Consider the following 249,857-nt stretch of genomic DNA (forward strand, 5'->3'; position numbering starts at 1 on the left):
CTTCTGTTGCCCTTCCCTGGACATGATCCAGCACCCCCATGTCCTTCTTGAAGTGAGTGGCCCAGAACTGGACAAAGCACAATCCCTTCCTTCCTTGGTCTTGTTTCTCCTCTATGGTTGATTCCAGCCAGGATCCCGCTGGCCTTCTTGACCGCCTGGTGCTCATGTTTAGCTGCTGTTGACGAGCACCCCCAGGGCCTTTTCCACTGTGCTCTTTCCAAGCACACTGCCCCAAGGCTGGAGTGAAGGGACAGGACAGCAGAAGACAGATGTTCTGTGGTGCCTCGCCATGGCCAGGGAAACAGCCAAACCAGGTGGTCCCAATCCAGCTCCCATCTGACCGTGTGGCCTGAGGTGCCAACAATGACACCAACACCATTGCCCCAGCACCAATGCCTTTATTGCTGCTCAGAGGGAGAAGGGGAGCGGTGGCCCAGGGCAGGGAACCCCCAGCTTATGGTAGCACCAGGTGAGGCCCCAGAGGGAGTCTGGACCAAGGCAGCAGTGCAGGACAGTGGCAGGACTGGTGGTCTTCAGCTCAGGCAGGGGGCAAGGAAGAGCAAAATGGTGAATGGAGCATATTTAGTGCTGAGGGGCTCTCATTGCCTTATCTTCATCCCTGGGGCTGGAAGTGAACATCTGCTCCAAGCAGCAGGAAATTCTGGGAGAGAGAAAGCGCTGGGCTACTGCAGGCCCTGGCAGCTGCATTGCCCAGCACCTACCACATCCGTGAAGGGACAATGGATTGGCATACATGGCTCTGCCAACCCCTGTGCCTATTTTTCCCCCTGGCAGGCTCTGGAGACCATTTCACAGCCATGCCTCACTACAGCTATTCAGCATCCCCATGGTGACCCCACACTGGGACTTCCCCAAGGCACACCTCCATAGGGGTTCTCTCTGCTCCCCTGGACATGGTACAGCTCCTTCTACCAGGGTAGGCAGGGGCTGCATCCTAGCAGGCATCACACCATCCATCCAGGCATTGCCAGTCATACAGAGTGGGGATTTGGGGGTGACACTTCTATAAAAAGTGTCATATGAAATTCAGACCCCGGGCTTAAGAACTGGAGAATGATATGGTGACATTCCAGACTCCCACAATGAAGCAAGGAAAAGCAGAGCACTGGTTTGCTGCTGAGAGCACTCTTCCATCCATCACTTCACAGCACAACTGGGGGAACTGGATTTGGAGGCTGTGCTGGTAAGGAGGACTTTGGGGGCAGCAGGATGGGCCGCAGCCAGGACCAGCTGCTGCCCCTCACTCACCTGGTGGAACTTCACGAGGATATTGGAGAGCTGAATCCTGTCCAGAAGCGGCAGAGGGAAACCCTCATCTAAGCGGGCTGGAAAAGACAACACATGTTCTCTGCATTGGGATGGGAATGGGAGTCAAGGGAGCACAGTGCACACAGTGAAGGTGGCCACCTCCTTCCCCCAGCCCTTTTCTCTCCTCCACTGCTCCTGGGGCAGGCAGAGGAAACTCCTCCCAAGCTCCTGGGGCAGGGCTGCGTGTTGTGCCATGACAGCCCCCTCAGCCCCTCCAGCCAACAGCCCCACTCTGGTCTGAACTGCTGGCGAGGCAGGAGAAGCAGGGATTGGGGGAGAGGGTCTGGAAAGCATTAAGAAATGCACAGGGCTCATTTTTTCCATTGCATTTGCTGCTGGGAGCCTGTCAGAGCAGCAAGAGGCTCCCACCGCTTTACTGCCGCCTCCTGCACGCACTTTTCCCTGGATCAGCCTTGGCAATGAGGATTTAATTAGTGAGCTGAGACCACTTGGACAGAGCAACCTGAGTGGAGGGTGCTCCAGTATCCCCATTCCCCACAGTAGGTTCTCACCATTGAGACGTGGGAGCAAGGTACTGGAAGTCAAGATGTTCATTAATGACTGCAACATTCGCACCTGGAGAGTGGGGAGAGGGAGAGAAAAAACTCTAGCTTGTGGGACAGGAGACATGAAGGCAATGGAGGATAATTAGGAAAAGGAGATGAGAAGCTGGGATGGGCACACACTTTGCCAGAGACACCAGCAGTGTTGTCTGGCCACACTGGCAGGGTAGGAAATGTTGGGGTGAGAGCAGCAACAGATCTGGCTCCTCATCCTTTCCCAGCCTTGCAGGCTAAGGCAGGAGATGGCTGCAGGGTCAAGGGTGAATGTGGGGTCCTGGGTGCACCCTCAGGTCCCATATTGGGAGGCAGCAGGGAATGAGACCTTGTCCTGGTCCCCAGCAGGCTGCCAGCTCCATGCTGGAGGCTCTGGTCATAGTCAAGGATAGCTTACCTGGAAAGCACCGACAGCCGAATCCTTCAGAGAGAGCCTGATCCTGTGCAGGGACAGAAGTGGTGCTGTGGAGGATGTCCCAACGGAGGGAGTGATTCCACCCAGCAACGTCCATGCAGATCTCACTCCCTCCAGCCCCAGCCCATTCCATCCACATCAAGCCCACATCCCTGGGATCTTCCCACCCCCTCTCTGTCCTTGGGCACCCAGTACAGAAACACTCCCTGCCACCCCTGGCCCAGTCAGTGGCTGCTCCCCTCTGTACCTGCCCACATCCAGGCTCCCAACGATGTGGCCGGATCTGACGTTGAGGACAGCGGACACGTTCCCTGTCTGGGGAGAGAGCACAGAGCTGTGGCAGTGCTCACCCCACCTCACCCCAAAGCAGACACCTGAGAGAACGGCTGTGACTAGCTCAAACACACCACTGCCCATCCAGGGCTGTGTTTGCACCCAGCATTAAAACAGCATTAGTCAGTGCAGGAATTGTTCTGTTGGGAACACCCCCACTGTGCCTGGACAGCACCCAGCACCTCCCCCGGCAGGATCTGGGCAACAGGACTGGGCACAGCTCAAACCCCCTTCTGCCCCATCACCACTGGCTGTGTCTGAACTCACCAGGCTAAGGAGGAAGAGAGGAGCCAGGCTGGAGTTGGGAAGGATGGCATAAGCCTGAGCATCCACAATGGGTTGGAAGGAGATTCCTCCTGGTCCAATAGTCAGGAACGGAGCAGTGGGAGCAGACAGCCTGAACTTCATTGTCATGTTCGGGTACATCTCCTCCAGCTGTGTGGGAGGAGGGAGAGAAGGGGAATGATGGCACAAACCTCTGGTCCTGATGGAGAACTTCTGGCACAGAGCAAAGCCTGTGTGTGCAAGAGCTCTGGGCAGGCAGGACCAGACTGCTCACCTGGGGAATGAAGGCTGAGAAGACAGAGGTGTCCAATCTGAATCCTGCATCCTTTGGGATCTGCAGGGGGAAGACTGTCACACTGGGGCAACCTGGCACAGAGGAGCCCATGGGGAGCCCTCCCGTCCCCAAATGCTGCCATGTCTGACAGCCCAGCACCATCCCACAGCCCCCCAGCTCTCTCACTGGGGCTTCTCCAAGACTGCTGGCTGCTCCGGAGCACCTCAGCAAATGGAACCTTTTTCCCAGCCCTGTCCCACTCGTGCCACTCACCATGGCCTCTGTGATTTCAAAGACCAGTGCCCCAGCCTTGTGGTAGGCAATGCCAGCTGTGTTGAAGAAGTAGCTGGAGGCTCCAAAGTAAACCATGCGGTCATGATCCGAGGGCAAGGCCAGTGGCAGTGGTGAGAAGGAGACGGTGGAGCGGTGGCCCAGGGAGTAGAATTCACCCTGGGAGGAGGGAGAGACGTGGAGAAGGGCTGCCACTAGCAGTGGGGTTCACCTGCTCACTCAGGCTGGCAAACAGCATTGGCAGCAGGTACCAAAACCTTGGTTCCCACCTGCGTGTGGCAATGGCATTGGCCAAATCAAGTGTCCCCAGGGCCACCTCTCACCTTCAGGTCCGCGTCCAGGGACTGGGCAGTAGTTCTTGGAGGTGCCACCAATGAGTAATCAATCCCAATCTTGTCATCTATCCTGGCTGTGACTGTAAACACGAGGAAGAGAGGTGAGTGAGAAGTAGATGATCAGGAATGCTGGGAGCAGATGGCGCTGCTGGTGTCTGGGCAGTGCCATGCCTGGGCTTCCTGGTGCATCAGCTCACTACCAACTGCCTCTGTGCTTGCTTCTGTTTAGAAGAGAAAAAGCCATTTTTCTCTTGGATGTTTCTCAGCAATGCAAACCAACTCCAGGAGCTGAGGAATGGCCTGGATCCCCCAGCCAAGGCAGCCCAAGTCCCTGCCAGCCCTTGGGCACAGGTCCTGAAGGGATCTCCAAAACCCAACAGGACACAGAGTGATTTGTCTTTGCTGAGAAGGTGCTCCCTGGCTTCCACCTTGGGTGCCAGAATGCCAGGAGATGGAGAGTGGACCCAAAGTAAAACATTCCTCATGGGTGGGAAAAGCTAGGAAGAGCTGCTCCTAAACCCATTTGTAGCCCCCTAGTACCTGGCAGGGTCTGGATGTACGTCTGGAGCTCATTTTGTACAGACTTGGCGACATTGTCACAGACCTGTGGAACAGAAAGGCCACAGAGCTGAGCGGGGGCAGCCGGGTCACAGCCCCCGCTCGCAGCCTCAGCCACGCTCCCTGCTCCATGACAGAGCCTGCTTAAATAAAAGAGCACACAGTGATGATTGTCTCCATTCATCAGGCAGCACATGAAGTGTCCAAGACACAAGCAGGGTTTATACCTACAAGCATCTGCTTGCAGAAATTTCCCCTCGGCACAGCTCAGCTCTGGGGAGACCGTTTGAAGGAATCTCATGTGGCCCAAGCAGGAATGAACTGTGCCGAGCAGCCAGGACTCAGCCAAAGCAGAGCAACTGAGGGGGTTAACCCACCCCACAGGGACAAGATCACTGACTGCACTGAACCTGAGCTTTGCTGTACTCCTACAGCTCTGTGCCAGGACAGAATAATGCATCCTTCTGCCTCTGTCATCCGTGAGTGCAGCCTTGGCATTTGTGGGGATTTTATTGCACACTCACCACTAGCCTGGGAAATTTACTGCATAGCACTGTCTTGCAGATAGCTGATGAAATCTGCACAAGCTCCTTTCAATGTTTTCACTGTAACATCACAGCTACCGTGGGCAGAATCTGTCTGTCATCTGTCTGACTGGGCATGCAGCCCAGAGAGCTGATGGTGAGATGCAGCACTGCGGAGGGGCAGCGACCACACTGTTAGAGATGAGGAGGAGGAGGCAGCAAAGCCTTGGGCATGGCCTTAGTGACAGCAGGTTGCAGCTCTTCTCTGTCCCCTGTGATATTTTTCTGTCTGTGCTGGAAATGACCCATCACACCCTGTGAGGATGTTGCTGCAGGCAGGAAAATGCAGCCCTGGTCCCAGTGACTGGGATTTCCCTATGACCCAAATTTCCCTGTGACCTGAATTTCCCTGTGACTGGGATCTCCCTGTGAATGGAGTCCCAGAACTGGTGGTACTAGAACTGCCCAAGCATTCCAGCAACAGCAGGAGGCAGATACAGGCTGCCTGGCCTGGGGCCCAGCTGTGCCCAGGGTGCAGCTCAATCCCTGCCCTCTCCTGCCCATTGCCCCTTACACCATCACTCCACAAAGACAATGAAGAATGTGTGTCAGGCACAGGGGGCTTGGAGGAGGAGCAGAGGGCAGTGGGGTCTCTTCGCTGTTCTAGAGCTGTCCCCCCTTCAACAGACAGAACAGCAGAAAAGGCCTCTGAGCCCTGGTGTTGCTCCTGCCGCCAGACCATCTGCTGCCAGAGACCCCAGGGGACTTGGGAAAGGTGTTGCGTGGAATTGGGAATAGTGGCTGGGCAGAATGGGATCTGCTGCAGGAGTGGGATTTGCCTGTTATCCAATTGTCTCATTCCCGAGCAAGGTTCACATCCAGAGAGGCTGTAACTCATGCCAGTTATCCTTGTAGTAATTACTGCTAACAGCTTGTTTCCATGTCTTGTTGCAGGTCTCCTGCATGTCAGTGTCTATACCAGGCAGTGGTACCAGAGCTCCCTGACCCCCCTCAGTAAAACGAGACAACAAATGCCTGAAATCCAGGAATGAGAGTTTCCCCCCCAGTTGCTCCTCAAAGCCCTTCAGAATATGGCTGGTTTAAGCACAGCTCGGATCAGGTCACAGTGAGTTTGGCTGAGACATAAGATCTAATTAACTGACCACATGGAAAGAAAAGTCTTTGTTAATTAGGAACCAGTTATGCTGGGCTTTGGCAAAGGCTCCAGGTTTCAAATTCAGCCTGAGTCACACTATGCTACGGAGACTGCAACTCCCACTCCTTTGGTTTTACTGAATTGGCAAGACAGTCGTGTGCTCTGGCTCTCGTTATATCCCTACATCTGATCTTTCCAGCACATCACCTACAAGTGAGGGCTAAAGATCACCAGAAAACCCAGGGCCCTGCTCTCTTCTGCTCACATACCTTGGTCTCCAAATTTTTCCTCAACCTGGACTCAATAACGCTGTGGAACAGGTTGTAAAGCCACCTGCAGACAAACACAGAGAAAAGCCCTGTCCAGCTCAGATCCATACTGCAGAAGTCTGTGCTCAGGAAAGGGAAACCCTAAAGATGCAACACCCTGGGAACATCACTCTCACACCAATTTGACATCTGGCTTTGCCCTAGGGTTCACATTTGCAGATAGGCTCCCTGGTAAACCACAGAAGTCTGGTGTCTGCATTAACCACACCTGTTAAATGTGCAGCCACAGCAGGAGAAATTCAGGCCAGATTTAAGACCAGGCAACCGCCAATTTGCCAACAACCTGCTCCTTGCACCAGGGCCACGTTCCAATGGCAGAGCCACATTCCCATGGCAGGTGGGCTAACACACAGTGTTTCCAAACCTTCCAGTGAAGTTACATACCCAAACTTGCCCGAAAAGAGCACCCGGACTTTGGAGATGCGGGCACTGCAATCCGAGGTGCTGATGGTGGGCTTCCCAGTGGTGTCACTGCCCAGCCTCAGGATGATTTTGATGTAGACATTTTCCACCTTCAGGTTAAAAGATCCGTGGTCCCGGCTGCTAGTAGAGGAGGATGAGAAAGGGATGTTTTTCAATATCAAGGCCTGGTGAAGAGACCTCAAATCAGCTTAAGGATGAATCTGTGTAGATCAATCTCGCCCTTGTATGGTGCACCCAGAGGAGACTGGGAAAGTTTTTAAACTCAGGGGAAACAAATTTCATTGGCACATAAACTAGGAGAGGTAACCTTTAAATAGAGGGGAGTGAGAGTAAGTAGGGGAGATGGAAGAGAGACCTGAGGGTCCATGTATAGCTCCCCCAGTGCGTGCCCTGTTCCTGCCTCCCACCCTCTTTTATCCATCATATCCATCTATCCGTCTGGGGGAGCAACGTGACAGCTGCCCAAAACAAGGGAGAGGGAGAGGAGAAAAAACCTGTCCAGATCCAGAGAGGGAGACACAGAGTGGGAGCCTGAAGAGAGTGAAGAAGCTGGGCACTCACACAAAGAAAAACTTCACCCGCCAGTCTCCATCCAGCTCGGCAAAGGCATTGGAGATGGAGACCTGCAGGCCCATGTTAGAGACTGGGGTAATCCGAGAGTACGGCAAGTCGAAATCACGAAGGCGCAGTCTAAAAATACATGTATAAAAAGAAGAGAAATTGCATGTTACAGTGGTTCATCACTCCCAAGCACAAGGCTAAGGAGGGAAGGAGGGAGACAATAGGAGAGGGAAGGAGGGTGAGCGGGAAGGAGTGGAGTCACTGCACTGGCAGCATCCCCAGCTGCAGTTGTGCTGCTGCAAAGCTATGCCTGGCAGGGACACACAGTGCAAGGAGGCACCTTTGGGAATGTGGCCCTTGCAGCCACCCACAGCAGCTCCAAAGGCTGCACTGCAGGAGCAGAGAGGCACCCGGGGCAGCAGGGAGCTGGCATTTCCACAGTGGCTGGGCTCCTACTCCACATGGGAATGTGTGCTCTGTCCCACAGGCAAGGCCATCTCCACTACCCAGGTTTGGACTGCACACAATCCACCCATACCCCCAGTGCTCTGACCCTGGTTCCCTTTTTCCCCTTGGGCAAGGGGCATACAAAAACAAAGGGGAACATATCTGCCTGCACCAAGGACAGGGCCAGCATCTCAGGGAGCTGTGGAGGGGACAGGATGGTCCTCATTGCTCTGGGGACTCCCCACCCTCCCCACCCCTCCTACCCCTCGCCTTCGTTGGGGGGCAGTGGGTGGCTCCAAGGTACTGGCAGGGCTCACCTGGACAGCTCATAGCGCACCTTCCCCACGTGCAAGACACGAGAGTCACCCGAGATGTCTGGCAGCTTCAGCTGGGTCAGCTCCTTCTCCAGGATCGCGATCCCCTGCTGATGGGCTACAGGGACACAGGGAGAGCGTCACTCCACCACTGCCACAGGAGCTGGAGCACACACCGGGCATGCAGTGGAAGGATCAAAGGAAAGATCCAGGTGATACCCCATCCCAGGCTGGCTTTAAAGCAAACCTCTGTGCACAGAGTCCTGTCAGCACACAGGCAATGCTGCCTGGTGCCCTACTTGCAGCCCCAGGGAAAGGTGGTGGCCGCAGAAAGGTGAGGTATGTCCCAGTCCTCACTGTACAGGCTGCCAACCAGGTGAGGTGTGTGAGAGGTCCGAGGCACTGGGCTGCTCCATGCCCATTGCCAGCAGGCAAAGCTGGATGGAGTTTAGGTGCAGGGAACAGCACGGCATCAGTGGGTGCTGCAGCCCTGCCTATGTCTGAGAAGGGGAGTCACGTTCTTTCCCACACGACTGGCAGAGCTGCCGGGTAAATGAGCTGTTTCTCACACAGTGTATTTCAATCCATAACTGCGCTCTGCTGGAGCCGGGGCTCTGCCTGCCTTGCTAAAACTAGCACAGGGCCCATCCATCTCTGTCACTGCCCCACCCCAAAACTCCCCAGCTCCTCTCTCCTCTGCAGCTCCCTCCTCCAGGGTTCTCAGCTCAGCTGTCTGGACGTGCTGTGAGACCAGGACACTTCTGCTGTGCCAGCCCCCCGCACTGCCTGGCTACAGCTCCCTGAAGACCCCACAGGGCTGGTCCCTTCTGCAGGGGCTCCATAAAGTTATGGGATGGGGGGCAGGCAGGTGCAACAGGGGAAGCTCTGGGCATGCTTTTGGCCCCATCCTGCCCCTGTGCTCCTCACATGGAGCCGTGTCCTCCTCACAGCACCCATGGCCAACGATCTCCCATGCTGACCTGGGACCCTGCACTTCTCACAAGCTGCCTGGCTCCACACCTCTGCCACCAGCACGTCTGTGAGGAGAGAAATGAGAAGCAGAACCCACCGTAGTCCAAGCCTGCCTGGGTGATCCTCACCACGAAGCCGGGGTTGGTGGCTGTGGTGAGTGCCAGGCACAAGGCCAGTGCCCCACAAGCCACTGCCAAGCTCTGCACTCCCATCCTGGCTTCTTGCAATGCTGTACTATGCTGGGCTCTCCCTGCCCACACCACCTTTATATCCCTGCCAAAAAGGGAACAGCAAGTGAGGGTGGTGTGTGGAGCCACAGGGGGCGTCCCCAGGACTTCCTGCTTGGCCACCATCCTGCTCCTCTGTGCTGCTGGCACCATGGTCCAGCACAGAGGCACACCTGGTGCCATTCACTGAAGGCAGGGAAGGGGCAGTGGAAACTGGGAGGCAACAGCCCAGTTTCCTGCTCTCTGTCAGTGCCAGCAATCCCTGCCTGTGGCAGCAGCAGATGCTCAGTGGAGCAGAGCTGGTTTTGGCACTGCCAGATGAGCCTGATGGAGCCACATTCCTGCAGCTGCACCCAGCAAAAGCTGTTAACAGCCCCGGCTGCACAGGAGCAGCATCCCAGCCCTGCTGCTCTCCATCTCCGTTCCTGTCTCATGGCTCTCCTGGCCATTCTTTAGCCATTGAGCTACTTCTGTCACACCACAGACCTGCCAAAGGCACCAGAGCAGTCATAGGGCACCAGAGTAGACCTGGGCACAGCAATGGCTAAAGAAGACAGGTGACACGTTCTCACCTCATGTGAGCAGACCCTGGGGACCCCCACACCCAGCAGGCCTGGAAAAGGGGCACCTGCCTGGGCTGGGCAACTGCACCAGGGCAACTTCCTCGCTGGGGTGCCCTGCACCTCCACACCCTGTCACAGGGCTGCTGCACAGAGCAGCCATGCACAGGACGAGCCATCCATCACCCCAACATCAAGCTCCAAAGGCAACACTTCTGAAGCCTGATATGTCACAGCTCTTGTCATGATGGCAGGAGACAGGGGTAGGAGCTGGGTGCAGCCAGGCAGGTGTGAGGGGGGAACACCTCTGTGCTCCCCGGCAAGGAGAGCTGGGATGGCTGGTCTCTTCTTGCAGGACAAAAGTGAGGGAGGAAGAAATGATTCAGTTGCTTTCATTTCCTGTTGGGGTCCAGGCACAGGAAACCCATAGCTGCTGATGCAGGCAGATCTCATGCTGGATCCAGGGAAGTCCTGGCTGCCAGAAGCAACATCCTTGAGCCAATCAAGGATATTGTGAAATGCAGCTGTTGCTCAAGCACAGCAATCCCTTGGTGCTGCAGCCTCAAGAGACCACAAGGGATGAGGCCAAGGAGTCCGTGCTGGAAGGACTCGACACGTGCAGATCAAGGCTGGAGAGACCAAGGCATTCTGTACCCCTTTGCCTTTCGTCACACAAGTTTTCAGCAGGGTCACTTGCAGCCTTGGCAGACAACCAGCAAATGCCCACCAGCCTTGTATGAGTGGCTATGGCTTTGGAAAGGGGCACTGCAGTCACTGTCAGCTCTGGGACCTGGGAAGCAGGGACATGGCAAGGATGGTGCCTGTAGAGAGGGACAAACCACCCAGGGCAGAGCTGTGTCCCACAGGCACCCACCATCACCATCCATAGGGTGTGACTCTCCATCAGTGCCAGCCCAATCCATCACTGGGAGCCAGGAGCCCAAGAGCAGTGCTCCTTTTGCCCAGAAAGAAGTATCCAAGAGCAGAGGAGAAAGGCAAAAGGCCAAATCCCCACTCACAGCCTCCTGGGCATTGTGACCCTTCCTGTCACCCATCATCAGCTCTTCTCTGGGTCTGGCTCAATTTGGAGCAGGAATTCCCAATCATCCCACAGTGACAACCTCATCTCACTGAAGGGCTGCAGCAAAGCAACGTTCAGGATGTTCAGGAGGAGCATGGAGGAACCAGAAATCTTCCATAAGAAGAAATGAAATTTTATAAGGAATAGCACAGAGAGGAAGCGAAACCAGGAAGTCTTCCCCCTGGCTTTGAGCAAATTTTGAAGTTGAACTGAAAAAAAGCCTTCAAAGGGCTGAACCCTGACCAAACACTGCTGTGTTTGGCAAGGAACAGCCAAAACCACATCTAAAGCTCAACATATGTGCCGGGTCCTGGTAATGCTTCCTGCAAGTGCTGACAGAGGGGATGGAACATGAAATCCTGCCCTTTACCCTTTGGACAGGTAAAGGCTTCTCCTGCTGAGCTTCTCTGCCTGTCCTGGGAGTGTAGGGTCTGCTCCACTGGGGAAAGGCTGGCTCCCCCAGGCTGCTGGAGAAGGAATGGAAATGGTCAGATGGGAACCAGGAGCCCAGGAGGACAGGGACTTGCAGGAGTCTTGTGCTGCTGCTGTCCTTTGCTCAGGACTGCAGGTCATGAACCTTCTCTGCACTGTCCATAGGCCACCCCCTGCTCCCCAGGTCAGGAATCCCTCTGGCTCCACATGCTCCTCAACACGTGTGGGCAGTTCCCCATCCTGCCCCAGCTCTTTCCACATATCTCTCGTGATGCCAGGGCTCAAGCCACCCTGCAGCCACGTGCTGGGGCTATTCAGGGACGACAGGAGCTGGGTTGGAGCTGCGAGCAAGGAAATCTGGACACATCTGTGTTCCCCAGTGCCACTACCAGCCCGGGAATTCCCCAGGCAGCTTGTGCCAGTGCCAGAGGCATGACTGCTGCTGCTCTCCAGCCTTCCACTGGCAGGTGTATGTGGGCTGGGGAAGCACCAGGGGAAACCCAGGGACTCAGCAAGAAAAGTGAGAGCAGCCTTACTGAGTTTGGAGAGAACTTGGAAAGAGAAGTTGTCAGCCCAAAATAAAACTTCCCTTACCCATTTCCAGCCAAGACAAGTCCATTGTCACCCACAGAACTGGGCTGTGGTCAGAACCCATGGCAACTGTGGTTGTCCCTAGACCAACAGGGACTTCAGAGCTCGGAGAAACCCTGTCATCAAGGTGTGGGGAGCTGCGGCTCCTACCCACTGCACCGCATGTGGTGTCAAAGCTTGATGCTCTCCACTGTCACCTGCACATCTCTGACAGCCTCTGACCCAGCAGCAACTAAAAATACAGTTGAGGAACATGTGCGGGCTCCTCCACAGTTGTTTTCTCAGCTGCAGGCTCAGCATGACCCAGCCTTGGCTGTCCCTGGAGCTGGGCGGGCTCTGGGCCAGTGTGGGGTCACTGCTGACGCCAGCCCTGACCACTTCATCTAACACAGGCAGCGGGGACACCCGAAGACCCCAGAGCTCACACAGCCAGAGCCCTGTGGGGCACAGCCAGCAGCAGATGTGGGGGATGGCCCCTGGATGTGGGCAGGAGCCACCAGGGTCCCACTGGGAGCCAGCCCCAGAGACCAACCCTGATGCTGGGCTCACTGCTCTCACCCTCATCCCAGGAGACATCCCAGGGGACTCTTGGGACCAGCACTGCACATAGTGTGTCTGTCTCCCCCTGCCAAGGGCTGCATTCCCCCAGACAGGCGGGCTCCTCTCGCAGCACGCCAGCTTGTGACACAGTCTGGGGGCCTCACGGGAGACAAAAGGGGACACACAGGACCGAGGGGGTTGATTTTGCAGAAAAGTAAAAATAAAAATGCAAGAATGGTGACCTCGGGCAGAGCCTGGGGGGATCTGAATGGTGGCTCTGTGCCGGCAGAGGGGCAGGGCAAGAGGCCACATGCAGCCCGTCCCAGCAGCTGCTTGGGACAAACAGGACATGGAGAACAGGAGCAGCAGAGGAGGGTGAGCTCATGGGGTGAGGGGCCCCAGGGGCAGCCGGGTGGCCCCCAGAAGTTCTGCCTTTTGCTAGACTTGCTCCCCAGCACCCTGATCCCAGCCTTGCTGTCTGAGGCTGGCTGGAGGGCATGGGGAGCTGCTTTGGGGGATGTGGGGATGCAAAGCTGGACCTGCTGGTTACCTTTGCAGGTTGGCTTGGCTGAGCACAGATGGCAAGCGACACGTCAAGGTGCAGGTGGGGAGCTGGTGCTCTGGGTGCAGGGTGGTGGGGTCCCTCTGGGCTCAGCTCCACATCTGTCTCTTCCTGCTCACCAGTATCACAGAGGAATCGATCCATTGTGCTGGTGCCAGGACACAGCTGCCCTCAACTGCCCCCTCAACTGCCCCCTCCTGCCCCTGGTGGCCATTAGGAGATGCAAGAGCCACAGCTCTTGGGTCCATTTCAGAGGTGACCACGCAATTAAAGATCACAGCCTTGAGCTCACCTTCCCCTGCACTCAGGGAACTACGAAAAACCTGAAGCTGGTAAGGGAACTAACACAATTACAGGGACAATTGGCTGCTGGTGGGGATGAGGAGCTGCCCAGCTGTTCCAGTTGGCACTGGGGATGCTGGCTTGGAGCCAAGGGCCAGTCCTGCCGTGAGCTCAGCTGAGCACCCCAGCCTGGTACCCACGGCCAAGCCTCTGCCACCCACACGACCACTGGTGCCTGAGCACTTGCAGTACTCGTGATCCATACAGGCAGCGGGAGGGCTCTCACCAGCTCCCAAGGAAATGGGAAGCAACGCGAAGGCCTCACTGGCGCCGTCCTCCCTCCCACACGCCAGCAGCCCAGCTGCACCTCCTCCCGTCTCGGCTTGTTTTCACAGCGTGTCCTTTGGCCGCTCACTGATCCCCGGACAAATGTTCACTAGCGAGACTGCCCCGGCAGCCTGCAGCCCACGCTGTGGCCGTCCCACCCGCCCTGGTCTTTTCCCAGCCGCAGTCCCGGCCTTGAGCCCATTCCCACGAATACAACAGTGGAAATGACTCCAGCCTGAGCAAGGCACAGAGAGGCTGAGAGTGCTGGATGTTGTGCAGGGCTGGCAGAGCTGGTGACGCTGTGCTCACGATGCCTGGGGCTGGGAGAGCTGTGCTCAGCATGCCTGGGGCTGGGAGAGGTGTCTGTGCCCAGGACTGGCAGGGCTGTGTGAAGGAGCACTGCCTTAGAAGAGACCAAATCCATGGCTTTGGCTCTTATGCTTGTTGTTTTTGTACAGTTTTGGTTGCTGAATCCCAGTGATCCTGCCCCTCAGTAGGTTCTTCCCATCCCTGGAACAGCTCAAAGCCCCCAGAGAGGCACTCATTGTCCTGCTGCTGCACTTTTGGGGCAACTCAGCCATGGGACCTGGGAGACATTCAGTCCATCCAGGATACAGACCACTGCCAGGGGAACACACTGACCCTGGGTGGATTAGAAAAGAGGGGCACCCCCGCACAAAATACATGTATGAGCACATCTGCAGACATGTACACACACATGCACATGCAGCTCTGCGTGTTCCCGGTGTGTTCCGGGACCCTCCGCCTGGAGCTGCTCGGGGGGGACGGCGGGGGCTGGGGGAGGACCCCCGGTACAGCCGCCTCCTGCCACCCGCTAGGGGTTTCTTTCTTACTCCACTCCGATCCCATCCCTTCCAGCCGGGGGCCGCTCCCCCCGCCCGCGGGGACACGGAGACTGTCCCCGAGGACGCCGCGCTTCGGGAGCGTACGGGGGGCTCCCGCCGGCGGGCACAGGAAAGCGGCCCTCCCCCCCCCCCGTCCCTCTTCAGGCCACCCCCTCCCTCCCCCGCCCCGCCCCGCTCCCGCTTTCTTCGCCTTTTCTTTCTTTTCCTTCTTTTTTTTTTTTTTTTTTTTTTTTTTTTTTCCCTCCCTTCTTTTTTTCCCCCAGAAGAGGCGCGGCGGGCGGAGGGCGCCGGGGGGGCCGGGGCTGCCCGCCCCCGCCCGCGGCTCCGCAGGCGCCGGCGCCGGGAAGAGCCGCCGGTGGAACGGGGACCGGCCGGGAGCCTCGGGCCGGGGAGAGCCGGCGAGGAGGAGGAGGAGGGACGGGACGGTCTGTGGCGCGGCCCCCGGCCCCTCTGCCACTTCCTGGGAAACATGGTAATTCCTGGGGCATCCCTCTCCCTTCCGCTGCCCCTCCCCGTGGCTGCCGGTCCCGCGGGCACCAGGTGGGCACGGGGGGGGCAGCGGGAGCGACAGCAGAGGGAGGTCGGGAGCGAAGGTGGAAGGAGGTGCAAAGGCAGAGGTGGGTGTGGAGGAGGGTGTCAGGGCAGAGAGGAGGAGGGTGGGAAGGCAGAGACAGATGTGAAGGTGGAGGTGGGTGTGAAGGTGGAGATCAGTGCAAGGTGGGGGATAAGTTAGGGAGGAGGACGTGGCCGTGGCCGTCTGGGCAGGTGTGTGCGGAGCTGCATCCTGCGATGCTTAAACTTCCCCGCAAAGTTTGTCAGGGGGATGCGGGCGGCGAGTGGGAGCTGCCGTGTGAGCCGTGCCAGCACAGGGGATGCTCGGCAGACCGATTGGATCATTCGTCACCGCAGCCGGCACGTGCCGTTGCCCCGGGCTCTGAGCTGAGCGCGGCCTCCCGCTCTGGGCCAGGCTGAGCGCTTGCATCGTGTCCTGCCAAAGCTGGTGACAGCAACGGCTGCGGAGAGGCAGAGGAATTGGTATTCAGGACTGGTCCCAGGCTCAAACCTCGCTCCTTCCTGAGCAGGGGGGAGAAAGGAGCTGGAGCTGAGTCACCCTGTGGCTTTGGGCATGGGTTTAACAACTTTACCACACCAAAACCCCAAAGCCCAGCCTGTCTTGTTGATGTAAACCAGTTTAAAAATATGGGTATTTGGGGAGAAATATCAATCTCTATTTAACAGCACTTTGGCTTATTAAAATGGAAATAGCTTTGCAAATGTAAATCTCCTTATGCTCCCTAATGCCTTTGTTCCGGGTCCCTCTCAGCGGGTGGAGGGACTGGGATAACTGGCTGCTTTTGGATTCCTATGGGCTCCTGGCCGGCCCGGATGTGGCCTCGCCTTCGAACTCGGAGACGCTGCACCATGGTTACCCCAAAAGCCTCCCCCAGTGATGAAGTGCTTTGTGACACTCCATGAAAACATTTTTAGTCAATCATTCCAGGCCAAAATATTCCCCAGCACAACTCAGGCTGTGTCTGATGCTTCCATCAGTCCCTGGTTCTCTCCTGACACTGGCTCACGCGATCCCTTCAACTGGATGAAGTCCTGGGTGATAGGACAAGAGGAAACAGCCTCAAGTGGTGCCAGGGGAGGGTTAGACTGGATACTAGAGAAAAATTTCTTCACTGAATGTAAATTTCTTCACTGAATGTCTTGTCAAACCCTGGCACAGGCTGTCCAGGCGATGGTGGAGTCACCACCCCTGGGAGCATTTAAAAGACTGTTGGAGGCAAGGCAGACAGTTCTGGCTCATCTCTCATGGCAGCATTCAGAGCTGGATTGATCCTCCTGTGCTGTTGTGTCTCCTTGCCTCGGTGTTGGGATGGGGAAGAAGTCGAGCTTGGCTGTGCTGGGCATGGAGGCGGTGGGCACCCAGCTGGGTTCAGCACTGGGGACCAGATGGCTGCACCAGGGCTCTGCACTGGAGCAACGTGGAATGGGATGCTGGGCTTTGCCCTTCATCAGGGATTTTCCAGAGTTAGGTCTCCAGTCCATTCTAGGAACTGAACACAATAAGACAAAGCTTGAGGAGAAAGGTCCAAGGGTAGAAAGCCTGGACAGGAAACACAGTGGCAGATCAGGGCCCTGAGAAGGAACTGGCTTGCCTCCTCTTTTGCCCTGCTCTGTGGCTTCTCCTGTCAGGTGCAAGGGCAGGAGATTCCTGTGCCGAGACATGGAAAAAAAGACATGAAGAATTAACCAGAGCATGACTGCAAAGTGCTTTAGCTAAAGCGCATTAAAACTAATTAAGCTGAATTAACCGTGGCCCCTTTGTCTCTTTATGGGCTCCTGGACCAGGGATTAGCTGCCTGAAACTAATGCTCACCTTGAGCTAATTCCACCAGATTTCCTGGGTGCTCTTACCAGGAAGCAGGAGCAGGACCCAGCTGTTCGGAGGATGCTCCTCTTCCCCACTTGCCGACGGGGTCCTCTTGACAGCTGTGCCAGACTCATCCCCATGTTGCCTGGAGCACAGCCCGGGCATCACAGGAGCTGTGGGATGGCTTCTCTCCATGTACCAGCCGTGCCACACAGCCAGCAGCTCCTGCAGCACTGAGAGAATGAACTGGGAACTGCTGGTTCACAGGTGGCACAGACCCAGTGTCCTCACCCCGCTCTGGGGCAGTGTGAGGGGATGCAACGCGGCAGAACGCTTCCCAGAAAATACAGGAATAATTTTGAGTTTGGCGAATTCAGCACTGAGTCTGGACCAAAACACCCTATCCATCTTCAGATGTTTGTCCTTCCTCCCATCTGCTGCATTCCTGCAGCGAGCTGCGGAGCCCGGCACAGCCCCACGATCTGTCTGGTCTGACTCTGCTTAACCCCTCGGCTGCTGTGGCTCCTCCGCCTCCACATGGCTGGCGCCCGAGCAAGGCGGCTGCTGCCTCGGGACTTATCCCAGGCTCCTTAACCGCAGTCCGGCGCTGGGAACCGGACCCGCCGTGCCGCTCGTCCCGCCTACACCGTGCTTGCTGTGCTCCACTCCCGGTTCTCCGTGTTTCCAGTCCAGGAGGGTTTGGAGCCCCTGAGCTCAGCAGCATTGCCAGTGTGGGTGTCCCAGGGCCCCGACAGTGGCACGGTGCAGCGTGGGATGGTGGGCACCGGGTCAGGGGCAACCGTGTCCCCTCTGCGGGGCCACTCTCCCACCAGCAACACTTGTCTCCCTCCCACAGGATGCCGGGTCGCTGGATGCGGTGGTGCAAAGTGCTCTCCAGGCCCTCTACCCGCCCTTCGATGCCACTGCTCCCACCGTCCTGGGCCAGGTGTTTCGGCTGCTGGAGACCAGCTACCAGGGTGATGGGCTCTGCTGCCTGCTCCAGTTCCTCATCCCGGCCAAGCGGCTCTTCGAGCGCCTGCGGCAGGCGGCCTGTGTAAGCCCCCGTGCCCCACAACGCCGCCCCCATGAGCCACTCCCAGGCACGGGGGGTTTGCCCTAAGGAGTCTTGCCCGCATGGGCACTCTGGCCTGTGGGCTCCCTCCCTGCACGTCCACTCCTTGTCCCAACCACTCTCTGCAGCGGGGACCATGGCACACCCAGCTCCCTGGGATTTGTCCTGCATATCTGGTCCCTGCAATAAGGGCAGGGGTGATCTTGTCTTGGTCCTAGAGAGGCTTAAGCAGGGGTTTTCCCTCTGTATGCATGTGGGAAGACACTGCATCCTGGGAATAGCCATGGCTCAGGGTGGGCTTGCAGGGCTGTGCTGCAGGGGCTTGGCTCAGGGACCTGCACTGGGTCACCAGGCTCTTTCATCCTCATCATGGGAAGCACAGGGCTGGGCAGCAAGTGTGTGGGGATGGCTGGGAGGCACAGAGCTGGCAGGGCTCTCTCATGCGCTGTGTTCTTCCTCCCTCCCAGGCTCCCTACTTTAACCGCATCTTTCTTCATGAAGGCTGGCCCTTATGTCTGCATGAGAAGGTGGTTGTGCACCTCGCGCCGCTCAACCCCCTCCTGCTGCGCCCCGGGGACTTCTACCTGCAGGCAGAGCCCTGTGAGGAGCACACAGCCCGTGTCACCATCAAGCACCTCTCCCTGGACCTGCGCTCAGTGGAAGAGACACCTGTCCCTGAGGCCACTCATGCACTGCTCTTTACCAACGCTTGGCTGGAGGAGGTGAACAGCAGCTGGGCCGGAGCTCCCCTGCACACCTGCCTGGTGGCCACTGAGAACGGTGTCACCCCACTGCCGTGGAGCCGGATTGCCACGCCTGAGTTCACCGACAAGCCCAGGTGCACCACTATGCCCACTGGTGCCGAACATGAACCTGCTCCTGAGACTGCATCTGAGCTGGCAGCACCTGGCACACCTGTGCCCCATGGCACAGCAAATGTCCCCACACCCTACAGCAACGTTGTGGGCACCATCCCAGGCTGCAAGGCCACCTCTTGGAAGTCAAGCCAGGGACGATACCCAGGACTGATCAAGGTGGAGCAGGCAGGTCTGCGGAAGAAGCCGTCCATGCTGGCTGTGCCCAGCCTCAGCGACATCATCAGCCAGAACCTGGAGGGGGAGTATGTGGACCTGCTGGAGCAATCCCAGGAGGACATGGACGTCCTGACCAAATCCCTGTTGCCCACCTACCCACCAGGGAGAAGAAGGGCTGGGGCCGAGGAGATGCTCCCCTGGGCAAATGGGGGACCGGGAGCAGATGCCTGGCCCTGCGGGGGAGCACTGAGCTCAGAGGAGAGTCCCTGCAGCCCGTGCATGGGGAGGAAACTGAGCCAGGAGCCAGGGCCACATGGCCCAAAGTGCCGCCAACGTGACTCTTACATGGCCGCGCTGCAGAACCCAGTGAGCTTCGGCTCTGGGCTGATGGCAGCCATCCTGGAGGAGCCGGACAGCCCTGGCTCTGAGCTGCCCCCTGCCACCCCCCGTGAGACCCCCGCACAGCACAGGAAGGGGGCTGGCAGCCCCACGTTCCTCACCCGCCAGTCCCGTCGAGCGACTCCTGGTGTGCCAGGGCAAGGGGGGTTGGTGCAGCGGGGCAGGCCCCGGCTCCCCCCAGGTTCCAGCCACAAGTTCTCCTTCCTGAAGGGCACGCGGCTCGGGGCAGCCGCCGAGGATGAAAGAGTCACCAGCCAGCATGAAGGGGCCTGGAAGAAGATGTCGGCCATCTACTCGCCCAGGATGGGCAGAGCCAGGGCAGCAGGGAAAGGTACCATCCTGTGGGGCTGTGGCACCTGACCAGGCACTGCTGGGGCTTTGCTATTCCTCTGCTTTGTTGAGTGTCGCCAGCTTCTCTCTCCTCTATCCCTGGGCACAGGTACGAATGCAGCCACTGCTGCTCCCACGGAGGAACGGTCCCTGGAAAGTGCCAGCTGCAAGAATGGTCCCTCTGTGCCCAGCACTGGCACTGGTGGTCGAGAGCCTCCAGCCTGGCAGGACCTGCACACTGGGCTGCTGCGCTCAGGCATCATCTGCCTGCCAGGTACTGCTGGCACTGTGAGCCCAGGGAATGAGTGGGAGAGGCCTGTGGATGGAAACACAGGCTGCTGGAGAGGGTGTTTTGGAGGAAGGTTTTAGGGCTTTACTGGAGGCCAGAAATACTCCAAGCGGAAAATTTCCTTTCAGCTGGGCAAAAACATTAAAAACATAAATGCAGGCAGCCTGTGCAGAGCAGCTGCCCTGGTCCCAGCCGCCCCAAGCCCTCCCACACCATTCCTCTCCAGTGAAGCTGTTCAGCTTTAGCTGCCAAACACTAAACATTTGGCTCCTTCTTTTTCCCAAGAACCAAAAAGCAGTAACAAACCCCATCTTTTTCTCAGGAAAAATGTCCCCAGCAGCTCTGGAATTCCAGACAGTCATGCCAAGACCCCCCTGGGCTGGCTGTCCCCTTCCAGAAGGGCCCAAGGGGCTGCCACCATGGCGGGCCCTGAGCTGAGGCAGCATTGATGGTTACCCCAGCCCATTGTGGGGGGCTCAGGTGGCTGCCAGAGGGGTCACTCAGCCTTTCCCCACAGGGAGCTCAGACAGGCTGGGCAGGGCCCTCCTCCTGGTGACCACCAGTGGCAGTGCCTGGCGGGCTGCGTGGTGCTCAGCTGCCGAGCTGGCGAGGCTCATCCTCTACCTCTGCTCCCTCCCCAGGTAAGGGACAGCAGGACCTGCCAGTGACCCCCAGCTGCTACCTGTCTCAGGGCTTCCAGGCAGCACCCAGGCTAAACTGAGATGGATGTCCAGCATCCCACACACTCTGGTTTGGGCACATCCCTGAGGACCCTGGACCATGCCCCTGTCAGAGGCAGACGCTCTGAGCCCTTGGCAGGGGCAATCCCACAGGGATGAGGCCATTGCCTGTGCCTGTGGGCTTCTGGCTGCCTGGGGGGTGCAGAATGTGGGAGGGGGCTTTGAGAGGGTCCTGCCCCAGGGAAGGACCCCCACTCCTGCTGCGTTTCCCCTCGCTAGGCAAGAGGTGAAGAATGGTGAGAGGCGAGAAGCGAAGGATGTTGGGCTGACAGTTGTGGTGGATGCAAGGAAGCAGCCGCCCTCTCCCGTCCTGTTCTCAGCCCTCCGCTCTGTCCAGGTACACCAGGCTCCATGTGCCTGTGCCACAGTCATGCCAGGGGTGTCCCCGTGTGGGAGGGAATGCTGCCACCCTTTGGGGTCCCTCAGAGCCTCCCCTGTGCCTGCTCTCCATACGATCCCCAAAGATCCCTTCTGAGCCCTGCCATCACCCGGCAGGCATCACCAAGAGCCCTCCAGCATACTGCTATGTGAATTCACCAGGAGATGGGCTCTGCAGTGACAATCCACTGTTGTGGCAGAGTCACAGGTAGTGTCAGTGCCAGTGCCCAGGTAGTGCCACAGGAGTGCTCTGTGCTGTCCAGGGTCTCTGGGCTCCCCCTTGCCACAGCACCATTTGCCTTTGCCTTTGCATGCCCAAATAAAACCCATGTTGGCCCTGATGCTCCTCTCATGGGGAAGTGTCACTGGTGTGAGAGGAGTTCACTCATAAAGCTCTTCCCACGGCCCTTTGCCAGGGAGCTGGTGGCTGGGACGAGGTCATGGCCTGAGTGACATGCCTCCATCTCCCACATCATTGACAGTGGGAGCCTTTTCCTTTGCAACAAGCTCACGAGCCTCAGCCGACCCAGGAAACCCCAGCACTGCTTTGGGTGACCTGAGGGCTGCATGTGGGGTTTGCCCTGGTGATTCTCCCCTGCCTCCCACAGAGTGTCTCTCCAGGCTGCATCCACAGCATGCTGCTCCTGGCCGAGAAGGAACTGGTCTCCCACCGTGAGAGGTTGTCTGGGGTGCAGGTGAGCCTGTCCCTGTCCCCTGGGCTGGGATGGTTGGGGGTTATTCCCTGACCCAGGCAGCCTTACAAGCCCTGTGCCCTACAGGTGGAGACCCTGACATCGCTGAAGGCTCTGGGCCGCCACGTCGACAGCTCCCAGCTGCCCCCAGAGCTGGATGGTGCCTTCCCCTACTGCCACGGCGAGTGGGTTCAATTTTTCCAGGTGTCTGTTACCACGCCATGAGCCATTGCCTCACCTCCCCGTGTCCCTCTGTCCCCACCACGTCTTATATGCCCCGCACACATCCCTGGAAAAGCAACAGGAAGGGCTGGGAGAGGGGAATGAAAAGGAGGGCTGTGAGTACAGGAGGGTCAAGTTCCTTCCTACCTGCTCCTGCCTGCAGCTGCCCATCCACCTCCACATTCCCTTCCTCATCAGCTTTAACCCAGTGCCTCACAGTTTTTCCTGATCTGTCCTGGCACTGCTCCTCCTTCTCCTCCTCCTCACGAGCAGGCTGTCCCCACTGACCCACCGTGTGTGTCCTCCACAGAAGCTGCAGCCCTTCACAGCCAGCCTCAAGCGGGCATTGGAGCTGCTGCAGCGCTGCATCCAGGCACTGCGGAACACCGATGCGCTGGCAGGGACACAGGTAACGGGTGGCAGCACCACAGGCTGGGGACATTCCCAAAGTGCCCATCTGCAGTGCAGCCACAGCAACGTTTCACTTCAGTTGCCCAAAACTTGGCATAACCGCTCCCAGACTGGCTGCTACTGGCCATGGGGCTGTTCCCTGTCCCCTCTGCTCCTGCCTGGAGTGCAGCCCCAGGTACCTGTCCTGTGCTGGCTGAGACCCCAGGTGAGGCCCCAGGTAGGGCACTTGTGTGACCTTCCCTTTCTCCACAGGACGCAGCTGTGGGCATCAGGAGGCACCAGGAGCTGATGCAGAAGGTGCTGAGTGACCCTCAGCTGGTGCAGGTGCAGCGTGAGGGTGGGTTTGTGCTGGCCAGGCTGCGCAGGGAGGCCGCCCGCCTCTGCGCCTCCGACCACGTCAGGTAGGACGGGGCAGTTCCGCTGGTCACGGGGTGCCAGTGCCAGGGACCCCCAGCTCCTGCTGGGTGACAGAGCCACCGTGCCATGGCCAGCCCAGTCCCATGAGCCCAAACTATTGCCATGCTCGGTCCTGCTCTGGAAGCATGGACCACATGTCTGGGACAGCCCATTGCAGGAGTCCCCTCATCCTCACTGGTGCCAGATCCCTGAGAGGGTCTCCCGCCCCAGGCCAGGCCCGATCTGCCACTGCTCTGCAATGCCGGCAGCAATGCCTCGGGCTGGGCTCGGGAAAAACCACTAGGTGGGGCCAAGTCCCGTCCATACCACACCCGGGCAGCTGTGCTGTGCTCACCCGGCCATGCCGTGATCGTCCGGTGATGTCGCACTTGTCTGGCCATGCCACACTCATCCAGTGATGCTATAATCTGGCCGTGCATGGCTCCTCTGGCCACACTGTAGTCATCCAGGAATGTCACCCCAACCTGGACGTGCCATACTCATCCAGTGATGCCGTAATCTGGCCATGCTGTTACTCATCCAGTCATGCTGTAATCGGGCCATTCCATACTCACCCCGGTGATGTCGCTCTCGGCCAGTAATGCTGCACCCATCTGGTGGTGCTGCACTGGTCCAGCCATGCCACGCTGCTCCATAGTCCATGTATTCAAACAGACCACTGCTCTCTCCTGCTCCCTTCTCTCAGTGAGGCTGGGCTGCACTGATAGATGGGGCTTTCCAATCCTGTGGTCTCTGCCATCCATTTGCTCCATGGGCTGGGGTCCTGGTGCCTGCAGAGCTGGCTTCAAGAGCTGAGCAAGAGACCTGCTCCCCTCCACTTTGTGCACCCTTGAGCTTGCCTGGCAGCACCTGGCACTGATGGTCCCTCTCCTCCCAACCCTCAGGACCAGTATGGAGTTGGCTGAGGGGCTGTATAGTCAGCTGGAGGAAGAACTTCACAACCTCGTGTCCCAATCCAACAGCTGCCTGGAGCACCTGGAGTTCCTCCGCAAGGTCCGAGAGCTCGAGACTGAGTTTGGCAAGGTGAGCTGGGTGTCCCTGGGGTGCCACAAGCTGAAGTTGCCCTCTGTAGCGTTCCATGGCTGAGTGTTTTGGTCACGTTTCCTTTGTTTTTGATGATGAGGGAAGCCTGGAGAATGGCAGGATTGCCTGAGCTTTGATTTTCATTATGGGCGACTGTGTGTGTCTGAGCCTGGGCTGGGATGCCCGGTGGGGGCAGGAAGGGGAGGTGCTGTGGACACACTGTTGCCGTGGCTGGTCCAGCCTGATGCCTGTTCTGCTCTGTCACAGCTGGGGTCCTGGCTGGATGGGGAGGCAGCAGCTCAGCTGCAGGAGATGGGCACTGAGGATTGGAGTCCCAACAGCTGCCAGGGCTCCACCGAGCGCTTCAAGGAGTTCCTCGCCCAGGCCACAGTACGTCTGGAGGGGCTTTTCTATAACAGACATTCTCTGGGTTTTGAAAGAGGCTTCTGGGCAGAGCTGTTGAGTCACATTGCAATGCTGTCAGGCTCAGCATTGTGGGCACTCTGGGCAGTCCTGCTCCAGTGAGGGGATGGCTGCGCTGTTCCTTGATGTGTGCTGGGCTGGGTCTGCTGCACTCCAGCCATGCAGCTCCTTTTTCCTTCAAATCCTGGGCATCCATCACACAACACGTGGTGATGAGGATCTTCTGGTCCCCCAGCTTGTGTAGGCCCTTTAATCACACACACTGCAGGGAGGGAGGGTGAGGCATGGTGACCCCACTTGGGACAGGAGGTGCATTTGGTGCATTTTGAACCAGCCCAGGGCAGAGCAGAGGTTTGGAGAATCCCATTTCTTTGTTTCTGCTCACTTGCCCAGAAGTGTTTCCCATCTATCTGTAATGGGCATGTCAAGTGCTACCTGCAGCACATCACCCTGCGCACATATCCAGGTCAGCACCATTCCCAGGTGTGGAGCTGTTCCTTCCTCTTGTCCATGCAGGCTCGGTACCAGCATGGCCTGACCCTGTGCCAGGAGGCGGCTGAGGTCCGAGACACGACGTTCCCTGAGGCAGATGCCTTCCAAGTGGCAGCAGCCCTTTTCCAGACAAAGCTGATGAGCTTCTCCAAGCAGCTGGAGCGGCGGCAGGCAGAAGGGGAGCTGCTGCAGGAGCTCGTCCGGTTCTCCAACAAGGTGGGTGAAGGGGATCTTCCCCTGCAGGACATGGTGCTGCTGGTGGCCATGAAACCAACCACTGTCTCCTCTTTTGTAGGTGGCAGGGCTGAAGCTGGACTGCCGGCAGTGCTCGACGCGGGCACAGCGTGGGGAAGGCCAAGCACTGCGGTGCCTGCAGAGATCATTCCAGAAGCTCTCGGTGGAGTTCGCCCTGGAGAAGCTGCAGGACATGAAGGCTCAGGTGCGCAGGATGCAGAGCAGCCAAGGGTTGGCAGCCTGGACAGAGGCACAGCACAGGTACCAGGAGACCCGGCAGATCCTGGAGGAGATGCTGGCAGAACTGCAGGAGGCCTGGGGAGCACAAGCTGATGGGCAGGGAGACTCCTCCAGCCCCCCCAGCCCAGGGTCTGCAGCCCCTCACTCGGAAATTCTGGTGTGCAGAGCAGCCCACAGCCCCAAGCCAGCAGAGTTGGGGGGCAGGGGGTTGGCAGAGCAGCCAGAGACCAGCACTGAGGAGCCAAGACAGCCCCAGGAGCCAGGACAGTCCCAGCGCAGCACCGCTCCTAGCTCCACGCTGGGTGTGGAGCAGAGTTCTCTGCAGCCCCACTGCTGGCTGGGGCCTCAGAGTGCCCACACCTCTCACCACCACATCTCTGCTGACACCCCCAATCCCAAAGCCAGGAGCAAAGCCAGCCTAGGAGAACCAGGACACCACTCCCAGGAGCGCAGCCAGGCCCCTCGAAGGCGTCCCTTCACCCTGCCTCCCTGGACACGCTTCCCAGGTGCTGACCCACCACGTCCTACTGCTGTGCCCCATGGGACTGCCTTGGATCCCAGCACAGCTGGTGCACCAGCGAGGCCACAGGCAGAAGCTGCCCAGTACTTCCAGATTTCCAGCCAGAGCAGTTTCTCCTCTGAAGACTCAGATTCACAGAACTCCATGGAAGAATCCCCAGCAGCAAGCCTGGCTTTGCCCAGGGACCTCCAGAGTCCCAGACCACCCTGCCCATCTGAAAAGGCCCACCAAATCATTTACCTGGAGAACCACCACACTGAAAGTTCAGCTAAAGCGAATGCCAAGTAACCAGTTCCTCCAGCTGGGGCTGTTTCTTTCCAGCTGCACGAGTCTCAGTCATGGACTGGATGAGACTTTCCATGCGCAGAGGTGGGATGCTGGAACTTCTTACCCCACCCTCAGTCCCAGAATCTTTGTTTCCCTGTCCTTAGTGCTCTCCCTGCTGTGGATCAGCAGTAATTCCATCACCAGCTCACAGGGTTCATTCACAATCTACCAGATGTGTAGTAATCCTCCCGTAAAGTGCCTTTATCCCTACCAGTATCAGCCTTGTCTCAGGCAGTGGGGAGAGTTCCCACGTTAGAAGCTGTGCCTGGAGCATCCCAGGGGAGTGCAGACCTGTGAGATGTTCCTGTCACTGACTGTGCTCCTTGTTCCACTGGATGGTTTTACCATCCTTGTGCTGGTCCTGCAGCCTTGACTGAGCCCCAGCAGTGGGCCCTGGGTTTGTGTGTGCTCATTAACACGGGACTAACTCCATTAACATTAATAAACCTGAAGAGAAACACCTGGATGGTCCTCATGGAGGAAAGTGAGAAGTGTCCCACTGAGAGCCAGATGCTGGGGTTCTCACCCAGGTTTCAGCTGCTCCCACCACCCCAGCATAGTGCCCACAGGCAGCTGGTGCCACCAAGAATGTCCCCTGTGCCCCCTACATGGGCTGTGCCCACAGCCTGGCTCTCCTACTTACTGCCAGCACCTTGGTGCTGTTCAAAGGACCCTTTTGTAAGGGTTAAGTGCCTCAGTCTCCTGTTCTCCCTCCCAGTACATGAGCAGAGTGGTGTCATCCTGCCCAACCTCCCCACTCTGTTTTGGGAACGCACTGTCCTGAAGCCTTTGGGACCCATTTGGCCTGGGTGCGACCTTGCTGATCCCAGTCCAAAGAAGCCTGATGTCCCCAGAGACCCTGTCCCCGCACTGCCTGTTTGGGTATCCGGGAGTGGGTGATGGCAGGCGGGACCCTGGCTGTTGGGGCCAGGCACTGGCCGGCCGCCCCCCTGGGCAGCTACAGCATGAGCTAATCAAGAGACATCAGAGGAGAAGCAATCTCTGCCTTGGAGGCCGTTCTAGAAAAACACACTCCTCCTCCCAGCCCAGCACGGTCATGGCTCGCACCCTGCGGGATGCTGCGCCTCGGCAAAGGGCACTGGCCCATCCCAGTCTGGCTGAGCATCACTCATACCCCCCTCAGCCTTGTTTTTGCCAGCTCCTGAAGCCAAGCCCCGCTGAGCTCCTTACGGCCCCAGCTGCCCCCTGCGGGCTCCACGCTCCTCCTGTCTGGGTCATTACTGAAGCATTAACGGGGCCAACCCTGGCCCTGCCCTGCCACAGGACCTCTGCCTGTCACCACTCCTAATCCTACCCTATTGTCTTTACTTCTCCCTACAATTTTTTTGGACTCCATCTTCCTCAGCTCAACACTTATTTCCCTACTGATAATTCTGTCCCTGCTCCACTGAAATCTTGGTCACTGTGTCTATCCCATTCCTTTTGGTTTAAAAGTCATTGTCCTAGAGAACCCAGACAGGTCAGCACAGCCTGTCCTGTGTGAGCCTAGAGCTCTGCAATTCTCCATTCTCCAATAATGCCACATCCTGCATGGCACAAAGGTCACCGAGCCAGGACATTTCTGCTTCTTCCTGATACGTCCCTCCTCCCCATCCCCATGCCCTACAGCTGAGTGTGCCCATTCCCCATCCCATGTGGCCAGAGCAAGCCATGACCACTCGGATGGGGCCCCGCTCACTGTGAGAGCCAAAAATATTTTCTCCCTCCAGCATCATTCCAAGCCAAGCCTGACAGTTCCCTTGCTCAATTTTCCGCTCTGTTGAGAGCTGATCTGCTGTATCCCCCCATTACAGCTTTTAGGTTGGAGAAATTGCACTTTCCAGTGAAAAAGAGAGTCATTTTTCAAACCAGATGGAATTATGATTCTTCTGAATAAAGCAAACAATGACTTTCCTGTTGGGTTTTTTTTTCCTTCCATAAGTAAAATAAAAAAGGATATTTTGAAAATCCTGAGTTTAACCGATAACAGAAAGGGGAATTTCCGGCCTGTGGCTGGAGGGTGAATCGTTTCCCTGGAAGAGTCCTGTGCACTGAAGAGCCATCAGCCCCCACAGCTGGGTGGACATAACCAGATCCCTCCTTCCTCCTACCAAAAAGTGTTTTGCAACATTCTGGAAAAATTTTCTTATCTCTGCTGATCCTTCAGTACGTGATTTATGACTTCCAAGTTTGACCAATTAAGCTATAACCTTTCCAGAAAGGCAAGCACAGGAGTTAATCAATGTCTCCTTTCCCTCATGAAATGGCAAAATCATTCATCAGGACTTGGCAGGGATCCAGCAGTGTGGGCTGGTCAGGGTCTGGCAGTGCCAGGGTGCAGAGCACCCTCCAACCTTAGAGGGAAGCTCCCACAAGACCCCAGGAAATACTTTTCTCCAAAGGAAAAACGGTCAAAAAGTTGGATGCAGCAGACAACAAAACCAGCTCAGAGAAGTGGAGGGCCCTTGGAACAGGCACAGATCCCATCCCCAGGGATTGACCTTCTCTTCCCCATGGCAGCTCCTGGTCAGCCATTCCCCCTATGGTTCATGAGCCCTGCTCCAGCAGAGCAGACAGTACGTGGGTTGCCACAGAGCAGGGACCAGAGACAGCCACAGCACCCTTCTTCCTCTTTCTTCTCCTCTTCACCACCAGATTCCCATCAAACTCTGCCCTACAAATTGCGGGGGCTGGAGGATCACTGCGTTCAATTGTGACAAGAGAGAGGGAAGAGGAAAAAAATAAGAGGAAGAGCAAGAGGCACTGGGGCTCCCACGCTCCCAGCCACTGCCACAGCTGTGCCCTGTCCCAGTCAAGGAGGAAGCGTGGGAATGGGTGACAAGGCAGAGATGCATTGACATCAGCACGTGGGAAAATTCAGAACCCCCCAGATGGGCTCCCCAGCAGTTCTGGTGTCAGCAGAGCCACCACAGGCCCATTCCTGTCCTGGCAGCCCCTGGAACTGGGGTTCAGCCACAAACAGCCATGGGAGTTCAGAAACACAAGTTGGGGGTTTGGTCCATTCCACAGTGGGAATGCTGTCTTGCCTGGATTTGTCCTCTTGGGTGACAGCCAGGGCAGTGGATCTGGTTTCAGCAGGTAAACACAGATACAGCTCTGGGTGCAAGAGGGAGCTGAGCTGTGGGACAGAGACACCAGCTCAGTCCTGGCACCGGGATATGGCTGCAAGCAGAGGTGTCCCAGAGAAGCTTCATTATCTCCAAGTGCCTGGTCTGGCAGAGTAAGTGGAGGTCTTGCTCGTCACTGAGCTGGGGAGTTGCTAGTGCTCTGGGGAGCTGTAGGGTAGCCATAAGAAATGGAAAACCAAAGAAACCAGTGATACCAGAGGAAAACAGGAAGGGTGAAGGGTAACGCCAAAGAGTAGAACTCCGAGGGCTGGACGTAACTCAACCTCATCTGAGCTGGCCAGCTGACCCAGCTGCTTTCCAAAATCCCAGCTGTGCTGCATCCCAAGGGATGGATGGATGAAAAACGCCTTTGCAGTGCTTGCTCAGGGGCCCTGCAGACACCCACCCTGGGAAGATGATGACAGGACAGTCGGGTGCAGGTGACCTGCATGGGGGACACACAGGGCTCATGTGTTAGCTCTGAGGGAACCACCCAGCTTCAGGCATGAAATCTGGACATGTGAACTCTTGGAGGAGCACAAACACTCAGTGCACCAACTGGGGAGCACAGACCCTTCTGGTTTCCCCCTGTAGACCCGTTGGAGCCTGCAAGCTATGAAGGTGGTGAGGGATTACTGGGGAGCGGCGCCCTGGGGGAACAGGCGCCCTGGGGAGGGAGGCCTGGGGGGGTTCCAACAAGCTGCTGGGAAATGACAGACTGAGGCTGGAATTCAGTTTGCACCAGGTACAGCCAGATCAGTTTGCATAACATTGTGTTTGGCTCGTGACTATCCTGGCAGTGGATGTGAGCCCATCCTGCAGCACTGCAGCTCACTCTTGAGTGCTGTGGGACCCTGCCACAGTGGGACTGGCCTTGTGGCCATCTTGAGGCCACCAGCAAGGAAAGGTTTGGCACAGCTGGAGAATCCACCTCCCCTGCATGCATTGCTGCTGTCCAGCACAGGATCCACCTCCCAGGGGCTTGCTTGGGAGCCTTGCCAGGGAAGCCCCCAGCTTTCTTTCCCCCACTGTGCTTGGAGACCCAATAAACCCAGAGACTTTCGAGAGGGTTTTTTTCTCTCATTTCTTTTAAATAAACATACAGGCTCTGCCTAAAACCAAAGGCAGTTACATAATGAATTCCTCCTGATCCCCACTAGGAGCGGGAGGGGGTGCCTTGCACCAGGACTCCCAAGAGAAGCTGGTTATCATCTGCTGGCCAATCTCTCCAGACCATGCTGGTTCAGGCTCCGCATTTTTCGGGAAGAGCCTCTGGCTCAGCCTGTGCCATGAGCCGGGAGCCAGAGCCCCGGACCACCGCACATCCCTCGCCCTGCCCTGGGAGCAGCGGACACCTCAACTCCATAGGCTGCATCTGCCCTGTGCCTGTGACACCAGAGCACGCTACACCTGTCTGGGGGGCCAGGTGGAAAAACAATCTGCTTTTCCTTAAAAAGCCACTTCTCCTCCCAAAGGAAAGGCTGCAGGGCTCCTCCTGGCAGGCAGCCGCCCACAGCTGGGAACAAGCCCCCCTTGATGCCGGCTCTAAACCCACCATGCCGGGAGCCCCGTGCTGCACTGAGCCCGCCTTGCTCAGTCGCTGGCCCAGCGCCAGAGCTGCCCGTGGCAACCAAAGCCCCAAACCAAGCGTGATGCCATCACCAACCCCATCCTCCCTCGCCCCAGCCTGCGGGCCCTTATGGACCCTTGTTTGCTGCTGTCGCTGAGCCCCTTGGCTCTGCCGACCACAGGTGGTCTTTCATCCCAGCTTTGGGAGGTACTTTCACAGATCAGAGGTGTGAGAGGGGTAGTTGCTGCATCTTGCCTGTCAGGATGCCCACAGAACCCCCAGAGCTCCCCGCTGGCCCTGCTGTCATCATGGGCATAAGACACTTGGTCCTGAAGTCACATCCCTGCATGGCCCCTCACAGACCCTCACCCCGGGACGGTGCTGAGCTCTCCCCCGAGGAGCACACAGGTGCCCCTGGCCTCGGGGGACAGCAGGAGCAGCGGCTCGGCTGAGAGCTGAGTTTGGGGAATACCCGGGGCGGGGAAGCACCGCGGGAGATGGGCAGAGCTCCTGAAATCGGTTGACGACTTAACAGGGCGACTCAGAGCAGACACTGCCCTTTTTCACGGGTTGTTTATCTGCCTGCACAAGGAACTGAGTCAGGATGTGCGGGCACTGGAGGGGCTGCAGCCGCCCCGGCACACACCCAGCGGAGCAAAACAGCGGCTCTGTCTGTGCGGGACACACGGCAGGGACCGGCGCTGCAGGCACCGGCACGCTTTGAAGCAGCTCCAGGAGCGGGGTGGGGGCGAGGAAAGTCGCAGCCCTGCACTGAACACCTTGAGCAAATGAGGAGTTATTCTGGGCTTCAGCAGTGCAAACACCCTCTTAATGGAACCTTGTCTTACTAAGGAGAGTAAAAATAACAGCAGCAATGTGGCTGGGCTACCATGGGCGGCATTTTCCAGTGCCTGGGCAGACAGATGCCTCCGCGATACAAGGTGGTGAGTGAAATGGGCACTAAAGCTGGAAACAAGGGAGGTTTCCTCCTGGTGAGGTGCTGCGACCAAGCCCAGAGCTCCCTGGATAGCCCCTGAGGGACAGTCCTGACTGGACAGAGGCAGAGGGGTAGCCCTGGGAGTCAGCCCTAGGGGACAGACAGGCACTTGTCTCCTGCCACTTCTGCCCGAGGTGCCAGAGCAGGGACAGGTACTGTGAGTCGTTCTTGCTCTGTGCTTGGCCAGGAAACCAGACAGAAGATAATCCCAACAGCCTGCCCAGCACCAGACACCCCAGCTTGCCCAGTCCCACACATCCCACACACCCCTCAGGGCAACAAACTGCTCCTGCTTCCAAGCCGAGTGAGAAATGGCCGTTCCCAATTCCTCCACTGCCGAGGTGCTCTTCTGGCTGTTTGTCACACATTAACTCAAGCAAACAACACTTCCCGAGTGTGCACCTCCGCTGTAGAGTTCATCCAGAGTTCACCCTGGGTACGGGAGAAAGGGTGGGCTTGTGCAGGCAGAGCCGAACCCAGCAACCAGCACAAGCCCAGACAGAGTGGCACTTAACACCGGTGGCAGAGGTTCCTGTGCCCAGGAAGCAGCCTTGGGAGCAAGGCCAGCTCGGGGCAGGTGACACCAGCTGTGAGCTCCCATGGCCACCAGCCCTCCCCAGGTGTCACAGCAGCCTGGCAGTGGTCAGCAATTCTTGTGGCCCTGACACTCAGAGAGAGGGGCAGCCCATGGGACCCTCACCCCCACTGACCCTTCCCTGCATCCATGGCGACAACTCGACCCAGTGCTGCCCACAAGGACCATGGGGTCTGGGAAAAGGGAGAGGGTGTCATATTCAGTGTCCCTTCTCAAATCTGAGCAAAGAGAGCAAGACCCCAGCACGAGAGTGGCACACTGACAGGGCAGCCCTGACAGGCTATTCCTGTACAGATCTTTCTGCAGTGAGGTGGCACTGCTGGGGTGAGGAGGGCCCTGCTGGCACCAGTTGTGCACTTGGCAAAGGCCCCCCACCATGACCTGCACACACCCAGCCCATACAGATACGTGGTGGAGTAGTGCATGAATTGTTTCCATCAAAACCAGCTGTCCCAAGCATTCTCTCAGCAAGGATTTGCTGCTTCTGCTCCAATGTCCCTCCCTGCCTCCCTTAAAGAAGGTGATGGAGGATGGGACTCCCCCAGCCACGGCTGCATTGTGAGGCAGTGCTTCTGTAAAACCAGCCTTGTGCCCCCAGAGCAAGACACACCAGGAGCCCCCCACACATGGGACTTCTGGTCTCGGCCCTTGACATGCTTAGACCTTACCAGCCCTGTCAGTACCAAAAATCCCTTTGTAGAGCTGGAGGAGGAGTCTGACTCACTGCCAACCCTCCCAGTGCAGTGCCCTGACGTGCCTGAGCAGAGCATTGCCCACAGCTGGGGGCCCCTGACCAGGACCACCCCAAGTGTGGGGAGGGCAGATCCAGCTGCTGCACACACTTGGGCAATGGGGCACACCAGGACAGTGGGGCTTCACCAGGGAACAGCCCCTGTGGGGGCCCTGTGAGGTGACCCTGAGTACACCAGGTGATGGATCCCAACCATCTTACAGGACAGCACCTACCACAAGGTGCCACAACAGCCCTGGAGTGATGCACCAATCACCAAACCTGGGAGGGGTAAGGACTGAGGGGTCTGGGGGAGCAGGAGGGGACGTGTCAGAATGAGGAGCGTTCCCAGAGCCCAGGCTGCAGCATCCTGCATCCATCCAAGGGCCAGACAAGGAGAGTCACTTCAGGGCTCCACCAGGAACACCCGCCCCCATCCTGGGTCCTGCTCCTGGGCAACTTAACTCACAAGAAGGAAAACCAGTATATGAGCAAAGTAATCCAGGAAACTTCTCAAGATTTTGTTCATAACAAGCCATGCTACTGCGAAGGTAGCAGTGCACTCCCAAACCCCAGAGCCCATGGAGGTGTGGGGTCTCAGCCCTCTGTCCCTGATAGGTGGTCTCTAGTGTGTTGGGTGACCCTTAGGACACACACAGAGGGGCGGGACAGGCCAGGCAACTGCAGGTGGTACCATTGGCAAGACCCTGAGGCAGGGACTCCCAGGCAGGCGAGGAATGGCCAGTGCGTGAGGCAGGGACTTCTAGGGAATGTGGGAGTCACTGCTGTGTGCACACTTCCATGTCCCAGAGCAACCAGCGCTGATTCCAACACATCAGCTGTCCAGCAGCAAAGTTTTCATCACGTTTTCCCTCCAGACTCCCTCTCTCAGGGATGCAGCTACGGGAAGGGGGTGCAATTCCCGGCAAGCGCATCCCACCAGGACTGGCCAGGATGGGGACGCAGCCAGAGGAGGGAGAGAACTTTATAAGGAGAAAACAGTCCCGAGTCCTGGCACTTCGCTGAAAGCCGCGCAGCCCCTCTCCGCCCCCTTGCTCTCCCCTCCTCTTGATCGGCAGCGGGGCCATCTCCTACCCGGGGGCTGTGGGGTCCCGGGGGGCTCCGGTGGGGCCAACCCGGGGGGCTCCGGGACTTGCTGCTTTTTCTTTTTTTTTTCTTTTTTTTTTTTTTTTTTTCGCGGGTGGTTGTTTTCAATAGGTGGGACCTAAAGCCGCCCGTTTCCTGGAAACTTTGTTTTCCCTTTCTTCCCTCCGCCGGCCCTACTGCGGCGGGGCGGGGGGGTTGCGCGGTGGGCGGGCGGGATAAATGGGACGGGCGGTGGGGCCGGACAGCGGGTGGTGAGGGGCAGCTCCCCCGGCATCCGGACCGCCTCAAGGACCGGCATCGGCACCGACAGCGGGACCGGGACAGGTACCGGGACGTGCACAGGCGACGGCACCGGCACCATGGCCGAAGGTAGGACCGCGGCGCGAACCCCCCGCAGGTGCCGGGCTCGGTCCCGCTCCGCGGGAAGTCCCGACCGGCCGCACGCCCGCCCCAGCCGGCGCTCGGTGCCCCCGCGCCGCTCGCTCGGGGCTAGAGCCGGTCCCTGACCCTCAGCCGAAGTCAAGGGCGATGGGGAACGGGAAAGACTAGAGCAGAACGGCGGTAACAAGCCTAGCAGGGTCCGTGCAGGGTCCACGCAGGTCTGTGCCCTTCCCTCCCTCCCGACTCTACTCCGGCCCGGGTGTCCCGCAAATGAAGTCTGGTGCTATTTAAAGCTTTCCCGGTAGAGGAGGGTGGACAGCTGGGCCGGGAGCGTGTGCCCACGTCCTGACAGGGTGAGGGGATTTCAGGAGGCTCAGACAGAAAAAGGGCTTCTGGGTTTCGGGAATCCTGCACTCTTGGCTCTTAAGGGTAGAGACACCCCCACCCCCCAAACAGCTGTCCCCAAAGTCTCAGGAAACGGGTCTGTGTGATTCCCACGGGCACACAGCCCTCTGGGTGAGACGGCATCACTGTGCTCCGCTGTGCCACAGTGCCTCAGGCTGTCCTGGCTCCCAGCACTGCTGTAGCAATACCAACACAGGTCCCCCGGGTCAGACACACAGACACATAGCTGAGCCGCTACAGAATCACAGAATTAACTAGGTTGGAAAACACCTCGAGAGCATCAAGTCCAACCTATGACCTAACACCACCTTATCAGTTAGACCCTGGCACTAAGTGCCACATCCAGTCTTTTTTTAAATACCTCCAGGGACGGTGGCTCCACCATCTCCCTGGGCAGCACATTCTAGAGCCCAATCACTCTTTCTGTGAAGAATTTTTTCCTAATGTCGAGCCTAAATTTCCCCTGGCGCAGCTTAATGCTGTGTTCTCTTGTCCTGAACACACTGGGGAGCTCCTGCTCCTGAATGCCCAGGATGCTGCTACCACTTGCAGCACCTGCAGCCCCCTTCGCACCCATCTATTGGCACCCACTGGTTTGGATAGAGGCACCTGTGCTTTGAGAAATCTGCTTTTTGCTAAATCTGGTGAGGATGAAAACCCTGGGTTGACTGGGATAAGGAGGAGCCCTGATCCTGGCTTCTGAACACACTTATTGTCAGCAAGTTTGGCTCCATGTCAACCAGGAGATTCCACTTGTACAGTCTGTGTTCCGTAGCACAGGGCTGTGCTGCTCACAGAGGGGGAGGCTGGGAGGGAAAGGGCTTGTCTGTGCTCTGTCCCCACTTCACAGTTCCCATGACCCTTAGTTATGGACTGTTCAAGCAGCTCTCACGTTGTGGTGGGGACAGTGACAAGCCCACTGCCCTTCACTGGGCCCATATTGAAGAGTCACCTTGCCCAGAGAGCCAAGAGCAATATTTTTATTTGGATCTGGGAATGGTGACCTCATGGGCTGCTGTTTCCATTTAGCACTGGTCCAAGGAGGGCTTGGTGACTACCAGAGCTGGTACTAGGAAGGGCATGGCCAAGGGGAGACATGGTATGGGGCAGCAAGCTGAGTATTGCTCACTGATCTACTCAGTCCCTTGCTGGCACTGATCTTGCCATGTGCATTCCTGCACAGAATGCTTTTGCTTATTCTGGTGATTAATACATCACTGCAGAGCAGTCAGGGATCAGTGGCCCCCAGTGATGATGAATGATGCCTCATCGCTCCAGCACAATGCCCAGGGTGGCAGGGACGTGGGTGCTGGTGTTCCAGCACACAGCCCTGCCTGGGCTGAGAGCAGAGCAGAGCAGAGCAGCCTGCATGTGTCTGGGGCATCAGACACCCTCTGCCACTGAATCTACACTTGCTCTTACCAATTTGTCAGCAGCCGCAGCACAGTGAAGCTGCTGGAGGCCTGGCTGAGGCAGAGGAACACCCTGGACATTCCTGGGCTCACTCAGCAGCGTGTGTTGGGGTGGGGGCACACAGCAGGGCCAGTGAAAGGCCCCCTGAGAGCAGAGCTGAGTGCCGGGCTTTGCTCTGCTGCTGGGTGCTGTGAGACACAGGCTGGCACAGCTCTGGCAGCACATGTGATACCACGGAGGCAGCTCCACGGCACAGCAAAACACAGAGCTGGATCAGGAGGGCAAAACGTCTCTGTGAGCTTGGCTGCCAAAGCTGTGCCCTTCTCACAGCACACGACGGGAGCCCAGCCCTCAGAGCACTCCTGGAAGGGTGGATGCTCAGAGTCTGGCACGGTCACTGTGCCCTCCTAGAGAGATGCTCTGCCTGACACATCTGGGAGCACAGGGCAGTGTGGGTGGGGGAGGCTCAGACCCCTCACCACGGTCCCACCCCAGGGCTCGGGATGGGCTACAGCCCCACCTCCTTCCCAAGGGTCGGGACGGCGTGATGTGGTCCCAGGGTCAGAGCTGTACCTGCCACTGTCTTTGCAGATCTGGTGCTGGAGACGTGGGACCTGCACTGCGACCGCAATGGGCGGGAGCACCGGACGGCGGACATGGGCTGCAAGCAGCTGGTGGTGCGACGGGGGCAGCCCTTCACCATCACCCTGCGCTTCTCGGGCCGCGGCTACGAGGAGGGCGTGGACAAACTCTCCTTCAACGTCGAGACTGGTGAGCGCCCCCACGTTTGTGTCGCGACCCTCTGCCCCCGCCCCAGGGCTCACCTGTGCTCCCACGGGGCTGTGCCACGGCACCTGCCCCATGTCACACAGTCCCCGTTCCTCACTTGGCAGAGGCTGGTGCTGTGAACAGCTTTTATATCACAACAAGGAAAAAGGTAGAAACTCGTTTCCTTAATGAGAGCAGAAGAGAAGTGATAAAGAAATAAAACAAAAAGCCACCAGCATCATCACCTCCTCTCCCTCCTCCTCCTCCCAGGGCTGAGCCAGACTAAGGGCATGTCAAAGCTGTCAGCTCACCAGCAAGTACCTTGGCTGCGACCAGGATCCTGCCCTACCCTCCTGCCCCTCTGAGAAACACCAGCACAGTGCATCTTTTTAGCCGGAGGCATCACAGCATTTCTGCTGATGGCCTTTACACCCAGCCCTGCTGCCCCTCGGACCACCCAGAGTGGGATTTGCTCAGGAAACACAAACACTGGAGAAAGGAAATGTTCCCACAGAGACCCCCCAGCGCAGCCCCCCAGGCCGGGCCGGGGCTGGGCTGTTGCTCTCACAGCCAGGGCTGGGTGCAGCCACCGGGCAGGGGCTCAGCCCCGCCAGCTCAGAGCAAAGGGAGAGGAAACTATTTCTCAGGCAGGAGTTATTTTAGGGCTGAAGCACCATGCTGAGTCAACCCGGCCAGAATTCAAAGTAGAACTGCAACCAAGTTTCCTCGCAGAGTAAAACTCTCCTTTTTCCATCCCAAAAGCTCCGGTGACAAAACAAAACCCAGCACCTCCCAGCTTCACCCTAAACCAGCAGCTCCCTTGGTGCCCTAGGAGCTCCATGGAGGCTGCCCACCCACTCCCATCCCTGTGTTTCTCCAGGCCATGCTACAGCCAGGCAGTCCTGGACTGGTTTTGCAACAGGAGTAGCCACAGGCACAGCCTCCCAAGCCAAGGCAAGGGTTGGCAGAGGCTCCTCCGGGCTGGAGCCCGGCCCCAGCGTTGCAGAAAGAGGGCAAAGGTGCTTTGGTGCTCGCAGAGGCACGTGGCACTGCCACCCCACCGGCAGTGGCCCCAGCACATTGCTCACTGGGGCCGGGCCTGTCAAGGCAGGGACTGGCAGACCTGTCCCTCCATCCTGGGGCGGCAGAGCCACCGAGGTCGTCTGCCGCCTCCCACAAGGAAGATTGAAGGAAGAATGGAGTGAAAATAGAGCTGTGTTTTTGCAGCTGCCGGGTTGACAGAGCCCCGTACAGGTGCCAGAGTCCAGGGGGATGTTGTGGGCTGTGGAGGCAGGAGGAGGAGGAGGAGGAAGAGGAGGAGGAGGAGGCAGGCTCCTGTGTCTGCCCAGCCTATGACAGCGCCGGGCTGGCTCTTGCCCAAAGAACTCCGTGAACTCAGCCCAGCCTGCCCGAGAGGAGAAACTGTGTCACTTTCATGAGTTCACGAGTATTTTTGGTGACTGGCCTGTAGGCGAGGGCTGGCCGGGGACCAGCGGGGCTGTGCTCCGGCACGGAGAGGGGACAGCAGTGGCACCACTGCCTCGGCTGCCGGCCAGGCACTGCACGGCCAGCGAGCTGCAGGGCCGGGCTGGGCGTCACCGCTCCGGGGAGCGGGTCTGGAGCTGGCTCCGTGCAGGTGGCTTGGCCATGGCTGCAGCTTGGAGGGGCCAGCAAGGATCACACTGTCCCAGGCTCGGCGCTCTGGCCACTGAGGTCATCCCTATTGCTGGGATGTTTGCAGCAACGCCTGAGGCTGCACACAGGACTGGGGCACTCAGTGAAGGGGGTCTGGGCTCTGCCAGCCTGCATGCTGTGTGTGCTTGACAGCACTGCTTGGAGGAGAGGCAGGAGCAGGTGCATCTGAGAACAGAGACCTGGCCCTGGGGTGAGCAGCTGGGCAATCACCCCTGTGCTCTGCTGGCCCCCCACAGGGTGAGTCTGCCCCTTCCCAAACAGTGGGAGACATTCCTGAGCTCCCAGCAGCTGGGCTACCCTGTGCCCTCAGTACCTGACAAACTACATGGTGAATGTTCCCAGACTGTGACAGTCAAGATCCAGGCAGCTCCCTGCAGGGCAGGGAGGCTTGGAGCAGCTGCCCTTGGTGCAGCCTCCATGGCACAGGGCTCCCAGGGACTCTGGAGCACTGGGAGAACTGACCTACTCCTTCTTGACAGGGCCCTGCCCCAGTGAGACATCAGGAACCAGCTCCCACTTTGTCATGACTGACTGCCCAGAGGAATCATGTTGGAGTGCTGTGATGCAGCAGCAGGATGGAGAATCCCTCTCTGTCTCGCTCTGCTCCCCACCCAACGCTCGTGTCGGCCGCTACAGCATGACCCTGGAGGCCTGCACTGACTACCAGGGCTCCAGCTACCAAATCGGGGACTTCATCCTTCTCTTCAACCCCTGGCACCCAGGTGAGGCTTTCACCTCTCTAAGCCCAGGGATTCCAAGGCTCAGGAAAACACAAAATGCTGATCTAAACACAGTTTTAAGCAGAAAGCCTCACTTTGCTTCCATGTCCACACAATCCCTGCAGTAGGTCAGGGCCAAGAGCACCATCCCCACCCTACAACATACACAGCCCCTTTGCCAACACCCCAAACACCCAATGGCCTGTCCAGGCTGCCCCCACCATACTGTAGCCATGGGAGCTCACCACAGTGGTGTTGGTGTGAAGCCCTGGGCAGTCCCTGGCACCAGCTCCTGGCCAGGCAGGGGACAGGGGAAAAGCCTTTAAATGTCCCTAATTGCCCCTAGTTGTCCCCACTTGCCCCTGGCTGTCCCTAATTGCCCCCATGAGATCCATTCTCACCCAGGCACCTGGCTATGGACTCAGTGACATGGATATCACAGTCCTGGTGAAATTTGGGCAGCCAGACCCAGAGGGGAGGTTCAATTCAGTGCCGTAAGGTTCAACAGCCCTGGGATTTTCCTCTCTCCATGTCCTTCCCCTGCTCCTGGACCGTCTGGTTTCCTGGATCTCAAATGTCCCACGCTGGATCTACAGAGATAAGGGGCCATAGGAAGCTCTGCTCAACCAGGGCTGTGCTGAGCAGTGGGGGTGGACGTCTGGGGTTTCCTTCTGCAAACATTTCCAGTAAATGTTGATTTCCACAGCAGTAGCTGCTGTGAGTGAAATGGCTTTGGCCGTGCTGAGCTAGCACATCCACTCCCACTGCTCACTGCACCCCCAGGGAGGTCTCCCCTCCTGAGAAGAGATCCATCTCCATTAAATAAAAGGGAGGAAAGGCAGAGACATGAGAAAGAATGAAAAGCAAACCACAAACTCGCTGAAATTTTCCCATCAGTTTAAATCAACCTGGGCTGAAATTCCCCACCAGCTGGTTTAAGGCATGAGCAGTTCCAGCCCCTCGTGCCTCATTTCCCACTGGATCAATCCACAGGGAGGGGTCAGGAAGCTGGTTGTGCAGGGCAGAGCCCTGTCACCATCACTTGCTGTTCCCACAGAGGACACGGTTTTCATGCGTGATGAGAATGAGCGACGTGAGTACGTCCTGTCCCAGCACGGGCTTATCTACCAGGGCACCTGTGATTACATCTTCTCCATCCCCTGGAACTTTGGCCAGGTGAGTGGGCAAGGGCCCCTGGGACCCTTGGGACCCCTGGCCATGCAGCTGTGATGCTGCAGGACACAGGGACTGGTGCCACGTGTGTGCCCCTCACAGACAAGCACCCCAAACGCTGTCAGCACCTTGGAGTCCAGCCATGGCTCAAAAAAACCGGAATCTCATTTCCAAGAGGGAATGTGCTGACTTCAAAGCATGGCATGGCAAGGGGTGTGTTTCCCCACGGCTCCTGGGTGCCCCACGGCCATGTGTCCCTAATCTGGGTGACCCTGCTGTGCCAGGAGGCAGTGCCTGATAAGGCATTCCTGGGCACTGTGCCAGGGGTTCCGATAAGGCAATGCTCACAGCCCGAGCTGCACCCACCCTCGGGGCGCAGGGGTTGCTCAGCCACCCTCCCTGAGCAAAGGGCTGGGGGCCCGCAGCAGTGGGGGTGCCCATGACCTCCACAGGATCCGCACCTCAATTCAAGGAAGGGCTGTGACTCAGCTGTGATGGGAAGTAGACTTTCCCGGAGGTCAGGTCCATGCCCTGACCCCTGCACGGTTGCAGGAAACCAGACCCAGCCCCAGTACGTAGGCAGGAGGTCACCCACAGGCTTCACAGGCTGAGTGGGAACAGTGGGGATGTCACGCAGCGGATGCTGGCAGGGGAGGGGACCCTGAGGAGGTGTGACCCCTGCACCCAGCAGTTCTGCCAGCAGGGGCATCACAGTGGGCCAGAGAGGGAGGAGAGAGGTGGCAGACCTCCTGTGGGGACCTCACACAACCTTTTCTCCCTGCTCTCCACCAGTTCGAGGATGACATCTTGGCCATCTGCCTCAATATGCTGGACATAAACCCCAAACACCTGAGGGATCAGAACCGGGACTGCTCCCGCCGCAATGACCCCGTGTACATTGGCAGGGTGGTGAGCGCCATGGTGAGTCCGGGGTGCAGCTGGCAGGGTGTCCCCAGCACCCCCCATTCCCTGGGGTGCAAACACCCCCCAGCTACAGCTGTGGCAGACAGCATCTGCCATCTCCCCTAGTTGCACCATTTTCCTTCTCTGGGGTGTTTCCTCTCTCTTTTACATCCTTTACTGCTCCTGTATGTATAAGAGCTTTTTTAGAGGAAACAAATAGCAGGGATAGGCACAGATCATTCCAGGAGCAGCTTTGGGATAACCACTCCCAAATTCCCCAGGCAGGAGGATGTGTTTCTAAACTTCATCCCTGTTTAGCACCATGTCCACCTGCATCCCAGTGAGCTCTTGCATGGACACAGCATATTAATGTGGGTGACAGTGCATATGAATGGGACAAAGGCTTTTTCCCTCCCTCCCCAGCCCGTGCCTGCCCCTCCATCCTTCCCCTTTTCTCCTGCCACAGGTGAACTGTAATGATGAAGACCGAGGGGTGCTGTTTGGGCGGTGGGACAACCGCTACGATGATGGGATGAGCCCCATGGCCTGGATTGGGAGTGTGGATATTCTCAAGAGGTGGAAGAAGTTTGGGTGCCAGCCAGTCAAGTACGGCCAGTGCTGGGTCTTTGCTGCTGTGGCGTGCACTGGTGAGAGCAGATGCCTTTGGTCTCCCTCTCTCCACAGGACAGGGTCACCCATCTCCCCCCACCTCGCAGCCTGGCCCCCACCCTCCATCCACTCCAGGTTCTGCAGCCAGAGGGAAGAGCTGCAATCAGCCTGCAATGATTCCTTTGCAATTAGCTCTCTATTATTCTAGTTTGTCAGGAAATAGAGGGAAAAAATTATAGAAAAGGGCTCTGGTTTTTCAATCAGCACTGCCTCCCCAGCCAGGCAGCATGGGAGGGACTGAGACAGGCCGGGGTAAGGGAAGTGGCTTTAAGGCCAAGTTTGCAATAAAGTCACGAATCCACTAAGATCAAAATAATGTCATGGCCACCAGGGCAATCAGCCTGGGGAAAAAGAAGGGAACAATTCCAGACTTGCTTCTGCTGGGAAACACTCACATATGCTTGTGCAGTTTCGCCCCAAGAAAAACACTGCCTGTGAGAGCATTGATGTGTCACAGACAGACGAGACCCTTTTTAGAGGAGAGAAATAGCAGAAAACTAAAGTGGATTTTCAGCGACTCGCAGAGGTTTATAGCCTTCTTTTGAAGCACTGTAACTGCCTCCCTGCTCCCTGGGGAGCTCCCTGCACAGTTAAAGACAGCTGGGAGATGAAATCCGGGGTTCAGCACGGCTGCCCACACTCTACCTCCAAAGCACTTGCAGATGCTTTTTGTGCCTTTTTTTTGCTGCAATATCAAACCTGTCAAGCTGTCAGAGCCAGGTGCCACCCAGCTTGCCTGTGCACTGTGGATGCAGGAACTGGCTTCTCCTGGGGATCCCAGAAGTCCCCAGGCACCCCTTTTGTAGGCAAAGGGAAGGGCAGGAGTTGTTCAAACCTGGAGCTCCATGGGACATGAGCTGTGCAAACCTGGGGCTCTGTGGGGTGGGAGTGGTGCAGACCTGGCCCCCTGTCTCACCCTGCCCTGCTCCCTGCAGTCATGCGGTGCCTGGGAATCCCCAGCCGGGTGGTGACCAACTACAACTCAGCCCATGACACAAATGCCAACCTGACCATCGACCGCTACGTCAACGAGAAGGGGGAGCAGGAGAGGCAGTCCTGGGACAAGATCTGGTGAGCAACACAGCAGGACCTCAGCATGCCCAGCCCTGGGCTACTTCTGCCCCTTCCCCAGAGCCTGGCAGGTGCTGGGGGAGGCTGAGACTTCTACATGCAAGTTTCCCTTGCAGGAACTTCCACTGCTGGGTGGAGTCGTGGATGGCCCGCCCAGACTTGGCAGCTGGCTATGATGGGTGGCAGGTGCTGGACCCGACGCCTCAGGAGAAGAGTGAAGGTACAACGTGCTCCACACGGAAGCTCCATCCACCTCACACCCTGACACGGCTGGGTCGCCCCACCACAGCCACCCCTCGTGGCTGAACCCTGGAGTGGTGACAGTGGCTCTACTCCGTGCAGGAGTTTACTGCTGCGGGCCAGCCCCCGTCAAAGCCATCAAAGAGGGTGACATGCTGCTCAAGTACGACATCCCCTTCATCTTCGCGGAGGTGAACGCTGACGTGGTGTACTGGGTGGTGCAGGGCGACGGGATGCAGAAGCAGAGCATCCGATCCTCAGACGTGGGGAAGTACATCAGCACCAAGAGCGTCGGCAGGGACACCCGTGAGGACATCACCCACAACTACAAATACCCAGAGGGTACGGGGGCTTTCAGGGGCAGAGATGTCCAGGGAGGGATGTTGCTCCTGGGAAACAACAGCAGCAGGAGGGCTCCAGGGCTCAGGGCAGAACAGCCCAGACCAAGCCCTCCCCGTACTCCAGGGAATCACAGGAATTTTGTGCACCGCAGGGTCTGAGGAGGAGCGGGCAGTGTTTGAGAAGGCAGAGCATCAGAAGAAGTCCATCGGGGAGGAGGATGAGGGGCTGCACCTCAGGATCAAGGTGTCAGAGGGTGCAAACAAGGGCAGTGACTTTGATGTCTTTGCCGTTGTCAACAACAACACAGACGAGGAGCATGTCTGCAGGGTGACGCTGTGCGCCCGTGCCACCAGCCACAACGGCACCCTCGGGCCCCAGTGTGGCCTCACGGACCCAGTCGACATCGACATTGAGCCCAGGGCAGGTAAGAGACCCACTGATGGTGAAGGAGATGCTTCACCAGGCCTGGGGTCAGGTCAGCCGGTGTTCAGCTGCTCGGTAGGCAATGCCACATTGGGGCATCCTCCTTAGTTAACTACCACTGTGGATTTTTAATCTTGGTGAGAGGATGAGGAAATTGCTCAGGCAGAGGCTGGAAATGCATTTGGAGCTGGACAAGCCACTGCTGCTACAGCTGTTATGCCGAGGGAGCGAGCTGAACACACCCAGGCTGCCATCCCTAGGCATCCCAGGCACTCTGTGGCACCTGTCTGCATCCCTCCTGCTTTCCCTCAGTCTTTGGTTCTCTGGTGAGATCCTCCCACACCAGGGAGAGCAGAACTGGCCCGGCTCAGCCCTGAGTGCGTGGTCCCAGGCTGGAGGAAGTGGGAAGCTCTGGGTTTCCTGGCCAGCAGCACTGAAGCTCTCGATGTCTCCTTGGGTGGGCGTTCGGCTGCAGAGCTGTCTTGGCACGGACCCCGAACCTCCCTCACCCTTGTCACACGTGAACATCACCATCTGGTCATTAAACATGAGTTTGGGTTTACGTGAGTTTGCAGAGACCCTTCAGGGCTTGGAAAGGCCACACATCTGCTGTCCTGGAACAACCAAATGTTTACACCGAGCCCTGCTCCTCACCAGCCCTCTTGTAAACGCAGCGCTCGGCGCTCTGCCAGGTGTTGAGCTGCTTTACAGGAATGAGGAATGTGCTGGCTCTTGCCACCATGGAGGGGAGAGGATGTGCCTCTGCTCATGCTGGCAGAAGCACCAGCAGGTATTTGGAGCCTTTTGCAGGGCTGGATGGGGGAGTGGGGACAGGTACTCATCCTGCTAGAGGAGCCCGGTGGCCTTTGGGGTACTTAACATTTCTGTGCAAAAGTTAACCCAACACCATTTTTTCTGAAACATTTATTACGAGCTCCTGAAACTTCTACCCTCAGCTCCTGCCTGAAAATATAGACCCAGGACTTCCCCAGACTGCATTCTTTAGGGAACCCCAGCACTTTGTGCCAGTGTGGGAAGCTAGGCTTGTTACTCTCACCACAGTCTCAGCTGATGCTACAGCACTTCAAATCTTGCCTCATGAATGCCAGGCTCCACTTCTCATGGTCACAGCCACTCTGGGCTCCTTGTTCCAGGCAGTTCTGCAGTTGGTTGCCTTCAGCCTCCTTTCCCCTGGACAGCCCCATCCCTGAAGGACTTTCAGATAGGCAACACTGAGGGCTGAGTGAGGGCAGCTGCCAGGGACCAGGCTGCCTCCCAGTGCCCACACTGGCTGCCAAGGGCTGGCACTCCGGTCCCCTGGTGCAGACATGACCCTGGAGTCTTGGCCTAGGACATGGCTCCTTCCCATCCCCACACCCTGAACATCCCTTCTGGCACTTAGAAGCCCAGCCCTGCAGGAGTCCCAGTTCCCCAGTCCCTGCAAGGCACCTGGAGAGGCTCCTGGGGAGCCCAAACCATGCCAGCAGCAGCTGGGTGTCAGTGCAGGACTGTGGGTTCTGGGCTGGAGATGCCACGGGTGCTCACCCCTCTCTGCTTCCCCTTCCAGAGAAGAGGGTGCCCCTGCGCATCCTGTATGAAGAGTACAGGGACAAACTGACCCAGGACAACCTCATCAAGGTGGTGGCTCTCCTGAACGATCACCAGACTGGTGACATCATCGTGGCTGTCAGGGACATTTATGTTGAGAATCCACCGATCAAAATCAGGGTAAGGGTCCAATGTCCCAACCCAGGCAGGTTTGAGGGGAATGAGTTGCTGTGATCATTCGGGGGGGTTATTACCCCTGGGGCTTGGGCAGCAGGTCCTGCTTCACTGAGCGTGGCTGCATCCCCTGGGACCTGCATCCCTAAAGTCCTGCCTCAGCCCCAGGGTGGGGGGAGCACCATGGCCCCCAGGATCGGTGGTGCTTGGGGTCCAACCTCTCCTACTTGCAGATTTTAGGAGAGCCAATGCAGAATCGGAAGCTGGTGGCAGAGATCAGCCTGGTGAACCCCCTTGCAGTGCCTCTGAATGGCTGCGTGTTCGTGGTGGAGGGCACCGGCCTCACCGAGGGGCAGTTGGTCAAGGAGCTGTAAGAGCTTTTCCCCTTTCACCTGGCTGGGATGTTGGGAGTGCTGTGGGGGTGGATTTCTGTGTCTGGAGACCCTACACCTTGCTGGGGAAGGGGTTTGGCCACCCTACAGAGGTCTTTGCTTGCCAAAGTCCCAGCACTGTCCCACAGCACCATGGGCCCTGAGAGGGTGACAAGGGGCTCTGAGGGTGACAGGCCACAATGACTCCTTGCCCTCCCACAGCGAGGAGCCACTGGAGCCACAGGCAGAGGCCAAATTCCGGATGGATCTGATGCCGCGGCTGTCCGGGCTACAGAAGCTGATGGTGGACTTTGAGAGTGACCAGCTGACGGGGGTCAAGGGCTACCGCAACGTCATCATCGCACCCCAGCCCATGTGAGCAGCTACCACACCCCCCCAGCTGCAGAGACCCTGCCTCGCTGGCCCCCCACCTGCTTTAGCACAAAATGGTCCCAGAAGGGCGATGCCAGAGCCCAGCCTGACCCCAGCACGCCTCAGTGATGCCAGGCTCCTCCCCAGGAGCACGGACAGGATAAAGGGGCTGGTCGGGTCTGGGGGCTGCTGTGGCAGCCACTCCCTTCACTGATGTTCTCTCACCCTGTGGGGTGGAAACATCCCTGTCCTGCCTGTCCCTCAGCACTGGGCACAGCGGGACTCCCGTGCCAGACCCCTCCTCTGTGCAGCAGAGCCCATTTCCATAGAGGCAGCAGCAGAATGACCCCTCCAGCCCCTGCCGTCACCATCCTCTGACTGCAGCTCCATAGAGAGAGGTTTTATACTGTGAGCACAAAGCTGTCTATGCACCATATACCTATAAACCAAATCTATAAATACTGCAAATAACCTGCTTGGTTACAGCCAGGCATTGGCTTTGATAACCGTCCTGGCACTGCAGACACTGCAGGGAGGGATGGGATGTTACTTTGATATGAATCAACTATGCAAACACTGAATAAAAACTCTATTTTTCACTTTAAAAGCCAGACCTGGCTCTTCTTGCCCTTCCTCTCCCCACAGCAGGACCCGGCAACTTCTTGCCCAGCATCCATGTGGGTGGGGGAGCAAGTTCTCCCAGCCCAGCACTCAGGTGGGGGTCACTGCCATGGCTGGCACTGCAGCCACACTGGCCTCATATTGGCCACCCCCTCTGCCCCAAATCAGCCCGGTCTGGTGTTCTCAGGGTGCTCTACACTCAGCCCCCAAGACCCCTTTCCTGGTAATTTCTCCCCTGCCAGGAATGATTCCATACTGTGCTCAGAGAACTGGAGAGAGAACACTGCAAGTAATCAAGCCATCAGGTCTTGCACACCCAGGCTCTGGGCAGGGCTGCCCGCCCAGGCTGGGGCAGGTGAAGGAAGGGCAACTGGATCCTGCACAGCGGTGCGGGAGGAGAGTGGGGATTTGTCTCACACCTGGAACCAGGGTCAAGGCTCTGCTGAAGAGAAACATTTTCCATTGCAGAATGGCCCTCCCACATGCTCCCCACAACCAGGGTGGGAGCCTCCCTGCTCCTATAAAAAAACACCACAGAAACCATTAGAGAGCTGGTGGCGTCTGACTGAGGGTCTCACAGTCACCACAGCCCCAGCAGAGGGGTCACACAGGCCCAGGACAGTCTGTGGGACAGGAGAATCTCACTCACACTGGCTGGTTCCAGTCACCCTGACATTGTGGTGTCTCCCATCCCAGCCGTGACTCAGGCTGAATGGGCAGCTGGGAGTGTTTCCCATCAAGGACAGCCCGTTCTCCAGCTTCCCTTTCTGTTTATCTTTAGGATGAGATAAAATCTCCATGTGCAGTGCTCCAGACACAGCTGCTGCTTCCCCAAGCCAGGTTGGGGTTCATGGCCAGAATTCCCCAAACCCTGGCTCTGCTTCCCCCAATGGGAGGCCAAGGACCCATCCCAGCTCCAGCCCCAGCTCCTGCTCCCAGCATGGAACTTGAGTGGGCACAGCAGAGCCCAGGCCTCGTGCAGCAGCAGACTGGCCAATAAAGCCTTTCAAGAAACAGCCCCAGGAGAACCACATTATCCCCTTACCCTTTGGAACTTTAATAACCACACCTCCCTGTCCTGCTTTGCTCAAACACAACCCAAAAAGGCAGCTGGAGGCTGGGACCCCCATGGGATAAAGTGGGGATAGATGTGAGGCCTGGCACGGAGAGGGATGAGTTGCTCAATCAGCTCTCCCAAGGGACAGAGAGTGCCCACCCTGTGGCATTAGGACAGAGAAAGAGCTCCAGGAGGGAGAGGGATGGGGGTTCTTGCCTGCATTCAGGGCAAGGGGTGGGGGCCATGCCAGCCCCCAGCTCTGGCAGCACCAACCCCCCCAGACACCAGTGCCAAGAGCACATGGAGCCCCAAAGAATCCTGAAGGAGTTAACAGCACGAATCAGCGCTGCCTTCCCTGTCAGGAACATTCCTCAGCCCAGCAATGATGCACGGCCCCTCTTAAGAGCATTTGTTACTGGGCTCCGCTGAGCCAGGCCTCCAACTGCTCAGCGCCTGGGTTAAAAATAACCAGCAGCTCTGCTGCTTCGAGCTGGGTCTTGATAAAATAAACATTAGAACAGCTATTCCTGAAGGTCACTCCCATCCATCTGAGCCTCGGCAGAGCAAGGCTGCTCCGATGAGAAGGGAACAGACTCCAAACGTTGCATTAATGGTTTAGAGGCAGGGGTTGGCTCTCAGGGCTGGTTTTTCCTCCATTACCCACAGAGCTGAGGTTGACTTCCCTGTGCCCAGTCCAGATCACTGCCATGGTACCACACTGCCTCCATCTCCCTGTGCCTACCCTGGATCACTGGCACAGTTCTGGGCTGCATCCATCAGACCCTTTGGCACTCTCACCATGCAAGCAATGAGTTATAAATTAAGTATTTCCAGTATCCATTGTGTGGGAAGGTTTGTAATTCAGTGTTAGTCCAAGTGCCAAAGCCAGGTGGGAGCATTCTTGGGGAGGAGAGGTTCTGGATATACATCAGCTCACTGGAGATGCTGACTTGCCAAGAACTGATTGTAAACTCATTTTAGACTTGATGACCTTTAACTTACCTTCATTGATAGATCGAAACTAGAACAAACTCCCATAAATCAGAGCTTTCACGAGAGCAAATGTGTGGGCTTTCCAAATACTACTGCCCCTCCAAAGGTCTCCCTCCTCCTCTGCAAACATGGAACTCATTTTTACTCTCTTTGGTTCAATGAGACAACTGAGGCACCATCAAACAGCGAAAGAGACAAACCCCCAATGGCAGGAGGTCCCACTGCCCCCTCATAGGAAACCATTCTCTCTTCCACAGCCATGGAAGGTGCAGGAGAACTGTGGAGATGCCTCTTCCAGCATGGCCATCCTGTGGAGAACATCAACAGCCTCTCTGTGCCTGCCTGATCCCTGATGCATCCCCTGTGAGGTCCCTGTCCTGCCCTTCATGGTGGGCTGTACTGGCACACAAACCAGTAAGGACTGGTCAGCTGGACATTGGCAGCAGAGGGACACCCTTTACTGTCAGCTGCTTGTCCCTTGCCAGAATGAGACAAGACTTGTCTTTTCCGAGAAAGACAAAACAAGACTCGTCTTTTCCCAGAAAGACAAAGTGAAATTTGGCTCTTCCCAGAAAGAAGTGACAAGACCCTAAATCTGTGAATGATTTATTAGTTGTCACACAGATTTGCTCCATCAGCAGCAGGGCAATGCTTGGCCACCATGCATCAGCCAAGCTGCAACCCATCACATCCTTGTACCCAGGGAAAACACTGGGACATGGATTTGCAACCCCTGTCCAGAATCCAATTGTGGTGCAGGCTGCTCTGCACCCAGGGGACATTTCTATACCCCAAGTGTTTGTTTTCCTTAAACTTTCCTTAAAAGTGTTTGTTTTCCTTAAACATCCCCCCTCCCCTGTGAGGTGGTCCTGGGGTTTCCTGGGTTTGGCCTCAGAACCTGTACACAACCAGAATGACCATGATTCCATCTGCTCCAGCATACATGAACGCCTGTGAGGCTCTCAACCTGTATTAAACTTCTTCCTAAATGTTGTTACATGAAGCCACTACTGCCAATAGAAATAAAGAACGTGTTTTCTTCCTACTGTTGCCTTCCAGCAGGTGAGAAAGAGGCAAAGGATGCCTGTGGCACATCCCTAAATCCAGTGAAATCACTGGCAAATACACGTCCCGGCCTCACTGCAACAGACTGGCGCCGTGTCTGATGTGACATTTCATCCAAGTGTTTTACCAGGTCATGTTTTTTTTCAGAGCATTAGGGACAGGTTATACTTTTTCTAACTAATCCTAGAGATAAATATACGTGAAGTTTGGAACTGACCAGGGACTGTATCAAAACTTGGCCCAAAAAACCAAAGCCCACAGCAACCTACCCTGGGTCAAAACTCTGGCAGCACAAATACACCACCCCCCGGATGCCTCCACCACTCCAAGGCTCTGCCAGCCCTTCCTCATCACCATCTCAACCTGGGATCTCACTGAACCTGTTAGTTAGTCAGGAGTGACTTCCTCACCTTGTACAGGTGCATAAGCCACCATTCTGTGGTTACAGAGTAGGGAATGCACACCAGTGAACTGAGGCACTGAACTGCAAAGGCAGCTGTCTAACAGCCAAGTATTTTTTGAGGTGTTTGTTCTTCAAAAAACAACAAAAACCCGATTTGCAAAGGCACGGAAGGACAGCCAGTACCTTGTCACATTTATGTCTTTGAAAACCCCACCTTCAGTTCCTGCACCACCACACAAAGGTGGTTTTCACTAGAAGGAACCACACCTGCTCCCACAACACTACCCAGCCTCTGCAAGGCTTTGTGAAAGCAGAGCTAAATATAGTCCCTTTAAGGGAAGATTTGTAAATCAGTATAAAACATAATCCGCTTTGCAGATACTCTCCAGGGCATACGAAACAATCACTGTTTGCCCACAGAGGCTGTTGCAGACTGGTTAATTGAAGAATCCCTAAGCCTCCCCAAAACCTCCAGAATTAACTCCCAGGGCAACATGAAGACCCCCAAAGCTGAGAGGCTTCAATCACACTGACCCTGCTGGAACAGCAGCTCCTGGTGCTCATGCAGGGAAGCACCTTCCTCCCATTTCAGGTTTGGCTTTTATGTGTATTTTTCCCAGACATGTCCTACAGAAATCCCCCATTTCCACTGTATGGAAAACTGACACAAGGATCTCCCCAAGCCTGGGCTTTAGAAGGGTAAAAAACCCAAACAAAACCCGCAGGGTGCCGGAGCACTGAGGAAAGAAGGACAGACACCACTGTTCAATGACACCCTCTTTATTCAAAAATAGATATCTATGAGACATTTCAGAATATACTGCTGTCAAATGGCAGCCTATATGTCTAAATTAATTCCTAAGTCAATTAATATACAGATTTAAGCTTTTGTTAAAAAAGACACACTGTGGGGAAATCTGTTTAACTTTCAGAAAATGTCACCCAGTTCACCGGATGCCCTTTGCCCAAAAAGTAAAACAAATAAAATTAAAAACCACAAGACTTCATTTAAATTAAGCAAAATAAAACACACGCAGATATTCGGAAAAAAAAAATCATCAAAACATTTCAATTAAAAAATAAAAAAACAGACAGACAGCTCTCTCACAGATCTGCCCAAAACACAAACGTGAGATGCCAACACATTTGTCTACATCAGTTTTTTCCTATAATGGATACACATTCAATCAATGCTCAAAATAACATGGTTTAACAGCCTCGGGTAACGCTGTGAGCTGAATCAGGATGGAAAAGAGTCATTTGGTTCAGGTTCTTGAAGTTTGGTGTTGGGGGCTTTTTTTGTTTGTTTTTCATTTTTGGCAAAAGCAAAGAGAATGTACAGTGCTTAATCTAAGGTCTGGACCATAAAAGGCTGCACAGTCAAAGTGACTCGGAACGTACAGTTCTGCCACTGGAAAAATTCCTGTAAACTAAAGAGAAAAAAACATCTGTTGGCTGGGCAGTGAGGGTGCAAGGAGCGTTAAAAAAGGACAAAAGAAGTGTCAGTAGGAAAAGGACGTGAGCTTCTGAACAACTGAATGATCAAAAGATGCTGTGTTGTTGTTTGCTGTAACTGATGCTGACCGGGCTACTGAACGGCCTGCAAAATAAATTAATGCGGAGCAGAACTAGCTTTGCATTTCTGCATTTTCTTCTCCTGGCTTTGACACCAGCTCAAGAACACAGGGAGGCACAGAGAGAGCATCTCGGCTCACTTGTGCCTCTGTCTTACAAAACCTGTGTTACCAGATCAAGTGTCTCCAGAAACAGAACCTGTTTTATAGTGAGAGGTGCTAAATTTAAACAGAATTGTATCCAGATTGGAATGGTTCCGTGATCAGAGTTCAGCTTGTCACACCTAACACACAAACTGAAATGTAACTACACCCCTGGCAGCTAAAACTCTAGCCAGCAACATAATGGAATTAAGAGCTTTTTTAATTTACCTTTTTTGTTTTTTACACTTTTCCTGATTATAAAAATCAACTCACAATCTGTGACACAAAATTAAGTACATCCTTCTAATATCTACATGCATGGACAGGGTACATGTGCATACAGGATATATGCATATATATGGGTCTATTTTCTATATAAATAAATATTTATACCACATTTAACTTCTGTGCATCAGACAACTTCACTAAAGCTATGGAGAGAGTTTGTATCATTGTATTTTCAGTGTAACCATCCTGAGAGCAGACCTAATAGTGCCTGTCACAGGGACACCAGCAGCTGCCACACGCCATTCCAGTCTCTCAGGTCATTAAATCAAAGCTTCCAACACCATCTAATTTCATATAATGAAGAGGAAAAATGTGGTATAAATCTAAGGTAGCTAGAACAAAATTTACTTCCACTCCCACTTAGGTAACATCCAGTTCTGCTTTGCTCAGCACAGCGTAACTTATGAGTCTACCTCTAATTCACAAAGAAAAGCTGCTTATTTTTATTGCCTGTTGACTTCAATTTACATCCATGCCAAATGGGAACTACCTTCACATCAGGCCACAGCATTATGAGGAACTGCAGGTTTAGGAAGAATCTTTCCCTGTACCATTGCTGAGCAGATGCCTTCCCCTGACGCCGCCATGGCACAGGATCAGCATGCACACACATCCCTGTGAGGCCCACGAGCCATTCCACTGCTCCCAGAGATGGGGCTCCAAACCCTGCTGAAACAGATGAGACTTATTCAAAAATAATACAATATTTGTACAGAGGGAAGATGCTGCATGGTCAACCTTCCCCTGGAAGCTTCCCAGGTATGTGTGTACATGATTCGTGATCTTTGTGGGGTAACAAGTGCTAAGAGCAAACAGCAACTAAAGAGTACAGGAAAAGATGAGAGAAGTTTGCCTAAAGAGACCACCCCCCCTCCCTTTAGAGCTCACAAAACTCACTCCTCTTCCTCCCCTCACGTGAGCCAGTGTACACAGAGAGGGTGAGTACGAGCAGCCAAGAGGTTCAAAGCAGGGTCTGCAAGTTCCTTCCTACTGCAGATCTTGGAAGACTGGACTTCCAGCCAACACCAGAATCTTCTTTCTTCTGCTGGTAATAATGAAAACTGGGGCACATGTTTTGGTCTAGTCTGTTGAAAACAGGTCCCCAGCAGATGGCAGAGGTGCCAGACCTCCTGTGACATTGGGCAGCAGTGACAGGTCTGGAAGGCTCTGGATGTGGGATTTCAGCTCCTTGCGCACTTGGGTTACCCGAGCAAGCTTCTGTTTATATTCCTGAGGGAAAGAGACAAGAGAACAAAGATTAAGCACAGATTAATTAACTGTGCTGTTAGTTAGGCCAGGACTATCTTCCAGGTGAGGACTCACAGAAGGTGGCCAGGCCCTGGTGCTCTGAGCAACTGCTGGCGTGACTGCAGACCCTGCCATCTGCCCCAAATTCACAGCCTGCCCACAGGCTCTGCCATCCCTAAACTAACAACCCTGCCCTGCCTTACTAGTTTTACATGTAAAACATCCCCAAACCAGCACACACTGGGGCCTGATCGAGCATTTGAGAGAGTTCCTTTATCCCTGTGTTCTTCCCCAAATACTGACTCCCAGCTGCTGCCAGAATGTTCCTCTGACATCGCTCCACTGCCAGAAGCCACAGGCTGAGGCACACCACAGATATTACTATGCTGCCAAAATGCTCGCTGCTTTCAAACTTGATCAGATTTGAACACTCAATTAATCCAATTTCCCCTTTCAAGCCATTAAATCAAACCCAAGTTCTGGTTGTCAAACAGGACCTCCTTTATGAGCTCACAATACAACCCCAGCAGCTGTGCCATGAGACTGGCATAGCAGGGACACCACAGAAAGGTGTCGGACCACTGAATGCAAACCAGGGAAAGGCACATCCACGCTGGATACAGACACTAAAATCTTCAGGATTTTATTACAGAGGGGAAAAAAAAGCAAGCTAAAAATCTCCAAAGAGGAAACTTGCGAGTCTTTTTTCCACAAATGAGGTCTGGATTGAGTAGCAAAAGTGCAGTAAGAAATCCCTGTCCATGTGCAGAAATTCCCCCAGGTCTCAGACACCAGTGACTTGTGTTCATAATGAGGAGAGAGAGGAGTTTGGACCCTAAAAATGGAAGTAAGAAAGAACTGTACTGTCAGTTATGGTGAGAGCACTTAAAAGGCAGCCCAACACACATCCAAGTTATCCAATACACGAAGATTAATTAAAGACTGTTTATGCAATTTTCAAAGTTTTGTGGTTCTATACATTCAACATAACAGTCACAGAAGACAGCAACTGAAGGAATAAAACTCCAGTAGCACATAGTACTTTTTTCCTGAATGTGCCAGTCTTTACTCAACTACATGTGGCCTACATTTCATGGCACCTCCAGAATGCAGGAAACAATCAGTTTAAGGAAAAAAAAAAAACATACACAGAACAGACTGTCACACAGCCAGCTAGAATATCAATTTACTTTTCATTTCTTAATTACTTGGCAAAGAGAACAGAAGTTTGTATCTCTGAAGATCAAATGAAACTAGGCACATGTTTAATCAAAACATCTTTCTGAAGAGTTTACAACTTTAATCCAGACTTTCTAACCTTCTCAGTGATGGAAATTCTCTTCACCTTCTCCAAACATCAAAGCACAGCAGTTCCTGTAGGGTTACAAGCAAGGAGTTTACACTCTCTGTGTTTCATTATTTTGAATTAGAACAGTGAGAGCAGCCATCAATTGCAACTCCCGATACCCCTGCAATGGCTATGTAAGTCTACCCCATAAACTTCCTGCCAGCACCAAGCAGGAATGTCTTTTAACAGCCTATTTCAAACTTAAATCCTTTATGAGGCTCAGTGAGTTAATATAACCAAACACTTCTGTTTACACACACAGGATATACAGCGAAATAATCAAGTCCAAACAAAGCCCTCCCAGCTCCATGAACTGCAGGGTGCTGTTCTCAAGCCTAGAGAACAGTAAAAAAAAAATAATAATAATAAAAAAAAAATCCTCGAGGTCCACACATTAATTTTGTGTGGATTTGTCTTGTTTTAATGAAAGACAGAATCAGGACCATAAAAAGAATACACCCACATCCCTAATCACTAATCCCTCTCTCAGGAATTCTTAAAGAGAGAAACAAGTCGAGAGTCGTGAGATGAAGACAGAGAACAAAAACAAACCCAGATTCTTTAGCATTAATAGGGAGCAGCAGCAGATAAAGAGGGATGCCATGGAGGCACAGCATTCCAACACTTGGGATTCGACTCCAAAAGAACGTGGGAGCCAGCCCTGGGGAAAGGGACAGAGGGCCCAGAGTGCTCAGCTCAGGGCTGGCACATCCCCAGTGCTGGAGGCAGGAGACAGCAACACACCAGCTCCTGCACACACAGCAGAGACAGCAGGAACATCTACTGAGCTCTCGTACTCCAAATGCTGGCAGAGAAAAGGTGGAAGAGGCTAGACATGAAGATCCACAGAAGACCATCTTAAAAATATTTAAAAATCCATAAATCAGGCCATTGTCAGGGAGTGAGGAATATCAAGCCAGGAAATAACAAGCAGCACTTCCTCCTCAGGAATGCCGAACTGTCAAGAGTGAGTATCAGCAGGTGTTTCTTTTTTCTGTAGTAATTCCCAGAAAAGATAGGAACAAAAAAAGAGAAGGGCAAGGCAGCTGGCCAAGTCCTCCAGGTCTGATAAATGGGCAGTGAAGAAGAAAAGTTTCAAATTCCAGGCATAAGCCAAGAAAATACCTCAAATATGGCTTGAATTGCCAAGATCCACACAAAACAATTATGGGTTTATGGATCCAATTGTGGATCCACATAAAACAATTATGTAAAACCAGGTACAACCTCCATGGAAAGACTAATGTCCTGCCATTTTCAGGGCAAAACTGATGGGGTTACCAGGATTCACCACTTCTCACGGACAGTCAGGACTGGAATGTGATGGCTTTCGATCTGAAGACGATTTGTGTGACCATTAGAGTTATATTAGATGCAAACAGCATTCCTTCCCCAAAAGAGCTACTTAGGGGAAGGAGAATCTTGCCAGTGCCTTGCCTAACAGCCCACTGACAAATGAAGAACCACCAAGATGTGTCCAAACCACAATGCTGTTGGCAAACATACAGACTTAGGAGCAATTCTTCTGCATATTAACAGCACCAACCTGCTTGCAGATTCACAATTAACAGCTTCGAGCGTTTAGGAAAATACTGCTCTTAGCATGCCCTTATTTTCAGGGTACTCTATATTGAGGGCTACATGGAACACTGAGTTATCAGAAATATCCTCCCAGTTTGGAGAGAGAATTTTGTATGCATATGATGACCAAAAACAAACATCAAGTCACCTTGAGAACCATATTCCTTTCAATTCTAAGTGATTCCACCTTACTAATAAGTAAACTAATAAGTAAATGCAAGCATTATCTAGTCAACACCAAAGGCCTAAATCCTGTTAAAAAAACAAACTGAAAAAACAAGAGAAAAAGTTCTCATGAGGAAAAGGCAGCAACAGCCCCCAAACCATTAAAAACTGGTTCAGAAAAACATCACTAAATTCAGGAATGGAAACAAAGAGTAATCCAGAAACCAAGATTTCCTAGAATAGATGAATACTTACTGGACAGATTGGATACACATCACAGAGCATTGTAGAAAACTGTCGGCTCCCTGCTTAAACCCTCTCCATTCCTCTGGGCCTGAGATGCTGACTCCTGGCAGAGCTGTCAAGCAGTGGAAAGACCATGAGCCAAAGCTGGGACAGGGAGTGCTGGCTGCTCCCCTCAAGAACACACAGCAGCAGACACACAGAACCCCCTTCCAGCTTGAGGGCTTTGCTTTTTCCACAAGTTCTGGCCATATTCTGCAACACAGCACCCTGGAAGCAGGTTTTATGGGAAACCATGTTTTTCATGCAGCCCATGACACGCCTGGAAACTGCACCTTGCAGATTCTTCCACAAGGTCCTTCCATTCCATGAAATTGAACAACACAAAGTCCAGTTAAAAGAAGCTGCTGCTTTCCAAGGCCTTCGTTTGTACTCTGTGTTGAGCTAATTGTCTCCCTGCTCTGTAGGCTTATATTAAGATTAATAGTATTTGGATGCTATTTGCTTTTTTTAGACAAAATAATGAGATCTCTGCTGTAAGCAGGAGTTTCAGGATGATAGAGGAAAAAACTGGCACTGTGCCACACGGATGCTTTTGCTAATCAACATTTCCTTTCAGTGCGTGGCGTTCTACATCCTCAGTGGCCAAGAGAATTAGATACTCAGTCCTTGAAACAAATGCAAAATCAGAATTAACCACTGCTGAATGAAGCTGACAGAGAGTTTCATTCCAAAGCAGCCGTGCTTGAACACTATAGAACTGACTGTAATCAACATGACAGGAAATTCATCCTGAGCACTGCTGTGTGGCCTGGTTCACCTTGTCGTGTTCCACAGCACAGATTTCAGCTTATTTTGGCTCAGAGTGTGCACAGGACACGTCCTCTCCTGTGCAGGGTCGAGCAGGAACATGCTGTAAGTCATCACAGCAATTGCATCTACTGAAAAAACATCTAGCTAAGCATTAATGAGAATTTGGAAAGTGAATAAGAAGAGCAGCTGGTAAGGCGCAGTTTTGATGTGATGCAGCTTGAGCCAGCTCTAGGAAAGCAGAAGACCACAAGCCAGGGGAAAAATGCATCAGAGGCTCAGCAGAAATTTGGAGAGTATGTACTGAAGTGAAAGGTCTGACAGCCACATGATTGTATGTTCAGGTAAAAACTCTCTCTAGAAACATTAAATACCCCACAGTACTGCAGCAGGTTGATTAGGTATTCCTTAGCTTCTGCTCCTTACCACTTGACCTATGTAAAGTACTTTTAAAACACAGTCACTAGAAAAAGAACAAAGGAAAACTTCTGCCATTCCACAAGCTCATTGCATCAGAACCCTCCTCAAAAGCAAAGTGAAACCAAATGCCAGGGTGAAGCCAGGCTTCCTCATTCTGCAGCAGCACTAAAAACAGCAAATCTGAGGTTTTATCTGAAAGATGCAGTCCAGGAATCAGCACTTGAATGATGTATTTCCTTACAGAGTCTTCAGTTCATTTCCACACCTTAAATTTGTTCAGTCTTGCCCTTTTAAATTTGACAAGGTTTCTTTCTTCTGCAGCATCATTCATCACACTTCAGCAGAGATGGTGTTTCTGCTCATGGCAGAATTAAATGCTCTCAAACCACAACTCGTTTTCTTGCTCTCCTTGTTGTTTAGGACAACAGACAGCCTCCACAGAGCATTTCTCCAGCTGCTTCTCAATCACTGCAATGTTCAAAAGCTCTCAGCAAAAGTCCAGACCGCTGCCACTGTATGATGGACACAAACCATCATTTCATTTGCCAAATACCCTTCCAGAAATAAACACTGAGGGGGGTGCATTTGATGTTCACCACAAAAATCAACATCCAGGGCACAAGCCAACAGCTACATATTCACCTCTCCAAGCATCTTAATGCTTTTCTAGCTAAGCAAGAGAGTGGTCATACACTCGTTCACTTCAATAAAATGCATAATAACATTGTACGTTAATGTTGTATTATTTTTATTTGCTTTCATTGTTTAGTATTATTTTATTTGCAGCACTACAGCAATTATAAATATCTACAAGCACCTACAAAGTGAAGGAACTGTATCTTTGCGTTGCGCAAAGAAAGACAGCTGTTGCCTTGAGCCATACATGGCCCAACAGACCCACACTCCCTGCAGGTGTCAGCTCACATCCCCACAGAGCAGCCTGTGCTCTTGTCCCACACTCAGAGGCACCAGTGGCTCACAGTTGGCAGGACTGGTGCACAGTCTGGCATTTCTTGCCCTGTTAGTAACCAGTTTGGTCCTACAGACCCAGATCCCACACTGTCTGGGTGCTCCAAGCTCAGGATCTCCCAGTCACGGTCGCAGAGACAGGGACCCCACTCTGCTGCTGCTTCCCAAAGCAGCTCCTGCTACTTCACACATACCAAATACTGACAATTTTCTTTCCTGGCAGGAACCCTAAAACTCAATCTGCTATTTCACTGTCTAAAACACTGAAATGAATACACCACACAACCCAAGAATTCCTGTCTGAGGGAAGCAGCAGCCACAAAGCTGTGCCAACAGTGACACACTACAGAGAACCAGGCAGTGGAAGCAGCACAGCAATAAATTGCCTATTAACCCACTGAACTAAATTGTATTTCAAGAAAATGTGTAGTGCTGGGCAGTCCAGAAAACCTCAAGTGAGAATGCACTTCATCCCTCAGAGATGCCTTATCAAAGAGGGTTTGCAAATTTGTGTGGGCACAGCATTAACACCTTATTAAAGGTGCCTTGAAGCCATGAATATTAAAACCCACAAACATCTAAAAACCCCCAGAGCTCTCAGCAGGACTCTAAGTGACAATTTTTCAGCTGCAGCCAAGAGTCAGAGTATTTCCCCTAAACTGGATCTTAAATACAGTATGTTCTTTAAATTTATAGCTGCAGACATGTAAACACACACTTATTTGAGTACATACACTGCTCCATACACACTGCCTATGCTACATGGGATGTTCTTCCCACTACATTTCCATTTCACACAAACTGTTTCCCTGGATTTTTTCTCCTTGCCTGCCATGCATTCGAGAAGAGTGCTCTGACTTCAAAATGCAATTCTCCTTGAAGTTCTGCAGGCTCAGGTGCTGGAGGACAAAATACCTCCCCAGCTGATTGTGCTCAGTAATTGTAATGGGGCAGCAATGGCCAAAAATAACACTAATCAGGAAACTTCCATTGGAAATTCAATACTACTGTGAGATACAAGGACACATTCTTATAGAAACAACTGGCTCTAAAGCGAAAGTTTCCTGTTTGAAAGTGGATTTTATTTCCTGTCATCTGCTATTGTGAATGTCCGGGCCACCTCTGATCTATCCCAGCCATAGAAGATCAAACAGCAGCTGCAGTATCAAGCCCACAGCTGCAGAGCAAGATGAAGCCCCATTTTAAAAGAAATTCAGAGTTCAGCTGTTAAATGACAGTATCCCTCACACCTTTCAGGAAGTTAGCATGAGGAATACTTACCTTTGAAAATAAATGCCTTGTTATAGGCTCTTCAGTATCAGTTTGGGGCCAGCTGATTTTACTGACTGATAGAATTAAAGAAAACCTACCTTCTTAAGTGCTCTTAGACTACAGTCAAAATACCATAATACCACTCCCAGGATAAAGGAATCCTAATTATTACACTTCGATTTTTTCCACTGCTACCCTAAAACCAGAGTTTGTCCATATGTTATGATCTTCAGGCTCTGTTCCAGCTTCCTCCTTTCAAATCACCAGTGCTTCTTCGCCCTTCACTGTTTCAATCTTTACTCATGCCAGCTGTATCCATGCTGATGTGTAATTCCTTTCCAAAGCCATGTTCCTCAGCAGGGTCCCTCAGTTAAACAGCCTTACTGCAACTGATGACAAGAGCTGTGTCACAGGGGTTTGATATGCAGAGTAGTCTGAGCATTAGCCCACAATACACAAAAACACTGAGTTTATACATGTTTTGACAATTTGCCATTTCATGAGGGACAGCATTAATTAGATTAGTAAACGACTGCAGCTCTTTAGACCACAAAGGTGGCTTTTCAGAAAGCCACAGATTAGCTACTTTCATTGCTATCACAGTGAAAGACTTTGCAAGTAAATAAAATACAGAAACCATTGAGAATAAATTCCAAATTAGGTATTTCCATCGCTTAAAACATAGCCCTTTTATTTCTGTCAGAAGCTCCTCTCCCCAAACAACAGCCTTGGCTAGGTGAGGATGGTGAAGTAAACAATCCATCTTCTATCCTAACACACCCTCTCATCTAAGTCAGGAAACTTACAGCACAAGAGGAAAAACTCAAAGTACCAAAGATTCTGGAAAAGATACCTCAAAAGAGCAAAGCCTACAATGAGCAGATATGTAAAATTAGATTGTTTAAAGTTATTTTCCCATTTCAGGCCTTGCCTGAGTAAGTGTTTTGGTTTTTTAATACATTTTTAATTGCTACAAGTTTCAGATCCTTCTAGTAAAATGCTTATTAGCACTACAAAGAAAAATCCAGGCTTATCAATACTGTGAGAACATCAAAGACTCAAACAAAACTGATAAGCAGATCTGGCCTGCCTTATCTGTAACCAGCATCTTCCACTGTTTATTAACCCTCAACAAGGGCAGAACAATGGAACACTGTAATCAGGCAACATCCCTCACTGAGGTTTGAGAGCTGACACGAATATCAATTGTGCCTCATGTTCACTGTTGGAGTGGCATTTCCTGCAACTCTGTTTAGACTGCTACAGCACTGAGGCCACCTTGTCTGGCAGAATGACAAAGATGCCAACCTAATTTAATAAGATCCTAATATTTAAATAGGAACATTCTTTATTTTCTAATGGAGTGAAGAACTCTGTTTACACCTAACAGTGAGCTAGCAGCCTGTCCCATTGCCATCAGCAGGATTACTATCATTAACAAAGCATTTATTTTCGGGGCTACGTTTCTCCCTCTGCCAGAGTTACAATTTTCAAGTAACATTCTTTACCAAAAGGATATTTTCCAAACAAAAATCCTCCACGATTGTCATAACATTTCAGCTAATGCATTAGAAATTTTAATTTCATGTTGTCATTATGGATTTCTCCGTTTCACAGTCTCAAACTGACTCAAAATTATGAATTGTTCTGGGCCTTTTAAAACATTACTGTGCAGCATTTTGCTACCTATTTACTGCAAACAGCAGTATGTCTATCATTTATGGTTTGCCTTTTTTTTTTTTAACATACACATAGGTGTCCTCATTTAAGCAAGTAAAAAACCCAAATTCTGACCCAAGACTTCCACAGAAAATAAATCAGTTGCCAAATAAGATTTGGTTTCATGACATCATCTGTATCCATGTCTAAAAGTGTTTTTTCTGACTCAGTCATAAGACTGATGCTATGCTTGAAGAAATTCAGTCACAAGGCATTGAGAAGCTCCAATATAAACACAGGCACAGAAAACACTTAAAAGGAATTTTATCTGGGAACAATGTTGCCGAGCTGTCAGAGGAGGAGGTTTACCACCAGAGTAAACAGAGGCTGCAACTGCTGCAGCTCAGTCTCCTTCCAGGAGATTGTGTCCTCCACATCCCCTCCCATCCCACCCCGCAGCAGCTGCTCATCACCAGCAGTGGTGCAGAGAAGCCCTTAATGTGCCGCCAAGGGGCAGTTTAGCAGATGGCAGAGTGACATACAACCACAGTCATTAATTAAACTCCTCGCTAGTCCCACACCGTGCTGCAAGAAAGAACTTCCATGGAGAAGGCACGTTTTGGATGAACAGCTGAAAACAGCTGGCTTCACAGCCTGGAATGCTGGGCTGAGTAGGGGGAGCTCAGCTCAGCCCCAGGCTGTTTTAGGGTCCTGCCCTCCCTGTTCAAATGAGCTGCACAGGAAACACAAGTCATTGTCTTTCACTACCAACCCCATTTAAACTGCACCACAGAAGCTGTGGGTAAGTGGCTGTTAGAGGATAGAGAGCAGAAGATCTGGTTTAAACTGCTTCTCCTGAACAAGAGGGGCTCAGGAAGAAGATGAAGGCCACCTAACCATCAGGAAAATAACAAAAAACCGAAGCAGTATAAAAAAAATCCTCAGCTAATTATGGCAAAGGGAGGTTAATTTTTTTAAAAAAGGGCATGTCATGACAAAACAAGGTATGTGTTAGGCAGGTCTATTTTTCTTTAATAAGTATAGAGCTCTAGGCTTCCCAGGTGCATTGAAACATCCAGACTGAACAACAGAACAGATATGCACCCTCTAGAGATGATACTGCTTTCTTACCCATTTTACTCCAAGTGTAAAGTCAACTAGAACCTAGATGGCCTAGAACCAAAAGTAAAAGATAACACCTGGAATCATCTCCCTCAGGACAAACCCATAGATTAGGAGTCCAGGGCGAGTGTTTGGTGAGCCAACTGTTTTGCCAGCCCCAGTAACAGGCACTCACCTCCAGCTTCTTCTCCTTCTCGGTGAGCACATCCTTCTGGTTCTGGGTGTACTCGATGAGCATCCTGGCCAGCTGGCGCCGGTCCTCCAGCTCGGCCGCCAGCCGCCCGTTGTACTCGGCCAGCAGCAGACACGCCTCGTCCACCGTCTTCGAGAGCCGCTCTGCTGCCTCTTTGTCTGCGTGCAAAAGCGTTGGGTGATTTAGAGGACAAAGTTTAAAACTCCTCAATTGTTGACAGAAGGGCTGCGATTCACGAGCCGCAGGCACAATAACATCTTGTTCGTAAATATACTTCTGGCTTGACAGGAAAATAAGGGCTGTTATCACAGGGATATACAGGAAATAGGACACATACCCTTCGTGGGCTGTATTTTAGACACTAACATAACTGACTGCATTTAATCCTTGCAGAGATGTCAGTGAAAGTGGGGATATAAATCTATCGATAGTAAGCCTCTATGAACAGGTTAATTAAAATGCTGGGAAGTACCTTCAGATAAACAAATCAGGTGGTTTCTACATTTAAACACAGTGTGCACTTGTTAATTCCTCTTATATAGGAGTAATTTCAAATGTATTGACACAAATCGAAGAATTGCACACAGTCTAGTTGGACACTGTAAGAATATATTATGAATGGTCAAATAAGTGATAATTCATAATGAGTTCTAAATTAAAACTACCTTCAGGAACAAGAGTCAAATCAGTTCAACCTCTAAATGCTTCTATTAAAATTACTTTTCAAATGCAATTGCAAAAGTTAATTTAAACAAAGACTGACAGATTAATGGGGTAGCAATTTGCCTTTCCCATAGCAATCAAGAAGTATGTGTGTACTCAGCAGCCTGGTGGAACTCAAAAGATATATCAATCAAGGACTATGTATGTATTCAGCACAGTCTGATAAAACTTCAAGATATCTTAACAGTTGAGGTGCTCAAAAGCAAACACATCCACTTGAGAACTCTGGCCCAATTTCCTTCATATTCTTGCAAAATGCTGATGATGCTGTCAAAGTAAAAAAGCTTCAGTCCAAGCCAAAATATGGAAGCAGCTATGCAAGTTAAATCTTCAGTGTTACTTCACAGGACTATCTGTTAATTACCCTGGAACTACAAAGCAAGGACACAAAAGCAGGAATTCACTCCACCATACACTGTGATTATTAAAAAAACCCCACTTTGATTTCTGAGTAATTCTTTGGACCCACGTTCATTCATCTTCTAGTCTCATACCTGTAATTTTCTCCAGTAATGAAACATCTTGAACTTCCTGAGGCAGGGAAGCAATTTTTTGCCGCACTGTCGCATCTCCTGACGCTGCGTTTTCCAGGTCTTGTAGGGCTTTGATCAAATCCTCGGTCTACAAATGAGCCAAGAGTAAAACCAGGTAACCTTAACCACATCCACATCCAGGGATGTGGTCACTGCAGAGGAGCTCCCCCACCTCTGAAAGGCACCATTTGGGGAATATTTTATTCAAGTAATTTTTAAATCCAACACAAGGAGCATTCATTGAGTTTACACTAATCCCAGTGTTTAACTCCTCCTGCATAATTACAGCAGGGCCATCCTTTTCAAGACTCTGCAGTGGGAAACTTCAGTCCAATTTTAAAAAGTGATCATTTAAGAAATAGCTGAGATGGACATGACCACACCAGTCTGAGAGAACCACCAGCCATGTGCACTACCTCAAGCTGGGACTGAATCTTCCACCCAAGCATCCCTGACAGTCTCTTTACCTCCCTGGAGTGTACAGGCACCTTTTCGTTCTGTTCCAAAGCTGCATTCTGACAGAGCAAAAACACCCAACGCCAAATTTCCATCAGTCCAAACAAAACTGTATTAGATTTCCATCATGACAAGGTTTAGAATTCTGTAACTTGTTACTGACTATGAACTCCCATGATGAAAAAAGCTCTTTCTATAAAGCAAACTTTGTAATCTGATTTTGCAAAACCATGGCTGTCCTCATCCAGCTCCTTGCAAGCACACAGCTTTCTGCAACTGAACTGGGCTTCTCAGTGTGCCCTCAGCTCATCTCTCAGCCAGATGTAGTGCACTGAGAAAAGATGTGTCAGTTTGAATTAATTCACTCAAAACGCATCCAAACTTTAAAAGGACGTGGATGAAGACAGCTCCGGGAGGACCATCCCTGACATGTTGTATTTCCTCCTTGTTGAAAAATATTTAAACAGAGAAACTCCCTGAACAAGAAGAACAAAGTGCTGCTTTTTTGTTTGAAAAATCCTGAAGCAGGGGAGGTTTCTGAAACAGAACACTAGGCCCATAAACACAAGCACTGATTTTTAAACTACAGTTCAATAGTTTGAAAGCTAATGAAAACACTAACAAATTTTAAATAAATATTTTCCTAATCTGAAAAACAAAGAGGTCCATTACCTAATGTTTACTACTTCCTTGCAAACTGCAAATGATTTCCAACAGTGAGAATGTTTATAATCAAGTGAAACCATAAGCTGCAAGGCATCTGGAGGTAAAAACAACAACAAAATTTTCACTTATTTCCTTGACAACTGTTATTTATTTTTATTTTTCAATGTTTACAGTTTACCAGATGGATGGTGTAATTTTTTATCCCCTTCAAATAGATTCTGGGTTAACATATGTTCATTCTGTAGCCTCAAATGGCCGCAATGATTTTCTATTTCATTCCAAATATTTCCACACCAGTAACATGGAGCCTCTAAAGTCTTCAGTGCAGGTTTTCCTACCGGCTCCATACAAACATAACAAAGGTTGTGGTTTTTAATAACTTATGGAAAGGTATGGCCTACAAAAGAAAATTGTGTATTAACTGTTCACAGCTTTAGGTTTTAGAGGTTACACATTGATTTTAAAAAGAATTTAAAATATGGCCTGTTTTTCTAGCAGTCCTTTGAGATTCTACCCTGGCAGCACTACTAGACCTTGGGTTAGATTACCTGGAATTGCTCGGAAGTGACACACTGCTGCAGTAGGAAAAAGGAATCGGTTGCATTTCACATGGATTTCTCAACCCCAAACTGCATCTCGCCACTAAACTCATTTCACTTGTTGTCAGCTCCACCTTGTGGCTGTGACACAGGGGAGGTGGCCGTGACACAGGGGAGGTGGCCGTATGGCTTCCAGAGCTCCTCCCAGGCTCAACCCATTCCACATACCAGCAGTGGCCCAGCACTGGGGTCTTGAGGTGAGTAGCTCCCAGGGTAATCATCATCTTCTTCCTCTTGTATTTGCTGAAAAGTTCGCTTTAATGATTTCTTCTCTTCTGCAACTGAAGACACAGAAACAACTCATTTGGATGCTAAATCTGCCCAACTTAACTATCTCTACTTCAAAGAAATACACCAGATGGATGCTCTGATGATTAAGCCCTCTAGGGAATGACCACAGCTGGACTTTAATGTTGGTATCATATTCCAAACACTCAAATGCAAAACAGCAAGAAAAGATTGATTTTTTTCTCCATGTATCTCTGCACATGCCAGCCTGAGGATACACGAGCAGTGTGAACTTCACGTGTGTTTGTGTCTCCTACAATGAAAGTAGGAAAGGCAAATAAATGTGCTATTTGTCAATAAATGAGAGATTTCAACCCTGCTCAGATGCTCTGGCTAACATCGGAGTGTACAGGTGAGGATTTCTACCAGTAGACATGGAGCGCTGATGTGAAGGTACACAAGGACAGAAGAATTTTGAGTCATCTTTCTGCACCAACTATATGCTGTGGTCCCAAAATAAACACAGTAATTGCTGGTTATTCAACCTTCCACTCTTTCATCACAAAACATCAGGACAGTTCTGTGAAACTACAACTCCAAGATGTGACAGCAACAACAGCAGGCAAAGCATGAACTGATCTCCAAGCAGGTAACCTGCAACACTTCAGAAACATGGATGTCATAAAGCAAGATAGCATTGGTTAAATGAACCTCGGCATGGCAAACCTTAGCTTGAAAGGGAAGAGACAGTTTATTTAAATGAGTCAGAAGTCTTAATGAAGCCTTTGATCCAGCCACAGAACCTTCAAAAGAAGGTAGATCATTTTTCAGACTTGTCACCAAAGATAATAAGATATGGGGTAATTTGTAAGGAATTTTTGGACAGTCTTAAGAATTCATTGGAATCAAGTCTTGCCAAGATAATCATGGAGTTCAAGAACAGACTCTGTATACACTTTGATTCACACGAAAATCCAAGATCTCTCCATTTAAAACAAAACTAGAGTGTCCTATTCTAATGAGGAGGCAAACAGAAAGGTCTGCCCTTAAAGGCAGAGTTTTGCCTGCCTTGTCAGGTGGGACATATGAAAAACCTCCCTTCTAATGGAGAGAAATCAGAGGAGCTGCTACACCCTGCTCGTTGGGGAAAGAGCTGAATGACCTTCTCAAGGCAGACACAAACACATCTCTCAGAGAACAGTCTCACTCAATGGAAGACAAAGCAGCACACAAAATCTACCTTAAACCAAAGCAGTTATTGATGTTTGATAGAACAAAGCTACCTAGGCTAGAAAAAGGACAGCTAATTATTGTATGTATGAGTGCTTAACAATCTGATTGACAAGCCAGTGAGGCCTCAGATCACCAAGGAAAACAGCTGCTGCCCACTGAGATCTGTGAGAAACACGAGCTAGGTTGAACAGGAGATGAGTAGATGATAAAGTGGCCAAAGAGAGCATTTAAAATTACCCAGCCCAACACAACAGGTCATCAGTATTTATCACTTGTATGTACTTATCATAAAATAATTAACCAACAGAGGATAAACATGAGCCAACCAAGAGAAGAATGCATGACCACAGCAATCACACAAGTGAAATTAAATTGAGAGCTGGGATTCAAATTGCTGAAGAGTTATTCCTGCTGTGTTGCCAACTGGTCTACCACAAGACACAGCATTACACTTGCTCACCACTCTGACACAGAGGATTCAGAATTCATTGAATATTCCATCTGAACAAGGCCAAGTGAGTCTTACTGGAACAGCTCTGAAGTCGGTGGTGCTGAGCACCTGCAAACCTAAGCACCAGCCACTGGAGAATTCTAGAAACACTGTCTCAATTTCATCAAAATAGAAAAAAAACCCTACACTTATTTGCAAACCCAAGAGCACACGGAGCAAAAGGATCCCTGAAAGAGAACAGAAGCACAGCACAGATTATAATACACCCTGCTTGGGTAACTTACAAAATCTCCAGCCAGGAGTAATTTAACCATCACAGTCAAGACTAGCAGAAAATCATGTCAAATGCAGCCAGAGAAGGGGAAAACAAGCACTGAGAAAATCCAGAACTGATCAGAATGTAATACATACGCAAAACAATCAAGATATCCTTGTAGAATACAGACGGCTTCTTTCATGAAAATCAAGAGCCCAACTTGATGTGGACATAAAGACAGGGAAACCCCAATGAAGTCAGCTCTCCTGCTTTGCTGTTCTCTCCACAGAAACTGAACTACTCCCTAAAAGCCTCTAAAGGGCAAAGCACTCTCCATCTCTCCAAAACGACAGACAACTGCTCTCCTAACAGCTTTGCAGTGACACTCCAGGATGTTGTTACCTTGCTGTTGCAGAGTCCACAGACAGCAGCAAAAGTATTTCTGCACCAACTTGTGTGCTACAAACCATCTCGGCTGCCTTGAGGATGGTTACAATGTCAAAGGCCATGCTGACAACTACAAGGTTTTCCTGTCAGCTGGACACCTGAGGGATCTTCCCAGCTCAGGCGCTCACTTTTTTGATCTCAGCTCTTGATGCCTGTTCAGAGGTAAACAGGCTTCTAATGAGCCAGCACTCCCTCCAACCATTCCAAACCCTTCTCTCTTTAAGGATAGATTATTTGTGGGTCCTTAAGTTCTCATTACAATATATATTTGTTGGCAGCCTCTCCTAGGGTGAGCACAATTGGGAGTTGAGCTGCTCCAAAACCATACCTAGCCCTGTGTCTAGGTGCTTTTATTCCAGCTACCCTCAGAAGCCTCCCTGCCTGCTCTCCTCTCTATTCTTCTCCAAATTTTAATACAGGTCTGACTTTCTGTGCCAGAATTTGCAACATAAACACAATGAAAGCAGTCAGGGAGCAGCTCAGTTCTGTTTTAAGAGTGACACACTCCTACATCACAGCACATTCAAGGACCTTCTTCAACTGCTTGTTACAAAGACAACAAAAAGAAAACACATCAGCTATATCGGTTGTATTGCCTGAAGGGTTTCACATCAAACCTGTAAGACCTAGTTTTTCCAGTCTTTGAGAGAAATGGGTGGTTTTTCTCTTCCCTATTGCTTGTGAAAAGAAACATTCTAATAAAAATGAGATTAATGAGAAAGCAAATGCAAGCTTAATGAATACATTTAGAGATAAAACAATGTATCAATATTCAAAAGCTCATTTCCATGCATATGCATATCTCCTTAAGGAATCCGAAAGACTAAAATCTGGCAGTCAGCGGCACCACTGAGTAGTCAAACCAGGGAATACAATGCTTAGAGAGGGCTGGTTGTCTTACCCCTCTGTCTCTCTGAAGGGAAATCAGCTCTGCTCCACAGCAGGAGCTCAGCACGTGCAGACAACTGAATTGCTGTGCATTACCCAAGGCCTTGCTACGCACCAAACAAGAACCAAACTGTACCACTGAAACACTCACTGATGAGCTTTAAAGACTATTTCCTCACTGATACAGGACTCCATTGCACTTTGGCAAGTCTCACAACTCTATGTGGTGCTCTCAAGACAAGCAGAGCCATCCTTCTCAGAGAGAAGCACCCACCAGGCCAGGAATTTAAGACACTGCAGTGTGAAAAATAACAGAGAACTACATGCACAGACCTGTTGCCATAGGTCTGGCTGAAGAAAAGAACAATTGTTATCACAGCACCAGGTGTTATCAACAGCACCAGGTGCCCTTAAGAAGCTCCAGCATTTTAACAGCACAGCTTGCACCCATCTACAGACACTAACATTGCCTATTTCTCAGCTGTGCCTACCTTGGGAGTCCACAAACCCAGAAAGCCAGAAAGGCTTTGGAGGAGCACTGGACTATGGCTTTCCACCTTTACAACAACTGTTCTATCTGTAAGCAAGATGGAGATTAAGGTGTCCTGGCTTATGTTCACCTGTTTGAAAATGGAATACAGTAACCACAAAAAAGCCTTCTGCAACTCACCAGAAACTCAAACACCAACTTATCTCAAAAATCCATAAAACCCCCAGGTGAAACTAGGTCTTACCATCAAGAAGCTAATTTACACACATGTCAGTCAAAGCAAGGAAAAAACCCACAGGATAACTCTGCTAAATTTTTCAAATTTCTTTTTGACCATGAATTGACAAGGCAGTAACATGCACACTCATGCAAAGGCCTCAACTTTCCTTCAAATAAAAGATACTACATTAATATCTCTAATTACCCAGGCAAAAAACTAAGTTTCTTGCCAAGTGAAGCTGTGCACACAGCAGTTCTTGAAGGGTTTATATTCCTCCACTCTGCTTCCCACAGACAAAGATCTGTTACTCTTAGGAAATTGATTTTGTACAAATGTTTTTAAGTTGAGAAGACAACAGCAGCAGAAGTGGTTGATACCATCAACCAAAGGGAAAGGACAGTGAGCCACAGCTGGTTGCCAAATGACCAGGAAATAACACATGATATCAATTATCAATGCCTTTAGATTCAAAGTTAAACACTTGTGAAACTCTTACCCGGGTACACTAAATTAAAGTTTCAAATTCTCAGTTAATCAGGTCAGTGTTATCAGGAGTGTAAATTCTGGCCTTTGATAATACACAGGTGCCTCATTGACTGCACCCAGACAAGAGGAACCTTAACATGAGCCAGTTCATGCAGAGCCTGTTCACCTTCACCCCTCAGAGCACAGACTCCCTCCGTCTCCATACAGATGGGACAACCCCTTTGGTCAGGGCAGTTGGCTCACAAGATTTGGGGAAAAAATTCCAAAAGGTATACCTCAATCAGGAGCAGGTGGAAGGGCACTGGTGTGAGCTGTCAAAGCATCCATCCAGCAGCTCTGCCCAAATGAGTGAAAAAGCACAAAGCTACAGCCAGAGATGTCTTCACATACAGATCTTATTTACGCTCATATCTTCGTATTAACTCTACATTAAATACCAACTCAACACGACTTTGTTCTCACCACCTCAGAATGGTGTAAGAGCCTTTTACTAATGACTAAACTAACCCTCTCACACCATCAGAACTGTGGGGAATAGGAAAAAAAAAAAAGACCACATCAGCAATGTCATTCCAGCTCATTTGAAGACACTGACACTTTACAGAATCACAGAATGGCCTAACGGAAGGGACCTTAAACACCATCTTATTCCAACTCCCCTGCCACGGGCAGGAACACCTGCCACAAGAGCAGCTTGCTCAGGTCCCCATCCAGCCTGGACTAGAACACTTCCAGGAATGCAGCAACCACTTCCTTCAGCTGTAAGGTGGACAAATATTCCCTTGACCAGAACACTCTTGATTTTTAATGACCCTCACACCTTCCACAGTTTAGGCATCCCACTGCTCCCTTCTTTCCACTGGAGCACTACCAGTGAAACACCTCCACGTGCTATAGAAGAGGCAAGATCTGCCAAAGCGATAAATCAAAGCAGTGTAAACACAAGCTTATGCTCAGTTTCTCACAGGTCTCATGCAGTAGTAAAGTTATACCTGTGATGTTCTAATGATATTAAATTATGCAAAGAGTTTTCTCCAAATGACATCAGTTGGTGTAAGAAAAAAAGATTTCAGACTAGCTTCTGGGGCATATGTTCCAGGCTTCAGTTATTCCAAACTCCTTGCTGCATCATAATAACTATGTAACTATGGAAAACAAAACAATTAATATGATAATGAAAGCACTAACAGTATTGAATAAGACACTCTAATAACCCAGCTGAGCAGTCTCAAAGATGCAGAGTGGGACACTTGACTTGAGGTGGACACAACAGTTCCTGCATGACTAACTTGCTTTCACCCCAAAAGGCAGCCCTGGAGCACTGTATCTGCACAAGCAGCACCAGACATCACAACCAGTTAAGCTCACTGCCAGCCCTAAGGCACAAGACAGCACACCTGCAAACCAGAACTGTGGATTTAATGAAAATCAGACTTCTCAATACAGTCCTGAAGAATCTCCACGTCTAGCTCTGACAACAACTCAACTAAACATGCCCAGAGCTCAACTCCTCACAGTATTTCCAGTGAAACATGCACCAATTTAAAAACAAACCACACACAAGCAATAAGCATTTACCTTTTGTTTGGGGGCTGTTGGAGTCTTCCATAGACAGTTTGAGCTGCTGGATGAACTCGCTGCCATACACACTCCTCTCCTGCCAGATGTTCAGCAATCGTTCCAAGGGCTTCTTGCAGCCCTCGTCTGCTTCTCTGTTCAAAGATTAGGAAATCATTACAGCTCAGCTGATCAACACTCCTTATGTTTTCAGAGAGCATCCTCCAAACTGGCAGCTGCACCCATTGCAATATGTGAACATTTGGACAGAATCTCGCTCATATTGTCTGAGACAAACTGTGCAAAATATACTTGTGGCAAATTTTCCCCTTTATTTGACCTAAAGATTGCCTGGAAGCGTCTCATCGTTCCCACCTCAAAGTAAGGGCAGAAAAGTTGTGAAAGAAGAAACTTGCTATCATCCAGAATTTGCAATAAGAGTTTATAAAACACCCTGAAGCTGACAAGTTTACAATTCTGAGTATTAAGTTTAAACAGTTGTTTCAGTCAATAACATGCCAATTAAAAGCAGGTTGATTGGATCATTAGGCACTTAAATGCACTCAGAGCATGCTCTGACAGTCAGACAGCCCTCCAGAACAGACAAATACCCAGAGCATTAATGTTGTTTAGCTGAGATAACAGGACTTATTATGTCGTTTAGACACAACCTTTTAACTAAACAACAGCGCATTTCTGATAAGGTGGTGGCTGCATCACTTCTTCCCTTTTAACTATGAAATTCTTCCACCCTTCAACAAGGACATTACTGATCACGTAACACACAAAGAAACTGCAAACCAGGAGGCTGGTGAGAACCCAGTGACCCAAAACATCAGCTCCTTTAAGGACTTTTGACAATGGGGCAGAGCCATTCATTATGTGGCTTTAATAAACACACCCAAGTGTTCAATTCCACTGCCCATAAACAGAGCTGCCAGATCTTTAGGTAACAATTGAAATAAAGTCCATAGGAGCAGCACATGGAGAACAAACACGTGAAGCTGTGAAGGACTGGTTCACACACAGAGCTGCCCATTCACACTAAACAGCTCCCAACCACAAAGCAGTCAGAACCCAATCTCTACTACAGAGAGGGTACAAACTTAGACTTAAAAAAACCAACAAAATCCAACTGAATTAAGCTTTGAATAACAAGAATGCAAATCCATAGAGAGGAAGGCTGAAATACAGCAACATACCTGGCAACATGAGAAAATGCATCCACGAGAACAGATTCAAATTCCCTGGTAAATTCAGGACCTTTCCTCTTACTGTTCTGGATGACATCGTTTGCTAAATATAGGAAAGTAAGTTTCCTACTCGATTTTGCTGAGAAAGGGAAAAAAATAAAAGAAAAAAAGGAAAAAACAAAAGGAGAGTTTGTATTTATTTCTCATTTCTTTTACCTGGAATCATTAACAGGGCTTTCAAAGTTGTTTACAGCTTTGCAGTCTAAAAACAAAGTTCAAAACATTTCCATGTTACCAAAGGGAATCAAGGACTTTCAAGTCAAGTAGTTCCCAATGTCCTCACTTCTGCTCTTTTTTAATTAATTCAAAAACAAACAGGAGTTTAATGCCTTGTGTGCACAGTGACACCTCAACTCTGAAAAGTCAATTAATTTACACACAATTAAAACAAGCTGTTCTAACCCACCAGCAAATTAATAAAACACTTTATTTTCTATTAATTAACTTCAGGAAAAATACTTGAATAAAACAGCATAACTCAGAACTGAGTGAAACTGTAGGAGAAAGCTATTGTGGAGATTCAAATTTTTTTCAAACAATCCTCCAAACATCAAATTTCTTCAATATACATTAAAATTTCCTACTTGGACACCACCAGTTTCTATTTCAATATGGCCAGAACTGGGGAGTTCTGCCATTCCCCCAAGCAAAACAGCCACGAACACAGAGAAGGCAGGAAACAAAGGTGCTCATTTCCACAACAGGGCAAAGGCAGATCTTCCAAAAACTCACGAATTAACTACTAAGGGCAAAACCTAGCAATCACACAGAAGATACCCCAGCTCCTCCAAGGGGCCCACAGTGCTGGTGCCCGCACGGGAATGGTGACACTGGCAGCTTTCAGAGCTGCACCTGGGGACAGGGCACCACACAGAACCCCAGAGAACGGGCTGCGTTGGAAGAGACCTTAAAGATCACCTCGCTCCTACCCCCTGCCATCAGCAGGAACACCTTCCACTAGGCACTGGCAGTCTCCCTTGACTTCAGTATGAAGCCATCTGGGAAATTACCTTTCGTTAATCTGCAAGAAAAACACGCACAAAATGTTTCGGGATGATAGCACCGAAGAGCTTTATAGACTTCTACTTTTATGGAGAGTCTTTATAGACTTCTACTTTCTCTTTGCTTATCTCCTCTCACTAACTCTATAACGGTTGTGTTGTATGAACCCAAACCCCAAATTTAAAAGTGGAACCAAACAGCCAGAGCACTTCCGAGTTGCCTTGAGCACAGCCAGGGGAAGGTAATTCGTACAGCTCTTCTTTTACACCCAAATCGCCCGCCCGGAGCTGAGCATCCTCTCCCTCTCAAGCCACACTGGGCTGTGCCTCCATCCTCCACCTTCCCAAAACGCCGCTTGTATCGCCGCAATACACCCCTCACACGTGGCATTCCCCCCAAAGTTTAGTAAACAACAACAGCAGCAGGTAAACAGCGCCCAGGCTCACACAAACTCCCGGGGCACCAACTTTCTCCCGGTGCCGCCCCGCGGAGCTTCGCCAGGAGGAACCGGCCGCGCTCACCGGCAGCTCGGCGGGCGGCCCCGGTCCCTCGGGGCAGGGGCTGCGGGAGCGGCCCCCGCCGGACAAACCCCCCGCGCACCTTTGCGGAGCTCCCGGTGCCACACGGCGACGATGGGCCCGGCGTGCTTGCGGTGGTGGATGAGCCACAGCGAGAGCGTCTGCACGCTCTGCTGGGAGTTGCTCAGCTCCGACAGCTTCTTCTCCAGCGCCGACTCCGAGAAGGAGGACATGGGGCCGGCGCTGCTCCGCCCGCGGGGGGGGCGCGGCGCGGCCTCACCGACAACAACCCGCCGGGGCCGCCACCACAAGATGGCCGCCCGCGCCCTGACCCCGCCGCGGGGCGAGGGGCGGCATCGTACGGAGCGCCGGAGGGAGCCGGGCCGCGCGGCGGGCGGGCTCGGCGCATGCGCAACCATCGCCGGCGCCTGCGCACTGAGAGCACTCGCGATTTTTCTCACGGGGCCTGCCCAGGCCCGCGGGAGCTTTGTGGCGCTGACAGCCGCGTTTTGTCAGTGCCACGCCGCCGGCGCATGCGTACTGTGGGAACCCGAGACTTTTCTCACGGTGCCGGCCCCGTTTCCCGGGAGCTTTGTGGCGCTGATAGCACGGCGTCACTTCCGGCACCCTCAGGGCTGCCCGGCCCGGCCCCAGCGCGGCCCCGGCCCCCGGCGGGACCCCCCGGCATGGCCGTGTTCGACACCCCGCAGGCGGCGTTCGGGGCGCTGCGCCCCGTCTGCGTGCAGCTGACACGGGTGCAGACGGTGGAGAACGTGCGGCAGCTGCAGGCGCACCTGGCCGGGGTGAGCGGCGCGGCCCTGCAGGAGCTGCAGGAGTACGTGCTGTTCCCGCTGCGCTTCGCCCTGCGGGTGCCGGGGCCCAAGCAGGAGCGGCTGGTGCAGAGCCTGGTGCAGTGCATCTCCTCCGTGCTTGCGGCGACGTGCGTGAAGAAGCAGGAGCTGCTGCAGGAGCTCTTCTCTGAGCTCTGCACCTGCCTCGCCCCCCCTCCCAGCTCGGGCAAAGCCGCCCCGCTGTCCGAGGAGCTGAAGCTGGCCGTGATCCAGGCACTCCACACTCTGATGCATTCGGCTTATGGGGATGTTATCTTGTCTCTGTACCAACCTTCCACCCTTCCGCTCTTAGGATTTGCTGTGTCTTTGCTTCTGACACTTGCAGAGCAAGAAAAAGCAAAGCAAATCAAGATCTCTGCTTTGGAGTGCTTGCAGGTCCTGGTTCTGCAGTGTGACTGCCAGGAGCACCGGCACCTGAATGAGGATGAGGCACAGCAATGTGGGGATTTGTTTGCTTCTTTTCTGCCCGGGATTTCTATTACACTGTCTCGAGTTATTGCTGGAGACATCAAACAAGGTCACAAAACCACCGTTTCTGCCATCAGACTCTTTTATCTGATTGTTGGCTTGGTCATGGCTGACAAACAGCTAGCCAGAATCCCAAAGAGTAAGGAAAAGCTGCCAGTGGAACACAGCAGAATATCTGAGCTAATGATCCACAGAGGACATGACTGGACTAAAAGTACTGCTGAAAAACTCTCTCTTCTCTTGCACAAAGTGGTTGAATCTTCTTCAGTTCACCCGCACTGGAAGGTGAGACTGGAGCTGGTGGAGCTGGTCCACCACTTACTGAGGAACTGCAGTCAGTCACTGGTGGACTCGTTCAGTCACCTCTTAAAGGCCTTGGTTGGGCTGGTTAATGATGAAAACAGCGAAGTTCAGAGCAGGTGTAACATAGTTCTGCAAGGGATTGCAGAGCAGAGGATTGTGGCACAGAACAGGGCTCTTGCTGATGTCCTCTCTGAGAACCTCCATTCCCTTGCCACAGCTCTTCCCCGCCTGATGAACTCTCAGGATGACATGGGCAAGGTTTCCACGCTAAGCTTGTTGCTTGGCTACCTGAAGCTGCTGGGCCCCAAGATTAACATTGTCCTCAACTCCGTGTCCCACCTGCAGCGCCTGTCCAAGGCTCTGGTGCAGGTTCTGGAGCTGGACGTGACAGATGTGAAGATAGTGGAGGCCAGGCGCTCTGGGCCTCCAGGCCCCTTGCAGCAGGGTGTGCAGAAGGGCAGATGCCAGAAGAAATACTTCCGCTTCTTCACGGAGGAGAAGGTTTTCCAGCTCCTTCAGCAAGTGTGTCGTGTCCTTGGCTACTACGGGAACCTCTACTTGCTTGTGGATCACTTCATGGGGCTGTACAATGAGTCTGCCCTGTACAGAAAGCAGGCAGCCATGATCCTCAACGAGCTGGTCACGGGAGCTGCCGGAGTGGGAGTGGATTTCCTGCAGGAGAGGGAAGTTCCACTGAATGTGGACGATCTCAAAGGGTCCGTAACATCCATTCTGGATGAGTACATGGACCAGGCAAACTGGTATTTGGTCACTAGCATTGACACAGAGGAAAGCAGCCCTGAGCAGTCAGTGCAGCACTTGGGACTCCGTGCAGGAGGAGCGTCCAGCAGCATTCTGCTTCTGTCCCCGGAGCCTCCAGCCACAACCCGCACCATGAACAGCAACATCTGGCAGATCTGCATCCAGCTGGAGGGTGTTGGCTGCTTTGCTGCAGTCCTTGGGAAGGAGTTCCGGCTGCTGCTGCTGTCAGCTCTCTACCCTGTGCTGGAAAAGGCTGGTGACAGGACTCTGCTCATCAGTGAGACAGCCCTGGGGACACTGGCAGACATATGTGAGGCCTGTGGTTACGACTCGGTGCGGTGTTTGATCAATGAGAATTCTGACTATCTGGTGAACGGGATTTCCCTGAATTTGCGCCATCTGGCATACCAGCCACGTGCGTCCCAGGTCCTGGACACGATGCTGAGGCATTCGGATGCCAGCTTGCTGCCACTGGTAGAAGATGTAATCCAAGATGTCCTGTCTGCGCTAGATCAGTCATACAATAGCCAGGCTTCCACCTTCCTCAGGGTCCTCCACTCAGTCATGACTGCTCTAGGTACCAAAATGATGCTTACTTTGTGTAATTCAGCCTTGCTGTCACTAAGGGTACTTGTCTTGGACCTTTCCACTTGCCATGGGAGGTTCCAGGTAGCCAGGGTGTTGTAGTGTGATGGCCACTGTGCTTTGCTTGCTGGGGCAGTGCTCAAGGAATGATCACCAGTAGCTTTCCCTCTCTAGTTTGCCTGGCCTGCAGCCTTTCACAGGAGCATGGCCTTTAGTGGCTGAGAAAGGAAGGCTTTCACTGCTCCCATGGACATTCTGTAGGAGCACATGGCGTGTATTCCTTTTTAACGTTCACATACTGTCAAGGAGGTGACTGGGATGTGACAGCAGGTGCCTCGGTCAAGTGCAATCCCATGAGGTGTGAGAATCATCTCATCTCTCATGGAATCCATGACACCTTGCTGATGTGCAGGAGGGGATCGTGGTTGCTCATTGACATGTCAGTTCCTTTTTTGCAGTGCAGTGGTTTGGAATACCCAGTTCGGAGGACCACCGGGGGCAGACTGACAAGGGGCAGAGCAGGGCTCGGTCCCAGGGCCAGCAGGAGGTGACAATGACAAGTCAAGAATTGGAACGATTCTTCCTTGACTATATCAGCCAGAAGCAGATCGCAGAGGGCGATCTTCCTGACCTGGAGGAGGAGGAGGCAGGTCAGTGCTGTGCATGGCTGGAGAGGAGCATGGTCAGCTTGCCGAGAGACTGTGACCTCCAAGATGTCCTTTTGTCACATGGGGGCCTTGGGACCAGGCTGACAGTCTCAGGTCTTCTTTGGGCTGACCTTGGTTCATGTAAAGTGCTCCTGGGTGTTCTCGCTTTGTTCTGTTTGAGTGGGGGAGCCAAATGTTTGCAGATCGAGGCTTCTCTAGCTCTGAGACACAAACACACTGTGTTTTTTCATAGCTCATAACAGTTCATTTGGGTTCAGGACCTGAAGTTTCCCCTTTCCAGTATCCTATGCATTTTTTTCGAGTTCCCTTGGGAATCTCTGTACTGTTTTCTCCTGGCTAATGATGCCACAGCTCCCTTCTTACTTGGCCTTGGAAGGCACTGCAGACATTAATATAGGGAACTTTTTAGTCTTCTCTGGGCTGTGCTGCAATCCTGACCTTTAAATACTTCATCTTTAAATACCCAGGCTTTTCATTTTTAATAAAAATCAATGGGAAACAAGTCCATGGTGAGAAGAGACTGCAAATGTCAGACCAGCTGCATTGTCCAGTAAAGAAAGTGAACATTCCCTAGCCCCACACTCTTAACTGAACCTGACACTAACTCACAGAACTCATAGGCTTAACTATATCTAAGCGCATTAAAAAATGCCAAAGGCCTTACTCAGGAATTTGCAGAGTGGTTGTGGGTGGGTACTGTGATCTCCCAGAGCTCTCAAGTTATTTTCATGGCTTCAGTAATGGTTTTGTGTTCCAGATGAGGTTCCCCTTGCTGAGCCAGAGCCTAACTCTGACACGGAAGGAGAAGCTCCAATGCCAATCCATGCTCAGCTGGCCAGGGATGTGATGGAGAGGTGCATCCACTTGCTGTCTGACGGGAGCCTCCGAGTGCGGCTGAAGGTCGGTAATCGCCGGCTCTGAGGGGACAGATGGTGCCCATGAAGGGGCTGGTAACTCGTCAGCGTGTGTGCCATGCAGGTTGGGCTCCCTGCCATCCCCAGGTTTGTGCTGCCATATGCTCGAGCAGTTCAGATCCTCCAAACCTGGCAAGAGAAAGGGAGGTAGGTTTTTGGGAGCGCTCTGGATTAGGAATGGCAGCCAGGTGGAACAAAATCTTAAGAGTGGCTTTGTATTGGGCACTTTCCCTTGATGCTCGTGACAGTTAAGTCTTGTGCTTTGTCCTTTGATGGAGAAAACAGAAGCATCTTTCTTCCATCTGTGCCTCCCATCCCCCTTCCTCAGGCTGCAGTGCACAGGCTGATGAATGTTTTTGAAGTAGCTGGGGTGATGATAAGCAAGGCTAAAAGCCTGGCTTTTTTTCTAATTATGAAAACCCTTTGAAGGTGGCCTTCTTTTAAAGTGCAAAGTGAGACAGAAAAATGAGGCATAACCCAGATTCTCATCCCAGCAGTCCCAGCTCTGCCAGGTGATCTTGCTGCCACAGCCGCAGTGGGGTCCAAGTGTGCAGCTCAGCCTGTGGGATCAGGGCAGGAATCCTGCCCTGCTCCCAGCCCAGCTCTGTACCCAGCACAGGTTGTGTCACTGCAGTGCTTGTCCCTTTCCAAACAGGCCTGGTCTCTAGGCACTGTTCACTTGTCCCCATTCCTGCTGCGGTAAAACTGCACCCTTTGCTGTTCAACCCCTCCTCCCGGCTTCCTGACGTGATGCTGGGATCCACCTGAATGCCTGGCACTGCAGCACTCAGAGTCTGTTCCCTCCCCTCCTGCCCAGGTCCTGGACGTGCTGGAACTCTGTGTAACCGTGCTCCATCCTCACGGAAACCATCTGCTTCCCATGGCTCACCGTGTCTGGCCAGCTCTCGTCACCCGGCTGACTAGTGATGACCCTCTGGCAGTGCTCAGAGCCTTCAAGGTATGGAGGTGACTGCCGGCAGCATTTCCAGCTGGGGCTTGGGCAGGAAGTGCAGCTCAGGAGAGAGCACCAAGCTCCTACAGCCATGTTTAAATGTGGTTTGGAGCATGGGGTCACCATGCTCTGCTGTCGGTGGGTTTGTACCACTCTCACTGCAGCTTGTCCACTGGTAAAGCCTTGATGCTGTTCCAGGGGGAAGCAGCAATGTTGGTGGTTATTTCAGGGATGAGAAAAACAGCTCTACAGCCTGAGCAGCTGTTAGGGGCATCGTACAGTGTAGCTTGGCTTTGCTGGAGACACAGGCCCAGCATCCTCTTTGGAAGTCTCAGATTGAAGATAGGGGAACATTTCATGATTGAGGCATTGGCAAGGGAGGGGAGGGGTTGAACAAAGACTTGGCCCTATAATTACACTATTAAAGAGCTCCTGACCTTTTCAGCTGGCTCCTTTCTCCTCCTGACTCAAAGGCCTGCCAGTAAAGCATGTTTCCAGAGGTTGCCAGCCCCAGCATTGCAGAGGAATTTGTCTGCTGGGCAGAGTGAGATTCATTTTAGAATCCTTCAGCATGAATAGAGAGTTTTGATTCCCCAAATTCCAGAAGCCACACACTAGAATCTCAGAATAGCCATACCTATCATGTGCCTGCCCTGAAAGGAGGTAGAGATTGCTGCACAAAATCTAATTAACTCTTGAAAAGTTCAAGTCATCATTACAATTTGCACCCAGCTTGGGTTTTGCTGTATCAATTCCCCCCAGAGTGTCTTCCTGCCTAAATTCCAGGACAAGAAGTGTCATATCAGTGTAAAGCAAACACAACATAACCAGCATCTCAGTCCTGCACACTGAGACCGTGAGCTCAGTGAAGTTCCAAAAGAGAGTTCAGTGTTCTGGCCACATGGATCCCCCTTTGGTTTTACATGCATTTAGGGCCATTCTCTACCCAAGCTGAGTTTGATCCTGGGCACACACCAGTAGTGTTGGGTGCCCTTTTCTGTGGCCACTTGGCCTTTCTGCTTGCTGATGTGCTTGGAAAGATGGGTAGTCTGCACCACAAAAGAGATTTAAGGATATAATGATATTTAATGGCATTTTCTATCAGTCTCCTCCACCAGTTCTGAGTAAGGCTGCACAGCTGCTCTTACCTTTACTGTGCTAATGAGGGAAGGGCAGCCCAGGAGGTCAACCAGGTGACACTGCAGAGCAGTGTGCAGCTCACTCAGCCTCTCAAACATTCACCTTCTGCTCATTATGGGGAAACTGGGACAGGTGTGGTCACAATGCTCTCATCTGCAAAAACAGTTCTCCAGGGAGAGTGAATGCCTGAATCCCCCAGGCTGGTGTGGATCACCGAGCTCCTCCCAGGCCAGTGTGTGTGCACTGTCCCCTGTAATTGATGTCTCTCTTAGGTGCTGTGTACCCTGGCTCGAACATGTGGGGACTTCCTGAGGCAGAGGTTCTCCAAAGATGTCCTGCCCAAGCTGACCAGTTCCCTCCTCAGCCAGGCCCCAGTGAGTGCCAGAGCTGGGCCTGTGTACAGCCACACACTGGCCTTCAAGCTGCAGCTGGCTGTGCTGCAGGGCCTGGGCTCTCTCTGCGAGAGGCTGGACATGGGTGAGTACCAGGGGAAGCACAGGTTGTGTGGATCTCTGCCAGACTTTGCTCTCTCCTCTCAACTTGCTGCTTCTCCTCCTTCTGCCCCCGGAATTGATTTCCTGATCTTCTCTAGCCTGAATCTGTTCTCCTTTGGAGCTCTGTAAAGAGGTGCTGGGGACTCTTTTCTCCCCAGGAGACAAATGGGAGAGAAGGTTCCCACCACATGGAAAATCTGACTGCTCCTCCTACTTGTGGATGAGAAGAAGGTATGGGATGGAGTTCCTGCGTTGCTGTAGGGCCTGTTGGGCCACACTTTGTTCTTACTGGACAAACTGGAGCCTAGACAAGACTTTTGGCTAGCTTGACTGGTTCCATTATGGACTTATCTCTGGGTGACCCTTTAAATCCAGCACCTCACACTCTTCTATTGAATGAAGCTCTGAAATTCTCCCCAAGTGAAATTTCTGGAACTGACTTTGTTGAGGGAGAAGGTTTGCTGGCTAGTTGCTCTTTTCCTCTCAGTGCCCTTGATTGCTTTCCTGGCTTTGCAGCAAGATGCTTAAAAGGCAAGGTCAGAAGAGCTCCAGGTCAGACAGCTCAAAGGCTCTGAAGCCTCTGCTGCCAATTTTGAGCTGATTCCATTAGGCAGCAGCTGCTGAGGAGGTCACCTCCTACCCTTCTTTCCTGTTCCATTTCTGCAGGCGAGAGTGACCTGAATAAAGTGGCAGATGCCTGCCTGATTTACCTCAGCGCCAAGCAACCTGTGAAACTGCAAGAAGCTGCCCAGAGGTAATGTCTCTTAAATGCAGGTGTGTTGGGTGTACAAACAGTGGGGGATAGAGGGAGCATCGTGATCCTATTCTTTTTGCACCTTTCCTGTTCCACCTTCCAGCATGTCCAAGTCCTGTACAACAGGGCCTCTCTTGGAAGTTTTCTGTGGTGAAGTATCGTTTACTCCCCAAAATGAGTTAGAGAGGTCAGTTGTCAGCTTGCACAGGCATTACAGGTAACCTTGCAGTGCATTTGGGGACAGAGGGGAAGGTGTGCTACTTGCTTTTTCCTAACCAAATACTTGAAGCTCTTGGTCCGCTGGTGGCATCAAACTGCAGAGGGAATACAGCTAGAGAAGAGGATGTGCCAGGCATTCCCTTGTATTTTATCACTTAATACCTTCTGCAGGCTGGGGGATTTACTTCTGTTATCCTTCCATTTTCCCTCGCTCCAACCCAGGCTCTGCCAGGTGGACCAGAGTTTGTTTGGGAAGCTGTCAGTCTTGGCACAAGTGTTGCTCTGAGAGTCTGAAAGAGCAAAGATGCTTTAGGTGAACACACTCCAGTTCTAGGAAGTGTTGACAGACATACTTTGCTGCTTGGTGTACAAAATCCTGCTCAGCATGTTCTGCTGTCAGGATAAGAAATCACTGTTGTCATATGTTGTCACCTGGAACCAAGGCCGGAGATTTCAGGAGTCCAGGTACAGAACAGGGGTCATAAATCCCTCTGTCGAAGGACGGGGGTGAAAGCCACCCTCTCCCTTGCTGTGTGGCCAGCCCTGCCCTCCCCCGAGGGGAGGGGAAACCAGTAGGTTCCGCAGGCTCTGCGGTTTCAGATTTCCAGGGCAGGCTGCTGGAAAGGGAAGCAAAGGGAAGTGCAGCCCATCCGTTCCCTTTCACAAAGCACAGGCTCCCGGGGGTGCAGGGTGTGAAGGGCTTTGTGTGGCTGGGCAGCAGTTCAGAGCCAGCGCTCTCCGGAGCTGAAGCATTCCTTTGTTTGTATCTCTGCACGGGTGGGAGCAGGTTTATTTTTACCTTGGAGGCTTTCACGGCAGCACAGCAGGCTCCAGCAGCATTTGTTCTGCAGAGGGGCTCTATGCTGTGGGAGTGCGTCCCCTTAATGCAATAATGCCTCAGTCTGTGCAAGCAATGCTGGATGAAAAGCAGAACACCAGGATTCATCTAGATATTTGGAAGCTGAAGCTTTTAAATCATTAACCAAGCAGCTTGCAAAGCTGTGCAATTTCCCCCCAACAGCAGGGATAGGGGGAATATGAAATGAGTCCTGTAGGAAGCTGTATGGTGAAGTGAGCTCACTTGTTGGAGCAAAAGGGCAGCAAAGTTCGGGGCAAGTAACGTTTTTCTCCTGTATGTTACTTTTATTATATTTTAAGAGGGAAATGCCATATATTTTGTTCCTCCCCCCATGCTTTTGATGCAACATACATCACATATGTCAGTGAACCAAGCTGCTTACAGAAACCCTTTCTGTCTCCTGTTTAATTCCATTGACCAAGCATATGTATGCAGAGGCTTACATCATGCCTGGCCTGACACTATGGACATGGCAGCATTTGGAGGTTTTTTTTGGGTTTAACTTTTTCAGTTCAGTCCTGTGCTATCCCTGGTCTTGGAGCCTGGTTGTATCAGAGTTCATTGTATCACACTCACTTTTATTTCCCTGATATGAGGCTTCAGCCTGGAAAAGTCAGAATTAGTTTGGACCATAACAATCAGCTCCTGTATCAGGATAATAGTCACTTCTCAGCCACCCTTCCATTTCTGTTCTCCAGCTGCTGAACCACCACATTCCTGTAAGTTCTGGCTCTTCTTGCTCTCTGTGTGTCTGAAAGTAATCCTGCAAACTGACACAGGCTGTCATACATAAGGCCCTCTCCATCTCAGCAAGGGCAGTGTTATCAGCCTGATACATGAGAAATTCTGCATTTTAAATGCTTCTAAAAACAGATAGACCAGAACTAATCTTAGCCCCAGCCTGAGCACCAGTGTACGTCACATAACTCAGCTTTATCACTGCAGAAATCATATGAGGTAAAAGGATGTTTGGAATCAGCTTGCCATGGTGATTTATACTAACTGGCCTTTGCTCAGCTCTTAGGATTCTTATTCAGCTGATGGGTTGTGACCTGTCAAGAGCAAGGTCAGGACTTGAAAAGTCAGTTGTAGCTCCAAAAATCATACACTGAGTACATGAGGATTCTGTAAGCATGCAGAGGGCTGAGTGGGAAATTTTGGCCAAGGTGCTTGAGAGACACACACACACACACACACAAAAAAAAAAATTTGGCTGTCATCCAGGGATGTTATCATGCCCCAAGGAGTCTGCTTAATCCCATTTATGGGACCCTGTAGCGTTATTAGATGAAGCTGTGGGAGGAAGTGATTTTTCTAACTGCAGCTTCATGCAATACTCAACAGGCAAAACTAGATGCTGGAGAAAAAAAGAACTCCAGGACATCTGAGGAAGAGAAAATGGGACAATAACAATAGGCTTTACTAGAAGATGACCGCTGAGAGTATTCCAAGAGAGTATTATCCAAAGCTTTTTAAAAAACCAAACAACAAACAAAAACCAAATGCAAAATCACTAAAGAGACCAAACCTACTGAAGAACAGTTTGGGAATGCCAAGGAGCACTAAAAAAGCCTTTGCCATCATTGAAGATGATCCCATGCAAGGGTGGGGAAATGCCCAGAAAGACTTGGACAAGGCGAGGGGTGTGTGGGGCCCCCACCACTGGGAACAAGGCTGAGGGAGATGGTAGAAACTGAAAGTCACAATATGTAAATCTGAGCTTCTCATCAATTTATGGAGTGGCATCATCCCTGACAAGCTTTTCTCTTCAGGGCACAAAACCTTGAAAGAAAAGAGATTAGGAAATTGTCACTGGCCCCTGTCAAACTGACAAGTAGTTTTCCATTCTTTCAGTTTCAAATGACTGTTTTGAAATTGACACTTAATTCCTACTAAATGTTTGCAGCCAATGACCTTTCAGTCAGTGGTCTGGAAAGGAATGATTTTTTTTTTCCCCCCCAAGATGCCAAAATAATTTCCTCAGTTTTTACCAAAGCCAATGGTGGGCTGTATCCAGTTAAGCATTCAGCAGGGATGGGAAGCCAGGAAGCCTTGTCCTTCTGCCAGTCTGCTCACTTACCATGGCTTTGCTTGGAGCTTGGGAGGAGACACGGCAACAATAGCCAAATTGCTCTGTGCTAGTAGAATAAGTTTAGCACACTTGGGACGAATATGAGCTATTTTGGGACTTTTGATACCAAGGTTGATTATGCAGCTTACCTCTTCTGGTTCGCTTGTGTGGTTTGTTGGATATTCATTGTCAGCTGTCACTCCCAGGCTGGATTGAAGCATGTCAGAACAGCCACCTGCTTAAGGCAAAATTCTATAAAGTTTTATTTAAGAAAAAAAAAAAAAGAAGCAACAAAAGAAAACAAACTTGGATTAACCCCAGGATTCTTTGCTATGGAAACAGGTTGCTTGGAAACTACCCCAGAGTTAGTTTGAAAATGTAAAAGTCAAGTTGTTCTTTAAGCTGCAGAGCACTCCAGGCTATCAGGGATAATCACAGCCTCGAGCCATTATGGGCACCAGAGGCAGTGAGGTCTCCAGGGTGTGGATAATCTCTGAGGGTCGCTCTCCCTGGAGCAACTGATTGGGAAGAGGTTGGAGAGCAGAGTGTCTGTGCTGTGAGTGTAAGAGCTACAGCTGTGTGTGTGCTGGGGATCAGCAGCTTGCTGCACAATATTCCCCATTTCCCATGTTCACAGCAATTCATTGTCCTTGCCTGCTCCCATCCCAGCCATAAGGAGTGAGGATTATCTCTGCAGCTGCCCACCAGCAGCAGCCCATTGAAAACTGGGTGGAACCACTTGGAGCTGGTGTTTGCTGGCACACAGAGCCATGTGCTCCCGCTGTCACAGCCAAGCTGAGGGCACAGGCAGGGCATTGTCTGGAGAGCTCCACACCCTGCCCCACCAGCCCCTCACTTGGGCTGGCATGAGTGGGCCAGTCCTCCCCTTCCAGTCAGCAGAGCTGCAGGAACAAAGCCAGGGGAATGAAGAGTCCTGGGAGCTCACCTGCATCTGGCCAGTCCACAGAAATAAGGGCGTGTTGCTGAGGCAGCTGTTGCCAAGCCCAGCTATCACTGTAGAGCACATTCCCACTGGTTTCTCTGGAGCAGGCAGATAGGCACCACCACCACCTTTGGGAGGGGACACTGTCAACAGCTTCAGTGGTGACATCTCCCCTCTTGCTGTTCAGAGACCTGCACTGAGGGACAGGTGAGGTGTTAATGGCAGAGAGGCAAAAGCAACAGCTTTGGCTGTGCATCAGTAAGAAACCATAGCTACAGGGTTACTGTGAAGAGGAGAGGGAGCTCTCCTACCTTCATCTCATTTCTCTGCTCTTTCACGCTACCCATGCACTGCACTCCCTTTCAGAGGAGAGCTTCTCAAAGGGATTTCTCCCCGCTTTGGAAGCAACCTCACTTTAGGGATGAAAGCTCTTCCAGGAGAAATTTGGACAGCAATCAGATCTGGATTTTGTGTGGCTTCTGTAGCAAGTGATCTTTGCTTTTAGAGAGGGAGTTCAGTCCTGTACTTCTTGGGGGAGCAGAGACAGACCTACTCTGGGATTTCTCTTCCCATTACCTGATCTGGCAGCTGCTCTCCTCACAGCTCCGTGATTTCACTGAAAACTAGAGACCTGAAGACACATGGCTGGGCTTTACTGGGATCTTGGAAAACTGTACCATGGGTGTGGTGAGTGCTGAGTGCCTTTGGTGCTCACAGAGCACTCAGCACCATTCAGGAAGAGGCCTTGCAGATTCCAGTCTAATTTTGTTCATGGCACAGCCAGAGAGTTTAATACCAGTTAAGCCCAGTAAACCTTCTGTGCATTAAACCCTGACACAGATGTAGCTAAGCCCAAAGGTTGCTGCAGGGAGAACTGGCAGGAGGGGGTGGGTAAGTGTAGGTCACACAAATCAGCATTTGCTCTTTCACTCCTTGAGCTTCCTGCTCTTCAGCAGCAGCTGTGTCCCAGCAGCTCACAGCTGGAGCCCTGTGTGAAGGACATGCTGGAAAGGCAAATCCCATCTTACTGAGGTATGGAAATGCAAAGTGAAAACCATCAACACAGCAGTTAATCTTCAGAGGAAGTTGTGATTGCTCTTTTCCTTCATTCTGTTGTTAATGAAAGTTGTGTTTGGTTTGGGTTTAAAATCCTGTTTTGTGAAAGGTGCTGTGCAGATCAACAAAAATTTGGAGGCAGCTAATAAGGACTTGGGATGGTGGGAGATCTCACTTGAGCAAAAAGCCCTCAAATACAGCATTGAGCTTCCCTTGGGACCCCGCCTGGGCAGCTGTCCCCAAATACTCTTGGGTTTGCCACCTCTGGAAAGGCAGGGAAGCCCAGATGGGTTAACTCTCTCACTCCCCAAAAACCAGAGAGGGTGGTGAACAACACAGACAACTTCTCCCAAGATCTCTGCAGGAGCTGTTGTCTAAAAGATCTCAGATATGCACAGCACATGCAGTCACCCACAGTCACCTCCCCACAGCGTGCGGGACAAGCAGGTTTACACTTGTGCCAGCACCAAGCCTGGGTCAGTTCTGCACCAGCTGCTTGTTTGATGTCGGTAAGTGACTGTGTGATATCATATTCTTCTCCCACGTGCCATTAGCTGTGACACACAGAGCTGCTTCCTGGGGCATGGGGGCATTGTGCTGCCCTCTGTAAAAGCTGAATTTGTGCAGCTGCCAGAGATTGCCAACAGCATCAAAGCTTTCCTTAGCTCTTAATAACCCTGTTGGGTGCCAACCAAAATGCCTTGTCCTTACACTTCTTTCCTCTCTTCCTACTGTTTTCCAAAGTGTTTTCCTGCATTTGATGCACGTGGACCCTGACAGCACCTGGCTGCTACTGAATGAGGTGTACTGCCCCGAGGGGTATGAGCCCCCCCATGCCAGCCTGCGACCAGTGAAGCTCAGCGGGATGGGGCGGCCACGGAACGAGCTCACGGACAACGTGCTGCTCCTGCTCCAGAGGCTGCAGCAGCAGGAGGGCACAGGTCCTGGGACCAGCACATAGGAGGCATCTCCTTCCTGACAGACCTACACAGCAGCTGGGATGGGAAAGAGGAACCACCAGGATAGAGCTCACCTGGGAAAACACCATCACTGAGGACCCAAATGGTTCGGGGCAGAGGAGGGGCTGCCCAGTCTGGGGCACTGGCTGAGACAACGTCCCCATGGCAAAAGGTTTATTTTTTGAAGCAGTGTTTGAGGATGAGGTGGGTACATGATCCTGACTCCTCCTGACTTGTGCCTCACCAGCACCATATGCAGAGAAAATGGCACATCTATTCCAAATTCTTCAGTATGAAGAGTGAGTCATCTTCCAGAAATTACTTCCTAACCCTTGATCCTTGGGAGGATGCCCCTATAGCACCCCCCCCTCCCCCCACCTCTCTGATCTCTTCACAGTTGTGACGATCCCTCCCATTCTCAGCTGGACAGTGACCGACAACTCAAAGGAAAAGCTTTTTCTGGCCTTTACCCTTCACAGTAAGAGAATCTTGTTTGGGGTGCACTATAAACCTGTTCTCTTTAAAAGCAATTAATCTCAGAAGTTAAAGTGCATTTCCAATAAATTCCTCACCTATGTTACTGGCAAGAACAATGTGTCCTCTCAGAAGCATCAGGGCTGCTCCTCACAGCTGCAGTTTGCTGAGAGCAGATGGAGGCGACCAAACCTGCTCTGTTCTCTATCTCTATGAGGTTCTGTAGAGGATCAGCCAGCCCTGATTTACACCTGAGAGTGATTTACAACTTCTCTCATGCCCAGATCACGGTTCTCAGGCCATTTCTAATCCCCACTCCAAGGAGAATTAGATGAAGCACCTGCCCGTGCCCCAGTACAGTCTCTGTGTCTGCCTGTGGTCAGAGCCAGTGGTGACAGGGCCTGTGAGCACCATGGCACCCCAGCAGTGCCATGGTTTGTCCAAGTAGGTACAACGTGGTACAGTGAGCAGAGGATGACTCGTCATTAGGGTCAACTCACTCCCCCTGCTGAGGGGCCTCTCCCCTGATCTCCAGCTCCCACATCCCCAGGGTCTTGCTGCAGAGATAATCAACAGGCACTGCTTTGCTCAGCTGCTCCCAGACCCCACTGGCTCCTGGATCCCTCAACTTCACCAGAGCAGCTCCTGGCAGCAGGCTGCCTCTTGCCACTCGGGGAAGATCTATGCAAGTGAAGCAAAAGAGCAGATTTTGACTAAATTTGGAAGCAAGCTCAGAAATACAAAAACCAAAGCAATAAATAGATTGTTATATGGAGCAGACTTTGTGCATCACTGTTGGGATCCTGGGTCAACATCCAAAACAAGTCTGCTGGTGGGCCCAGGGGCACTGCCTCTGCTGCCACATCCCTCAGCTGAAGTTACTTCCCCTTGTCTCACTCGTTTTATTCAGGCTTTCCTCCTGTATTCTTCTTCAGGGAGAACACAAGTCAATGGCTTTTTATCCAGTAGGACAGGGCTGCAGGTCGGCTTTACTCTTCTTTAGTATCTGTTCAGTGCTTAACGCTGGTTGGGTTCTATACAAAGGAGCCTTCAGAGCTGCTCTGACAGGGCAGGCAGGTGAAATACTGTCTTTGGTTTCCAAGCGCCCTTGGGGCTGGTGCAGTTTTCTGTGTTGTTGTAGTGCTTGACAAAACTCATCCATTAGGTGCAGATGCTGCATCCAGCCTTGCTCTGCTCGGCTGTGCTGTGGTGGGGACTCCAAGGAGCCAGCCTGCCCATGCCAAGGCTTGCCATCCTGCAGGACAGGCGTGTGATTCAAGGGCAGCGTTGTCCCATCACTGCCCAGTGCCCAGGAACCAACCACATCACCCAGCCAGGGCTCTGGTACAGCTGACCTACACCAAGACACCCCCACCCAGAACCTGTGATTCACAGTGCTGCTGTCCAGAGATTTTCCCCACAGCCTCAGTCCCAGCCAGCAGGTGGGTGCTGGTGGCAGGAGAAGCTGTCCTGCCTGTCACAGCCAGCTCCTCTCGGCTTCGTTATCGCCCTTGCTTTATTGGATGCTGACTAAATTGCTTTTGTCTGAGGCAGGATAATGGCTGGGAGAGGGACTGTGTGGAAATGGCATTTTCATGAGGCTGGTTCCTCCCCAGCAGTGACTTGCATATTAAGCTCAGCCCCTTCACAAGCCCAGGGCTTTCCCCACCAAGCAGCCCCCAACACTCCGGGGTGGGGACCCCCAGCTCCCCCCACTCCAGCCACCCTCTCTGGGATCAGAGAGCCAAGAAAGCTGTGTCCAGCCATCTCCTCCATGCACAAACCCAGCCAGGACCCTGGAGGACTGGGGGCTTAGTCCCACACACAGCCCCTGGCACCAAGCACCACTGAGCCACACACACAGATCCAGCAGAGTCCTCTCCTCGACTCCTGCTCCCAAAATTTCCTATAAACTCAGCAATATTAATCTCTTCTAATAAAACCTGTTATTGTTAAAGCTCTCCTCCAGTTTTACAAATCACTGTGCTGCACAGCAATTTGTTTACTCCCAGTTTGAGGTGATTTGCAGCCTCCTGCCCTCCCTAGCGTGTCCCTGGGTCTTCCTTTTCTTCTGCTCTGTCCTGTGCTTTCCTGCACTGGTGACCAATGCTTCCCAATCTCTCTTCTTCCCCCAGCAATCCCATTCCCTGACTGGGACAATTTGAGCATAGCTCCAGCCCCACAGCTCTGCCAGGGATTGCTGCAGCACAGCCACCATTATTACTTGTGACAAAGTGGAATTTTGTACCAGCAGTCTCTCCTTGCCCTGCAGCTCCTGAATGTTTTTCTCCTGTGCCTTTTGCTCCCCAAGACCACAGCTCTCCAGGTGGGAGGGGTGAGCATGGCTCCAGAGACACAAGTGACCTCTCTCTGTTCCTGCCCCCGGCACAGGCTGACACCTCTAGTGGTAGAAAGAGCCACCAGCTCTTTCTCCCTCTGATCAGCTCAGCAAGGGGCGAGCATGATGGAGGTCCAGGAAGTAACAAGCTGCAAAGGAGCTGCAGGATTCCAGGCAGCTGGGCTAGGCTACCTACATTGCCAGTGCTCAGAGTTGCTCTCCCACAGGAGAGGCAGGGCCAGGCCCCAGGGGCAGCCAGAACCCTGCTTTGGGGACCCTCACCAGGCTGGAAATCTGGTCTGGGTGCCGAGGTGGGTGTCAGGATTTCAGCTGGCAGCTCACCCAGTGCTCCATGGCCACAGCATGGAGTGTCTCCAGCTCACCCAGGACCCTGCTCTATCCTGCACTCCTCAGGGCAGTAGCTCCCAGGCTGGGCAGGAGCTCCCCAGCTGCAGCTTTTTGAAGCTCTGAGCCCTCAGCTGCAGGTGATGATGTTGATGCCCACCCTCATCCCCATCCCCACTGGCCCCAGTCCAGCAGCCCCAACTCTGCCCCTTTTTACCCAAGGCAAGGCCGAAGCCACGTCCCCTTGCCATGCCACAGACAGAGAGCACAGACACACAGTGGTTTCCTTTAAAGAGCTTTATTAGCTGCAGCAGGTCTGATGGTGGCAGGCTGGGGGGCAGCAGGGGAGCGGCGCCCAGTACCTGGGCGGAGAGGCTCGGGACCCCCCTCTCCCTCCCCGCAGCTCTGTCCCCGGTGGCCGTGGTCACCCGTGGGGGCAGCAGGGACGGGCTCAGCTGTTTGTACTGCGACACAAGAGCCCGTGGGCCAGACCCTGCCCGGGGCAGTGTGGTGCCGTGGCCAAGGAGGGAGGGATGGCGGGCTGAGAGGGGGCCGAGAGCCTCACCAGCACGGGATGGGGCCGGGGTGGACGGGGCTGGCGGATGAGCGCCCCATCCTCTGTGAAATGCCAGGGGAGGAGAAGTGATGGGTGCAAAGGGCCAGCTCCGGTGGCACACCTTCCCAGGCAAACACAGAGCACGGGCAGCTGCCTGGCTGAGCGATGCCAGAGCGTGCCGGGAGGATGCCAGGAGTGTGCCGTGCCGTCCTTCCTCTGCTGAGCTCAGGCCTTGACGTGCTGGGGGCTGCGGGGCAGGCAGGGGCAGGGCAGGAGGGGGGGATACACACGGGCTGTAGGATGGAGGCTGGAACTTAGATACTCACTGTGGGGCTGGAACCGAGCAACTAAACGGGGCAACCTACAGGAACAGGCGGCTGGGTCTGCGAAGCACAGGGGAGGGCAGGGAGGGTCCCGTGGGCAGGAGGGTCCCCACTGGGCAGAAAGCTGGGACACAGCACAGCCCGCGGCACCACGGTGGCAGCGGGCACCCACCCGCACAAGGCCGGGGGGACGGGTCCACCAAGTGTGGGCAGCACGCCCTGGCCCCGGGCACGGCCCCAGCCCGCACCACGCCGAGCCCTGGCACCGCTGTGCCCCGTGGCTGGGCAGAAACCCGCGGCGCCCTGGGGGACAGGGAGGTGGTGAAGGGTGCTGGACAAGACGGGGTGGTGGGGCCAGTCTCTGGCAGGGGGTGCGGACCCTTGATGGCTCCGCTGAGTCCGGGGCGGAGGGGGGCTCCGGCTCCCCCCACACCGCCCACCTACAGCACACAGGAGGTGTCTGCCGAGCGCTTCTTCAGCTCCTTCCCGGCTTTGTGGTGGTGGTGGTGGTGATGTGCGTGGGCTGAGCCCGGCGCGGTGAGCTCTGCCAGCGGCGCCTCCCGCAGCTCGGTGTCCTGGGGGTGCCCCGGGCCCCCCGCTGCCTCCACCCGCAGGTACGCCTTCACCTTGTGGTGCCGTGCCTTGCCGTCGCTGGAGTCGATCACCCGGCACTCGTACGTCCCCTCGTCCTCCAGCTTCACTCGCGACAGCCGCAGCTTGTGGGAGATGTTGCTGCCGACCACCTTCACCACCTGCATCGGGGCAGACGGGCGGTCAGGGGGTCCCGAGGACCCCCACTGTCCCCCCAGACACCCGGGTCAGTGCCATCCCCCGACCGTGTGTCACCCCACCACGGCCCAGCCTTGTGCTGGGGAGGACATGGCAAAGGTTGGTGAAGTTGGTGTGGGGGGACCCAGCCCCAGCCCGGGCCCACAGGATGATGGAAGCCCTGGCTCGCACTCGGCCACGCGGGGCTCAGAGATCGATGCGGAACCACGCTGGCTAATTAGCTTTTCTACCAAATTGATTCGCTCTCAGTATTTATCACCCAATGAAATTTAAGACTTACTCACTAGCCAGAGCTGCGGCTGCTTTGGGCTGGGTCAATAAATCAGATTTATAACCCACCCCGAGGCCCCTGGCTCTGTTCCCTATAATCACACTGGATGGCAAAGGCCGTTTTTCTACTCGCCGCTGCATTTGTTAGCTGAGGATTTTATGGTGTTTGGAAATGGGGCTGGAGAGGGGCAACCCCCCCAAACAGCACAGGAGGAAGTGTGGGGACCAGGACCCCTCAATGGCCCCTCAGCCCCTCACTGTGGGGACATCCAGTGCTGGAACATGAAGACACGTGCCCACATGTGCACATACAAGCACGTACAAACACACATGAGCACACACAGGCTGCTGCCCTGCACACCACAGGCTGCTGAGAGGCAGCTGGTGCCACAGGTTACAGCCAGGGCCACCCCAAACAGCGTCTCAGGGCTGCTCAGTGGCCGTGTGCAGCCCTGAGCCCCAATCCTGCATTGCTGAAAGTGGGGGTCTGGAGGGACAGGACAAGGCAGGGGCAGGAGCTGCCAGGCTCTGGTGCAAATGTACCCAGATGCTGAGAATGTCATGGGAAAGGAGTTTCAAAAAATCCTCTTCGTCGGGAGAGCCAGAAGTCACTGAAATTAATGGCTGGGAAATTTAAAACTAATAAAATAAAACCCCAATTTGCTGGTGCCACCGGTGGCCATGGAACTGCTACCCAGCAGGTCACTGAGCCTCAGGAGGGAAGATTTTATGACTGGCCATAACTCCTGTGGCTCTGCCAGCACAGGCAGGGCAGCGATGGCCCTCACTGCCCATGGGAATGGGGCAGAGCCCCTGGCACGGCCAGGATGGGCAGATTTGCTGTGCCCAGCCCCAGCTCAGCACTGTGCTGAGTTGGATTTGAAGGGGGAAAAAATAAACGCAGACCCATCATGTTTCACTTCTCTTCATCCCTGCAAAGCATCTCCAGCACCAGGTGTGTTCGGCCAAGGGGTGCCTGGCACGGTGGCTCCTGCTTGGGGTCTCCATCCTCCCCTCAATGTTTGACTCTGCTGTTTGTTCCCAGTCAGCTGCTGTTGTGGCTGTACCTCAAGTTCCATCAGAGCCGCCCATGCTCATTTACCTCCTCCATTCCATAAACACTTAATTATCAAGGACATTTGAAATAACAACAAACAAAAGAGGTTTGAAGATCCAGCCTCTCCCTGCTGGCTGGATCTGAAGGAGGCAGCAGAGACCTCGAATGGTTCAAAATAAATCCCGGTTGCACTTGCACACCCATCAATTCCATCCCAGCGTGCAATTAACTGCCTAATTATGCTGAAACATGCACTGGTTGAGCTGAGAGGGAGTGCTGGCCCCAGGATGGCTCCATGCACCCACCATAGCCCCTCCTGCCCCTGGAGCAGGGCTTGGGTGGCATGCAGGGAGCAGCAGCCCCCTGAGCTCAGCAGACAGGGTCTGCCAGAGCCCAGGCTCTGGCTGCTCCAGCAGCAGTCCTGGAACTTTGCTGCTTGTGGGGCAGGGAGCCACAGCACCCTGGTGAGGAACAGACCGTGGAGGAACCTGCTTAGGTTCGGATATGGATTGTGGGTGTCAATTAATCAAAGGAGACCTGACCCCCCTGGGAGGGGGATTTGTTACCATCAAGAGAATCATGCACTGATCCTGCAGATGGGCGCTGAAAGGTGATGCTCTCCCTTGGGAAGGGTTCCCCAGGGATGAGAGATTGATATTGGGTGTGGGGGGCACCCATCTAAGAAGCCACAGATGCCTGACCAACCCCATTCCCCCTTGCTCACTCAGTGAAGGAAAAATAGAAGTGCCAGGAGAGGCTGCCAGGTGATAGTGGGAAGCTTTCCAGCACTGCTCTGTGTCTGTGGCATCCCCAAACACAGAGCTCCCCAAGGCAGGGAGAGCCACGGGGGTCACACACCTGGCAGCAGAAGGCCAAGAATGTTTTATTTAACTGATTAGTGGCTCCTCATTCTGCTCACATGAGCCTAAATGGCTTTGGGATGCTAATCCGCTGAGTCAATTGGATTATTTTATCCCTGGCATTAATGTGTCATTCAGATGCCGGACGAGGCTCAGGATCCAGGGTGTGCCTCTCAGTGCCAGGGAGAGCAGGGCAGCCACCCCTCACCCCAGTCACCCCCAGGACTGAGCCAGGGCAGACCCAGTCCTCCCATCATGCTGTTCCCAGCCTGTGGCACTGGGACCAGTGGAATGTCCTGGTGAGCCCTCAGGTGCAGCCCCCCCCACAAGAACCATCACCCAAACTCACGCTGATTTTTGTTGCCTCTTTCCCGGGCTCCTCTGGTGGGGATGATTTCAGCTGTGGAAAAAGCAGGGTAGGGGGAGACCAGAGAGGGAAGATAAATGGTCAGCTCAGCCCACCAGATTCCTTCCCACTCCCAGGACGGCTGCCCCAAGCAAGAAGGAAGAGGGAGAAGGGGAGAGAGAAGAGACTGCCCAGCCCCAGCAAACCCAGGCACCCAGGGCAGATGAAGCCACACTGGGCACCCGGGAGGAGAGGAACCAGCAGCAGCACAGCAGCCAGGGAGCATGGGGTGTTCACCCACAGGTTCCACTGCATCTCAGCTCCAGCTGTTCCCCAAAATCCAGGAGTGGGGATGGAGCTCTGATGACTGTTTCCAGCTCTGATCACTGCTGCAGCAGTGACCCCTGTCCCTGGAACTCTGTCCCCATCACTGCCAGCACCTGCCCCATTGCCACCAATCTTCCCCTCCAGCAGCCCCTGGCTGTGCATTTCCAGTGGCTCCAACACCCTTGACCCTGTCCACCCTTGACCCCTGGCAGCGCTCCCCCCATCCTGGCAGCACTGCCCTGAGGCTTCTCAATTTATGGCAACACCAGCAGCAGCCCTGCCAAAGACACTACAATAAAGGCTCATTAAAATCCCCAAAGCTGTTTCCCATTCTTTGGCCCTTATCTCTGTGTGAACAGAGAGAGAAATAAAGAGAGGCTGTTTGCTGGACCAATACACAGGGAGACAGGGGACAAGGGAGGGATGGAGGGTGCAGGGCCAGGAGGGATGAGCTGGCGATGAGATAGGCGAAGGCAGAAGCACAAGCACAGAAACAAAGCCTCAGCCTGGGACGGGTCCTGGCAATGGGCCAGGCAGCCCCTTGGCTGGGAAGGGCAGCCAGGACAGCCCAGCCCCACCGGCCCCAGAGCATCCTCAGTGCAGCTGGATGCTGAGCTGCCCATGCAGCCTGTTAATTGCACCACAGGACCCCCAGGCTGCTCTCTGTCAGAGCAGAGGGTGAAACCGGGGATGCTGCTGCGGTTTGGGGTCCCCCACCAAAACCCAACAGTGGCTGCAAACAAAGCCCTTCCCCATGGCATTGCAGGCAAGGGCTCTGCCTGAAGGGCTCTGCCTTTCTGTGCTGCCGGGCAGGAGGAGGATGAGGGGCATTACCTGACTGGAAGCCCACGTCTGTTTGTCCGTCCAGTCCTTGTGGTTGCGGACGTACCACCACTGGATCTCCAGGGAGTAGGAGGGGGAGCCGCTGCCGCGGAAGGAACACGCCATCTCCACATCCTCACCCGCCTGCGCCGTCATGTCGTGGGGGGTCTCGGTGAAGAGAGCTGCTGGAGACAGAGCCAGGGCTGAGGGTGCCTGTGGGGACACAGCACTGTCCCACTGAAGGACAATGCCTCCGGCCACACAGAGTCACCTGGATCCTTCCCTGGCCAAACAGACCCAGCCCTCACGGCAGAGCAGACAGGTCCCTGCCATCCCCAGCTTCTCCTTTCCCACCCCAGTGTCCCCTTCCCACCCCCAGCAGAGCTGCCTGACCCCACCCCGGCACTTTGCAAAGGGCAGTCAGGGGAAAGGGAGGGAGCAGGAGCTTATGGCCCCCTGCTCCCACAGCATCCCTCAGACCCCTGCCGCAGAGCGAGTGTGGGACCTGCCGCACCTCTGAGGTGAAGGAAACAAAACATGATTGCATCTCACTCAGATCAGGACATAACTGGAAAAACAAATCCTCACTTAACGCGGCCCCAAACAGGCTCCCACATGCCATATGGTTTGCTTTCCTCGCTCAAAACAAATATTATTCGGAGATGTAATTAGAATTCTTTTCATCTCTGGAGAGACTGTTGTTCCTCCGTACAGACAGCCCCAGCGTGCAGGGCGCCGGCAAACGCTGCTGCCACGGTCGGTTCAGTGTCTTCCCCGAGGCACGGCACGGGGACAGGGCTGCCAGCCCCCTGCACACCCCGGTCACTGCTCCGGCTGCCGAGGCTGCCCGGAGCCGCCTGTCTTCACTCAGCACCTCGTGCTGCCGGCGCTGCCGGCTCACAGCCACAGCGCAGCTCCCGGCGGAGCCACCGGAGCCCTCTGAGACACACAGCCTGTCGGGAGCAACACTCTCTCCAGCCCTGATCCCTCTGAAAACCAATTATTATCAGCCCAGACAAAAAGTTAATACCTCTAATATCTCCCTGTCCCTCTGGACGCATGGAAATCCCATCCACTTATTGCTTTCCTTTAATCCATCTCAGCAGGGAACAGAGGAAAATACCCAACACCGGGGTTTACAAGGCGGGGTGTCCTGGTGGGGTTCCCAGTGCTGTTCCCACATCCCGTTCACCCAGAACCCGGCGCCAGCAGCCACATGGATTCTGTGCAAGGGAGTGGAGGGAACCCCAGGCAAGGGAACAGCTCTGGTGATCAAGGACTGTGGGAAGAGCAGGGGGATCTTCTTGGCACAGGACAAAGGGTTCCTCTGTGCTCCAAGCCACAGTGGTGCTGAAGCTGTTGTGTCCACCTATTAACCAGCACTCGCCTGCCCATTCCTTGGCTGCAGCCAGGATCAGGCTCTCACCCCACAGAATTCCTGCTGGCAGGAGCAACAGCCAAAGCCAGTGGGTTCCAACAGAGCCTGCAACAGCCCCCCAGACACCACAGCTCCAGCAGTGCAGGGGGGGTGATGGCCTGAGAGCTCCAGCCAGGTCCAAATTACTGCGAACACAATTAAAATCTGCTCCCACAGACATGAATTTGGCAGATAAGCTGAGAAAAGGCTGGATTGAATCAAGCGCCTTCTTTCTTTCCGATTTTAATTGGGAAGCGTATGTATTAATTAACCCCAGAGCTCGGCTGCCTCCAGGCGCATCCAGAGGAGCAAAGATCCTGCAGATGGATACCCAGGGTCATCACCTTTGCTGGGGACACATGTCTTTCAGATATGTCCTCCAGCAGCACCGTGAGCCCTCCCTGATGGATGCCGTGGATCCCGGCCCCGTCTGGACAGAGGTGACTCACAGCACTCCCAGCCCTGCCCCTCACAGGGACACGAGTGGGGATCAGGGTCCCCCCAGGCTGAGGTGGACCCTGCACTGGGTCAGCCAAGCTGCCTGGACACTGCTCCTGCGAACCCTGGACAAATCACCAACTCTGCCCAGTGCTCTGTCCCTGCAGCGTCGCGGTCCCCCGCCCACCCCAGCCCCGTCCCTCTCCCCCCGCTGACATTGGAGCCGCATCCCCACAGCAGGAGGGCGGGGGCGGGGGCCGCTGCTCCGTGTGCTTTATGGCCTGCTACCTGTCATAAACTGAGAACACCAGAATCAATAAATCTTCCAGGAAATAAAAATCAGGGGAAATAAAATGAACTCAATGGGGAAACACAGATAAACAGAATTGAAAACGCCTGCTGGGACGGCTTGGTGCTCTCATAAACCAGAGACAGACAGGCTGCAGGGTCCCTCCCTGCGGTGGGCACCATCCCTCCCCTTGGTCATGCTCTGCACGGGGAGGGGGCTGCCGGCAGCGGGGATGGGGCTGTGCTGGGTCAGGAGCAGGCCGTGCATTGCCCCAAGTACCTGGAAATGGTCCACAGACCCCTACTCCATCCCCCTGCCTCGTCCATAGGCCCCACGAGCACAGAAAACCATGCAGACCCCAGAGTCTCTCCAGGACTCTGCCTGCTCCCTGCCATTCCACAGCTGTGCCAGCTTCCATGGCCCCCCACCAAACCCCCACAAGGCACCAGGGATGACACCGGAGCAGCGTCATGGGCACGAACTCAGCCTAATTGTTGTGTAAAGATGTACCGGAGGACAATGAAATATGCATTGGACATTTGCAAACGCCTGTTAATCACCCGCCCAGCGCAGGTTCCTGCTCTGAGAGGGATTTTTTTCCCTAAGCCGGGAGTCAGAAGCCTCTTTTTCTGCCCAAAGGAGCTGGAGCCCCTCACTGGAGCTGCAGCCAGGCTGGTGGGGTGACAAGTGACTAGCAGGCGGCGGGGCTGGGGCTGGCTCCATCCCACACCGGGCAGGGACAGGGGCTGGGTAAGCTGAAACGTCCCTCTGCTCCTGCTCCTGCCCACTGGAGTGTCCATCCAGACCCTGCCCTGTGTCCCCAGTGTGAGGCCGGCTCTGACCTGCTGGGTTTGTGCTGCACCGCTGCAGGAAAAGCAAACGTGTCCAGCAGAATCCACCACCACAGACACTCTCCCCAGGCACCCACAGCCCCTCCGGCACCGTCCCCTCCCCAGACATCCATGACCCCGCCAGCAGCCTCCCCTCCCCGGGAACCCACGAGTCGTGTGGCTGATGGACAGCGACAGCCCCGACTCCAGGGGCACCGCGTCCTGCCGGCAGCAAAGGCACCCGAGACACATCCCGGCACACGGACAGGGCAGGGACCCAGAGACAGATGGACCCTCCTGCCTGCCACAGGACCCCCCACCCCTCGGCACAGCCTGCTGAGCAAGAACCATCCCGGGGCATCGGGAGGCACCCTCCGGATGGATCCAGAACAGGCCTGGGCACTACTCCAGTGCCTGAGTGACCCACACTGTCCCCACCACGGGGACACCGGATCCACCAGAGGCAGCTGCTCAGGTCGGGCTGCAGCCTCCGTCCCCTCCCCTCTCCTCCCCTTCCTACCGCCGCTAACAGCTGTGGATGCGTCTCCTCCTGACAAGCCTGCGAGCAGGGATGCTGACCCCGGGGCGCTGAAAACACATCGCGGTGCAAACCGCTGCATAAACACGGCGTGACGGCCGCGTCACTGCTGAGAGAGGGCAGGTGGCTCCGGCCCCGGCAGCTCAGCGGACAGAGGACTTTGGCGGTGAGTGCTGTTCTCCTCCAGCCATCCAGCCCTCTCCCTTCCCACGAGACTCGTCAGGCTGGAGCGTTGTGGCCGTGGCGGGGCCGGGAGGCTCCCACCACACGCTGGGGATGGCAGCTCCGTTGCTCTGCCCCTCTTTACAGTCATATGAGCAGCAGAAGGAGCTCAAATTTGCAGCATGTGAATTAAAAACAACAAAAACTCCCCACCTAACTCAGTGACTGTGATCAGGCCAGCACTCACCTCACCAGAGAGCTGGAATTAACCTTGAAAACTACAGATATTTCCAACAGTGCCCAATCACTGGGGCTACCCCAACTCCTGCTCCCAGTGCTTCCCCCTCCCCTAATGTTTAACCCCCTCAGCAAGAGAGAGGTCAGTGGTGAGTCTCTCCAGTCCGGCCCGGCTACACAAACCTTTACCCACACAAGAGACATGCTGCTCCCATCTGGTTCCTGGGGACTGGCAGTTCTCAGACAATTCCCTCCCAAAGGGCTCAAGGAAGAGCTGTTATTTGATAGTATAAGCAGCAAAGCCCTAAAACGGCCTTTTCTTGACAGCTCCCAGTGGGGCTCCCGCAGTGTGTGCGGCCGGCCTGCAGCCACCACTCACTCTGGTGCTGCTCTCTGCCAGGGGATGGTTCCCAGCAGCCAGGGGAGGATTCTCAGCCAGAATCATACAGCAGGAATGGGATGGGGCAGAGAGGATCAGCCCCCCTGGTCTCACGCCCACATCCAAAACACAAGTCACCAGCACAGGCAGCCGCTGCCGAGAACTGCCCACAGCACACACAGGTGCTAGTACCATCCCACAGAGCTGGCAGTGCCTGGTTCTCATGGACACGGCACCCTCCTGCCTGGCTCTGCCCACCCCATCCCTGCTGAGCTCATCCCAATCCAGCTTCACACGGAGCACACGATACAAGTCATCCATGCACTCATCACAACCGAGCCCAGCCAACATCCCCCGTGCTCAGTCGGGCACTCCCCGCAGGTGGAACCTTAGGGAGGGGGCAACCAGAAGGGAAAGGGCCCTGCAGGAGGGGAAACAGCGACGGAAGAGAGGAGCTCGGAGAGAGCCAGAGCTGTCGAGGACAGGGCCAGGAAGGGCTGTCTGTCCTGAGGTGCACAAGTCCCACTCACACCAGGAACCAAAATCCCAGAGGAGCCGTGAAGGGGAGAGGGCCCAGCAGGTGCCCGCCTGGCATCCATCTGGCCCCCGGAGCAGCCCCTGATGAAGGAGGCAGCAGTGCAGAGCCTCCAGCTCCCTGGCCCACTCCAGGTCCTCACTCCAGCCCTGCTGCGCTGCCCACAGCTCCCACCAGACCATGAGCAGCCGTGCCGGCTGTTGGTTGATTCCTGCCTTGCTCACAGGGAACGTTATGATTAAAATTAGCTGTCACTGTCCTAACGTAATAATTCCCAGTGTCTGGCCCGTCGTCTGTCAGCCGCTTCAAGGGAAGAGAAAGCCCAGACGTTTGATGAGGAGAGGTGTCAGATGTAATTGCGTTGAATGACTGCACGAACAGCAGCAGGAAAAACACATCGCATGGAGAATTCCCACCAGGAAGTGTGAAAAAATCCGGCGGAATGCAAAGTGTTTATGAAAGTAATTGATAGAATAATCACTGGGGTGTGAGGGAACGGAGCAGGGCAGCGCCCTGGGGAGCCGGGGCACCGCTCCTTCCAGCCTCCAGCCGCCGCTCTGCTGAGGCGAGGCGATATCGCCTGCACACGGTGCCGGGAAGAAGCCGGGCAGCTCCTCCTCACGGCACGGCTCCCCTGCCCCGCTCCAGAGCCAGCAGGCTGGGAAGGCGGCTGGAGCTTCCCAGCCAGCGCATGAGAAAGCCGATGGCAGCAGCCCAGCGTGCACAGGCTGCAATGGGGGGCATGAATAATTGAAGGCACCAGCCTGAGGAGAGAAGGGGGAGAGGCAGTACTGTGGGAAGGGAAGGGATGGTGGGAAGAAGAATCCTGCGGCTCAGATGCTCCCACAGGGCAGCTGGAGCCCATCCTGGCTCCATCCTTGCCAAAGGCAGAGCCTTTGCAGTGGGGACAGGTAAAGGACTTTTTGATTGTGACTTTTCCCTGTCCACAGCCGTGGCTGCCCTGTGAGCAGAACCTCACTGCCCGGTGTGGGGTGGCGGGATGGGGGAGCCGCCCGTGCCCCGGGGGTACTCATGGCTGCTCGCCGATGCCTGCGGAGCACATGCTGCTCCCGGTCAATTCCCTCGCTGCATCCGGCACGGACAAGTTAAAAGGAGGAGTGAACACACTCCGGGGCTGTGCCAGAGCCTGGCGATGCCGGGGAGGCTCCCCCAGGCCTCCAGCACCGGGCAGAGATGGCGGCGAGCCCTGGGCGCTGCCTGCTGCGGGCAGAGCCTGGCTGGACCTGCCCGTGCCCGCCAGGCACAGCCGAGCCCATCCCGCTGGCCACAGCCCCTCTCCCGCTCCACGTCTCCAAACTGCTGGGCTCTCGTGGTGTGGAGGGAAAGCTGCATCAGCCAGTAATGAAATGATCAGTCTCCGATCTGCTAAACAGCGATTTATACAGGTTTTCAGCACGCACAGCTTTTATCAAATTGGTATTCACCTACTGAACACAAATGGCTTATTATACATGACCCACTTATTCACTGCTTTTCAGTATCGTTAATAAAGGTTTCTGTTGTGATTAAGTGAGTTGCTGCAGAACTGCTCGAGTAGCCAGCTGTAATGTGGCTCCAAAGTGCACTCGCCCTCCCAGAACATTTCATCTCCTTGGCTCCCAGAACATTTCATCTCCTTGGCTCCCAGTTCCCTCCCAGCGACCATTTCACTATTTATTTGCCTATTGCTGAATTTCTGAGGGGAGCAGTGGTGGCTAATGGAGGCTCTTCACCCACCTCTCCGTCTGGCACGCCAGCCTGGCAGGTCTGGAAACTCTCCTGCTGTGAACCCCCAATGCAGAGGCTGATCATCCCGTCCCTGGGCAGGCAGGTTCCTGCCAGCCCACGCACTGCTGCGGGACACCACGAACTGCGGAACACCTCACACCTTCCACCCTGGCTTGGCCCGAAGCGTTCTCTGCCTTGGAGGCTCCTCGGGGCAGAGTGGGTCCCTCCGCACACGGGAGGCCCCGGAGCTGGGCGGGGGAAGAGCTGGGATCCGGGCACCCAGCATGTCCCCGGTCACTCCTCGGGCTAAGATTGAACGTGCCTGTGTCCCTCCACACAGAGCGAGGAGGGTCTCAGCAGCCTCCTCTGTGGGGGCTTGGTCACCTTCTCGGTATCGGTACCCACGAGGGAGCTGTCCCTACGCCAGGTTCCTCACCGGAGGCTGCAGGGTGCAAGAAGAGGTTCCCCTTCCCCATCCCCGGTGGATCCCAGCACCGACTCGCCGAACCACCGTGCACCGGAGGGAGCGCAGGAGCGGGAGACGGCGGGGGAGCCCCGCTGCCGGGGCGTGGGGCACCGCACGGGGCGGGCGGCGGCACCGGGGGGAGCACCGGGAGGTTCACGGACGCGGGGTGCGGGTGGTGGCGGCGGCACCGTGAGACACACGGAATCGGGTGCGGACGGCGACGGGCGCCGGGAGGCGCGCCCGGAGGTTCACGGACACGGGGTGCGGGTGGTGGCGGCGGCACCGGGAAGCTCACGGACACGGGGTGCGGGTGGCTGCAGGCACCGGGACGGACCGTGCAGAGCCCCCGAGTCGGTAGCCCAGCGCCGAAGGCAGAGGCCGCCCCCCGGGCTCCGGAGACGGGAGCGGCGGAGCCCAACCCCAGCTCGCCCGGCTGCCCCTCGCTCCTCGAGCCGCCGGCGCGACGGACCGCGACACGGGGCTGCCCTCGGCGGCGGAGCCCGACCGGGAGCCCGGACCCCCGCACCCGTCCCACTGCCCGAGCAGGAGCCGCCCCGACCCGCCGCCAGCCCCGCGGGGCACCGAGCCCCGGGAGCTCCCGCCGCTCAGCCGCCCCTTTCCCGAACCCCTGCCGCCGCCGCCGCCGCCGCCTCACCGCTGCCCGCCGCCGGGGCGTCCCACGGGGGGTGCCGGGAGGCGGCGCCGAGCTGCAGGTAGAGCCCCAGGTAGTGGAAAATCCCCAGGGCCAGGGCCAGGGCGCCCATCTTGCCGCGGGCGCGTCCGTCCCGGGGGCGGCGGCGCCGCCGGGCCGAGCCCTGTCCCCGGGGCTGCGCCGCGGTCCCGGCGCCGCCGCGCTGCGGAGCTCTTCCCTCGCGCGGAGGGCGCCGCGCGCCGAGGCGGTGCCGCGGCTCGCCCGGAGCCTCCCCCGCCCGGCGGAGGGATCCCGGCCCGCGCGCACCCCCCAAGTTTTTTTCCCACGGTCCATTCTTAAACTGCGCGGGGCGGGGCCGGACCCGCCGCGCCCCCGCGGGACCCCCCGGCCCCGCCGGACCCCGCGCACCGCAGCGCCGGGACACCCCGATAGCGCTCCACCGGGACCCCCCCGTGCGGCCCCGCACCGCCGGGAGCCCCCGGCACCGCCGGGATTCCTCGCACCGCCCCACCCGGCCCCCTCCTCCGTGCTGCCGGGACCTACCGGCACCGCCCCCCCCACGCGGGACCCGCACCCCCGGGGCCCCCCGTCCCGCCAGGACTGTCACGCCACGCTGGGACCCTCCGTCGAAATCACCCGCACAGCCGGAGCCCCTCGGCACCCACAGGTCCCACACAGGGAAAGGTTTCCCCCTGGCACCCCCGGCCCCGCTCCCCCGCGGGGCGAGACCCCGGGCACCGCCGGTCTCGGCGGGGGAGCCTTCAGCACCCGGGACAGCGCCCGGCGCAGAGCGCGGCTCCGCCCGACCGGCCCGGTACGGCCCGGTACGGCCCAGTCTGGTGCGGCCCGGTACGGCATGGCCCGGTACCACTTAGCCCAGCGCGATCCAGTTCATCCCATCACGGCCCCAGCATCTCCAGATGCAGCACCGGAGGGACAGTGCCCGGAGGGTGCGGTGCCCGGTGCTCCGGCTTCACCGCAAGTGCCAGGGCCCCTCTGGGGGCAGCTCGAGGGGGTTTTGAAGGGTCACAGGAAGAGCAAGGGCAGTCCCCACGTGTATCTTAGTCGCTGTCCCAGACTGTGCAAGATCTGTCTCAAAATGAAAACCCGACAGCTGGGGTGGATTGCAAGCTCATATGCACCCTCCGAGTCCAGCTGGAGTGTGGCTGGTGGCACCAGAGAGAGCTGGAACGGCCACCCTGCTCCTGCCTCGAGCAGGATTTCATGGAACTGGTAGGATCCTGATGTCCCTTTGGATGCATAAATCCTGAGGTGCATAAACCCCACCAACAGCACCAACACTTCCAAAGCTTCTCCTCACAGCAGGTCACAACCACAGCATCAGCATCTATGCAATTCACACACCTCTTCTGAAAAGCCTAAAATTCACCAAGGGGCCCAGTGGTGCCATATCCCTGTCCTAAACACGGGCCTCAGCACCAGGGGAGGCACAGAGCAGGCGTCACTCATACGAGAATATCTGTATGCACCAGAGCAATCAAAAGGATATTATTTGCTCTCTAGATAAACAGAAAAAATCAGATTATTTCAGGTGTTTTCTGCCATGAGATGACAGATGTTGGCTGCAAAGAGATTCTTTAAATTGGATTTGAAAATACTGACTGTATTTCCTCAGCCTTCCTTTGGCAGGGCTCCAGAAGGAGTGGGGGTATTCTTCCCTTTCCCCTCCAGCAAGGCAGGTCTCTGGCCAGGACCTGTGCTGCCTTGTACCAATGCTACTAATCAATAATTTAAAAAAAAAAAAAAAGTTGTACCTGCTGCAGCATTTGCTGCATGTCAGAATAAAGCCTGGCTCAGGGCAGAGCATTGATCTCTGCCCAAGTTCATTACTCCCTCTGGAGTCAAAAGCTGAGGGAAGGAGGGAGCAGCAGTGACAGACAAATGGGCGTCACGGCCATGCCCGGCTGCATTTAGAAGTTTCCATGGCGGGTTGGGATCAGAGGGTCCCGCTCTGGGGTGGCAACAGCAGCAGTGGCAAAGGACTTTAGGTGTCCTGAGGTAAAGCTGCCTGGAGCTGCTGAGCAAACACAGCTGTTTCAGGAAGCAGCTCTGGGCTGGATCCTGACAAAGCGAAAGCATCAGGTCTCCCAGAGGTTTGTGTGGAGGCAAAACCCACACACCGAAACAGAGGGATTCAAGTTACCCAAGGATGGGGTTCTTGCACTGAAAGACAGAGTTCATGTACTGAAAGATGGGATTCATGCACGGGATCAAATGCAACAGGAGGAGCAGCAAAGGCCAAGCACTCGTGTGCCCCACATTTTGGGTGATTGGGCCAATCTCGTGGCTGCAGTCTGGCCCAGGGTCCATCCTCTGCAACTGGCCAGCAAGGGAATAAAAATAAACCCGCACTGAAGTGGCAGCTACAGAGTGTGCTCCCCCAGACTTGGCACCCCACTTTGCAAAGCACCCACCCACAGGTGTAGCCAGAGCAGGAGCTGGAGATATCACCCAGTGGTGACTGCACATTCCAGGCACAGACAGGGATTTCTGGCTCCAGCCCAGCTCCTTCACCCAGACATGAGGGCAGCACATCTCCCACTGGAGGCTGAGGCCATGCAGCTGCACCTCAAGGCCTGAAACCTGTCTGTGTACCACCGGAGATATTTAAATCATGCCAGGAGGAAGCAAAGAGCATAAATTCCTCCTGGAGTCAGGAACAATTCCAGAGGCAGAGCCTGAATTAAGTCCCATTTCCAGCAGATTTTCTGCCATCACAGTGCACGAAAAATGGGTACTGGGGCTGTGCAGGGCACAGCAGACAGGGAAGTGCCAGTGCCCACATCTCAGGTGTGCTGGGAAGGTTTGGTTCTCCTCCTCAATTTTAATCCATCAGTGAGGAAGCCTCGAGCAGGTGCTGCCTGCAGGTGCAGCCATGCGGCCCCAAAGAACCCCGTGCGTGTCTGACAGGATTCGGGGGGAGGTCACTCGCACTCGGAGGCGGGAGCAGAGCCAGCGGCTCCCGGAGCCGAGCCGCACCCGCTGCTTAACGAGGTCCCTTATCTGCTCAGTTATTATTGCTCCGAACAGCCGGCGCCTCCCGCACAGGGCTTCTCTTTCAGCAGAACGGGCCCAGAGAGTCGCTCCCGAGGATGAAACACTCCTTATCTCTGTCAGTGCCAGGTTCCTTCCCACTGCTCAATTCTGCTCGGGGGGGCACTCACCAGATGGAGGAAACCAGCAGGCATTTCCATGCAGTGAAACCACAAAGATCCCAGAGACACCACATCCACCATGATCACAGCTCGTGTGTCTATAAGGTTTGCTTGTGAATTCCCTGGGACACCTGTCTCTCAGCAAAAGGCAGCCTGCAAAGTTGGAAGGTGCAGTGGAACTCAGAAGAGCTGGATGAGGTTGGAAGGGGATGGGGGTCAGCCAGATCAGCAGCCCCTCATGGGGCATCAGCCTCAGGGGGACCCCCAGACCTTGAGGGGCACAAAGAACATCCCCAGGGACCCAGCTCTAACCTGGAGTTGCCCAAGGACAACCAGAATGAAAGCAAGAGCACTGGTCCTTCCTGCTGGCTCCTGAGTGCTGCTCATGCTCATTCCAATGCCAACACCTCATGTTCCCTTTTGACAGCAAAAGCTGCCCAGCAACTGGAAAAAAAGAACAAAAAAAACCTCAAACCCCAAACCTCAGAGCTGGTGAAGTACTAGGGTCTGCCTCATGCATTATTTTGAAATTCACCTCTTTAAGGGTTCGTGCAGGGGCACCCCAAGGCTCAGCACTGAGCTCTCCTGAGGTCCAGGAGCCCACACTCAAATTTGCGTCTGCCTGGGAGAGTGAATTGGGTTGTTCATCTCTCTGACGGGCAGAATAAACGCCCTCCACATTGATACTGAGCTCATTTCTGATACTTGTTTAGAGACTTGACAATTCCTGTATAAAAGGATTTCCTTCCACAGCTGAAGTTTGACATTCCTGCATTATTAGATTATTTGCAAAGGTCTGCGTGCTCTGCAGGAAAACAATGCTCCCGCCAGGCAACATTAGAGCCTGCTCCTCCACAAATCATCCCGGGAGCAGCCAGCCATGGAGGCAGCGCCTGTCGGGATCCCCCGGTGCAGGGAGCAGCCAGGGAGGTGGTGAGTGGGAGCTCAGGTGAGCAAACACAACCCACCCACCCACACAACGACAGCACCAAAAATAACACACTGAGCAGGAGAGTGTTTTTGGGTAGAGGGAAACCTGCTCAAGACATCAGCACTACCATGGGACCCTTGTGTCACTGTCAGCACAGCCCTTCCCAACGGCAGAACTGGCTGGGAGTGCAGTGGGAGCATTTCTGGGCAGGGACACACAGTGTCTTTGTCCCCCTGCCTGGCTTGGAATGGCCACAGCCGTGTGTCCCTGACCCTCCACCCTGGGGAGCCCTGGGAGTCCCAGCACAATGTGGGAAAGGCAGCAGGAACCCCCTCCTCCCCAGCACGTGGGGGCGTTGGGACTCAAAGGCCTCTGCCCAGACCAACCCCTGCACAGGGAATCTCCAAGGCATAAAATTCAGAAGAAAATTACTTGAAAAGAATTATTTCTTCAGAGAACTCAAGCCTATTTCCAGGCTGTTAACTCCTTCCTATGCAGAACCCACCACCAGGTTCCCAATGGAGAGGAGCAACATCACAGGTGTCTCTCATTGTGGAACAGTTCCCTCTTTCCAAACCATTAAGCACCAAAAAAATTAAATGTAAAAAAAACAAACAAACAAAAAATACCACAAACCAACCAGCCCTTGCCCTTCCAAATAATTTCCTGCCCCAGGAGAAAAGCTCTCCCTGAGAGCAAGGCCTTAAAAGAAAATTAAAAAAAATCAATAGTGTAAGTGACTTATTTCGCAGCTGATGGTTTGTTCCCAGTGCTGACAGCCTCTCGCTGTATTTAGCACAGCCTCAGTCCCTCCACTGGGATATCAGGAGATGTTCCTCAGCCATGATTTACACTCATTTCTCCCCCTTTAGGGAGGCTCAGCCGGGAGTGTAGCTGAAGATGGATTTGGACACACAGTGAGGACAGTTGGTGCCTGTCTCCTGTGGCCAGGGGAAATGCCATCAGCTCCTGCCACTCCCAGCAAGACAAAACCAGTGTTCCCACCCTTCCTGATACTGCCAGCACTGGGGCTCCCACCCTGTCACCCACTGCATGGACAGTGTCACTACTCTTCTCCCTCCCCTTCCCACACCTGCTTCCCCAGGACTTGTCCCAGGATTTCCCCAGCCCCAGCCAAGCCCAGCCTGGCCTCAGCCCAACCAAACCCCACTGGGGCAAGCACCTCCATGGAGCAGAGGAATTGATGACCCCACAGACTGAGGACAGCATCTCCCTTATCCTTTGCTGCTTTCCTGCTTTTAAACCCTGTGCTGGTGCTCAGCAGCCTCGTGCACCTGGTACAGAACCTGGATCAGTGCCCCGGCAAAGTCCAGATGTCTGGGTGCAGGCTCATCCCTGCCTGCAGCAGCCATTGCCACAGCTTGTGCCAGTCTGGGGTGTCCCCTGGGGCCAGAGCTCCCACCACTGCATCCCAGGATCCTGCTGCAGAGGTGCTCTGCTGAAGAACACCCTCCCAGCTCCTTTCTCTTGCAGGACAAGTTTCCTGCTTCCCATCACCAGAGTGCCTCATCCATCATGTTCCCTCTAATTGCCTTCTCATTTACTTCTTTAGTCAAATCTGTTTACAGTCAGAGACAAGAAAGCACGGCCCAGGGAGGGGTACAATGGAGAGGGGTCTCTGTCCCTGCATGTTCCACTGCCCTGTGCCGAGGCTGGCCTGGTACTCTGAGAGCAGAGCGGGCAGAGGAGTGTGGCTCAACATGACCAGGGCTCAGAGAGGAGCCAAGGCCACCAGGCTGCTGTCACCCAGTCCCTGCCATCACTCCCAGCAGCCCAGAGTCCCACAGGTGCTGCCTGTGGGTTGTGCCACTCTCACACCCTCTCCCAAAACCTACATTTAGCTCTAAAGCCAACAGTGATGCTGCCGTTGCAGGGCCACAGGACCAGCAGGGTTAAACCAGGGCACAAATCCCCCTGTCTGCAGCCTATGGATGCTTCCTCAAGGAAATCTGTTATTAGCTCCACCTTTTAATCCTCCCTCAATTACAATAACGTCATTCTCCCCAACTGCCAAGACTCGGGGTGCCCATCCTCACACCTCGAAGGCTTTTCTGTGCCGCTCAATATGACAGCACAAATGAGCTGGCCAGGAGCAGCACATTAAGCTGAATAATTACCTTAATTAATAACAGTGTGCCCAGGTGGGCCCCCAGCCTATCCCAAGGACTAAGAGGATCCAGTGTTCCCCAGCAGTGGGGTGTGGGGCCAGAGTGTAGGTGCATGGCAGGACCTGCTGTGATTACCAGGATCAAAATTGACTGGGCTCCTTTGGAGCAGTGGGGTTCCTCCCTCTGAAAGAGCTTGGAAATTAGAAGGGAATAATTTGTCATCCACCTTGTAAAAGCCTGATTTTCAGGAACCATCTCTGTGCAAACTCCTCAGCAACATCTGGAGCATCCTCATCCATCACAGGGACAGTGGCTGGGCTGGGTGGGATGGGCACGCTGCCATTCCCTAATCCCACAAATTCTTCTTTCAGCTGGGGAAGGCAAACATCCTCACGGCAAGGCATTCCTGCTCCCCAGGTGCAGCACTACAGCCCCGAGAACTGTGAGGGACAGTGCAGGGGTGGCACCATGTCCCCAGCCCTGCAGAGGGAACACCACCTCACAGGATGTTACTGAGGCCCAGGCCCCATCACAGGCTCTGCCCATTCCTTCTCTGGATCCAGGACAGCAGCGACTGCTGGCAGCTGGAGCAGTGCCAGGACCCTTTCCTGCTCCCCAGGGAGTCCAGGGAACCCACAGACCACCACGCTTTTGGTTTCTCCAGCCCCTGTCCCTTGCTGCGAGTGCTCCCAGTGTGAGTTCACTGGCACAACTCACTGAGGCAGTGACTGACATTTCACTCCCAGCAGATGCTGCAGGTTTTCCCCATCTGAGAGAGCAAACTCGGAGCAGGGATCATGCACTGCACACCCACAGCAGCTCACCAGCTGTGCATGGAAATGATCACATGTATACACACACGTGCAGCAAACAGCAAAACCAGGTTTAATATGTATGCTCAGATTTATAAACTTACCTTGCCCTTAGGCAGTTTATTGAAGTTTTCTCAAGACCCTCTCCGCTCTTTTCTCCCCCAGATACATGGCCCCACTTTTCAGCTGAAGGTGTTCCTCATTCACGAAGTTCCCTCTCTGCCCAGCCTCACTCTCTGTCTTACATCACTCCCTTTCTCCTAAGCTCCCCCAGCACAAGTGAGGTGTGAGGGGACAGCCAGTCACCTTCCAGGGGAAACCAGAGACCAGTTCTGACCACGACTCCACTGGTGTGGAAAGGGAATAATTCCCAGACTCAAAGAAAAACCTAAACACCTGAAAGCTAAAGGAAAAAAACACCTTTAAGGAAGCAGGTTGAAAACATTACAAAGAAATGAGGAATTTGACAAGTTCTGCACAAAAAAATGCATTTTTGCAGCTTTTTGTGGCTGCTGAAGCCATGACTTCCATGCTGATCCCCTGAACACCAGCGTTCAATAGCATCAGGCCAGCAGTGCCTTTGCAGCCAGGATTGAAGGAAGCCTTTAAGCTTCCCTGACAATGCATTTTTCTTGGAGATAAAAAATGAATGCTGCCAGCATGCAAATCTCTCTAAATTAGGCACGGCCCAGCTTGCGGGAGCCACGATGGCTTGTGATGACAGTCATTAACTTCAGCTGCAGAAAAGAGGATGCAGGAAAAGATCCTCTGCCACTTCCTATCCCAGTTGGGAGTCCCGGATCAGGGAAGCACCAGTCTGGCACAATGACACCCAAAACCACACTGTGGTGCAGAGGGCGATGAGAATGAGCTGTGGCCCCTTCCCCTGGGGCAGGCAGGGCCAGACCTCTGCCCTCGGGGACTCGCTCCTGCTCCAAGAACCAAGCTCCCTGTCCAGGAACCACAACAGTGGTTTTCAACTGGACAAGCACAGCCAAGATCCAAAGCTGACTGTGAAAGGAAGGTGATGGAATTTGGGCATGTCACTGCTTACTTCCCCTCACTCAGTTCTGGGTAAAACCCCAATGGACTTATTCCCTCTTTTCCCTCTTCAGGAGGGAACAGCGACCAGCCTGTGCCAGAACCTACTTTCAATTCCCATTTACCTTTGGGAAGATTTAACAGGAATGGCTGATGTGGCAAATTCCTGGATCTCTTCTGCCACTGAAGAAGGAATCAACTGGACACACACCACCACCTCAGCCTCCCTGGTTCCTGTCAGACCAAGGGTTGTACATTTTCATTCATGAATCAGGCTGGGATAACCTGCAAACAGTCTCTCGAACCATCCAGTCTTCCTCTGTGCCGTCCCTGCCATGCACGCATTTGTATTGTTTCACACTGATCCTCGGCAGCTTGATTTAGGGGGAAAAGGATAAAAAAGATGGGAACCTCATGATGGCTTTGTGCTGGATGTGTGGCTGCAGCCCCACTCAGAGAACACTACTCAAATAACAAACCAGGAACTAAAAAAAAGCAAACTATCTTTAATATCTCCCAAATCCCATTTAGAAGCAGTTTCACAGAAACATCACTTTCATCGTGCAACAGAGGCTGGAGGAGGGGCAGAAGGAGGGAGAACCAGCACCACATCCTTGTGGGCAGACACAGAGGTGTCTCCCAGGTCCTCAGAAATTCTCCAGCAGATCCAGGATCCGTTTCTGCTCGCTCTCCCGAAACTCCTGGTTCTTCCCATCCCCGATGTTCTCTGCGTATTCTGCAGGGAGAGAGCAGAGGGACACAGGCTTTGAGTGCAACAGGAACAAAGGAGGGGCAACAACTGCGGACACCACAGCAGAATCTACACCCACAGTACTGCACACAGCCAAATGGGAATTAAGGCAGGGAGCATTGATGGTTTCCCTGCCCATCCCCAGGGTTAAAGCTTTGCATATCAAGCACCTGCTGACGCTCATTAAAGCTTCTGTGGCAGACAGAGGCAGATATCTCCTCCCTGCTCTGGCCCAAGCAGACACTGGCACCCAGGAGCACCCATTCCCTGGCATGGGAATCATGGCATTTTGCCCAAGCAATGCAAACAGTACCATAAATCACTGCAAATCACCGGCTTCCTAAGTCCCTTTGGACACTGAGTGTCATCAGAGAAGGTCAGAAGGGCTCTGTGACAACTGTTAATCATTCCCAGTCCTGGGTTTAACCTGCCTACTGTCCAAGCATCCTAAATGACGATTTCTGCCAAGGAGACCCCAATTCCTCCATCTACCAGTGCTTTTAACCACACAGAAAAAAAAGCCACCAGTTCAGATTTAACTACAAACCAAACTCCTTGTCATCAGGCAGAGGACACCAGACACTGACCACAGTCTTGCCCATCCATGCACACAGCCAAACACCACAGAACTAAACACTCCCTCTGTAGCTCTCCATCCTGATATTCATTTGGAGCTGGCAGCTCTTATCCCCTACCAGCTCTCTCCTTCCTGCAACCAGAACCTGCATTTTCAAAGACGGTTTAAAAAGAAAAAATGAAAAGCAGGTTCTGAGCTGCAGAAGCAAGGAGCTGAACAAATCTGAGGGAATCAGGAGCAGGCTGATGGTTAAGACAGTGCTTCCCTACCTCCGCCTGTTTGCATTCTTATCCTTCTTCCAAACAAACAGAACAGCTTGTATTCAGCACTGAATGGTAAGTTGCTGTAGAAAGTTTGCTTTAATATTTATACGTTTAGCACAGCTACACGCTCTGAGCTCCATCAAAGCCTTTGTTACAGGAGCACTGAAAGCAGTGAGGACAGGCAGAAATTAGCTGATGTGGGAGTCTTCCCTCCTGTGTGTAAACTCTCTCTTTCTCTCCATGTAAAAACAGTGGGGTTCTTTGCCAAGACTCTGGGAAAAAGATTTTAAATATTTTTAATATTTATAAACCGCTCCATTCCCTGTAACATGAGCAGGTGGTAATGCTGAGGTTTGCTGCAGGTGAACCTGAGCTGCCCACTGTCCCACCAAAGGGACCAGCTCAGGCCACCTTCCCTCGATGGAGGAGCTGCTCTCCACAGCTTTTAAAAAGCAGCAGAAAGCTCCTACAAGGATGGATTCCTTGTAGCTCCTGTGTAGGGATGGATTGCTGGGCTGTGCGTGCTTTGGACACGGGCTGCACTGGGGATCCAAACCTCAGGCAGGAGATTATCCCAGTGCATGGGGTCCCCTTCCCAACCAAGGCTTGCACTTAGCTCAGGCCCTCCTGTGCCCTCAGGCAGTGCCAGAGCCTTCTGTCAGCAGCGTGCCCCGGGAGCTGGTGGAGGAGCCAGCTCTGTCCCCAGCAGCCCCTTCCATGCTCCATCAGGGTGAGTGCCTCTGGAACAGCTGCAGTGGATGAGAGTGCTGGAGTTTATTGCAGCCCAAGGGCAACACTTCCCACCTACAGTGGCCTCTCCAAGCCCAGGTGAGACACAGCCAGAGTCTCCAAGCCTGGCACAGCCAGCAGCTCTGCCCCCAGATGTAAGGATGGCCAGACTGCTTGGACTAGGGCACAGGCAGGGAGCTGCTGAGTGCCACTAATAACACTGGCCTTCCTTTGTACCAGGAGATCACCCAAACAAAAACAAGACACAAATTCTTCTTATCTTGTCCAAAAACTCAGCATTTCTCCTTCTAAACATCTAGGCTTTGTAAGACTAAAACCCCAGTGACTCCAAGGCAGAATGTTTACTGGGTTATGACAGCTGCTAATGCTCATTTGAAGCATTAGCAGCTTGAAGACACCAGATAAAACCCCCAGAACCAGGCTTAAAAAAGTAAATCTCCGACTGAGATTTTATGTATTTACTTTTTTATTTAAAATTCCGCCACTTCACTGAGACTGCTAAAAAAAAATCAGATGTAAGCTGCCCCTGCCAACAGTTAACCAGAGCTTACACACTGCTGTAAGCTACACAAAGGGAAAGAGCCCAAGATTGGTTTCTGCTTCATTAGACAAAATACAATGGTTACAGAACAGTAAAAATCAATTGGGAAATACTGAGGCTTGTAATGGATATTGGAAGCTCTGGAGCCTGCACAGATGGAGGCACCATGAACCAGACTGAGCTCCATCTTCAGAGCACACTGACCCTTCCTTTGTGTTTACCTGTGCTAACAGGTTTGGGCTGGAATGTGCAGCAGACATTCCACATGCCCAGCTCCCAATGTGCCTGCTCACCTGACACCAGGTGTGAGGGGAGGGGCCTCACAGGAGCAGCTCTGACAGAGCTCCCGAGGGAGCCAGGATCAATGGCTGGTCCCTCTGGATCTAGGGAGATCAGGGAGATTTGTTATTCCAGAGCCAAGAATCACTTCAGAGGCCCGTGCCTCACTCCATTCCCAATGAACAGATGGAGACCAGGCAGCTCCCCAAGATACAGACAGTGCTGCCATCCCAAATCCATCTTCCATCCCCAAAACATCTCCCTTGCCAAGGCACACACCACTCAGTTGTTTTCTTCCAAAGCATAAACTAACTGTCCTGTTGCAAGAAATGCTTGATCTTCCAGAAAAAGGAAGTGTGGGAGGACTGGTCAGCCTGCAGAAATGCATTAATGAGCCTCCCGTTATTCCCTGCCCACTCCTCCCCCTTGAAAGCTCTACCATAAGAAAACAGTCTCGCTTCCTTGCTTGCATCGTAAGTAATTCTGAGCCACCCCAAGGGATCCATCAGCTGTCAGGTTGCCAGAGAAACATGGAGAATATGTAGGCCATAAAAATCAAACTAAAAACTGAGCACCTAATTAGTATGCAAAAATAGAAAATAAAAACTGAACAAGAGCAAAACAGTGAACAAAAAGTAAAAATAAACCAGTCCTCATCTGTCCTGAGAGCAAGTTGGGAAGTAGCCTGGAAACATTCCAGCCAAGGCTCAAGTTCCTGATCTCTCAGTCACTTGCAATAGAGTCTTGTGCAGTTGACTCCAGTGAAGTTTTGGAAGCCCGTTGCTGGCCCCAGCACCCACCAGCCACACACTTCAGGGTTCACACCCAAACCTCTGTTCCAACCCTTTGCTTCCCTGAGAAACTGTGTCCAGTGCTGCTCCTGCCTCCTGGGTCCCACTGCAGGGCTTCACAAGCACCCACTAAGAAATTTATCACTGAGGTTTTGACTACTGTCAAAAAGTCTCTAAAAGTCTCTAAAAGTCTTTAAAACTGGTAAGTCTAAGAGCTGAGGAGAGCTGCAGTCAGAGCCCAAACTCTGTACTCATCCCAGCATTATTAACAAGTAAATGTGCCCCTTCAGGCAGGGAACGTGGTGCTACTGAGAGCATTCAACCCAGCACGACCCTGAGCTTGCAACACCCGATACAACTGCGGAGAAAGTTTCACAATGCAAGTCACTGTCTGGGAAAGAAAGAATCAGATGAAATTTTAATGCAGCTGCCCTCCAATTCAGCTTGGTATGTAAGTCAACAACCCAGAGCCGTGACTGTGAGGTGTGCAAATCCAGCACGGTGTGCAGACAAGTCCCTCAGGGATGCACGGCCCAGGGCAAATGTGGGAATCCGAACGCAGACGTGTGCCATACTCCACACTGGAAAAGGGCAGTTAAGGGACAGAAATTTTCAAGTATCATAATTAAATCAGAAAAGACATCCTATGCATCCCCCCTGCTCACCAGCAGGCATTAACTTGCACTTTGTGGCCAAGGACAAGGGCCAAAGAGATTGCCTATAACTGTAGGTAATCTCACGCTGTCAGAAAATCACTCTTAATTTTGTCATATCAGCCAGCCTTCTGATTCCTTTTTTCCTGCATATGAGAAAGAAGAAAATCAACAGGTTCTGCAGCAAACAAGCTATGTGTACCTGCCATTGTTTAAGTGGGGGCCAGAAAAGCCCATTGTTGCTCACAAAGAAAGCAGAAACATTGAAATACAACCCCCAGCCCAGTATCCCAGAAATGCTGCCAAACTTCCTTTCCCTCCAGAAGAAAAATAGACTCCTCAGCCCACACTGAAAACACCACAGCCACTTTGGAGCAGATACATTCCATAAGGAAGCATCTTCTCCGGGCATCTCTAGTTCCCTGCTGCTCCCACTAAGCCCCTCAGCTCCAAGGGGCCATGGGAACAGGCTGAGTCCTGCCCTCCTCTCCCCCAGTTCCACTGGCTGCTGCTGCTGAAGGACAGCAGGATGCAAAGGAGGGCCACAGCTCAAATAGGCATTGCTCTAATTCACCATGAGCATTAAAAATAACAAGCAGTACTTTAAAACTGGGATTGCAAATCACAACGGCTACATTTTAAAGCTATGGAGGATACTTTAATGCTATAATCCATATTAATCTGACACTAAGAACAAGACAAATACACCACGGGTACTAATATGGTGCAGATGGTAAAGTGCAAGGCCACGTTAATGAAAGATGAGACTCCACTATTCTTCCCTCTAGCAGGCATGTAAACTTCCCTTAAATATTTACTCTCACGTTAATGTCAGCAGTGAATTCCAGCCAGGCTGGGGCTGATGGAAGTGTGGAGTGATGTGCTGTTCTCTGACAGCAGCTACAGCAAGTGTCCTAACTCGGAGGCAAAGCAAAGCACGCCACTAATCTGGGTGATTCCAGCCCTGCCAGCATCTCGGAACACTGCTCAGCTGCTGCCTGGAGATGCTCAGGAAGCCAAGGAGAATTACATGAGAAGGCTCCTCCTGCAAAGCGATGACCAAGCTGTCCCTGGTAGCGATGAGACATTTGCACAAAGATATCTCTACTCACCCTTCAGGATGTGTCGAACAATTTTAATGGAGCTGCCTCTCATGTTCAGGATCTGGTGGACTCTCTGACGAATCTGATGGGGAGTAGGACAGAGAAGAAAGAGATATTCAACACAAAGCCATGCACGGAACCATTTTTTTCCCACTTTGACAGATAAGCAGAGATCTGAGCACCACAAAAACGAACTCAGTCTTGGCAGCCCTCCGCATCTGCTCAGGAACACCCAGGAAGGCATGTGGCACAGAAATAAGAAGCCACAGAATGCATTCACAAATCCCAACGTATTCACAGAGGAAGCAGAGATAAGCATTTTGCACAGATCAAGAAAAGCTCTAGCTGTGCTTTTGTGAGACCACCCAAGAACAAGTCCCTTTCCCCTGCTCCCTCAGCAATGGCATCAACATGGCCTTTCCATTTCAGAACCTGACCTCGCTCACAGAGATTATATGAATTTAGTGACAACAGTCAGCTTCAGTCCCCACAAAGGCCCTCATATCTGCTGCAACTTGATGGAGCTATGTGGACACAAGTGCAATAAACAGGAGGTTTCCTCCCCAAAAGGGAATTAGAGAAACAATCACGCAACGCAGCATTTGCAAGGATTTAAAGCCTTGTCTGCACCATGAATGGAAACACAGATGATCTGCAAACCTTGTATGCAACTTTACCTGGGGAACGTTGGCATTACAGATCTCTGCCATGATGTAACAGATGAGCTGGAGCACAAAGAGCCCAGCATCCAGACGACGGAGATAGAATTCATCTTCCATGTCATCGTCTATGATCTCTCCTCGACGCACCATGTCCTGTAAAGCCACACAAAGGAAAGGTCTGAGGATTCTCTCAGGGCACTTTCCATTAGGAGTGGAAAAAAGTTGGTGGAATTTGTGGTTTCTTAAGAACTGTTTTGTTCCCCCAAACATTATCAGCCATATATTTCTTGCCGAAGAAGTATTTTTAATAATTCATTTAAATTCACAAAACATTTCACTCGGTTTTGAAGAAGTTACATCTTTGCTGGCCGTGAAGTGTGTCCATCTGCAAGTTAAAATTTTAATTTAAACATACAAATCACATTTCTACATTGAGGGGTGAGAGTGTGTGACTGCGGAACAGACCCATGTACCCGTGATTTACAAGTTCTTTGTCAGAGTGGAACAAAACCTGCTCTTTTACTGGCCATCTGAGGGTGCTGTTTGGCAGTGCAGAACATGACTCCAGCACACTCAAAGCCTTATCAGGCTTCTAGCTTCATTATTGACTGATAGATGAGAAAACACATCTGAAAATCCTGCACAAGGACAGCTTTTCTGTGCCTAGCCAGGCTCTTCCAGCTGTGTTTCTAAGGGGTGCTGCTGCCAGAGCAGACCTGGGACAGGGTTTTTTAGCCAAAGAGGACTGATTCCCATGGGAATGATGGCCCACTATCCATCCTTCCTCTGTATACATGAGTTTCACCAGAGAGACATGCCCAGAGGAAGAATGAAAGAGGCCATTCCATTCCATTCCATTCCATTCCATTCCCATTCCCATTCCCATTCCCATTCCCATTCCCATTCCCATTCCCCATGTCCAGAGACCAAATCTTCCTCAAAACACTCGCAAGAGCCACCTGGCAGCGAGCTCAGGGCAACCTCCTCTGAGCTGACCCCAGGATGTGGCTGTGCTCTATCCTCATGGGGGCTGACAGGCCCAAACAACTGTGTCACGTGTCACCTTCTGCATTCTGGGGTTTGTCTTCTGTTTTCGTTCTCAAACAGGGGAAGCAGCTCGTCATCCCTGCGAGCTCGCTGCAGCTCTGTGATTTATTCTGCAGCCGTCTGGCAGGTGGGCGCATGCTGGCGGAGCAATATTTCCTCATTAGAGCCATCGCCTGCGAGCGCCCCGTACCTGCAACGCTCCACAGGACGCGCCTCCTCGGGCACACGTGCCCCAGGCACGCACGCACGCAAGGTCACCAGCACAAAAGCTGACTGATGCTGCCAAATTTTGCTGCTCTGTCAAGCCAAGTCCTCGCACCTAATGGTGAGTTGAGGGTTTTAGGCGTAAGAAGGAAAATGAGCCCTGTGCAACTCTCCCTGGAGTGGGGCAATGGATGCTCCCTGGATAGAAATCTGATGGAAGTGATTTAGACAGCTGATTCTCACTTCCTCTTGAAAGCGAGAGGAAAGATTAGGTAGTGAAATACTTCTCCTTTCCTCCTAGAAATCCAGTCCACCAGTAAAAGAACAAGTTTAGAAGCCAGTGCCTTCTTAATTGTGTTGTGAAATCAACTGCTTTGGCTACATTCAGATGTGACACTTTAGCATCAGATCCTGAAGACTCCAACACATCCATGACTGTCATTTACTCCAGGTTCTCCAAATCGTGGGCACAGGCATGACTGGGCAAAGCCTGCATGTGAGCTCTTGCCAGTAAATAGAAAAATCCAATTTTGTGCAGAGAGTGACTTCCATCACCTTAAATCCATGCCAAATGGCTCAAATCTGGTCTCTAAAGCTAAACAATGATGAGTCTGGCTAGTGAGTGAGCTGAACACTGACTGAATTATCAAAAAAACCACTCAAGAAAGACAACACATTCAGTCCTGAACCACCACACTCCACACTGGCTGCTCTGCTCAACAGTGCTAAATTCCTGAGCAGAAAAACAGCCACAGGCCAGGACTCTGAATCTCCAGGGCAAGAAACAAAGGCCAGGTCTGCTCTGTATTCTGATCCGAGCATGGTGATCACAGGAGCTGGATCCAGGCAGCCGCGGTCTTGATTACACAGTGGTGGCGGGTCTAACAGCCCCTCACAGCAGAGAAGATTATTTTGTGCCAGTAAATTAAGCAGATATGAATTAGAAGACAAGTACAGTTTTAAGGTGCCTTTTCACAGTACTGTTTTTTTTTTTTTTTAAACCACAGCCACACTTCCAGTGCTAATCTGCCCTCCAGTACAGTACCAAGCAGCCTCTTTCCCACTTGGTCCCTCTTTCAAAGCTGTCAGTCGCTAACCTCCAAATGAGCACTCAGGTGCCATTTCTAATCTGCCAGCAATATGTACTGAAATGCCCCTTGCTGATGGGAGAAGACAGCAATAAGATGGGCTTCTGTGAAGCTAAAATGAGCTTCTCTCACACTAATGAGGCAGGACTGACAGGCCTCGAGGTGTCAGGTAGAGACTCCAAGCCTAAAGGTGCAATGGATGTGCCAGTGCTGTACCAAAGATCACAATGCTCCACACGGGCACTGGAGGAGATTTCTGCATCCTCCTCCCCCCTCATCTATCATTCACCTTCCAGCACACACTGCACAGCTGGGCAGAGCAAAAGGAATGGGTACTGACCAAGAACAGAGAACACCTCCAGGACCCTGGTTTTACATCCTCACCACGTGGAACAGCAAGGCCAATCCAGCTGGACAGAAATGAGCATGTTCCAAATAGCGATGAACCAAAACAAGCACCACAACGTGTCTCTCGCTCTAAGGATGGAGTCTCTCCCCTGACTATTTTCTCTCTGTATCACTGGTGACAGCTGAGGGATGCAACACATGCCCAGGAGGGGCCTTCAGACCACAGGCTAAGAGCCACACTCACAGCCATCACGTCCTGCCCTCAGCACAGCTCCAGGCAATTAGGTCTTTCTACACGAAACTGAAAGGATGGGCTGACACAAATCCCCACCTGTTATCCCCACCTGTGGATACCACACTCATCCTAGGAGTTCCACCTCTTCCTTTCAAGGATGGAGTGGCTGAGCTGTAGCACAATTAGCATGTAATTTGTAAGTCATTATAGCACAAAGTGTCTGGTGAGAATATTTTATTGAATAAACCTGATGAGCATAATTTTCTGTGGAACTATAAAAATATTAAACTATCTCTTGTCATTTCCTACCATCTTTAGAGATCATCAAGGCTATTGCTGCCACCCATAATTATACCTCATTTTAGAGAGAGGTAAAGGCCACAGGATGTTGCACCATTTCCTACAGAAATAATTAAAGAAATTGAGAGGGGAACAAGATATTTTCATTAACTAAAAACTCTGAGAAAAGTGCTAAGACAGGCATCAGATGTTGGAGACAATGCTCTCGTGGACTTTGCTCCTGGGTTTCCCATGGCAATTAGGATAATCACCAAGTTATCACCTCTGAACCTTTCTGAACAGATTCCACTGAAGCAAACAAGGGGCTAACACTGCGAAGGGGCTCAGTGACCTCATCCTGTGTCACAGTCCAGATCAGGGTGCAGATTATTACAACTGTTCCTCCTCAAAACAGCTGGCTTCAGAAATTACTCCCCTCCCTTCCACCCTCAACAATTCCCCTACCATCACTGCCATGGGCTGAAAAGCGGGGCTATAAAGCAGATCACTAAAATAAGCCAAGCTAAAAGAAATAAAAAGGAGGAGAAGTGCAAGAGCAGGAGCTTCTTATGCCAGCTGCACTACTAAAGATAAAGCACTCAGTCATTCCTTGTGTAAGCAGCTTTTCACTCCTTGTAATGCAAGACTTACACCACGATAGTCTGTCCATCAGACTCTGATCTCGCTCTCCTCAGTGTAGGCTGAACCTGTGAAACCTCACTAAGTATCATTTTTCCATGGGGCAGAGAGAAAGGTGAGGATCTGTATACCAGATTTCTGGGGTACTATGTCCTCTACTGCAAGGGGAAAGTCAAAAGCTCCCCAGTAATAGAACAGTTTCTAAAATTTTTGTACAATCCACCTCAGTGATTCATGTGCCACAACAAGGAACATTAAAGTGCCCCATAAATCCTGTCACAGCCAGACAGTGCTGTGATGTGACAGATGGAATGATGGCTTTTGCCTATTTCGGGGTGGGGCAAACGCTTGAGCCACTTCAGATCTCAGGAGATCATGTCCCTCTGACCATCTGATGATGCTACAAAATAAAGCAAGCGATAATTCTCCACAAGTGTTCCAAGCTAGGAATGAACTTCAGTATCATATTTTATACATGTTGTGGCCAATACGTTGCACCCATGAGATGCTTCTGCCAAATCCTCTTATTAGTTCTAATAGAAGGTAAAGAACTGAGGACCATTTATTTTGGATACAGGAGGAGAACCTGACCTTCCTTAGTTTTTACTTCTCTTGTGCATTTAGTAGATACAAATGGGTTAATATTATTAATTGAAAAGCTTCCACAAAAGCTTCTTCACACTCAAATTTCCTCCACCCCTGCTTTGAGCTGCCTGTTTACTACAGATGTTAATGTTTTCAGGCTGCTCCAGGGTGTTCCTGGATAAAGGGCACATACCCTTACCCTGCATGTGGCATTTTAGGGCTCTGTAGAGGCAGCTCCAACACATTACAAGCCCTCAACTGAAAAAATCCATTCTGGTTTTTGAGTTCTAAAACCCCCACACCAACACCAAAATATAAAGAATAAATAATTTCTTGCCCTGTTCTGAGGAGGAAGAACAGAGCACAGAAGGAAAGCAGGAAAGGGTAAACGCTGTTTTCCTCCAGGCGACCGCTCAGCAGTGACGCTGCCACTGTCCATATGGAGCCTGTGTGCTGGCAGCAAAAGCAGTTCCATTCATCACTCACTCCCGTGCCTCTTTGAGCAGCAGCAGTGCTCTGATGCCCTCGGAATGTTTGGCAGTGCCTGGAGAAGCAGCCTTGGCAGCGGGCAGGCAGCTGTTTGTCGGGGCCTAGTGGGGGGCTGCTGGCTGTGGCACGCGGAGCGCGTAGCGTGCGGGACGGCAGCTGCAGCCATTGCTCTCCATCAGCACTAATCAATCTCACACCCTCCCCAGCACTGATACAGATAATCTTGTGGGAAGCTGGCCAAGCTCACTAACAGCTCTGCAAGCTGCTTCCTGACTCCAGCCACTCGTTCCCTTTCAAAAGGTCTGTTCCAGCTTCAGTTCCAAGAAAGTGCTGTGCAGTTACCAAGGCTCGTGTCACTCAGACATTCACTGCTGGTGTGCAGAGAGCACACAGCCCTCGGCTGCACCTCAGCCAACTCATCAACACAGACACTTCCTCACCGCTGATCACAACTCTGCAGACCAGGGTAGGAGGCCTCGCACATTATCATGTAATTGTCTCTCTGCATTTCACCTGCTCTCCATCTGCGAAACCAAGCAGGACTGCAGCCAGGTAAAAGTGAAGGCAAATTGAAGCACAGGCTTAAGTACTTAGTAAAATTCACTCTAAGAGCCAGCCAGAAGCACTTGTAGAGAAATTATTAGCCCACTTTATCTGAGGTTACCTGGAACTTGGAAAGTGAGGCAATCGGAATTAAGAGGCAGCAGCACAGGTATGAGGGCACACCTGAGAACAGTGACTGGCTGAGCCAGAAGTCCTGTGCAGATGACATGGCTGTGCAGAGGTGTTACAGACATGACCTAGCAAAATTTAAGCAATACATACGTGTTTCTCCCCATCAATCTTCTTATCAGCTGCCTGCATTGCATCCAGGTACTTAAAATATAGTTCCATCAGCCTATCAACCTGCAAGGGCAGAAGAGAGAGAAGTAAGCAAGAAAAAGGAACAATGCAATCATCTTTAATCCTTCATGCAGTTTTGTTTTTCTCTCAGCTTCAGCCTTCACAAAGCAACAGGCAGCTCTGTCCCTCCTGGGAAGGAATGTGTTACAGAAGGAGGTACAATTCTGGTTGGATGAGCACGCTGGGGCTGCAGGCGTTTGGATGTCATCCTATATGGGAACACGGTCCCATCAGCGCCAGATAAACGGCAGCAAACAGACACGTGTCCCCAGCTCACTCTCTGTGCTGTGGTACTCCAGGCTCCTGGTTTCCCCAGTGGACTTGTCTATCTGTGCTGGATGTTCCAGCTCTCCCACTCTCCTCTGAACTGTGTTAGGGCAGCTGAAATCCCATCCAGTAATTATCTACAATTGATAGAACAGGTTATGAAAAAACACCTTTAAAACACACTAATGAGGAATACTAAGGAACCAGTATTTTCCCAGTGGCAGAATTTACAAATCCCTTGGGATTCCTGGTTTGCAAAAGCTATTTCTTTTCTGCATAGCTTTGATCTATCCACAGCCATGTAAATATTTTGGGAAGAATTTCCCAGAGCAAACACCACTAAAATGAAACATTCTAGAAGAGTGTACTACAGCAACTCCTGAACTCTCTGCAAAAGAGCTTCACCAGACATACTGGCGCCTTTCCACGCTGTCCTGATCTCAGAGCCAGCACAATGTAATACCACAGATTGTCTTCTATGGCCAGGTTTCAGCAGAGACACAACCCAGGACAGAATTGCTACTACCATATGCAACAGCACCAGAAAACAAGAGCACAGGGGATGTGGAGGCCATGCACTAAATGTCCAGTTTTGCAGTTTGCAGATACTATGTGAATGAGAGAACAAAGGTCTGTGACAGTAGAAGTCTCTACAGGCAGGAATGAGGATGGCTTTTTGTAACTCAGCAAGAGCACCAGGCACCCTGGGCAAGAACCCTCCCAGCCTGGCAGCCCAGAGACTGAGAAACACATTCAGCACTCACCTTCTCACTGTCATTCTCTGTGAATTTATTCAGTAAGCGTGTCCTCTGCTGCCCTCTCAGGTTTCGCAGAAGGGAGGCCAGGATGGAACAGACATGTTCTAGAAATACAAAAAGAAAATAGCATGCTGAGATCAGGAAGAGGAGCTTATTTCCCTCTGTAACATGCCATTAAATTTACTATTAACACTCCAGCGTGTAGCTGTTGATAAGCAGAACCCTGGCTCCTTCCCATCATGGTGAGAGGAGACGGATCAGCAGTGAGAGCCACAAGCCATGTTTGCAGGGAGCACAGATAGCTCCTCATTCCAGCCCAGCCAGTGAAGTCTCCTCCTCCTCTGCCTCAGGGACCTAAAGCACCTTACATAAAGCACAAGTTCCACTCTGGTTTTCTCCTCTTTTGAGCCTAAAGGAGCTCTGGCCAAAGCCAGCACTGTCACCAAATGACCCTCAGGTCACCAAAGCAGGGACAGCAACTGCAACAAGAGAGCTGGAGAAAGGGAATAAGTGCACTCCTGCAGAGACTGAAGTGGCATGAGCTAGTGGAAAAATTCTCAAACCAACCACTTTCATTTACAGAAAATCCCATCAATGAATATAAATGGGCCACGACAAACCAGAAACAACCAAATAAACATGTTTACAGTCTTTTCAACTGCACTTTTGGGCGTCATATTTTTCAGCACAAACCAAGGAGACAAGTAAAAAGTCAAGGCTGCAAGCACACAGGAGACACCTGTGTCAATGTCCCACCACTCTGAGAGGTGACTGAGCCACTTGCCTCAAGCCCAAGCACAGTGGTGCAAAGCAAAGGAGAAGGGCTTGAATCTCTTTCCCTTTCCAAACCAGCAAGTACTACTTCCCACGTGCATGACTGCATTAAGCACAGACCTGGTGGTTTAGCCACCCTAGCTTCTCCACAATGTCCTCACTGTAACCTTGCTGATTAGGACAGATGAAAATTAATGGCCATAAACACTTTCTCACCCATGGTGGTAGGGAGCAATGAGGCCTCAAGATGTGATATATTCAGAGGGGGAAACACAACATGCAGAGCAGAGGGATCACCATCTCACTGCTGTCATACCATGTACCTCCTCAGCGCTGCCCAGCCCAGAGGCACAAGTAGCCCTGATCAATCAGTCCAGCACAAAGAATGAGTGACACCACTGTGTTTGCTGGGAGCTCCTGCTCCCAATTGTCTGGGCCCTGGAAGGTAAAGGCACACAGGCTGCCTGGCCAGGGTGCCTGTGCTCCCTGCTGCACGGATTATCTGCATCCCGCACAAGGGCAGCACGAGGAGATGCTGCACAGGCACATGCATACCCCCCCACCCCCCCCCTCCCATTTCATTAGCTGCTTATAAATGGAGCTTCCTTTTGGAAACAGATTTCTGCCTGAGGTGGTGTCAATTTTTCATGTTCCAAGAAGATTGGGAGCGCTGCCGGCAGGAGGAGCAGGCAGATAACAGGTTTATCGGGTGGCCGCACCGTGTGGCTGCTCCGTCATTCCGACAGCCTAACGGGGGTGAAGGATGGCTCCGGGGGTGTCAGTGCACGCTCTCACTGCACAGAAACTGTTACTCCACAAAAAGCAATGCCAAATTAAGTGTTGACATTAAAAGCATGGTAAAAAACCTTCAAGTGCTTGCAAGATCCCATTTTTTTAAGGAGAAAGAAATTCAACGAAATAAAGATTTTTTTTTCCCCCATATATGCCAACATATGCTCTGCTGGTTTAGGAAGAAGTCAGCATTCTGTATGTCCCACTATTTTTTTCCCCAACCTTCTTTTTTTGGAAGTGTTGATGCAGCATTTTAGTAGCAGTATTCTCACCAATGATCTATCTTCATTGCTTTTTTTTCCAATATTCCTTTACTAGGAAATGTATTTTAGCCATCATTTTTGCTTTGGTGGTTGTATGCAGATATTTATCCATTTTATCAATAAAATCTTTAAAACTACTGACAAGTCTAAAGGAGCTGACACAGGGGTTTTGAGAACAAGGTTATTCTTTCAACATATCACTGCAGAAAATCCAAGAAATACTTAGTTGCCTGGTCAAAATGTTCAAAGAACTATTTCATAGAAGTATTTCTGAACTATCTAAACTGTTTTTTTATCAGTTTCCTGAAAAATAACGCACTAGTGTTTTTGATGCTGCACCTCAGAATCAAGGTTATGCCTGATAATGCAAGTCCTGACCCAATAAATACCAACATCCATGGGCAAGGACACTGGCCAAAAAGAGGTCAAAGCTTGATGGAATGAGAGGCTGACTCCATGATTCAGTGGATTAAAGTGTTTGCACAGCCATAGGAAGGGAGAAACACTAACCTTGGTGTGCAGGTTCCCACAGATGGGGTCTCACCATTTTACCATGGACTGACCCAATCTCCATCTCACATGTGCAACATTTCAAAAGCTGTAATCACAATATTTGCTCAGGGTTGGATCTCCTGTGGGAAACAGTGAGTAGCTGATGCTGTTCTGAGTCCCCAGAATGCAGAACCTGCAGCTGCCTGGCTTTGATCTCAGTGCAGACAGAGGCCATGAGCTGTGCATTGCCCCGGGGTGAAGCCACAGGCAGCCTCCCTGCTGCAGAATAGTCTGGGAGCTTCTCCATAGGAATGTAACACCCAGCCAAAGTCCACATCACCTGCACAAAATGCATCACTTCCAGGGAGGGCACAGACAAGGCCAGAGGCAGAGGTTGCAGACGAGCCCTATTTCAAAGAATGACTAAATGTGACTCCTTTGAGAAGCAAACACCAAACTGAGCCACGCTGAAGCACTACAAAGGTGCTTTCACAGAAATAACAGACACCACCTGGCAGCTACTATGCATTAAAAACAACTTTTTTCAATCCCAGAATCCCCTAAATTCATGGATGTTGGAAGATGGGAGGCTTCTCTCAGTAGTAGCACTGCTGCTACCCCATGGCCTGCTCACCTGTAAGCCCTGCCACCCCCCACGATCCCAATCCTGCAGGGCATCATCCCAGACACATCCTGGCTCTAGGAGGTCATATTCCATGTGCTTCCTGCAGCAGCACTGGGGTCCTGCTTAGCCCAGCATCACCTCAAGCTCTCAGGAGTCTTTGCCTCTCCAGACAGGCACAGAGACTTCAGCATGCAAGCAGTGTTTAAAACACCCTAATTAGATCGATCTTGACTTCAGCTCTGCGTGTTGGAATACAGATTAATCTATTCCATGGCTGGCACTGGCAGCTGCAACAGCAGGAGGTCCTGTCAAATCAAGCTGTAACATTACACTTCTCTGCCTTTATTATCCCCACCCCCTGCCTTTTTTTTTTTTTCTTTTTACATCTCATTATAATGGACATCTGCCTGGCAGGGGAGGAAGCTCAACAGTGAGGAAGAGGAGGCAAGCATCATCCTGCAGGAAGGGGACTGGATGCCAGGGACAGCAGCCCATTGGAAACCAAGCTGGATGATCCGGTGAACTCAGCAAACACATTTAAGAGCCTTCTGTCTTGTAAAGAATCCTTAAGATAAATTGTAGTTTCTAAGCAGAAGCAGGAAAATACTAGAAAAAAGAAAGCCAGCTCTTTGAGATACTTCTAGCCCTCCTAGGCACACAACTCTGTGGCTTCAGGGCTGCTGGGAAACCTGGATGAAGCCTTTGCCCATCCCAGTATTACAGGTGGCACTGGGACATGCTATTTCAGTGGTGTAGCATCTGATAACCCGACTTGTTTTCACATGCATTAACAATCTACATTTCAGAGGAGTAACTCACTCGATTATCTCTGCATTTGCCAAGAAAAATCTTATCTTAAAATACTGAGAACAAGCAAGAAATACCAATTTTATGGATGGGTGAAGGGGGGCCTGGGAGGGTTGGAAAAGCTCCACATGTAACAGCCCTGGTGAGCTGAATCCAGCCATCAAGCTGAACATAAAACAAAATTCTTCCTATTGACTGAGAAAGTTTATTTCTCTGATGTTCTTGCAACAGAGCACGCTCACTTTAATTGAGATAAATTTAACTCTGTTCTCAGAATCATGGCTCACTCAAATCACAGGTTCCTGTCAGAGTGTGATGGTGAAATACCAAATTAGGATAATAAAGTTCTGCTTAAACAGACTGATGCCTTCCCTGGGTGCTCGATCTTCAAGACCACCAAAAGAAAAAGACTTTCTGCTGGCTGGCAAAGGATGCTCAGTTAATATCAGAAACTCCTTATCAGGCCATGTTTCTGCTGCTGCCTTTTCACTTCCCCACGCCCGGGTTCTGCAGCAGACATTCATTCCAAGAGCTCTGCTGCCTTTAGTGCATGTCACAAAGGACTAAGAGTATATTTACTAAGAAATGGGTTTTGTTGTTGTTTTTAAAGGGAGGGTGTAGCTGAGGATCTCGAAAAGAGGCTTTGTTATTGATAGAGGGCAAACAAGCAAAACACCCCAGCAATAGGAATTCTCCTTTGGAAACAGGCTGAACTAATTCTCAGGTTATCAAATTAAGCATTCCTAAGTAAAACTGACATCCAAGACAAGAGAAGGTTTTTAAATGAAGATGAATTGGACAAACATCCTTTTATAGTTCATTACACTCTCCAAGTGAGCAAAACTCGGCTGCAAATAACCATCCTGAGAAAGAGCAGGAGGATATACAGCCTGTCGAGCCAGCTATGATTGCTTCACTACAGACTCTCTAATTCAGGAGGAATTTGTGTTTTCTCCAATTTTAGCTCACTGAGACTGTTCAAGAATTTCAAGCCAGCATCCAATGCTGTGACTCCACTGTGCTGAGAGCCACTGCACCCTCATGGACAGGGGGACACCCCGACCCTCAGCTGTGCTACAGGAAGGTTTTGGGAATGCAGATGGTCATAGAGCAACCCCCACATTTCTAAAGTCACAACACAGAAGTGTTATTTAAAATCCTACTCTCTATCTATGCCAAGAACTGCCCAGAGGCAGATTTCTGTCTGTTCCCTGCAGTCACAGACACTAAAGGGACACTGCTGTTCAACCAGCTCACAACACACAACCATGACATGGCATCTCCTACACAGCCAGGCTGGTTCTCTCAGTGGCTGTCCAACTCAGCTGGGCACTCATATGAGTATTGCAACCCCACAGACATAAGAAAACTCTAAGCCATTTTTTGTCTTCAGCTGCAAAATGTTTCTGGTTTGAGTTGCTTCACTGCCTCAGAAAAAGGGAAATTGCTTCCAACGAGTTTTTCTTTCCCAAATCTAATATCCTAATATAATGATCTGTACAAACACAGGCAAAATTCAAGTGTAGATAATGTGCACTCAGTTAGACACCACAGGCCCAATCTTCAGGCTCAGATCATCCATAAAGATGGTTAAGAAATTTTCCCTTTCTTTTTTCCTAATTACATAGTGTACATAAAGCATAAATACGTGCAGTTTGGATTTAAATTGTTCACAGGCTCCCTAGAGTAAAATAATTTTTAAACACTGACAGTGTTTAAAATGTAGCTAACCAGCACTGACACCTTTATGCTAGCATTTAGAAAGGAAGAAATACATTACAGAGAAGTTACTTTTATCAAATTTAATTTGGATTATAAATTTCTGCAATAAATAAAAGCTCAGCAAGTCACATTGAGATTTTTTTTGCCAGGGTATTTATTATTTTGTCACATTCAGAACACTGCCTTAGAGACAATAAAACAAACATGGTTTTATAGACTATCTCTTATGTAAATAACAACACTGCTATAAAACAAAGACAAGGAGATATTTTCCTACAACCATCAGATACATCCAGAAGATTTGGTGCTCTAGAGATTGAGCATTGGATGTCCTGTAAGAGGTGAAGTACCTGAAGCCACAGTAGGTGCCAGGACCTGAAGCCTGGTAGCACTTCAGCCACTGCACACAAAGGGACAGAGGGACAGGCAGGACAAACACTTTGGCAGAGCTGTTTGGTTCCTCACCCAGTGCTGGAGCATTTTAGCAAGGCTGGCCTTTAGGCAGCTGTAATCAGGCCCCAGGTTTCAGAGCCCACTGAGGACTTTGTGTTTTACAGCACAGCCTGGGGTGCCCAGCCAGACATCATCCCAGCAGCAATGCAGAGAGGGTGAGCACAGCCCAGCTCCTCAGAACTGCTTTAAACAAATACTGATGCCACTGTGGCAAAGCCATTCCAAAGAGTCCTTTAAAGGAATCTCTTCCTCCATTTGGCATACACATGAAAGCTCTCCTAATACAAGATTGTTCTAATTAATTTGTTTAAAACAGATTGAACACAGGATAAAGTTTTTATGAGAAAAGATGCAGACTGAACATGAGAGCTCTTTTTGATCAATAAACAAACAGGTAAGCAAAAAGCAGCATGTTCCTAAGACCAGAACAGCACAGAGGGAACCAGTTCCATCACGCCACACCTGCAGCATTTCCCTTAAAGCCAGAGGCACCCAGGAGCCTGTGCCATGTTCCCCACCAGGAGCAACTACTGCATGGCTGGGGTACTCAGCAGAGTAAAAGTACACACTGTGCTGCTTACACCGTGTCAGGACAACGCATGACAGACTCCAGGGAACCCTGCTGAACATCTCTATTACCTCCTGTCGTTAGAAATTCAGTAACTCACCTGCCCAGTGATGCAAAACAAAGAAAATTGGACTTACTACCACAGCCTTTTAGGGAGAGTTTATTTTAATAGAACTGATTTCTGGACTCATCTTAATGTTCTCCATTTCTTCAGCATGATAATGAGACGGCGGTGTGATACAAAGCCTGTTTGCATGGATCACTTCATTTTCCTGAGGCCAGATTGGCTTTTCAGGCTATCACAGAAATAGCCAGGAACTGACCCTCTCAGGGTTTTCCAGACCAATCCTCACTGCAGCCGGGACTGCACACAGGTATTAACTGCAGTGTCCAGAAGCGGCAGATGAGACAAAGATTAGCTCACTTTCCAAAACTGAAAAATTAAGTCAACGGCATGAGCCACAGACTCAGATCTCTACCCAGAGAACCTCCTATTGCAACTGAAGCTTTCTCTCAGTAAGAAGAATTAAACAAACCTCACTTCCACACTGCAAATGAAAATTTATTTCAAAACATCCCCTAAATCATTGAAGTGTAACTGCATATTTTATTATATAAACCTGCAATTTTATTACATAACCTACAGAAACCAAACCTACCTCTGCAAGTCCATTGAATAAACCCCAGACTCACAACAGCATTTCCCTCTCACCATTGTCCACCCAAGAGAAGCAACACAAGACAGATGAAGTGACTAGAACTGTCAATAGGTGTGTGAATTGCTCTGGGGTTGGGTGACAGGCGAGCCCCTGCTCTCTACCTGTGCCAGGAAAGCAGCCACTGCCACACATATGTCCAGCCCATGCCACTGCCCATTCCTTGTCCTCAGGAGGGAGGACAAGCACTGTCCCCAGCTCAGCAGCTCTGGCAGAGAAAGGAGCTGCTTAGCCCCAGTTAATGCCTCGGCCAGCACCCAGAGAGCTCTGCACGGACAGCATCTCCCTCCTGGCCTTGGGAGAACACCTGAGTCCCACCCAAGCTGCCAGGACAGTCCCAAAGCAGGGGATTTGGGTGTAGAGCTCCCATGTTTTCACTATTTCCTTCGACTTCCCCTTGACTCACTGCAGGAGTTCAGGATGGATCCTGGGCATATGTGAGACTCACTCACATCTCTTCAGCTTTTGACAATATTCATCCTCTGTAGAACTGAGCTGAGTAATGAGCTGGCACAAAACCTTAAGCATCACTAGCAGTATTTAAAGTTTCTTCCAAGACATAGCCCATGACCAACAAAATGGGAAAGGCACTTGTTACCGGGAGCAGGAGGGACTGACCACTCAGCTCTGCACAAGGTTCCACAGTAATCATAGTTTTATTCTACAGCAGATCTCTGTTAAAGCAGTTTTCGAGGGTAGAGAGTAAAAAAATGTAAAAAGGAAAAAAAAGCAACTTCAAAAGCAATGCAGTTTATTTCTGCAATAGCTGATGTTCATCCAGTCACACTTCAGTGCTCAGAGCCATGAAAACACTGCTTTTGAGGTGACATTTGTAGTTGCCTCATTACTCTTTTCAAGAGACTTCTGCATCAGAGTAAGAGCTTCAAACAACAGACTCTACAGGAGTAAAATAACTTATTAACAGCACACGAAATGGAATCGCCAGGGGCTGCTGATACCAAAACAAGCAGGACAAGTGTGCCCTCAACAGCAGGGAGCAGCAGGCTGGACACCCAGACCTGAAAGCTGCAGAAGGAGCCCTGAAAAGACGGGTGCTGTGTCCTTCCCTCCCTGCAGGTACTTTTCAGACACTGGCTGTCTATTCACCTCCCCCATGGCAACAAGAAGGATCTGGAAACACACCTACCTTCATGTTCTTTTTCAGTTGTTCCAACTTTCTTTATCTTTTTGGGTGATTTCATGAAGAGAGGGAAGATGGTTCTCAGCCCAAGGATGTCCACAAACTTGTGACAGTTGTCTGTGCCCTCTGGTCCGATCATGGCATGGTCCAGCACCTTCAGGGCACTGCTGCGGGAGATCTTCTTCTCCCTGTGAAAAGAGGAAAATTAAATTGTACAGGGACATGAGGAGCTCTGGAGCACCCTACTTTAAAGAGACAAGGGAAAGGAACACAACAAGGACAAGATGAAGAGTCTGAGCACAAGCTCTAAGCAAGATTTTTCTTCTAGAGGCCAAAACATTGTATCAACAGTAACTCTTTTCAAAACTGTGGCTGAGAATATTGTCTTGGTTATTTCTTTTTTAATGTCTTTTGTTTCTTTTTATTTTCTATTTTTATTTCATGTTATGTATTTTATTGTCATGGTTTTATTTTCTTATTTTTTGGCTACTGAAGAAGATATTTCTTAACTCCTTTACAAACACCACACAAAACAAGGGAATGCTGGGTTGATACAAAAGGCAAATACTATCACACCAAAAAGATGAGGATTTGGATCTAATAATAGTTAAATTCAATAAAGGAGTAAGTTTGGTGAGCAGAGCTGGGTCAGCTACAAAGAAATGTCATCACCAGGACCCAGACAATGGAAGGAGGCAGACAGACTGGCTTTTCTGCTTTAATGCCAATTCAGAATGTTGATGGTGGTAATTCACACCAATAACACAGGGATGCCCTGAAAATGATCTCCAGCTGCCCTGTACCTCACAAACCAAACCAGAGGATTTTATAATCCATCCGGGGGAAAACTGAAACTGAACTGAAAAACAGGTCAATAATACAGCCCAGACCAAGTGAACATCAGTAGGAGCTAACATGAGCTTGGAGAATATAAGCCACCAATGTCCCCAAAGGCCAGCCTAGGAGGACATTCCCTCCAGGACAGGACAGTCACAATCCTTCACCACCTTTCACCCCAAGCATAAGCCAATCTTCTCTGATCCTGCCCAGCTGCAGACTGAGCCAGCGGTCCACCAGCAGGGGCTCCTCAGAGCCTCCCGAGAGCCGTGGAAAACAACTTCCCTGCAGAGACCCAACTTCATGAGCCCCTAACAACAGGGAAATGAAAACACCCATATATGAACACCCCAGCCTGAAAGAAAGTGACCCTGCCCAGTGCAGCCACAGGCACTTCTGACCCCATAGTGGGAGGGCAGCATGTGGAGCTGGACTGTGAGTTCCCCCCACCAGCCAAGGGCTATGCAGGAGGATGGTTTGGCACCTCCAGATCCCCACTACAGAGAGCTAAAAATAAAGTACTCCTTAGGCCAGATGACACCAGAAATGTTTTCAGGGGAAGTAATTGCATATTGATCAGCATTTAGGAAGGCTGTGCAGGGCTGAGCTCTGGAATATTCATTGGGTTTAAGTTCAGGCTTTTAGAGATCAATAGCGGCTTGCCTGGACTGTCTGGAGTTGATTTTATTTGAAATATTTATTCTGCCGGAGGGCAAGCAGTTTATCTTAGTCTCATCTGTGCTTATTGAGGGAACTTTTAGCTGAACACTAATTCACAGACAAGTAAACGTGAGAACCACCAATGCAGTGAGGCCTCAGTGTTCATGGAAACTCTGAATTACAACTTTATTTGCTGAGCATTGTTTTCTTCCTTTTAACACCTTTACATCTGAGACAACTCTTTTGATACATCTATTATTTAAAAAAAAAAAAAAAAAAAAAAAAGAGGTGCTGACATGACTTGTATTTTCCACATTAGCAGAACATAGCCTTTAACTTTCCAAAATACCAGTAAAGGCAGAACACTAGATTTCCTGGGAAAGTGTGCATAAAACGGTTCCGTTTAATTAACCAGAAGATTTAGTAAAGAGACAGCTTATGTTTCCAGGGGTCATTAGGAACAGCGGGACAAGAAAACATAAAAATATTTTAACAATCATAAAAAAAATACCCTAAAATAGCTACAGAAAAGCTTCAGGGAGCCATATGGAGTTGTCTGGATTCACCTTGTTTTGCTGTACAGGAGACAAAAGCTTTTATTGAGGGTCAAGAAAAGTCCCAGCAGAGCTGCAGGACAGAACATTTTGTGGCCCAAACACTGCAGGTCCCCCTGAGCTCCCTGGGTTGCATTTGTCTCTGTGCATACACATATTCCTCAGTTCATAGCTGGGAAAGCCACACGTCATTTTCCTGGAGCAACAGAGAATCTCCCTGACACATCCCTCGGGAGTGGCACGGCTGCATCTCCTCAAACCCAACACAGCTCCACAGACAAAGCAATAAGCTGCCTGTCAGTGTGCACCAGGGAGCTGACGGAACAAGCCTGTTTTCCTCTCTTTTGGCTAAACTGCAGTTATGTTACTAAGGCAAGACTGAGGGACTGAGCACCAAGAAGTACCTCCTGATCTAAAAAGAAAATTTAGTTTAATTCTAAGGGACATTTCTAAACTTCCTGCTGGTGGCTACTACCTTCATAAACCATCTTGTTTTTGATAAAGATGCAACATAAAGTAAACAAACTTCCCTTGGTGCAGAGATGTAAATTAAGTAATTATATACCCCCCTGCTCTCATTCTTCTTCCAAAGTTCCTCCTTCATTCCTGCTGTCAGCAGCTACATCCCTCTTGGCCTGGTCTTCTCCCAGACCCTCTGCTCACCTCCCATGTACCTGCTTGGTGAAGCCCCAGTTCCTTCAGGGCCAACTGCAAGTCCCAGACCACAGCACAAGTCCAGGACCCATCTGGCCATGGACATGCACGTAAGGCACATCAGCTACACTGGGCTCATTTACAGGCATTACCACTGACCCCCCATAAACCAGGAGAAGTTCACATGATACAACAGCACCTTTTGCTGTTGGCCACACATTTTATGGCTCAGCACAACAGAAACCATCCTGTTGTCATGACTATCTGCAGGAATATCATGAGCACGTTAAATACTCATCAACAGCTGCTGCAGCTCTCCATAGGTCTGTGTGCACAACCATCAATAAAGGAACGTCTTGGCTGGATGGATTGGGCAGCACCAGACACAGAATGCTGTGTTCCCTACGACAGTAATGGAGATTCAAGCCTGATTTCTTTATTCTCACACAGCTTATCTATCTCACATCATGTCAATACACTTTCAACTTTGCCTATTTGTCCTTTCATCTGCACAGGCTGTGGTACAGTGATTAACCACCTGCAAAGCAAAGCCAAAAAATAACAGATCTCTACCCCCAGCCTTCAGAGGACATCAACAGGAGAGAAAAAATACTCTGCCTTGCTTGTGGGCAAGGTGGTCAATCACAACTGAATGGCATGTCTGCTCTCTGCTGTTTATCATGAAGGTATCAAGAAGAAACAGATGTACAGCTCTAGATCACAACTATCCACATTTGCTCCCCATTTACAACAACAGATTGTGGTCACCTAAGTTGCTCAGTCCAAGAAAAATTGAGCACCTGTGAGAGCTTCTAAGTACTAGAACTAAACTAGAAGAGTTTAAAAAAATATAGAATAATCAGCTGTCAGTATAGCACCTGCCTTTGGACAGTAGTGACAGAAGCTTCTAGAACGAATTCTGTGAATTGTTAGGTTTTTTTTCCACTGTCACTTTACCAATCCCACTCAAACTCTAGAATCCACAGACTGAGACCTTGGAAACTCTGTCCATCAGACAGAGATGCAGACAGATCCATCACACTCTGCCCCTCCCAACCCCTTTGCAAGTACTGTAGGGGGCAAAATGCAGGGAAGGAGAAATTTTCCTCTTGTCATAATTTTCCAGCTGGGATCCTGGTGCAGAGAGTGGTAAACAGTAGAGTCAAAAAATGGGCAAAAAGCTCTTAAAAATCCAAACACTGAATCCCACCCACATGGCACAAGAACTCCAACTAATTAGTTCTGCAAGGCTGGTTTAGCAGCTTAGGACTCCAGGCAGAGGGAGGCCTCCCTCCCGTTCTTAGTTTTGGAGCTTTTCCTTAATTAGCCTCAAGAAAACCCAGTGTTCCTATTTGAATAATCTACGTTGGGTTATTTATTCGGTTCCCTGCTGCCGCACATTCCCCAGCCCTGAGCTGCAGGAGCTCAGCATTCCTGGCTGGTGTTTGCTAACCCGCCAGCACACAGCCTGGCACTCTGGGGACAGCCAGACGGAGCCCGCTGTGTCCTCCCGCAGCTCTGGGGAGCCAGACAGCCCAGCAGACACAGCTCGGTGCCAGGCCAGCAAGGAAAAGTGAACAGGGAGCAGAGAAGCCCCAGAGGTTCAGGTGAGACAAAGCACAGCACAAGGAATGCAAACTTATGCCCCATTCACGAAAGTAATTTTTGTATCAGCATCCACAAAAAAATCAGCAGCTCAGAGGCTACACAGCACAGTGGAGCCTGAACTGGGGAACAAAAGGAAAAATGTTTTCCCTAGAGACATCCAAAGGTACTCTCCTGTCCTCATAGAGGTCATTGAAATCCTTAAAGGATCTACCTGACCTACAGCATTCTCCTTGGCAGACACCCAGATGAAAGATCTGCCACTTTGCAGCAGCCACTGTGGCAACCTCAGTTCTTAGGAAATCAAGTTAAAGACAAAGAGTGGAGATTCCATGTCTGACAAAGTCCAACTTACTTACCTGCCTGAAAAAAAGAAAGAGAAGACAGACAAATATCCTAACACAGAGGTTTCAAAATAAAACCACAAATATCTAACCAGAACATGTGTTGGCACATCAAAAGCAGCAAGGAAGTCACAATGCTAATGAGATACCTGAGCATCAGGTTCATCAGCTGCAGACCCTCACCCTTGAGGAAGCGATCACGGTTGGAGCTGAGCATTAGGCAGGAGCAAAGAGAGTCAAACAGGTTCTCCATCATTTCCTGTTCCTCTGCTGTACTCGGATTGTGCCGTTTAAATACCTGAATGACAAAGAAAGCAAAATGACTCCAAAATGTTGGGCCGTGCAGTTGCAGAACACACATGAGGAGTTTGTACCAAAAGCTCCAGCACCTGACAGGCATCAGCCAGTGATCACACAGGTCACTGCTGCATCCTCTGTAGCTGCTGCCCTGACTGTGCACACACAAATGTGCAGCAGCCTGGTGCAGGATATAAAGGATAATACACAGGGCCTGCAAGTGGAAAGGCAAATTCACACTCAAGTAAGTGGATAAGCTGATTACCAGAGATTCCTACGGAATTCATCATACCTGAGGATGCTGCAGGCAGCACTGCCTGATGAAATATAGGTGAGCATTGAACACACTACATTCAGCCAGCTCGAACATGGGCAGCCCGTGCTTGGAGTGGAGCTTGCTGAAGATGGACCAATTCCAACTCTGCCTACCTCCAATTTGCCATGAAATTATTGTAACAATTTAACTTCCATGTATCTCGGCATTAACATTGTTACAAAAGGGATTCATCTCACTGACCATGGATGACACACCACATGGAAAGTAACTGGGGACTATGCCTCACCAAATATGAAGCATTGGTAGGACAGCACCTGCACCCCAGATATTTTCCACTCCTCCCACCCAGCCCAGCAGTCTCCCAATGGAAGAGAAGGCAAGTGGGAATTACTCACAGATAACTGCTGAAGCAGCACATCGATCCCATCCAGCTCCCCAAGCAATTCTCTGTTGTCTAGACGGAGGTGGGGGGAAGGGGGAAAAGAGAGAGAAAAATGAAGCTAACTGTCAGATTTTACAGCCATCTAACACTGATACATCAGCAAACAAAATCAATACAGCTTGACAGAGCACAAAAGCTGCAGAGAAAGAGAGGGTGGAGGCGAGGGAGCGCATGGGGGAGAGTTAAGCCGGCAAAGGGGAGCTGGAGGCAGAAAAGGGCTGCTGTGATCTGAGAGAAGCCTGGATTCTGCCCTCACTGACAGATACGGCAGGCATGGCTCACCATCATTATTCTGGAGCAGAATCGCCAGCACTTCGCTGCAGTACAGCTTGTTGGCATCAAAAGGCATCTTAGCCTGTGGGGGAAGAAACAAGAGACCCATGAGGGCACAGCCCTCAGCATCTCACTGATTTAAAGAACACATTAATCAAATCACCAAATGTATGAGCAGCACTTGAAACAAAAATCCAACTGCAGTAATTCTGCAGTTTTCCTCAGTGACAGAACAGTAACAATTCTGATTCAGGGCTGATGGGAGGCGCGTGTGGGCTCATGCACACATGTAGAAGCTTCACTGTGATCCTTCACATGGCCCTACACCAGTTTGTTTGGCCAAGTTGGCTCAAAACCCCTAAGAACAATCTCCAGTTGTTTGCCACACAGAATCTCTTTCCTGTGATAATTTTTCCACAATGTTACATGCGTGCATGGCACTTATCTCCATTCTGGAAGTCCATGCCTGTCAGCAAAACCAGAATTTCAGAACATACATCACAATAACGTTATATAGGAACTGCCAGAGTTTCCTGTGAGGAGCAGAGTGTCACAGTCAGAAGAACATGAGATGGGTTTTGCCTACACAGACACATAACTTCCATTTCAGATATTCCCTCCATCCTCAAACATGCTGAAGAAGTCATAATGAAACAAAAATGCTGAATCTGAACCCCCAAAAAATCCCTAGAGTGGATTCTGAACTGCATCCAATGTTTTTGCATGCTGCCAAAGCTGCTTCATCTAGAGAAACAGACTGAACATTAACCAATCAGATAATTACACAACCTGGTTTACTGAGAGATTCATAAAATTAAACAAGTTTAAAAATCATCAGTTACCAGCTATTTATACTCCACTGTTCAAGAAGGGAAAAAGCAGAAGTCCTAAGCTTAAAACATAGCATTTGTCACCCAGTTTTTTCCCCAAACACACAACTCCCTGCAGTATGATGGACAGTCCTGCCTGTGCAGGGCTGCTGGGCCAATCATCCCACCCTGCTGCCATGGAACCGAGCACGGTGTGCAAGCACCATGCAACACACAGAAACATGGAAAGCAGGAAGACCCCAAACACCACCAAGTATTGATTTTTATTTAAAGCTTTTCACCTGAGCTTTCTGATGCAGCTCTGACAGCCACAATACAATTGTAAGACCTGAAATGTTGTCAGGAAACAGAAATTCATGCCCTGTGCTGTGTGCCAGATGTCCTCATCATTTCCCAGACAGAACTCTGATCTTAAAACTCATCCCATGGACATTCGACAGCAGCTCTACCCAGGTACCAGGATCCTGGGTTAATCCCAAACACATCTGTCAGGGTAAGAGATCCAAGACCAAGCACTGCTAAGAGCCAAAGCCCCTGGAGAGGGGTTCATCAGCTCCCCACAACCCTTTGCAGGCAAGAAAAAGCCCTGCCTGATATCGCATCCCAAATCCAGGGACAACACAGCCAGGGAACACAACAGACACACCTTGCACAAGCTTGGAATGCCGTTGAGTATTCTGTGGCATCAAGCAGGGGAATCCTAGTTGGGATTATTTTACTTTCCCAAGTTTCCCAGGCTTTCAGCTGCCACAGCAATTCCAAGGCAGGCAGCAGTACTTACCTGCCAAGACTAAAATTAACTTCACTTTTTCTTTTTAAGCAAAGGATGTAATTATGTTACTACCTGTAGTGAGAAATTACAGATTACTTCTGCTAACGAGGATGTGAAGTGCACAGAGGGGCATCTGCACTTACACAGCTGATGGAGAATTTCTGGAATTCAGAGGCTTTCTAATCATACAGATATTTAAGCATGGAAGTGCTAATGCCTTACTGACAGGTTAGAGAACAGCCAGAATTTCTTGGCTGTATTTCCTTTACTATTTCTGTGACAGGGCTGAACTATCCATTCTTTTTCTACAGCATTTTCCAGTGAATGTTTAGGCATCTTTTCACACAAGACAAAGTTAAAGTGTGTAACTAGCTGTCACAGGATGCAGTGTACGAAAAGCAGCTTTTAATTTAAAGGCAATTAGTTGAGTTCAAAGCAAAAGCTGCCCCCAGAAGCATTTAAACACAGATATCACTTAAAACTCAAAAAATGTTAGAAATGTGGGCCACTAAATGGTTAATATTAGTGTCCCCTCTCACTGGTCAGCGTTTATAGTCCTACAGATCTCACACACGGAAATCCAACATACATTAATCATATGAAAAGATAAAAGAGACTAGTTCTACTGCAAGACATTTATAAAGACAAGACCAAAGCGTGCCACTTTAAACTGAAACTGCTAAGGACATAGTCCCTTGAACCACAACATTTTGTCCTTAACTGGGCTTTTACAACACACACAAGCACAACTGGCTTTTCTTTAGCTAGTTTTTGTGCTAACTGGTCTGCAGAAGGAAGGTGAGAAATCAGCTCACCTTCAGCCTCTTGAGCAGCCACTGCATGAGGCCCTGCTGTGCAGCCTCCGTGCACATCTCTGGCCGGAACTCTGCCATGTTCTCCACGATTCCTGGGAAGAAAGACACAGAAAACAGATGATTTTCCCCAACAAAAATTACAAACTTCATGTTTCCAGTCTCTCTCATTCTTACAGTCCTGGGAGATTACAATCCCCAAGGTCTGCAAGGAGTGGGTGATGGTCTGACTGCCAGCAGTGGCATTATCCTGCAATGATTCTGTGCTGTGCAAAGATCAGGGCGCAGAGAGGCAGTTATGCCCTTCCATGAACTGCACATGTTTTACAACCTGAAAGTTAAAGATATTGCCAAGACAGAAACAAAGTATAGCTCACACATATGTTCATAGTAAATACATGGAGAGTGGAGCACTTTCCCGGAGGTTTTTAAAAGCTGTGTAGATGTGGCACTCTAGGGCATGGCTTAGTGGTGGCCTTGGCAGTGCTGAATTAATAGCTGGACTCAGTGACCTCAGAGAGCTTTACCAACATAAACAGTTCTGTGATTGCCACTGGTGCAGTGCAGTGACCCATGTATCTGCACCTCCCAACACAACTGGTTTGGGAAGAGGCATCTTTCGTGCAGCCACAGGACAAAGGACAAACTTTGACTCCAGGGACACGTGATTCCAAGCTGTGCTTGAATAAAAGCTGTACCAGATCCTGTACTACAGTGCTAGCAGTCCAAGGGAAAAAGAGGAGGGGATAAAGGAAGGGGTAACTCACACCCCTTGGTACAAACCACAGAAAGAAGCAAGGGGCTGTGCAGCAGCCACTTACCCAGGGTATTGTGGACACCATCAGCCTCCTCTTTCACACTTTCATCCAGGCGCTCTAAATTCTGGACCAACAAGGCCACGACCTGACCCTCCACCTAAACCCCCAGGGTCACAGAAAAGACAAAAAGATTAAAAACAAGACTAAAAAGAAGAAGACAAAGGGAACACCCTGCCAGACATGATCAGGACAGACAAACAACCCTGCTGTAAAATCTCAGAGGAAGAGAAGGAATCATCATGTAAATCTGTCACTATGTTTCTCCTAATTAATGAAACAAGTTTTGTGTTTCAGATTAAACAGAAAAGCATCAGGAGGTAAACATGCACCTTGTCACAGTCTTATTTCCTGAACCAGCCTGACTGATTTATAATCCCCCAGAATTCTGAAGCACAAGGCTCACAGACCACTGTGGACAGGAGAATAGTCAGCTCTGGGAGCAGCCCCACTCCCACTACATTGCTGCTGGACCTTCCACGTAACAGGCACAAAAACCTGACAGAAAGATGCCCACACCCATAGATCCAAACCCAAGAGCTGCACCATCATCAGCTGAAGCCCTGCAGTTAAATCCTCTCAAGATGACTGCACTAAGTTGACTTCAGTGAGTTAAGGAAAACCAAGAGGCAGGGGGGAGTCCCTGAATCACAAAGCTCACACGCAAAATATGCCTTTTAAACTGGAATTGGAAAGAGACCAGCTTGACTCTGGCAAACTTTCCATTGTGGACATGAGCTTGGAACAATTAAACAAAATAACATACCAATTGAAACACTCTTAACCAGCTTTGGGCCCAGTAAATATGTAGAAAAAACACATATATGGGCTGCTGCAGAAAACAAGGCAACAATCTTCAGATGCCCTACAACCTTTTACCTACTTTCTTAAAAAAAAAAAAAAAGTAATCTAAAAAGCAGATATCTAAACATTTCTCCCAAGACAGACATGACCTGTTTCTTTCAAGGAGGACAATGGAACCTCTAAACATTGCTATTATCAGTGGACTGGTGACAATGAAAACAGAGAAAGAACTTAACTTGATTTACTACCTCTCCACATATTTTATAGAAAACATCTTCTCTAGCAGCTCCTCACACCCATTTCATTCACCCAGCAATCTCTCCACCAAGGCACAGTAATTAACAACAGCCCAGAGGCCAGATGGAGGAACTAGGCTCTGGGCACTGTCATTAACCTTTGGAAGGTTACATTATAGTGACTGGACAAGAAGGATTGTAGGAGAAAACAGAGCAGCCAAACAAAGCAAACAAAAGAAAACCAGTAATTCCCTGTCTTCCAAATTCAACACAATAGTTACAGAACCAGACACAGCCATAGTGACCCTCAAAGGCAGCAATTCACCAGCTCTAAGGTAGGACAGACCTGTAAAACTCATGTTTGGCTGGGCATCACCTCTCTGGAGGATTTGGTATCCCCCTTCTGCAGCTGGGGAGCAGGAGGCATCCAGCACAAATACCAGGAAACTGGGAAATCCACCCCCACAGAGGCCAAGAGGCACTCAGAGTTAACTGTGCAGGGAACACTTAATACCCACCAATGCATCTCCTACCCACCTAGGTAATTTTCTGGGTTGGTTCCCTCTCTATGCCAAAAGGGATCCTTACTTCTGGACCCTCCTCCACCTTTAAAGTTCATTTGCTCTGCTACATGAAAGTTTTCAAGTTTTTACTCCTTGTTAAGAAAAAAAGCCACTGCGACCAACAGATGCCCCAGTCCAAGACCAGATTTTTGGGCTTGAAACAGGAGTTACTGGGTGGAAGACAACCAGTCTCCCGTCCAAGAGGTGACACTGAAAGATCACAGCAGCATCACTGTCCTTGTCCTTTGAGTAACAGTCCCTGCCACAAACTTCAGTTTTCCAAGAGTGAACCCAGGTCTATCTTTTCCACAGGAGAGAAGGGAAATGCAAACAAAGCTCCTGTTTTCAATGGGACACTGTCTGAGTCACAAATATTATTACTTTGCTCTCCCTCCCTGCACCAAAAAATCTCCCAGCCCACGCAAATATTGCAATATGAATGTTCCTTCCAAAAAAGAAGTGGTGCGACAACGTGCAAATGGTGCAACCACCCACTTCCCTAACTCTAGCATTTCATCAAAAGAGGCCACTGTGGTCTCAGGTTCAGAACAGGCTTCTCTTGGCTGTCTCCATCTTGATGTTGGCAGCAAAGACACCCAGAGCTGCAGAAAGCAGGGTGGGTCACTATTCATTGCTGGGCTGAGGCAGATGTTGAGGCACTGAAATAATCTGGGGTTTCCTACTTACAAGAGCATCTATGAGGACTTCGGCTCCTTCTTCACTCTCATGGAGAGTATCAATATCAGTGAGCTCTTGCAGCAAGTCAACCACAGCTATGGAAACATGTGCTGGGTGTTAAGGACAACCAACAGGGAGGCAAACACATTTAGTAACAATAGCAGATGGCTCTTAGGCCAGTGTGTTCATGACAAGACACCAAAGCAACTGGCAATACATTACCAGTGAAGTGATACAATGCATTACAATCACAGCAGCAGGGCACAGGATACCACACACAAGAGCACACAGACTTCTCCAGCAGACCTTCCCCACAAGCACTAAAATCAGGGAATCTGAACTATTAGGAATGATAAAAACAAATGTGATTCTGTGCTTACTGTATCAGACAATTTTACTGTTTTTTCATGGTACTTATTTTTTTCAAATCAAACATGCTGGAGTTGGTCTAACGAGGCACCATCTTGCATTGTCAAGACTGAACACAAGCAAAGAGAAATGAGTTATAATAATGTGATTTGGGTATTCTGCTCTCAGTGATAGCCCTGCTAACCTGATACACACACACACTCAACGAGGGCACCACCGGCAGCAGGAGCATCACCCCCCCTCTGCCCAGCCCAATTAGGGCAGCACACTCCTTAAACCACAGCCCTTGCAGGAACAGCAGAGCTTCTGCCAGCCCAATTTTCACTCATTAACTCTGAGCTGCATAACACACAGCTCCCCTGCCTGCTGCACAGCTCCCTTGTACGACAAGACGTATTCCAGCTCATTAGACCCACTTCCCTATTCTCTCAGACACACTGATCAATCCTGCCCGCATCCCAGGGGCAGAGCAGGAGAGGCAGTTTTCTGCATGTCCTAAATAACCACTCTGTGATGGATCTCTCTCAAGTGCCCAGGCTGACAAACCGGCTCCCAGGTCTCCTATTTGTGCATTTGCTCAGACACACAAGCAGCAACAGGAAAAGGATTTTCATCTGTCTTTTCTTAGCGAGGTTCGGTCGCGTGCTGGGGCTGGCTGGAGAGGTGAGCTCTGTAAGAGACAGCCAGGACCTTCTGCCGGACAAGCTGCATGCGAGTCACCAGTGTGTCACTTCAGCCAAGTGTCACTTCAGCAGAGTGTCACTGCAGTGACAAAGGCTAATCACACACTGCACTGCACCAGCAAGAGCAAAACCGGCAAGTCAACAGAAGGAATTCTTATCTTCTCCTTGGCACTCATGGGGGAACTTGCAGAATATTTTGTTCAGTTGTGGGCTCTTGCAATAAAAGACAGACCTTGACATACTGGGCTTGGGAGAGCAGAGGACCACTGAGGTGGTCTGGGGGTTATTACATGATGGATGAGGACAAATTGAAGGAATGGCATTTCATCAAACTGTGGGAGAGAAAGCTCAGGGAGGAATCAGTTAAAAATTTCTGCTGTCTCCTGGGTGCTACAAAGATAACTGAACCAGGTTCTTTTGCGAGCGCACAGCAAAGAACTCAGCAGAGTTCATGATGCAGGGCATTCCTGTCTGGGAAGCTTCTGTTGAGGCTTGCAGTGAGAGTATCAGCTGTCCTATAAAATTTAGGAGACAGTAAAGCAAAGTCTCGCTTGAAACTTTCATGTCTTTCATTAATAAAATCTTGTTGGTGATCATCTTTCATTCACATGTTTTGTGTAAAACTGTATGAATCATTCAGCAGATTATTTGTTCCCCCTGGACATTGCTTTTGTCTCCTTGCATTAGTCCCTCAAGACACCACATTTAAATCACATCTGAAGAGCCATTTGTTTGGTTCTCTCCTTGAAGAATTCATTTTAAAAAATATTTTCCCATTTGTTTTAACAAAACATCATTAGAAAACCTGAGCTGTACCAATTCAGTTTTATGTCTAGATGCTTCACTTTAATAGTGCTTCTACCCTGTACGTGAGCAGCAGCAGTCTCTGCTTCCAATGGAGCTCAAAACACTTCAGCAGTTTTATAACAAGAAATATACTTTTCCCAAAATTGCAGCTCTCAGGCCAAATTCCTACCCATAAACTCACTGACAAGCAAGTCGCAAACCAAATAAAAAGAGTTCACAGTGGAAACCCTGACATGTCTTTGACAGCAGCACTGACCCTAGCACAAAGCTTTCCATGGCTGACAGGACAAAGCAAGCTGTACTCTGGCACACTTCATCTGGAAAACAGCTCTGCTATCCCAGTCAATATTCCCACAGTTCCTTTTTTCCCTATGAATGAGAAATTCAGTATAAAAGCGCAGAGTACAAACAAGTCTGTGGTGTCTGCTGTAAAATAAATAATTAAACTACAGTAACCACGAAATTGGATTTGCATGGGAGGAGCTTCCCTCGGTACAACATAAATTGTTAACAGTTATTTGAGAGCCATTTCCTTGCAGATGTTGGATAAGGGAAACTGTGGGGTTTGCTGTTTTGCAGGGACCAGCATTCACCACATCAAGGTTCTACCTGATGCAAGTCAAAATACCCAAACACATAAGCAGTGCTCTCTAATATAAACTGGCATGCAATAAAATATTTATGTTTTGGTTTTAGCTTCTGATCACTGCACCCACTTAGAAAGAATGAATTATGAATTCTCAATAGATGATGCTATAAAGAAAAGTGCTAAAAAAGAAAACCAAGATCTGTGCATCAGACCACAACATGCAGCACGAACAGGCCTTTTCACATTGTATATTCTGAAACACCTCAGGAAAGCTGTTAGGTGTTATCTCCTGCTTTATACATAAAGAAGCAAAGAATAAATTACCTTCCTAAGGCCATGGATCAATAAAAATGGAAAAAGGACTGCCTGAGTCCCAAGTCAACACCCAGTGCCCTTTCCACAAGCCTCTACTGCTCCCTCCACTCACTGATATTTTCAGGACACAGACACGCAATCTCCCAAATCATGTAACAATTTTTCAGCTTCATCTGCTGTAGAATATTTTATAAGCAAAGTGGGCTGAGGTCTGCTTTTACAGACTGCACAGGGGGGAGCTGGGCATAGTGCCAGTACCCAGCTGACAGCTAAGCATCAAGGCACCAGGACACACAAAAAATGGCACTGTTTTTGATCAACACTACCAAAATGGGCAATTCTTTCTCAGATGCCCTCAGAGTTTCAGAGGTACAAGAGTCAGGTGCACAGAGGGATCAGGGTCAGTGACGCTGGACCTCAGTGAGCATGGAAATGGAATTGTCTCTGGATACGTACTTAACCAGAGGGGCCATCCTTGAGCTCTGTACACACCAAACTAAAGGTATGGGTACATGAAGAGGGCACATTGACAAACCAAGGTGAAGCATGTGGTGAGCTAATCCATGACAAACAGCTGACAGTCTGACAGCTCAGCTCTCAGCAAGAAGGGGTAAAACAGTTTCATTTTCACTGGGGCTATTCCAGAAAAAGTTTGCACAGTCTGAGATTATCACTGCTAAGCCCAGGCCTTCACTTCTCCTCTGCTGTTCATCTGCTCACACTCTAACACTGCCACTCAAAACTAGATGAAAGGGTCATAAAACAAGAAAGGAGAATAACAGCACTGAAAAAAATTCAGAATCAATATTACTTGAACAAAGAGGGCTTTCACTGGGAAAAAAAATGAAAAACCAACACATAAATTCAGTGTGTTGGGAAGAGGAAAAAAACATCTACAGGAGCCTGGGAAAGAGGATATGAGAGATTACAGAAAAGTCTGTAGAAAGCCTCCCCCATGAGAGCTGCTTTAACAACTGAAGGATATCTGTGTTGTCATGTCCCAGCAGACCGAGCAGAGACTGCACAGCGTTCAGCTCCACCAGCAGGTGATACAGGCCGGGCATCGTGGCGATCACGTGCATCTCCTGAATGATGTCATTTAAATCCAGTTCCGACTCCATAAACCTGAGGAAGACAAAAAGGGTTAAAAAAAGGCAAGAAGAGACCATCACCTACCAGGAGACACCAGGTAGGACTTGTCACCCCAGGTGCACGTGGCACCAGCATTTCTATCCTCCCTGTCCTATGCCTGCCCCTTGAAGTTTAATCCTGCAGCAGCATAAACATTTCTATTGTATAATTTACATAGAGTAAAAAAGCAGATCTGTTCCAATTCTGTAAATCAGTTCTAAAATTTCAAGAAAAAATTAAAATCAAGATGCTGCAGCCACACATGAAAGAACCTGTTTATAAAATAAATTCTGCAGAGAGCTGCACCTTCCCCAGCTAGCACATATTAGCATGTGGGTTGTATGAGTCTGAATGTATGAGATTATTAAAAATAATCCGGGTAAGGGAAAGGACAGCAAACTGGACCAAAAAAAAAAAAAAAAAAAAAAAGGCATTGAAGTCCAGGAAGAAATCCCTTTAATGTGAATAACAGAACACCTTGAAAGGAGGAAGCGGCTTCTAGAGCACAAACACATCCGGCTCTCCAAGCCCATCCAGCCATTCTGCTCACCACAGCACTGAATACCATGAAATGATTTCCTCCCCACAGAGATCTCTGGCTGGTACGCAGGCACACACCTTCACATCAAAGGATAGGATGAAACCTTTGATTATGGCTTATGATGGTTTTTGTGCTGCCAGCCATATATTGGCCTCACCAGAGTCTCAACAAAGCCATTTTTAATTAACAAAGTCAGTTTCAAATAATATTTAGAAGAACTACAAGGCAATAACTGCTGTTATATAAGCCTTATGTAACTGAAAACATCTCTACATTCCAGCAATTGATTTAGACTTACACCTAAAATCAAAGGAAGAAAAGTTAAGCACAGCCTTACTTCTCTGGATTATCAGGAAACTTGATCCGCAGCTCCTGGTTTTTGTAGGATCTCTTCTCAAAGGTGAGAATCATCTTCTTCACTGAACTTTCATCCAAAGGTTCCTCCTGACCAAATCAGAAAAAGCAGAAAAGTGAGCTTTGGATGGCTGGAGAAATACCAGCAATGTGGTGGGACTTGAGCCAGGCCCAGGGCCCTCAGAATTCCAGCCAGCTCTGGAATCTCACAGCAGAGATCTGCCAAACTCCTCACACACCATCACTACCTACTCCAGCTCAGACCTCAAGCTGTTCTATTACAGCTCTTATAACCGTGCACCACCAGTATATTTTGAGGCTTTTTTGCTTCTGACATGGGGCAAACCTGTACTCACAGCCTGTGTCCACAGAGAGCTCTGCAGAAGTCCCTTGTGCTATTGCTTTTTGTAAGTCTACATTTAACTGCTCTGAATTTATGCTCTTCTGCATTTTCCTCACTTGGATAAGCTTTCACTGCTATCTTAAAGCCTTTTCCTAAAGAAAAAAATAAATCAATACTCTAGTCTAGTATTTTCTCTTTACTTTGTAAATGCTTCTAAGGTGTTTCTCAGCCGGAGCTGTGTATTTACTGTACAGCAGCAATGCAACCTCGACTGCCTCCCTGACACCTACAAATATTTTCCTCAGTTTATGATTTTAATGCACTTCTTTTATTTAAAAAATTGATGATATAGATTTCCCTGTGTAACCTCTTCCCTCTCCTCTGTTTGACTGTGTTACAACCACTATTTAAGAGAAGGTCACAAAACAAAAACCAAACCAGACGCCCTCCCATCTTAAGCCATGTTTTGTGCCCATCCCCTGCACAGGATTAAATCAGGAGTTGCAGCTGGTGATGCAGATTCTTTGGTCAGTGACTCTAAGAAGCAATCTGGTATGAGAGAGAAAATCTCCATTCCTTCAGCAAACTCCATTACAATAACAACACCAGCCCCAGCCTTCAGTTATTATTGGATTTCCTTCGTTCCTTTGCCCAACCTGTCTCATTGCCATCCCACTCATGTCACCACCCCATTCAGCCAATCAATACTACAGTGCCCAAAGCACATTCTTCTTGCAGTGGGATTTCAACCCACACATGCTGACACTGCTTCTCTCTGTTCCCTTTGATTGTTTGCTTCCTCTAACACATATCACTACAATATCTCCATTAGGATCTGCTTTGTATCTTGTATTGAATTTGCATTCAGTATTGCAGTGTCCTACAGATTAAGGCTTCTTCCCATCAAATTTACTGGGACAAAGCACATTTTAATGGCACTTATATTAACTGCAGTCCAAAGTAATAAATAAGAGATTTGAGTTCTAAACAAAGCCTGGACTTCCAGCCTTTAAAATGTCTGGCTGGGAGGACTCCACTTGACAAAGATGAGGGACTGGCACACTGCAGGAATCCACAAGACTCTAGCCAGTCAGGAGGACTCTTCTCTCGATCCATCCTCCCTGGAGCTGAAATGCTTCAGAAACCCTGCATTATCTTTCTCTGCTATCAGCAACAACTGTCATGGCAATAGCTCAACATCAAAAAAACGAGGGAGATTCTCAAAGACGGGTGCTGGCAATGTAGTATACAAGGGACAATGATATTTTACAAAGCTACATGATTCTGCAGCAGTGAATATCACTTGTTTTTTTATCAAACGGGACACGGGCAGCAGGAAGCAAATATCTTCTAGATTCATACCAATCCATGTGTCACATTTATAAAGTGATCTTTCCCCTGGCCCTTGGCAGAAAGGCCAATGCAACATTGGATTTCTGTCTCCAAGGCTTGAAATCATTTACCCTTGACAGCTGCCACCCCCCTCCTCTGACCCAAGACCTTTCTTGTACAGAAGAATGTTTGTTTATTTGCTGCTGCTGCACAGCTACAAAGAGGGGGAGAAGCTGCATGGTTGGGGGTACTGATGAGAACAATATCAGGAAATTGGTTAGAACACAGAAACTGTTTCCTAAAAATATACTTTAGAAGGTGATTTGAGCATTCTCAGACCAAACAGAGATTAGACTTGAAAGCCCTTTCCCTTTCACCCCTGCTTTGAATCTTCAGCTGACATATTTGAGAAATTTGAAATTAATGAACACCCCACAGGGCAGGAAAGCAAACCCACAAACTAAAGCTGTAGGAGTACAGGAAAATCACGTTAAGTCCCACCACCTACATGGTAAAAAATGGAAATCACAGAGAAGGGGTTTGGTTTTTGGTTATTTCCACTGCCTCTCCTTTCCCAGAGGACTTACTTCCTCATCTTCCTCTTCTCCATCCCTCTCAATTATCTGAAGGAGTTTCTTCTTCTCATCATCAGTTTCTTCCAGGGCAGCAGACTCTTCTTCCCTATGACGACCATGCTCTCGGGCACTGGCTTGTTTCCGACGTGCTTTGATTTCCTCTTCCTCTTCATCACGGGGTCTTTTTGTCCCTCTGTTAGGCTGAAGTCAGAGAAATAAAAGGTGAACGAACACAAGTGTTTAGTGACCCTTGCAAACCAGAACACCAATATTACAAGCCATACCGAGGAAATTCTTACAAGTTGTTTAAAAGATTTGCTTACATGACACTTAACAACTCTGAAAACTGGAAAGGAAATTAATTTAGTGAACTGGAACATCACATGAGTAGATGAATGCCTCTGCCAAGAGCTGTGTCAACATCCTACCGTCTTTGATCTATGAACACAATTCACGGGAAAATATCTTCATAGACAGCAAGGACAAGGAGTGCACAGACAAGGAGTGGCCAAACAGCCCTGCTCAGTGGGGCACAGCTGCCCATCAGGGAACCCCAATCTGCTGACTCAGCTGAGACAACCCCACATTTCACAGCCAGCAGACTGATACGCTCAGCAGACAGCACGGAAAGAAAATTTTTTACCCACAATGTATACAAGATTATATTGAATTCCTGTGTGCACCCCATTTCACACCCATCCTTCTGTTTGAAGTTTGCTGACAAGTAAAAGAACCAGCCCAACTCAGTGTAGGTAGGACAAGGAGGACTGCTGCTTGCTGCAGCTCTGCAGGGCCTGGGCAATGGGTAAAACAGCACCCAAGCCGTCATGGTTTGCTTGGAACAACCTATTATTTTATTTCACTATTTCTAGTTGATTGTCAAAATTAAGGGTAATTTGCCAAGGACAAGAAGTCCATTAATCCTAATCCCATGTTTTCATTCAGACAGAAAGGGATAAAAGCATTTGCAATAGAAGGAAAAACTTTCCCCTCAATACCTATGAGGACATTAAATTTGGTCTCTCACATTTTTGAAGGACAACCAAGCTGGAACAGGAGGAGTACTCCATGCTCTATAACTACAGCAAAACAAAGCTCAATTCTTTACTATTTAAAAGGACTGTATGTACCAGGAATAATAAAATATTAACAAAAATACTTTTACATCACTCCTCAAGTCACCTTGTAGGTGATTTTGTGACCTCATTAGGTCTAATATGTGTCCATCTTAATTTAAAAAACACCACCTGGCAGGCAGCCCCTACTCTTCTGTTCTGTGGGACCCTCTGTCTAAAATGGCAAGTCACACCAGGCTTCCATGAGCACAGGCCCTTGTTTTTATTTGAGACTGGGATCTTTCTCCTGTTTGATTCAATGAAAGGTGCAGAGGAAATAAGTGACAGTGTCATTCTCCCGCCAGGTCTGGCACTAGTGTGAGCATCAAGACAGGAATTTCCAGCTCCCTGGCAGGTTAGGAACTTTTGGGCTGCAGAGATAAATAAACCTTCCAGGCCTATAAGGGAATCCAACTGTGGTTCCAGTTCTGCCACGTGTTGCACCAGTGGCACAGCCCAGTACCAATGACAAGCTGGTAAATTATATGCTCTGGAGAAAATGCTGCTTTCAGGAGACGTAAAAAAATAAGGCCCCCCTACCTCAGCCCCCAAAAGCACATGAGGAGTTAATTATAGTTAAGAAGCAGGCCAGACAGCAGCCTGGCTGGGATCACCTTGTTTTCAGGGTTACCACCTTGTCACCACTTGAGGGAAGATGCAGAATCAAGTTTCCCAGACAACACATTAGCACAAATCAGAGCTGTATCTGCTCGCTCCCAGGCAGACCTGTTCAAGCTCTGTTATCTGTCTCCTTTCTCCCTCTATCTTCTCTGCCATTTCCATTACGGATGGTACATTCCTGACTTAAAACCCTCCTAAAGTGCCTCCATGCACCTTTAAAGCAGTTACTCAGCTCATAATTCAATAGCCATGACATGGAAGCATACCCAGAGATTCTGTGAAATGAAAAATTTATTTGCTTCAAGGGTTTTGTGGATTGTTTTTTTTTTTTTTAAGCAGATTCCTATTACTTATCTTCTAGGCACATTAAAATATAATTTCACATAGATCCATTTGGAAACAAACGTGTCATTGACAACAACTAATAATTCAAACACTCCCTGAGCAACCAGCAACCCCATAAAAAGAATAAGGAAAAGGTGCTCTTTTAAATTACATCATTACATCAAAAAACTTCAGTAAATCTATACTCCTTACTCAATGTCCTTGATGCCACAAGGGGCCCTGCCCTTCCTATATCCTTCCATTCACTCTTTGGTAATACCCTACTCATCCTAAACCATCTTTGACAGATTAATTTCACAAACACAGATACAGCAATTAGTGGCATAAATCCCGAAATTTACATCTAAATCTCAACAAGATTTGCCATGGATGTTCCTAATTTGGAATTGGAATCCCATTCCTCACTCTCACTTCCAAAGATCAGAAAGGACCAAAGCTCCTGGCAAGCCTGAGGTGTAATGAGAGGCTGAGGGAGCTGGGGGTCTGTCAGATGCAAAGTAATGTGCCATGGGAAGGGATTGCATCCCAGAACAAAACCTAAATTAAAACTCCATCACGAAACCCTCCCTCATCTCCTCTGAGTACACAATCCTCAAGATCAGAATTTACACCCTTGCTTCCATCTCAATTATTTTACCCCTTTTAGGTATTTATGCATTGCTGGGAGAGGCGTCCCTAACACGCAGCAGAATCATTATGATAAATCATGGAAGTGCCCCGCGTGCGATCATTAACGCTGCCAGCAGCCTGGCAATAGGCAGTAATTGAATCCCGGGCAAACGCTATTAAGCAGGCATTAAGGCTCTGCCTCTCCTTATTGATGTTATGCAAAACCTCGCTAAGAACATTGCTGCTCCCAACCAGCACTTATTAAAGCCACGAAACCAAGGCCCGAGTGGAACACCTGGGTCCTGCTCGTTCCACGAGAGATGCACAGTCATGAACAACTGATTTAAGGCAGGCATTAGTTTCTGTTCATTGATTTTCATCCTGGGCTTGCATTTGTGTTTTGCAAAGGACTGTTACCAACTAGCAAGAATTAAGCCCGTAGGTTGCTGCACTGAGCCTGGTGGATTTCGCTCAGCAAACACACAGATTGTGTCCAAACACATTTATTTAACCAATTCCACAGCTTCACAGACATCTGCACAAGTTCTGCCTTTCTGGTAGAAAAGAGAAAGTTAATCATTTGATAAACAAAATGTGGGGTTTTTTACTTAGTTGTGCTAAGGTGAATCTGGCAAGAAGTTGGAATTCATTAGAAAATACACAAGAAAAGCATTTTTCAATTGTTTTGTTAGCTAAGCTTAATTCTGTTCCCGTTGAATGCAGGGCATTCACAGTAATTTATTCAGTAGGCATTCTCATTTAAATCTAACACTGATAGCACCACACAAAAACCAATGAATACAAAAGGGTTTTTAAAAACAGCTACTGTTTATAAAATATGATAAAGTAAACAGAAGCCGGTAATTGGGAACAGGAGAATTATCTTTCCCTTTCTCTTGTAGTCGTCCTGTACTGGTTGTGTCAGTTAGCTGACACTCCCTGGGGCCAAGCCTGTGTGTCCAGACTTTCCCCAGACACACCTGACACAGGTCCTGGTTTATGCGCAGCCAGGTGAGGCAGAGCCTGCCCTCGGCGAGGGCGGCAGGAGCAGCACCCTCCTGTGACACGAGGGACAGGGAAACAAGGTCCTAAATCAAAGCACAATAATCTGCCAGTGCCCCTGGGCTCCCTCCAAGCAGTGATCACACATTAATATCAGGGTTAAGTACACCACAAAATCAAAATACACATTTCTCAGAATCCTGATTGCTTCAGCCTTCGCCAAACGTAAGGAAGGTTTAGAGAGGTCTCAGTAGTTTCCTATTATGAAGGAAATACTCAGGAGTTTCATATTACCAAGGTATCTGTTTTGTAAGTAACCTCGTTATTGTGAAGCTCAGAATTTTTTTGTTAATGAAATCTGAAATAAATCTTCATAAATGATGCAGCTTCTTTTGTGCCCACATCCCAGCCCGCTCCAAACAGCCACTGAGAAAGCAGCACAGCAGCTGTCAGTTTGGGCTCCTAATCTCCAGAGGAATCTCCAATGACTTCCTAATTTTGTTTATGATAAACCAGGCTACTATCAATCTCACTTTTCCATGCTTTTTCTTCCTGAGGCGTGACACACAGCACTTCTAAATGGTGCAGGATCTGAGTGCTAAAAGCTGGAAGAACTGCTACCTGAAGAAAATCAGAAATCTCAGAGACCCAAGAGCTCCAAAACCACACAAACTGGGGCAAATGCAATGACAGGTGCACACTGTACCCACATGGATATAGATTATTAATTTCAGAGGGAATTAACCCCTGTGCCCTCCCCTGTGAGGCTCTGAACCACCCAAGGAGCACATCAGGGAAGTGCAGGACAGAGATCTTTCTTGACACCGTCTGGTTTGGTGGTCAAGGACAACACATTGGAAAGTAAATTAGAGATTCACTTGTCACCCTGTGAGAGCACCAAGACACCTCTGGCAGCATCGGGCTGCACTCCCAGGAGCAGAGCCAAAGGATAAGGCAGACAGCTGAGCCAATGTTGGCTCCTTGTTTTAGCTGCCAGCAGGAGAGGAGCTACCGAGGTAATAATGCTGTAAGTGCTCAACAACCAGCTCAGCTGAGCTGCCCCTACCATCAGATGCATCCATTACTTAATAAACTGACAGTAAAGTGTTCATCCCAGCAGCAGAAACGATGATGTGCCCCCATGGATACACAGAGATCCACCCCGTGGATGGATCTCAACCCCGACAGACCACGGGGAGATCGTCCAGCACATCGAAGTCCGATCTCACCCCATTAGTTACCCCATTATTTGATTTTACTGACATTCCATCAGAAAATTAGCCGTTTGTAATGATTGCTCACGGTGATGAAATCTGCCTTTAACGAGACTTCAAATAATCTCCCATATTCCCTCCAAGGACACCTGAAAGAGGACTCTGAACAGCCCCGGAGTTGGCTTTGTCCTCTTAATTACCCTCTGTAATCAGAGACCAAACACGGATGATCTGGGCAAACAGCAGCAATATTTAATCATCACTTTAGACCATCTGCAACTGTTTTGCAGCAACACGTAAAGTTTATGGATTCCTGAGCTTTGTATAAACGGCCAGGTGCTGTTTAATTGTATTTTTTGTTGCAAGAGGTTTCTTTTCCTGTTCTGGCAGACACTTGGTGCTGAATTGGTGGCACGGTGCCTGCAGTCTTCCACGCCAAGTTTGGCTCTGAGGGGGAACATCTTCTTGCCGAAGCAAGGGCACAGATTACACATTTAGAGGAGAAAATTCAAAACAGTGTAAGAGAAAAGCAATTATTTTGGGTTGTGCTAAGGGAGGTTGAGAAGACCAACAGCATTCGCAGCAAGAGATTAAAGTCAGAGGGCTGGGGCACCACAGCAGCTCCTTGACAGCCGGTACCATCCCTGCAACGAGGACAATCAAAGAGCCTTTGAGCCAGTGCCCAGAGCAGGGAAGCTCCCAAATCCAGAGCTGGAGTGGGCCAGGAGCTGCTGGGCGAGCTGCCAAGCCACCCTCCCCAAAGGCAGAGCCTCACCCACAGGATGGGAGGCAGTGAAATCTGCTGTTTCCTCACCTCTCAGCCAGAAATGCCCCCACAGAAAGAAATCTCATTTTCTCAGACCCAGAGCTATTTGTCTGCCTTCTGGTCCTCCACCTCTTTCACCTGTACTCACCACTGTACCCAGTTCTGGAGGTTTGAATTCAGCACCACTGACTTCCAATGCTCACTAAAGCATCACCTCAGCTAGAGACCCAAGAACCACCTGCATTCAGCTGAGAGCCCAGGAGAGCACAGAGCCAGGACAAATCCTTCAGGAACTATTTCAGCAGCTGGTTGAAAGCTGCAGAATGTTTTTCCCCACAGCTAAGAACAATTTCAGCAGCAAGAAATGAAATTAAAATTTAGATACCCTGCAGCTAAGCAGCATTTCTTTATCTCTACAGAATACGGCCCCTGCTGTCACAAGCAATCACCCCTTGCCGTGTTGAAAGATCATCCAAGAGAAAGCTGTACAAAATCCAAGTGAGCAAAGCAAGGTGGATGGACACTTCCCTCCAGAGTGGAGGGAATCCTGGGGAGTTCACATTCTGGAAGCAAGAGAAAAACCAACTAACAAAACCTCGAACTGGAACTGGGTTAAAAAAATGACAGAGTTTGTTCAGGTTTATCTCTCTATGCCTTAACCTGCATCCCAGACATGTAAGGGATGACACTGCTAACCCCCAGATGGGGTGGAGAAGGCCAAAGAATCCAAGGAACGTAAGGAATGAAAATTCTAATTTGATTTTGAAAAATCACATTTAAAAATGATAAAGAAACACAGAAGTGGAGTAGATCTCAGACCAGCAGGGTCTTCAGGATGTGGAAGGATGTTTGAGACAGAGCAAGCCACAGAAGCAAACATCCTGGAGATTATCAAGGAGGAATCCAGCCGAGCTCTCAAAGACAGGCTCCTCCCACAGCCATGACCCAGACGCTTCAATACCACCGGGAAAACTGCCGAGAAACTCAACCCCAACAGCAACTTTGCCTTTTTCCCTGAGAATCTCCAAACAACACACTCCCAAAGCACAAAGATGGAGTGAACAGCAAGACGCTCCCTCCACCTCTGTGCCACCTCTGGAACGGGGCACACACTGAGTTCCACAAGGAATTCTGCGCTCTCAGCTCAGGAGCAGACCTGGCCACACTGACCCTGATCATGTCTCGGGGTGTTTTCCTCACCCAGGGAAACCCCACGGCTGCATCTGGGCTGAGAAATGAAACAAAGCCCAACACAATCCCAGCCAAAAATGTTATTGCACTTCATACCCTCATTCCCAGTTTCACAGGGGACACCTGAAATCTGCTCCTGGGACAATAAATCAACGCACACGATACCGACACACAACGAGCAATCAGTGACCGCAGGGCAATGGAAGAAAACACACGGAGTAAAAGAAAACATTAAAAAAATATTTTGATAAAAGCGAAATGAAATTGGCTTCGTCATAAAACGGAGAAGGAAAAAAAAAAAAAAAAAAAAACAAACCACAAAAAACACCAACATGCTAGAATAGCCACGGAACGAGCTCAGTCTTCGCTCCAGGCACAGGCGGGCACCAATCTGCCCAGCTGTGTCCGAAACGGCAGCGGCAAAGCCCCCGGTAACGGGGTCCCACCGAGCACCGCTGCTCCGAAGAGGGGGAGAGACCCCCAAAACTCAGCGACACTTTAACCAGACCCCGTGCGAGCGCACCGAGTGCGGCCGGGCAGGCCCCGCACGGCGGCCGCCCCAGGCCCGGCCGCACCGGAGCTGGAGCAGCATCGCTGCCGCCGCAGCGCGGCCACGGACGAGGGCACCTCCGCGCTGGCGGCCGGAGGGCAGGAGGCCGCGACACCCCCGGCACGGCCCGACTTCCCGAGCTCACCTGGTAGCTGAGCAGCTCCCCCACGTCCATCGCGCCCACCGGGCCCCGCCACCGGGAACCTGTCGCAAACCACCGGGGCCGTGCGACACTTGCCGTAAGGCAGGCCGGCGCAGGCCGGGTGGCGGGGCGCCACACTGCCGGAAAGCGGGGAGAAGGGGGCCGTGCCGGAAAGCGAGAGGCGGGATGCGCCACACTGCCGTATAGCGGTGCGGAGCTGTCGCGAACGGGAGGGGTCGGAGCGGGGCAACCCCCACCTCACAGTGCGAGCCCCGCCGGCGCCACCCGCACCCCTCGGGGGTCCCGGGGCAGCGTTCGGGGACCTCCCGGCTGTCCCCCGGTGCCACGTGGTACCGGGCAGGGAGAGGACGAGACCCCGACGCACCCCCGGTGACACGGGGACCCTCCCTGCCCTGAGCTCCCGGTGCCACGGGCGAAGGGGGGACCGGGGGTCTCGTCCCCGCCGCGCCCCGGGCGCCGCTGTCACCCAGCGGGGGGAGCGACACGCAGCAGAGCCCCCCCGGGGACAGCGAGAATCAGCGTTTTCTCGAAACACATTTTCCATAACCTTCTAAACAAACCTTCTAAACACGCTCCCCGGGCTGAGCCGCGCTCGGGAGTGCAGGCGACTGCTGCCAGCGCTTATTGACAACACACTTCTATTTATACCCGGCGTCATTAACCGCTGTCACCTTGAAAACAGGCCAATAACTGGGCTCCGAGTGCGGCAGGAGCGACGTGACGGCCCCTCTCTCTGCTGAAGTCGGGACAAATCGCTCTGTAATTCCACAAGATGCAGAACCCCGGACAGACTGAGGCATTTCTCAATTTAACAAAAAAGAATAATTAGGAGAGAGTCAACTCGGCCAAAATCCTACTGAATTTATTTCAACTATGCTTTAAAAAACAGTTTTGAGCTAAAAGAATTTTTCATAATGATCGCAGCTATTACATAGTTATCTCAGCAGGGGTCTGGTTTGAGAAACCTCGGAAAATTAAAAAAATATATAATGTTTTTGAAGGAGTTCCTTGCATCCCCCATTGTTTCAAGAAAATATAGTAGATTGGTCACAGCAAAATTAACTCAACAAATCTGCATGTTAAAGATGAGATAAATAGAAGATAATTATTAGCTCATCTGGCTTTGGGGTGTTGAGTGTTCAGATAATTCCCCAGCTGTGAAACCACTACGTTTGGAGACCCTCAAGGGGTACTGGCACATACTGGGAACAGGATGCAGCTACTGGAAAGCTTGACCCCCATCCAGGGATAACCACAACAAGCAGGTGAAGCACACAAATGGAGAGCAGTGGGGACAACAACTGACCATCCACAGGCACACAAAATATGATGATGACCTGTTCCTGCCACGAGGCTTCCCCTCCACCTCATTCCCACTGAGTGGAATAGCTCTGGGAGGAGCTGGGAGAAGGCAAAAACCATCAATGACGAGAAGACCCCCAACCTTAGCACAGCAAGTGAGGCCGGCACCTTCGCCTCAAGCTTTTTGTTAAACAAAGGGATAGAAAATGTTCAATTCACCTCCTGACACGACTCAAAAAAACAAAAGCGGGAATTTGAGGAACTGAGGCACCGCATTGCTGCCTGGGAAACCCAATTCTCATCCAGTCCTACAGGGCAGGATTCAATAATGGAATATTTATCCAATAAGGCAAGTTAGAGCACAGGCACCAAATATTGAATTAAAAAGCAAAACCAGGAGCAAAATCAAAGTATTAAAAAAGCTCTCAAGGAAATAAATAAAGGATGGAGACAAGCAGCTGCCCTAGGTGACACCACCTCTCCCAGATGGAACATGCACAAAGCTGGGTAAGGGGCTGAAGGCTCTGGATAAACTGGAGCAAACCCTGGGACTTGACTTGGTTGGGAGAATAAGGACTCCAGAAATCCTGGCTTCCTGTTCCCAGGCACCCACCTTCCAGAGAAAATGGGGTGCCACCCTCGGGGCTGACCATGTCCTCAGTCCTTTCCTGGCACTTTTCCTTGGATGGGCACTGAGGAGCCCAGGCACAGCAGCGGCCGCAGATGAGGAGAAGCCCCAGCCACTGCAACGGTCCCAGCATGGAAACACCAGTTCCTCATCCCAGCAAAGCAGGGCTGCAGGGGATGCTCATACCCGTGGATGGGAGCAGGAGAGCAGGAGAGGAGGAGGAGGAGAGGAGAATCCTGGTTTAATTTTATTCTGAGTTCAGGTTTCAACCCAGATGCCTCGAGATCTAATTCCGAATAAATAATTGTACTGAGTAACCCAGGTCCCCCAGTGATTAACTAAACACACTGAGGCTCGCTGAAATTGAATTAGTGGTGTGCACTCAGCCGTTATTACCCTCCCCACGTCATGAATATTAATGAGGGGTTATTAAGAAATGTAAATGATGCCTCAGGGGGTTGGGAGCACAGGGGGTGCAGGGCCGCGCGGGCTGATATGACAAACCATTAGGAAAACAGCCTGATTGAAGCCACTTTTTAATTATGTCAGATCTCGCTCTTTGGCGGGTGCAGCCGCGTTTCCGAATGCTTTCGTCTTTATTAAAATGAGAAAAAGGGAACAAGTCAGAGCTGGAATGGGAAATGAGCCTTTGCATGGGGGAAGATTCAGCTGCCCAACAGCCTGGCATGTGGGGGTGACTGTGTCCTGCACCTCTCAGGGTCCCCCCTGGCTCAGCTCTGCCCAGCACACCCCTATGCTGACAGAGGGGAACACTGGCACCTCCACAGCACCTACAACCCGGCCCTGGACCCCCACAGCCCCCAGCTCTCCACCACGGCCCTGCTGCCTGCAGCCCCTTCCCTTGGTTCATCCTGGCTGGGCAGTGGAGCGACTGCCACAGGCTCATGCATTTTAACAGGCTCTCACCGGGCTCCCCGCGCCGGAATGGGAGCTGACAGGGCCAGCTGAGTTAATCAGAGTGGATAATGGAGGGAAAGAGAGAAATCTCAGCCCAAATTGCTGCAGAAATCATGAGCCGGGACTCAAAACCATTGAATTAAGCTGGAATGATGCTTAAAGGGGAAGGCAGCAGTTCTCCCAGCCTGCTGTCCCACTGAGGCAGGAAAGGAGAATGGCCACAGAGCCCCTGTCTTGCCATAGAGGGTAGGGGCTGCCAAACATTGAGAAGACCCTGTTCCACGGGAGAGATGTGCCACTGGCACTGGGATAGGCATCTCAGTCTGTCCAGCTCTGCAGCATCAGGGGGTCACACATAAAACAAAGCAGGCCAGGAGCTGTTCCTTGGAGGGCACCATCTGATCAGATGCTTTGTTGTGATGAGTATGGCACAATCCTGGACCCACTCCGCCATCCCAACACTCACTCCCCTCCGTGGCATCTGTGCTCACCCTCCGTGAGTATCAGAACCGGGTGCCTGGACGGGGCTGAGCTGCCGGCAAGGGAACAATGGGCATCCAATGGAATCGGATCCCTGCGACCCGGTGGCATCGCCGCGGTGTCACCGCAGACAGATGGAACAGTCTGGGACAGGCACGCACACGGAGTTCGTTGGGATTCAGGTCTCTCCGCCCTGATAGCTTCATAACACCAGGCTGCCGCTTAATTGCACCCGTAAGTGTTGGAATTACTGAAGGGTAAAATGCAAATGGTGTAACCTTTCCTGAGCTCACCCGGCACTGCTGTGCCGGCTCTGTGCCGAAGGGAGCTGCCTGAATCCCTTCCCAAAATTCCCTTAATTGCTTGAAAGCTGCTGGGAGATGCCCTTCCCAGGCCCCAGGAGGGAGAGGACAGGGCCCTTGTCAGGGTTGTGTGCTGGTTCCCCAGAGCTGGAGGCATCAGAGGTGCCAGGGAAGCCCTTGGAGCTGCCACCTCCCCAGTCTGACCATGACACCCGTTCCCGCCCCACAGCACTGTGACCAGCTGAGCTGGGGCTATGAAGGTGTAAGCATGGAGCAAAACACAGCCTGTGCCCTCCCTCTCCTGTGCCACTTTCCCACCCTGAAAGCCTGGCACAGCTCCTGGCCAGGATCCCTGCATGACTGGTCCTGGGGTCCCGTGGTGCTGGATGCCAGGGCACAGCACTGGCTGAGCCCGCAGAACGGCAGGAGCTGCACGGGTCCAGTGCCAGCATGGGAACCCAGCTGTGGTATTGTGGTTAATGAGATTTTCATGAACCTACGGATCATTTGGTGGGAGGGGTGGGGACAGGCCCGGGTAATTAAAGGTTGCTGACCTGTGAAATCAGGCTGTGAGAAGCCAGGCACGGAGCCGAGGTTAGATGGGGCTGGAGGGGGGAGGGAAGAGGAAGGTGCGAGGGGAGAGGGTGCCTGTGGTCAGGGTCTCCCTGCTCCCCACCTGTGGCGGTGCCACTCACTGTCCTGGTACAGCTGGAGCCTGGGTGCTGAAGCAGTACCTTATTTATGGCTCTACTTCCCTGAGATAAACTCCACAAAGTGTGACAATCAAAATTAAAGATTTCTCCAGAAAGGCAGCCTAGGGGAAATCACTGCTGCGGCCAGTGGAAATTTCCCAACGGTGACTTTTAAATTAAAGGAGAAAAAAAATTTCTTTAATTTGGCAGCATGCATGGGATGCAGCTCACTGGGCACGTTATTATCCAGCTCAGCAAATGCTCCCAGAATTCACTCGTGCTCCAAATTACCAATCTATCTGTGAGGCTGCACATCCCCACCTGTGCCAGCATCAACCTGTACTGGGGGAGCTGCATCCCAGCCGGGACTGGGCGTGGCCTGTCACTCCAAAGCTAAGTCCTGGCAGCTGCCCCCTCCCCACACAACCCGGCTTTTCTGCCTGAGCTGGAGCAGCTGCCACATGTCCCCAGCACAGGAGCTGCCCAAGGCCATGGGGAATGGTGGCGCAGGGAGTGCAGGTAGCTGTGGCCCTGCCTGCCCTGGCACAGCTCTTCCCCTCCCTCTCCCCCTGCCCCTTCAGGATGCAGCAATGAAATTATTTTTCTACTTGAGTAGTTTTCAATTTAGATTAAGAAAAATCTGCGCTCCGTTAGCGACGCCGCAGTAAATCACGCGCGGGCGGCACGGCGCCGCCGCAGCCCCATCACTTATCGCCTGCAAACCTTTTTCAGCGCTGACAGGCTCCAAGTGTGACATTGAGCAGGGCAGTAGCAGCCTGGCAGGGATGCTGCAAAGGGTGGGGGAACCCCACCTGGGACTCTTTCTAGGGAAATGCCCAGGGCAGGCACGCACCCTGGGAAGGATCAGGCCTGCCACCATCCCATCCAATCCCTGCCAGTCCCAGCATGTCTTGACAGGACGCTGGGGCCACACCAAGTGCCTGCCGCCAGCATCGCTCAGTGCTCCAGCAGTTCACCAAGCCCTCGCTCTTGCCTGTCACCCAACGCAGCTGTGCCGGTGCCATCGCTGGCTGCCCTGTGGCCACACCAGAAGCAGGTCCCATCCTCACGCTCATCTCAGCACTGCCACCATCCTCGTGCCAGCACCATCAAAAGGAGCATTTGACAGAAAACAAACCTTTTTTTTTCCCTCCGGTTCTTGCAGCTCATTTATCGCTGGCGCGGGGCAGGCGGAGCTGTCAGCGCCTGAACCTCACTCATCCGTTTAACCTTGGGGGAAGAAACACATTTGTGCCGGATAACGTGCATCAGATGGTGGCACCAGGAGCGCCTGTAGCTGCTGCGCCTGATGGATGGGCTACAGGGGCCTCGCCTGACCTGTGCTTGTATGTTATCTGCATTGCTGCAGGAGGCTTTTCATCACGCCGACAGCTCCGGCAGCACCAGCCTGGCAGGAGCGACTCACCTCACCAGGAATGGCTCTGGGCACTGCAGCCAGAGGTGCCCGGCCCCGTGGCTGTACTGGCATCGTGGCACCTGAGGCTGTGAGCCACCAAGCCAGAGGACACGTGTCAGGCTGTGCCCACACCAGATGCCTGGCTGCAGTGAGGCTGGAGGGACAGAGAGCAGAGCTGGTGCCTGCCATGCTGAGGGGACAAAGGGCACCCCTCACTGCTGGCAGTACCATCAGGCCAGCTGAAAGGAGAGGCCAAGCTGCTGCACAAATGTCCTTTGGGTGACATTTTGCCAACAAGGGGTCCTGTGACAGTGACAGAGAGGGCATGGTGCTGGGCAGCCTGGAGCCTCAGTGACGGATGAGTGCTGCCAAGTGCCGACACAAAAGCCATTTGGTGTAGGGAAATGATAGATGCTAACACTAATTTTAAGCACAGGCAGCCGAATTCCTCCAGACAGTCTCGGCGCTCAGGATTTAGGGCACAGCTGCTGGGTTCAGATAAGGTGTGAAATCAGCCCAGCGTGCAGGGTGTTACTTGGTAATGAATGGCCGGTGATGGATGGGAGTGGCTCAGTGCTATAACCTCCACATTTGGAGCCTTTCAAAGGTCTTGCCATCAGTCCTGGTTGCTGCCAGGCACCGGTAATGGTCACACAACCATGCTGGGTGAGTACCACAGCTTGGATTCCCCCTACACCTCTGGCAGGAATACCAGAGGGGTCTGGGAACAGATCCTGCCCAAGCTGGAGCAGTTACAGGTGGTTTCTCCAGGACCACCAGCAGCGTGGCCACACACACCACCTCTCCTTCCTCTCACCATGGAGCATCACTGGCTGCTTCCACTGTTGGCAGCAACCTGGTAAGGAAGGGGATGGTGAGGCATCCTGCCCTCCATGGGGACATCCCTGCTCACCCAGCACTGCCATGGTGAGCAGCCTCAGACCCACGTGGACAGCGCAGGGACAGCGCCAGCCCAAAATATTTATAGTGAAAGTGATGCTGGAAATGGCAAGTGCTGTGCTTGTCTGTAGCATTTAATCTTTCCTCTGACCTTATAAAAAAATCTATTTGTGTTGAGATTTTAAATTCACTTCCTAAATCATCCACTACAGGCTTCACACCGTATTAATTCCTCCTCAAGCAAATGAGTTTGGTATTTGTTCTTTTCCGGTACTCAAAGCCAGAGTGTCGGAAGGATGGATGCCATGCTCCCCTCAGACCTAATGCCTGTGCCCCAGCCAGCACTCTGTGCCCCTTGCACCCCTGTGAGCAATGTTACTCTGTGCACACACTCACCCCCACATGCAGCACCTTTGAAGGGATCCCATCCCCTGCAGCTCACAAGAGAGCTCTGAGCAGGACAGTCACTGCTGTCACCTCCCAGGAGAAGGAAGAATCAGAAGTGAGGGTGAAGCCCAATGTCTGCACACAGCACCAGCCCCCCCAGGCACCCTCCTGCCTCATGAATCAGGGACTGCCTTGTGCCAGGGGGACACATGGCACTGCTGCAGCTGGAACAGATCTTCCAGAGGAGCACTCCGGCACAGAGCCATCAATCCAGAGCCTCTGTCTGCCAGGGTGAGACACTGGCAGTCCTGGTATTGTGCAAATCACTGGGAATCCAAACCAAGTGCACCTGGGGAAATACATCAACGAATTACTGCTGATGAGGGTTACAGGGCGTTCCCAGCTCACACACTGCACCTGGGCCCCTCTTCTCCCTGGATCTAAGGGGAGGGGTTAATGATAAACCATGGGGTTTATCAGTCCCTGTGCAATGGGCATGAGCAATGTGAGCGGACAACCTGCTCCTGATTTACTGCCCTGGAAATGTTTTATTTAGGCAATGTATTTAAAGGAACTAATTAGAATTGTATTAATATTTATGGACCATATGGTGAAGCTGATAACTGCTATTGGAGGGTATTAGCTGTTATCTTACACTGGGCAGGACTGGGATGTTTGGAGGCAACTTTAATTGTGGTAAGAGCAGCCAAGGTCTCGCCAGCAGCCAGTGACAGCAGCCCACCTGTCACTGCATGGCCAAACCATGCTGGAATTAATAACTCTGCTCACATGGTCCCCCTGAGCAGCAGAGCATCCCTCCAGATGGATAGGAGCCCCTGCTCTTCCAACCCCCTGGAGCAAAACCACGGTCTCCATGCTGGACACGATGCTCCCAGTCCTGTTGCTGCCAGTGCTCCCATCCATCCAGCCTGGAGCAGGGGCCGGGAGGGGCCCCAGGGACAGGCAGCCCCAGCAGTCCCTGGCTCATCCATAACCAGCTCCCTGCCCACACCCGACCTCTCGCTATAGCAAAGTTCACATCAATTTTCCTTCCCCTCATTTGTCTGTAAACCATGAAGAAAAATCACCGCCGTCTGCCCGCATCAGGCCGCCACCGTGATGTATGGCTGTAATAAAATCCCCATTTTGGGAGGCCGCCTTCCCGCGCCGCCAGCCAGGCGCCACGCGTGGCCGTGCCACCAGCCGGGCGCCACGCGTGCCACAGAGCTGTGAGCAGCCAGCACCAGCCCGGCCTAGACCCTTGCATCTTGTCTTGGCTTCACTGCATTATGGATAGGGGCTATTAGAGCTGCTATTGAGCAGCAGTCCCTGCGGGTGTTCAGGCAGCCGGTGCTGTTTAACCCCCAGATTGTGAGGGATAGCTCAAGGCGGGGCTGAGTGGGGCTGCAGCAGGTAGTGCCCTGCCTGTGCTGGGCACTCTCCTCACCCTGAGCTGGGGGAGAGCTGTGGTCCTACCTGATGTCCCTCAGCTCCCCCAGCTCTAGGAACAGTGTGCTGGGGATGAGGTGCCAACCCCCTGCTTCCCACACACAGAAACTTTCATGTGAGCACCCAGCAGCAGCCACAGTGCCAGCTCGGGGCCAAGCAGTCCTCGAGCACATAGGAAGGGACACCTACTAATGGACCAGGTTGCTCCAACCCCCATCCAACTTGGCCTTGAACACTTCCAGGGATGAGGCAGCCACAGCTTCTCTGGACAGCCTGTTCCAGTACTTCACTGCCCTCACAGGGGAAAAATTCCTCCCTAATCTCTAATCTAACCCTATCCTCTGTCAGTGGGAAGTCATTCGCCCTTGTTCTGCACTCCACGTCCTTGTCCAAAGTCCCTCTCCAGTTCTCTTCAGGCCTTTTCAGGCACTGGAAGGTGCTGTAAGATCTCCAATGAGTATTCTCATCTCCAGGCTGAACACTCCCAGCTCTCCCAGCCTGGCTCCAGAGCAGAGGTGCTCCAGCCCTCGGAGCATCTCCGTGGCCTCCTCTGGAGCCGCTCCAGCAGCTCCACATTCTTATGCTGGGTCACTCTCGGGGACGGAGATGGGGCAGCGCTGCCAGAGGCCGGCAGAGCCCGGGCCCGCTCCCGGTCCGCTCCGGCGGAGCAACAGCCTCCTCTGCCGGCCGCCGCAAGGGATCGGCGCCGGGACCAGGACGGGACCGGTCCCCGAGCCGCGACACACCGTGGAGGGGACGGGGAAAGCCGCCAGAGGCACCGGCACCGGCTGGGAAGAGCTGCGGGAGGGAGGTGGATGCAGGTGGGGAAGGGGCTGCCCAGACCAGGGGGTCCATTCCCCACAGCCCAGTGGCGGAGGGCACGCCAGGCTGGCACTGCCATGTGCCGCACGAGTAGCATGGGACAGCGCTGATGCCGCTCCACGCCGTGACATGAATCGGGCCCTCAGCAGCCGGGGCAGGAAGAGCGCAAGGTCCCCCAAAGAACCCGGGGCCGCCAGCATCAGCCAAAGGGCCAGGGCTGCTCAGAAGAGGCAGGTGACCCCCACATCACCACCACTGCACTGTGGCACATGCCACATCAGGGCAAAGGTCAACATCCACCCAAAGGCATGTGACCAGGCTGCTCTCAAAGCCCCTGGTTCCTGCTCATGTTTCTTCTTGCTTCAGACCCAGAGCTCTGGCAGCACCAAATGCATTCGGCTGCTCGGAACAGGGATGACGCACACAAGAATTTCCAAGTGGGAAAGTACGATCGTTGAGCTGTAAAACCCCGGATGAGGCCACAGAGGTCACATTGGCCTCAGCACAGATGCCTGCATCCTGACAGGCTGGCTTTGTCACCGCTTCCCAGGCAGGGTGTGTCCCTGGTGTCCCTCCACACACTGGGACCCCAGCTAAGGCCATTGTCCAGCTCCAGCACAGGACAAGTCTCTTCCACCAGCCCCCCAAAAAGCCTGGTTCTGTCCCTCTCCACCCACTGCAGGCCCAGCTGTCCCCTGTGCTTTGCTGCAGCCCTGCCAGTCCCCTGCTCTGCCCCACAAGCCAGGCTGCCTCTGCCCAACTTTCCAGCAGCACCTGCAGGTGCCCTTTGCCATTCGGTGAGGCACAGAGAGCTGTGCCTGCATGGCCACAGTTCAACAATGAGAGGAGACACAGAACAGCCCCCTGGTGGGGCTGCAGTCCCTTGACCATGTCCCTGTCTGCATGGAATGGGATGCAGGAAGCAGAGGTCCTGCTTGGCAGGGTCTCAGACATAGCACTAGCAGCATTGTGGGTTCCCCAAGAGCAGGGAGCACACCTCATCCTTGGCATGGTCACCCTTCAACATGCTCAGTTGGGCTCCCTCTGACCCCCTACACTTTTGACCTTGGGCATCCCAGGGTTACCTCTCACCAGTCTGGGAGCACAGGGAGGTGAGGCAGCCCCAGTGCTGACCCCGCCACAGCACCCATCTGCTGGGACATGTCTGCAGCCAGCGACGTGTCAGCACTGAGCCACCAGCCTGTCCCCACAGAGGAATGGTGCTCAGCAACGGGTGCACCCAACCTTGTGTCTCATGGAGGCTTCCCACACCCTGCTCCCCCTGAGGCCATGCTTACCCGCTGGGACCCAGCCGGTTGTCCCCTGAGGCTCCACTGGCAGACGTGGCATAATGCAGGCACCAGGCCAGGACTGGGACAGGCAGGATCTCTGTGTCTCTGGGATGGGCACAGCCCAGCAAAGCCACAGCTCCGTGTCACCCCAGTGACACACTGCCAGGACAGCAGCCCCCTGGGGAACATCCTCCTGAGCAGCCCCCTCTGGGTTCCTATCCCACAAATTCATCTGATCACTTGTCACAGCTGGGTAGTTCTGGGCTCCCCATGGCTGTAAGGTGACCCCAGCCATGGCCTCATCTCCCTCTTCCCATGAGGTTGCTGGGGGTCTTTCCCCCTGCTGCAGCCAGGTTGCCAGGGCTAGACAAGGCCAGGTAAATCATTTCTCAGGCTGTGACTGCCTCAGGCACAACTGTGACACGCAGCAGCAGTGAGTGATTTGGCACACGAAGGTTTTGCGCATGGCCCCTCCCCAGCCCCACACAGATATAAACCCCGCCAACCCACACTGCCCATCCGTACCTGTGGCATTCACCAACATGAAGACCACCATCATTTTGCTCCTGGGCATCCTGGCCCTGTGTGCTCAGCTGCAGGCAGCCCCTACGGCTGATAAGGGCAAAGGTGAGTGCTGGGGGCCTGGGGTGGATGCCTTCTGCTAGGCCTTGGAGCACTGCAGGGCTGATTGGGGCTGGGGTCCCACATGGAATGAGCAGGTAGGAGCAATCCCAAGCTCCAGAGCATCCATGCACCACGGAAGCTGCGGCCATGGCACAGAGCAGGGTCACCGAGGTCTGTGCTGCAGGGGCACTCTGGGCAGTGGGGGGCTCGGCAGTGGCAGGACATGGCAGTGTGGCAGGAGCCCTCAGCAGGTGCACAGCTGGACCTGAGGGGCCGTGCAGCAGTCTGTGCCCGTGGTGTGGGGACCCTGTGCTGCCAGCTGAGGGACCCAGCGTTTCCAGAGGATGGAGTGTCCCTCTGTGTCCTCCCTGTACTTGCTATCCCTGCTCTGTGAACAGTATTCCACCAGGAATGCTGTTAAAGCAGCAGGAGGCTGGTTCACTGCTCGGGGGCACCTCAATGTGCCTCTTTTAATCATTGACCACATTCCCTCAGTAGTCAAGAGACGTGACTCCAGCACCTTCCCTGTTGCCATGGAGGAGCCATGGTCACCCACGAGACTTGGGCACAGCCACCGTGACCAGGCTCAGTGGTGGTGGGTACAGCTCCTGAGGGATGCAGCATAGAGGAGCCTTCGGGGTCTACTGATCACATGTGCTCAGCCAGGATCCTCCCTGGGCATGGGAACAGCTGGCAGACCCCTGTCCTCCCCACAACCATCCTCAGCCTCTGCTGAAGAAGCAGGCCGGGAACACCAATATCCCAAATGCCATAGACTGGGAACAGGAGCCAGAGCATTCCTGTCTCCCAGAAGCCCATGCCAGCTGCGTGGGTTGGAGCTGCTGGCCCTGCTGCCAGTTTGCTCAGCCCCTCTCCAGGTGCTTCAGCTGGCTGGGGGCAGCTTCAGCTGGATTGTCCCCTCAGCAGCCAGCTGGGCACCTTGGAGCTGAGGCACAACCGTGGGGAAAACCACTGGTGCCCACACTGCTCCTGCCAGCTCTCAGCTTCCCCTTGGTTTTCCCTTCATTTCATTCCATGAGCTTCCATTTCTGGGTTCTCATCTGCTGTCATCCAGCTGCTCTTGTGTGGCCTGGCTGCTGGCATCCACCCTCACATCCTCCCAGTGCTGGCTGCTCACTGCCAGCACCAAGGTCACCCCACGCTGGGGCAGAGTTGTCACAGGGTCAGAGTAGGGCAATGATGCTCAAAGACAGCCACCAGCACAAGGCCACAGCCAAGTCACAGTGGGACACCAGTGACCCTGATGCCTTGGGAAGGCATCAACCCTGGGTGGGCAGTGTGGTACTGGCAGCAGTGCTGCTGCTCTAGAGAAGCTGCTGCTGGGTCCAGGTGGGCTCTGTCCCTGTGCAGCACAGGTAGGGGTGGTGCAGGTCCCTCCTCCCCATGCTGGTGTGCAGTGTGCTCACCTCCCAGCTGTTATCACCCCCATGCCACCCTGGCCAACACAGCACTGTGCTCCGGCCCTGGTGCAGGGGCCGCTGAGCTGTAAGATGGTTGTTTTCATTCCAGGCATCCCGATGTTGGCCCTGGGCCCACTGTGGGAGCATCCCAGCCAGCCTGAGTGTGGCAGGTCCCAGCAGCTCCTCAGCAGGTCCCCAGCCTGGAGGGACCAGGGAAAACAGCTGCCTTGATGATCTCCCTGCCACCCCAGGCCTCTGTCCATGTGTCTCTCCCACGGCTAACAGCGGTGACATGAGGTGTGGCAGCATTAGGGCAGGCGGCTGAGCACCGGCTCCTGTTCCTGCATAAACACCCGGCAGGGAGGGGACCACGGGCAAAGGCAAACAGTTACTGATTTACTGCCACGCCGCCGCACCACATTGTTGACTGTGGGGTTAAATTACCTGGAGACGGACCCCGGCAGAGCAGACGCCAGCTCGTGACTCAGGCAAGGATCATGTCCTGGCCCCTGCACCCTTGGCCCATGCAAATTTGCAAGATGCCCGGAGCTAGGGCTGCCTCCGCCAGCAGCAAGGGCACGTCACCAGGAACAGGGCAGGTTTCATCCTCCTGCAGGAGGCTGTGGAGGAGATGGGTGCTGGCAGAGTGGCAAACGCTGATGTGAGCAGGGCAGCCATGCCAGGTGGGCGAGCTGGGCCCATTCAAACCAACCCCAGCTTGACATTGCCAGGGGCAGTGAAGTGTCCTGACCCACCAGACGTGCTGTGGGAAGGGTATCCCGGACAGGTTGAAGGGACTGGGGTCATACAGCCCCAGTACCACCATGCCCCAGAGCACTGGGAGTGCATGTCAATGACTCATTCCCTGACAGCCACTGCGCAAACGGTGCTGTCGGATGGTTCGTCCACATCCCCAGTGCCGTGGGAGGCTGTGAGGATGGCAGGGTCCGTGGGACAGGGCTGCGGCCGGGCAGTAGCTCCTGTGGCTGTGGGAAGGTGCAGGGCAGCCCCGGGACAGGCGCCTGCCCAAGGCACAGGCAGTCTGGAGGACCCTTCACTTGAGGAGCAAGAGCTGGAGAACAGTGGCTGGAACAGGAGCAGGAGCTGGTGAGCAGCAGTAGAGCTGAGCCACAACGCTGTCCGCACTGCTGGTTCCTCCTGGCCTCGGGGCATCAGCGACCCGGGCTCCATTTAAGCTCATGACTGTGGCCGGGGCAGTGCAGGGTGAGTCTGACCAGGGACGGGTCATGCCCCGTCCGCGGTGCACTCGCGCCTGCCTCACTCCGTGCGAGCGGCACCCCTTCATCCCCACGGCCGATCGCCCCGCAGGGCATGGCGACCCAGCGCCCCGGTGGGCTCAGTGCGGGGCAGTCTGGGGTCCGGCGTGCTGGGGCCGTGCCCAGGGGTGCTTGGCTGCTGTTCCTGCCGGGCGAGTTCTCAGCATGGCCGCCCAGTCTCCTCGAGGCTCCCCCTCCCTGGTCGGCAGCCAGCAGCAGCAGATACCTGATACTCGGGTTGTGCAAGCGCGAAGGGGGAGCCTGGCCCTGCCCGGCCCTTGGGAGCCACCCGGAAGGCCGAGCCCGCCGGCCCCACCTGGAGAGGAGCTTAAAGGCCGGCCGGGCGGCCACAGCGCAGCCGGTTCCTGCACCATGCCCGCGGCCCGCAGCGTCCTCATCTTGGCGGGGTTCCTGGCTCTCTGGGCAGAGCTGCCGGCAGCATCCGCCCAGAATGACACCAGTGAGTATGAGCGCATGGCCCAGCACGGCTCGTCAGGGCACGCCCGGCGAGCGGCCAGCATCCCTCCCTCCCAGCCCCAAGGCAGCCGGCGTGGGGGCCGGGGCGAGCACCGGGCTGTGCCCGGCGCGGTCAGGCTCGGCAGCATCCCTGGACCCAGCCCTGGGGCCGGGGCAGCATCGCCCGGAAAGGGACGCAGCCCTCGCCCTGCCCGGCGCCGGCCGCCCCGCGCCTGCCCACGCCCCCACCTTTGCCTTGCAGCAAAAGCCGGCGTGTGCCCCAGCCCGGCGATGGATGCGGTGAACTGCACGGTGGGGTGCCAGTCCGATGGCGACTGCGAGAGCACCCTCAAGTGCTGCCCGGCAGCCTGCGGCAAGGCCTGCCAGAAACCTGACGGTAACACTCCCTCCTGCTCCTGGCCGGGCTGCCCAGAGTCGGTGCCACTGCCACGAGCCAACAGCCCGTCCCAGCCGGCAGTACTGGTGCTCCAGGGTGCAGTGGTGGCCAGGGGCCTGGGTGCCCGATCTGTGTTCAGCTGCAGCACGGGGATTGGGGGCTGCATGGAAGGCCAGCAGGCTCGGGGTGTGCTCCTGCTGGGCCACGCTCACACATTCCTCCTCTCAGCCATGCAAGGGCTGATTGGACACCCCCAAATGATGCTAGGGCTTGGGTGGAGGGTGGAATCTGCGCCGTTCGCCGTTGCAGCCCTTGTTGCCTGCTCAGCCTTGTGGGCAGCTGCCAGCCCGGGATGTGGGCACTGTTCTGTGCTGAGCACACTCACCACAACTGTCCTTGTGACAGTGACCCAAGGAGATGGGTGCAGGAGTTGTAATCCACAGCTGCAGACAGATGAATGTGACCTGGAGGCTCCAGTGCCTCTATGGCTGCCCACAGGACAGCGCTGGTTTGATTGCACCACAGTGGAGGGCAGCATGGTGCAGAGCCAGAGCTCAGTGACAGTGGCAGGCAGTGGGACAGCAGGGCAGAGGCCCCACACTGCTGGGCAAAGGCTGTTTGTGGGGCATGTGATCCTGGCTGAGGCCTAAGCTGTGTCCCCATGCCATGAGCAAACAGCCAGGGACATCCATGGCAGTTGTAGAGGACAGCAAGGCCAAGGCCTCCATCATGTCTGCATGTTGCAACTGTGCATCCTGTGCCAGCCATGTGTCCCTGAGTGGGAACACTAGGCATAGGGACAGTTGGGGACCACTGTGCCATGTGGCCTCCCTGACATGTCTCCATCAGGTCCAGCTGGCAAGGAGCACTAACAAGCAGAGCTAGGGGATGGGGGAAATGCCGGGTGCCATGGTGGTCCCTCCTCCATGGCAGATAGGGTCCAGGGCCATGCCCACAGCTTTGGGAGCTGCAGGGTGGGCCCTGCCCCCCATGCCAGGGCCAGCAGGTCTCAGCCATGTTCATTTGCCTTTCAGAGAAGCCTGGCACCTGCCCACCTGTCAACCCAGGCATCCCTATGCTGGGCGTGTGCACCAACCAGTGCAAGACCGATGCCAACTGCTCCGGGATCCAGAAGTGTTGCAGGAATGGCTGCGGCAAGGTCTCCTGTGTGACACCCATCCACTGAGGTCAGTTGGGTGCATTCCAGCCCCAGGGATCCCACAGCACCATGGCACGGCGCCTGTGCATCCTGCTCACAGCCTCTGCTCCTTTACAGGTGCAGCCGCCTCCTGCCAGCCCAGTCACAGGGAAGCTGCTGCCTGATGCCCATCCCACATGTCCTGGTCCTGGCCCTGCACCGTCCCCCAGGCTTGGAGCCTTCAGTCTCAGTTTTCTCCCTGGGGTTCTCTGCTCGGGGCGAGCCCCCTGCACTCTCACCAATAAAGCAGCTTCTCCCTGTCATGCTGTGGCTGCCTCTCCATCCCACACCATGGTTTCCTCTCTGTTCCATGCTGTGGCCACCTCTCCATCACGAGCCATGACTGCCTCTCCATCACATTCCAGGGATGCCTGGAAGGACTTGCACAAGCAGCAGCATTGACTGACTCTGTCATGCTTCCAAGGGTCCCCAGTCTGTGCCCTGCCTGGGGCTGTCCCATGGGTCCATGGCCCCAGCTGTCCCTGCACTCTGGCTCCTCCACCTTGGGTCCTCCACCATGCTCAGAGCACGGCTGTTGAGGTGCAGCTGTGTCTGTGTCCTGTCAGAGCAGAGGTACTCTCTGCTCCCTTCTTTGCAATGGCCAGGGGACAAACAGGCAGCAGTGTGTGCCTGTACATGAGCATCACCCAAACTCCTTGTGACCTCTGCCCTCCCAGCTTGGCCATGGCACCTGGCCCACAGCAGAAGCCTGAAGGAGCTTTCAGCAGGGCAACCCACATGCCCCAGTTCCATGCCTGCCCCTGCCACAGCGCTCTCCACCTGCTCAAAGCTGGGCTCCTGCTCCTGTTCTGCCTTCCCCTGGTACTTCCTGCTCTCCACAGGTCTCCAAGGGCCCTGTTCCTCCCATACCTGCCTGCTCCTGCTCCCAGCCCCTGGGATCAGAGCACGTGCCTCCTGCCTGAGAGGGGCTGGCACCCCCAGAACCCTTGCCCTTGGCAGGGGACAGAGCAGAGCCATCCTCTGGGACTGAGTGAGCCCCCCGCCTTGCCCAGCACTGCCCAGTGCCTGGTACTGGTTCCCCCTCTCTCTGTGGTGCAGGTGCAGGCTGTGCCAGCACACTGCTCCACAGCAGCTCTCCCTGCTCCACCTGTGCCAGGAGGGACCCAGTGGACACTGAAGACTGGGACAGGACACTCCTCGTGTGTCCCATTCATGCTCACAATGGTGTGGCTCTGGAAGTGTTGCTCAACCCTTGACCCAGCTGCTCACAGGTCACCAGTGACCTGAAAAGGGAGCTGTGGATGTGCCAGCCATGGGCCATGAGCCCAGCACTGCCCTGGGAATCTCCCCCAAGCTGAATTGTTCATGCCCGGCACTCCCACAGTCCCGAAACTGTGCTACCACGAGAAGGAGCAGCTTGGCTTGGCCAGCCCCCACTGCAGCAGGGTTTAAATCCCAGCCCATTGCCCAGAAGCACATCGATTGCAGCGCGATGCTGGGCCACCGCACCCTTCTCCTGACGCTCCTGGCACTGCTCACCCTGGCGCAGCAGCACAGCCCCAGGGACCAGGGCACTGCCCTCACCTTCACTGCATCCCCACAGGGGGCTCTGCAGGGACGCTGGACCCCCACGGCCCCACCTGCCCCCCCCAAAGGGGGTGAGTGCCCGATGGGGGCAAGTGGGGCCCCTTGGCCCCCCAGACTGTACTGCCTCTCCGACCATGGCTGCCCTGGTGCTGAGAAGTGCTGCCTGATCGGGAAGGTCTGGACCTGCCTCCTGCCCACCACAGGTACTACTGTTCACTCCAAGGGATGCCAGGATCAGGCAGGGGGTGGGATGTAAGCCGATGCCTGTGTTGGTGCCCCTGGAGCAAGCCCTGCTCCCGGGGACACAGCTGCATGGTGCATCTCCCTCTGCAGAGAGCCCGGGATACTGCCCCCGTGCTGGCAGTGCCATCGGGCCAAGCTGTGGGACAAGATGTCACAACGACACCACATGCAGCTCAGGGGAGAAGTGCTGCACCCGCGGCTGCTGCACCCGCTGCATGCTTGCTGAGCCAGGTGAGGTGTCCTGGAGATCCTCATGCCAGGCTGAGGATGCCTTGGGGCAGCTCCAGGGGTCTGCAGCCCCCATGGAACTGTAGGGGAGTTGTGAGCAGTGGGGCCAGGCTGGCTGCATGCCAAACCCTGAGCCTTCCCTCCAGCCAAACCTGGGTTCTGCCCTCGGAAGCGTGCCCAAAGGAGAGCTGCTGCCTGCCCCAACCACTGCACTGATGACCGGGACTGCCCTGGGGAACACAAGTGCTGCTTCTCCAGCTGTGGGTTGGTCTGCACCCCTCCGGACACAGGTACAGCCTTGCCAGCCCTCTCTGATCCCCACGTCCAGCCCACCACTGCACTGATGCTAGCCCAGCTCCCCCTTGGCAGAGCCCAGCATGTGCCCAGCCATACTGCTGGACAAGCCACAGCAGCTGTGCCTGGCCAAGTGTGCAGCTGGTGGCATCCATCCAGGCCCCAGGGAGTGTGTGCCGCTGGCTGCAGTGCCACACACATCCCCTGGGCACAGCCCCAGCCCTCAGGAGCCCCTTGCCAAGAGCTGGCCCTCAGGCTGCTGTAGGAAGGGATCCCCATGCCCATCTCCTCCATGACGGGTGGGAGATGGCTCTGTGTGCGTGAAAGGCTGAACCCCTCCTGACCCTCCCTCCTCCACCCCCCTCAGACTACATGCTTTCTCTGCTGCAACCAGAGAAAGGGTTTTCCTTCACCACTCCAGCTACTAGTTGGCATCCCATATTGAGCTGTGATTGCTCTCACTGGGTGGGACTGGTAAGGGTGTGAGGCTGGTGACTGAGGTCATTATGGTGCTCTGGGAAGGAAGATGGAGGCACGGGACAGGGACAGGATGGAGATCGAGGCCACGCCAGGAGCAGGACTGGGGACAGAATCCCAGCACAGCCACACTCCTCACTGTCACCAGGGAGCCACCGTGCTGCAGCGAAGCCTGGCGTGTGCCCCGTGGTGCTGCGGGGCTCCTTGGGGCCCTGCCTGGAGCAGTGTGACACCGACAGTGACTGCACTGGGGATGACAAGTGCTGCACCACCGGCTGTGGCCACATCTGCAAACCGCCCACCAAGGGTAAACCATTGGCACCCTGTGGGGCCAAGACTCCTGTGCCACTTCCCTGCCTGTCACCATGACCCTCCCAGGGGAAATGGGAAGCTGGGGACTGGGCTGCTGTCCAGTGGGGCAGGAGGTCAGTGAGGAACTCACCCCTGCAGACAGGGCAGCTCCCCCACCCTGGAGGGGTGCCCTGAGCCCCTCAACCCTTTCTGTCTCTGCATGTGCCACCATGGCCAGGTCTCTGTTCCCCTGCAGCAGAGGGTGATCAGGCAGCCAAGTGTCTCCTCCTGTGCCTGCAGGACAAGGACTGTCCCCTTGGCCACAAGCGCTGCCTGCAGGGCTGCAGCCGGGTCTGCGTCCACCCACTGTGGGGCATGTCTCCTCCAGCTTGCTGCTTCCCGAGTCCAGCCTGGAGGGGACAGAGGGGGGCACAGTGTGGGAGCACCACAGGACCCCCTATCCCTCAGAGAAGGAGCACTGAGGCATCCTCACTGACCACCTCACTTGCCTCTTCCAGGTACAGCGTAGTCATGGCCAGGAAGGACTGCACCAGGAGCTGCCATTTGAGAGTCATCCCCCACTCCACTGCCATTGCACCTGTGGGCTGAGCAGAGGTGCTGCTGCACCCCACACTCTCCCTGTGCTGGACCCTCTGCACTGGCAGGATGGCACCAGCATTGACTCCAGTGCTTCTGGTCAGGGTGCCTGGTACCCCCAGCCGTGCCATTAAAAGCTGCATGCTGCCTGCACAACCCCATGGCCAAGATTCCTAGCAACCCTGCATGAGGCAAAACCCTGCATCCACAATGGCCCCAGCTGCTCCACAGCACTGAGACAGAATAAACCATCCCACAGCCACCTCTGCTCTGGGTCACCATCCCTGTTCTGTGCTCTGATTCCCAGAGGAGCTGGCAGCCTGGGCTGTGTGCCGGCAGGGAGGTGCAGGCAAACATTCCTGCACATAGGCGCAGCCCCAGGGCAGGGAGAGGGTCCCAGTTCCATGCAGATGACTTCCAGCCATCATCATTCCACGTAACCATCCTGTTGAGCCTGGGGGCTGCATGATGTCCCCTCAGGTCATGGACTGGAAAACCTGTTCCGTTAGATTTCTTGTGCCAATGAAGGGTTCATTTGCATCCCAGAGTGTGAAAACCTTGTGGGAAAAGCAGTCGGGGGTCAGGACAGATGGAGGACCTGGACAAGGATGGGGGCAGGGAGAACCACCCATGAGCCAGGGGCCACGGCAGGACCTGCTTACTCATGGTGCTGGATCCAAGCAGTCCCATGCATGGAAGCTACACTTAGCTGAGGAGAAGCACCATGGCAGTAAAGCTGTTAGAAGTCCTCATGCTGCTCCCACTGCCATGCCAGGACCAAGCCATGGGGTCTATCCACAGCTCCCACTCCAGGGAGTAGAGGGGCGAGTGAGTGGGGCTGGAAGGAAACCCAGAGAGGGAGTGGCAGCCAGCTCCAGCAAGGATGGGGTGGTGCAACATGGTGGACACAGTGCCTGACCCCATCTGGCCTTCCCAGCCCCACAGGTCACCCTGATCCCAAAGCAGGGCTTGTGCAGAGATAAGCGGGATGGCAGGCGGGGCGCCGGCAGGTTCTGGGAACTGCCCCTCCTCCCCATAGGATAACCCGTTGCCACAGCAGGCAGCTCAGCTTCAGCTGCCCTGGCACTTCAGGCACCCCTGCCACAGATTTTAAACCAAGCCCCAGCTCAGCTCCAGACATGAACAACATCCCCAGCAGTACCATGAGCCCAGGAGTTTTCCTCCTTTTGGGTCTCCTCATCCTCAGCGCAGAGCCGAGCGTAATACCGGAGAAGAGCGGTGAGTACCAGGAGTCAAACCCGGCACAGGCAGCCTGGGAGCAGCTCCCTGCATCCCAGCGCCTGTGTCCCTGCCGTGTCCCCTCTGTCCCTGCACAGCTGATATATGCTGCCCATATGCCGACAGGGACCATGTCCCAGCTGGCTGCAGCACCTGCACCACTGCCCTGCTGCCTGGGGGACCCTGCCCCCACCCCAGGGTGCAGGGGCATGTGTGCATGCCCTCAGCCCCTTGGACACCCCATGCACCCCACGGGCACAGCAGCTGTCAGCTCCCAGCGGTGCCACGTGCAGCAGGGTCTGTGCTGCATCCAGGGCACAGACCCCTGCTGCCGGCCTCCCGCCGAGGCACAATGCCTGGGGCGGTGGTGCCCAGCTGCGGCGTGGCTCTGCCCACACCGAGACCACAGCCGGTGCCTCTTTGTTTGAACCAAGCAGCTGCTGTTTGCAGTGAAACTCCGGCCGCGTCTGTTTGCAGCCAATACACCGCCCGGCCCCGCCGCAGCCGGACGGGCTGTTGGCAGAGGCGGCGCCTGCTGCAGCCCCTGCTGGCAGGAGGAGCCGGGCACAGGCGCCAGCTGGAGCTCGCCTGTACCAGAGGCAGGGCTGTCCCAAGTTTCCCAGCATGGCCAAGAGGAGCACAGGGTGGCAAGAGGAGGTGGAGGAGAAGGAAGAGGAGGAGACAGCAGAATGAGGAGTGTGCTGCTGGCAGTGAGGATGCCTGCGGCAGCAGGATGCTCAGGAATGGATCCTGACCTCCAGCTGGTGCTGGCTCGGTGCTGGCTTCATCCTGACAGGGCCAGCGACATCCCTCGTGGTACTGGCGAGGGCACACATGGGCCTGTGCCACGCTGCACCATGACATGTCATGCTACACTGTGCCACACTGTGCTGTGCCTTGCAGGTCTTGATGTGTCCAACAGCCCTGGGCCATGACACAGAGAACTCTCCAGCCCCTGGGCTGCATTCCCTGCTCCAGTACCCTGGCCCCTGCAGAGAGACCCACATCCTGCTTCCTCAGGGATGGAGGATGAGGGGCTCTGGCACTGTCCTGACGTTGCCATCCCAACGCAGGGGACTCCCAGAAACCGGGGATGTGCCCACGGGACTTCATGCGCTGCTTGCGCCTGGAGTCCCCGCTCTGTGCCAATGACTCCAGCTGCCCCGCTGGTCTCAAGTGCTGCCACTGGGAGTGCCGGCTCCGCTGCATCCCCCCGGCAGAAGGTACGGCACTGCGCTACAGCCGCTGACACCACCTCTGTCCCGGGGCAGCCGGCACCCTTCTCCCTGTCCCATTCCCTGTGCAATCCCCATTGCTGTGGAGCAGCTCCCTGTGAGCTGCTAGCTGCCTCCTGACCACCGCTGGGATATGTGGATGGGGATAGGACACAGGAAGGGGTGCAGCCAGGGCGAGGCAGAGGGGTCTGGCCGGGGCAGGTTTCCTGGTGCTGCCCTAGGACACTGCAGTGCAGCCTCACCTCTCGGCCCCTCGGTGCTGCAGAGAAGCCCGGTGCCTGCCCAGCAGCAGCCTCCGAGGGGCTCACTGCCCCCTGCTCCTTCCCCTGCCTGGAGGACAAGGACTGCCTGGGAGCGCAGAAGTGCTGCCCGCTGGGCTGCGGGTCTGCCTGCTTGGAGCCGGCGCAGGGTAAGGACTTGGCGGAGACGGCTGGGAGCCCTGGCTCACCCCAGCGACCCTGTGTGCCATAGCTGTCTCCCTGACGCCCTGGCCCCTGGGGCAGCACACGCAGCTTTCCCTGCACCGGCAGCTCCTCACAGCTGCCGGGAAAACCCAACGCCGGGACGTGGCCGCAGACATCAGAAATGTGCGGGCCATGGCAGGAACCAGGGACCTCCGGGTAGGGATCCCCGTGGGGGATGCTGAATCGTCACACTCCTTCTGCCCTGTCAGACCAGCCCAAGCCCAGTGAGGGCCCCACGGTGCAGCCAGGACCATTCCGGGAGCGGTGCCGAGGCGACAGCGACTGCCCCGACACGCAGAAATGCTGTAACAGCAGCTGTGGCCACCAGTGCCTGCCAGGAGTGCCGGCCGGTGAGGCAGGATGGGACAGGATGGGCACTGAGGGCGGGGACACGGCTCCGAGACCGGGAGTGGTGCCTGGGGTAGCAGCCACCATGGCACAGAGGTGTGGCACAAAACGGGACCCCTCACCCCATGTGTGCCAGTGTGGGCTCTGCCAGATGTGAGGTGGGGACAGACTGCACAGCCCCCAGGTGGGCACTGGAGTGCAGAGGGAAGGGGACAGTGCAACCACCCTCTGATGAGGCCACCATCATGTTCTCATCCGGCTCCACGGTGCAGAGGACACCAGCCCTGCCCCAGTCACTGAAAGGCCACTGCAGCATCAGTGGGGATGCCTCAAGGACCAGGACTGTCCCCCATCCCACGTGTGCTGTCACCAGCTGTGCACCAGGCACTGTGTGGCAAACAGCCAAGGTGAGGGGGCTGGGAGCCACCCCAAAGGTTCGACAACCCCACGTGCCCTGGTCCCCATGGCTGTGTCTCCAAGCAGTGGTACTACAGCCACTCCACACCATGCCTGCAGGGAAGGACGGATTCTGCCCAGTCCGTGCTGGGCTGTTCCCCAGTTACGACTGCAGAGCCTGGTGCTGGCACGATGGCGACTGCCGCCGCGAGGAGAAGTGCTGCCTCCGTGGCTGCGACTATGTCTGCCTGCCCCCGTCCCGAGGTGCCAGATACGGGCAGGGGTGACCCCCAGCTCAAGGGACTTTGAGACTGGGTGGGGAAGACCCACTGTTGCTGCCTGCACTACCAGCCCCGCTGCCTCCTGCCCCCAGAGAAACCAGGCATCTGCCCGCTGGCTGAGGAGGCTCCACTGGCATCGTGTGGCACCTCCTGCACCAAGGACTGGCAGTGCCCGGGGGCTGAGAAGTGCTGCAACAGCAGCAGATGTGGCTACACGTGCTCAGCCCCTGAACTAGGTGAGTAGATGGTCGCTAGAACAGTGATTTCACCGGGAATGCTGCCAAAGCTCCTGCGCACAGGTGTGGGACGGCGCTGCCACAGGGCAGGCACTGCACTCATCAGGGCACCCCGAGGCTGCAGAAAAGGAGGTGCCTGCAATACATGGTGGTCCCTCCTCCTGCTGTCACTTCCTGCCCCTCCCAGACAAACCCGGTGAGTGCCCGAAGGTGAGGCCACAACACCCATCGCAGCCGTGCACGGAGATGGACTCCTGCGCCCACGACAGGGACTGCCCCCGGCAGGAGAAGTGCTGCTTCTCTGGCTGCGCCATGCTCTGCACCCGCCCTGCCCAAGGTGAGCGTGGCAGCCCGGCCACCAGCAGAGGGAAGCGATGTAAGAGCAGGGCTGGGACCTCCGCCCTCACCCGGGTCCCCTCCTCTGGCAGAGCACCCTGGGGAGTGTCCCCGGGCAGAGCCCTGCTGGGACATACGGCGCCGGCGCGGGAGCCCGTGCCTGGATGACAGTGTCTGCCAGCGAGAGGAGAAGTGCTGTGACACCGGCTGTGGCTGGGAGTGCGTGGCCGTGCCCAGAGGTAGAGGGCACAGCTTGTTCGGGGGGAGCTGGCCCCAGCCCCCCAAGGGCAGCCAGGTGACAGCAACTCGGTGCCCCTGCAGACAGCGGGGACAAAGCTGATGGCTGGTGTGTGGAGGAGTGCCAGGCTGATTCACAGTGTCCCTGGGGACAGCGGTGCACCACCATCGGCTGTGGCCACATCTGCATGGACATCCCGGGAGGTGAGAAGCCTGGCCTGCCAGCCAGGCCCTCCCGGGGCCATGTGTGGCTGCCCTGGAGTGCCCCATGTTGAGGTGCCCCAGGTGAGATATCTCCCAGCTGGGTGATTACCTTGCAGGCAGAGTGGGAGTGTGCCCCATCCCCAAGGGGGGCACGTGCATGGACCTGTGCGACTTCGATGAGGAATGTCCCTGGGGCCACAAGTGCTGCAGTAATGGCTGTGGCCATGTCTGCACGCCAGCCTCTCTGCAAGGTCAGCCCCTCACACCCACCCAGCCCTGCAGGGACAGGGCCCCTTGGCACCCACCCCAGGGCATCCTGGCCCTTCATCCCCAATGAGGACCCCTCACCATGACCACACAGGAACCCTGAGCTGGGTCTGTCAAGGCAGCTGTACCTGTGGGGGTCTCACACCCTCCACAGATATGATCTGCCCCCATCCTTCTTTCCATGCCTCTCCCTCTTTCTGTGCAAGTGATGAGCACTCAGCTTAGTCACCAGGTGACCGTCCTCCCCTGCCCACAGAGCGTGACACTGTGGCTGTGCCCCGGCCCAGTGCTGAGCGGTGCTCAGAGGAGTGTGAGGCCGACTCACAGTGTCCCTGGGGACAGAGGTGCACCCGCACCTCCTGTGGCCGTGTCTGCATGGACACTCCTGGAGGTGAGGCACAAGAGACCCAGTGTTGCCCCAGGAGATGTGGGGTGTCTCAGCCAGGTGGTCCACGGCAGGGTGCTATGCCCTGCAGGCAGAGGTGGAGCATGCCCCATGCCTGGAAACAGTGGGATCTGCCTGGACCTGTGCAGGCTCTATGAGGAGTGTCCCTGGGGGCACAAGTGCTGCAGTAATGGCTGTGGCCATGTCTGCATGCAGGTGCCTGGAGGTAAAGAGGCCTATGGCCACCATAGGGGGACCAGCACCAGGGCCAACACTGGGTCATGCAGGGTGCCAGCTGACCTGCATGAAGGGCGCAGCCCTTGACATGGTCCTAGCTCAGCATCACTGTGAGGCCAGTTCCCACTGCTGCCCTATTGCTCTGCTCCCAGCAGATGCATTTGCAGGGTGAGGGGATCTGAAGTGATGCGGAGTGGGATGGAGCTCTCATGGAGCTGGCCAGCATGGCTGCCATCATGGCCACTGGTCCCTCACTCCTGCAGTCTCACTGCTCCCTAAAAGTACATCCTCCTTTTCAGATGCTGTGTGATGGGAGAGCAGCTCCTCTGCAGCAGGAAGATGCCTTCATTAGGGGACATGGGACTGCCATGAGCCCCAGCTGGCCTGTCCCCTCCCCACCAACTCCAGCAATAAAGTGTGTGCTTGATTGCCCCCAGCTATCCCATGTGGTCCTGGAGTGGCCATGAAATCACCTGAGGCCTCCAGGGCCAGGAGGTTCAGCCGGAGTTGGTGACACAGGGCCAGTGAAGCAGTGCAGACACAGACCCGGGTCGGGGCAGGCTGGGGACAGGCACCACCCCAGGCATCCATCGAGGCAGGAGCTGTTCCTCCTCCCTTCAGTGGCTTCAGCTCCCAGTCAGGTCATGTTGGTGGCTTGAAGGCAGGGTTGGGCTGGGAGCCCATCTGGCAATGGGAGCTGTGGGGTGGTGGCTGGGTTGAGCCCTGCCATGCCATGCTGCTGGAGGCACCCACCGCCCAGTCCCCATGACGAGTGCCCAGAGGGATGGAAGGACAGCACAGGCAGGAAGGACCAGACCCAGACGTGCTCATCCAGGGACCTGTCCTTGTATTGTCACAGTCCAAGGGGAGGGACAGGCTCCTCGGCTCAGGCACCACGCATAGGAGGGGGCATCCATGCTGGCATGGACACATGTCCTGTCCTTATGCCAGTGAGCATCCCAGGTATGCCACAGTCCCCAGCATGGCCACCCTGACCCACAGCCCTCATTGCCACCAGCCCCATGGTCTCCCTGTAGGGTCATAGTTATGGCCACCAGCAGCAGCTTGCCCCAGGCAGGGGCTGTGCAGAAGCCACCACTTCCCAGGCCAGCACTACCAGGCACCTGGAACTAAGAGCTGGGGCATCAGGAGAGGGGCCGGGAGCAGCTGCCATCAGTGGCCCATGGCCCACAGCACATTGCTAGTTACTGACGTGGGAACAGGCCTGGAAGCACTCGCCCATGGTCTCAAAGTTGTTCATGTTGCCGCCGCAGCCGCCGTAGATGAACTCCTCACATCTCTGGCTGGAGGCATTGAAGAAGAAGCGGCGGAAGAGCGCCTTGCAGTTCCCACAGACTGAGGGCAGGTAGCAGAAGTCTGCATGATCCAAAGGGGACAGGCTCAACCAGGGCAGGGGGGGACACCACCGTACTCAGCGCTCTCAGGCCCTCAGACAGCTCTGCACAGCTCTGGTTCCTTTTTACTGCCATACCCTTCGTGCCAGCACACCTTTGTGCCAGCTCTGCACCCACCTGCCTGTAGCCCTACACACCAGTAGCTTCCCCATAGCACAGTGTCGTGACCCCTAGGGTCTGAAAGACCCATCAAGAGCTCAGGAGCACCCCAGGGACTTCCCAGTTTGCTACCCCATGTCAGCCAATGCCCCTCCTGTCACCCACCCCTGTGAATTCCATGCTGCCATTCCAGAGCCCCACCACCACAGCACTGAGTCCTCACCCAACACTGGCTCCTGGCATGTGTAGCCACACTTGCTGGGACAGCACTTGGTGACTCCATGGCAGTCAGCATCGCTGGTGCAGTGCGAACAGGAGGCACCCATGTGGCAAGAGCCACAGTCCTTGTCCAGCAGGTCCTCCACCTCTGAGATGTGGTAGCAGTACCCAGGCTTGGCTGCAGGACACACGCTGGTGAGAGGCACAGAGCAGGAGCCACAGCAGCCCCCCAGTGCCCCGGGCTCCCACAGTCCCACACTCGTAGGCACCTGGCAGCATATGGGACAGTGGGAAGCACTGGGCAACAGCAGCACCCAAAGCATCCCCATTCCCAGGCCATGACCTGGCCACACTCACCCATCCCCAGCTCCTGTCGTCCAGCTGTGTGGGGGGCCAGGCTGGATCGCTTGGCAAGGGGGAGCAGGGCAGCAAGGAGGAGAAGACGGCCAGGTGGCAGCTCCATGGTTCCCTGGATGGCCAGGTCTGGCCCCGGGTGTGGTGGGCTGGGATTTAAGGTGTGCAGGCGGGGCGGAGGGAGCAGGGCTCATGCCTAAACCCAGCTAATTCCTGCCATGCAGGTAATGAGCCACACCCAGGCTTGGCGTGGTCTCTGTGGTGGCATCCTGGCCACAGCCCTCGAGCTGGGGGGACCGGTAGGACGGGACAGATGTCCCGGCACAGCCCTTTGGGAGCCCAGCTGGGTGGCAGCAGCACTAGTAGGACAGCACTGGGTGGGGACAGCACTAGTGACTGCCACAGCCTCCTGGGGACAAGCCTTTGTTGGGGACAGAGATGGGAAAGTTGGCACTGGCCTCTCCATTGCCAGGGATCATGACAGTGCCATGCCAGCTCTGGCGCAGCCGTCAGCCAGGGAAGGGTTGGGGCATGGCACACTGCAGTAACGCTCTCCCTGTGCTCCCTGTGGTGCAAGTCCTGGGGAAGGGTTGTGCCAGAGCTGTATCCCTTCATCGCTTTCTCCCGTGCTCGCTCACATCTGACAGAGAGCAAACCGGGCAGGATGGGCCCACACAGGGCTGAGCCCATGGGTAGCACCTCACTGCCTACCATTGTAGCCATGGAAGGCAGGTCCTGCTGGACAGTGATGCTCCCATCCATTCCCATCTTCTGTCCCTTTGCCACCTCCTTCATCACCCTCTCTCGGTTTGGGGCGGTCCCCTTCACCTGCCGCCTCCCGTGGAACACCAGCGCGGAGCCGTGTCCTGTGCCCTCCGGCAACCCCCTTCTCCTGGCAGGGGTCCAGCGGCTGCATCGTGCCTGGGTGGCCCCTGGGGCTGGGACACGGCTCGCAGCCGCCTCAGCTTCCAGGCGAGGGGCCGGGCCCACGGTAGCGCAGGGCCCCGGGCGCTGAGCTGGGAGGCACCTGCCGGCATCCGTGGGCAGGCGTGGGTGAAACCTGCCAGAAGGAGGGAGAAACAGATTAAGATGTTCCCATTCAGCAGGAATAATTGTCTTGCCTTCCTAATTACTGCCGTAATTACTGTCCCAAGGGGGAAGCGGAGGGCGAGGGAAGCTCCGTGGGGAGGGGCCAGGAAAGTCGGAGTCGGGGTGGGGTTTGGAGGGCGGTGTCACCCCCCGCCCGCGCCCCTCGCCCACGCCCCACCGCGGCTTTTCCTGCCTCTCCTCCAAAGCCCCGGGATGAGGCCCTGGCAGTGTCCCCGGCACGGGACACGGTGACGTGGCCCGTCCTGAGCAGGGGTGGGAGCAAATCCCGAGGGACGTGCCGGAGGCGGTCGGGGATGCAGAGTCAGGGTGGGCAGCGGGAAAGATACCCTTGCGCAGGGACTTAGCGGCCACCCTCGGTGGCTACAGCGCCAAAATCCACCGAGGCTGAATTTTTCCTGCTGTCTCCCAGGGGATTCGCAGCGACCGGGTGATCACTGGACCGACCGACGGCGACTTCCAGAGCAGCCCCGCCTGTCCGTGCACCGGCAGTGACACCATGGCCAGGCTGGGACAACATCACGGTGGGTGCCGGGACAGTCCCAGAGACATGGGGGGTGCTGCTCCCAGGTAGATGTTGAGGTTTCACATGACAGAAAACCACTCCCAGAGGAGGACCTGTGTCGTACCCCCTTGTCGTGCCCCGACACCAGGGATCCGCAGGGTAAGCAATGGGTGCAGCCGTGAGGGGAGAGCCGCCAGCCAGACCTCCTCTATCCAGGAATGCGGCAGCTCCCAGGAATGCGGCACCCAACAGGGACGGAGACAGAGAGACAGCGTTGTGCCGCTGGGACGATGTTCCTGTCCAGGCCGGGGCACACGGCCGGAGCGGTGCCGGGGTCAGAGCGGGAGCACAGACTGTGCTGCACACGCACACACACGTGCCCACACCTGGCTCCCACGTGCGCACACACAGGCACACATGTGCAGAGTCCCTGAGCCCTCCTGCCGCTCCCAGGGACGGGCACTCCCGGAAAGGACTGTCAGGGAAAGCCCCGGCAGCTCCCGTGCCGTCCTTGCGACACTCTGCCGTGTCCAGTGCGGCCAATTCCTTGGAAGGGGCAGAGACAGCTTGAGCACCGTGTGACGGCAATCTGAGCACCCACTCTGCCTCCGGCAAGGACACGGGACTGGTTGCTCCAGCCCTGCGGTCTTGGCGCCCACACAAAGCCCCCACCCCCCTGTCCCCAGCAGCCGGACTCCGTGGCCCTGGACCTTTCCTGGTCTCCAGGTGTTGGGCCAGCTGGGCAGCGGCTGGCCGAAGATGCAGGGCTGAGGGGCCGCTGGCAGCGTGGGGCTGTGGACCGTGTCCGGTCACAGGACGTCCCTCAGGAGCCAGCCATTGTTCCCAGAGGCAGAACAATGCCCGGAGAGCTGCCAGGGCACCACGGGCTGCTCCACAGCGCCCGGCCCGGGGAGCCTCCTCCACTGTGTCACCAGGCCAGCCCCAAGTGGGATCCCCTGGCCCTTTGCTGCTGCCGGCCCCGTGCCTGTCTGCTGCAGAGGGAAATTGCACTGCCTGCTCTTGTCTTGCAGCACAGCACGGCTCTCTTGAGGCTGCACGGAGCCCAGCACCAAGCAGCAGCACCTTCCTGCCTCCCCCGAGGCTTGTCCAGCAGCAGCTGCCTGCAGGAGGGAGGGGACGGGAGGGTTCATGCTCGAATGGAGCGTGTCAGGCACTGGAGGATGGGCCAGGTCATGGGCACCAACCTGCTGCCCCAGGAGGATTTAAACCCCTGCCTGTGCCCAGAGAGGTGGCCCCCCGACTGCCCATCCATGCCATGCGGCTGCTGTCACTGCTCCTGCTCCTGGGGCTCTGCTGCCTCTGGGCCCGGCTGGTCTCCCCAGGTGAGTGTGGGTGGGCACAGGTGGGCACAGGTGGATGTGGGAGCCGATGGAACAGTGCTGCAGGTGGATGTGTGGCCATGGGCACAGAGACCACTGTGACCATGGCTGGGAGTGAAGCATCCCACCTATGCTGTTTCCCCTACATCTTTGCATGCTGCAGAAATCACCACCAAACCCCCCCCCCCAGCTCCCTGGGAAAGCTGTCTGGGGTCTCTGGAGCCCTCACCCCCAGGGTCCCACTGTGGGGCTGACAGATGTGCCCAGTCATGCTACAGAGTGAGGGCCTGACAATGGATTCCTGTCTTTCCCAGACTTCACCTAGCCCTCATCTGGACCTGGACCAAGGAGCCAGTCTGTGCAGCCAACCCTCACCAGACAGCCAGACAACAGATGGACAGCTGGACAGCCAGCCATGGAGGGGCTCCATCAGCTGCTGGATAATCACCCAGCCTCCCGATCCCACCTCAGCATCCTCACCTCTGTGCTTACCATAGGGGTCTCTGTGCCCCCCACCCCCCAGTAAACCCAGTCTGTGATGAACCATGTCTGGCTCCTGCTGCATCTGTCTCCTGGTGGGCCCCCACCAGCTTCTGAGAGACCTTCAGTCCCTGTGGGAGGGATGGGATCCCTGTCCTCGTGGTTCCTGGTCAGGCTTTTGGAGGATACTTGGGGAGCTCAGGGAGCTGGGGCCACAGACCCTACGGGGAGGTTTCCACTGGTCCAGAGATGCTCTGTGGGTCCTGGGTGGATGCATGCCTGGGGCTGTCTCTGGGGGTCTCCCACAGGGAACAGAAGCATGTTGCTGTGTAGAGGGCACTGCTGAGCCCACCCTGGGCAGGAGCAGCACCAGAGGGTCCTGGTGCAGTGACAGGGCCAGGGCAGCCACAATGACCTGGCCGTGCCAGGCACTGACCAAGGACAGCTTGTCACATCCAGCCAGTGGCCAGTGTGGGGTTTATTAGGAAAGAAAAGGTCCTGCCCAAAACACTGCTGGTGCCCAGGACCAGCCCTGGTAGAGTGAGGCAGAGGAAGAGGCCCCTGCACCCACACACTGTGGATTCTCCTCACTTCACATGTTCCTTGTATACCTTGTGGTATCAGTCAAAAAGGGTAATCGGTGTCACCAGCACCATCATCATCTTATCATCATCAGTGTTAAAGAAATTTTTGACACCAGGCTCTCATCTCCATCAGACAGATTTATTGGCACACATCAATCATGAAATCTGGTAGCTTGAGCTGTAGCCTCAAAAGGAGGACCTCAAACAAAGATATCTCTGGGTTATTATACCCTTATAGTGTAAATTCCCCATCCCTTACATGACAGTTCAGATCAAGAGTATGGTTAGGCTCTGGGGTCTTCTCACTCTTCATTGCCTCACTATTTTGTTAGCAAGTGGTTGCCACATGGTCATTTTCACACCCTCTGGGGTCAGTTTTGGTGGGGGTTTCACTCAGTTCTGTGGTCCATGTTACAATATGGTTGTTACAGTTCATACACCATGATCTATGGGCTGTCCTCTCCAGCTATTCATTTTTAAATAATATTTAAGCCCTGGGTTTCACTACACTGTCTTTTACCTACTCAACACACCCAAGATGGCTCAGATAAAGTTCAATTTGCACCTAGCAGGTCCAGCTCCTGATATCAAACAACCACTCATCTACTTTCAAGTAATAGAAAAATTTCAACAGTCATGACCACCACAGTCATCATCATTGTTGTCATCATCATCACCGTCACCATCATCATTGCCATCATCTGCCTCCCTGTCACCATGGTCAGATCCAGGATTCTTTCCCCCCCTTCAGGCTTCTCTGGCTTCCCCCTGATCTCTGGCTTCTCCCCCAACACAGGTTCTCCCCATGTGCTAGCTTTCCACAAGTCTCCAGCTTCTCTCCAGTCTCCAGCTTTGCTACAACCTCTAGCTTTTCCCTATTCACACTCTTCCCTCACATTCCGGGGTGTCTTTCCCTTAATTTGGTTTCTTGTCAGGGGAATTACTATAAACATTCAGCGAATGTTTGCACCCCAGTGGGAGTTTATTAAAGGTATATTGTCCCTTCTCAAGGAAATGCCAGTTTCTGTTTTCGCCTCTAATAAGGGAGCTACAAAAGATACATCTTTCATATCCAGTGCTGCCATCCATGGGTGTGTGGCTGCAGAAATCCCATTTTGTACTGCAGCAGAAGTTGGGTATTGTGGTACATTAGTGATTGTTGAATCAGGGAGGGCAGGTGCTGCACAGAGCACACACAGCAGCCTCCTGACTTCAGGGTTAGGGTTGGCATTTGATCCAAAGGGCCATACCCTGCTGAACAGCACACACCAGGTTTGGCCTTTCAGAACATCAAAACCCAAATGTTTTCATTATGATCTCTAACTGCAAAGCAAGTGCTTCTTGCCCAGGGGCCATGAATTAACCTGGGTGATTTGGCATTTGGCACTGGCTCTGTTTACTCCTCCACTAACTTTAACTCTTTGTTGACCAGGTTGAACACCCAACAACATTCTGTTGTGTCAAAATTGAATCTCGTGCTCCTGTGTCTGTTAAAAATTGCATTAATTTTTGATGAGGTCCAATAGCATCAGAATGTCTGGACCATTATTATGTCAGCATTAATAGGATTTCACTTATCAGATTTCAGTCTGGCCTGGCTTACAGCCATAGTGCTCTTGCAAATCAGTCATCTAAATCAAATCAAATGGGGCCAGTTTGGAGTATAATTTCCCACTCTATCCCAAGGTCTACTGATTTCTTCTGTTTCTATAATGAGTCTGGTTTCATATTCGGGGGATTTGAAGGAAACAATCATATTCTCCAGGTTCACTATGGTCAGCGCTACCCCAAATGTTTCCAGTCTCATTCTCCAGGGGATAACAGTTAGTTTTCTAATCTACACAATGTCAGGAGACAGGGAGTTCACAAAATATAAATTCAATCTTTTCTTCTGACTTTTATTTTTTTCCTTTACTTCCTGTAGCTTTTCTTCCTGTTTATGCAACTTCTCAATTTTCCAAGACAATAATACAGCTTCTTTCCAACCTTCTATTTCTCTCTTGTTTCTCTCTGGTATGGTCTTTCCTATCCTGACAGGCAGTTTCTATGCAAGTCTCTAATACCTTACCAAAAATTCCTTAGCTCTTTTCATCTTTCATGAAAAGATCACCTTTAGCTTTTCTTCCACAGCTTCCCAATCATGCCAGTTTTCATCATGTGGAGCACAAATTTGAAAGAAAATCATTGAGCACATTGCTCTGCATCTTCCCTCAGCCTTGCCATGTTAGTAGCCCACAACACTAAATCTCCTGTAATCCAGGGTGAATGGATATAAGTTAAAAAGTTGCTGGCTGCCCATTAATAACAGTACTCACATAATTAGTCCAGATTGGACTGGGGCAGTTGCAGGTGAAGTAGCAGTGAGCATAGAAAGCAAAGCAACAGGAATAGGAACAGACAGTGGAAAATATATATCAGTGGGCACACAGGGAGGAGCAGGGTCTGGGCTAGAATTTACCTCAGGATGTCACGTGCCAACCCCACTTCCGAGATGCTGCTTTTCCCATGCTCAGTTATCCCATACATATCAATAGTCCATCTGCCCTGTGTATCAATCCTGTAGTTGATGGTGAAGGCAAAACAGAATAGTCTCTATGAAACCCCCTGTGTGGGTCACACTTCTGCAGGTTTTGCCCCAGCACATCAAGTAATATATGGCCATTGTTCCTGGCATAATATCATTGTGAGCTTTAGACATCATTTTGTAGTGCCAGCTATCTTCTTCCAGTTCTGCAGCACCTCAGCTAAGGCCATCCCCTTCTTTATGCCAGGTACATTGCTCATCTCTCCCAAAACCCACGAAACTCAAACTTGTAGAAGGCAGGACTTGAACCTCCTTTAGAGATTTGACACTCACCACTCAGTCCTTCCTTACTCCAGAGCTCCTGGGTGAAACCACCCACTGCTACAAATTATAATTATTAATATCTGGTGCTTAGAAGAAAATGGGGAAGTGACCAAGTGCCCCATGTGGGTTGCCAAACTGTTAAAGAAATTTTTGACACTAAGCTCTCAGTTTCACTAGATACCTTTATTGGCACAGATCAACCATGAAATAAGGTAGCCTGAGCTGGGTGCCACAAAAGAGGAACCCCAAAACCTCTGAAAATCCCAGGGCAATTACATCTTTACAATCTAAAATCTCCACCCCCCATAATCAGCACCATTTTCATTGCTATTGGAGTAATCATATTCGTTGTCATTGGAGTCACCATCTTCACTGCTATAGGAACTGTCACTGTTGATGTCATCATCACCATCTTCATTGCTATTGGAATTTTCATCACTGATGCCATCATCACCATATTCATTGCTATGGGAATTTTCATAGTTAATACCATCATCACCATCATCACTGCCATCATTGCCATCATCACCATCATCATCACCATCACTGCCATCATCGCCATCATCACCATCTTCTTTGCTATTGGAATTTTCATCATTGATACCACTATCACCATTATCACCACCATCATTGCCACCATCACTGTCATTGTCGCCATTATCATTGTCATTGTCCTTGCCATCAGAAAGGTCATTTTTATCACCACCATCATCTTCATTGCTATGGGAATTATCACCATTGACACCATCATCACCGTCATCATCACCATCATGACTGTCTTTGTGACCATGATCATGGTCACTGCAATCACAAAGCTGATTTTTATCACCATCATAGTCATTGGCATTGTTGCCATCATCACCAGTTTCACTGCTATTGGAGTCATCAGTTTCATGGCTCCTGGAGTCACCAGTTTCACTGCTATTGGAGTCATCAGTTCCATGGCTATTGGAGCTGTTGATGTCATTGTCACCATTACCATGACCATTGTCAGGCACCACACTGGGCTCTTTCCCAGGCTCAAGGCTCAGGGCACTTCCCAGATGCCCTGGTGGTGGCCACCCAGCTGGAGCTACTCCATGGAACTCTGTAGAAGAGCAGAAAGCAGCAGCATCAGCCCCAGCATGCTGCCCTCCCACCCACTGCTCCCACCTAGCAGCCCAGTTTACCACAATGCTGTGCTGTCTTTTCCTCTGCAGCTTTTGCTGGTGGGTTTTCAGGGCTCTGCCTGACCCCTGGTGCCCTCAAGGCTGAGGCAACTCAGCCCAAGGCCATGCTGGTGCCTCCCAGCTCATGGCAGTGTCATGGTGGGGCTGGTCCCTGAGGACCCTGACCACCTCTGCCCTGGGGCCAGCAGCCACACGTGGCTCTGGCTGTGCTAGGGAGTCAGGGAGGGATGGCACTGTGCCACAGCTCACTGTGACACTGCAGCGAGCCTCACATCACTGGGGTTCACCCCATCCCACTCCCACTGCGCCTTCCCTTGTGCTTCCCTCACAAGGCAGCAACCTGGCACCTGCAAAACACCTGTGATTCTATGAAAATAAGGACAAAATACTCCTAAATATTCTTCCCCCCCACCCATACTTGCCTGCAATGGGTGCTGCCTGCAGCTGCACCCACAGGGCGAGGAGCCCCAGCAGGAGGATGCTTCGTGCCATGCTGATGAAGTCTGTGTACAGGGCTGTGCCAACCGGCAATTTAAAGTGCCTCGCAGGCAGCCGGGGTCCAGGAATGGGAGGAGGCAGCTCACAGGTGACTTCAGGAACCTCCCAGAATTGCCTCTAATTCTGTTTACCGAAGAGCCACTCCACCTCCGCCCACAGCCAAGTTAGGAGCAGGATCCAGACTTGGCGGCGCTCCAAGGAGGACAGCACCAGGACTGGAGGACAGAAGAGGAAACCAGGACTGCACAGAGGCAGATTCTTTACTGCTGCTCTCGGCAGGAATCCCTACAAAGACCTTTATCAACAGCAGTGACCCCAACACCGGGCTCTGCCCCAGTGCTGGGCTGTGCTGCAGGCAGGAGCCTGTCCTGGCCCTGCCATCCCGGATGGAACAGGAACAGGGCAAGAGCACCTGGCAGCAGCACTAGGAGCTCTCTCCTTCCACATGCAAAATGCCCTTCATTCAAGGCTACTGTTTCACACATGAGATTCTTTGCAGATTTTTGTAGGTCAAATATTCAAGGCTTCATTTGAGCACCTGTCTCTGAACCATCCCATTCCCAAGCAGAGTGTTCCAGCTCTTTCAGTGTTCCTACTGTCAGTTGCCAGGTTTAGGCACACAAATGAACTTAAAGTCTCCTGATCAAGTCAATGCTGTACCCCAGCACCACGGTCTTCCTGCTTCATGGCCTCTCCAGGTCCCCCCTTATCACAGGACAGCCCACGCAGCTCAGCACACTTTGGGCAAAGACAGAGCTCAGTGTGTCTTTCCCCCAGACCAACCAGACTCCATCAACGTGGAGTCTATTTGATTATTTAACTCTATTTAATTATTTCTTTCTGAATTACACACAAACCAATGTGCAATCAATAGGATAGGAGAACTTAAGGACTGATCTGCCCATGACACATCAGCACCAAGCACAAATGAGTTGGAGTTTCTGGATAACAGATAAAGTTTAAGTTTGCAGCTGTGGGCTGAGTGAAGTTAATTGGTTTGAGATTGACATTACTACTACAACTCTAAGTTGCCACTTGGCAGGAGCACTGGAAAAGCAAAATCATGGTTAAAGAGCTTTCCATCAACATCACATCACACACGCAGGGACAGTGCAATGGAAGGAGCACAGCTCTGCACAAATCTCCACAAATCTGTGTGGGAAGAGGGCTCATGGCCCTTAAATGCTTAAGTACAGGTTTATCCTTCTCCTCCTGCTGTGACTCAAGGTGGATGCAACTCCTCCACAAGCCACCCGTGTCCACCGGAGATCTGGTGCTCCACACCTCGCCGCTGCCTGGCGGAACCTGACAGCCCAGTGCTTATCGCGTATTTTTGTGGCTGTCATTCACCATGCAGCCAGACACCCAGGAGCAGGCAGTGCCGGCCACCCGGTGTCAGCAGTGCCAACTCCCTTCCACGCACCTGGCAAACCATCTGGAACAACCTGAGGGATCACAGGGCTCCTTCCAGCCTGAGGGGTGCCACAACGGAGAGTTCAGCACTGCTGGTGTCCCTGTGCTTGCCTGGTGGTTCCTCCTTTTGGGAACAACACCATACTTTTGGCACATTTCTGTTTAAGCAGACCATAATCCTGAATAACATTTAGGGAACTAATGGAGGAGAATGTCTCACAAGCAAATTGCTCTGATGAAATAAACACCTGAGGATACTGAGGGTCAGAAGGACTTGTCCAAAGTCTCCCTGAGAATCAAACAGGAACATGGGTAACCTCAGTTGTGAACAAGGTGTTCATGTCTGGCAGACACACACTTACCACACAGATCCATGGAAAAATTACCATTAAAAATCAGGGCCTGGAGGAGACCCAAATAAGGCATCACATCAGTTAGATGTAAGTGATCCCTGACAGATGTTGTTCTGACATGCTCTTAAAAAGATATCCCCCTCCCTGCAAAAGCAGCAACTCTGCAATTGAGAATTTGTTCCAAAATTTAAGTCTTCTTGTTAACTGGAAAGTTTTCCCAAAGATCTGATCTCAGCCTCACTTGATTCAAATAAACACAAGTAACAGCTTGTCCATCAAGGTGGGCACAGAGTACAAGTCGGTCTCACAGATTAACAGTATCACTCTCCTCACCTTTCCCTGCAGGTTCCTACAGCCACAGTTATTCTTCCTCTCCTCTGGGCAATGGCCAGTTTTTGTTGCTGACAATTTGGAGCAACCAAAATAAGTGCACAAGCAGCCTGGTGCTGGTGATAATGCAGTTGTGTCGATGTTGATGGTGACTTGGTTGCCCCTACATCTGCCACTGGGTTTGTCTAACAGCCCAAAGCTTACCCTGGCTGGTGCAAAGCAGCAGGAAGGTGACAAAGGCAGGAGCTTCTTCCAGCCCATGAGACAGCAGCCTCTGCTCCCACAGTCACTCCAGGCTCCCATGGGAGCCTAGTGTGATCACTGCTGAGCCAACAGCTACAGCAGAAGAGTCACACTGAGGGGACACAGCCACAGGCTGCAGTGACAGGTGCTGAGAGACACCAGCACATCCTCTGGAGGCACCAACACAGCCCCCACAGCATTGTTCACAGAACCACAGAATGATTTAGGTGGGAAAAGACCTCTGAGATCATCAAATCCAACCTTTGACTGATCACCACCTTATCAATTAGATCATAGCTCCAAGTGCCACATTCATTCATCCCTTGAACACAAATGAAACAAGACGGAGCATCTGGCAAAGCTGGTGGGAAGGAGATCCCACTTTCCCCCGCAGCACAGCTCAGGGCTGCCCCATTGGCGCACAAGACAGGGACAGTGCTTGGAGGTGGCTGCTGGAGCACACCCCTGCTCTGCACAGCGAGACCCACCCTGCGCTCTGGCAAATCCCCCGTGCTTGGTTTCTCCCACTGAATCATCCAGGAATGAGGAAGAATGTTACCAGCAAAATAGTAAATGGTTTATCAATGCAAATTGTTATCCAGCTGATTCAACCGAAAAGCTTCTCCTTGACCACAGCATGGGGTGAGATTACCTAGAAAACGACAGAAAAGTTGTTTTGACTATTCTGCACACATTAGACCAGATGAGGAAATGCTGTTTCGGCGTGTTTGCTCAGAGAAGCAATGAGATTCCGGAAAGATGAATTATACAAGGAATCGCAGATATCGTGGAAATTTATACGAGGAACACACAGATCATGGAAAGACTGGCATTCACACTCCAGCTGCAGGTACTCGGGTCTCAGGGACAGAGGCCACGTGTGTCCAGCTCCACCCGCGACATGTCCTCCTCAGGGTGGGACAGGGTGAGGTTAAGACTTTGGGACACAGCACGCCCTGCGTCGCCCTCCGGGACTGCTCAGCCCGCCGTGGGGGCGCCGGGGACACCCGAGGGCTGCGGCCAGCGCTCCGGCGGCACCTTCAGGACGGGCACGGTGACGGCCCAGGGCTCCCCGAGCACACACCGGCTGTCCCCCAGGCCTCCCGCTCGCCGCCCCGCCGCCGCCTCGCCGGGCCCCGCGGCCCCGGTCCTGCGTCACATCCGTCGGGGCCCGATGATGCAGCCGCGGGATCCCCGCGCATCCGGTCGCTCGCACCGCAGCCGGGAGCGGGGCCATGGGCGCCGCCCGCGATGCGGAGCAGCAGCCGGGACCGCCGGGCGAGGAGGGCCCGGGCGACGCCGAGGAGCAGCTGGTCAGCACGGTGAGGACGGGGCCGGGCCGGGCCGGGCCGGGCGGGCGGCGGCGGGGCCGCGGCTGACGCGTTTGTCCCGCAGAGCCCCTGGAACATCATGATCAAGCACCGGCAGGTGCAGCGGCGCGGGCGGCGCTCGCAGATGACCACCAGGTACGGCGGGACCGGGATGGGCACCGGGCGGAGGGAGGATGGGGTTACACCTGGCCGGGGGTTCCACGCCGCCCGCCTTGACCCCTCCACCCGCAGCTTCACGGACCCGAGCGTGTCCATGGACCTGCTGCGCGCTGTGCTGCAGCCCAGCATCAACGAGGAGATCCGGGGCATCTTCAACAAGTACATGAAGGTGAGCGCTGGGCACAGGTGGGCAGCAGCCGGTGCACGGGGACAGCTTGGCTGCCACCGAGGCCATCGCGCTGCTCTGTGGGAGCTGAGCCGACACTGTGCAGGCTGTCACCCTCTTCTGTCTTTTCCTCTCCAGTTCTTCCAGACAGCAGCAATCAACGTTCGTGATAACGTTGGGGAGGAAGTGGACCCAGAGCAGCTCATCCAGGAGACCTGTAGGAGCTGCCTGGAGCAGGTGGGCACTGGTGAGGTGTTTCTTGGGTGCCCAGCCAAGCAAAGCAGCCTGGCTAGGATGTGTCCCTCTTAACAGCTTTGCTGTCACCTGCAGCCCTTGTGTGACTGTTGTGTTGGGATTGATTCTCACTGGGAAGAAGGGAGCAGTCAGGACAGGGCAGCTCACGATGCTTCTCACTGCTGCTGTAGGAACATGGCATACTGCTGGAGTCCCACAGAAACTGCCCCCCCAGCACCCATCAGAGGGTTCTGGCAGGGTAGGGCATGATTTTTTTCCTTTCACATCTTGCTTATCTGCCACTTCGCCAGAATTTATCATGCTCAGAATGTGCTCTTGCATCTGGCTGTCCGTGGAAGCATGGCCTGGTAGCACTCCAAAAGCAAAGCTGTTGCAGGGCTTTTAGGTAGATAGGTAGGGGTGGGGGTTGCTTATGGGGCCCTCTCTGAAGCTGGAATCCATGGAACCTTCTTTGTCTTCCTGCAGGCCAAACTGTTGTTCTCCGATGGCAAAAAGGTGATTCCCAGGTTGCCCCATGAGCAGGCAGTGCCAAAGGTAATTGTTGTGATTGTACACAGAGGTTGAAATGACTTGTGAGAGCTGGGAGAAGAGTTGGGGTCACTTTGTTCTCTGGCACTTCTTGGCTGCCAGTGCAGTAGTGCAGAGGCAGAGTGGGGGATGTTTGCCCTGGAGGGAATACAGGGCAAGGAGAATCTCAGGTGCTGCTTGTTGCAATTCAGTGCTGCTCGTGGAGGTGGGCTGGGGTCAGTGTTCACCTGGCCAGATAGGGAGAAGAGCCCTCCTCATCCCACTGCCCTTCCTCTTCCAGCGTGCCCGACAGATGGATGAGGAGCTGAGCCGTCGAGGGAGCCCCGTTCCAAAAAAGGTAGGATGGTTTTCCCCACAAGAGATTTTATGTTTTTGGAAGCCTGGCCCTCATTCCTGGCCGTTCCCACAGTGTGAGTGCATGGAGGTGCACAGGCAGATTTTTTGAGGCGTTGGAGGTGCTCACTCTGGTGCCAGTCAGTGTTTTTGCCTGTGACAGAAGAAGCAGCTTCCCTGAGAGAGGGAGGGTTGCTGAGAGGGTTCCCTCAGCCAGCACAGCTGAGTCACGGAAGGGTTTCTTCCATGCAGAGGAAGGGGCGACCTCCAGGACAGAGCCTGTCAAATGACCGTGGAGTCTCAGGCATGGCAGCGTGAGTACAGACCCTGAGCCCTGTTTTGGGATGGCAGGGGGAATGAGGCTGCCTGTGGGAGCACAGAAACCCCACAGACTCCTCTCCTGCAGATAGGTGATGGGCGCTCTGGGTGTGGGCAGAAGCAGGGTTAGGTTGTGGTGTTCCCCTCAGGAAGCGAAGGCCTTCAAAGAAGGGGTTTTAAACAGGCCCAAAGGGGTGAAAAGGTCCAGGTAGACCATCCAGAGTGAGTGGTGAGACACGGGGGATGGTGGGATCTGGGCAGCCAGGAGAGGAGAATGTGCAGCAAAGCTGAGGGTCCGAAGCTGAGCACTGTGGGGGAATAGAGGGTGTGAAAAAAGGTGGATCTGGAAGGGCTTGGGCACAGTCCCTGCTGCTGGTGGTGACTAAGCTGATCCCACTGGGACTCATTCTTACTGTGTTTTCCTTCCCCTCAGGTGGAAGCTCAAAGTCTCTGAGCCTGTGAAAAGGGATGGACCAAAGGTATTAGCTGTCCGACACTGCTGGGCTCCCTCTCTCCTCCCCTTTGCTCCCACCAGCAGAGCCCTGCAGCTGCAAGAGCACAGGACAGCACAGGCTGTGCTCTGCCATGATGGGGCCCTGGGCAGGGGTGGAGCAAGAAGAGGAAGCGAAGTGCCCGGAGGCCTTTGCTGGTCTCCCCAGGCACCATAGCCTGTAGCCCTGCTGCTGAGGGAGACCTGAGGAGACCAGGAGTAGCCAGGAGAGTCCCACAAGTGTTTCCCACGAGGGAAACTGCTTAGATCGGTCCAGACAGAATGTAATGTCCCTCCCCTGTGGAGGGCTGGAGATCTGTGGCCAGCTCCCTCCCTCCCAGTCTGGAGGCAGCTCCAAGGTTCCCTGTCAGAGAGCCAAGGCTTGTGCTGACCATGGCCAGCAGCAGCTTCATTTCTAATGTTGCCCCTTTTCCAATTGCTCTGTAGTGGGATCCATCCCGACTGACTGAAACCACAACCTTTGTGCTGGGATCTCGAGCAAACAAGTAAGGAACGGCCCTGTCGATGGAGGGTGGTGTCCCCAAGCAGGAGCCCGTGACACTCCTCCCGTCACTTCGCTTCTCTGCCTCAAAAGCAGTAGGAAGGGCTTGGGGAGGAGAGGGGTGTCCCTGTGCCACCACAGCTGCCCTCCCCACAAGCCTAACACCCCTCATGTTCCTATTGCAGAGCTCTCGGGATGGGAGGAACAAGAGGGCGACTCTACATCAAGCATCCCCACCTCTTTAAGGTCAGGTGCCACAGCCGGATGGTTTCCCATGGGAATTTGGAGTTTGTGCTTCAGCTCCCTTGTTTACTTCCTCCCTCATGCCCTTGTTTGTTATTTTAGAGCACATTCCCAAGGTCTGGCTAGCACACAGAACACGAGCCAACAGTGTTGCATGCCTGCCAAGGCAGTGGGTTTGCTAGAGCCAGGGCTGAGGCTGGAGCAGGGCAGGCGGAGCGGGGGGCAGAGCAGGGCGCAGCATCCTGCAGGAGGGGGCTTTTAGGGGAGGGTCTGTCGCCCGTTCTCAGCTCGGTCCTTGCTGCTTTATTGCAGTACGCGGCCGACCCGCAGGATAAGCACTGGCTGACAGAGCAGCAGCACATGAGGGCCATTGGGGGCAAGATGGTGAGTACGGCCGGGCACAGGGCCCGCACGGGCGGAGCAGCCGCGGGCCAGGTGGCGGTGGCAGGAGGATAGGCAGGGCGTGGGGACACAGCGCTGCCAAAGTCCATCCCCAGCCCAGAGGACTGAGGCATGGGCCAGGAGGCACAGCTGATTCCCATGGGGACAGCGGTGGCTGAGGGGTGTGGCCCTGCCCTGGCTGCCCCTTGCAGGCACCCTGAGGTGTCCCCTGCCTTGTGCCACAGGCCTACCTCCTCATTGAAGAGGACATTCGGGATTTGGCTGCCAGTGAGGATTACAGGTGAGAACCAAAGCAGACACTCTGAAGGTGCTGCTGTGTCTGGGGCTGCTTCCTTGGGGGCCCCCACCATGTCCCCCCTCACTGCTGCATTGCAGGGGCATCCTGTGCCAGAAGGACTCTCTCCATGATAGTTGGGGGACTTGGTTATGGGGGTTTGGGGGATAGTTGGGGGCTTCGGTGTCCAGGGGGCCATGTTGGATGACTAAAGTTTGGACTTGGTGTTGGTTGGGGGTCCATGGTAGTGCTGATTGAGATCCATGGTGGGTTTGGTGGGTCTGGGCTTGGTATTGATGGGTACTAGGGGGCATAGTGGGTTTGGGGTCAGCAGTGGTGGGTGCTGGAGTCCATCTCACCCTCCATCCTCCCCAGGGACTCTGTTGATCTGCGGCTGGAAGAGCTGAAGCCCTTCATCCCACCAGCCTGGATGACTGAGAAGATGCAGAAGCATATGGAGACGCTCCGCCGCGGGGGGGACGTACCGCCCCCCGAGGATCCCCCTGAACCCTGATACCCCCAAATAAATCCGCTTCGTTCCCACCTCGCCGCCTCCTGGGGACCGGGGCCGGGGCTGTCCGGCCATTTAAGGGCCTGCGGGACCCGCGGTTCCGCCCCTCGCGGGGCACTGACCAATCACAGCGCTGTGCGTCAGCGGCCGGCGGTCAATCAGCAGCCGCTGGCCGTTACCGTGGGAGCTGCATCCTCGGCGGGCGGTGATTGGCCGGCTCGAACGGGGCTGCGCGCTGATTGGTGGAGGAGCCGCACGCGGAAATATTCAAACGGGGCGCGGGACCAGGCGGGGCCGCGCGGGGCGGGCACAGTGGAGGGTGTCCGGGATCGGGGCTGAGACCGAGCCGCTCCTGCACCGGAGAGCGTCTGGAACGGGGGTTGGGATCGGACTGCCGGCGCACGGGAGAACCCCAGGCACCGCCGTTCGGCACTGGGAACCCTCGCTAGGGGAGCCCTGACCGCCGCTCGACACCGGCAGAGCCGCAGCGGGGCCCGAGGCCAGCCCCGAGTGGGACTGCGGGAGGGAGGGAAGGAGCCAGCGGAGTCCGGTGCGGCGCCGCCCGGGACCGGGAGCCGCGTCCAGCCCGTGACCCGCCGGCAGTGGCGGCCGGAGGCCGGTGTGCCGGTCTGTGCCCCGGGAGCCATGGCCTCGCAGAACGCCGACCCCGCCGCCGTGTCCAGCGCAGCCGCCCGCAAAGCGACCGAGACCGGAGCCACGGCGGCCCGCGGCGCGGTGGGAAAGAGGTGAGTGGAGCCGGGGCCGGGGTGAGGGTGGGGACTGCCCCGGTGAGCCGGCCGGTAACGTGCGCTTTCCCCGCAGGCTTCAGCAAGAATTGATGGCGCTGATGGTAAGTGGGGCCCCGGGGCCGAGTCGCGGTTTGGGGATCCTGAGACCAAGCCGGGGATTGGGGGTCCCAAAGGCACCCTGGGCTAAACTGGTGTGGGAGGTGTCTCGGGGTTTTCCGGGCCGCCCTGACGCGCTACCCCCGCAGATGTCCGGTGACAAAGGCATTTCTGCCTTCCCCGAGTCCGACAACCTCTTCAAGTGGATCGGGACCATTGACGGCGCCGCCGGGACGGTGAGAGGCGATATCCCTGTCTGGGCGGGACCTGATCCTGTCCCACCATCCTCCCTTCAGCTGAGGGTGGTCCTTGCCCTCCACTGCCCCTCTACCTCCTTTTTCCCCCCACCTCTGGGGCTATGGCCCTCCCTGACTCCTGTGCCCCTCGACTCCCACCCCCAGGCCTACGAGGAACTGCGGTACAAGCTGTCACTGGAGTTCCCCAGCGGGTACCCCTACACAGCACCCACTGTGCGGTTCCTGACCCCCTGCTACCACCCCAACGTTGACACCCAGGGCAACATCTGCCTCGACATCCTCAAGGAGAAGTGGTCGGCGCTGTATGATGTCCGCACCATCCTGCTCTCCATACAGAGCCTGCTGGCAGGTCGGTCTCGTGCACAAACTGCTGTGGAGTGCTGGGGGAAGGGGTGGTGGTGATGGTGGGGATCTCCAACCCAGATCAGGGCTCAAGGGTGTCCAGGTCATCCCCCACCAGCTGACCCAGCTACTGTTTTCAGAGCCGAACATCGAGAGCCCTCTGAACACACATGCCGCCGAGCTCTGGAAGAACCAAGTTGGTGAGTGCCTGAAGTAGAACCCTCCTGCCCCCTCCTCAGTGGGATGGGCAGCAGCACAGCCCCCAGTGCCTGTCTGGCCCCACAGCAGCCCTGGCCACTGCCTCAAGACTCTTGGCATCATACTCCCCCTCTCTCCTCAGCCTACAAGAAGTACGTGCGGGAGACGTACAACAAGCAGACCAAGAGCCAGGAGACCTGACCATCACCACTGCCCCCCAACACACCCGCTCCCTCCCAGCCATCCCCCGCGTTCTGTATCATAGGCTGTTTTTAAATTAATGTTGCAGTCCGAGCCACGGTTAATGTATAAATAAATGCACATTTATAACTTCTGTAGGGGATCCTGTGGCAGCCCTGGCATAGCCTGAGTGCCCAGAGACCCCTATGTGAGTGTGGGTGGGGAGGGTGGAAGGGACACTGACCCTTGTGGGATAACAGGAACTTTATCAGTATTTGAGGACTTGGAGTGATCCCATTCCCTCTGCAGGGTGGGAGTAGCCCCCACCATCGCCTGCAAAGGCAGGGGTTGAGGACTGTAGGCGTATACAGGGCCTCTGTGTCCTGCTCTGTGACAGGGATACCACCTCTGCTGCTATCTCCTGCCCCCCTAGCTCAGAGCACCCCACAGCAGTACCCAGCACAGGGGCCTCCCCAGGCCACTCTCTCTCTGGTGCTGCTTCTCTCTGCCGGCTGTGCGGTCTCTGTGGCTTCCACTGTCCATGGTGGAATGTTGGCTCTGCTCTCCATCTCTACCAGCGTGGCCCTCACCTGCTCGATCTCCTCCTCCAAGCACTGAGTGGCTGGGGGCTGTGAGGGGCCCCCTCCTCGCCGGCTGGGCAGTCCCCAGCACCCCAGCCCAGTGCACAGCGGGGCAACACCACCCCCTTGCATGGAGAAGAGCTGGCAGAGGTGCTGGGCTCTGTACAGGTCCTGCAGGAAGAGCTCCAGGGCGGAGAGGAAGAGCACCCACAGCCGCTCCAGCTCCTGCCGCTCCAGAGGGCTCGCCGGGGCCTGCCGCAGCCCCGCTAGCAGCACCCGCCGCAATCCTGTGGGATAGGCATGCTGAGCTGGGGTGGCCCTGGAGCCCCTCCTTGGCCCCAGTGAGGGTGCAAATGCTCCCCGTGGCTGCCGCCCAGTACAGCAGTTCCCTCCTTACCCACGCTGAGCTCACAGGCCTCTGCGCTCCTCCTGCATCGCTCCTCACGCAGCCGAGGGCTGTCACCGCTCCCCCCGAGCTGCAGCACCAGCTGCCGGTGTCCGGCCGTGGCCTTGCAGAGGGCAACCTGGGCTCTGGCACACGTCCCCACTGTCCCCCGCCCACGGCACGCATCCCTTCTGCCTGGTGCCATTACACCCCGTGAAAACAGGGCAGGGTCAGGCTGCCCACGGTGGTCGCTGGCTCTCCAAGGGCCGCGACTGCTCTGTGCCACGGCGCTGTGCTGCGGGTTTGACCGGCTCTGAGCTGTGTCTGGGTCCAGTGGCCCCACCCACCCTGGCTGGGGACTGTACCCCGCCTCATCCCCCTGCTGTGCTCCACCCCAGCCGGTCCACAGGGAGCTGTGATGCACAGCGGGCTGGCACAGCCTCCTCAGAGAGAGAGAGAGAGACAAGTGTCACCTTTCCTCTATAGGGAGGGGGCTGCTCTCGCCCTTCCACCTTATAGCCAGGTCCTCTGCGTGGGAGATGTGGGTCCCAGTGTGGGGCAGGCAGAGCTGTTTAGAGCTCCTGTGGTTCCACAGTGCTGCCCTGGTGGAGGACCCTCGGGGCCAGGGCCGTGCTCCTTCACCCTCTGGCGTGTGAACGAGCTGCTCTGTATGGAAACTCTGAGCTCAGCACTGGCACCTACCCAAGAGTCCGTGGGAACCGCAACTCTGGGCTGTCCCTGCAACACTGCTCTGTGGTGTGAGCCCGCCCACGTTCCCTCCCTGGGGAACAGAGCAGGGACACAGTGCCACAGCCCCCTCCCCATGCACCCCCAGTGAAATCCTGCACCAGCAGCTCAAGCCTTTCCTCTTTAATTGAGGCTGAATCCAAAGCCAGAGGTGACAGATGGGAGGAAAAGCTCAGCCGCCGGTGGTGAGAGGAGACTGAGACCCTGGCACAGAGCAAGGTCCCAGCCAGTGCTGAGAGCCAGATGCTGTGGAACTGCTGCTCCCTGGACAGCAGGGGAGCAGGGCTGGGCACAGCAGCCGGCCCGAGGAATGTCTGGTCCTTTACTGCACACCCTCCATCATCTTCAGGAACTCTGCAAGACAGCAGCAGCCTCAGCCCATCGCCCTTCCTGGGTGCACAACATGGGTGCTTGGCTGGGGCCATTGCTCACCATCAAAGTCGATGCGACCATCATTGTTCTTGTCTGAGTCCTTCATCATGTCCTCTATGTCCTCATCAGTGACAGGCTCCCCAGTGGCTCTCAGGATCTCACCCAGCTCCTCAATGTCAATGAACCCATCGGCGTTCCTGCAGGAGGGTGAGGGAGGGATGGGACCTCACTTGCCCCCACAGACAGGATGAGCCACTTTCCCCCCACACTCACCGGTCAAAGATGCGGAAGCAGTTGGCCAACTCCTCCTCAGACTTGCCTTTGGCATCCTCTTTCATCTGGCGCACCATCATGACCAGGAACTCCTCAAAGTCGATGGTGCCGCTGCCTGTGGGGAGGAAGCCAAGCATGGGTCAGGCTGCCTGCCCAGGGTCTAGTACCCACCCCTGCCACCAACCATGAAGGCCTGCTCACCATCCTCGTCCACCTCCTCAATGATGGCGTCCAGCTCCTCTTTGGTGGGGTTCTGGCCCAGCATTCTCATCACCGTCCCCAGCTCCTTAGTGCTGATATCTCCACCGCCATCAGCATCAAACATGTCGAAGGCGGCTTTGAACTCTGTGAAGGGAAAGGTCAGGTCTCTGTGCAGTGGGGCAGAGCCAGGCCCTGCACCATGGCCCTCTCAGGCTCTGTTCCTGCCATCCCCACACTCACCCGCAATCATCTCCTCACTGAGGAAGGCACGGGCTTCTGCCTGCTGGTCCGTCTGCAAGGCAAGGGAGAAGGGTCACTGTGCCACCCGTATCAGGCCAGAGACCCCTCACACAGCATCGCCCAACATGGGAAGAGCCTCTGCCCTGCTGCAGGATGATCCTGTGCTGGCATAAGCCACAGACACCAGGAACCTCTATAGTTTGGATGCCTTCCAGGCATCCATAAGCATGATGGGCTGCAGGGAGCTGCCTGCCCAAGTCCCCCACTCTCTGGGGGGCTCCATTGTGCAGGGGTCATGGTCCCTGTGTGCAGCCTTGGCATCCTGGGCATGCAGTGCTATTTTTGGAATCTCCTCAGCTCCCCTTGTAGGGATGGATGAGGCTACAGTCGTGGCACCTGTCAACCCCGATCAAGTTTCTCCTGGAGGCGCAGGCCAGCCATGGAGCCAGCAGCGACACTATGTCGCATGACCCAGCACTCGGCTTTCAGCCACCCCCTGCCACCGCTGCCTCTGTGCAGCTCGGAGCTCCAAACAGGGCTGAGATGGTGTCCCTGGGAACCTGCACCCCCTCAGCAGCCACACAGTCACCCTCAGATCTGTCCTGCAGGGACCCTGCACCACCCCACTGCTTCCCTGCCCTCACCGCCATGGCCAGCCCAGCACTGGGGACCACATCCCTATGCCCTCTGCAGAGGCACCTCCACAGCCCAGATCCCTCTGGTGCCTCCTGCCCAGTCACATCCTGTCCATGGCACACAGCACACAGCACACAGGAGTGCTTACCATCTTGGGAGTTTATGGTGCTTCCCACCCCCAAAGAATCACCAGCTCCCGCAGCAGGAACTCCCAGAAGCTTCGTGATGCCCCTGGCACTCCAATTTGTAGTGTCTCCTCTGTGGGATGTGCCTTCAGCTACTGCCCCCTGGCCCCCTCAGCCTATCAGCGCTCTGGCAGCACCCAGCCCCTCTCACTGGCACCTGGTGCCTTTACCTAATTTAGCCAGAGCATTATTGGCCAAGGGCTGGGATTAACGTGGGGATGAGGCTGGGATGGAAATTCAAGCCCTTCAGAAGGAAGACCAAAGTTGTGGCAGGAGCGCAGCTCTGCCCACCCCCAACACCCCCATGCAAGGCAACTCAGCAATGAGGGGGTTAAAAATAGCCCTCGAGCCATCAGCATCACTCGGTAAGGGGAACAGGGTCCCCCCTGTGCAAGGGGCATAGACTATCACCAACTGGCTTTTGAAACTGCAACTCTTCCTGGGCCAAGCTCCCAATACCAAGCTGGTATTTTCCCCAGTGCAGTGTCCCCTCTTGCACCCCCATTTTCTGCTCCAGGGGGCCCAGGCAGAGCAGTGCTGCAGCCCCCTGCCCCAGAAAAAGAAAGGGTCCCCAGTGGGGCCTGAGGCACAAAGCCCCTGGAGAGATTTGAAGCGTGAGCCCCATGGTTTGGGGTCCCCCGTGATGTTGGCACCTGTTTCCGGAAATGGGTCCATCTTTTCGTGCTTCTGAGGAGTGGGAATTATGCCCGGTGCCTCCTCGAAGTCTTAGTTCTCACACTCGCAGCTCATGCCAGCCACTGCTGCCAGGACTGGCTGGGGCTGGTGGCTCTGGAGATGCACTGGCCCATGCCCTGTGGCACTGGGAGCCTCAGGGCTACCGTGGGGTCAGGGTGACAGATCCCTGTCCCATAAAGTCCCAGTGCCAGGGACACCCAAGGGTTTTCTGGCTCCTGGTTTTGCTGGGACCCCCATTCACCAGGTGGGAACTGGGAACCAGTCCAGCCCCTAGTGCATCCCACCCTGCCCAGGGAAGGTCAGGGGTCCCATCTGAGCCCGGGTGGGGTGCAGGGTGCTGGAACAGGGTGCAGTAAGCAAGCAATGGACAGAGCGATGGCAGCAGCTGGGCTGGTTCCTCGATATTTATAGACATTCCCAAGGAAGCCATGAGGAGTGAGCAGGCAGGCACTAAAAAAGGCTGGGCAAGTGCTGGGGGTGCAGCCTGGCCATGGGGCGCATGGTGGGGCCGACTGAGGCCAGGGTGGCAGGGTGCCAAGGTGGCCCGGGGGACATCCCAGTGGGAGCAGAAGCCTGAGTCTGGGGTACCAGGAAAGAGGGGTGTTGGGGAACCTGGCTGTCAGGGCACAGTGGTGCCAGGGTATTGGGGTATCAAGACCCTGGGACACCACAGCGCTCGAGCACCAGAGTGTGGAGCTCCTGTGGCCTCAGGGCAGACATCCAGGGCTCGGCCCGGTCGGAACATCCCGGACAGGGAAGAGCCGAGACCGGGAAGGGCGGGTCGGTTCTTAGGCAGGGGCTGCGGACAGCGCCGGGCTAAGCCCTGACCCTGATCCGAGAGTCCCGGGCGGTTCTGCGGGGACCGATCCCGATCTCGGCCGTGCCGGGCAGTGCCGGGAGAGCCGATGCCGATAGTGCCGGACGGCGCCGCAGGGGCTGATCCCGATCCCGGCCGTGCCGGGCGGTGCCGGCTCCGCCGCCCCGATCCGGGTTCCCGGCGGAGGCGGAGCCGCGCAGGGAGGATCCCGGGACGAGCCGTGGCTGAGCGGCCATCGCTCGGCACCACCCGGCTCGGCTCGGCCCGGCCCGGGGCAGCGCGGACGGACCGGGGCGGAGCCAGCACCGGGAGGGTGTCCCGGGGCCGGGCTGTCCCCGCGCGGACCCGTGCCGCGGTGGGCAGCCCCCGGCCCCGCCGTGTCGCGGTGCCGGCCCGGACCCCCCGGCAGCGATGGCCGCCCGCATCCTGCACCGGCTGCGGCACGCGCTGGCGGGCGAGGGCGGCCGGGAGGAGCCGGCGGGCGGCGGCGGCGAGGCCGAGGACTGCCCGGAGAGCTCGGAGCTGGAGGACGACACCGAGGGGCTGTCGACGCGCCTCAGCGGCACCCTGAGTTTCACCAGCCACGAAGACGAGGAGGAAGAGGAGGAGGAAGGGGACGGAGCTAGCGAGGAGCTGGAGGAGCCGCCGCAGTCGCCGGGGGCGGCAGCAGGCGCGGAGGACGGAGGCAGGTGTTGGGGTGGTGAGCTGGGGGGACTGGGGTGACTCCAGGGACACTCATGCGATGGTGGCGTCCGGCAGAGCCCTGTCCCCACGGAGGGCACTGACACCCCTCTCCCGGCACAGAGTGGGTCTCTGCGGCGGAGCGTCCCGGCGGCAGCCTGCTGACCCGGCAGCTGCAGGAGCTGTGGCGGAGGTCGCGGGGCAGCCTGGCACCGCAGCGGCTGCTCTTCGAGGTCACCAGTGCCAGCGTGGTCAGCGAGCGCTCTTCCAAGTACGTGGTGAGTGAGCCCGGCGCGGCTGGGCGGGCATGGGGTGGGTACCAGTCCTGCTTTCCCCGGGGCAGGGATCCCACGGAGCTGCCGCTTATTTTTTTCTCTTTCCCCGTGCTGCTCGGATGGTGCTGGCGGCTCAGATGAGCCTCAGGTAACTATTGCTGATGGGTGCTGTGGCTGCAGCAGCCCAGTCCACTCCCTTCTGTCTGGAGAAACTCCCCCAGCCCCTTTGTGACCACACACCCCACTGTGGCAGTGCTGGAGCAACGTGACCACACCACTGCCTGACACCTGCCTCCCCTGCAGCTCTACACCATCTACCTGATCCGCTCTGGCCAGTTTGACAAGGCCCCTGCCACCATTGCCCGGCGGTACTCGGACTTTGAGCAGCTGAACCGTCGCCTGCGCTGCCGTTTCAGCTGCGACATGGCCAGCGTTGCCTTCCCCAGGAAGAGACTGCGCCGGAACTTCACTGCTGAGACCATTGCAAAGCGGAGCCGAGCCTTTGAACAGTTCCTGTCCCACCTGCACTCCATCGATGAGATCCGCCGCTCTTCTGAGTTCCTCGAGTTCTTCTTCCTGCCGGACCTGCAGGCCGCACAGCGCCTGACCTGCACTGGCATGTACCGCGAGGCCCTGGCCACCTGGGCCAATGCCTACCGGCTGCAGGACCGGCTGGGGGTCTGCAGCTCTGGCCGCTTCCTGCTGACACTGGCTGGGCTGGCCGTCTGCCACCAGGAGCTGGACCAGCTCAGTGAGGCCCATGGCTGCTGCGAGCAGGCGCTGCAGCTGCTGGAGGCCCAGGGCAGCCACCCACTCCTGGGACCCTTCCTGCAGGCCCACATCCACCTGGCCTGGAAGGTGGGTAAGGACAAGCGGCACTCGGAGGCACGGCTGCAGGACCTGCGGGAATCTGGGCTGCTCCTGCAGCAGCAGCCTTCCCTGAAGGAATGCCTGATCAAGGAGCCTCTGGAATGAGCTGCCTGTGCCCACATGGGTGGGAGGGCAAGGGCTGTTGGGGGCTCACACCTGTGGCAGCTGGGAATGGTGAGGGCAATGCCGTGGGTGGCAGTGGGGCAGGGGAGCAGCACCGCAGTCACACAGGCAGCACAGCCCATGCCTGGAGCTGCCTCCTGAATGCACTTTCTCTGTGGTTAGTCTGACTTGCAGGGCAGGGGACTCATGGGGGTCCACCACCCACACTGGTGCTGCCAGAAGCTGCTCCCCCTCTCCAGGGGATCCTGGAGTGGCTGAAACTTTAGCTGTGATGTATTGGCACCTTGCAAGGGAACAGGAAAGCTTCTGGCAGGGTCCAGGGCTCTTGCCGGGAACTTCCCATAAAACTTACACAATAGAAAGGACTTTATTAAATAAAGTCTAGGCAGGAAGAAGAGCAAGGTGCTTGCTGTGTCTGTTCAGCCCCACTTCCCCAGGGCACCATCAGTGGGAGGCCTCAAGCCTCCACACAGAGGTGGGAGCTGCTTCATCCCCTTCTTCCGGCTCCCAGCTGGGCCCAAGCCCAGTCCTGGGGAGGAGCCCAGGGATAACAGAAGCAGCAACTGAGGAGCCAGGCACAAGCAGTGCAGAAGTGAGAAGAGGAAGCAACATGTGCCAAAGTAGCACCTTCCCCTCCTGTGACCCAGCCTGCTATGGGGGCAGAACTGATCCTGGTATTGTGTTCCTGGCACTGCCTGCATTCAGGCAAGCACAGTCACGGGTCCAAAGGGACAAACTCCAGGGACATAGTCCAGCTCTTCACCCAACGGCTTTATTTTAAAGTGGGTGAAGGATAGCTGATGGCAGCATGCGGTTACATGCTGTGCAGCTAGCAGCTGGTTGCAGTGATGCTCTCTTGGCCACTGTTGCAGACACCTCTGGCACCGGGACTTCCTGCAGTTCTTGGTCCCACCTGGTCTTCCTGTTCCTGTTCAGATCCTGTCTTGATCACAGGGTCCCTCCCTTGGCATGCCTGAGCCCCAGTCTATAGGGTCTCCTCAGCTAGAGCTTGCTCTGGTTCGGTGTCTGTTCCACCCTGATGACACCTTCCTGTGCGCAGGTGACAGCCAGGACCCCATCCCTGCGCCACAGCCGTCCCTGCACCAAGCCCCGGCACCCACCTGCAGAGAGGGACTGTCAGGCTGCAGCCCACTTGCCCCCAGGATGGGCAGGGCTGGCCTTGGCCATGAAGGTCTCCCAAAAACACACGAAGGACTTACCAGCCCAAGGGCTCTCACACTCGTACAGCATCCAGTGGTCAGCTCTGAAGGGCGCATGGAACCACATGGAGTGGTCAAGGGACACCATGAACTTGATGCGGTACTGCCGGTGTGGGAGCAGGGCCGTGCCCAGGAAGGCGTAGTCAGAGATGTAGGCAGCCACACAGCAGTGCACCTTCATGTCAGTCTCCCCTGCAGAGCAACCAGTGCTGCCCATCCCACGGGAGCCTGTGGGACATGCCTGGGGCGCAGCACAAGACAGAGTCCCAGGGGCTCGGCTGCCCTGGAGCCAGCTGCCAAGCACAGCTGAGATTGTTCCAGACTTTGCCCTTTGCCATGCCATGCCGCAGCATGGCTCATGGCACAACCTCTGCACCCACACCTTTATTACAGCCTTGAAGTGCCCAGGCTGAGGCGCAGGCAGCCCCCTAATCACAGCCCTCCCAGCCCACTCTGTCACACCAGTGCTCCACGGTGTGAGCTCACGCTTAAGCTCCTGGATTGGGAGGGACCTGGACCCAGCAGGACCCACCTATGTAGCCTCGTGCTCGCACCCAGAAGAGCTGCTTCGGCTCCTGTGGCTCTGAGCCGAATATATCTGGTGGGTTCACGGGTTTAATCTCAATCGGCACATCTTGAGCCTGGATCTTGGTGAGATGCTTCCTGTATCCCTCAGCCAGATTAGGATTCCTGCAGCCCAGCACACAGAAGTGAGGTTAATGCCACACAGGCAGGTTGGAACATTCTACTGGCAGCAGCTCCAGCCCAGGGAGCCAGGGGCACACATAAAGACAAGATGGGCACAGCTCCTGTCGTGTCCCGCTCTTCAGTTCTCCTCCCAGGCACATTTGAGAACTCCTCAGACAGTCCCCTCCCACAGCTCCCTATGCCCCAGGCAGGGAGGGGCAAAGCCGGTGTGTCCCTTCCACGCCACTCACTGCAGGAACTTCTGGATGAGCTCGTCCTGTGTCATCAGCTCCTCGGGGGGTGGCACGGTCGGCATGGTGAACTGGTGCTGCACTGGGCTTTCCTGGGAGAGCTGGAAGGAGGCCTGGCAGATGAAGATCGGCTTTCCATGCTGGATGGCCTTTACGGAGCGAACAGAGAAACTCTTCCCTGTACGGGTCCGCTCCACCTCGTACAGCACCGGCACCTTGGGGTCCCCTGGGACAGTAAAGGGACGTTCTGCTGCTGGGCCACAGCGCACCACGCACAGACGAAACCTGCGCTGCAGGGGCCGAGCCCGGCAGTGCCACCCACACCCTCCCTGTTTTGCCGAGACCGGGATGACGGCGCCTCCTCACTCCTGCAAACTTCCCTAGCGTCCCAGCCGCTGCCGGGCCCCTCCCGAGCCCCTGCACCCCGTCCCCGCTGCCCGGTTCCCCGGTTCCTCGGGCGCACCTGTCCGCACGAAGTAGCAGTGCAGCGAGTGCACCTGCTCGTCGCGGCTCACGGCATGGGCTGCCGCCACCAGCGCCTGCCCCACGATCTGCCCGCCGAAGAGGCGCTGCGTGGCGGGCACCCAGTGGTGCCGGCCCCTGCGGGGAGAAGGCGGCCGCAGTGAGGGAGGCTGCGGAGGAGGAGGCGGCCCGGTCACGCTGCCCCGGCGTCCACGCTCACCTGAAGAGGTCGACCTCCAGCCGCTCCAGGTTCAGCACGCTGGTGATCAGCACGCTACGCAGGTCCCCGGGCGGGGGCGGCCCGGATCCCGGCCCCGCTCCAGCCCCGCCGGCGCCGCCCGGATCCCCCATCACCTCCGTGACCTGGGACCGGCGCCGCGACGCGACCAGCACGGCGGACCAGGAAGCACCGCCCAGCCGCGGGGCAAAGACCGTCATGTGATTGGGTGGTAGAGCCGTCAGTCACCCTTTTCTTGTCAAGAGACTCTGGGATGGTTGGTTAGTCTCCTGTCAATCGGGAGAAGACGGCGCTAATTGGTCAAGATCAGGGTGCGGGCGGTGCCCGGCTGGTTTAACGGGGATGGCGGGGTGGGCTTGGGGCAGTCCTGGGGGCGCGGAGCCGACGGCTGGGCGGAGAGCGTCCGGGCGTCCCCCCGCGTCCCCCCGCGTCCCCCCGCGTCCCCCCGCGTCCCCCCGCGTCCCCCCCTCGCCATGCGCCCCCTTCCTCGCCTACAAGGGCTACCTCTGCGGAGCTGCGTCCGGGGGGGAAGCTACAACAGGCAGCACGGCACCGCTGTCCACCAGGACGCCAGGTAAGGCCCGGCCGCTGCGTCCGGCTGCAGCTCGCAGCAGCTCCTGTGGTAGGGCCGTGAGCCGGGGGTCCCCCGGTGTAGCACCGCCAGGCCCCGTGGAGCCGCCGCTTGGGCCCAGCCCAGCGCCGTCCCGGGGCACAGGCCCTGTCCCGTACCTGGCTTTGATAACCGGGCTGATCCCGGTAGTGTGATGCCCCGGTACCGGGGCGCCGCCATCTGTGCCACACACTTGCTGTGTTCACTGTATTACAGTTCCTGCCTTTTTCAGCTCAAGACTCCAAGCATCGGCATCTGCAGCATTCTCCAGCTGTCCTTACCTCACTGCAGTGGAAAGGTGATATCAGGTTTCCCTCAGGGAGCACTTGATTCCACGGCCTTCACTTCTCCAAGCGGGTGTAGTGACGCTGTTTACTTTCCATCTTAGTTGGTGGATCTGCTTTGGTGCACAAAGGCTGCAGGGTCACTCACAAGTTACGCAACTGCTCCCTTTGCCCTTTTAAAATGTAACTTGCATTCTTAAAACAGAGTTTAACCTCCTTCCTTGAAGCTTTTCTTGTCATGTTCTAGCCTGCTCCTCCAGAACTGCAGAACCGTGTGGTTTAGGGGTAAAAACACAAACACATGGTTAGCAGCTTCCACATCAATGTGATGAAGTGCTTCTTCAAGCAGTTGCTGAGAGTCTCTTCCTACACGGGGCGCCGGGCAAGGGAGGACAAGTCCTCTTCCTTATGGAGAGCAAGGAGTGAGGGCGGAGAGAGGTGCACTTCTTGCTGAAGTGAGAGACATGAGAGAGAGTCCAGTCGCTGAGCCTCGAGCTGCTGCAGAGCGCTGGGGAGCAGTCGAAGGAGGGAGGAGGGGGAGGCAGGCAGGCATGAGCCGGTGCCCGCACGCCGCTCTGGGTAGCGGCCACACCGAGGGGCGCTCCCGGCGTCCCCGGCCCGGTGCGATGCAGAGCGGCCGCTGCGGGCGGCGCCCGAGCGCTCCGGTCCCGCCGCGGCGGGCGGTGCCGAGCGCCGTGTGAGGCGACACCGCGCCGTGATCGGCGGGGGAGACGGCGGCGGAGCGCGGCAGGGACAGGGACGCGCCGCGATGTCCCCGCCGGTAGCGGCAGCCCGGAGGTGGCCCGCGGCAGCGGCGCAGCTCTCCGTGTTCCCCCTCGGCAAGTGGCTGCAGCAGCCGTACCTGGAGCACCTCACCGAGTGGCTGGCCGTGATCGCCGCCAGGAAAGCCACGGCTGCAGGCACTGAGAGCCACCGGCAGGAGCTGCTCGCCGTCCTGAGAGACCTCATCACGCTGGACTTGCTGCCTCAGCTCCACCTTCACTGGCTGCTCGAGGATGGGATCGGGGCTACGCACGGAGGGCATCTAGGGCAAGAGCAGAGACTTCTTCATGGAGCTGGAGATTGTCATCCAAGGGTTAAGTCAGATTTTCAGTGCTGGGCTCTCTCTGGAGAGCTGCATCACCGCCTTGGTCCAGCACTATGAAAAGTGTGTTTCTAAGATCCCTCCTGATGCCGTGACATTCTGCTCACCATCTTGATCACTGTGCTGCTCAGGCAGCTCCCCAGAGTCTGCCTGTTTCAGACTTGCCTGTTGACCCTCTGGTGTGCCAGGGTAACAAATCCCAGAGCTCTGGCCAAGCTTCCCCCACTGTGACAGCAGCTCAGCAGAAGCAGCAGCCTGTGTCAGCCTCTCCTGCAGCTGCTGAGAATTGTTTGATTGTTCTCCAGAGCCCACCAGCTCCCTAAGGCCCTGCAGTGTCAGCCTGAAACACCTCATGCTCTTCTCCAGAGTGAGCCAGCCAGCTCAGTCCCTGTTAGATCCTGTATCCTGTGGCAAAACTGGAGGCCACAGAAACCTCAGAGGATGACAGTGAAGATTAAATTACCCAAAGGACTGAAGATGGCATCAGGCAGTTTTTGAGTGGCATTTCCTCAGAGGCTGCTGCCAGGCTGTGCATGAGTGAGCTGGCAGAGGTTTGGAAGTCCATGCAGCTGATTGGCACCAGGTAGGACACGCTCAGTGTACAGATCCTGAAGGATGCCCACCTTCCAGGAAGGCCCAAGTATCTACACTTGCCACTTCAACCAGGCCTTCCAGCTGTCCTGCTGGCACATCTTGGCCATGCTGAATTCAAACAGGAAGCTCTTGCAGAGGGAGATGCTCAGTAGACCATGGGAGAGGGGATTAGATGCCCATCGGGCTGGGTGAGACAGTGCTGATGGCCTATTGGAGGTTCTAAAGAGGTCCTGGAATAAATCTTTGGATAAATCCCTGGTGGTGTTCTTCCTCACAGCAGAGATCAGGCAGCTGCCTGCCACAGTAGTGAGGACTTTGTGGGAACTGGCTGACAGCTGGATCAGGCCCTACATTGAGGTGAAGTTCCAGCACTGAGTGGGAGCTAAGCTGGATGCTTTCTCTGTGTCCTGTCTTGCACCTTAATTCCCCTCAGCCTGTCATTTCCTTGGCGTGGAAGGGGAAGTTTGGGTCCTTGATCTGCTGAATGAGCATCGCTTCTTGCACAGGGCAGCAGAGGAAGTGGATTGGGATCCTGATCCCGCAGGAAAGGTAACAGTCACTGACCTGGCTAACAGCTGTGGCCAGGAGCCAGCTCTGGGTGGTGTGTTGTGGGAGGTGCTGGTATCACAGAATCTGCTGAGTTGGAAGGGAGCCATTGGGATCATGTCCAACTCCCAGTCCTGTGCCGGACACCACAAAAATCCCACCCTGTGCCTGAGAGCATTGTCCAGACACTTCCTGAATTCAGACAGGCTTGATGCCACGACCACTGCCCACGAGAGCCTGTTCCAGGTGAAAAACCTTTTTCTGATATCCTACCTCAATCTCTCCTGACTCAGTTTTATACCATTTCCTCAAGTTCTTGACCACTGTCACTGATCATGACAGTGAAGAGATCAGTGCCTGCTCCTCTGCTTCCTCTCATGAGGATGTTGAAGACCACAAGGAGGTCTTCCTTCAGTTTCCTCTTCTCCAGGCTGAACAGACCAAGTGGCCTCAACTGTTCCTCATAAACTTCGTCTCCAGTCCCATCACCATTCTCATGTCATCTTTTGAATGCTCTCTAATAACCCATTGTCTTTTTTTACATTGTGGTGCCAAAACTCCAAAACTGCCTCCAGGACTCAAGGTGAGGCTGCACCAGTGCAGAGCAGGGCAGGACAATCCCCTCCATTGCTGGTGATGCTGTGCCTGATGCCCCCAGGACAGGGTTGGCCCTCCCAGCTGCCAGGGCACTGCTGATTCATATTCAACTTGCCATCTATCAGGACCTCCAGGTCCCTTTCCACAGTGCTGGTCTCCAACATCTTGTTCCCCTGTCTGTATATACAACCAGGGTTGCCCTGTACAAGGCACAGAATCTGTCACTTTTTCCTGTTAAACTTCACACAGTTGGTGATTGCCCATCTCTCCAATTTGTTGAGGTCTTTCAGCAGGGCCTCTCTGCCCTTAATGGAGTTGACAGCTCCTCCCAATTTAGTGTTGTCAGCACTAAATATTAATATATTACTTAGAATTCCTTCAAGTCCCGAGTCCAAGTTGTTAATGAAGATGTTGAAGAGAACTGAGCCAAGGGTGGAGCCCTATAGAACCTCTCTAGTGACTGGACACCAGCCTGATGTCACCCCATTCATTATAACTCTTTGTGCCCAGCTTGTGAACCAGTTGCTCACCCATTGTCTAACAGGGTTATTCAGCTGCAAGCTAGATAATTTGTCCAAAAGAATACTGGGACAGATAGTATCAAAAGCTTTGCTGAAGCCCCAAAACATTACATCTACTGGCTTTCCTTGGTCAGTTAGGTGGGTTACCCTGTTGTCAAAGGAAATCATGTTCAACAAGCAGGACTTTGGCTTCATGAAGCCATGCTGGCTGTGAATGGTGACTCTATTTTCTTCCAGGTGTTTTTCAGTACCTGCCAGAATGATCTTTTCCATGATTTTACTGGGCACTGAAGTGAGACTGACAGGCCTGTAGTTTCCAGGGTCCTGCTTCCTGCTCTTCTTTGAAATCGGGACATCGTTACCCAGCTTCCAGTCATGTGGCACCTCTCCAGATTCCCAAAACTGTTCAAAAATCACTGAGAGTCTTTGTGATGACATCAGCCGGCTCTTTGTGGTTTCTCAAATTAATCCCATAAAGGCCCACAGTTTTGTAGAGGTCTAGGTACAGTAACATGTGACAGAACTATTTCATCTGTAGCCAGCACCCACAGGTCCTTGCAGCATCCAGCTGTGAGGTGTTGTGCAACAGAGCCAATAAATCACCCTTGTGTTGTTTGGAAGCTGAGTCTGGCCCTGTGCCAGCTGCAGCTACCCCTCCCTGCCCAGGGAACAGGGCATGGGAAATCGGGCAGGGCTTTGGGCAGTGCTCCTCGGTGGTCAGTGGTCGTGTCTCACTGTGGTGCCCCAGGTGGGAGGAGCTGGCAGCTCCTGAATCCCTGCAATCCCACTGTGCTGCAGCCTACTGTAGAGCAGGGGTGTTGTTTGTCTGGTTGCAGCAGCTGCTCTCAATTCCTTAAAAAAGAGGAACCCGCCCTTGTGTGTGGGGGTCACTGCCGGGCAGATAACACTGCAGGGAGGTGGGGAGCAAAGGCTTCATGCAAGGGTGGGGGAGGGAAAACAGCCTGGAGAGTAAACGCCCTGGTCTGTGGGCGCTGCTCTGGAGTGGGTGAGTTCCCCAGTCCCATTGCAGCCAGATGACCTCCAGCCCCAGCAGCTCCCAGCCTGTTGGGACATAGCAGGGAGTGTCAGAGACCTCACTCCATTGCTGTGGTTTGGTCACTGTTCATGTTTTCCCCATTTAGCAATTCCTTCATTAACACTTTGGTGCTGATGGAGTTGGTCCTGGTTTCGGGCTGGGGATTTCCTTTGAGCAAGAGTTTTGTAACATGATCTGATACTATCGAGTCTCCGACTAAATATAGCATCGGGTTTCTTCAAAACACCTTTTTGTAAGCTTAGAGCTGCTTGATTTTCCTTTGTGCTGTGGAAGAGGCCTGGAAGGCCTTGCCAGCCTCTTTGCTATCTTTCTGGCTCCCACAGGCACCCACCCCTCTGATTTTAGACCTTTCCCCTCCAGCCTGTTCCTCTGCACAGCTGCCACGCTGCCTCCCCTCCAGCCTGGCATAGGCACTGCAGGATGCTGGCTGCCATCCCCACCTGCCAGGAGTTGAAGGGTCTGGCTGAGGGCACGGAGCTGCAAGTCAGGATGGCTGTGCCCTGCACCAGGTCACTGTGACTGGCTCTGTGGCCACAGACACGTGCCCAAGCAACGGCTGCTGCCAGCACTGCTGTCTGGGTACTCCAGCATCTGACTCGTCCCCCTCCAAGCTGAACACACAGGAAATAACTCATCGTTCTCTGGGTAAACATCTTTCCCAAGAGTGAAACTGCCCGGGATGAGCGTCCAGCTGTAATTTACCTCCACGTGAGTGCTGTGCCCTCCCACGCTCCACCCACCTCAGTACTTGCTCTGATCCATCCAGACAGTACAGTGTAATTCCAGGGCTGGAGACACGTCCTGAACCCCACAGGGCTGTGTGGCCTGTACTCCCTTCCTCACTGGTGGGGGAACTGCTCCCACAAGGGATTGCTGAAGCACGGGGGGGGTTCCAGGCCCCCAAGCCTCCTTTGACAGAGTCTTGTCTGGAAGCACTTTATTGCTTTCTCTGACCCACATCAATCCCCCTGCCCGTACTCTGGGCATGCCACACCATCAGTGTGGGGAAAATCCCAACCCCACTTTGCCCTGCTCTCATGTCAGCCCTTCAGCAGCACGTGGTGGGCGAGTGGGCAGGGAAGGGGCACAGAGCCTGCCAGGCAGCCATCACTGGGGGGCTGTAGATGTGGGGGGCAGCCCAGCAGCACCCTTGATACCTCACTCATGTTGGCAGTAGCTCTTGAGTAGCGGGGGCAAGTCCAGGCCATCGATGGCCAGGCGGTGCACAATGTGTTTCTGGATAACCAGCCGGCACAGTGTCTGCAGGGAAGGAACTGGAAGAGAACAGAGAGTGTACCTGAGCTGGGCAAGTCATCAGGGAGGCTGAGCACAGAGGGGTGGAGGAACTGGCAGAGCTTCTCCGAGGCACTGTGGTTAAAGGCAGTGGTGGGTGAGTTTGTTCTGTGGCTTCATCCTGCCCTGGGCTTGAACTGGCTGTGCGGGGGCTGGTGCCAGGCTGCTCCAGCAGGGCTGGAAGCTCAAGGGCCCTGGGCAGCAAAGCTTTTCCCGCTATTAGGAGGAAGATTGAGAGACAGTTATGTGCCCTAGCTGTATGTGACTGTGCCTGGTTTGCATTTCTTTCTCTGGCAGCTGTTAAGCAACTTTCCAGGTTTCACATACCCATGCTGTGCTTCTTTCCCATCCCACTCCCTTGGTCTGCCTGCACTTGCCCCAGCACCAGGCTGCTGGGTCAGTGTCTACAGGCTGGGGCTACACTGCCTGCAGAGACAGCGCCTGCCATGCCTTTGGGGACAGACCACCATGAGAACCATTCCCTTGGGCACCTGCACAGAATCTGCCTGGTTCCTGCTCTTGTGATAGCAGTTCCCAGAGCCATCGGTGGCTTAGCAGCATGGGTACTGTCTGCTGCAGCCAGCACTCTCCTCAGGTGTTACACCAGGGAGAATACCATGTTCCAGCCTTGGAACAGAAGCAGCTGCTCTGACACCAGCATGTGAAGCAGTGGCTCCCAGTGCTGGGGGCAGCCAGTACTCTGGCTCTAGGTCTTCTGGCTCTGTCTCACCTGATCCATCTCCTCATTTTTCCAGCATGATGCTAATTAGCACTTATTAGCCTGGTCCCTCCCAGCAAACCAAGGGACACAGGATAATGCCCAGGCTCCGATGGCATCACAGGGTGTCTGCCCAGGGAGCACTGTGTCTGGGACACGCGGTAGATGTGTCAGTGCAATGTGCTAAGCCATGCTGAATGTAGGTGGATGTTTTGATGCCAGGGCAGGTTCTTGGTTGGCTCTGGCTGCCACATGCTGTAGGCAAGGCTGGGCACAGCAAGGCCTCACAGCTGTGGGACAGCCCCGAACACCCAACCCCATCACTCTCCTTGGGAAGGGTGGCCAGGGGGCCTCTGCCTGACTGCTGCTGCTGCTGGGAGTCTCTTCTCTGGCCCCAGCACAGCGCCCATGGCAAAGCTTTCATCAGACACTGCCCAGCAGTAGTACTGTGGATCTCACCTGTGCTCCACAATGATCAGAGGCTTTCCTGTGCCCTCTTAACCCCCTGTGTCCATCTGCCCAGTGGCACATGCCAACCTTCCCCCTGTTGGCAACTGTGGGATGACCCCACCAGAGCTCCCCCACTCCCGGCCCACACAGCACGTGCCGCAGGGACGGGCACAGATACCTACAGCCATAATCCACTGGGATGACCCGGACGCTCTTGGTGGAGGCAAAGACGTCAATGACGGCGTAGAGTGGGCGGGTGGTAGGCAGGCCCCTGGCGCTCGGTCCCATGTCCTCACCGTTGATGACAATGTGCATGTCAGCGGTGCCGTCGGGCTGTGGGGCGTAGAGAACCCCGATGCGGCTGCGCCGGGCGGTGGCAGGCAGCACATTCATCTTGTACAGGTCATCCAGGATGTGGCTGTAGCGGCTGGGCCGGCTGCGCCCCACCAGCGTGTCACGGGGGATCCGCACCCGCTCGATCAGCAGGAATGGTTCCCAGGCACTCCCCCGCGCGTGCACCTCCTCCCCCTCCACCACCACACGGTTGTGGTTCCGGGTGATGGCAAACACCCAGGTGTCCCCCATGTTGACCAGGTCCGGCAGCGAGTACTCAGGCACTACCTCCAGGCTCTGGGGATCGTGGGCTGTCAGTCCTACGCGCAAGTGCCCGCACCAGCCCAGCTCCTTCTCCTCAATCTCCACCAGGAAAATCTGCCCAGGTGCCAGAGGCTCCTGGCTGAAGCAGAGCCCGTTGGCAAAGCTCTCCACCCGTGTGGCTTGCGTGTGTGAGGCATCCAGGCGGATGTTGGTGCCGTGAATGTGGTGGAAGCGTGCAGCAAGCCGGCACCGGGCAGCCATTGCTGCCGGAGCTATTTTTAACTGTCCCTGTCACAGCTGCTGTGAGGTGGTGACAGCCCGGCTGGGAGGGACAACCAGAGGGCTCAAGGAGGGTCCTAGTGCCATGGCGGAGGTTGGGGGACCCCTGTGGCTGCTGGGCACAACCGGGCCCAAACCAGACCCACAGGCATTCCACACGGGACTGTCCAGCACGCTGCCACCTAGGCCGGGGTACCTGGCTGTGCCCATACTGTCCAGCAGTGCCTGGCAGTGACTGGTGGTACCCAGTGGTACCAGCCATAGCCAGCAGTGGCCAGTGGTCATCTCACGGCGATGACTGGCAGTGCCTGGTGATGCCCGGCTTTACCCAGCAGTGCTGGGTGGCACCCGGCTGTGGCCGGTGGTGCCTGGCAGTGGCCCGGCAGTGGCAGTGGTGGTGCCCGGTGGTACCCAGCTGTAACCGATAGCGCCCGGTTGTGCCTACCGGCGCATCGCACCCCCCGCCGGCTGCCCCCGTTGGGGAGCGGGGGTCCATCGGTGCCCCCCCGCTACGGTCCCGGTCCCCGTCCGGGGCCGCTCCCACGTGCGCGGGCGGGGCCGGGCCGGCCGCCCCCGGGGCGCTGATTGGTCGCTGTTGGGCACCGCCCCCCTCACGTGAGCGCCGCGGGTCATATGGGCGCGTGTCATGTGCCCGCCGTGACCGCCGCCTGCGAGCGCCCTGCCGGGAAGCGGCCGCGGTCAGCGGGACCGGGGGGGCACCGGGACGGGACGGAGGGACCGGGACGGAGAGACCGGGACTGGCTCCAGTGGAGCCGACTGCGCCGGGCCGGGGCTCAGCCCCGAGTTGGGGGCCGGGCTGGAGCAGCCGGGGCGGGGCGCTCGCGGGACGCTGCCGCGGCCGTTCCTGGCCGGCAGCGCCCTGACCGTCCCTTCCGCCCACCGCAGATGGGGCCAGTGTTGCTGTCGTCGCTGCTGCTGCTGCTAGGGTTGAGCCAGGCCGCCCCCCCGGACCATGAGGTGACGTACCTGCCCGGGCTGTCAAAGCAACCCTCCTTCCGCCACTTCTCGGGCTACCTCTGCGCCGGGCCGGGCAAGTACCTGCACTACTGGTACGTGGGACTGCGCCTGGCGATGGGGGGGCATCGGCTGGCGCCGGGCACTCACAGTTGCACATCCACAGGTTCGTGGAGGCCCAGAGCAATCCCCAGAGCAGCCCCCTGGTGCTATGGCTGAACGGGGGCCCTGGCTGCAGCTCTATGGAGGGCTTCCTCAAGGAGCATGGCCCCTTCCTGGTTAGTAGTCACTGCTATCCTGTGGCTCAAGGACTCAGAACCAGTTGTGTGGCACAAGCCATCCCGCTGTGTCCTGCCCTGCTTTGCCTATCAGTCGCCACCTTCTTTCTCAGATCCAGCCTGATGGCGTCACACTGAAGTACAATGAGTACGCATGGAACAAGGTACAGGCACTGCTTCCCTTTGTGGCTTGGAGATGGGGTGGCCCTGAGCCAGTTCCTCCTGCCCTCTCCATGGAGCCGACCCTTCCGCTGCTCCCCTCCCACCCAACACACCCTCCTCTGGAGTTCGCTGTTGAGCAGCACAGGAATGTGGCCACTCCAGCACAGCCCTGGGGCGGGCCACACTCCTGTCGGTGCTGCCATGGGCAGGGCCAGCTACTCTTGGCCCCACTGAGCCAGAGGGTCTCCCCTGATTGCTGGCTCCATTGTTGTCCTCGCAGATTGCCAACATCCTTTACGTAGAGTCTCCTGCTGGTGTCGGCTTTTCATACTCCGATGACAAGAAGTATGGCACAAATGACACTGAGGCGAGTGACTGGGGTGCAGGGAAAGCCCTGCTCCACTGCCTGCCCCCTCCTGGACATGGGATGCAGCCTCACCACCTGACCATGCCACCTGCTCCCTGCAGGTTGCTCACAACAACTACCTGGCACTGAAGGACTTCCTCCGGCTCTTCCCTGAGTACTCCAAGAATGATCTCTTCCTCACAGGGGAGAGCTATGGAGGTGTCTACATTCCCACACTGGCAGAGTGGGTGATGCAGGACCCCAGCCTCAACCTGAAGGTGGGCAGCTTGGCTCTGCCCAGCTGGGAAGCTGAGGGCTTGGCACAGCTGGGGTGGGACCAGCCGGGATGTAGGGCACGTCTGGCCCTGCAGCCTTTCATCTCTTCCTGGGGTTCTGGCAGCAGCTGCTGGTGGACGTGTCTGTCCCTGCTGCCAGGGCAGCGTCCTCAGGCTCCCCAACCCTCCCTGTTCCCTTCGCAGAGTAAACAGTTCCACATCTGCTTCCTGCCTGCGGCTGCTGTGCTGTGACTGCCCTGCGGGGAGCTGGAACACAACAGGGTTGTTTTCTTCTTGCCTCGCAGGGAATCGCTGTGGGAAACGGCCTCTCATCTTATGAGATCAATGACAACTCTCTGGTTTACTTTGCCTATTACCACGGGCTGCTGGGGACCGAGTAAGAGCAGAGGGAATGCTGGATTTGCCGTCCCTGTGCAAGCACGATGAGTGCACAGCTGAGGCTGGGGCTCTCTGGGTTGGTGGTGTTGAGACAAGGGCAGCGCCTAGGCTGCCCTGGGCCAGCAGCTGGGCTGTGGCTCCTTGTCCCAGGCAGCTCCTATGGGTGCATTTGTTTGTGGGGTAAAGAGGGCATGGGGCCATGCTGTGTGCCTTGTGGCCACTGGGCAGAGAGCTGCACGGCAGCTGTCATGTCAGTGTTGCTACCTGGTCCAAGTGGTCCTGGTCTCTGCCTACAGGCTGTGGAAAGACCTGCAGGCCTTCTGCTGCTCCCAGGGGAAGTGCAACTTCCATGACAACTCCAACCTGAACTGCACACTCAAGGTGAGGGGAGCCAGAGCTCCTATACATGTGTTGAGCAGCATGTGCCTGGCTCTCGGTGGGCCCTCAATTCCAGAGGGGTTCTGCTGAGTCCCAAACCCTTCTTGTGGTTTCTTGCAGATGGGAGAGATGATTCAGATTGTAGAGGAGTCTGGCCTCAATATCTACAACCTCTATGCCCCATGCGACGGAGGTGTCCCAGGTAGCATAAGGTGAGAATGGCCCCAGGGAAAATGGTTTTATAGGCAGCGGATTGCTTTGGTTGCACTGGCACAGGGGGACATGGTGGGCTGGGCAGGGGGCCCCTCTGGGACGGATGGTGTGTGGCTGCTGCTGAGGACTCTCCATGGGAGAGCCCTTAGCGCTTATTCCCCAGGGTTTTCAGTCTGTCCTCATACTCACTCTGGCTACAGGTACGAGGGTGATTATCTCATCACACATGACCTGGGCAACTCCTTCATCCGGATGCCACTGAGGTTCTCCTGGAGGCAGGTGAGCTGAGGTGCCCATGCTGCTGGACTGCAAGCAGCCTGTTTGGCCAGTTGTGCTCTTGTGGGCAGGAGGGGCAGAAAGCACCTGCTCCACAGGGCAGGTGCTGCTGTGACAGTGACTCTCCCGCCTATCCCAGAACCTGTTCCGGATGCCAGTAGCCCGAAAGAAGGTCCGGATGGACCCCCCTTGCACCAATTCCACAGCCCCTAGCATGTATCTGAACTCCCCTGAAGTGCGGAAGGCTCTGCACATCTCCCCTGAGGCCCCAGAGTGGCAGGTGTGCAGGTGAGCAAGCTGTGAGCAGGAAGGGACTACTCTGAGAAGGAGCAGATGTGATGCCACTACTTCCTCCACAGCTTTGACGTGAACCGCAACTACAAGCGCCTGTACATGCAGATGAATGAGCAGTACCTCAAGCTGCTTGGAACCACGGTGTGTGCAGGGGTGCCCACAGACCCTGGGAGTGTCTCTGACAGCTCAGCCTCCTACCTGGCTGGGGCTGCTGCCCTGCCAACAGCTCACTCTCTGTCTGCTACACAGAAATACCGGATCCTGGTGTACAATGGGGACGTTGACATGGCTTGCAACTTTCTCGGGGATGAGTGGTTTGTGGATTCCCTGTGCCAGAAGGTAAATGGGCAGGGCCCAGGTCAGGCCAGTTGCTGGCTCCAGGCTATGTGCTGTAGCTGGCTGAGGCAGGAGCATGGGCAGGGCCAGCCGCAGGTGCTGAAGGCTCTGCTGCTACTCCCAGGTGCAGGTGGCTCGCCGGCCCTGGCTCTACACAGAAAACGGTGAGAACCAGATCGGTGGCTTTGTGAAGGAATTCACCAACATCGCCTTCCTCACTGTCAAGGTAGGGCTGAGGACTCTGTGGGCCAGGGATGGGCTGTGGGTGGGTGTGCTGGACACCAAGGCTGCAATCAGGGTAGGATGGTGTCAGCTGGGCTGTGGCAGCACCCCAGCCACACTGACAACCGCTGCCCCTTTTCTACAGGGAGCTGGCCACATGGTGCCCACAGACCGGCCACTTGCTGCCTTCACCATGTTCTGCCGCTTCATTAAGAACCAGCCTTACTAAGAGCTGCAGAGGTAGCGCCTGGCGCTCCAGCTGCTCTCACCACCCCACCCGCCCTCACTGCTGGCACCTTGCACAGCCCGTCCTCACTGCTGCTCGGCTACACCACAGACCTGTCACATCTGCAGCCTTCCCTCCCAGGTTGGACAGGGCTGCCTGCTGTCGTGGGTGGGGGACATGGGCTGGGGGACTCTGTCCTTGTCGGAGAGGCATTGTGCCCTTGCTGCAGCCACCGCCTTCCTTGTGGCTTCCTGTCTTGCCTCCTCTCTGTCTGCGGCAGTAGCTGCTTCCCTCCCAGGCAGGGACTAATCCCCAGCACTTCCCCTTGGCTGCCCAGGCACACAGCCTGGGCAGGCTATAAGGAGCAGCAGCAGGGGGCAGCTGGGTCCTGCTCACTTCTACCTTGGCTCCCACCACCTCTGCTCCTACTGAAGGAGACTTACCACCACTACCATACCAATCCCACTGCCAGGGCACTCAGTGCTTCAGGAACTCGCAATAAACTCTGACCAAGGTGGTTCTGCTCCTCTGCGCACCTTTGTGCCAGCCCCTGCTTCCCTTTCCTCTGCTCGCTGAGGAGCACCAGTGAGTGCAAATGCCCTGTGCCAGGGGACCCTGGGCTCTGTGAGATGTGCCCTCTCTGCAGGTGTTCCTGCATCCTTGAAACAAGTGACCCACCTAAGCGGCAGCACAGTCTCTCTGAGCTCTCTGGTACTGCACTAAGCTGCATCTGCTCCCAAGGACCCAAGCTGGGCAGCAGCATCAGCTGCCTCCTTTCCATCTTCCCACCATGTACCCCAGCATGGACACGTCCTCCAAGCAACAAGGCCATGTGGTTGGAGTCAGGTGGTTTATTAGTGTAATGCGCAGGGGTGCAGCAGGGGTTCCCAGAGCACCCTCTCCACCTTGCTGCACCCCACTAGGGCCTGGATGCCCTGACAATGTGCTGGTGGTACCAGGGAAGCTGCTTCCTACCTATGGTCTACGGGTCCAGCCCGGGATCTGCCCTTGGTCCAGGGAGGAGAGCTAGAGTGAGCTGGGGTCCAGGCTAGGCTCTGCAGGCCGGGAGCTGGAGTAGGCAGCGGCTGTCGGCACTGGGCGGTATTTCTCAATCACCTCCCGCAGCCCCTTGGAGAAGTGGAGATCAGCTCCCACTGTGAGGAATCCCTGCAGAGGGAAGAGGGTCAATGCAAGGCTGGAGGTGACAATGCCCTTCCCAGCAGGACATGGAGGCACAGGCTCTCCCATCCCACCACGTACCGCATGATTGGTGACCACCTCCCTGGTGAAGTCCATGCCTTCAGGCAGTGGGATCTGCACCCCCTTCTTTGTCCTCTCTGCAGAGAGGGAGAGCTGGGATGAGGCTGAGCCCTGCTGTGCCCCTGCTTACAACTGCCAGTTGTGTGGGAGCAGTGATGCTTACCGTTAATGATAGGCATGATGGTCAGCTGCAGCAGGGTCTTCAGTGGGGCCTGCAGTGAGAACAGCTGTGGGAGAAGAGCTGGGGTCAGTGTAGTGGCAGAGCTACCAGCCAGGGCTGTTAAGTGGGGATTCTGAATGGACAGCCTCTCCCCAGCCCAGCCCACGCTGTGGCTGGGTGTAAGAGTTCCCAGGCCATCACCATGCTCTCACCGCGAGCGACTCCAGTGCTGACTGCTTGGAATAGATGCGAAACCTGGACAGAAGGAAGCAGTTGTGAGTAGGGTGTGGAGGGGACTCCCCATGCCCTCATGGGACTCTCCCCATACCGTCGTAGGTCCATCTGCACGCGCAGCGCCTTCCCTTGCAGAAACACCTTGGCACTCAGCTTGGTTTCCTGGGGAGGGAGAGGGCTGTCTCACAGCAGGCAGAGGACAACCAGGCCAGCTCATCCCAGAGGTCCAATGTCCCTCTGCTCAGTGACACCAGTGCCTTACAACACAGGATGGGGGACATTGCTCCCGTATACAACTGGGGTGACTGCACAAAGAACCCCAGCTCCCCCCCGCCTCACCATGGCCATGCTGGAGAGCTGGACAGGTGGGCGGTCCGGGGGCACCAGTGAGATGTTCAGGAAAGCAGAGACAGAGACTGAGGTCCCCGAAGGTTTGATGGTGCAGCGTGGAGGAGCAGAGACCTGCAGCACGAGCCGCAGCGGAGCATCCACAGAAGGGCTCTGGGGAAGGCAGCTGAGCTGAAGGCTGGGAGCAGGACAGGGCTGTGCCCTGCCCTGGGGCTCTGCCATGCCTTGCACCCTGTCTGGGGGCTTCTTACCAGCATGAAGATGGTCCCAAAGAATGTGGCTCTCAGCAAAACCTCCAGGTCCTTGGGCACCTGTGGAGAGCATAAACCACTGAAGGGGGAGTGAGCCGCTGCTGCAAGTCCCAGCAAAGCTGCTCCCTGGATGGCACGTCCTTGCACTGTGACACAGCCCACCCCTTCCTCCTGCCTGCACACAGTCCAAGTGTCTGGTTCTCCTTACCTTCTCCCCCTGGAGCTCTATGGTCAGTACTCCTGCCTGGAAGTACGAGTGCATGGCTGAGTCAAAGAAGTACTCAGAGAAGGCAACATAAACCATGCGTTCAGTCTCCTTGATCACCGGCTCCACCGCATGGTTCTCCAGCTCCTGGTCCTCTCTCACCCGGGGGAAGAACATGCCCTGGAGACCAAGAGTAGGAGAGGTTCCCACAGGGCAGCCCACCTCACCTGCTCCATGGAGCCCAACGTGCCTGCTGGCACAGCCTTTCCCACAGGGATGGGGAAGGACCAGCAAGGCAGGACCCAGTGTTCACCTTGAAGTCGAGGTCAAGGGTGTCAGTGGAGATGGATGGATCCCGTAGGAGGGAGTAGTCAATCCCGATGTGCTCATCCACGTAGTTCCTCACTGCCAGGGAAGATGTGCTGGTGTGACTTAGCCTGGAGCTGCCTGGCAGCCTGATGCCCAGCCCTGTCTGCCCCACAGTGAATGGGATCCAGTCCCTTTCCCAGGGCAACACACACCAGGCACTGTGTCCAGCAAAGAGTTCAGCAGCACCAGGCTGGCATGCTCCAGAGATGGGCAGATCTGCAAGGCAAGGAGCCAGACTGAGGGGAATCACTCCCAGGACTGGATGAGGAGCTGCAGAGGCAGGACAAGGCCCAGTAGACAGGCAGGATACAACTCTGCTCTCTCCCACACACAAAGGGCCAAGTCTAACATCCCACAGCCCCTCTGCGCTCAGCTGTACCTGCTGGCTGAGGAGGAAGCGCATCCCTGTGACGATGAAGGTGCTCAGGAACTCGTAGACCTTCCTGGAGGACACAAGAGTGGTTCTGCACTGCCTGTTCTCCCTGTGGCTCTGTGCCCATTCCAGCACACAGCTGGGCTGAGGAAGCACTGAAGGTGTGGGAAGCCAGGCACAGGCAGAGGGGTCAGGCCTACCTGAGTGTGCCAGAGAAGCCGGCATGCATTCTGGCTATGGAGGCATTGCAGGTCATATTGGAGATCTTAAGGCGCCCAGCCTCATCCTTGGCCAGCTGCAGCACTGTGTAGATGTGGACACCATCCGCAGAGGCATTGATGGACCCAATGTCGTAGCTGGAAGCCAGGAAAACAGATGAGATGAGCACACAGCTCCTGCCAGCTGCAGGACAGCAAGGCACCTATGGCACCCAGCAAGCACAGCTGTGGGGTGGGCTAGCACCCAGAGCAGCAGGAAGGGGAGGCAGCTCACAAGAACCAGTAGAGCAGCTGCCTGCGGAAGCGTAGGCTAATGGAAGCATTGTTGATGTTGAAGACAAGGTGCTGCTGGGGCTGGAAGTTCAGGTCTGAAAAGGCCAGCTGCAGGTCTGTCACCTTGACCCTGTAGGGAGGGGACAAGGGTTAGACAGACAGATGGACATGGGAAGCCGTGGGCAGCAGGCAGCACTCACTGGCTGATGTTGTACTGGAACTGCCCCTCATTCCCATGCAGGTCCGACACCGTGATGTTCTGCAGCTCCTGCTCCACAAAGCGCAGCCCCTCCTGCTTCACTGCAGGGAAAAATGAGGCTGGGCTGGGACATGCCCTCCCAGCAGCATCACCCCTGACACCCCCCCCTCCTCCCTGGCCACCCCATGGTGGAGCACTGCAGCCAGAGCCCTGCAGAAGCACAGACCCCAGGAGCGTGCCCAGCGTCCCTCTTTCTCAGGCTGTGAGATCCCGGCTGGCCCCTTACCCAGGTCCAGCCCCTTGGAAGTAATCCGGATCTTACAGCCAGGAGGACTGTGCGAGGCTGTGACCAGTGAGGGCAGAAGGAGAAGAAGGAGGCAGCTGCCGGCAGCCATCTCGCACCTGGAGGCAGAGGGCAGGGTCAGCACAGACTGGCCTGGGGACGTACATGGGTGTCAGCATGAACAGGCCCGGGGGATACACTGGAAGGGAAGCAGCTACTGTCCAACCTGCCCAGGGCAGGAGACAGCTCCAAGGAACACCCTACGGCTCCACTATTCTCCCTGAAACCCCCCGTGCTGTCCAGGTCACCTTTGCCCAAAACCTCTGGACCAGCAGCCCATGAGGGGCACGGCCCCCACCCCAGGATGTTGTGCATAAGCCCCAGCACTGGCCCTGAGGAGCCCGAGGGTCCCACATCTGGGGACACCCACTCCAGCACTCCCCCTGGCCTGAACACACCCTGCTCCCAAAACCGCAGGGACAGGCGCCAGCCCCGTGAGTGGTGCTGCAGCGGGGAGCCCCAGCACTTCGCAGAGGAGTGAGCCCTTGCCCATGGGGCCATCCCACAACCCTCACAGCCCCCCCGAGATGTGCCGCTTGCCCCCAGGCCGGTTTGAGACGGGAGCCGGAGCATGTCCATCCCGCAGCAACAGGAAGAGCTCAGTGCGAGGCTGTGGGATGGAACGGGGCTTCCCCACAGCTTCCCCCAGTTCTCTGAAGGGAGAAGATGGGGCACCCCCTCCCCAGGGCTGTGTGATGGGACAGGGCTCCCACACAGCGTTTTCCTCCACTTCTATGAAGGGAGGGGATGGGGGATCCCGTTTCCTGGGGCCCGGAGCCACAGTTGTGCCCAGAGGCTGGGGGGTTGCCCTACACAATGCCGGCTCAGTTCGAGTACTTACAGCGAGGCTTGTCCCGGCGTGGGGAAGCTGAATCACGTGAAGGCAGGAGGGAGGGAGAACACCACCAGCTCCAGGACTTTCTTTTGAGCTGGCTGAGGTTTCCCTGCCTTTATATAGCCCCCAGCTGCCACTCCTTGCGGGCTCACAGCTGGGAGGAGACAGCGGGACGGACGGACGGGGAGGATGCAGGTCTGTGTCCCGCCGAGCCCGGCTGGCTGCCAGCACCGGCACAGACAGCGGCTCGCCTGGCCACCCCAGCTCCAGGCTGCACACGAAGCCTTCCTTCCCCCAAAAACACTGTTCCCCGCGTCCTGCACGTGCAGCCACGGCCGTGGATCTCTCCGGCACCCCCTGTGCGAGGGGCACATGTGCAAACAGCGTTCAGGAGGGCCTGGGGGCTCCCAATCTGTGTTACGAAGCTTCTGCTAGTGCTGAGCTATCTCAGCTTCAGTGCAGACCCCGCGGCCCCGTGCCAGGGGTGCTGCTGGGGGCTGGTTCATCCCCATCTGTAACATGAACCTGAGCAGAGAAAATGCCGAGGCTGTGGACCCTCAGGACTGCCCTCACAGGCTCTGCCCTGACCCCAAGTCAGGCAGCACTGGCTCCGCAGGACGTGCCTCTGGATGGCCTTGCCCCGTGTGTTAGTGGCAACTTGGCTGGCGCCAGGGTCGCAGCATCGAGATGGGCACTGCCGGAGCGTCCCCATGAGCACCCATGTCGCCGTCCTGCTCCCGTCACGGGAAAGACGGGCAGCTCCTCAGCCCGGGGCTCCCTCCTGAAAATCCTGCCTGGCCGAGCCATGCCGAGAGTCTGCCCCTGCCCTCACCTCCCCCTCGGCCACTTGAGTTGCCTCACTCCAAGGCTGGAGTTTCACTATCCCTTCACAGAGTCCCCTCTGCCCTCAGGAGTCGGTCTGAGCCGGCCCTTTGTGCCCCGGGCGGTTATCGGTGCTCTGGGCAGCGAAGCTGGGCTGCTGGAAGCCCAAAACGGGAGCCTCAGTGCTTACACAGCACTTATCCCTCCAGAACTGCTGCGCCAGCGTTAACTCATTAAACTGACCCCGGTGCTCCCGGAGCAGAGGGCAGGACTCTGGGAGATGGGAAACCCCTTGGAAAGCTGGGCAGCAGGGATATCCCAGAGGAAAAGGCAGGAGAGGCCCCGTGGTTTCCCCATCCCATCTTCACCGCGGGCCGTGAACCAGCACCGGCCATCGGCCGCCCAGGGAGATGGGACCGAGGCAGGACGGGTGCTCTGCTCGGTGGATATGGCAGAAGCTCCGCCGGCTGCGAGGGGGTCCTGCGGTCCCCAGGGACCCCCCCAGTAACAGCCGTGTCCTCCTTCCACGTCCCGTGTCATCCTCCAGCATATGCTGTGCAGCAGCAGCCACGGACCGGAGGGCAAGGGAGCGACCTCAGCGACCACCGCCTCTGCCCTGCGCTGCATCGCGTCCCTCACTGCCAGCGCCCGCCGCCCGGCACCGGGACCCGCAGCCCAGGGAATGCCCACGGCAGTAGTGGCGGGAGGAACGTGTCAGCGCTGCGCCCGAGGAACGGCCGGGACAGGCAGCGGCTGCCGGGGCCGGCCCGGGCTGAAGCGCAGCAGAATCAACCGCTGTGCCCGGCGGGAGGCGGAAGCCCCGCGCCCGTACATCAATGCAGCCCCCCCGCGCCGGCCGCCGCCCCGCCCCGGCGCCGCCGTTCTTCAAAGGCCCTGTGGTGGCGACCGCTGCGGCCGCGCCCTGTCAGTGCCGGGACCGCCCGCGGCGGGTGAGAGGGCGGGGCCGGTCCGCACTAAGCGGCTCCGCGACCGCTCCGCGCCCACCGCGAGGCGGTGCCCGCCACAAAGATGGCGCCGGGCGGGCGGGGTGACCGCGCAGCCTTTGCGCATGCGCCAAGCAATTCCCTCAAGCGCGGGCTCCACTTCGCGCACGCGCTCCACGCCCGCGGCCCCGGCGCAAGATGGCGGCGGCGGGGCGGGCGAGGCGGAGGTGGGGCGGCGGCGGTGGCGGACGCAGTGGTGCCCGGTGCCTGCAGCCCCTAGCCTCACGCCCAGGTAAGCGGCGCAACCTCGTGGCCGCGGCCCGCGGCGCAGGAGGAGGCGGCGGGGGCGGGCGGCGGCGGCGGAGGGGAAGCGGCGCAGGCCCGCGGCCGCCATCTTAGAGCGCGGCCGCCACTGCCGCCGCGCCCCCGCTGTTCCCCCGCCGCGCCTGCGCTTCCCGCGGCCCCTCCCCGCGGCGCCGTAACGGGCTCCTGTCTCCGCAGCCGCCCCCGCGGCCCAGGCGCGGGACGCCCCGCTATGAGGATGCGGCCCCGGCGCGCCAGCGGCGAGCACGGAGCGACGGCCACGCGTCCCGCCAGGCAGCCCGCCACCGTAAGTACCCGCCCGGCCGGCCGCCGCCCCGCTTAGGCCGCGCCCCCGGACCGCTCCCGGCCAGACTGCAGAGTTGTCGCCGTCGCCGCCTCCTCTCCGCACTCGCTGGGCGCCCGTGGCCGCCCGCCGGCCCCGGCCCGCCGCGCCGAGGAGCTCCATGCCGTCTTCGTCGCTGGCAGGGCAGCCCCAGGAGGTTCCCGGCCGCTTCCCCGCGCAGACACGGTGGCCCGGGCCCCAGTGCTCGTGCTGCCCCGGGAGCGCTGTGCTGCTCAGCTCCGGGTTCGCCGGCCGGCCCTCGGGAAGGGGATGGGTACCGATGGAGGAGGCGGTGGCCCGGCTCCCAGCCTCCTGGAGCAGCCCTGGTTCTGGGATGGGGGAGAACCGCGGGGTTGTCCCGGGGGGCTGTCGCTGATCTCCTTTGTCCGCATTTGCTGTTGTCTTGTACAAAATTCTACCTCGGTGAAATGGAAATGAATACCGGTCCTGTTTGCTGTACTTCTTTACTCTGTGTCTCCTTACCCCTCACTGTGGTCTCTGGTTGTGCTGCTGCTCTAGGTTGTAAGCTCTCTGGGCAGGGACAGCATTGTACCGTGTTTGTGAAGCACTGTATGCATTGCCATGGTGTATAAAAACATACCGTAATCACCATAAAATGCTTCCTCTGGATCCCTGTCACTGTCTAAGTCCCAGTGTAGTTACATAAAAGTAGAGTGGCTTCTGCCAGGATTCCTGTTAGTTTGGCTGTTTCCTTTTCCCAGACCTTAAGGGTACTTGGATTTAATACTTGTTAACACTGATCAAGTGATAAAGCTTCTTGTCTACTTCCCCCATTCCAGTTTATCCATAAATGGGAGGAGACAGAGCCAGTGACCCTATTTGACAGCTCTTTTGAGCGATGGGTGGTGAAAAACACTGGCAGGTCACTGGAACTGGCATGTGCCATCCAAGCTGGCCAGGGCTCTGCCCAGCGCTGTCTGTGAATCCTGACATACATCACTTTGGGAGCTCTGGTCCCGCCAGTACACACCAGTTCACTCCAGCGTGTGCTCTGTGTAACGTGCAGGACACAGCAGCAGCTACATGTGCAAGTGTAGCTTTAGTTTGAGGAGGAGGGACTAAACATCCTTCAGAGGTTCCCCGCAGGCCCGCGGTCTCCGGGGTCCCTGTGCCCACGGCTGATACGAGCCCGAGCTCTGCCGCTGTCCCAGCTCACCTGGGCGCCTTTGTGAAATGACTGTAAGGACATGGTGGGGTTGGAGTTCAGGAGGGAGTGTGAGATTGCACAATGCTTACTGCTGAGGCCGTTAAAGGTCCCCAGTTGTGTCCTGTGCTCTGTGGTAGGCACGGGGTGTTACCTGCTTGCTCTGGCGCAGAGCCAAACACCAGGCGTCCAACGTCCCACACCTTTCCTTGTGTACTCTGCCTGGAAGGATGGAAACATCTTCCGAGGGGCTGAAGGAATTGAATTCTTCAGTGCTGGTCTCAGCCAATGCTGTGGGCAGCTGAGCTACTGCCCACTCACTCTTGACCACTGTTTGCTCCTGCCATTCTGTTGTTCTGAAATAGCCACTGGCCTTTATGCGCAGGAGGGGCAGCGAAGGTTTCAAATCCAAGTGACTTAGCCCCCAAAATATCCAGAGTTTTTATTGAAGAGCTCCTGGACATGGCTCCTGCCAGGTGCTGTGCTGCTCAGGTGAGGAGCACGCTATGCACAGCATTGTGTTGCTGCTGCCCTGAGTGTGCTGGTGTGTGCTGTCGGGTGTCTCTAAAGCCTGAATAGAGTTAAGTGTCTGAGGTAGCTGGGAATTATGTAAAATGCCTTGTTTCCCCCCAGTTCATTGCCAATGTGTTTTGAGCTGCCAGAGAAGAGCAATCTGCGGCGCTGTTTCAGAAACTTCCCCAGGGGAAGAATGGTGACTAAGAGAGGAAAAGCCTGGCTGTTTCCAGCTGGCAACATTAAATTATGATTAAGAGGAGCTTTATTGTTCCAACAGACCTTCTTTTGCATAACTGTTGTTATGCAGATGAAAAAGCAGCAAGGGCCAGAACAGCTGGCTGAGGCCCTGCTTGTGGGACTGGGCCTAGGACTAGGACATGGCGGCCTGGGACATGCAGAGGGTAATAATTTGGGAGCTTCTGACTCCTAGCCTGTGGTTTTCTAAACCACAGAAGTTGTTAGTGAACCTCCAGGGCTATTTTATATAGCAGATTTTTTTTTTTTTAATTAAAGCCTTTTGTTGAAATGATGTGCAGTTATGTGTGTGTGAGTTGATTTAAACTCTCTGAGGATAACAGATCAGACCTGGCCAGTGGTATTGGTGTGGCAGAAGGTGGCACATAATTATAGAGGAGCCTATGTTATTTTTTACAATCTGATGTTTCTTTGGAGAGATCTAACTGAAAAGGGAATATTTTGGATACTGGCCTGAAGAACACCCTGGCTAACCCTATTTAACACTGAGCATTCCTCATAGCTAGTTGTGTCCAGGATAACAGGTGTTTTTAAGGACTGAGGTGCTGTTTGTGTGTACTGGTTCAGTCACTGTTTTATTATCAGAATGAACTTGTATTGCTACACCTGAGTGCGCCAAGCAGATCTGGGACCTTTCCTACTGTAACACTGGATATTGCTCTGGTTTTTTCTAGTGTGGTTGCTGAGAAATGGCCAATGAGAATCACAGAAGCCCTGCGGAGGAAGCGTCTCTCATGAGTCACTCACCTGGCACCTCCAACCAGAACCAGCCCAGCTCCCCCAAACCCATGCGCCTGGTACAGGACCTGCCAGGTACCGACTGCCTTCGGGAATTCTGCAGGGCCCTGGGAATAGGGAGGGGGATGAAGCAAGGCTGCCAAGGCAGGCTGGCAATGGTGTGTGTTTCAGAGTGTGCTGTGACAGTGCTGGGCACCTGCAGGGCAGGTCTGTTGTGCAGGATGCTCCTCTCCTGACTCTCGCTGTCCTCTCAGATGAGCTGGTGCAGGCTGGCTGGGAGAAGTGCTGGAGCAAGCGGGAGAACCGCCCGTACTATTTCAACCGCTTCACGAACCAGTCTCTGTGGGAAATGCCTGTGCTGGGACAGCACGATGTCATAGTAAGTGCTCACTCACCTTGGGGGGCTGTGCCAGGATTGAGGTGTTCATGGTCTGTGGACCTCAGATTACAGGTGTGGGAGGGTCTTCTGTGCCTTCAGAGCTCCTTGCTCAGTCCATTGTCTGGCACAATTTGGGGGAAGTATTCCTCTGTCAGGTGCCTGTCAGGTGATGCTGTTCCAGGAGTCATGCACCACTCAAAGAACAGTCAGCGTGGGGGATTTGTGATGAGTTTTTCTCATTAAAGTATTTTTAAAAAGCATACAGACATCTACAAAATAATCTTTCAGCTTTGTGAAGGTCTGACTAGGGCTGTCCTTATTTCCATCCGCATGGGAGCAGTGCAGTGGGAGCTGCAGTGGCAGTGGGTGAGCTTGACATGTGCTGTTGTTGTTTGGACTCTCATAGTCAGACCCTCTGGGACTGAACGCAGCTCCAATGCCACTGGAAGGTGGAGTGGCAGATGCCTCTGTGGAGAGCAAGCAGAGGAAGAGGAGGTTCTCAGAGGAGGTTCCACCAAGTGGCAACAGTGTGAAGAAGCCTAAGGTGGGTGTGGTGCTCTGAGACAAACCTGTGCAGCCTGAAACCAGGGGGGACTGGAGAGCTCATGGGGGTTCTCCCATGTGGTGTTCTGGTGTGGGACTGTTTGGTTCACTGGGCTGCTTCTCCTTTACCTGTCTCTCTGGTGCAGTAATTCATCTTTCACACACACACAGGCGGATGTCCCAGGGAACCCAACTGCTCAGCCAGTCCCCAGCTCTCCCAGTATTCCAGGAACTTCTGTTTTGAAGGCATGGTGTGTTTCACCTGAAGACAAACAGCAGGCAGCTCTTCTACGACCAACTGAGTGAGTTGTCATCATTTGTTTTCTGTTTCTTTCTCAGTGAAGTCTTTGAGACACACAGGTTTCCAGACATCTTTGAGAAACCTGAGGGATTCATCATTGCCAGGAGTTTTGATAGTTTGGTTTCCTGGCTGGTGGAACAGCCCAAGGAAGCATCTTTAAAAATAGTATTTGATAATTAACCAATGATCTGGTTATCCTGATGACATTTGCTTCTGCCGCAGAGTATACTGGGACCTGGATATTCAGACAAATGCTGTGATTAAGCAGAGGGCACCATCAGAAGTGCTTTCTCCACACCCGGAGGTGGAGCTGCTCCGGTCCCAGCTCATTCTCAAGTTGCGGCAGCATTACCGTGAGCTCTGCCAGCAGCGAGAAGGTGAGTTTCTGTTGGGTTCCTTTGATTTCCTTCTCAGTTCTGCAGTGCTGTGGTGATCTACCTTTTGTTTTATGCCTGTCTAGTCCCTGTGTTCTCTTTTTGTGATGGTTATATACTCTGTGACATTGTTGGTTAATTGATTAGGCAGAACTTTATGTGATGATCCTTATCAGAGCTACTGGGCATTTCTGTATTTTATTGAATAGACCCTTCTTCTGTGCGTCTCCAGGGATTGACCCGCCGAGGGAGTCATTTAATCGCTGGATGCTGGAGAGGAAAGTGGTTGATAAAGGGACAGATCCTCTTTTACCAAGTGACTGCGAGCCAGTAGTGTCCCCTTCCATGTTCAGAGAGATCATGAATGACATTCCCATCAGGTACTGTTCACAGACAGAGCACCTTGTTGGGGTGGTTCTGGGTCGGTCTGATCTGGTGATTTACCTGCCACAGTTCTGCTGTGGTGCTTCCTTTGGCTGATGAAGTGGTTGGATGCTGGTGAAGGAAAGCTGGGGAACTGAACCTGGCTTCCATGCCTTTGTGAGACTCATGCATATGAATTTATCTTACCTCAGGTTATCCAGAATTAAGTTCCGTGAGGAAGCCAAGAGGCTGCTCTTCAAGTATGCTGAGGCTGCAAAACGACTGATTGAATCCAGGTGGGAACTCTTCTTGCAGTGCTGTCACATTCCGAAAACACAAAAGGACTGTAGGGGCTTCTCATCCTGCCTTATCCAGCACTGGTGATAATGTTATTGAGGAAAAGCAAGGTTAGGAACATACAGATGAAAAACAGTAGTGCTGGAGCTATCTTTTGATAGTGACGTTACTGTAAAATGTAATACTGGGCAGCTGAATGTGTGCGGAGACAATGAAGTACTGGGTGTGGAATGTCTTCTGTTATCCCTGAGATAAAATCAGAAGTGCTTGGGCACTCACTGCTGTTGCAGAGCAACAAGCTTTGAGTGGCATTTTGTATACAGGGTACAGTTTTCCTGACCAGTTCTGCCACAGGAGACAGAACTGAGGAAGATAGTGAGGGAGAACCTTGCGGGGAAAAGGAAAAGCTTGTAAACAGGGTAGTTTTCTCAGAGTCTCAAGCGCCTAGCAGTACTTGAAAATTAGAGGCAGTATCAAAATGGACCATTGCCATGACAAATAAAGGCTTTGTGGGCCTCTCCTGTTGCAGAGAGGACAGCAGCCAGTTACACCAAGTTTTGGAGAGAGCATGGTAGTCTGCAATCATGCAAACATCTGGAAGGCCTTTCCAGAGAACTGGAGGGGAGTGACTGGGATGGGCCTCAAGGAAGTGTCAGTGTCCGCATTCCCCACTGATAGTAAACTTTGGTGGTGGGTGGAATTCCTTGCTGTGCAGCCATGAGTTAAATTTTGCCTCTGTTTTTGCAGGAGTGCTTCTCCAGATAGCAGGAAGGTGGTGAAGTGGAATGTGGAGGACACTTTCAGCTGGCTGCGACGGGACCATTCTGCCTCCAAGGAGGACTACATGGTCAGTGTGCCACTAATGTGTGGCTGTGCACAGGGAGCTGGGGAGGGGGCATGTGGGGACAGGTCCAGGTCCTTCTGGAGATGGCTGCCATTGCCTCCCCTCAGTGTCTGCCATGGGAGAGCAGCCTGGAGACACTGAAGACCCCTGGAGAGCCAGCGGCGGCTGTGTGAGAGACTCTGGTTCTCTGTTTCCACAGGACCGCCTGGAGCACTTACGCAAACAGTGTGGGCCCCATGTGTCTGCTGCAGCCAAGGACTCTGTCGAAGGCATCTGCAGTAAAATTTACTACATATCCTTGGAATACGTCAAGCGCATCCGGGAGAAGCATCTTGCCATACTCAAAGAGAACAATATCTCTGGTACGCAGCCAGCTTTGGAGAGCTGTAGAGCTACAGCACTGCACTTAAAAGGACCCGTGGTCTGGCCTGTCCTTACTCAGAGAGCGTTACCTATTGGGAGGGCAGCTCTGTCTCCAAAAGTCAGAAAGTCTGTGTTTCAGAGTAAAAAACAGGCAGTCCAGCATAGGCCTCAGCTTTCAGTCACAGTGTCTGTGCAGTGACAGACTGTCTTCCGTCAGGTGCTGTGACCAGCTGTAACATCAGGTACTATAAATATGTGATTTGCCAGGATGAAGTAGCTTGTTAGGAGCAGGTCACGCTGAACAGGGCATTTTTTTATTTCACTGGACCGTGAAGATTGATCCCGAATACCCTTGGCTTCTCACAGGCTACCTTTCTGTTCATTCTCTGTAGCTGAGGTAGAAGCTCCTGAGGTGCAGGACAGGCTGGTATACTGCTACCCTGTGAGACTGGCCATCCCCTCCCCGCCGCTGCCCAGCGTGGAGATGCACATGGAGAACAACGTGGCGTGTGTGCGGTACAAGGGGGAGATGGTCAAAGTCAGCCGCAACTACTTCAGCAAGCTGGTAAGGGCTGCGTGCTGACTCTGCTGCCCCTCGGGGCAGTGTCATCTCCTGGGCAGGGTTGGGCAGAGGCTCGTCAACTATCCCTGCAGGGCTGTCCGACAATGCCATGGCCATGAGGACAGCTACTCTCACCTTAGCTGGGGTCAGGCTCTGCTGGGAGTGTTTCCCAAGTGTTGGGTGTGTGCTCTGAATACGTGTGTGCTCTGAATCTGTGCTGCTAGAACATTGTACTCAAACCAAGGCAACCCTTGCTGAGAGACACGTGCTGCTGTGGTGGTTCATTCATTTAATGTTAGTGACAAGCTGGTGGCTCACACAGTGACAGCAGATGTGCTGACAGCTCCCTGCAGAGCCCACCTGCTCCTCAGCCTCCCTCTCCCTGTCACAATGTGCATGTATCACTGTAGCTTGGCTGTTCCTGGTGTATTCAGTGGCTGGGCTTTCTCTTCCAGTGGCTTCTGTATCGGTACAGCTGCATCGACGACTCGGGCTTTGAAAAGTTCCTGCCTAGGGTTTGGTGCCTTCTCCGTCGATATCAGGTACCGTCCCTCCACAGCTGTTTATCAGAAAGCCTTAGAAGCACTGGGAACTTGTCTTTGCTCTGGGAAAGGGTCACAACTTTGGAAGCCTGGAGCAACAACAGGGTTTAAACTGGGTCTGTAATGAGCTCATGCCATGCTGAGGTAGGACTGGACTGGGGAGCAGTTGTGGTCTTGACACAAGACCTCGGTGTGGGTAAAGATTTTTGTGAAGGAAGCCTTCAGTAGCTCTGACTCTGAAGGGCAGCTGAAGAGTCCCTTGGGTACAAGAGAAAACTGATGATTTTGTGGGGTCAGATGGGATAAAATCTCTAAAGAACATTCTTGGGTATGTGCAGAGACCTAAACGAATTTGAGAAAGAATGCAGGGGCCCTGCATACCTAGAGGAGTGGTTGCATGGACATGTGGCCCTGGGTCTGTGGTCAGTGAAGGGAGCAGCAGAAACAGTGAGTGCAGGCACAGCTCACCAGCGTTTGCTCTCCTCAGATGATGTTCGGTGTGGGGCTGTATGAAGGGACTGGTCTGCAAGGGGCACTTCCTGTGCACATCTTTGAAGCCCTCCACAAACTCTTCGGAGTGAGTTTTGAATGCTTTGCCTCGCCCCTGAATTGCTATTTCAAACAGTACTGTTCAGCCTTCTTGGACACAGACGGGTATTTTGGATCCAGGGGGTGAGTATTATGTTCCCTTGCTCTGTGTGGGTGTGGGTGCGTGCCCATGAGATGACTCAGGACGGACTGATGGGGATCTTTGCCTCTTTCTGCAGCCCGTGCCTGGATTTCTTCCCTATAAGTGGTTCTTTTGAGGCAAATCCTCCGTTCTGTGAGGAGCTGATGGATGCCATGGTGTCTCACTTTGAGGTATGTCTGCTCACCAGTGGGGTTGTTTTGGGATGGAGCTGTGCTGTCCATCCTCTGCCCCCCACCACTCCTGCACCCTGAGGGCAGGGACAGATGACTGACAGCTGGTACTGCTCTTGAAGCAGATGCATTTCCTTTCTGTAGAGCTCATTAAACACGTCATTGCTCAGTCAGTGCTGAGATTGTTCCTTTTCTTCTTGCACTAGAAACTGCTGGAGAGCTCCAGCGAGCCGCTCTCCTTCATTGTCTTCATCCCTGAGTGGCGGGACCCCCCCACACCAGCCCTGACGCGCATGGAGCAGAGCAAGTTCAAGCGACACCAGCTCATCCTGCCGGCCTTCGATCACGAGTACCGCAGCGGGTCCCAGCACGTCTGCAAAAAGTAGGCTTTGTTCTCAGATCCTTCTGGGAACACGGCTCTGAAGCTGTGTGACAGAAATATCCTCTCCCAAGCTGAAATCAGTGGGAAGCAGGGAGCAGGCAAGGACAAGCGCAGCACATCATCACTCTGGGTGTTTAGGATGGGCAGACAGCATGGTGAATTCAACTTCTGTTTAATGACTGCTAACTTTAGCTTTTGAGAGGTGTATGCCTTGGGCACAAGTCCAGCTGGAACAGGTCACACCTGTGGCACTGATCTGTGCCTCTGCCAGCCCTCAGGCCTGGTAGCTTACTGTGTGGCAGCAGCTGGATGTCCCTGGGGGAACAGAGGCAAGGGGCAGTGGGGGGCTTGGTCCCCAGTGGGGCAGGCTGGCCTCTGCTCTGCTGCTGAGGCAACAAGTTTGAGCAACAACTGTTTTAAGCAACAAGTACCTCAACACTGAAGTTGTTACCTGCTTAGGACTGATGCCTCACTGTGCTGAGTCCCCTCAGGCTCCAGCACATGCGTGTACTGGCAGGGAGTGATGGGGTTCTGCAGCATGAGTGCTCTGGAAGCTCAAGATCCTCTACTGTATTCAGAACTGCCTGAGGCTGCACTGAGCCTCCCTTCTTAGAATAATGAGAGAAGGGACTGGACAAATACTTGTCCTAGTGCAGGCAGGATGAGGATGAGCAGGTGTCAAGGGCTTTGGGTGGGGCCCAGGGGAGGTGCTGATGCCTGTGCTTTTCCCTTGCAGGGAGGAGATGTACTACAAGGCTGTGCACAACACAGCCGTCCTCTTCCTGCAGAACAGCGCCGGCTTTGCCAAGTGGGAGCCCACGCCGGAGCGGCTGCAGGAGCTCATTGCAGCCTACAAGCATTCGGGCCGGACCCTCAGCTCCTCATCTTCCTCCTCCTCGTCCTCATCCTCCTCCTCCTCCACAGCGGACAAAGAGCGGGAGCTGGGCCGAGAGCAGAGCAGCAGCCGAGAGACTAATCCCAACTAAGGCAGAGGTGCGAGGCAGCAGGGGAGGTGCCGGTGGCCCCGGGGGAGGCTGGCCGGGGCAGCAGAGACTGCTGGCTGCACAGCACCGGCCCGGGACTCCTGCGCAGCAGCTCCACGGCACCTGCTCTCCTCTGCGAACTGCACGCCAGCCCCCAGGAGCCGGGAGCGCCCGGCGGCCGGTGGGAGAGGAGGCTCAGCCGCAGCCCTCACCAGGGGTGAGGGAGCCCAGTGCGGCACGGCAGGAGGAGCCGGCAGCTCCGCGTCGCCGGAGCGCCGAGGGAAGGGACAGCCAGAGCTGGGACGCGCGCGCGAGCAGAAGGATGGCGGAACGGATGGAGGGATGGATGGCAAGCGCGAGTGCTGGGCGCTGAGCGCCGCAGCCGGAGGGGCCCCGGCAGGAGAGGGACGGGCAGAGCCCGGGGGCTCCTGCGGCCGGACTGGCCCCAGCATGGCTCCGTGTCCATAGTGTAAATAGTTCTGTCTGCGGCGCCCACGCTCCTCGTGGGCCTGCTCCCATCGCATCTGTGTTTCTCATGTGTGAGTCCCGTGTTCACTGACATTGTGTCCCAGAGAGGGGGGGAGCAGAGGAGAAGAGTTTCTTTGGTGTGTAAAGATGTCTTTGCAGCTGTTCTGTAGTCATTGTGGTTTTTACGCGGAGCCTCCGGGCTTTATTTAACCTCCTTGGGTTTTGTTTTGTAAGGATTAATTTAACACCGCTAACCATTTTATTACTTTTATCGAGAAGAGCAAAGTCTATTTTTGATTTCTGTTTCCTAGTTCTTAGGAACATTAAAACCAGCATACAGCTCTGCTTGTGTCCATGACTTGATTTCTTTGGTGTCTGGGGTGTGTGCCCCTGTCTGGTCTCTGCCTGGATGGAAGGTAGAAAAATGCTGGGATTTGGTTTTTCAGAACTATCTGGCATCTGTCATGTTCCGGGCAGCCCTGCCCTCCTGGTGAGTTTAGTTTCCTAATGACCAGTGTGAGCCCCTGAAGCAGCCTGGCTACTGCACTGCTCCAGTGAGGTTTTGGTGCTGTCCCATGGGAGAAGTGCAGGGGAGTGCACTGCCTTTGGACTCGTTGGGGCAGGCAGCACAGCCAGCCTCTCCTGTGGGTTGCCAGCTGCGGGACCAGTGCCACAGAAGTGACAGTGCCACCCTGAGGTGAGCAGGAATTGTCCAGCCTCAGATGCTGCTCACTCCCAGAGGCTTCACAGCTCTCCAGAGATGCTTTTGATGATGGTCCGGGGATCACTGATGTCCTTTAAGTCAGGGCAGTGAGGAATGTCAGCTGCAAAAGTGGCAGTTTGTAAAGCCTTTTTTTTTCCCTTTAATCATTATTTCTGAGCCAAGACCGCCTGCTCCCAAGACACAGGTGAGCAGAGAAGTGCTGATGCTGGGAGTGTCCCTAACCCACCCCTTGGTCAGTCAGGGCACACTGAGCACTTTGTCTGCTTCCTCTGGTGAGGGACAGTTACCTGGTCAAATATCCAGTGGCTGTGGTCTCACAGGGAATGTGTATATGACATCAGTGGCCAGAAGCCTGGTGGCATGGGCTGCTTCTTGAGTCTCCTTTATCTTAACAGAGCAAGAGATTGTTGACGGGGCACTGGTTGACACTGGGGGCATTTCAGGGGCAGATAACCAGGACTAGGTCAAGCTGTGCAGGGGGCTGTGGTGTGAGGGGCAGCTGCGGGAGAGTTGGGAGCAATGGATGGTGTGGGCAGGACTGGGGAGAACAAGGCACACCAGGAGCTAGAGCCCTCGCATAAAAGCTCCAACAGGCTCTACTAAACCTGGGCGATTTGAACTAAAAGGCCCTCACTACCATTGTCCCTGTGGTGGGCTGTGCTGCCACTCTTCTGTCTGGAGGGAAGGAGGAGGTCCCTTAGTGCTTTTGCTCCCCCGGGGCTGCTGGAAACACCCTGTAAGGGCAGCAGCTGGGTGTGGATTTGACTGGGCTTCGGAGACACAACCTGCAGTGTGGGATGTGCAGGGGGCTTGGCTGTGCCCAGCCTGTACCTGTCAAGTGCTGTGTCACCCGAGGGCCCCTGACTCGACTCCCCCGGGGCTG

General features: G+C 54.0%; 21 protein-coding genes, 2 long non-coding RNA genes and 1 pseudogene across 31 annotated transcripts; 13 read left to right on the top strand and 11 right to left on the bottom strand.

The window, feature by feature from the left end:
• Positions 1-382: 382 nt before the first annotated feature.
• LOC136298181 (bactericidal permeability-increasing protein-like) lies at positions 383-9,357 on the bottom strand. Of its 2 annotated transcripts, none has more exons than XM_066198738.1 (15): positions 9,201-9,357; positions 8,135-8,249; positions 7,371-7,499; positions 6,771-6,926; positions 6,327-6,390; positions 4,360-4,423; positions 3,808-3,899; positions 3,467-3,643; positions 3,194-3,253; positions 2,902-3,069; positions 2,549-2,616; positions 2,284-2,326; positions 1,842-1,905; positions 1,270-1,346; positions 383-661 (listed from the first exon to the last, which is right to left on the bottom strand). In XM_066198738.1, the coding sequence occupies exons 1-15, from the start codon at positions 9,313-9,315 to the stop codon at positions 614-616; spliced, it is 1,440 nt and encodes a 479-aa protein (XP_066054835.1). In that variant the 5' UTR covers positions 9,316-9,357; the 3' UTR covers positions 383-613. The 2 variants fall into 2 exon arrangements, with proteins under 2 accessions (XP_066054835.1, XP_066054834.1); XM_066198737.1 differs by having other exon boundaries at positions 6,771-6,929.
• A 3,529-nt stretch (positions 9,358-12,886) lies between these two features.
• Positions 12,887-13,249, top strand: LOC136298457 (uncharacterized). Its single transcript, XR_010723320.1, has 3 exons — positions 12,887-12,909; positions 13,093-13,138; positions 13,219-13,249. It is a non-coding gene; the product is annotated as an uncharacterized lncRNA (long non-coding RNA).
• A 1,593-nt stretch (positions 13,250-14,842) lies between these two features.
• KIAA1755 (KIAA1755 ortholog) lies at positions 14,843-28,092 on the top strand. The gene is made up of 14 exons (XM_066199015.1): positions 14,843-15,043; positions 17,808-18,005; positions 18,491-19,787; positions 19,896-20,060; positions 20,593-20,716; positions 21,035-21,152; positions 21,802-21,888; positions 21,973-22,089; positions 22,418-22,516; positions 22,771-22,919; positions 23,820-23,958; positions 24,226-24,348; positions 24,898-25,089; positions 25,169-28,092. Exons 1-14 carry the CDS (start codon positions 15,041-15,043, stop codon positions 26,153-26,155), a joined length of 3,798 nt encoding a protein of 1,265 aa, XP_066055112.1. The 5' UTR covers positions 14,843-15,040; the 3' UTR covers positions 26,156-28,092.
• Positions 28,093-34,555: 6,463 nt separating this feature from the next.
• On the top strand, positions 34,556-47,595 carry TGM2 (transglutaminase 2). The gene is made up of 13 exons (XM_066198823.1): positions 34,556-34,690; positions 37,112-37,291; positions 39,463-39,705; positions 40,760-40,878; positions 41,668-41,796; positions 42,245-42,425; positions 43,383-43,518; positions 43,635-43,738; positions 43,861-44,100; positions 44,252-44,524; positions 46,091-46,251; positions 46,479-46,615; positions 46,839-47,595. Exons 1-13 carry the CDS (start codon positions 34,681-34,683, stop codon positions 46,993-46,995), a joined length of 2,070 nt encoding a protein of 689 aa, XP_066054920.1. The 5' UTR covers positions 34,556-34,680; the 3' UTR covers positions 46,996-47,595.
• Positions 47,596-51,891: 4,296 nt separating this feature from the next.
• RPRD1B (regulation of nuclear pre-mRNA domain containing 1B) lies at positions 51,892-76,635 on the bottom strand. Of its 5 annotated transcripts, none has more exons than XM_066198712.1 (8): positions 76,252-76,635; positions 74,599-74,728; positions 73,418-73,551; positions 67,309-67,421; positions 65,381-65,507; positions 64,146-64,321; positions 55,700-55,755; positions 54,282-54,363 (listed from the first exon to the last, which is right to left on the bottom strand). In XM_066198712.1, exons 1-7 carry the CDS (start codon positions 76,586-76,588, stop codon positions 55,723-55,725), a joined length of 1,050 nt encoding a protein of 349 aa, XP_066054809.1. In that variant the 5' UTR covers positions 76,589-76,635; the 3' UTR covers positions 54,282-54,363; positions 55,700-55,722. The 5 variants fall into 5 exon arrangements, with proteins under 5 accessions (XP_066054807.1, XP_066054809.1, XP_066054808.1 ...); XM_066198711.1 differs by lacking the exon at positions 55,700-55,755 and adding an exon at positions 57,731-57,833 and having other exon boundaries at positions 54,291-54,363; XM_066198710.1 differs by lacking the exon at positions 55,700-55,755 and having other exon boundaries at positions 51,892-54,363.
• A 220-nt stretch (positions 76,636-76,855) lies between these two features.
• TTI1 (TELO2 interacting protein 1) lies at positions 76,856-92,602 on the top strand. Its single transcript, XM_066198898.1, has 7 exons — positions 76,856-79,130; positions 79,597-79,788; positions 80,564-80,706; positions 81,538-81,678; positions 83,085-83,289; positions 83,973-84,060; positions 89,953-92,602. The coding sequence occupies exons 1-7, from the start codon at positions 76,856-76,858 to the stop codon at positions 90,167-90,169; spliced, it is 3,261 nt and encodes a 1,086-aa protein (XP_066054995.1). The 3' UTR covers positions 90,170-92,602.
• Positions 92,603-93,634: 1,032 nt separating this feature from the next.
• On the bottom strand, positions 93,635-106,554 carry VSTM2L (V-set and transmembrane domain containing 2 like). 2 transcript variants are annotated; one of them, XM_066198794.1, is made up of 4 exons: positions 106,349-106,554; positions 98,687-98,856; positions 97,529-97,579; positions 93,635-94,955 (listed from the first exon to the last, which is right to left on the bottom strand). In XM_066198794.1, exons 1-4 carry the CDS (start codon positions 106,455-106,457, stop codon positions 94,644-94,646), a joined length of 642 nt encoding a protein of 213 aa, XP_066054891.1. In that variant the 5' UTR covers positions 106,458-106,554; the 3' UTR covers positions 93,635-94,643. The 2 variants fall into 2 exon arrangements, with proteins under 2 accessions (XP_066054891.1, XP_066054890.1); XM_066198793.1 differs by having other exon boundaries at positions 98,687-98,859.
• An 8,366-nt stretch (positions 106,555-114,920) lies between these two features.
• On the bottom strand, positions 114,921-162,151 carry CTNNBL1 (catenin beta like 1). Its single transcript, XM_066198999.1, has 16 exons — positions 162,050-162,151; positions 154,504-154,692; positions 152,225-152,331; positions 151,199-151,340; positions 147,462-147,557; positions 145,178-145,271; positions 144,360-144,451; positions 141,952-142,024; positions 141,623-141,681; positions 140,803-140,951; positions 136,006-136,187; positions 127,653-127,750; positions 126,544-126,624; positions 120,820-120,957; positions 120,152-120,224; positions 114,921-115,170 (listed from the first exon to the last, which is right to left on the bottom strand). The coding sequence occupies exons 1-16, from the start codon at positions 162,077-162,079 to the stop codon at positions 115,082-115,084; spliced, it is 1,692 nt and encodes a 563-aa protein (XP_066055096.1). The 5' UTR covers positions 162,080-162,151; the 3' UTR covers positions 114,921-115,081.
• Positions 162,152-176,143: 13,992 nt separating this feature from the next.
• LOC136298288 (WAP four-disulfide core domain protein 2-like) lies at positions 176,144-178,290 on the top strand. Its single transcript, XM_066198925.1, has 4 exons — positions 176,144-176,438; positions 176,697-176,831; positions 177,866-178,018; positions 178,108-178,290. Exons 1-3 carry the CDS (start codon positions 176,144-176,146, stop codon positions 178,015-178,017), a joined length of 582 nt encoding a protein of 193 aa, XP_066055022.1. The 3' UTR covers position 178,018; positions 178,108-178,290.
• A 4,556-nt stretch (positions 178,291-182,846) lies between these two features.
• Positions 182,847-187,659, top strand: LOC136298491 (uncharacterized). The gene is made up of 13 exons (XM_066199231.1): positions 182,847-182,946; positions 184,020-184,169; positions 184,447-184,590; positions 184,855-184,995; positions 185,266-185,400; positions 185,510-185,653; positions 185,763-185,906; positions 186,094-186,243; positions 186,335-186,481; positions 186,564-186,683; positions 186,800-186,934; positions 187,207-187,341; positions 187,427-187,659. Exons 1-13 carry the CDS (start codon positions 182,847-182,849, stop codon positions 187,657-187,659), a joined length of 1,878 nt encoding a protein of 625 aa, XP_066055328.1.
• Positions 187,660-188,402: 743 nt separating this feature from the next.
• On the bottom strand, positions 188,403-189,774 carry SPINT4 (serine peptidase inhibitor, Kunitz type 4). Its single transcript, XM_066199189.1, has 3 exons — positions 189,663-189,774; positions 189,310-189,483; positions 188,403-188,949 (listed from the first exon to the last, which is right to left on the bottom strand). Exons 1-3 carry the CDS (start codon positions 189,766-189,768, stop codon positions 188,774-188,776), a joined length of 456 nt encoding a protein of 151 aa, XP_066055286.1. The 5' UTR covers positions 189,769-189,774; the 3' UTR covers positions 188,403-188,773.
• Positions 189,775-190,952: 1,178 nt separating this feature from the next.
• Positions 190,953-193,157, top strand: LOC136298282 (uncharacterized). Its single transcript, XR_010723283.1, has 4 exons — positions 190,953-191,075; positions 191,179-191,290; positions 192,303-192,614; positions 192,926-193,157. It is a non-coding gene; the product is annotated as an uncharacterized lncRNA (long non-coding RNA).
• Positions 193,158-196,714: 3,557 nt separating this feature from the next.
• LOC136298277 (dentin sialophosphoprotein-like) lies at positions 196,715-198,367 on the bottom strand. The gene is made up of 2 exons (XM_066198912.1): positions 198,115-198,367; positions 196,715-197,610 (listed from the first exon to the last, which is right to left on the bottom strand). Exons 1-2 carry the CDS (start codon positions 198,182-198,184, stop codon positions 196,811-196,813), a joined length of 870 nt encoding a protein of 289 aa, XP_066055009.1. The 5' UTR covers positions 198,185-198,367; the 3' UTR covers positions 196,715-196,810.
• A 3,352-nt stretch (positions 198,368-201,719) lies between these two features.
• On the top strand, positions 201,720-206,073 carry DNTTIP1 (deoxynucleotidyltransferase terminal interacting protein 1). 2 transcript variants are annotated; one of them, XM_066198890.1, is made up of 13 exons: positions 201,720-201,851; positions 201,925-201,995; positions 202,092-202,188; positions 202,324-202,422; positions 202,906-202,974; positions 203,249-203,305; positions 203,554-203,615; positions 204,053-204,098; positions 204,557-204,615; positions 204,797-204,857; positions 205,167-205,238; positions 205,481-205,536; positions 205,906-206,073. In XM_066198890.1, exons 1-13 carry the CDS (start codon positions 201,765-201,767, stop codon positions 206,042-206,044), a joined length of 975 nt encoding a protein of 324 aa, XP_066054987.1. In that variant the 5' UTR covers positions 201,720-201,764; the 3' UTR covers positions 206,045-206,073. The 2 variants fall into 2 exon arrangements, with proteins under 2 accessions (XP_066054987.1, XP_066054988.1); XM_066198891.1 differs by lacking the exon at positions 205,167-205,238.
• A 171-nt stretch (positions 206,074-206,244) lies between these two features.
• On the top strand, positions 206,245-208,017 carry UBE2C (ubiquitin conjugating enzyme E2 C). The gene is made up of 6 exons (XM_066198894.1): positions 206,245-206,787; positions 206,864-206,891; positions 207,036-207,122; positions 207,288-207,492; positions 207,626-207,685; positions 207,826-208,017. Exons 1-6 carry the CDS (start codon positions 206,687-206,689, stop codon positions 207,882-207,884), a joined length of 540 nt encoding a protein of 179 aa, XP_066054991.1. The 5' UTR covers positions 206,245-206,686; the 3' UTR covers positions 207,885-208,017.
• On the bottom strand, positions 208,008-209,131 carry LOC136298264 (regulator of G-protein signaling 9-binding protein-like). The gene is made up of 2 exons (XM_066198893.1): positions 208,842-209,131; positions 208,008-208,731 (listed from the first exon to the last, which is right to left on the bottom strand). The coding sequence occupies exons 1-2, from the start codon at positions 209,032-209,034 to the stop codon at positions 208,298-208,300; spliced, it is 627 nt and encodes a 208-aa protein (XP_066054990.1). The 5' UTR covers positions 209,035-209,131; the 3' UTR covers positions 208,008-208,297.
• Positions 209,132-209,684: 553 nt separating this feature from the next.
• On the bottom strand, positions 209,685-211,551 carry TNNC2 (troponin C2, fast skeletal type). Its single transcript, XM_066198896.1, has 6 exons — positions 211,447-211,551; positions 210,663-210,714; positions 210,423-210,566; positions 210,222-210,336; positions 210,009-210,145; positions 209,685-209,930 (listed from the first exon to the last, which is right to left on the bottom strand). The coding sequence occupies exons 1-6, from the start codon at positions 211,447-211,449 to the stop codon at positions 209,899-209,901; spliced, it is 483 nt and encodes a 160-aa protein (XP_066054993.1). The 5' UTR covers positions 211,450-211,551; the 3' UTR covers positions 209,685-209,898.
• Positions 211,552-213,206: 1,655 nt separating this feature from the next.
• SNX21 (sorting nexin family member 21) lies at positions 213,207-215,342 on the top strand. The gene is made up of 3 exons (XM_066198888.1): positions 213,207-213,681; positions 213,801-213,955; positions 214,256-215,342. Exons 1-3 carry the CDS (start codon positions 213,408-213,410, stop codon positions 214,925-214,927), a joined length of 1,101 nt encoding a protein of 366 aa, XP_066054985.1. The 5' UTR covers positions 213,207-213,407; the 3' UTR covers positions 214,928-215,342.
• Positions 215,294-218,784, bottom strand: ACOT8 (acyl-CoA thioesterase 8). Its single transcript, XM_066198889.1, has 7 exons — positions 218,695-218,784; positions 217,786-218,072; positions 217,567-217,703; positions 217,104-217,329; positions 216,698-216,855; positions 216,166-216,357; positions 215,294-216,066 (listed from the first exon to the last, which is right to left on the bottom strand). The coding sequence occupies exons 2-7, from the start codon at positions 218,001-218,003 to the stop codon at positions 215,948-215,950; spliced, it is 1,050 nt and encodes a 349-aa protein (XP_066054986.1). The 5' UTR covers positions 218,004-218,072; positions 218,695-218,784; the 3' UTR covers positions 215,294-215,947.
• Positions 218,785-218,856: 72 nt separating this feature from the next.
• Positions 218,857-224,071, top strand: LOC136298492 (zinc finger SWIM domain-containing protein 1-like; annotated as a pseudogene).
• On the bottom strand, positions 223,864-226,482 carry NEURL2 (neuralized E3 ubiquitin protein ligase 2). Its single transcript, XM_066198892.1, has 2 exons — positions 225,761-226,482; positions 223,864-224,391 (listed from the first exon to the last, which is right to left on the bottom strand). The coding sequence occupies exons 1-2, from the start codon at positions 226,434-226,436 to the stop codon at positions 224,276-224,278; spliced, it is 792 nt and encodes a 263-aa protein (XP_066054989.1). The 5' UTR covers positions 226,437-226,482; the 3' UTR covers positions 223,864-224,275.
• A 602-nt stretch (positions 226,483-227,084) lies between these two features.
• CTSA (cathepsin A) lies at positions 227,085-231,351 on the top strand. The gene is made up of 15 exons (XM_066198886.1): positions 227,085-227,152; positions 227,361-227,524; positions 227,596-227,707; positions 227,821-227,871; positions 228,150-228,236; positions 228,338-228,493; positions 228,796-228,887; positions 229,186-229,270; positions 229,388-229,479; positions 229,681-229,759; positions 229,896-230,044; positions 230,116-230,191; positions 230,300-230,389; positions 230,511-230,612; positions 230,754-231,351. The coding sequence occupies exons 2-15, from the start codon at positions 227,361-227,363 to the stop codon at positions 230,835-230,837; spliced, it is 1,419 nt and encodes a 472-aa protein (XP_066054983.1). The 5' UTR covers positions 227,085-227,152; the 3' UTR covers positions 230,838-231,351.
• A 314-nt stretch (positions 231,352-231,665) lies between these two features.
• On the bottom strand, positions 231,666-236,031 carry PLTP (phospholipid transfer protein). Its single transcript, XM_066198885.1, has 16 exons — positions 235,909-236,031; positions 235,011-235,126; positions 234,726-234,825; positions 234,527-234,655; positions 234,235-234,390; positions 234,041-234,104; positions 233,814-233,877; positions 233,606-233,697; positions 233,296-233,472; positions 233,088-233,147; positions 232,828-232,989; positions 232,583-232,650; positions 232,467-232,509; positions 232,258-232,321; positions 232,095-232,171; positions 231,666-232,001 (listed from the first exon to the last, which is right to left on the bottom strand). Exons 2-16 carry the CDS (start codon positions 235,117-235,119, stop codon positions 231,861-231,863), a joined length of 1,506 nt encoding a protein of 501 aa, XP_066054982.1. The 5' UTR covers positions 235,120-235,126; positions 235,909-236,031; the 3' UTR covers positions 231,666-231,860.
• A 1,803-nt stretch (positions 236,032-237,834) lies between these two features.
• On the top strand, positions 237,835-248,595 carry PCIF1 (phosphorylated CTD interacting factor 1). 2 transcript variants are annotated; one of them, XM_066198815.1, is made up of 17 exons: positions 237,835-237,960; positions 238,170-238,278; positions 240,925-241,063; positions 241,243-241,367; positions 241,774-241,911; positions 242,082-242,212; positions 242,434-242,588; positions 242,818-242,965; positions 243,161-243,244; positions 243,993-244,092; positions 244,289-244,451; positions 244,845-245,017; positions 245,470-245,556; positions 246,044-246,228; positions 246,324-246,417; positions 246,624-246,799; positions 247,536-248,595. In XM_066198815.1, exons 3-17 carry the CDS (start codon positions 240,940-240,942, stop codon positions 247,783-247,785), a joined length of 2,133 nt encoding a protein of 710 aa, XP_066054912.1. In that variant the 5' UTR covers positions 237,835-237,960; positions 238,170-238,278; positions 240,925-240,939; the 3' UTR covers positions 247,786-248,595. The 2 variants fall into 2 exon arrangements, with proteins under 2 accessions (XP_066054912.1, XP_066054913.1); XM_066198816.1 differs by lacking the exons at positions 237,835-237,960; positions 238,170-238,278 and having other exon boundaries at positions 239,424-241,063.
• The last annotated feature ends 1,262 nt before the right edge of the window (positions 248,596-249,857 follow it).

This window comes from Chamaea fasciata, unplaced genomic scaffold (genome assembly GCF_029207755.1).
Source record: "Chamaea fasciata isolate MVZ Bird 193981 ecotype frontalis unplaced genomic scaffold, bChaFas1.0.hap1 SCAF_17, whole genome shotgun sequence".
In the NCBI taxonomy this organism is placed as follows: Eukaryota; Metazoa; Chordata; class Aves; order Passeriformes; family Sylviidae; genus Chamaea; species Chamaea fasciata.

Coding starts and splice junctions, on each gene's coding strand:
- LOC136298181 (XM_066198737.1), bottom strand. CDS start 9,315: ATGGGAGTGCAGAGCTTGGCAGTGGCTTGTGGGGCACTGGCCTTGTGC. Junction 8,250..9,200: donor CCAGGCAGGCTTGGACTACG/GTGGGTTCTGCT, acceptor GTGTCCCTGTAG/CCCATCAGCAGGGGATCGCG. Junction 7,500..8,134: donor GTGCGCTATGAGCTGTCCAG/GTGAGCCCTGCC, acceptor ATGTATTTTTAG/ACTGCGCCTTCGTGATTTCG.
- CTSA (XM_066198886.1), top strand. CDS start 227,361: ATGGGGCCAGTGTTGCTGTCGTCGCTGCTGCTGCTGCTAGGGTTGAGC. Junction 227,708..227,820: donor AGGAGCATGGCCCCTTCCTG/GTTAGTAGTCAC, acceptor CTTCTTTCTCAG/ATCCAGCCTGATGGCGTCAC. Junction 230,045..230,115: donor CCAGAGTGGCAGGTGTGCAG/GTGAGCAAGCTG, acceptor CTTCCTCCACAG/CTTTGACGTGAACCGCAACT.
- VSTM2L (XM_066198793.1), bottom strand. CDS start 106,457: ATGGGCGCCCTGGCCCTGGCCCTGGGGATTTTCCACTACCTGGGGCTC. Junction 97,580..98,686: donor AGACGTGGGCTTCCAGTCAG/GTAATGCCCCTC, acceptor CTTTTTCCACAG/CTGAAATCATCCCCACCAGA. Junction 94,956..97,528: donor AAGAGGCAACAAAAATCAGC/GTGAGTTTGGGT, acceptor GCCCCGATGCAG/GTGGTGAAGGTGGTCGGCAG.
- KIAA1755 (XM_066199015.1), top strand. Junction 22,090..22,417: donor AGTGGGTTCAATTTTTCCAG/GTGTCTGTTACC, acceptor TGTCCTCCACAG/AAGCTGCAGCCCTTCACAGC. Junction 25,090..25,168: donor TCGTCCGGTTCTCCAACAAG/GTGGGTGAAGGG, acceptor CCTCTTTTGTAG/GTGGCAGGGCTGAAGCTGGA.
- PLTP (XM_066198885.1), bottom strand. CDS start 235,119: ATGGCTGCCGGCAGCTGCCTCCTTCTTCTCCTTCTGCCCTCACTGGTC. Junction 233,878..234,040: donor GCTTCCTCCTCAGCCAGCAG/GTACAGCTGAGC, acceptor CTTGCCTTGCAG/ATCTGCCCATCTCTGGAGCA. Junction 233,698..233,813: donor TTTGCTGGACACAGTGCCTG/GTGTGTGTTGCC, acceptor CTTCCCTGGCAG/TGAGGAACTACGTGGATGAG.
- TTI1 (XM_066198898.1), top strand. CDS start 76,856: ATGGCCGTGTTCGACACCCCGCAGGCGGCGTTCGGGGCGCTGCGCCCC. Junction 79,789..80,563: donor CCTGGAGGAGGAGGAGGCAG/GTCAGTGCTGTG, acceptor TTTGTGTTCCAG/ATGAGGTTCCCCTTGCTGAG. Junction 80,707..81,537: donor GCCTCCGAGTGCGGCTGAAG/GTCGGTAATCGC, acceptor CCTCCTGCCCAG/GTCCTGGACGTGCTGGAACT.
- LOC136298277 (XM_066198912.1), bottom strand. CDS start 198,184: ATGGCACGAAGCATCCTCCTGCTGGGGCTCCTCGCCCTGTGGGTGCAG. Junction 197,611..198,114: donor GCAGGCAGCACCCATTGCAG/GCAAGTATGGGT, acceptor GCTCTTCTACAG/AGTTCCATGGAGTAGCTCCA.
- LOC136298264 (XM_066198893.1), bottom strand. CDS start 209,034: ATGGCACCAGGCAGAAGGGATGCGTGCCGTGGGCGGGGGACAGTGGGG. Junction 208,732..208,841: donor GGCCTGTGAGCTCAGCGTGG/GTAAGGAGGGAA, acceptor CCTATCCCACAG/GATTGCGGCGGGTGCTGCTA.
- TNNC2 (XM_066198896.1), bottom strand. Junction 210,567..210,662: donor CAGTGAGGAGATGATTGCGG/GTGAGTGTGGGG, acceptor TTCCCTTCACAG/AGTTCAAAGCCGCCTTCGAC. Junction 210,146..210,221: donor TGCTTCCGCATCTTTGACCG/GTGAGTGTGGGG, acceptor ACCCTCCTGCAG/GAACGCCGATGGGTTCATTG.
- LOC136298491 (XM_066199231.1), top strand. CDS start 182,847: ATGAACAACATCCCCAGCAGTACCATGAGCCCAGGAGTTTTCCTCCTT. Junction 184,170..184,446: donor CTGCATCCCCCCGGCAGAAG/GTACGGCACTGC, acceptor TCGGTGCTGCAG/AGAAGCCCGGTGCCTGCCCA. Junction 185,907..186,093: donor GTGCTCAGCCCCTGAACTAG/GTGAGTAGATGG, acceptor TGCCCCTCCCAG/ACAAACCCGGTGAGTGCCCG.
- PCIF1 (XM_066198815.1), top strand. CDS start 240,940: ATGGCCAATGAGAATCACAGAAGCCCTGCGGAGGAAGCGTCTCTCATG. Junction 244,452..244,844: donor CAAAGAGAACAATATCTCTG/GTACGCAGCCAG, acceptor CATTCTCTGTAG/CTGAGGTAGAAGCTCCTGAG. Junction 245,018..245,469: donor GCAACTACTTCAGCAAGCTG/GTAAGGGCTGCG, acceptor TTTCTCTTCCAG/TGGCTTCTGTATCGGTACAG.
- UBE2C (XM_066198894.1), top strand. CDS start 206,687: ATGGCCTCGCAGAACGCCGACCCCGCCGCCGTGTCCAGCGCAGCCGCC. Junction 206,788..206,863: donor CGCGGCGCGGTGGGAAAGAG/GTGAGTGGAGCC, acceptor CTTTCCCCGCAG/GCTTCAGCAAGAATTGATGG. Junction 206,892..207,035: donor AAGAATTGATGGCGCTGATG/GTAAGTGGGGCC, acceptor CTACCCCCGCAG/ATGTCCGGTGACAAAGGCAT.
- SPINT4 (XM_066199189.1), bottom strand. CDS start 189,768: ATGGAGCTGCCACCTGGCCGTCTTCTCCTCCTTGCTGCCCTGCTCCCC. Junction 189,484..189,662: donor ACGACAGGAGCTGGGGATGG/GTGAGTGTGGCC, acceptor TGTGTCCTGCAG/CCAAGCCTGGGTACTGCTAC. Junction 188,950..189,309: donor ATGCCAGGAGCCAGTGTTGG/GTGAGGACTCAG, acceptor TGGATCATGCAG/ACTTCTGCTACCTGCCCTCA.
- NEURL2 (XM_066198892.1), bottom strand. CDS start 226,436: ATGGCTGCCCGGTGCCGGCTTGCTGCACGCTTCCACCACATTCACGGC. Junction 224,392..225,760: donor CATCCCAGTGGATTATGGCT/GTAGGTATCTGT, acceptor GTTCTCTTCCAG/TTCCTTCCCTGCAGACACTG.
- TGM2 (XM_066198823.1), top strand. Junction 42,426..43,382: donor TGCTGCTGTGGCGTGCACTG/GTGAGAGCAGAT, acceptor TGCTCCCTGCAG/TCATGCGGTGCCTGGGAATC. Junction 46,252..46,478: donor ATCCACCGATCAAAATCAGG/GTAAGGGTCCAA, acceptor TCCTACTTGCAG/ATTTTAGGAGAGCCAATGCA.
- CTNNBL1 (XM_066198999.1), bottom strand. CDS start 162,079: ATGGACGTGGGGGAGCTGCTCAGCTACCAG. Junction 147,558..151,198: donor TGGGACATGACAACACAGAT/ATCCTTCAGTTG, acceptor CACCCAGCACAT/GTTTCCATAGCTGTGGTTGA. Junction 136,188..140,802: donor CTGATGAACCTGATGCTCAG/GTATCTCATTAG, acceptor CTCTTTTCACAG/GGAGAAGAAGATCTCCCGCA.
- SNX21 (XM_066198888.1), top strand. CDS start 213,408: ATGGCCGCCCGCATCCTGCACCGGCTGCGGCACGCGCTGGCGGGCGAG. Junction 213,682..213,800: donor AGCAGGCGCGGAGGACGGAG/GCAGGTGTTGGG, acceptor CTCCCGGCACAG/AGTGGGTCTCTGCGGCGGAG. Junction 213,956..214,255: donor AGCGCTCTTCCAAGTACGTG/GTGAGTGAGCCC, acceptor CCTCCCCTGCAG/CTCTACACCATCTACCTGAT.
- LOC136298288 (XM_066198925.1), top strand. CDS start 176,144: ATGGCCGCCCAGTCTCCTCGAGGCTCCCCCTCCCTGGTCGGCAGCCAG. Junction 176,439..176,696: donor ATCCGCCCAGAATGACACCA/GTGAGTATGAGC, acceptor TTTGCCTTGCAG/CAAAAGCCGGCGTGTGCCCC. Junction 176,832..177,865: donor GGCCTGCCAGAAACCTGACG/GTAACACTCCCT, acceptor TTTGCCTTTCAG/AGAAGCCTGGCACCTGCCCA.
- ACOT8 (XM_066198889.1), bottom strand. CDS start 218,003: ATGACGGTCTTTGCCCCGCGGCTGGGCGGTGCTTCCTGGTCCGCCGTG. Junction 216,856..217,103: donor CTCATCCAGAAGTTCCTGCA/GTGAGTGGCGTG, acceptor GCTGGGCTGCAG/GAATCCTAATCTGGCTGAGG. Junction 216,358..216,697: donor GCGAGCACGAGGCTACATAG/GTGGGTCCTGCT, acceptor GTTGCTCTGCAG/GGGAGACTGACATGAAGGTG.
- RPRD1B (XM_066198710.1), bottom strand. CDS start 76,588: ATGGTTGCGCATGCGCCGAGCCCGCCCGCCGCGCGGCCCGGCTCCCTC. Junction 64,322..65,380: donor ATTACTGGAGAAAATTACAG/GTATGAGACTAG, acceptor TTTTGCACGCAG/ACAAAGAGGCAGCAGAGCGG. Junction 54,364..64,145: donor AGAAGGAGAAGAAGCTGGAG/GTGAGTGCCTGT, acceptor TCTTTCCCTCAG/GAATATAAACAGAAGCTTGC.
- DNTTIP1 (XM_066198890.1), top strand. CDS start 201,765: ATGGGCGCCGCCCGCGATGCGGAGCAGCAGCCGGGACCGCCGGGCGAG. Junction 201,852..201,924: donor AGGAGCAGCTGGTCAGCACG/GTGAGGACGGGG, acceptor TTTGTCCCGCAG/AGCCCCTGGAACATCATGAT. Junction 204,616..204,796: donor CTGGGATCTCGAGCAAACAA/GTAAGGAACGGC, acceptor TTCCTATTGCAG/AGCTCTCGGGATGGGAGGAA.